Raw genomic sequence first — 256391 nt, forward strand, 5'->3', positions numbered from 1 at the left:
TTACCAGACTCCATTTCAAAACACCTCTTCGAAAGACTGCATGAAATTTAAATCAGCAGAACTTGATTTAATACGAATTAAAAAGACAAACAGAGCAGCACATTAGAAATATCAATATTTTCTGTGCTCGGATTACCTTTAACACACTTTTTTGTCATTCTCTGAGGGTTAGTTTGGAAGAGTGCAAGACCTTAATTAGGCCTCATCTGGAATATGCTGTCCAGTTCTGGTTGCCTCACCTACTGGGAAATGGATGCCCTAGGTAAAAAGGTCCAGGAGTATGATTAATATCAATTTTTAAAAGTCTTTGGCTATCGTGATAGCCTCAGGAAAACTCAAGAAAAACTGGGAGACCTATTTGAAGTACTTTAAATGATGATGGGACGAGACTGTATAGATGTGGATATATATTTTTGAATTGGAATTAACAGGAAGAAAGAGACAGGTTTATGCCAATGTTTATGCTACATGCAAGCCTCCTCCCAGCCTACTTCACCTCACCATAGCAACACATCCTTTTATTCCTTTCTCACTCATGTACTTAACCAGCTTCCATTAAAATGCAGCAATGCCAATCACCTTAACCACTCACTAGGTAGTGAGTTCCACATTTTCACCCTCTCCAAATTAAAAGAAAGTTGCTCCTGAGATCCTTATTGTATTTCTTAGTGACTCATATTTGTGGCCTGCAGATTTGGGACTCCCCCAAAAGTGCAAAGATCTCCTCTCTGTCTACCTTATTAAACCTTTTCATTAGATCACCGGAGGTCATTTCTCTAGAAAAAGGGAAGACAGAGCAGAGCCCGGCCTATTTAATAGTATTTTTTGATCGTTCTACCCACAGTTCTGGTATTATCACCCTGTAATTCCCACCCCCCTCTTTCTCCAATGTTTCTATATTCTTTCTGCAATGTGGAGATCAGATCTGTGCACAATACTAGTGAGATCTAATAAAGGTTAGCATATCTTTTTCTGCTTTTTAATTCTATCCCTCCAGTAAATGAACCCCATTTCTGCTGGCACTTGTTCTGGCTTTGTTGGCGTCTCATTTCAGAGTCCAAATCATTTATGTAAATGGTGAACAGTGGCCTCAATACCATTTCCCACTTTGCGCCAGTCTGAGATACTTCCTTTAACCCTAGCATTTGCTAACCATTCTGCTACTTGTCCCGACTCCACATGCTCTGGCCTCAGTCATACTAATATGCGGTACCTTTATCAAAGGCCTTTTGAAAGCCCATGTATATTACATCCACTGCATTACTCTGGTCTCCTTTTCCTGTTACTACTTCAAAAAAAAATTCAATAAGACTGGTCAAGAGTGAAATCCATGCTGTCTATTCTTCATTACATTTTTGTTTTCTAATTGATTTTTTATTACATCTTTGAATTAGGATTCCAATATCTTGCCTTGCACCAACATTAAGCTGTAGTTCCCAGGATTTGTTCCATCTCACTTTTTGAACATAGGAACAACATTAGCCATCCAGCAACAAATTCCTGAAGCCAGCCCTGCCAGTAGGATGCGATTTCAGTTGTTGTGTTTGTTGGATTTCCCAGTTTCATTGCCATTCTGAAGTCCTATAACCATTGACTGAGGGATAGCCTGATCCTGGGATCTGGTACATTGACAGCCTGCACAGGGCAAGGTGGCTGCCGTAGGGCCCGAGTGCCTGGAAATCCCAGCCAAATTGGGGAGCATGAACATCCCGCAGACCTCTCTCTGGGACCCTCTCCCTCCACATGCTGCAGCTGCAAATGTTTGAAAAACTGCAGGGTGGGTAGGGGGCTGTTAGTTTCAGTACTTTAACTGATGGAGTGAGACATGATCCTAAAAGAAAATTGCAGCTTTACATTTTTCCCCACTCTCTCCAGCTGCTCACACATTTTTGGTTGAGCTCAGTGCTCGATTCACATGCTGCATCTAGTCCTGCAACCCTCCAAGAGGTCTGTGCTCTTCTAATTCCGTCCTTCTGAGCGTCTGATTTTAAATCGCTCCACCAATGGTGGTTGTGCCTCCAGTTGCATAGCCCCTAAGCTCTCAAATTCCTTCCCTAAACCTCTCCTCCTCTCTACCTCGCTTTCCTCCTTTAAGACAGTTCTTAAAACCTACCTCTGATCAAGCTTTTGGTCATCTGACCTACTATCTCAAGTGGCTTGGTGTCGTTTTATTTTATAATGCCTCTGTGAAGCACCTTGGGATGTTTTATTACATTAAAAGGTGCTGTATAAATACAAGTTATTAATGCATATTTGCAGGCACTGACCAGATCTTTCCTCCTGTGCAGCTGCTTCACTCTCTAACTGTGCTCCTCTGCTCTACACAAATACCATTTTAAATACCTGACTTTTGACAGGAATAGAAAAAAAAAATGAATTCCACCACCTGAAGTTGGATGGCATCTGCTTGACAGACTGAAGATTGAAGGACTGCATGGTAAAGATTGCCAACTTTGGTTGGAGGCATTCCTGGAGGTTTCATCACATGACATTCTGACCATGCAATGTATGATCATGTGACATCAGATCACATGACCATTACAAACATTATTGTGTTTACTTTAAAGGTGGGTCCCTGCATTTGAATATTTTTGCCTGTGAATTCAGGCCAGCAGCTGTTCTGCAAATGTCCCAAGGCCAGCTGCAGCATGCAGAGGGGAAAACTGAGAAATGAGAGCACATGAGGAGGCCTTATGCACTTACAGCTGGCACCCTCCAGTTGGTAACCCTCAGATCCTTTTGTATTACTCCTTTTCAGATATTTAATATGTAAGGGAAGGGGATGAAAGTTTCTATATCAATAGCCACATGTGGTGGAAAACTCCATACTAAATAGCTCTTCCTCCTCCTTCCCCCTTCATTCTTCCACTTTACTGGCTATTTCCACTCCATGTTGTTGCTGCCCCTCCCATGTCTGTAAAGAATGATGGTGCCACTGCCACCCCTACACATGCCCCAATCTCCCAGCCCCTATTCTCTGCCACTGCCACCCCTGCACATGCCCCAATCTCCCAGCCCCTATTCTTTATCCCCCTCTCCCACCAGCCATTTCAGGAGCACCTCCTCCTATTTCAGACCCATGGCAAAATGTTGACAGCTGTGACTCCAGACTCTCCAACTCCCTCCCAACTATGCTCCACATGGTCGCGGCTGTCTGCGAAGGGGTGCACTGCTGCAGAGTTTTATTGCCACTTGAGTATCTCCATTAAAAAGTTCAATTAACTCACAGGCTGCTCAGGGCATTGCCCTGGAGACCCACGCCCTATTTTGCGAATGTACTCATCATTCCAGGAGGATTGGAACCCTATGCTCAGTGCAGTTCAGAGCTTTTGGTGGATGGGCATTCTTTACCCAGCATCCATAAGAGAGAAATCTCCCTATCCCAGGGATAGGGCTGTATAAGCATCAACTGCAGAGGTGGAGCTTTTCTCTGTTGCTGTGGATACTGGGTAGAGAACCCTATTCCACAAAAGCTGTTTTTTCACCTGTTGCCACTTCACACTTACCTGCGTTGCCACATTTGAAGTTACAAACTGACGTGGTACATTGACTGCTTGTCTGTTGTATGTAATTTGCGAGCGTCTGATTTCAAGGTGCAGCTTGTATCAATTACAATGCTAGTTATTTGCTTTGGTAACTAAGTATCCTTTTTCTGCAGGTGTTCAACTGTAAAGGTTTCACTGCATGTACTGGTAACCACCTTAGTTTCATAACCCTCGATACCCCTTGCCTCAAAAAAAAAGTATCAAATCTCAGCTTCAAAAAATTTTCATTTTAACTCTCCATAGGTGGCTTTATCTGTCGGGCACAAAGTCAGCTTTAACTCCCATCCCATTGCATGTCTCATTTTCATGTCAAAGGGGCAGGGGTTAAATCAATCCTTTAGATGGAGTTTAGAATCGGATTTGATTTTTTTTTTTAAAAATAGGCAAGTTCATAAGCTATTAAATAGTAGAAAAATGTGCACAATTAGTGCTGCACCTCCACACTACAAGATCATAAATTTCCAAATTTAAGACCATGTAGGTGCTTGGCAATTCCCTGCCCTGCCCATGTTTAATTACCAGTTTCACCACAAAAGGTGCACTGTATGCACTTTATAGATGAATAATAAATGTTGTATTGCCTCAATGATATTCCTTAAATGATGCGGCAAACGACTTTCAACCAATCAGCTGCCAATTGTAGAAAAAGCAGGTGATTGCAAGGTATTATATCCAACTGGTATTCTGAGAGAGATAACTTACAGGAGATCCATTTAATCATTGCATGCACTTTTAGACACAAGTTGCACTGATGGAGAAGAGTGCTATCTTCACAATAGGATTTTTAAAATACTGCACACAAGTTGTTTTCATTTATCAATTCTATTTACGAGTATCCTCTATAGTGAAGAACGATGCAAAATACCGGTTAATTTATCTGCCAACTCCTTATTTTATTTAGAGATACAGCACTGAAACAGGCCCTTCGGCCCACCGAGTCTGTGCCGACCAACAACCACCCATTTATACTAATCCTACATTAATCCCATATTCTCTACCACATCCCCACCATTCTCCTACCACCTACCTACATTAGGGGCAATTTACAACGGCCAATTTACCAATCAACCTGCAAGTCTTTGGAGGTGGGAGGACCCGGCGAAACCCCACGCAGACACAGGGAGAACTTGCAAACTCCGCACAGGCAGTACCCAGAACTGAACCCGGGTCGCTGGAGCGGTGAGGCTGCGGTGCTAACCACTGCGCCGCCCACATTACTTTCCATTATTAATTTCCCAGACTCACTTTCTGTAGGCCCAATGCTCAGTTAAATTTTTTTTTAAATATCTATAGAAACCTTTTTATATTTCTAGCTAACTTTCTCTCATACTCTAAATTTTTCCCTCATTGTCATTCTTTGCTGTTTTTTTTTATATGCTGTCCAATCTTCCAACCTGCCACCCATCTTTGCACAATTATATGCTTTTTCTTTAAGATTGATACCATCTAACTTTTTTTTTAAAAAGTTAACCACAGATGACAGATCCTCCCCTTGGAATTTTTCTTCCTTGTTGGAATATATCTATTGTGTATTCTGAAATATCCCGTTAAATGTCTGCCACTGCATTTCTATTGACCTATCCCTTAATCTAATTTGCCAGTTCAAATTTAAATGGAAAAGCTTCCCTGATTGTCTGTTCTTCAACATGCCACACCTAAAATGCCTGAATGATAGTTCAATAGCTTGTAACTTCAGTTTTCCTACTTAAAAAAGGAATATCATAAGTGGTGAATTACCAGACTCGGTGGGCCAAAGGGCCTGTTTTAGTGCTGTATCTCTAAATAAATAAATAAACGAGCCCTTATAAATAGACAGATTAAAACTGGCTGTTGGATTAGGCGTATGCTAATAATGTGTAGCTCTATAAATAAATAAGTGTAAAGATTTTCTCCAGTTCTATCTTTCGCCAACTGTCCGTCAGACTGAAATAGTTCATAAGCTGCTTCTGCAACTCCGAGCTGTCAGCTCCTTTCTTCCCAATGTGCAAAACCCCCACAAATAACAGAAGCATAAACATCCAATGACAAACAGAATTTTTTCATTCGGATACTGTTTGGTGTTTCAGTACAACACCAAGATCATTAAAGATAGGAGAGAAAATGGTAAATCAAGAATCAAATGATTTGTTGATTTTGGGCTTGGTTTTTAAAAGTCAGAAGATTACAGGAAGGAAGGTAGGTAATGAGTTCCACAGTTTCTGGTAAAGGATTATTTGGAGGAAGAGTTGGTATGATGTGTCTTGATATACTGACATGGGTTAAGGATTGGTTAAGAGGCAGAAAATAGTAGGAATAAATGGGTCATTCTCACATTGGCAGGCTGTGACTAGTGGGGTACTGCAGGGATCAGTGCTTGGGCCCCAGCTGTTCATAATATATATCAATGATTTGGATGTGGGGACCAAATGTATTATATCCAAGTTCACGGATGACACAAAACTAGGTGGGAATGGGTGTTGGGAAGATGCAAAGCGGCTTCAAGAGGATTTGGACAGACTTAGTGAGTGTGCAAAAATGTGGCGATAGAATATAATGTGGAAAAATGTGAGGTTATTCACTTTGGTAGGAGGAATAGATATGCAGAGTATTTCTTAATTGGTAGATTAGAAAGTGTAGATGTACAAAAGGGACCTGGGTGTTCTTGTCAATAAGGTCACTGGAAGCTAACATGCAGGTGCAGAAAGCAATTATAAAAAGGCTAATGGTATGTTAGCCTTTATCGCAAGAGGATTTGAGTACAGGAGTAGTGAAGCCTTGCTTCAGTTGTATAGAACCTTGGTTAGACCACACCTGGAATACTGTGTGCCGTTTTGGTCCCCTTACCTTGGGAAGGATATTATTGCCATAGAGGGAGTGCAACAAAAGGTTCACTGGACTTGTTCCTGGGATGGTGGGACTATCCTATGAAAAGAGATTGGGGGAAACTGGGCCTGTATTCTCTAGAGTTTTGTAGAATGAGAGGTGATCTTTTTGAAACCTACAAAATACTTACAGGGATAGACAGGGTAGATGCAGCTAAGATGTTTCCCTTGGTTGGAGAGTCGAGAACCAGGGGACGCCACTTAGGACAGAGATAAAAGGAGAAATTTCTTTACTCAGAGGGTTGTGAATCTTTGGAATTCTCTACCCCAGAGGGTTGTGGAAGCTCAGTCATTGAGTATGTTTGAAACAGTGATGGACAGATTTCTAAATACAAATGATATAAGGGATGCGAGGATAGCGTGGGGAAAAAGGTCATTGAAGTGGATGATCTGTCATGATCGTATTGAATGGTGGAGCAGGCTCGATGGGCTGAATGGCCTACTCCTGCATTCCTATGTTCCTATGCCTTGATGATGTCGAGCTTCTTGAGTGTTGTTGGAGCTGCACCCATCCAGGCAAGTAGAGAGTATTCCATCACACTCCTAACTTGTGCCTTATAGATGGCGGACAGGCTTTGGGGAGTCAGGAGGTGAGTTACTCACTGCAAAATTCCTTGCCTCTGACCCGCTCTTGGAGCCATGGTATTTATATGGCTAGTCCAGTTTAGTTTTTGGTCAATGGTAACCCCCAGGATGTTAGTGGGGGATTCAGCAATAGTAAAGCCATTGACTGTCAAGGGGAGATGGTTAGATTCTCTCTTGTTAGAGACGGTCATTGCCTGGCACTTGTGTGGCACGAATGTTACTTACCACTTATCAGCCCAAGCCTGGATATCATCCAGGTCTTGCTGCATTTCTACACTGACTGCTTCAGTATCTGAGGAGTTGCAAATGGTGAACATTTTGCAATCATCAGGGAACATCCCCACTTCTGACTTTATGATTGAAGGAAGGTAATTGATGAAGCAGGTTGAGCAGTGATATCCTGGAGTTGAGATAATTGACCAACAACCACAACCATCTTCCTTTGTGAGGAAGTTAAAAATTAGAGGTAGAAAGTTAGAAATCAGGGTTATCAGGAAGCACTTATCCTTACAAAGGGAAGTGGAAATCTGAAACTCTAACCCCCAAAAAGCTGTTGAGGCTGCATTGATTGAAAATTTCACAACTGAGATTGCTAGATTTTTGTTTAGCAAGGGTATCTAGGGTTATGGAACCCAGGCGGCTAGAATGGAGTTAAAATAAAGATCAGCCACAATCTAATTGAATGACGAACAGGCTCAACTACTCCTACTACAGGCCTACTGTTGTTCTATGTTCCTGTAATGCATGAAGCTGCATTGTCTAAGCAACTGGGAAAGCTTCAACAGTCCCAATGATCTTTGCACATCTTTCACGTTCAGACAATGGTCAGGCGAGTGCGTTAGTGGCGTCTTCCACTTTGCGCTTTAAAACACCCTGCAAGTACTCTATCTTTGCTCACAAACATATCATGTGGTGCAGGGCAGAATCATACAGCTCAAAGATCCCAGCTACAGTCCCTGGTCTATATCAAATAAGTCAATGTCAGACAGGTGGGGACATGCAAACATGAGATGATGGCATTGAATTAGCCTGCCACAGTGAAATAGGTTTCAACAGGGCAACAGTTGGGTGAGGTACTGGAGAATAATTAGACCACTGCAGTGTTATCCTACAGCCACTCGCCAGCACACATCATTCAGATGCTGTGTATATTTCAGCATTTTTTAAAAAAAAAACATTTAGGACTTCCAGCAGTCTGGCTCGTTTCCAGCTTTTGAGTGAGGGTGGCTATACAAACAGCACTTGCCCTGCTCTGCAGTGAAGAGCAAGTGGTGTTTTTCTAACCCCTTGCCAGATTTTCAGGAGTCACTGGATCCACTGATACAGGAGGATCTGGTACCAAACAGGATGTACCTGTGCACTATGAATAACAGGAAAATTTAACCAAGGAACCAGGCACACCTTGGGGTCAACTAGAGGCTAATTGCTGTAGATTGGCAGCAGGAAACAAGAATTTACAAGCTGCAGTTACGAAGGGCTCATGTTCATAAGGTTTAAAAAAAAAACACACAATGACTGATGTTCTGTTTCATACTTTTTGGTATAAGGCGAAGCACCTGAAGCTATGAGCTCACACTATGCACAGGGTGGGTAAAATAAAGTTGGCCACAGAAATTGCCTAAGCTTAAAATGTGATTCATTCCATTAACAAAGAAAAAGTGATTCACATTTTAAGCTATCTCCATTTCATCTACGTGTTCAAGCAAGTTTACTGTAGTTTGTCACTGGATGCCAGTCTATGTGGAATTTAACATTATGGGATTAATAAACTAAAAGATTACAAGCTCATCAGCCCCCCACCCGAATGGCATGCAGCATATACAGACAGATGCCACAAAAGCAAATTGGATGAGTGTTTATTTTAAGAAAAAAATCTGGCTGGAAATAGGGTAGAAGTTGCAGGGGCAAGTACTGAGGGAGTGCTGCACCATTGGAGGTGCTGACTTTTAAGAGAGACATGAAACTGAGGCCTCATCTAGCCCCTCAGGTGGTCATAAAAACACCATGGCACTATTTCGAAGAGAACCAGGGGAATTCTCCATGGTATCCTGCGCATTAATTTGTCCCTCAACCAACATCACTAAAATAGATTAACTGGTTGCTATCTCTTTTTTTGTGGAACCTTGCTGAGCACAAAACTGGCTCACATTTCCTACAACAGCGACTGCGCTTTCAAATTACTTAATTAGCTGCAAAGCAGATTGGGACATCCGGAGGTCAAGGGAGGCAATATATAAATGCAATTTTAAAAAAAATATATATAAACCAGAGTGATGCGATCATGTACTCTACCAGACATCATGATCTACGCGCTGTTGGGCCAGAGAAGGAAGTGGGGCTAATATTGTAATTATCAGTAAATCGATTATGCCCAATAGAAAATTTAATGCATTTCTGAAAGAGTCAATCATCAGGAGAAAGTACGCAAGAGGCCTAGTCACAAGTGCAGTCCCACAGGGCTCCTTGTGGGCCTGATGCTGTTCACTATCTCCATTAATCTTTTGGACGAGAGCATTTAAATAAAAGTAATTGAACTGTTCACAGGTTACACAAATGTGCTGAGGAATTAGGAAACCAGATCATATTCCAATCACAAAGAATCTTCAACTTAAAGCCAATTAGGTAGGTATGAGGGGAGAGCCGACTAAGGTTGGTTGAGTAAATAGACTAAGAGGTATGGCAGTAAATCAACACTGGGAAACATTTAAAGAAACAATTCAAAATGTTTAACAAATACATTCCATTAACAAAAGAAATCTGTGGCTTACTAAAGGAGGTTAAAAGGATAGTTTTAGATTAAAAGAGACTTAAAATGTTGCAAAGAATAGCAGTAAGTCTGATTGCTGGGTTTTTTTTTTATATGATCCCAAAGGGTGACCAAAAGTGGATTCAAAAAAAGGGAAAAAACAGAATGAGAGTAAACTAGCCAAGAATATAAAAGGTAGATTTGTAAGATCTTTCACAAGTATATAAAAACAAAAAGGAGGAAAGCAGCTCAAGTAAATGTTGGTCCCTTCGAGTTAGACAGGAGAAATTATGGGGAAGTGGCAGAGATTTTAAACAAATGTTTTATGTGCGTCTTCACAGTAGAAGGCACAAGTTACATACCAGAAACTGAAGGTAACCTAGGGGATAAGAAGTGAGGAAATTAAGGTAATTAATTATCAGCAGAGAAAAAGTACTGTAGAAACTCAAGGGACTAAAATCAGACAAATCCCCAGGACCTGATGGTCTACATCCTAGGATTCTAAAAGATAGCTGCAGAGATGGTGGATGCGCTGGCTATGATTTTCCAAAATTCCCTGGATTCTCGAACAGTCCCAGCAGATTGGAAGTTTGCAAATGTAACACTGCTATTCAAGAAGGCTGCGTTTGCTGACAACGCAATCCACTAGGTGGCGCGGTACTGACGTGCAAACGCAGCCTCCGACTGAAACATCACTGTCTGCAACATCTCAGGCAGCTGCCAGTAATAAAAATGGCGCTGCTCAATTTGACGAAAAGAATTGAACCCAAACCTCCTCGCCCCTCAATGGCCACAATCGCTGCCTCCCCACTTCTCTTCCCCACTCCCTCCCGCGATCTGCGCCTCAATTTCCTGCTCCCTCCCACGATCAGAGTTCATCTTCCCCTCTCCCTCCCATGCCTACCTTCTTGTTGCTCCATCCTGCCACTTCAGACTACTAGTCATCCATCCTGCCATTCTCTACTGCACTAGTCTGCTTGCTGTTCCTTCTCATCGCTTGCTCCCCGCCTGGAGAAGTGTTGGGCTGCAGGGAGCAAGTGGCGAGGTGAGAGGCAAGCAGGCGGGTGTGGGTGAGGATGGCAGGAGAGAGTGGCGAGCATTCTGAAGTGGCATTTGAGGCAGTGTTTGCAGGAGGGAGCGGTGAAAAGAAGTGGAAATTGAGGCATGGGGGAGAGCAGGGTACTGTTGGAGGGGGATAGAGGCGGCTATCGAGGGGTGAGGCAACACTGACACGTCATTACGTAATGACGTTGATGTATGCATGTGCGGACCCATACTGGCAAGCTGTTGGACACACTGATGACATTGGCTATTACGCTGTACATGCTCAGCCTTGTCAGGAGATACTACAATTCAGGAAAGCAGGGGACTACAGGCCAGATAGCCTGACATCAGTCATTGGGGAAGTACTAGAATCTATTAAAGGAGATCTTAACAATGCATTTAGAAAATCATAGTATGATGAACTAGTCAACATGGGTTTTACAAAAGGGAAATCCTGTTTGACAACTTTACTGAGTTTTTTGACTATGTAATTATTTGGATAGATAAAAGAACTAGTAGGTGTAGCATACTTGGATTTCCAAAAGGAATTTGATAAGGTGCCACAAAAGGCTAATACACAAGATAAGGGCTCATGGAGTTGGGGGTGATATATTAGCATGGATAGAGGACTGGTTATCAGACAGGAAGCAGAGTGTAAGGATAAATGGGGCATTTTCAAGTTTGCAGATTCAAACTAGTGGAGTGCTGCAAGGATCAGTGCTGGAGCCTCAGCTATTTGCAATCTATATTAATGACTTGGACAAAGAGAGCGTAATGCATCTAAGTTTGCTGATGATGTAAGCTAGTTGGAAATGCAAGCTGTGAGGAGGACACAGAGGCTGCAAAGAGATATATACAAGTTAAGTGTGTGGGCAACAAGGTGGCAGATGGGGGAAGTGTGGTTATTCACTTTGGTCATAAGACTAGAAAAGCAGAATTTTTTTTTTTTAAGAAGGCATGAAACTTTTTAACGATTAGAGAAATGTGGGTGTGCTCATACAAAGGAACACAAAGTTAGCATGCAAGTACAGCAAGCAATTAGGAAAGCAAATGGCATATTGGCCTTTATTGCAAGTGGATTGCAGTACAAAAATAAAAAAAAAGTCTTTCCACAATTGTATAGGGCTTTGGTGAGACCACACTTGAAATACTGTGCACAATTTTGGTCTCTATATTCAAGGTAGGATAGACCTACATTGGAGGCAGTACAGTGAAGTTTCACTAGATTGGTCCTTGGGATGAGGGGATTGGCCTATGATAGACCAGGTTTACTCAGCCTATATTCTCTGGAGTTTAGAAGAATGAGAGTTGATCTCATTGAAATATTCAATATTATGAAGGAGTTTAACAGGGTAGATACTGAGACATTGTTTCTCTTGGTCAGGAATCTAGAAAAAAGGTGGCACAGTTTCAGGATAAGGGGCTAATCATTTAGGACGGAGAAATTTCTTCACTGAAAAGGTAGTGAATCTTTGGAATCTCTAGCCCAGAGGGTTGTGGATGCGCCATCGTTGAATATATTTAGGACTGATAGACAGATTTTTGGTCTCAGGGAATCAAATAAAAAGGGGAGTTGGCAGGAAAGTGGATTTGAAGCCCAAGATCAGCCATGATCATGTTGAATGACGGAGCAGGCTCAACAGGCCTTACTTGTGTTCGGTTTCTTATGTTATGTTCCTATTGAGTCAAGTTTTGGCTCCCAAACAGGTTGGGGGATAGATGTCCTGGAGCAGATAGAGGTGAGTCAAAAGAAAGAAAGAATGGAATCTAAGTTCAGTTTTCAGAATAGGCCTCAGGAATTGGGGACCTTTTCATTAGAGAACAGCAGGCTTTAGAGGTCATTGAGATTTTAAACCAACAAAGGAACTAAATTATTTGAGACAGAAAGCAATGGAAGAACTGAGGTGAGGAGAACAGTATGCATACTGTCAGGCAAGCCCACCACCTGCCAAACCTGAGGCACACATTATTTCACCACATGAACATTAAAACTTAAAATTGCAAGCCCCTGACTGGAAAGACATTTGCATAGTAACAGTATTGGAACAAGGGACCCAGTCTTTGCTTCCCCAATACACAGGTGGTTAGACAGTTTGTCACATGACTAGCTGGCTATAGTTTTTTTTTTGAACTTGGCACAGATTTGAACGATGGGCTGTTTTCTCCTGGACTGAACATCTCTCCTGTCTGCTCTCAGCTCAATCTCACCAGCTTCGGAAACCATTGAGGACACAAGAACCCCAAGAGAGAAAAGTCTCCTACAGTGAACAAGGTTTAAGAATAATACTGGGCCCCAACGAAAAGCAAGACTACTTACAAAAAGGATTACAGTGAGCTCGAAGCCCAGTAAACAAGAAACTCTTCTGATATTGCTTCAAACCTCTCCATTTTATTTTTCTTCTGCTCTTTTCTGTCCCTATTTGCATGTATCGCGTGCGCATGCTAGCATGGGCGCGTCGTATATCCGTAGGCGTTAACTGTATTAGAGTTTAAATTTATTAAACCATAAATTTCACTTTTCTCCTTTAAACCTAAAAGCCAGTTTATGCTCATTTCTTTGCCTTATAATTGGAAAGTAGGGAACAAGGATTCACCAAAGGGGGAGCTCAAAACACTGTTTAAAATAATACCCTGTTACAAGTAGGAAAGCCGCAGTGGCCAGGTCTCTGGCACTGAGCCTGGCTCTGTGGCTCACAAGGGAAGGGGGGAGAATAGGAGATTCAATGGTTAGGGGAACAGACAGGAGATTCTGTGGTCGCAAACGAGACTACCGGATGGTATGTTGCCTCCCAGGTGCCAGGGATAGGGATGTCTCGGATCGAGTCTACGGGATTCTTAAGGGGAAGGGGGAGCAGCCAGAAGTCATGGTACACATCGGTACCAATGTCATAGCTAGGAAAAGGGATGAGGACCTGAAAAGCGAATATAGGGAGTTAGGTTGGAAGCTAAAAAGGCAGGACGAGCAGAGTAGTAATCTCAGGATTGATACCAGTGCCACGTGCTAGTGAAGCTAGAAACAGAGAGCGAGTGCAGCTGAACACGTGGCTACAGAGCTGGTGCAGGAGGGAGGGCTTCAGATATGTGGATCATTGGGATACCTTCTGGGGAAAGTGGGACCTGTACAAGGAGGACGGGTTGCATCTGAACTGGAGGGGCACCAATATCCTGGGCGGGAGGTTTGCTAGAGCTCTTCGGGAGGGTTTAAACTAGTTTGGCAGGGGGATGGGAACTGGAGCTACGGATCAGTGGATGGGGTAGCTGTTGAACAGGCAGATACAGAATGCAGAGAGTCTGCGAGGAAGGTTAGACAGTTGACAGGGCAAATTTGCAGCCAGTATGATGGGTTGAAGTGTGTCTATTTTAACGCAAGAAGTGTCAGGAATAAGGGTGATGAACTTAGAACATGGATCAGTACTTGGAGCTACGACGTTGTGGCCATTACGGAGACTTGGATATCACCAGGGCAGGAATGGATGTTGGATGTTCCGGGATTTAGAGGTTTCAAAAGGAATAGGGAGGGAGGTAAAAAGAGGTGGGGGAGTGGCATAGCTAATCAGGGATAGTATCACAGCTGCAGAAAGGGAGGTCGTCGAGGAGGGTTTGTCTACTAAGTCAGTATGGGTGGAAGTCGGAAACAGGAAAGGAGCAGTCACTTTATTGGGAGTTTTCTATAGACCCCCCAATAGCAACAGAGACGGAGGAACAGATTGGGAGGCAGATTTTGGAAAGGTGCAGAAGTAACAGGGTTGTTGTCATGGGTGACTTCAACTTCCCTAATATTGATTGGAACCTCCTTAGTGCAAATAGTTTGGATGGAGCAGATTTTGTCAGGTGTATCCAGGAAGGTTTCCTGACTCAATATGTAGATAGGCCGACTAGAGGGGAGGCTATATTGGATTTGATGCTTGGCAACGAACCAGGCCAGGTGGCAGATCTCTCGGTGGGAGAGTAATTCGGTGATAGTGATCACAACTCCCTGACCGTTACTATAGTCATGGAGAGGGATAGGAGCAGACGGGATGGGAAAATATTTAATTGGGGGAGGGGGAATTACAATGCTATTAGGCAGGAACTGGGGAGCATAAATTGGGAACAGATGTTCTCAGGGAAATGCACGACAGAAATGTGGAGGTTGTTTAGGGAGCACTTGCTGCGACTGCTGGATAGGTTTGTCCCGCTGAGGCAAGGAAGGGATGGTAGGGTGAAGGAACCTTGGATGACAAGAGATGTCAAGAGGAAGAAGGAAGCTTACTTAAGCTTGAGGAAGCAAGGATCAGACAGGGCTCTAGTGGGTTACAAGGTAGCCAGGAACTGAAGAATGGACTTAGGAGAGCTAGAAGGGGACATGAAAAAGTCTTGGCAGGTAGGATTAAGGAAAATCCCAAGGCGTTCTACACTTATGTGAGGAACAAGAGGATGGCCAGAGTGAGGGTAGGACCGATCAGGGATAATGGAGGGAACTTGTGCCTGGAGTCAGAGGAGGTAGGGGAGGTCCTTAACGAATACTTTGCTTCAGTATTCACTAGTGAGAGGGACCTGGACGTTTCTGAGGACAGCATGAAACAGGCTGATATGCTCGAACAGGTTGATGTTAAGAAGGAGGATGTGCTGGAAATTTTGAAAGACATGAGGATAGATAAGTCCCCGGGGCCAGACGGGATATACCCAAGGTTATTACGGGAAGCGAGGGAAGAGATTGCCGCGCCTTTGGCGATGATCTTTGCGTCCTCACTGTCCACTGGAGTAGTACCAGATGATTGGAGGGTGGCAAATGTTATTCCCTTGTTCAAGAAAGGGAATAGGGATAACCCTGGGAATTACAGACCAGTCAGTCTTACGTCGGTGGTGGGCAAATTATTGGAGAGGATTCTGAGAGACAGGATTTATGATTATTTGGAAAAGCATAGTTCGATTAGAGATAGTCAGCATAGCTTTGTGAGGGGCAGGTCATGCCTCACAAGCCTTATTGAATTCTTTGAGGATGTGACAAAACACATTGATGAAGGAAGAGCAGTGGATGTGGTGTATATGGATTTTAGCAAGGCGTTTGATAAGGTTCCCCATGGTAGGCTCATTCAGAAAGTAAGGAGGCATGGGATACAGGGAGAGTTGGCTGTCTGGATACAGAATTGGCTGGCCCATAGAAGACAGAGGGTGGTAGTAGACGGAAAGTATTCAGCCTGGAGCTCGGTGACCAGTGGTGTTCCGCAGGGATCTGTTCTGGGACCTCTGCTTTTTGTGATTTTTATAAATGACTTGGATGAGGAAGTGGAAGGCTGGGTTAGTAAGTTTGCCGATGACACGAAGGTTGCTGGAGTTGTGGATAGTGTGGAGGGCTGTTGTAGGTTGCAACAGGACATTGACAGGATGCAGAGCTGGGCTGAGAAGTGGCAGATGGAGTTCAACCTGGAAAAGTGTGAAGTGATTCATTTTGGAAGGTCGAATTTGAATGCAGAATACAGGCTTAAAGACAGGATTCTTGGCAGTGTGGAGGAACAGAGGGATCTTGGGGTCCACATCCATAGATCCCTCAAAGTTGCCACCCAAGTTGAGAGGGTTGTTAAGAAGGCATACGGTGTGTTGGCTTTCATTAACAGGGGGATTGAGTTTAAGAGCCGCGAGGTTATGCTGCAGCTCTATAAAGCCCTGGTTAGACCATACTTGGAATATCGTGTTCAGTTCTGGTCACCTCATTATAGGAAGGATGTGGAAGCTTTAGAGAGGGTGCAGAGGAGATTTACCAGAATGCTGCCTGGACTGGAGGGCATGTCCTACGAAGAAAGATTGAGGGAGCTAGGGCTTTTCTCATTGGAGCGAAGAAGGATGAGAGGTGACTTGATAGAGGTGTACAAGACGATGAGGCATAGATAGAGCGGATAGCTAGAGACTTTTTCTCAGGGCGGAAAGGGCTATCACCAGGGGGCAGAATTTTAAGGTGATTGGAGGAAGGTTTCGGGGAGATGTCAGAGGTAGGTTCTTTACACAGAGTGGTGGGTGCATGGAATGCACTGCCAGCGGTGGTAGTAGAAGCAGATACATTAGGGACATTTAAGCGACTCTTGGATAGGTACATGGATGATAGTAGAATGAAGGGTATGTAGGTCGTTTGATCTTAGAGTAGGTTAAAGGTTCGGCACAACATCGTGGGCCGAAGGGCCTGTACTGTGCTGTACTGTTCTATGTTCTAAGCCCAGGTGGTGAAGACAGTAACAGACCCCTAAACATCTTTCTCACCTGGTCGTAACAATACAAAAATGCAGATAAAAGAGAGCCAGGTTAGATGCCAGGAAGTATACTTTTCAGTCATCATCCTTTGCAACATCACTGGGTGTAGTGAGTACAAATTTCCTACAATCCTTCAAAAGAGCTCAAGGAGTTCCCTTGCAAAATCCTATAAAGCCACTTTAAAACAATTCACTGTATAAGATATTTTCATACATTTTTAAATGTGATCAGGTGGTACAGATTAATGAAAATTTGCTGTTTCCTTTGCCAAGACTGCAGGCAGCAAAATGCTCCCAATTGCCAACTCTTAGCAAGCACCAGTTATGACCCAAGTTTGACTAACTCTAATATTGACTCCTTTGGCTCAGGGTCCATTTTTCCTCCAATTGCACCTCTGAAGCATGTGGGTACAATTTTCCAACTTAAGTGCTACATAAATTCAAGCTGCTGTTACCCCCATCCAATTTTTCTTATGCCCATCTAGAACAGTCATGTGCCATATTGTCCCCCAGTTTGGAACTAATGAAATGCCCTGGTTTTAATGAACAGGATGTGACTCCAAGACTTGAGCACAAAAATCAAGGCCAACACAAGTGCAGTGCCATCTTTCAGATGAGATGTTAGACAGAGCCCCCGCCTGCACTCTCAAGTAGACGTAAAAGATTCCATGACACTATTTCATGGAAAATATTGTCTTAGCCAATATTTATCCCTCAATCAACATCACAAAAAAAAAAATCAGATTGTCAATCATTCACATTGCTGTTTGAGAGCTTGCTGTGTGCAAATTGGCTGCCTCGTTTCCTACAGGTGACTGCAATTCCAAAGTACTTCATTGGCTGTAAAGTGTTTTGGCATGTCTGGTGATCATGAAGGGCACTATGTAGATGCAGTCTTTTGTTCTTTTTAACATTGTAGCACATGGAGTCTTTCTATATCTGCAGGCTGCCAAGGTGAGCCAGGAAAATCTGTGCCTATTGGCAAATTTAACATGTGCATTTCCAGGTTCTGTTTATGCTCGATAAACTAATGTTCACTTGTTTCTCATGAGTTAATGCATAGGCAGATTAGTAATGTGTAATTAAGCATGTACAACAGTGCTCCAGGTTTCATGGAAGCCCAAATTGCTAATTGTTTCCAGCCATATAACCTGGGTATCATTATAAATCACTTGCACCGATAAACAAATAAAAGCACCAGTTCAATTATTTCACAAATCATCCTCCTAAGCAAGTACACTCAAGTTGCCAACAGAAGTTATTTAAGCTATTTTGAATCAACCAGAAAAAACAATTGAAAAAGGACAACATAGGACGTTGACATTAAAATTTTTTGAAACAAAATCTTTGAAAGAACACGGACAGGGACACTGGGAGAATGTGGAAAGTTCTTTGTTCCAGTCCAACTCAGGTCCCCTCCTATATTGATAGTTCTCCACTTGCCTCGAACTGGAAAATTTCATCAACTTTGCTTCCAATTTCCACCTTTCTCACCTTCACATGGTTCTTCTGCAACTCTCGTCTTCCCTTCCTTTGACTTCTGTCTATATTTCTGTGGATAGGCTAATAAACCAATATTCACCATAAGCCCACTGACTCCTATAGTTACTTTGATTGCACTTCATGCCCTGCTTACTGTTGACTTGACCATACTTCATCACTTAATCATTGGGACACAAATAACTATATTCCTTGTGTTTAAATGAATATCTTCATGGGAAAATATCTATTAGCATTTTAAATTATAGAATTGGCGTCAAATTAAATGAACCTCAAAAACTAAAATTGATCTATACCACAATTTGTTCTGTTATATAAGCTTTTACTTAAATGTAAATGTAACATGTGCTGTCATATTACACATTTTATGCAAAAGTCAGGTGTTGGTAAATTTATAAACTACACAAATTATACTGCTGCAGTTGTTCATATATGATTGCATGCTGTGCCTTTGACAATAGCAGGATACTACCCCTTTCAAAAGGTGATGTGTTGTTTTGTACGATGTGTTTGGGGGCTGAGTGCACTATATAAAAAAGCCAGCAGCAGCTTCAGGGCCTTGCAGACTTGTTCTCTATGACCAAGTCCTCAAAACACCTGAGCAAATATCAGCAACAGAAAAATTCCGAGATTTCAGAGCAATTGTCTTGTGACAATTTTGCAAGAGTTGGCACATTTGCTCACCTTTTGAGTCAGAAGGTCATGGTTAAAATTTCATTATGGTTTGAGCACAAGCCAGGTTGACACCACAGAACATTGGTGGAAATCACAGAACGAAGCCTTCCCCACCCTCTTGGCAGCAGATTGAACTTGCGTTTTACACAGCACTTTATTGCATCTCAAACATGTATGGCACTGTGAAACATGCAATGAATTGCTTAATGGAGCACTGAATTGTCAGTGGTACCATTGTAGATCCAGTAAAAACCACATATAGCAAAAACACATAAGAACTTCATTAAAACAAAAAGGGGCTAGTAACACAACAATGAATAGCGTGTTGAAGCATGGGTAGAAAGGGGCCACAGCACACAGATGGCCGAGGAATTGTAGATAGTATAGAAAAAGGTATTGAGGAGGATCCCAGAAAGTGTCCTTGCACATAGCAGATATAGGGAGTCATTATGGACATCAAATATGATTAAACTCATAATAGACAATGGGAAACTGTGAAGTTTTGAACAGGTTCTCAATGATAATTCCGTATTTGGTTCAGTATGTCATTATACCAGACTCCTATGAGTAAGAAAGAGGGGTGGTTCTTAGAAACAAGATTTAACCCCTGACTGAAACTGAGGAAGGTACGAGAACCCCGGGGAAGAACACTCAAGAAGATATCCTGAGCCAGGGGCTCAGAGAACAGAAGAGCAGCTGCAAGTCTGAGACTGATCACCTCGTGTCTTGACAGGTAATTTACTGTGCAAGTAGTGAGAGCTTGTACTTGGTGATTTAGTGTGTGAAGAAAATATTGAGATACCTTTCACCTATCGGATTCCGCGGATTCTTTAAGAGTAAGTGCATGTTAGGCACAACACCATCATTGAATAAAATGTTAGCCTGGATTTTACAGTCAGCGGCAAAGGACTGATGCTCACCGTTCATTGCACTTAAAACTGCCAACAAACTTCTTGAGTGGCAACTTACGTGATTTAGAAATCCTTACCAGTGCAGCAGCATCTGCATGGGATCTGTGGCATGTGTGAACAGGTCAAGTAACTGCATGGCTCTTCAAAAATCAGATTGAAGAATTGTCACTGAGACACGCAAAATCTAAAATATTCTAATTTACACTTCCTGTTGAATTTAACATAAAATCATGTACAGAAAGCAAAATAAAAGGGAAAGATGGGGATGGAATTGAGATAAAAGAAAAGTTTAAAAGCTTGCTTCTTTTTAAATCCCCAATAATGAACTTCTGAAGGAATAAGGCTTATAAAATTAAACTTTGAGTCAGAGGATGTTTGGCTTTAATTACGACTTACCACACTCCTAACTTTTTCTAGTGTGGCGAAGGACAGCAACTTCCACAGATGTCAAGGCTGAGTCGAAGGGCCTGTTTCTGTGCTGTATGACTATGACTATTGCAGCTTGTGAAGGCGGAAAAATAAAAGACAGCAACTTCAGGATTTTGTTTAACTGCGCATATGTGGACTCCAGAAATTGCTATCCAATTTACTCCATAATAACGAGTGCCGATACCCTCACTGTTATTCGTGGTGCAAAATCCAGGCCATTGAATCAAGGCCCTATCTGCCTGTTCAAGATCCCAGGGCAAGTTGAAGAGCAGAGATCTCAATGTTCTTGTCAATATTTTTCCAAAACCACAAGCGACTAGTTCCTGTAGTTGGTTAAGATTATAAGACTAGATCAGCTACCTGCTTATCTAGACAAAAGTTAATTATAAAATTGCAGTTTAGCATAGAGTTGCAGGGAGCTCCGACTCACCGATACAATTTAAAAAATTCAGAAGATGAAACATTTTAAGCAGAAACAGAGCAAAATACAGAGCCACACTGGTAAGTGTCAGCAGAACCCCCATATCACAGAATAAGGAAGGGAAGCTGAATATCAGCAATCTGACTGGCTATCATGTTACTTCAGCCACTGCTACCTTTGGTTTTGTTCTTAGTGCTTTTCAGTAGTGAAAAAAAAGTCAAGGAAGGGATTCGTGTTTGTGCCTCTGACCTCTGGAATCTCACTACCCAGAGGTGTTTCCAATGATTTAGTGAGAACAAAAACTGGCACAATTATAGTGGCAAAGGGCAACTGGATTAATGGCATAATTCAGCTTATTTCTACTATGACAAAAAGCAGGTATTAGAGAATGCCAGAAGTGATCCCAGGTTAAGAACACTTCAAATAGTACATTAATTAAATTTCCACAAGGCTTGCAGACAATAAATTGCTTCACGTTCTTTAGCTTTTGGCTACAGAGCTTTAATAAAAAAATGTTTCTGAAATTACCTAATTTGAGGAAAAACAGGTTCTTTCCTCAACTCTGGCCAAATATGTACCTTTCACACATGAGCAACATTCAAAAAAAAACATATTCCTGATAATGTTTGACAAATTTTCAGTGACATTGCTCACTAAGTCAAAAGATATGCAAATTCATAAAATAGGCAAAGTAGGGATACTTTTTTAGTGTCAGAGTTCAGTGGGAGCTATCTTGCCTCCAAGTCTGAAGGTTTTGAGTTTAAGTCCCACCCCAGATCAAAAATTCTATGCTGATACCAGTGCAATGCTGAGGGAATGCTGCATATCAGAGGTGCATTCTTTCAGATGACATGTTAAAACGAGCCCGTCTGCCCCCAGGTGGACATAAAAGATCCCATGGCGCTATTTTGAAGGAGGAGCAGGGGAGTTGTGTGTCCTGGCCAATATTTATCCCTCGAACATAATTAAAATGGCTTATCTAATCTTTGTCTCATTGCTCTGTGGACCTGTGTGCAAACTGACAGCCACATTTCCATACATTAAGGCACTGACTACATTTCAAAAAGGCTATTGGCTTTAAAGCAATTTGTGATGTCAAGGTCATGAAAGGTGTTAGTAGAAAGGAAAGATCCTCATCATCTTACTAATACAAGCATTGAATGGAGCAATGATGCCCCAGATTATAAAAGGCGCAAGTTGGGTACATTTGGAACAATACATTGAAGTATGCTCCTGTGACTCAAACATTGTGACATTTGGTGTACACTTTCAATAAATTCCTTTTAAATGTGCCCAAAAAGTCAATTGCTAGTAAAAGTTTGTTCCTTCTAGAATTTATTCGCAGGCTTTTTTTCCGCCAATAAGTGTGTTTCCTACACAAACAAAAGGGGACTTGGAGAATCAGGAAGAGCTGGGGACTGAAGGGAACAGCCACATTCGCAATAAGATTCTGCTTACCATGACAAGCAAAGCGGATTATTATGCCAGGTTTGCATCCATTTGCTAGTACTCCGGGATTGGCAAGTGTCCAGTTCTATTTAGAATCTGAATCATATTTCATAGGAGCAACAAAACCAAATGGAACCATAGCATCTGCATTATTCCACATTTGCCAAATGTTGGGACCAGGTTGCAGGATATAGAGTGGGATTGTAATTCCTGAAATCATTCACTGATTGTGGGAGGTTTCAAGGTCCAGCTAAATGAATATAGCAGAAGGCAGACAGAGGAGAGGCCTATGCAGGGGGGAAAAAAAATCATTTCAGCTATTGACAAACAGGCAAGCTTGATAATTTACCACCCTTCAATTTTCTTAAATGTATTTATTAATTTTTTTTGCTTTTCTTAAAGTTCAGAAATTCAACCATTTGATTAGTTGACCACTTTTTTCCCCGATTTCTTTTGATTGGATGGTTTTTAGCCAATGAGACTAACATTTGGAACTTCGGTCTGTAATTTATCTAATATACGTGTAAAGTTAGAAACAGTGTACCAGGGATTCCATTACCACTTCTGGCCAGCCTCCTTTCTTTCACTCTCCGTAAACTTCAGCCCAACCAAAACTCAGCTGCCCTATTGCAATTCGCACCAAGTCCTGTTCACTCAATGACCTACAGTGGCTCCTGGTCAAGCAACACCGATTTTAGAATAAAAGCAATATACTGCGGATGCTGGAAATCGGAAATAAAAACAGCGCTGGAAATACTCAGCAGGCATCTGTGGAGAGAGAAGCAGCGTTAACATTGCAGGTCTGTGATCTTTCATCAGAAGTGGCAAAGGTTAGAAATGCAATTGGTATTACATTACCTATTACATTTCTAACCTTTGCCAGTTCTGAAGGTCATAGACCTGAAACATTAATGAGATAAGAATTCCAAAAATCTGTGTTATCAAATCCCTCTACAGCCTTGCCCCTCCCCCAGCCCTACAACCCTCAGATATTTACACTGCTACAATTCTGGCTGCTTGGACATCCCTGATTTTAATTGCTCCACCATTGTCAGATCTGCTTATAGCTTTCCAAGTCCTAAGCTCTGGAAGTCCCTCTCTAAACCTCTCTGCTCTCTTTCTTTCCTCTAAGACACTCTTCAAAATTTACTACTTTGGCCAAGCTTTTGATCATTTGCTGCAACATGGCTTGATGTCAAATTTTGTTAACTCTCTTGTGGAACACCTTGGGACATGAGAACGCAAGAAATTGGAGCAGATGTAGACCATTCAGACCCTCAATCCTGTTCTGCCATTCACCAAGATCATGGCTGATCGGATTGTAGCCTTAATTCCACTTTCCTGCCTGACCCCCATAACCCTTGACTCACTGTCAATCAAAAATCTGTGACTCAGCCTTCACTGCTTGCTGGGGAAGAGAATTCCAAACGCTAATGACACTCAGAAGAAATGCCTCCTCATCGCCATCTTAAATGGGAGACTCCTTATTTTGAAATTGTGACCCCTAGTCCTAGATTTCCCAGTGAAGGGAAACATCCTTTCAGCATCTACCCTGTCAAGCTTCCTCAGAATCTTATATGTTTCAATAAGATTACCTCTCAACATTCTAAATGCCAATGAGTATAGGCCCAACCTTTCCTCATAAGGCTAACCCTTCATCCTAGGAATCAGCCTAATGAACCTTCTCTGAACTGCTTCCAATGCATGCATGTCCTGTTGTATGTTTGGTTGGTATGCTGCCCACTTAAATATGCTTAGTTAGTCTAGCTTAGAGAGATTCCCTAGTCTTGGGTGCTTAGAACATTAACCTTAATTACATTGCAACTATATACAGCTCACATTAATCTGTGTGACTCCTCTGAAGCCACGCTGCATCTCTCTTCAAGTCTGTCTCACATGTAGTCTATTACATCACCCCAACACCATAAGCTCTTATCTTGTGTAGTAACCTTTTATGTGGCAACTTAGCAAATGCCTTTTGGAAATCCAGATACATGACATCCACTGGTTCCCCTTTATCCACCCTGCTCATTATATCCTCAAAGAACTCTGATAAATTTGTCAAACACTATTTCCCTTCCACAAAACCATGTTGACTCTGCTTGATCATATTATGATCTTCTAGATGTTCTGCAATAATGGATTCTAGCATTTTCTCATTGACAGACATTAACTAACTGGCCTATAGTTTCCTGTCTCCCTCCTTTCTTGAACAAAAGTGTTACATTTGTGGTTTTCCAGTCCGCTGGGACCTTTCCCGAATCTAGGAAATTTTAGAAGATTACAACCAATGCATCCATTATCTCATTTCATACATTAAAAGGCACTATTATAAATGCAAATAGTTTTTGTTGATTAACTCCCAGGAACAGGCAAGACTTGATTTTAAATTAAAGCTAGGTGATTTGGGGTGTTTGTTTGATAACTTTGGCACTTTAGTTTTTAAAACAATAGATTAACCCAGGGATTATTTAACTATGATGGTTATCTTGCCTTAACAACTTTGGCCATCAACACAAATGCCTCCTTCCGTAAAATCACATGCAGGAAAGTCACAGGTCCTTTTTAACGTTTACTTATTAAAACAGATAATCCAGTCCTTATCACATTGTTGTTTGTGGGAGTTTGCCATATGCAATTTGGCTGCCTTGTTTCCTATACTATAACCATGATGATACTTCAAAATCTACTTCATTGGCTGCATCATGCTTTCGAACATCCAGAGGTTGTGAAAGGCACACATGCATATTCTTTCATTCCCTTTATTAATAACCACTATTCTACTGTAGCTGTGAAGTGGGTATGTTACCAGGCAGGTAATTCAGAGGCCTAGACTAATGAGTTCAAATCCCACCACAGCAGCTGGGGAACTTAAATTCAGTTAACTAAATAAGAGTCTGGAATAAGAGGTTAATATCAGTAATGGTAACCACAAAAGCAGTGGATTGTCGTCAAAACCCATCTCGGTCATGAATGTCCTTTCGGGAAGGAAAAATCGGCTATTCTTACCCAGACTGGCCTATATTTAACTTCAGATGCATAGCAATGTGGTTGACATAACCGCTGTCTGAAATGGCCTAGCAAAACACTCCGTGCATCAAACACTACAAAAAAAAACAAATAGACCATCGGGCCTCAACCTAGGTGCTGGACGACAAAGGTCAGTCAACACTGCAAAGTCCTCCTCATTACATCTGGGGACTTTCCTAAAAATTGGGAGTGCTGTCCCACAGACCCGTCAAGCAACAGCCCAACATGGTCATACACACAGAATCATATCTTCCAACTAATGTCCAAGACACATTCATACCCATCCCTGGGTATGTTCCATCCCATTAGCAGGACAGACCCACTAGAGGTGACATCACAGTGGTATACAGTCAGCAGGGAGTGGCCCTGTGAATCCTCGACATTGCCTCTGGACCCCATGAAGTCTCATGGTGTCAGATCAGCATGGTCAAGGAAACTTCCTGCTGATTTCCATCTACCATCCTCCCTGAACTGATGTATCAGTACTCCATGTTCAATGTCATTTGGAAGAAGCACTGAGTGTAGCAAGGGCACAGAAATGTATTCTGGGTGGGGGACTTCAATATCCATCACCAAGAGTGGTTCTGAGCAGCACTACTGACCAAGATGGTCATGTCCTGAAGGATACAGTTGCTAGGCTAAGCTTGTGTTGGGTAGCGAGAGAAAACCAAAAGGAAAAAGCTCAAATAAAAACAGCAAATGCTGGAAATACTCAGCTGTTCAGGCAGCATTTGTGGAGAGAAAAAGTTAACATTTCAGGTTGATGACCTTTCATCAGAGGGAAAAACCTACTTGACCTCTTCCCCACCAATCTACATCTGCAACTGTCCACGACAGTACTGGTGGCAGTGACCCCGCATCTTCCATCTTCGCATGGAGGACACTCTCCATCGCGTCGTGTGGAATGACCACCTTGATAAATGAAATCGATTCAGAACAGATTTAACTGTTCAAAAATGGACATCCATATGTGGGACATCAGCAGCAGCAGAACTGTATTGCACCACAATTTGTAACCTCATGGCCTAGCACATCCCTCACCCTTCCCATCAAGCCAAGAGACCAAACCTGATTCAATGAAGAGTGTAGAAGAGCATGTCAGGAGCTACACCAAGTGTACTTGAAAATGAGTTGCCAACCTGGTGAAGTTACAACACAGGACGACATGCATGCTAAACAGAAGCAGCATCCTACAGACAGGCAATCTCACAACTAACAGATGAGATCAAAGCTCTTCAGCACTGCCACATTCAGTGGTGAAAGGTGACAGGCAATTAAACTAATGGGATGTGAAGACTTCATGAATAGCCCCATCATTGATGGCAGAGCCCAGCACACTGGTACAAAAAACAAGGCTGACATGCACCACCTTAAACAAAACATTCATTCCCACCATCAACACTGTGACTGCAGGTGTGTACCATTTACAAGATGCAATGCAGCACCTCCTGAACCTGCAGCCCCTACCTCCTAGGGCAATGGAAGCACATACATGGGAACACCATCCCGACTTGGAAACGCTTAATCGTCACTGGGTCAAAACCCTGAAATTCCCTACCGAACAGCACTGTGGGAGTATCTTCACCACATGGACTGTAGCACTTCAAGGTTGCAGCTCATCACCTTCTCAAGAGGAATTAAGGATGGGCAATAAATGCTGACCTTGCCAACAATACCCAATTCATGAATTTAAAAAAAATTTAGAACGTGAGGCAGCTCTGCAACAAGCTGCGGCTCCCGCGCTCCCCGTCCCCACATGAAATTCTCCCACCCCACTTCACTTGCAGGTTCAACAGCAACAATTAAAAAAGCAGTGCATGCAGATTTTACAAATGCAGTTGTTTTGAACTTCAGTTTTCTGCTGCAGATTATTCCTGATGTGGGTACCTAGTGCTTATGGCAATGAATGACTAGCAAACTAGAGGTCAAATCATACCACAACAAATTGTGAAATTTTATTATTTTCTAGTAATTTGCCAACAGGTACTAGAAAGCTGACCCATGGAAATCGGAGCACCACCACCCCCCCACCACGCCTTAAGGGTTGCTAGGGATGAGCAATATATGTGGCCAGCCATTTAAAACTTCTGCAGTAGTTCCTTCCTCTCATGGTGACAGTAGTTATGGTTATGATAATCACAAACCAGAGGTGTCACTAATAGCACTACAGTAGTACAAAAAGGGTCATAAACCTGCACCAAGTTGTTATTTGCTTCTGTGGCAAAGTTCCAAGTACAGTTCTAGAAATGCTAACGATCAAAGCAATCCATCCCTTAAGGGGACTTGCTTAAAAGAGGTCTGATTTTAAAATTGCATTGATTTATTTTTCATTTAAATCTTCTTATAAAAATGTTGCAAGATAAGCCTTTCATTTATACAAAATGCTTTAAGATGCATTTTTAAAAATGAATGTAGTATTAGGATTCCAAATTCAATAAATAAAATAATCCAAAGTTCTACTGCCCATATTGCACCAAGTACAGTTTAGCCATCACCCGTCTGCTCACTGACCTGCATTGGCTCAAATTTAAAATTCTCATCCTGGTGTTCAAATCCCTTCTTCATCACACCCCTCTTAACTCTAATCGCCTCCAGCCCCACAACTTCCACTTGCACACCCCCAATAATGTATGCAAAGCAGGGTCTCACTAATAGCAATGTGATAATGACCAGATAATTTGTTTCAGTGATGTTAGTTAAGGAACAAATATTGGCCAGGACACAAGAAGAACTACCTTGCTCTTCCACAAACTAGTGGATTGGATCTTTTCACTCCAGCCAAGAGGGCAGATGGGGCCTCTGTTTAATGGTGTGTCCAAAGGAGGCTAGACCAGGAACAGTGGAGTCAGGGGGTGGGGAAACTGGCCTTAGGTAGTCATGCAAAATGGATGATAGCTGATCAGGACCCCTTTTACACCCTATCCAATTCTTTCACCCCCAATAGAAAATGGGAGAATTACCAATGAGTTATTGCCGTTTTGTGCTATCTGCTCAAGAACAATTTAACCCCTCTAATTCCAAAATTAGAAATGTCCTTAAAGAGCAACAATATACCTCTAAAATCAAATAGTTACAATTACTTTGGTAATACAAAGTGTGTAATAGCAGCAACAAAAAGTTGCATTTATATAAGCGCTATTAGCATAGTAAAACATCACTGTTCACAGGAGCGTTTACAAAAAAATTGACACTGAACCACATAAGATATTAGAGCAGGTGACCAAACATTTGGTCAAAGAGGTAGGGCTTGAAAAAAGGAGTGCGTCTTAAAAAGGAGAAAAAAAAAAGAGGGGCGAAGAGGTTTAGGACCTATGCAACTGAAGGCATAGCCACCAATGAAAATCGTGGATACACAAGATGCCAGAATTGGAGGAGCACATAAATATCAGGAGGATCATTGGGCTGGAGAAGGTTCCAGAGATAGGAAGGGAGAGGCCATGGAGTGATTTGTAAACAAGGATGAGAATTTTAAAAAAAAAAAATGTTGCTGGACTGAGACCCAAACGTAGGTCAGCAAGTAGCGGGGTGATGGGTGAACAGCGCTTAAGAGTTTTGGGTGAACTCAAGCTTATGGAGCAGTGTACAGACAACATCCCACTAGATTGTCTGTAATTGAAACTCAGCATCCCAGAAAGAGATAAGACAGAGCAGTACAGCAATGAACTCATCCGACCATGTTTTCTCCAAATATCCTCTCCACATGTAGAAAATTCCAAAAGTTGTTGGTATCAACACGTGGAAACGTGGAATGTGGTAACATTAGTCTTTCCAGGCCTCAAAAAGCAAAAATTATCTAAACCCATTTCAGGGGTAATAAAAGCAGGGATGAAAAGGATCAAGATATACACAGCAAAAAACAGAAGGCAGAGAGAATAGGAAAAGAAGTGGAAAGAGCAGCAGTAAAAAAGTTAACTTTTGGATTACTGAAATAATTCTAGCAAAATTTAACTTCAATGCAATGGTAATAGCTACGCAGGTAATTAACTAGATTAAAAAGGGACTTCAGCATAGTGTGCCCAAGCTGAAATCTTAAACTAGACAAACAAGGAAGAACAGGATCCCTTGGGATTGCTGACTGTCTAGAGGTTCAAAATGTCATACTGATCTAGGAATAGAGAAGTACAACCTGTTTTTGATCAGCATACCTGTTCCACCCATTAATTAGCTGTGGATTACAACAGAAAATGAAGTGTCACAGTTTTGGATTTTTAAAGAACGACTTTCTCCGTTCACCAGTTCCAGTAGGATTCTTGCTCTTTACAATCTGAAGCTTACTCTGTGCTTTCTCTCATCCTGCAGAAGAATCTCACCAAGAAAATAAAGGATTATCCCACCTAAAGTAATCCTTTTATGGGACTTAATGTGGCCTCAGTTACCAATTCAGCCCTGCCATATATATGTTCTGGAGTGCAGTGACACCAGTTTCAACAAACAGTCTGAGTGTATTACATTTTGCAGGAGTTGATTGATGCTGCCTCAAGCCTGCTTACACCATGGCTTGACCCGAGGTTGTAGCAGTTTCACCACCCTTGCAACCTGACCCAAATATTGGCAGTATTGCCAACTCACTTGAATTTATCGCCAGACTCAATTTTTAAGGAAAGTTTAGCCCTTTTTCATGATCTCCATAAAACCCTCCAAACAAGTTTCTCTCCTAAATTGACAGACGTTTCAGTGGCCCAATCCACGTCATGCTTTCTGTGGTTGGCTGCTGCTGGGGCAGCTGGATTGTGGTGGGAAAGCAGATGGTTGTGCAGCAACATGTGGAAAATAACCGAAGTGGAAGCCAAGGGCGTGCCAAAACTCGATGGTGCCTTTAAGGGTTTAAAATGGATACAGCCAAACCGCACGTTAAATTTTTTGGAATCACCACTTCAGTTAGGTTTTTTTTTTAATATACATTAAAAAATGCGATCGTTTGCAGCTGGCTTGAAAATGATTTTAAATTTCATTTTGAATCAGAGAGAGAGAGGTAGACCCAGACTCAACATCCCGGTTGCTCTGGAAAGTGTCCCGGACACTGGCTCGGTCTTGGCTGTCTCTTTGACCCTCAGGACGGATGCAATGTGGCGGCAAACAAAAAAGCGCCAGCTCAAGCGCAAATGCATCGCTGCCTCTTGACACGGCAGGATTTGCTGTGGCGATGGTCGCTGCAGTTGGATGCTGCCTGCTCCTGGCGGGGAGTAGGTGGTGCTGCTGGCGGTTGTTGATGGCACCTGCCCCGTGTTTGACCGTTAGTCGGCCGCACGCGGTGGGGTTTTGAAAGCTGCCCAGTTTGGAGCGTGGATTTCCACCCGCCCGGCACCCGAGAGGCAGTGCCTGCGATGATTTAAAAACAAGAAATGCTGGAACCACTCAGCAGGTCTGGCAGCATCTGTGGAAAGAGAAGCAGAGTTAACGTTTCGGGTTAGTGACCCTTCTTCGGGACCAGCAAATATTAGAAATGTCAAAGGTTATAAGCAAGTGAGGTGGGGCTGGGGCAAGAGATAACAAAAGGAGGTGGTGGTGTAGATTGGACCAGGCCACATAGCTGACCAAAAGGTCATGGAGCAAAGGCAAACAATATGTTAATGGTGTGTTCAAAGACAAAGCATTAGTACAGATAGGGTGTTAACGAACTGAAGATGGAACAGCAGCAAGTACAAACATGGGGAAAAAAAAAAGTGGGTAAGCAAACTAAACAAACTAAAATGAAATGAAACAAACAAAAGAAAAAAATATTGTAAAAAAAATAAAAAAGGGGGCTGTCATGCTCTGAAATTATTGAACTCAATGTTCAGTCCGGCAGGCTGTAGTGTGCCTAAATCGGGAGAGGAGATGCTGTTCCTCAAGCTTGCGTTGATGTTCACTGGAACACTGCAGCAAGCCCAGGATAGAGATGTGAGCAGGGGGGAGTGTTGAAAAAGGCAAGCAACCGGAAGCTCAGGGTCCTGCTTGCGGACTGAGTGGAGTTCCGCACTGCGGTCACCCAGTCTGCGTTTGGTCTCCCCAATGTAGAGGAGACCACATTGTGAGCAGCAAATACAGTATACTACATTGAAAGAAGTACAAGTAAATCGCTGCTTCACCTGAAAGGAGTGTTTGGGGCCTGGGATATAGTGAGGAGAGAGGAGGTAAATGGGCAGGTATTACACCTCCTGCGATTGCAGGGGAAGGGGTCAAGGGACCGGGACGAGGTGGTGGGGGTAATGGAGGAGTGGACCAGGGTGTCGCGGAGGGAACGATCCCTTTGGAATGCTGACAGGGGAAGATGCGTTTGGTAGTGGCATCATGCTGGTGGTGGCGGAAAATGATCCTTTGGATATGGAGGCTGATGGGGTGGAAAGTGAGGACAAGGGGAACCCTGTCACGGTTCTGGGAGGGAGGGGAAGGGGTGAGGGTAGAGGTGTGGGAAATGGGCCGGACACGGTTGAGGGCCCTGTGAACAACAGTGGGGGGGAGGAGTCCTTGGTTGAGGAAAAAGGAGGTCATATCAGAAGCACCGTCATGGAAGGTGGCATCATCAGAGCAGATGCGTTGGAGACGGAGAAACTGGGAGAATGGATTGGAGTCCTTACAGGAGGTAGGGTGTTAAGAAGTGTAGTCCAGGTAGCTGTGGGCTTATAATGGATATTAGTAGACAACCTATCCCCAGAGATGGAGACAGAGAAGGCGAGGAAGGGAAGTGTCAGAGATGGACCATGTAAAAGGTGAGAGAAGGGTGCAAATTGGAAGCAAAGTTGATAAAGTTTTCCAGTTCAGGGCGGGAGCAGGAAACGGCACCGATACAGTCATCAACGTAGCGGAGAAAAAGAGTTGGGGGAGGGGGCCTGAGTAGGACTGGAACAAAGAATGCTCGACATATCCCACAAAAAGACAGCATAACTCGGATCCATGCGGGTACCCATAGCAACACCTTTCATTTTATTTATTTAGAGATACAGCACTGAAACAGGCCCTTCGGCCCACCGAGTCTGTGCCGACCATCAACCACCCATTTATACTAATCCTACACTAATCTCATATTCCTACCACATCCCCACCTGTCCCTATATTTCCCTACCACCTACCTATACTAGGGGCAATTTATAATGGCCAATTTACCTACCAACCTGCTGTGGGAGGAAACCGGAGCACCCGGAGAAAAGCCATGCAAACACGGAGAACTTGCAAACTCCACACAGGCAGTACCCAGAATTGAACCTGGGTCGCTGGAGCTGTGAGGCCGCGGTGCTAACCACTGCGCCACTCTTTACTTGAAGGAAGTGAGCGGAGTTGAAGGAGAAGTTGTTCAATGTGAGAACAAGTTCAGCCAAGCAGAGGAGGGTGGTGGTGGATGGGGACTGGTTGAGCCTCTGTTCAAGGAAGAAGTGGAGAGCCCTTAAACCATCCTGGTGGGGGATGGAGGTGTAGAGCGATTGGACGTCCATAGTGAAGAGGCGGCGGTTGGGACCAGGAAACTGGAAATTGTCAAAATGACGTAGGATGTTAGAAGAGTCACGGATGTAGGTGGGAAGAGACTGGACCAGCGGAGAAAAAGATAGAGTCAAGATAGATGCTTTGTCTTTCAACACACCATTAACATATTGTTTGCCTTTGCTCCATGACCTTTTGGTCAGCTATGTGGCCTTGTCCAATCTACACCTTCTCCTTAGGTTATCTCTTGCCCCACCCCCGGCTCACTTGCTTACAACCTTTGACATTTCTAATATTTGCTCGTTCCGAAGAAGGGTCACTGACCCGAAACATTAACTCTGCTTCTCTTTCCACAGATGCTGCCAGACCTGCTGAGTGGTTCCAGCATTTCTGGTTTTTATTTCAGATTTCCAGCATCCGCAATATTTTGCTTTTATCCCTCGATGATTTCTTACTCGTGTGCAAAATTTCCAACTGTGAATAATAACGTGCATTTTTCAACTGTATCTACCTCATTGGATATTACAAAAAAGGTCCATCACACAACCAAATATTCGGACTAGCGAACATTTCGCAAGATAACAGCAGCCTGCCTGTCAATGGGTGGTTTCAAAGCAAGGCTCTTTCTTTCGTATTTTAAATTAATTTAGTTTATAGAATTTGCTAATTACAGTAGCCAGTTTCAGCACGATAATTGGCTAAGTCGGCCCCAAAACGCACAGCACTTTTTAAACTTTGATTTTTTTTTTAAAAAAGTACATAAGTACACAGTAAGATTACACATTTACACAGATACAAAACAGCACATGATTATTTTCCTTACAGTGGAGATATGGGATTCTGATCATCTTCTCCCCCAAATCTGTTGTCAACAAATTGTCAATAAAATCCAAAAGCTCACAACATGCTCCCAAGTTCTCTTCAAAATGTTAGTATGCTACGTAGAACTGGCTCACGGACATATTAGTTTACAAACGAATTATTTAAACATCTTTTAAAAACCTGCCAAGTATTGTACAACACTGCAGACAATGTAATGTAGATGGTTATTTAAAAGGATTCTAAGCAGCAATTTAATTTTTTCACTCTCCTTGAATCCTACACATCTTCAGGCAGAGCTGATTTCTCTGAAAACTTGATCAGTATCAACAGCTTTCAAAAGTCATATTCTGTTTTAAACACCTACTTTTATCTTGGCTGTCATCTGTTCTGTTCAGTTCATCCAAAGAGGTTCCAGATGGTGGTGGTGGTGCGTAAATTGTTAGAATCTATCGAGGTATGGGATAAACCGTCACTTAGAAAGGCATGGATTAATCAGGGATAGTCAGCATAGATTTGTTAGGGGGTCATATCTTACTAACTTGATTGAGTTTTTTGAGTAATTGACAAGGAGCATTGATGAGGGTAGTGCAGTGGATGGGGTTTACGTGGATTTTGGTAAGGCATACGACAAAGTCCTGCATGGCAGACAGGTCAGTTAAATGAAAGCCCATGGGATACAGGGGAAGGTGGCAGGTTGGATCCGTGACAGGAAACAAAGGGTAGTACTTGACGGATGTTATTGTGAATGGAAAGCAGTTTCCAATGGTGTTCCACAGGGCTCAGTGTTGGGTCACTTGCTGTTTGTGGTAAGTAATAATGATTTGGACTTAAATGCGGGAGGCATGATTGGAAAATTTGCTGAAGACACAAAAATTGGCCATGTAGTTAATAGTGAGGAGGAAAGCTGTGGACTCCAGAATGATATCAATGTTTTGGTTGAATGGGCAGGAAAGTGGCAAATGGAATTCAATCCAGAGAAGTGTGAGGTATTGCATTTGGGGAGGGAAAATAAAAAGTGAGGGAACATACAACAAAAGGAAGGATATTGAGAGGGGTAGAAGTGAGACACCTTGGGAGTGCATGTCCACAGGTCCCTGTAGGTGGCAGGACAGGTGGATAGAGTGCAAAAGGCATATGGATTGCTTTCCTTTATTGGCTGAGGTATAGAGTGATAAAGCAGGGATGTGATGCTGGAACTGTATAGAGCATTGGTTAGGCCACAGCTGGAGCATTGCGTGCAGTTCCGGTCATCACATTACAGAAAGGACATAATTGCTCTGGAGAGAGTACAGAGGAGTATTTTGCTTTTATTTACAAGAATGTTGCCATGGCTTGAAGGTTGCAGCTATGAGGAAAGATTGGATAGGCTAGGGTTGTTTTCCCTGGAACTGAGGAGGCTGAAGGGTGACTTGAATGAGGTATACAAAATTGAGGGGCCCTGATAGAGTGGACAGGAAGGACCGGTTTCCCCTATCGGGGAGGTCAGTTACCAAGGGACACCAATTTGTGATTGGTAGAAGGATTAGAGGGGACATGAGGGGAAACCTTTTCACCCAGGAGGGTGGTGGGTGTCTAGAATTAGCTACCAGGAATGGTGGTGGAGGCAAAGATCCTCAATTCTTTTAAAAGATATCTGGACATGTACCAAAGGTGCTGTAATCTGCAGGGCTATGGACCAGGGGCTGGAAGGTGGGATTAATTTGGGCGGTGCAAACATGGGCTGAATGGCCTCCTTCTTGTGCTGTACTTTTTCTATGGTTCTATAAACTCAGCAACACTTTATACATACAGCCAGCTAACAATATGAAAGTTATCACAAATATAAAAGGCAAATCCTCAGCTTATCGGGAGAGAAACTATTTGGACATCCTAGTTAGATCTTCAAAGTAGAACAGAAGTTCTTTCTGCTCAAAAAAGAAATAATGGTGTCAACTCAAATCATTACAAGAAAGTTATGCTTAACTTTTAGGCTGCAACAGGAGCATCGTGTCGAATCCTGGTCATTGCACTTTAGGAAGGATGTTTAGGCCCTGGATATGGGATTACAGTTATATGGAAATAAAGGCCTACTTGGGTATAAAATTGAAACACAACCTGGGCCCCAAGTCCTTTAATTTTTTTCACGTCCGACCTGAATAGCGTTCATCCATTCAGGCGGCATGCTTTTCCTGCAGATGGCATTGTGGGAAATCATGGGTGAGCTTGATCCCATGAGTTCCTGGAGGCAACAATGTCCAGTCCAGCCCAACCCAACCCGAGCTCGAATGTTAGACTCGGAATATAGACCTGACCCAAACCCAACACATGTAGTCGGGTTTGGGTCAGGTAGCCAGGCTTTATATGGAAAGACTAGATGAGCTAGGATTGTTCTCCTTAGAGCAGAGGAATTTAAGGTGCGATTTAATTTTTTTTTCAAAATTATGACAGGTTTTGATTGTGAAAACAGAATAAATAAGGAGAAACTGACAGGAGGGTCAGTAGCCAGAGAGACAGATTTAAAGTAATTGTTAAAAGAACCAGAGGGGCAATGAGAAGACAAATTTTTGCAGCGTGAGTGTGTGATCTGGAATGTACTGACTGAAAGGGTGGTAAAAGCAAATTTATTAACTTTCAAAAAGGGAATTAGATGTATACTTGAAAAGGAAACATCTGCATGGCTACAGGGAAAGAGCCAGGGAGGGGGACTAATTGGAGAGCTCTTTCAAAAGAGCCAGCTCAGGCACAATGGGCTGAATAGCCTCCTATGATAGATGATTGGTCTTTAAACAAAGCTATTCTGGTCTTCATACAAAATGAAAACAAGCAACTCATGACTCTGCTACATAAAAGAAAAAACAGATTGAGGGAGGGATTTGTGAACAAGTTTTTAAAAACACATCAGCTAGAACTTACAAGGATTCTATAGATTGCTTGCAATTTCAGTCCTCCATGCACGTATCCCAGTAACAATCTTATCAGAAATACTGTCGTCCATCACGATAGTGATTACTGACAGTCAAACCAATCTGAGCTCAAAATGTTTCGCTTATTTTAGCTGCAGATCAAATCTTTGCCAAGACTTTGTGGACTGCTGTGCAGCTTTGAAGTGGTCCTAAAAATATAAAGGTTGGTCATTGTGTAATAAGAGTTGTTGACATGCATCTGAAAGCTAAATTATACATGCCAAAATTCCTCTTCACAATTACACACTGGAAACAAAATGTGGTGACGACGTTGGTGCAGTATTTGGAACAGGCAGGGCATACTGACCAGTTAACAGTTGATACATTGGCATGGAGTGAATTACTCATGAATCATTCCTTCCTTGAGATAAAAGTAGCGATTATCTTCACCCGCCTCTTGTCTTGTATGGTTCAATGCTGGACAGAGCAATGGATTTAAATCAACAAGGTAGATGAAACAGTTTTTTTTTTTAAAAAACACAAAATAATTAGCACAAGTATTATTTAAGTAGGATGATTTGTTGGGGAACAGCTGTACAAGAAAAACTATTGAAACATTAGTCAAGCAAACTGCAGCTGGATTGGTTGGTACAGTAAGGTCCAATGCCATTCTTCAACTTGATTTCTAGTCCAGTTTGGTAATGCAAGTTTTTTTTTTTTGCATGGATATGAAGTACGTTATTACAAAAGCAATTCCCATTGTACATCAGAACAGCTTTATTGTTTGACTAACATGCCATCTAGCATTCTCACTCAGGAGGAAGCTATGAACACACTGTACAGGTGGGAGTTGGAAGTGTCCTATCTCTATGTTACTATGAGTACAGGCTTACTACCAACTGTTCATTGCTGAAATCTGGCCAATGCTCTACCATACCTATCCCACATGTGCTTTAATGCTATCCTGATATGAAGTCCAAAAGTATCAAGTTCAGCTCCACTCATCAATTTTCTTCCACCTCTGCTGAAGGTCCCAACTCCTCCTAACTATGATTCTATTGGCTTCAGCAGCTCTGTTAATATGCCAAAGTGATTATCTAGGCTCCTGTGTGAAGAGCAGTGAATTATTATTTAATGGTGGAGATTATTCTAGTTAAGCATGACTTTGTCCTCAACTGACATCCAAACAAAGGCATCCTTTCCAGCAGGGCACACCAGTAGTAATCAGCTGCAAGGAACCCTGGATAATTTTCATCTCAGAGGAACCAAGAACGATCATAACAGCAATAGTACCCACATGGGCAAGATCAGCTAAACCAAAAGAGAATTGAACATAACAGCCAAAGAAATAGGAGTACACCATTCAGCCCCTTAAGCCTGCTTCACCATTCAATACGATCATGGCTGATCTTCTACCCGATCTCCACTTTCTTCCCACTCCCCATATCCCTCAATACCATGAGATATCAAAAATCTTTTGATCTCAATCTTGGAAATACTCAACATTGGAGCATCCAAAACCCTGTGGGGTAAACAATTCCAAAAGATTCACTATCCTGAGTGAAGACATTTCTCCTCATCACAGTCCTAAATGATCAACCCCTTATCCTGAGGCAGTGCCCCCATGCTCTAGATTCCCCAGCAGGGGAAACAGCCTCTCAGTATCTACCCTGTCAACTCCTTTAGAATCAATGATATCACCTCTCATTCTTCTAAACTCCAGAGAATATAGGCCCAATTTACTCAGCCTCTCATCACAGGAACTAATCTAGTGCACCTTCACTGTATCACCTCCAACGCAAGTGTATCCTTCCTTAAATATGGAGACCAAAACTGCAAACTGTACTCCAGGTGTGGTCTCACCAAAGCCCTATACAATTGTAGCAAGACTTCCTTATTCTTGTACTCCAATCCCCCTGCAATAAAAGGCCAACATGCCATTTGCCTTCCTAAATTGTTTGCTGCACCTGCATGCTAACTGTGTTCCTTATACGAGTATACCCAAGTCCCTCTGAGCATCAACATTTAAAGTTTCACACCTTTTTAAAAAGAAAAAAATTCTGCTTTTCTATTTTTACTACCAAAGTGAAGAACCTCACACTTCCCCACAATATACTCCATTTTAAAAAATTCATTCATGGGATGTGGGCATCACTGGCTATGCCAGCATTTATTGCCCATCCCCAACTGCCCTGGAGAAGGTGATGGTGAGCTGCCTTCTTGAACCGCTGCAGTCCATGTGAGGTAGGTACACCCACAGTGCTCTTAAGAAGGGAGTTCCAGGATTTTGAACCAGCGACAGTGAAGGAGCGGCGATATAGTTCCAAGTCAGGATGGTGCGTGACTTGGATGGGAACTTGCAGGTGGTGGTGTTCCCAAGCATCCGCTGCTCTTGTCCTTAGAGGTGGTAGAGGTCGTGGGTTTGGAAGGTGCTGTCTAAAAGGAGCCTTGGTGAGTTTCTGCAGTGCATCTTGTAGATGGTATACACTGCTGCCACTATGCGTCGGTGGTGGAGGGATTGAATGTTTGTGGATAGGATGCCAATCAAGCAGGCTGCTTTGTCCTGGATGGTGTCGAGCTGCTCGAGTGTTGTTGGAGCTGCTCCCATCCAGGCAAGTGGAGAGTATTCCATCACACTCCTGACTTGTGCCTTGTAGATGGTGGACAGGCTTTGGGGAGTCAGGAGGTGAGTTACTTGCCGCAGGATTCCTAGCCTCTGACCTGCTCTTGTAGCCACAGTATCTGCCACCTTGTTGTCCACTCACTCAAATGTGTTGTTAAACCAAGACGGGAGGACTGCACTGTTTATCTAGTCCCACTTCTTCACAGGCTAGAACATATTTTAAATTTTCCCACTTATGGGGAAATAATCTATTTTCCCCCAGAATAGAACACATATCCAGGTTACTTTAAATGAACAAAATTATATTATAAGACAAGTCTTAACCAGTCATGAAGTAACAAACACACAGATTAAAACTTTTAAAGTTCCCTTTTTACCTTAACGCATGCACAAACCATGTATAAAATTATTGCCATTTTGAATGGTGAAAAAAAAAACAGTAAATTCAAATCAAAATCAATGTGACATGGTTTATTGAATAAAGTAATTCTACAAATCCACCTTTAACCACAATAGAAGGCATTTTAAAACTTGTTAAATTCATTGTCTTTGGCATCCGACGCAAAGATGTCATCGAATTCATTGGGTCACTTTGGCTATGGCATCATCATAAGGATTCCACTCTGGATCAGATCTGGTGCTTTCAATTTCACAATCATCCCTCCACAACAAATCATCTTCCTCTCCATCTATTGAATTGGATATTGTGCATTTTTTGAATGATCGGATGACAGGTTGTGTTCTAATAGCATCCCACGATTTAATGACAAACCACACAAAACATCAAACAGGGCAGCATGCATATTTCCACTCTGTGAAAGTTTTTTTCTCAGTCAACCATCCACCTATTCCATTCGGCACAGACGTGATCATTGAAAAGGCTTGTCGAGGCTGTCATGGTAACGAAGGGAAGTGAGGAAATATGAAATTAACTGGAGGAATTATGCAATAAAAGTCAACTGTTGAATTGAACCACAAGAAAATGGATGCATTTGTGCCACAGACAAACTGGAGTAGAGGTCAGGTGACCTCTCCTGTACTAAACAGGTCTGTCTGTTGAAGATGAAACCCATTATCCACGTCTGAATTAGCTTTGGGGAAAGCACATTGAAATGTTAAACATTCCATTCCATGCAAACAACTCCTATCTTCAGGAATGGAGCTAACAGGCTGTTGTGGACAGACTGACTGCAGCCAAGACTAAAATAACAGGTGTGAAGTACAATGTTCCATGATGGCTTCTGAATATGGTTCAATGGTTCCCATATCCTGGAACATTGCATAAATCACCCTGGGGAGGGAGCCCTTAGTCATCTGACAAGTTTCCATCTTAAAAAATGTATCTCAGGAGAGAGACACAGACACACAGAGACACAGAGAGAGAGAGAGAGACACAGAGAGAGAGAGAGAGACACAGAGACAGAGAGACAGAGAGACAGAGAGACAGAGAGACAGAGAGACAGAGAGACAGAGAGACAGAGAGACAGAGAGACAGAGAGACAGAGAGACAGAGAGACAGAGAGACAGAGAGACAGAGAGACAGAGAGACAGAGAGACAGAGAGACAGAGAGACAGAGAGACAGAGAGAGACAGAACAGCTAGAGATAAAGGTCTTTTCAGCCAGAAGAGCGGAGATAGTTTTAGCTAAACAGGAGCCCTGTTGACATTGCAATTTCTCTACTGCAGTAGTAAAAAAGGCAAGATGACTTTGGAACTCGCCATCTGCAAAACTGAACCAGGATTTCCACCATCGACTTCAGATTAAGGCTCAACCACAAGGAGCCTGCAACACTTCATTTCAAGACCAAGAACTTCCAGGCCTGCACCAATGAAAGATTTCTTCCCGAAAAGTTTCTAAAGGTTTTCTTAGAAAAATGAACTCATCACAATTGGACTCTAACTGCATGCTACCACGTGTGCGCGAGTGGGTGAAGTCGTGAACATTTTTTGGTTATTGTGTAAAATAAAAAATATTCTTTTTTAACCTACGAGAAAACAATGTTTGTCTATTTATTTGACTCTTAAAACACTCAGGGACTAAAACACTTGTTAAAAACACTATCTGCAGTCAGTTGAGGTGAAAAATGGAGGTTTCCCACACCACCTCCCACCAGTCCACAAGGCACACATCCAAAAAGGTTGCAATGTAGGTGTTATTTTTCCACAGGCACCACTTGATCTCATCAGTTATAGAGGATCTGAACATGTCCCACACTAATAAGCTGCTTTCTTCATATAGACCACCGGGATGCCTATTTCACACATTTTTAATCCATAATTTCACTCCATCCTAATGGACTTCTACAAACACATCTGCAGAGAACATGTTCAGCATGGTTTTACATTTGAAAATGAACATAGGCTTTAAATTTTGTTCTGTTGGCCATCAGGCTATTACCACTGTGAATGTTGTCTTCACGTGTTCTGTAGTTTTCACTAGAACTCTTTTTGAACATTTCCACTCTATAGTTCAGTTGCTGGGCATATCGAAATGCTTGGGCGTTTCATCTATATTGCCAATGTGGCATAATGGGTACTCATGTTTTTGCCATGGTTGATGAAGCTGTAAACTAGTAATTTTGGCATTGAGGTCTTTTGGTAGTCTTTGAGCAATCTTGGTCTTCTGCCACAACACCAGACATTTTCATTCCATAAAGCAGCTACACCAACTAGCTGTTGCTCTGAAATCTTTGTTGGATTCAGGGTTCACTTGGTCCACTTAAATGTGCTGTTACAACTGACTGCTCCAGTCCAAGCCCCCAAACAAGATATACAATTCTAATTGTGGTGGGAGAAACACACTGTTAATTCAATCCTGTCCCTCCACAGATCTCCTAACATATCATTCTAAACTTTCCAAATTAAAGAAAGACCTAGACAAATTGTACCACCCATTAACCCTCAAATGAAGTTAACCAAACCAGGTTTCTTTAGATCAACAAATTAACTGTTTAATTAGAAAAACAAAATTCTTAAACACTCAGATATAAACATTTAAAATAGCCGGATGTGGAACAGTCCCAGGTTGCTTGAAGTCCTCACAGCCATCCAATGGGGGAGGAAAAAAAAAAAAGGTTCTTGGACTGTAAAACAGTCCGTAGTCTAATTCAGAAGTTGAAATAGTTGCTCCGTCTCCAGCGATGAATTTCAACAATTAACAACTTGCAAAGAATTTTTAATGAATCAATTTGGCTTTAGAATTGCTTGAGGGATAAAAGATGGTCACAGTCTAACTTTCCTTCCTTCAGTTTAAATTATCAGAGATCTCTGTTTTGGCTTTACTTAGAAAGTTGAGTGAGAATAATAAAAGAATCAGACTAAATTCTGTTCCTTCAGTTTAAATGGTCTGAGAGCACTCCTTTCATGTGCCAACACACAGCTGTCTGTCTGTTTTTCTGAGTTAGAACAGTTTGTTTCCACTATAAGCCTGTTCAAAATTAAATTGCAACTCTCTCGAGTGCTGGTCCAGAATGGCTGTATCCTAGGGCAACGAGAATGCACGCTTTGACTCAGTCTTTAGACTTTGCTTCCTTAAAAGTAGTATGGCTCCTTTTCCAGCCTTAAAAGCACACCGCATTCTTCCCGGGAAAAAAAAAATGACAGGATCATAACAGTGTATATACGCATTGTATTTCTGGTGGCCATGTAACCATTCTGATGATTTGGGTTCTACAATTTCTTGCCATTTAAATAATATGCTGCTTTACTATTCTTCCTGCCAAAGTGGAGAAGTTCACATTTTCCCACATTATTCTCCATTGGCCAGATTTTTGCCCACTCACTTAACCTATCTATATCCCTTTGCAGACTCATGTCCCCTTCACAACTTACTTTCCTACCTAACTTTGTGACATCAGCAAATTTAGCAACTCTACATTCGGTCCCTTCACTCAAGTCATTGATATAAATTGTAAATCGTTGAGGCCCCAGCACGGATCTCTGTAGCATTCCACTAGTTACAGCTTGTCAAACCGAAAAGACCCATTTATCCCTACTCTCTGCTTCCTGTTAGCCAACCAGTCCTTTATCCATGCCAATATGTCACCCCCTACACCATGAGCTCTTATTTTGCTTAGTAACGTTTGATGTGGCACCTTGTCAGATGCCTTCTGGAAATCCAAGTACACCACATCCACAGCTTCCCTTTCATCCATGTTGTTTGTTACTTTGTCAAAGAACTCCAATAAATTAGTCAAGCATGATTTCCCTTTCATAAAACCATATTGGCTCTGCCTAATTACATTGGAGATTTAAATGGTCCCGCTATAACCTCCTTAATAGATTTCAGCATTTTTCTTATATCAGATGTTAAGAAAACTTACCTATAGTTTCCTACTTTCTGTCTCCCTTCTTTCTTGAATAGAGTCACATTCACTATTGTCCAATCTGATGGGACCTTTCCAGAATCTAGTGAATCTTGGAAAAATAAAACCAATGCATCTAGTATCTCAGCAGTCACTTCTTTTAAGACCCTAGGATGAAGTCCATCAGGACCTGGGGACTTCTCAGATTTTAGTTCTAATAATTTTCTCAGTACCCTTTGCCTGGTGATGTTAATGGTTTTAAGTTCCTCCCTCCCCTTCATCTTCTGATTCACAATTATTTCTGGAATGTTATTTGTATCCTCCACAGTGAAGACAGATGCAAAATATCTGTTCAGTTCAGCCATCTCCTTATTTTCCATTATTATTTCCCCAGACTCTCTCTCTGGAGGACCAATGCTCACTTTACTTACACTTTTCCTTGTTAAATACCTGCAGAAACTCTTACTATCTGTTTTTATATTTGTAGCTAGCTTTCTCTTGTATTCTAATTTCTCCCTCCATATTAACCTTTTAGTCATTCTTTGCTGTTCTTTATATTCTGCCCAATCTTCTGACCTACCACTCATCTTTGTGGAATTATATGCTTTTTCTTTCATTTTGATACTATCTTTAACTTCCTTAGTCCTTCCCTGAGAGTCTCTCACTGGAATGTATTTTTTCTGAGTATTCTGAAATATCTCCTTAAAATGTTTGCCACTGCATTTCTATTGACCTATCCTTTAACCTAATTTGCCAGTTTACTTTAGCCAGCTCTGCCTTCAAAATTGCCCTTTTATAAATTAAACACATTAGTCTTAAACTTGCCCTTCTCTCCCTCAAACTGAATGTGAAATTCCATCATATTATGATCACTGCTACCTAGGGGCAACTTCACAACCCTGTCTCATTACACAGTACCACATCTAGCATTGTCTGCTCTCTGGTTGGCTCCAGAACTTGAACTAGAACTCCAAGAAACTGTCCCGAAAACACTTTGAACTCATGCATCATCCAGGCTACCTTTGCCAATCTGATTTGTCCAATCTACATCTAGATTAAAATCACCCATGATTATTGTCATACTTTTCTCACAAGCCCCCATTATTTCATCCTGTGTACTCCATGCAACAGCATGGTCACTGTTAGGGGGCCCATAAATCAAATATAAACAAAATGCCATTTTACACCTATTTCTCAGTTTCCTTGCATTACAAACCATATAGCATTTAAATAGAGCCCTTTACATGAAAAATGCAATAGAGTTCCACAGGGGAAAGACATGCACAGTTCTGACCTCCATATTATAAAAACGAATAGAGGCTTTGGAGTAGATGTAAAAAGTATTTACAAGAATGATACCAGAACTGAGAGGTTATACTCATCAGGAAAGATTGAACAGGCTGAGCCTCTACCCTCTAGAGAAAAAAGGGTGACCTGTTGGAAGTCTAAGATTATGAAAAGGTTAATATAGTGAAGATATTTCCACTTAAATGGGAGATGATCAAAACTAGGAAGCATAAAAATAAGAGAAAGCCACTCACAAATCCAATAGGGAATTCAGGAGAATCTTCTTTACCCAGTGAGTCATTAGAATGCAGAACTCACTACCACATGGGGTGTAATTGAGGCAATTAGCAGAGGTGCACTTAATGGAAAGTTAGGTAAACATGAGGGAGAAAGGAATATAGAGGGTTATGTTGATAAAGCAATATGAAGAGGGGAGAGAAGTTACTGAATTGCTTCCTACCCACAGCAAGAGTGACACCCAAAACACAAGCTGAACCAAAGCTCACAAACATGATCAGCTTGGACCAAATGGTGCTTTTCTGTGCTGTACACTATGTAATTAAGCAGCAAAGGCAGGCAGGCTTCAGGTGGGGAAGGACAGAGACAGACACACACACAGACACACAATTCAAAGCAGTTTTTGTAAGTGCGTTGTGGAAGGTAGGTGCATAGTAGCTGAAGGATTGACTTCGAGTGAATGGAAGGGAAGGGGGCAGATAACAGGTGTGTAGAGTGTGACATACTGCTGCAACAGATTTCCCAAACAGGGTCCAGTATAACCATGCAGTGAGAGAAGGAGGAGTCTAACATATTTGCCAAGGCAGAAGGAGCAAGTGGATCTTGGCCAGAACAAAAATGACAATAGCAACATATGAATCACAACATATGCATCACAATAAGAGTTGTTCACGAATCATAACAATTAATTAGCCTGAAACAGACCCAGACAAGAGGTGAGGAAAATCCCCACTGATGGAAAGTTTTGCAAACCATAGATCCAAAGTCACCTGTTCCTTCTAAACATGCTACACTTAAACACATAGCTCAAAGTTTGCATTGTACAAATTTATCAATATTCCAGAGATGTACCACTGAAATCCACAGATTAGTTTTGACTTGTGCGAACTTTGAAGATAAGACTACAGAGCTCAGGTTAGCTGAAGTTTGTGAAAAATCAGGACGGGGATTCTTAAAAGAGCATTAGAGAAACCAATTTGTTGACAAAGGCATGGATAAGCAGCAGAACAGAGGAGATAACACCAATTAGTAGATGTTCCTAGGTATAGGAATGCATCTTGGAGATTACCCAGATGTGGAGTTGAAAGCTCAGCTCCAGATCAGGAGAATGCAGAGGAGCCCATCTCTGGACTCAGTCCGAGCAATCAACCAGGGAACTTGATGGCATTGTTGCCAGACTCCTGTAGGTTCCAGCAAGGGTCACTTATTGACCACTGGGGTTTAGAAAGTTTTGAGTGATTCAGGATTTGATGTCAGAGAAGATACCCAGTAATAACCTTGTAACCAACAGTGTTGGCAAAGAACATGGAGTTGCGTGTCATCAGCATGGAAACTGCCTACATGTTTGTGGATAATTCTGCCAAGGGCTACATATAGAGAATCAATGCAGGACAGCCAAACTGCTTCCAGGCATTTCCCAATACTGCTCTATCAAGTGTTGTTTAGAACATTGTGAGGAAACTCATCCTTAGGCTCATTTTAGGTAATTTTCAAATTCACCATTTAGATGGTAAACAGTCAAGATGGATTGCCCACCCATTAGAGAACCCATCCAACTTTCACTTATACTGATTTCAACAAGAATGAAAACAAAAAAAATTCTCCAATGGGCAGGCACTCTGCTCATTAACGGCCCACCCATGTGGTGAAGACAAAATTTACTTCCATTCTGTGTCCATGAGGAAAAACTTTACATTTGCTCATCTCCTCCTCTTGACCAGAGGTCAGGCACGACCTGCTATTCTGTGGGATCAATACATCTCTCCACTTTGCAATTATCAGTATAATTAGATCTGGTTTTGAAAATGGTTATTTATTTTCAGAGGGTGACAATATGTTGTTGGGCACATAGTCTTGAGTTGGATTGTACCCGCTTCCCAATCTTAGTCATTGAGTGGTGAGGGACAGAGTGGAGACCGTGGTATCTCAGCATGGGAGTGGCACTCCTGGGAAATCACTAGCACCATCAGCTGGTGGCAGGTGTATCAGCTGGGACTGGGAGCAGATTGCATTCCTGCAGAGACAATGGAACTAAGTGGATAAACAGGTAGAAAAATTACAGAAGATAGGTTAATTTAATATAAACAAGACTACAACATAGAACATATTTGGCTGTAGATTTAAGTGACATAAAATAAGTCAGTCCGTCCAACTTTATTTTTTTGTGAAGCAACTGTAGAGTAGAAAACCTCACTCAATATCCATCCCCTCCCCGCCTGGTGCATCATGGCTGTGGTATGTACAACTGGCAAGGTGCCTGCAGTAACCCAATAAGCTGACTTTGACAGCACTGCCCCAGCCAGTGAGCTATTCTTCCAAGGATCAGAATAGCAACATCATGGGAACTCATCACTGTCAAGTTCTCCGCCACGTCACACAATTTTAAACATGGAAACATTGTCCATCACTAGGTCAAAATCCTGGAATTAATCAGCAGCCCAACTACCACCTGAAACATCCACACCCTCCACCAACTTTTCACCTTGGTTGCAGATGTGCCAACAGGATGCACTCAGCAACTTGCCAAAGCTTCGCCAACAGCACCTACCGAACCCATGACCCCCACAACCTAGAAGGACAAGGGCAGGTACATTACCTCCAAATTCCCCTCCAAGACACACACGTCAGTCTCTACTTAGGCATGTAATCGCCATTCCTTCGTCAAGCTGGGTCAAAATCCTGGAACTCTACCCAACTGCACTGTGGAAGCACCATCGCCACACAGACTGTAGCCCTATAGAATTCACCATAATAATGTCACAAGAACTGCAGCATTTCATGGGGAAAGCCCACCACACGCTTCTTTGGAAAACAAATGAAGATTTGCCAGCACTACCCATATCCCCATGAGCTAATAAAAGTCACACACAGCCTTCATTTATATGATACAGTTGGCGCAGCAAACACAACATCTCACCTGTTACACAATAGTGCTCAATTATCTGATACATGAGCATTCAACAGATGAAAAACGAAAAGCAAAACAATTAGTATTTGCCCAGAGGTCAATGAATCCAAAAAAATATATATAACCGGAACAGAATGAAAACTGAAAAATCTGCATCGTCTCCTATTTACTACATTCTAAAATAAAAGTTAGACTGCTGGCAAAGGTGTTTTTAACTTGAGTACCAATGGCATCACACTTCTCCTACCACACTAATATAAACAAAGTTCTTCCATAGAATCAGAGTGGTTACAGCACAGAAGGCCATTCGGCCCATTGAGTTCACACAGGCTCTCTACAAGAGCAACTCGGCCAGTCCAGCTCCCCGGCCCTTCTCCGTAACCCTGCAAAATTCCTTTCTTTGGGAGCTTATCCAATTCGCTTTTAAAAGCCACAACTGAATCTGCCTCCACTACCCACTCAAGCAATACCTTCCAGATCCTAACCATCCTGCGTAAAATATTTTTTCATGTCGGCTTTGGTTCTTTCGCCAATCACCTCAAATCTACTCTGTCTAGTGTCCTCATGAACAACTTTTTCTTCCAAGGAGAACAGCCCTCTCTTCTTTAATCTATCCTCCTAACTCAAGTGCCTCATCCCTGGATCCATTCTCAAACCTTTTCTGCACCCTCTCCAATGCCTACCCATTCTTCCAAATGTACAGTGCCCAGAATTGGACAATACTTCAGCTAAGGCTGCACCAGGATTTTACAAAGGTTCATTATTACTTTCTTGCTTTTGTACTCGATGCCCCTATTTTATAAAGCCCAGGACCCCATATACTTTTTTAAAGAAAAAAAACCTCTCAACTGGTCCTGCCACGTTCCACAAGGTCTCTTTGTTCCTGCATCCTCTTTAGAAATGTACTTTATTTTGCCTCTCCTTGTTCTTCTCACCAAAAATGTATCACTTAACATTTCTCCATTAAATTTCATCTGCACTTGTCTGCCCATTCCACCAGCCAGTCTATGTCCTCTTGAAGTCTCTGTCCTCCTCACAGTTCACAATACTTCCAAGTTTTGTGTCCTCTGCAAATTTTGAAATTGTGCCCTCCACACCCAAGTTTAGGTCAATAAAGCAGTGACCCTAGTACCAATCCCTGGGGAACCCCACTATATACTTTTGAAAAACAGACCATTTACCACTATTCTCTGCTTCCTGTCACTCAGCCACCACTGCCCCTTTTATTCCATGGGCTTCCAATTTTCTGACAAGACTATTGTGTGGCACTTTATCAACACCTTTTGGAAGCCCATACACAGATCAACAACACTACTGTCATCAACCCTCTCTGTTACCTCATCAAAAAACCCAAATCAAGTTATTAAATATATGTATTTAACGAATCTGTACTGCCTTTCCTTAATTAATCCACCCTTGTCCAAGTGACTTAATTTTGTCCTGGATTATCGTTTCTAAAAGCTTTCCCACCACCCAGGTTAAACTGACTGGCCTGTAGTTGCTGCGTTTATCCATCCACCTTTTTTGAACAAGGGTGGTTATCACCTAAGTATAGCTAGCCTTTCTAATACCTCCTCTATCAATTTTTAGCCCATTCACTATTTCAATTACCTCCTCCTTCACTACAACTTGGGCAGCATCATCTTCTTTGGTAAAGAGACATGCAAAGAACTTAGTATCTCAGCCATGCCCCGTGTCTCCATGCAGAGATTGCTTTTTTTGTCCCTAATCGACCCCACCCCTCTTACCTTTTTATTATTCATATTCCTATAGAAGACTTAGATTCATCTTTTATGTTAGCTGACAGTCTCTTCCCATACTCTCTCACTTTGCCTCTTATTTCCTTTCTCCTCCAACGTCCTATATTCAGTCCGATTCTCCCTTGTATTATCAACCTGACATCAGTCATATGCCCCCTTTTTCCGCTTCATCTTGCTTTCTATTTCTTCTGTCATCCAGGCAGCTCTGGCTTTTGTTACCCTTCCTTTCCCCCTCAGATGAGTGTGCCTTGACTGTACCCAAACCATCTTCTCTTGAAAGGCAGCCTATGCTCCATTACAGTTTTGCCTGCCAATTTTTAATTCCAATTTACCCTGGACAGGTCTTTTCTGAGCCCACTGTAATTGGTCCACCTTCAATCTAGTATTTTTACTCTAGATTGCTCCTTGTTCTTTTCCATAGCTAATCTAAATTTTATTATATGATCACGCTTCCCCAAATGTGCCCCTACTGACACTTGATCCACCTCATTCCCCAGAACCAGATCCAGCAATACCTCCTTCCTTGTTGGGCCAGAAACATAGAGAATTTTCTTGATCCTCAACGCACTTCAGAAACTCTTCCCTTTACACTATTACACTCTCAATCAATATTAGGATAATTAAAGTCCCCCATTATCACTACTCAGTTTTTGCACTTCTCTCTAATTTCATTGCAAATTTGCTCCTCTACATCATTCCCACTAGTTGGTAGCCTATAGAATACACCCAGTAGTGTAATGGCATCTCTATTGTTTCTTAAATAAAAAAAAGTGATGGAAATACTCAGCAGCATCTGTGTTGAGAAGCAGAGTAAATGTTTCAGGTCTGTGACCTTTCATCAGAACTAGCTGTTACCAAATAGATTCTGTCCTTGCCTGCTCCAGGACAGCTTCTCTGTCCAGCTCTGTAACATTCTCCTTAAATCAATACTACCATCCCTTCTCAGTTCTCTCCTTGCCTATCTTGCCTGAACACCTTGCATCCAGGAATATTTAGTAGCCAATCCTGCCCTTTTTTGAGCCAGGTCTCCGTTATCACAACATCATATTCCCAAATGGCTCCTGCAGCTCACAAACCTTATTTACCACATTTCTGGTGAGTTTCAAACAGGCACTGTAAACCTGAATTTGATATTGCTTTATGTCCTCTTAGTCTGACCCTACCTAATACTTCACTATTCCTTAGTCTAGTGCTATTTGTCTTTCCCAATCCTTTGTGCATCTTTCCATTGCTACATCCTAGTTCCCATCTCCCTTTTGTATTTTTAAAAATTTGTTCTTGGGATGTGAGCATCACTGGCAAGGCCAGCTTTTATTGCCCATCCCCAATTGCCTCGAGGTGGTGGTGGTGGTGGTGAGCCACCTTTTTGAACCGCTGCAGTCTATGTGATGTAGGTACACTCACAGTGCTATCCTGTAACAATGGGGCGGCACAGTGGCGCAGTGGTTAGCACCACAGCCTCACAGCTCCAGTGACCTGGGTTCAATTCTGGGTACTGCCTGTGTGGAGTTTGCAAGTTCTCCCTGTGTCTGCGTGGGTTTCCTCCGGGTGTTCCAGTTTCCTCCCACAAGCCAAAAGACTTGCAGGTTTGGTAGGTAAATTGGCCATTACAAATTGTCCCTAGTATAGGTAGGTGGTAGAGAAATATAGGGACACGTGGGGATGTGGTAGGAATATGGGATTAGTGTAGGATTAGTATAATGGGTGGTTGATGGTCGGCACAGACTCGGTGGGCCGAAGGGCCTGTTTCAGTGCTGTATCTCTAAACTAAACTAAGTGGCCTGCTACACCATTTCAGAGAGCAGTTAAGAGTCGACCACATTGCTGTGGATCTGGAGTCACATGTAGGCCAGACCAGGTAAAGATGATAGATTTCCTCCCCTGAATGTCATTAGTGAACCAGATGGGATTTTACGACAGTCCAGTAGTTTCAAAATTGAGACTAGCAGTTTATTCCAGATTAGTTAATGGATTAAAATTCCCACAACTGCTTGAACTCATGCCTCTGGAGATTAGTCCAGACTTCTGGAATACTAGTCCAGTAACATTACCACAATGCTACCATCCCCCGTCACATTAGACTTTTTTTTTATTTTAAAAGGGATCAGTACCATCAACTACTACAATTGAGCTTGGCTTCCCCTACAAACTAATGTATGCCTTTATCAGGCCAATATCTTGGTAAACATAGTTGGACCCAGAGCTCTTGTGGCATTATTACTGCAGCAAACTGGGATGTAGCACATACCACCACCTGATCCCTGAATCTTAGTAGGTGGCTATGGCTCAGACTATAAGCCAACAGGTAAAAGAAGAGTATTTGGAACAAACAGCACATTTACAGTAATTAAAACCTTGACTATTGTTCAATTTTTTTCCCCATTCTCAGGATGTGGATGCCACTCATCATATTTCTGCTCATTTTTCAAAATTATTTGTAGAGAACTATTCATTGGTACAGCTGATGCAATGGTACTGATGCATCTTGGGAAATTAGGTTCACTCTTGCTCACACTGCACAAATCTAAATTCAGCTCACAGCTCTGGGTAAAAATATGAACTTCAAGTCCAGGCTTTTGCGATGTTCTAAGGCTGTCAAAAGCATGTAATATAATTCAGTGTACAAATGTAAAGCCTGTTCAATTTTTAAAAATTATTTGTTTGGTTTAAACTCTTACTTTGCACTTGAGGAATTTAAGTTACTGAGAAAGAATAGCAATGAAAATAATTTTCCAAAAGCATTTTAGCACTTTCTGAAAATGCAGTGCCAGCTAGTGGCCAGTGCCTGCAACTACAGTTGTCAATGAGCACCTCATTCATTGAAACATTCTTAGCAAGTATGACAGCCAAAGGATTAGGCAATTTAAAGCATCAGACATACAAATTTTTTTAAATATATCTGTTGATTCCCTGTGACATTGCTGATAGGGAGTGTAGACGTTCAGGTGAAGCACATCAGTGGACTTGAAACCCAGTCATTCAGTTCCCAATTTGAAGTCATAAAATTACATTTACAGTTTATAATGTAGATTTCTAAGGAAACTATCCAGGGAAGTTTCTGGACAGAAATTATACCTTCCCACGAGTGGTGGCTCTACAGGAAGGTCCCACAGCCTATGCATCATGTCGGTATACAGTAAATTAAAGATCAGGCTTCCAAAGAAAATGAGAATTTATTTCACTCTTACTGCTGCACACTTTCCTCAGTTGAAAAGAGGAGATAAAGTTATAATTTAAAACTTTTCTAACATTCACTTGACAGCAAACACAGCAGATGATATGGCTTGACTACCATGATTGCCAAGCATAGCATCTCTTACCCCCGATAAAAAGCACCCTTCAGTCTGCAACAACTGGATTGCATGGAGTCTATTAATTGCCAATAATGAGGGTGTTGTAGAAACATGCTGTTCTATCTTGAAACAGCAGCAGGATCTGCTTCAGCCTGCAATGAGCTCCCACTGATTCACATTCAAGAAGTAGGTTTCATTACTTCAATGAAAGTGCTATTCAGTACAAAAACTTCACTTTTCTTGACCCCAGCGAAGGCACAAGAGATTACAAAAAGAGGCCATGCTTTTACATTCAGTCAATGCACTTCTGCTGTGGGGCTCAGTTTTCAGCAGACAACCAGGTTTTGATATTCACATCCAGTGTGGCGTATTCTAAAATCAATTGTCATGGGAAAGCCACCTGTATAAAGAAACTAACCTAGGGAGTTTGGATACAAAAATCTGATAGTTTTATTCCTCTGCTCTTTTAAAAAGGTGTCACGTGATTTTTAATTTAGCATCTCATCTAAAAGACTGCACTGGCGGGGTCAACTGAGATTTTGAGTTCAAGTCACTGAAGTGGGACTTGAACTTATGTCCTGTTGACTCCAAAACTACATTGAAACAACAGAGCAGAACAAAGCAATTATTACTGGGCTAGTCATAGTCAAGAGCAGCAACCTCAGAATTGTACAGCAGTGTGCATTACTTTAGGAGGAACATTAACTATTCAAACTGAGAAAGAGTTCAAAGATTAGTGGAAATATCTTCAGATAAATGGTGTAAATAGGGAATTCAGCTGGAACTATTTCACACAGGAAGATGGAATGAAAAAATACATTTATATAGCAATTTTAACATAGTAAAATATCCCAAGGCGCATCACAGGAGTGTTGCCAAACAAAATTTGACACCAAGCCATATAAGATAATAGGGCAGCTGACTGAAGCTTGATCAAAGATAGAAGCATTAAAAAGGAAAAAAGAATAGAGATGCAAAGAGCTCTAGAGAGGGAATTCCAGAATGTTAGGGTCTTGGCAATTAGTTTAGACATAGGTAGGAAGAGAGATGGGGATTTAAGGCAGAAATTCAGGGAGCTAGGGTGGAAGCTTAGAGCGAGAACAAACAGAGTTGTTACCTCTGGGTTGTTGCCCGTGCCACGTGATAGCGAAGCGATGAATAGGGAGAGAGAGGAGTTGAACACGTGGCTGCAGGGATGGTGTAGAAGGGAGGGTTTTGGTTTCCTGGATAATTGGGGCTCTTTCTGGGGTAGGTGGGACCTCTACAAACAGGATGGTCTTCACCTGAACCAGAGGGGTACCAATATCCTGGGGGGGGGGGGGGGGGGGGAAGATTTTCTAGTGCTCTTCGGGGGGGTTTAAACTAATTCAGCAGGGGACTGGGAACCTAAATTGTAGTGCCAGAGTACAGGATGTTGAGAGTAGTGAGGTCAGGGATAAGGTTACAAGGATGCAAGAGGGCACTGGCAAGCAAGAACTTGGTTTAAAGTGTGTCTACTTCAATGCCAGGAGCATCCGGAATAAGGTGGGTGAGCTTGCAGCCTGGGTTGGTACCTGGGATCTCGATGTAGTGGCCATTTCGGAGACATGGGTAGAGCAGGGGCAGAAATGGATGTTGCAGGTTCCGGGATTTAGATGTTTCAGTAAGAACAGAGAAGATGGTAAAAGAGGGTGAGGTGTGGCATTGTTAATCAAGGAGAGTATTACAGCGGCAGAAAGGATGTTTGAGGACTCGTCTACTGAGGTAGTATGGGCCGAGGTTAGAAACAGGAGAGGAGAGGTCACCCTGTTGGGAGTCTTCTATAGACCTCCGAATAGTTCCAGAGATGTAGAGGAAAGGAGAGCGAAGATGATTCTCGACAGGGGCGAGAGTAACAGGGTAGTTGTTATGGGGGACTTTAACTTTCCAAATATTGACTGGAAATACTATAGTTCGAGTACTTTAGATGGGTCAGTTTTTGTCCAGTGTGTGCAGGAGGGTTTTCTGACACAGTATGTAGACAGGCCAACCAGGGGCGATGCCACATTGGATTTGGTACTGGGTAATGAACCCGGCCAGGTGTTAGATTTAGATGTAGGTGAGCACTTTGGTGATAGTGATCACAATTTGGTTAGGTTTACCTTAGCGATGGGCAGGGACAGGTATATACCGCAGGGCAAGAATTATAGCTGGGGGAAAGGAAATTATGATGCGATTAGGCAAGATTTAGGATGCATAGGATGGGGAAGGAAACTGCAGGGGATGGGAACAATCGAAATGTGGAGCTTATTCAAGGAGCAGCTACTGCGTGTCCTTTATAAGCATGTACCTGTCAGGCAGGGAGGAAGTGGTTTACTAAAGAAGTTGAAGCGCTTGTCAAGAGGAAGAAGGCTTATGTTAGGATGAGACGTGAAGGCTCAGTTAGGGCGCTTGAGAGTTACAAGCTAGCCAGGAAGGATCTAAAGGGAGAGCCAGGAAGAGCAAGGAGAGGACACGAGAAGTCATTGGCGGATAGGATCAAGGAAAACCCTAAGGCTTTCTATAGGTATATCAGGAATAAAAGAATGACTAGAGTTAGATTAGGGCCAATCAAGGATAGTAGTGGGAAGTTGTGTGTGGAATCAGAGGAGAGAGGGGAAGCGTTAAATGAATATTTTTCGTCAGTATTTACAGTAGAGAAAGAAAATGTTGTCGAGGAGAATACTGAGATTCAGGCTACTAGGCTAGATGGGATTGAGGTTCACAAGGAGGAGGTGTTAGCAATTTTGGAAAGTGTGAAAATAGATAAGTCCCCTGGGCCAGATGGGATTTATCCTAGGATTCTCTGGGAAGCCAGGGAGGAGATTGCAGAGCCTCTGTCCTTGATCTTTATGTCGTCATTGTCGACAGGAATAGTGCCGGAAGACTGGAGGATAGCAAATGTTGTCCCCTTGTTCAAAAAGGGGAGTAGAGACAGCCCTGGTAATTATAGACCTGTGAGCCTTACTTCGGTTGTGGGTAAAATGTTGGAAAAGGTTATAAGAGACAGGATTTATAATCATCTTGAAAAGAATAAGTTCATTAGCAATAGTCAGCACGTTTTTGTGAAGGGTAGGTCGTGCCTCACAAACCTTATTGAGTTTTTCGAGAAGGTGACCAAACAGGTGGATGAGGGTAAAGCAGTGGATGTGGTGTATATGGATTTCAGTAAGGCGTTTGATAAGGTTCCCCAAAGTAGGCTATTGCAGAAAATACGGAAGTATGGGGTTGAAGGTGATTTAGAGCTTTGGATTAGAAATTGGCTAGCTGAAAGAAGACAGAGGGTGGTGGTTGATGGCAAATGTTCATCCTGGAGTTTAGTTACTAGTGGTGTACCGCAAGGATCTGTTTTGGGGCCACTGCTGTTTGTCATTTTTATAAATGACCTGGAAGAGGGTGTAGAAGGGTGGGTTAGTAAATTTGCGGATGACACTAAGGTCGGTGGAGTTGTGGATAGTGCCGAAGGATGTTGTAGGGTACAGAGAGACATAGATAGGCTGCAGAGCTGGGCTGAGAGATGGCAAATGGAGTTTAATGCGGAAAAGTGTGAGGTGATTCACTTTGGAAGGAGTAACAGGAATGCAGAGTACTGGGCTAATGGGAAGATTTTTGGTAGTGTAGATGAACAGAGAGATCTTGGTGTCCAGGTACATAAATCCCTGAAAGTTGCTACCCAGGTTAATAGGGCTGTTAAGGAGGTATATGGTGTGTTAGCTTTTATTAGTAGGGGGATCGAGTTTCGGAGCCACGAGGTCATGCTGCAGCTGTACAAAACTCTGGTGAGACCGCACCTGGAGTATTGCGTGCAGTTCTGGTCACCGCATTATAGGAAGGATGTGGAAGCTTTGGAAAGGGTGCAGAGGAGATTTACTAGGATGTTGCCTGGTATAGAGGGAAGGTCTTACAAGGAAAGGCTGAGGGGCTTGAGGTTGTTTTCGTTAGAGAAGGAGGAGGAGAGGTGACTTAATAGAGACATATAAGATAATCAGAGGGTTAGATAGGGTGGATAGTGAGAGTCTTTTTCCTCGGATGGTGATGGCAAACACGAGGGGACATAGCTTTAAGTTGAGCGGTGATAGATATAGGACAGATGTCAGAGGTAGTTTCTTTACTCAGAGTAGTAGGGGCGTGGAACGCCCTGCCTGCAACAGCAGTAGACTTGCCAACTTTAAGGGCATTTAAGTGGTCATTGGATAGACATATGGATGAAAATGGAATAGTGTAGGTCAGATGGTTTCACAGGTCGGCGCAACATCGAGGGCTGAAGGGCCTGTACTGCGCTGTAATGTTCTTATTCTAATAAAGGCACAATCACCAACTGTGGAGCGATTAAAATTGGGGATGCTCAAGAGGCCAGAACTGGAGAAGTGCAGATATTTCAGAGGATAGTGGCAAGTTACAGAGATAGGGAGGGGCAAGGCTATACATTTATTTGAAAATAAGCATGAGAATTTTTATTTCAAAAAAAGCACTGCTCAACCAGGAGCCAATGTAGATCAGCAAGCATAGAGGTGATGGGTGAATGGAACTTGATTTGAGTTAGGACACAGGCAGCACAGTGTTAGATGAGCTGAAGTTTAAGATGAGAGTCCAGCCAGGGGTGCATTGGAATAGAAGTCGAGAGATAATAAAGGCACGCACGAGGGTTTCCACAGATGAGCTGAGGCAGTGTCAGCATCAGATGATGTTACAGAGATGGAAGTAGGGAATCTTAGTGATGGCAAGGATACTTGGTTAGAAGCTCATGAGTCAAATGCGACACCAAGGTTGCAGAGAGTCTGGTTCAGCCCCAGACAGTTGCCAGGGAGAAAGAAAGATGGAGTCTGTAGTTATGGAACAAAGTGGCAAAGACCCAAGGTAATAGCTGCAGTCTTCCCAATTTCTGCTCATTTAGTACTGGATGTTGGACAACCAGTCTGACAACTAAGACAATGGAGGAGTTGACAGAGGTGATGGTGAGGTACAGCTGGGTGTCATCAGCATGCATGTGGAACCAGATGTTGAATTTTCAGATGATGTCACCAAAGGGCAGCATGCAGATAAGAAATAGAAGGGGGCCAAAGATAGATCCTTGGGAAGGTGGGGGGAGGAAATTTGCAGTCGCAGTGCAGGAGCAGGAAGAGAAGCCACTGCATGTGGCTCTCTGGCTATGGTTGGATAGACAAGATATGGAACCAGGCGAGTGCAGTCCCACCCAGCTGGATGTCAGAGAAGTACTGGAAGTGTTGGTGGAGGATGGTGTGGTCAACGGTGTCAAGGGCTGAAGGCAGGTCAGAAGGATGAGGAAGGACAGTTTACCATCATCATAGTCTCATAGGATGTCATGCGACTGAGAAGAGTCATTTCAGTACTGTGGCCAGGGCAGAAACTTGATTAGAGGGATTCAAACATGGAGTTCCAGGAAAAATGGGCACCAATTTTGGAGGGGACAGGACATTCAAGCACTGAAAGGAAAGGGACATCCAAGATGGCATGATAGTTCGCAAGGACAAAGGGATCAAGGCTTGTTTTTTTTCCCCCTCAGGAGTGGGGTGGTGACAGCAGATTTGAAGGCTGTGGGGGCAGTACCAGGAGGAGAACCGTAACAATATCAGCTAACATGGGGGCAAGCAAGGGAAGTTGGATCCCCCGATAGCTTAATCGTTAGCAGCTAAACCACACTGAGCTTCAAAGATTCCAGGTTTGACACTTGGCTGAAACCAGCTAACAGCACAGAAGTAGTCGAAGTGTTACAATTTGCCTCTGTGCTTTCTGGAAGGGGGAAAAAAAAAATCATTGCCCATGATTGCTATTCAGTGAGTTTTACTGAAAATGCATGTGTAGGATTGAGTCCACGATTGAAATTGGCCAATTGAATCTGCAAGTATCAGCAGAATGCCCAAGGCTCACATGAACAACCACCACTTGGGCAATACACCAGAGTTTGACTGGCCTCATCCAAAGTATGGTAATGTACTGATTATATTATTGGAGCAGTAATTTAGAGGCCTGGACTAATAATAAAAACAAAGTGCTGGAAATACTCAGGTCAGGCAGCATCTTGGAGAGAAAAGCAGAGATAATATTTCAGGTCTGTGACCCTTCATCAGAACTGGCAACGGTTGAAGAATTATGTTTTAAGCAAGTGCAGTGGTGTTGGTGGGGAAGAGAACAAAGGGAAAGGTATTTGATAAGGCAGAAGACAGGAGAGATTAAATAACAAAGCTGTCCTGGGACAAAGGCAAAGAATGTGTTAATGCTTGTGATGAAAGACAAAGCATTAGACCAGAGAGAGTGTTAATAGCAGAATAATGAGCAGCTTCGTCTACATGAAAAACAGGCACATGGTTTAAAAAAGTAAAAATAAAATCTAAAGGCCAGCCAAGCTCTGAAATTATTGAACTCAACCTTCAGTCCACAAGGCTGTAGAGTGCCTAATCTAAATCAGGTGCTGCTACTCGAGCTTGCATTGATGTTGACTGGAACACTGGAGCAGGCCAAGGACAGATATGTGGGCATGAGTGAGTTGGAAGGGGAGTGGGCAGGGTGTTGAAATGGCAAGCGACTGGAAGGTTGGGGTCATGACTGGCTTTTTTAATTATAAAAGAGCACCAGTAAATGGTGCCAATGAAGCCAACCTTCGTCAATGTTCTTCAGGAAAGGAAATTTGTCGTCCTCAACTGATCTGGCCTATACGTGTCTCGAGACCCACAGAAATGTGATTACATTCTGAAATGACCTAACTAAGTTGCATCAAACTGCTACAAATAAAAAAAAAAAGACAACCCACTCAGCTTCAATCTAAGAATCAGATTTGGATATGATAAAGGTCTGCCCAGCCAAGATGGCCCTGCAAGGTCCTCCTCATTAACATCTGGGGACTTGTACGAAAATTGGGAGAGCTGCCCCACAGACTAGTCAAGCAACAGCCTGACAGTCATACAGAATCGTTGCCATCGACCAACATCCCAGATACCAGAAACTTAACTGGATCAGCCATTTAAATACTGTGGCATTAAGAGCAGGTTAGGGGCTGGGTATTCCATAGTCAGTCAGTGACTCACCTCCCGACTGCCCAAAAGAGGTACTCTCCATTTGCCTGGACGGTCCAGCTCCAAAGATACATTCAAGAAGCTTAACACCATTAAGTGGACTGCCTTATGCTGGATCAGCACCCCATCCACTCTCTCCATCACTGGCACACCATGGGTGCAGTCTGTATCATCTATAAGATGAACATCTCCCAAACCTCTGACTTATTGAAGGCCAAGGGCAGCAGGCACATGGGAACACCATTATCTCCACATCACACACACCATCCTAACTTGGACATATAATCGCTCTTCCTTCATGATCATTGGAAACACTCGACTTAATAGCATTGTGAAAGTACCCGCACCGCACGGACTGCAGTGGTTCAAGGCAGCGGCTCACCACCACCTTCTCAAGGGCAATTACGGATGAATAAAATGTTGGCCTTGCCATGACATACACATCCTGTCAATGAATTTAAAAAAATTTCTTTTTACATCCCACGTAAGATCACATCCCTGGGGAGAATCTCATTCAGCTGTGGGTGTGGCTTTTTTTTCAAAAAAGGAATCTAGGAAACAAATTCGGAAAGTCCGAAGAAAATTGCATCAAAAGGAGGCAGAGACATGCACAGAGGAGTTAAGAGTAACCAGAGGGGCCTGTTGCAACTTGTCATATTAAGTTTGAAAATAAAAGACGCTTATGTCAAAAAAGCAAAGGATGCACCATAGAATAACCCAGCAGTGCAAAAGGTCAACAGTATAATAACATTTCCCATACAATAATCATCCAGGGCACATCACAAAGGGCACAAAGTAGCACTGGCAGAAGCCCATTCATGCTTCTAGACCAGGGCTGGTGCAGATAGACAGAAGGAAAGGGAGGGAAGAGAAAAAAAATTGTTTCTAAGAAAAGGAACTTCACCCTCTATTAAATTGTGTACTTTATGAATGGTCACAGCGAACGAGCATGCAGATTATATGCTGTAAGCAACTTTCATTTATACATCTGTAACATAGAAAAATATGACTCAATGTGCTTAAAACAAAGGCAACAATACATTAATTATCTCTGACACATTTCAATACAGAATGTGGATTGTAAACTGCAGCATGCTTCATCTTCCGGAGCTTTTTTTTTTGGAGGTTTATAAAAAGTAAAGAGCAACATAGAGTGCCTGATCTTCAATTTTGGTTTCTGCAATACCAAAAGGATGATTACAGTTAGAGAAAGTCCAGACTGACTGCTGAATTTAAGAGGTTTGGCTTATGGGGAATAGTTATCTACGCTGAGACCTCTCTCTCTCTCGAGAAGAGATTTTCAGAGTCAGGTCTCTTTAAGTTAAATGTTTCATTCATAAGCAACAATGAGAAGAGTGAAATAATTCAATTTTTTTTTCTGTCTTCCACTTAAATGACTTCTTCTAGTCTTCCCACACATCAGTCTTCTGACTGCCCTTTCAGGGACAGTCAGCAGCACTAATTTGCTGAGCAGATAGGTGTGTGGATGCAGCCCAGGGTGGAATTGAACAATCCTTTTCTCTCTCTCCCAGAGCAATGCACCCAGACTGGTGAACTGACCATTGCAAAGCACAGGTTTCAGACAAGACAAATATTTTAATTGTCGTTGAGTTTTAAACAATTCTAGGTTTAGCAACAAAATGTGTGGCAAAAAGATTTCAATATGGGCAAATGTGAGGTTATCCACTTTCAGACCCGATAAGGATAGAACAGGGTACTTTCTAAATGGTACAGTTAAGAACACTGGAGGTCCAAAGAGACTGGGGGAGGGGGAGGGGGGCCCATGTACACAGATTAGTAAGTCATGAACAGGTACAGTAAATAATCAAAAAGGCTAATGGAATGCTGGCCTTTATACCTAGAGGAACAGAATACAAGGGGGTAGAAGTTAAGCTTCAGCTATACAAAGACGTGGTGACACCACACCTGGAGTACTGTGAGCAGTTCTGGGCACCAAACCTTAGGAAGGATATTTTGGCCTTGGACAAAGTACAGCATAGGTTTACCAGAATATACCTGAACTCCAAGGGTTAAAATAAGCGGGGAGATTACACAAACTAAAAAGTTGTATTCCTTGGAATTTAGAAGGTTAAGGAGTGATTTGATCAAAGAAGTTGAAGATATTAAGGGGAACAGAAAATGGTCCGTAGAGAGGAACTATTTCCACTGTTTGGTGAATCTAGGACAAGGGGACATAATCTAAAAGATTTAGAACCAGGCCTTTCAGGAGTGAAATTAGGAAACACTTCTACACACAAATGGGTGGTAGAAGTTTGGAACTGTCTTTCACAAATGGGAATTGTTGCTAGATCAATGGTTAATTTTAAATCCAAGATTAGTACACTTTTGTTAACAAAAATCTGTCAAGGGTTAGGAGGCAAAGGCAGGTATATGGAGTTAAGTTGCAGATCAACCATGATCTCATTAAATGGCAGAACAGGCTCAAGGGGCTAAATGGACTCCTCCTGTTCTTATGTTCTAAACAGTAAATTTTATCTACTTTGATCAGAATCCATCTGTGTGGGGATGAAATCAAATTCTTCAGCATCCAGATTTCACTAACAATTAACGAGACAAAGTTCTCATTTTAAAATGGTCCTTACATAAAATTATTCAACTCAGTAAATACATTTCAAATGATTTTGACTTGAACTGTTAGATTGTATGTTTATGCAGTTCCAGAAGCAGCTAGATTTGTCTTAGCCCACTTTAGCCTACTTGGGTGCTCTCCTCTTCAAGTTTTCTTGCTCCACGAGGATTGTTCACTTTTTAACAAAATAAAGTTTAGAAAATACATTAGGACAGTATTTCATTTGAACAAGATATTTCCCTTTTCAATATTATGTATAATTTTTCATAAGATACAATAAGCACTACCTAGTGGCAGCAAACAATACCAAGTTTTGTACTGGCATGGTTTATAAATATATATCCCACTACTAACAGCAATATCTATTCTGTAGTTAGTAATAGAATGGTGAATAATTATTTTGAATGCATAAAGTGAAGCTCCATATAGCATATTCTACCATAGCCAGGAAGGATTTTTCTTCTGCATCAACATTAGGTAGTCAGGGTGAATTTAACATTAATATACATCTCCTTTAACTTATTTTAAATAGTATTAGATGGCTGTTAATGGACCACAGCTAATAGCCTCTGTATAGTGGTATATCAGCCTACCACCATCCAGCGAGGACCAGGATTATATGCCTCTAAATTCGAATGGGGGAATACCTACAATTGGCAGTCACAAAATAAAGACTTGCATTTATATAGCGCCTTTCACAGCCTCAGATGTACCAAAGTACTTTACAACCAAAAGTACCTTTTAAACGTAGTCACTGTTGTAATGTTGGAAATACAGCAGCCAATTTGCATGCAGAAAGCAATAAATAAATGACCAGGCCATTCTTTTTTTTTTTAAAAGTATTATTTTCGGGATAAATGTTAGCCAGGAGAGACTCCCCATCCCTTCCAATAGTGCTGTTGGATCTTTTACATCGACCTTGGAGAGTAGATGGGGCCTCTATTTAATGTCTCATCTGAAAGACAGCACTTCTAAGTGTCAGCCTAGATTACGTGCTGAAGTCTCTCAAGTGGGACCTGAACCCATGACTTTCTGACTCAGGCTAGAGAGCTACAGCTGACAGTCAGGGACAATGTTTTCAGTTCTTCACTATGTTTTGGCTTCATTCACTTTTTGTACCTGATGTGCCTGTGTATCAGTGAAGCAACGGATGAAATGGAGGGAGAGAACATCTGCAATGTAGGAGACAAGACAACCTATAATACATATTACTAGACAATGGCTGGAATTTTTCCCTAGGCGGACGGGAGCTGTCCACCGTCTGAAAAGTCGATGGCGAACCTGCCTCCACTTGGCCTGGGGATCCGGAATGCATTTTGCAGTCCACGTGCCTTTAATTGGTCTGAGGCGGGACTTCCACCTCATTAAAACAGGAAGCCCCGCCTAATGGAGCTGCTGGCCAATCAGGCAGCTCTTAATCCCAGCAGCACCACCGGGAGCGGTGGTCATTGCTGGGACTGCAACCTAGCCATCGGGGAGCCCCGGAATGAAGATAGGTTTTTAGTGCCTCGCTGGCGGTCATTGGACGGAACTTAGCGAGGCAAGGGTGATTGACAGGGTGCCTGATCATGAGGCGTTCTCCCCCCGCCCACCCCCACCCCAAGGACATCAGGAAGCTGCCAGCTTTTGTCAGGCGGCTTCTCTCGGGCCTAGGCCACCCAACCAGCCACAGATAAAATCCCTGTGGCGGCAGGCTGAAGCTCTTAAGTGGCCACTTAAGGGCTTTGATTGGCCTGGGGCGACGGCTGTTTTTCGCCACCGCCACCCTACATAAAGCGGCGGCGGAAGCAGGTTGGGAAGCACCCCCTCAAGCCTCCCACTCCATTTTACACCCCCAGCCACCTTCCCGTTCTTTGGTTGGGGGGGGGGGGGGGGGGGGCGGGCGTGTAAAATTTCGGCAAATGTTTACATTAACCAATTATGAAAATTTCATTTTTGTTATTCATGTTAGAGAGTGCAAGATAAGAGGGCAAAAAGCACACAAGAGCAAAAAGAAAAAAAAAAAAAATCACCCAGAAGAGCTACACATCATTTGCACCATATTATGCATCACTGAACTTGAACAGCAAAGTAGAGATTAATAAGTGGGGTAGGATGGCTGATTTTAACATTAAGTGGGAAAACGTAAATAAAGTGAAGGAGCAAAGTTTCCAAGCTATATAAATTTTATCAGCAGATTTTAAAATTCCATTGGCTCATTTTATCATGTGGACCAAGTACAGCAGCAACCTAGAAATCACTACACTAGCAAAATCTACATAGCTTTTCCTACAGATAAAAGGGCAGTCCATTAGATAGCAGCATTAATATGCCCTCTGGATAATGCAATCTCTTTTTATGGATCATGTATCCATCAGGGTCATACTTAATCAGCCCTCAGATTGTGGATTGCCACATGCAACAAATTAGTTCACTTTTTGTAGCTGATTACCACAGCAAATTCGTGGTATATACAATCTTGTATATGTATCTAGTACTTAACTAAAAAGTGATCTTAAATCTAGCCAAATCCTCCTTAAAACAAACACGAGGAGAGCGATTTCAAGCACACCTATACTATAGACAATTACACGCAGTCTCACGCATGCGTTAATCACAGACGACTCAATATCAGCAATACAGGAGAAGGCCATTCAGTCCGTCGAGCCTAGTCATCTATCTCACGCCACTTTCCCGCACTATCTCCATATTCCTTGATGTCACTAGTATCCAGAAATCTATCAATTTGTCTTGAACACGCTCAACAAATCGAGCTTCCATTGACCTCTGGGATAGTGAAATCTGAAGATTCACCACCTTGAGTGAAGCAATTCCTCCTCATCTCAATCTTAAATGGCTTATTTGGAGAATGTCGCCTGGTTCTGGACTCAAGGCAGGGAAAACATCCCATCTACATCCACCCTATCATGCCCTATAAGAATTTTGCAAGTTTCAATGGGATCACCTCTCTCCTTTGAAACTCTAGAGAATACAGGCCCAGTTTCTTCAATCTCTCCTCATAAGACAATCCTGCCATCTGGTGAACCTCTGTCGCACTCCCTTTATGGCAAGTATATCCTTCCTTAGATGAGGAGACGAAAACTGTACACAATACTCCAGGTGCAGTTTCACCAGGCTCTATACAATTGCAGCAAGACTTCTTTACTCCTGTACTCAGAATTTCTTGTGATGAAGCCAACATACCATTTGCCTTCCTAATTGCTTGCTGCACCTGCATGCTAGCTTTTAGTGACTCGAACACCCAAGTCCCTTAGGATATCAACACTTTCCAACCTTTCACCATTTAAGAAATACTTTGCATTTCTGTTTTTTCTACCAAAGTGGATCACTTCATGCTTATTCACATTATATTTCATCTGCCATGTTCTTGCCCATTCACTTAGCCTGGCCAAGTTCCCTTGAAGTCACCTTGCATCCACCTCACAACTTACATTCCCCCCTAGTTTTGGGTCATCAGCAAATTTAGAATTATGACATTTGGTTCCCACATCCAAATCACATAGATTTGGAACAGCTGTGGCCCCAGCACTGATCCTTGCTGTTCCCAACTAATAACAGCCTGCCATCCTGAGAATGGCCCATTTATTACTACTTTCTGTTTTTGTCTGTTAACCAATTCTCAATCCATACCAGCATATTACCCCCAATCTAATGTGCTGAGTTTGTTTACTAACTTGTGTGGGATGTTATAAAAGCCTTCTGAATATCTAAATACGCCACATCCACTGGTTCTCCTTTATCTACACTAAACGCAACATCCTCAAAACTCCAAAAGGTTTGTCAAACATGATTTCCCTTTCATAAATCCATGTTGACTCTGCCTAATCATATTTTTTTTTTATTAAAGTGTCTAGTTATCTCATCCTTCATAATAGATTCCAACATTTTCCCTACGATCGACATCAAACGAACAGGTTTGTAGTTCCCTCCCTCCTTTCTTAAATAGGAGAGGGACATTTGCTACTTTCCAGTCTGCAGGAACCTTTACAGAATCCATAGAATTTTGAAGGATAACTACAATACATCCACCATCTCTATAGCCATCTCCTTCACCACTCTGGGATGTAGCTGCTCTGGTCCAGGGGATTTATCAACCTCCAATCCATTTCATTTTGAGTACTCTCTCTATTAAAAACTAATTTCTTTCATTCCTCATTTTCACAAGTCCCTTGGTTCCCTACTATTTTTGAGAGATTTTCTACATCTTCCTCTGTGAAGACAGACTCAAAAGGAACTGTTTGGTTTCTCTGCCATTTCCCTATTCTCCATTATAAATTACATATGAATTAGGAGAAGTAGGCCATTCTCTTGTAAATTCTCTTCTCTCTGCCTGTAAATGGACCCACATTTGTCCTTGGTAATCTTTTCCTTTTCACATACCTAAAGAAGCTTTTACAGGCTGCCTTTATGTTTGTCAGTAGCTTGCATTCATATTCTCTTTTCCTTTTCTTTATCATCCTTTGCTGGATTCTAAATTGCTCCCCATCCTCAGGCTGACCACTTTTTCTGGCAACCTTATAAGCCACTTCCTTTGATCTAATGTGAACTTTAACTTTTGCTAGCCACGGTTGATTCATCTTTCCTGTTGGGTTTGTGTCTTGGAGGAATGTATATTGTTGCAGACCATGTAATACTTCTATAAATACTAGCCTTTGCCTGTCTGTCAAATCTTTTAGTGTATTTTCCCAATCGACCATAGCCAACTTGCCCCCATACCTTAAAATAAAAGCAAAATACTGCGGATGCTGGAAATCTGAAACAAAAACAAGAAATGCTGGATTCACTCAGCAGGTCTGGCAGCATCTGTGGAAAGAGAAGCAGAGTTAACGTTTCGGGTCAGTGACCCTTCTTCGGAACTGACAAATATTAGAAAAGTCACAGATTATAAAAATCTTTATAATCTGTGACTTTTCTAATATTTGTCAGTTCCGAAGAAGGGTCACTGACCCGAAACGTTAACTCTGCTTCTCTTTCCACAGATGCTGCCAGACCTGCTGAGTGAATCCAGCATTTCTTGTTTTTGTTGCCCCCATACCTTCATAGTTTCCTTTGTTCAGATTTAAGACCCTTGTTTCAGAATGAACTATATCTCTTTCAAAATTAAATCATATTGTGGTCACTATTTCCCAAAGGCTCCTTTACAGCAAAGTTATTAATTAGCACTTTCTCATTACATAATACAACATCTAAAATAGCCCAATCTCTAGTTGGTTCTTCAACATACTGCTTCAGAAACCCATCTTGTACACACTCCAAAATTCATCCTCCACAGCATTAGTGCTGATTAGGTTTATCCAGTCTATATGTAAATTGAAGTTGCCCATTATCACTGTATTACCCATGTTACATGCACCTCTCATGTCCCGATTTATACTGTGCCCAACTTTACCACTACTGTTTGGTGGCCTATAAACAACTCCCAATGTTTGCTGCCCCTTCCCTCCACCTAAACTGATTCTACACCTTGATCCTCAATCTAAGATCCTCTTACTATTGCACTGATCTCATCCCCTATTAAGAACGCTACCCCACCTCCTTTTCCTCTATCCTTCCAAAATGACGAATATCCTGAATATTCAGTTCCCAGTCTTGGTCACCCCAATAACCATGTCTCTGTAATGGGAATTAAATCATACCCATTTACCTCTTTTTGTGCCTTCAAATCATCTACCTTGTTGTGAATGCTGCATGCATTCAAATAGAGTGCCCTTAATTTTGTCTTTTTTAAAAAACATTATTCCGCATTCTGATCCTATTTGATGTTTGCCTTAGCTTCGTCGGTCTTCTAGTTTTGCTTACTACTTTTCCACTTCCTGTTACCAGTTTTGCTTCCCTCCAATCCAAGCTCCCTCTCAGACTTTCATCTCCCTGTCCCCCTTCTAATCTAGATTAAACCCTCCCCAACACCAGCAAATCTCCCTGCAAGGATATCTGTCCCAGTCCTGCCAAGGTGCAACTCGTCCATCTTGTACAGGTCCCAATGCCTCAAATCTGATGCCCTCCCTCCTGTACCAATTCTCCAGCCACATGCTCAATCCTCCTATTCCCATGCTCACTAGCACATGGGACTAAGAGTAATCCAGAGATTACTGCCTTTGAGGTCCTGCTTTTTAAACTTCTTTCCTAGCACCCTACAATCTGCTTTCAAGACCTCATCCTTACCTATGTCTTTGGTACCAACGAGACCATAACTTCTGGCTGTTCATCCTCCCCCAGAGGAATATCCTGCAGCTGCTCTGACATCCTTGACCCTGGCACCAGGGAGACAAATACCATGACTCCAAGATGTCTACGGCTGCAGAAACACCTGTCTGATCCCCTAACTAATGAATTCCCTATCACAATTGTTGTTCCACTCTTCTTCCTCCCCTCTTGTCGAGCAGAGCCACCTGTGGTGCCATGGACCTGGCGCTGACTGCACTCCTCTGAGGAACCATTGCCCTCACCAGTATCCAAAATGGAAAACCGGTTAGCATGAGAGATCATCTCAGGGGACTCCTGCACTACCTGCCTGGTTCTCAGACTGCCTGGTGGTCACCCATTCCCTCTCTGTCTGCATGCTCCTAACCTGCAGTGTGACCATCTCCCTAAATGTGCTATCCACGTAGTTCTCTGCCTCGCGGATGCACCACTGTGACTCCAGCCACTGCTCAAGTTCCAAAACCCAGAGCTCAAGCTTCTGCAGCTAGTAACATTTCCTGCAGATGTGTCCATCCAGGACACATGGCACGTCCATGATTTCCCACATGCCACAGGGTGCACATTCCACCCAGCCAAGCTGTCCTGCCATACCTTAACTTTATAAACTATTTATTATAAGTAGAATACTCAATCAGCTTCTTCCCCGTACCTGCAGCTACAGAAATCAGATTAAACTAGCTACCTAATTAATTACAGCTGCCTGCAGGTTACCTGAATTACGATTCATGGTATTATTCAAAATTTTGCAAAACTAAGAACAAGCGTTTTTCCCACTATAAGAAAAGGTAGCATTCCTTTCCATCACAAAACGATTCACAGAACATATGCAAATGACAAAGTTGAATGCTTTCCTTATTTAGGATTTACCAAAAGGAAAAAAATTAAATCAGTTTTTCTTCCCCAAGAAGGGGCAAAGGGCCAGTTACTGCTGAGCTTGATTAACCAGATGAGTTAATGTCCAGAAACTGTACAAAACACCTTTTCTTCCCCTTTTCTATTTCACTCACCAGCTGTAGCTGAGAAGGTACACAATTATCTACCAGGAAAGAGATGACAAGGGGCAAATTCAGAGATTCCACCATAACATACTAAAATTCTGGGTAGAATATTCCAAACATTTATTACTCTATGCAAAGATGCTTTTCATTGAAAGGAAAACTCAAATTCAAAATCAATCTTAGTCACCTGCCATATTTTGATGATAATCTGGGCTTCTTATTGACTGTAGAGAATAAGCTTCTCTAATCTTTTTCCCCCATTTACATTTCAGTGCATAGGGATTTTTTTTGTGGAGTCACAACCAAAGCAGGCAGATATTTCAGAGAAACTGTCCTGTTTTAAATTTCCATTGGACAGTTTCTATAACAAGTGCTCAATCTGCAATGCCAATTTAATGCCTGGGCAACATGTTCGAAAACCTACCTGACGGGAACATTAAGGTCAAAGGTGACTTATTTCCAGACCTCCTTACTTTCTCAGCCAGGGAGGTGGAAAACAAGAGACTGAACAGATATAATCATTAAAGTATTATCCAAGTCTATGAGTGGATAAAGGAAGATTGTTTAAAGTGCCATTTGTACACCATTGGCATGGGCATAGACAAGGTAAATCTATTAGCAAAAATGGCCTTTTGGATCAATCAAGCTCACAAAGCCAACAAACCATGTGTGACTTTCCCAGTCAAGAACTCTACCCTATCTGTCTAATCTCCTTAGGAAAAGTTCAGGAAAAATATTCAAGTAAAATTCCACAATTTTTATCCACTCCAAATTTCCATTTTAGCCTTCCACAAATGTTTCCTGCTCTACCCATTACCAAGACTGGAACTACTATATCTCAGTGCACATTGATCAAGTATGGACATTTTATTGGTAATTTTTCAAATTTTTGTTAATAGGCCATGCACATTTCATATACTGTAGGTCCAAGAGCAAAACTTGGTCTGATTTTTTGCAAAGTGGATTAATGGACATATTTAAAGACAAAGAACTGGACAGCCAAAGTGTCAATAACTCTTTTCACTAATTCATTGATTTATATGCAATTCATAAACAACCTTGGCCTACTAGCAATATACAGGGAGGTTGATCTCTATGGATCCCAATGACTCTCACTCTGACAAAGTAAGCAATCTGCATTGTTCACTTCATTAATTTCAATATCTCAAATTTCTCCTGCTCATGTGCCTTTCATTCTTATTTTTCCCATCTCTACGTCTGCAATTTTGTGGCTTGGTCTTCCACATCAAAGATCTGTACTTTCAAAAACAGCGCAGAACCAGACTGCCTGCATTGCTCAAATATCACAGAGTATCCATCAGAGGCTTTCCCAGAGCAACTCAGGCAGACGAAAAACAAAACTCATCATCCAGTTGTCTCAGCACTGCATTTCCTATGGCAGGTTCCAACTTTTGGATCTTGCCCATCTACTGTTCATTTTAGAGTTGGGAAAAAAACGACTTTTATATAGCACCTTTCATGATCGCATGACTACTGAAATAGCTTTACAGCCAATGAAGTACTTTAGAAGTCTGTTGTCATGTAGGAAATGCATAGCCAATTTGCACATGGCAAGGTCCTACAAACAGCAGTGCAGTAAATGGCCAGATAATCTGTTTTGAGGTGGTTGAGTGATATGTATTGGCCAGGGCATCAGGGAGAACTCTCCTGCTATCCTGTAACAATGGGGCGGCACAGTGGCGCAGTGGTTAGCACTGCAGCCTCACAGCTCCAGCGACCCGGGTTCAAATCTGGGTACTGCCTGTGTGGAGTTTGCAAGTTCTCCCTGTGTCTGCGTGGGTTTCCTCCGGGTGCTCCGGTTTCCTCTCACATGCCAAAGACTTACAGGTTGATAGGTAAATTGGCCATTAGCAATTGCCCCTAGTATAGGTAGGTGGTAGGGAAATATAGGGACAGGTGGGGATGTGGTAGGAATATGGAATTAGTGTAGGATTAGTATAAATGGGTGGTTGATGGTCGGTACAGACTCGGTGGGCCGAAGGGCCTGTTACAGTGCTGTATCTCAAACTAAAAAAAAAAACAACTACTTTAAAGCCAACAAAGTAACTTTTTGATGTGTAGTCACTACTGGAAGCGCAGCAGCCAGTGTGCACACAACAGAATACCAAGGTCATAAAGGCTGCTATATAAATTCAAGTCTTTTTTTCCTATTTTCTTCAGGGCATACATGTGATGAGAGCACAATTGGGTTTAGCAGTGATGCTCTCTACAGTTGGATAGCCTGCTAGCATTCACCAAGGAAGACAGGATGGTAGAAAAGACTAATCACCATCGAACTGTAATTCAGTCAGGAGGTTAACGTTTTCAGGAGGTTTCAACTAGAAAAAAAAAACTTTTAAATATGGAATTACTAACAAATGCTCTGCCCTGAAACTAATTTCGACCATTAATCACATCATAGAATGGTTATAGCACAGAAGGTGGCCATTCATCCGGTTGTGTCCATGCCGGCTCTCTGCCAGAGCAACTCAGCTAGTACCACACCCTGCCCTTTCCCCATAGCCCTGAAAATTTTCTTTTCAGGTTCTTATCGAATTCCTTTTTGAAAGCCACAATTGAATCTGCCTCCACCACATTCTCAGGCAGTGCATGCCAGATCCTAACCACTCGCTGCATAAAATATTTTCCTCATGTTGTCATTGGTTCTTTTGCCATTCATCTTATATCAGTATCCTCTGGTTCTTGGCCCTTCTGCCAATGGGAACAGTTTCTCTCGACTCTGTCTAGACTCATGATTCTCAACAACTCCATCAAAATCTCCTCTCAGCCTTCTCTTCTCCAAGGAGAACAGCCCCAGCTTCTCCAATCTATCCACATAACTGAAGTCCCTCATACCTGGAACTATTCTTGTAAATCTTTTCTACACCCTCTCTAAAGCCTACACATCCTTCCTAAGGTGCATTACCCAGAATTGCACAAAACTCCAATCAAGGCCAAACCAGAGTTTTATGAAAGGTTCATCATAACTTCCTTGCTTTTGTACTCTGTAGCTCTATTTACAAACCCAAGGATCCCACATGCCCTTTTAACCACTTTCTCAACCTGCCCTGCCACTGTCAACGATTTGTGCACATATACCCACAGGTGTCTGTTCCTGCATCTGCCATGTGTCTGCCCATTCCATCAGCCTACCTAACTCCTGTCAAAGTCAATCACTATCCTCCTCACAACTCACAACACTTGCAAGTGTTGTGTCAGCTACAAATTTTGAAATTGTGCCCTGTACACCTAAGTCTAGATCAATATATATCAAGAAAAAGCAATGGGCCTGGGGAACCCCACTGTATACCTTCCTCCAACCCAAAAAACTGTTCACCACTACTCTGTTTCCTGTCATGTAGCCATTTTGCATTAATACAAACAGTTCTGTGCCATCAAAAGATCCCAAGTAAATTTTCCATGAGTGAGTCAACAATCTGGGCGTTTCCTATACTTTTCATAAATCTGTTATGTCAGCAAATTATTACCTTACTTAAATATTCACAACATCCTAAAGCATGGCAGCATTGCTGATCTGATACTTGCTGTTCCAACCCCTCCCTAAATATTTGTGGTGTTTTCCCTTTAAGGCGAGGCACTCATCTACTGTCTCAGTGGGGTTGGCATTGATTTGTTTAAAAATGTGTACGAGTCGAGTCATAACCCCATGATGTGGCAGGGATCGGTTTCTATATTTCCTTCTAGTTAATCAAGGAGCAGCACTGGCAGTATCAAGAGATCACTGGATGCTAGATTTCTTTGGAATAGTGGGAGACAGAGAGGGGCAAAAGGACAGGAGACAAAAAAAACACTTTTTTAAATGCTCACCTGTGCAGGGAAAATTTTAAGTACGCTTTTATTTTCATTGCTGTTGAGTATTATGATCCCCTTGTGCCTAAACAAAAAAGGAAACTCTGCAACATGGGTACGATGTTTCCTTAAAATTAAGCCATCACTTGCAATTACACAGTTCTAAAGATCCAGAACTCCTAGTTGCACGAAATGTTTGAGAGTTACAATTTTTCTAATTATAAAGAACCAAAGCCTTCTGAAAAGGTACAATGTAGAACATATCGTTGACAGTTAAAAGAGGCACTCTTTAGATATGCTTAGAAAACACAAAATGACTGTGTACCTTGTATTCAGTTCTAAAAAGACTTACATACAAAAGAATCCACAATAGAGTTCATCTCAAAGCATCAAGTAACTACTCGTGCAAAGCACCCGGTATGCAAATATTCCTAACCAGAGAGCAAGTGTCAACATTGTCACAGTGAGTGACCTGAAAATGACAACAGCAAATAACAAAATGACAAGCACCAACCAAAACAGCTTTCAGACTGATAAATCAATAGAAGCGTGAAACCTGTCAAAGTAATATTCTTACCCTGAATGCTTGCACTATTAATAAAAACTTTCTATTTGACTTTATGTTGCCAGAAGCTGTGCTGACAAATTTGGAACAGAAAAATCAGTGCTTGATCGACGCATATGCAAATAGCAGTGTACCTTGGCATGGAAACCTACATGTTTCATGGTCATTTACTGTATTGATTGGAATGCAACCTCAGGTCTTTCTCCTTTGTCATGTTACAAAATTCTCCTGATGACAGCTGCATTTTCTATTTTTATTATGTACAGTCTAAATAAGTTTAATAGCATTTAATATCAAGAAATACCATAGTGTTAGATGTCTGGTTTCATTTAAATTATAGATAAAAACAGCAGGGGAGATGGGCACAGCAACGATAAGTCACTTTAAATAAGCCAAGCTCAGACTGGAATTTTACCCATAATTAAAGATTTCTGTTGTGTAACCATTCACAATTACATAAACCCACACTGCACACCCAGTAAATTTGCACAGGCTGCTCATATAGTAAAAAGCCAGGGTTGGGGTAGAATGCAACTTTATAAACAGATTTGGCTACTTCCACTCTTTGCCCCCACTTTTAAATCAGTTATATCTAATGAATGATATCTAAAGAATACTTTGAGACACAGCTCATGAGATCACCATCAGAAGTTTAAAAAAACTTACATTATAACCTAATGTGGGTGTGACTATTACAAAATAATTTCACAATATTGGTACAGATTACTGCAGAAATTGGCTGAACTTTAACAGAACCACTAACTTAAAAAGTAGCAAAAATTAATAGGAAAATATTTTTCCTCATTAATAAAAGTACACAGTTTACACAAATTCTAATAATATAGCACCTTTAATACAGGAAAACATCCCAAGGCACTTCATAGGAGCAATTCAAAAATTTTATCCAGAGATTAAGTCATTAAACCTAATGCAACGGAGCAAAGTGGTGGTCAAGTGTTGAGGACAATTCCTAAATTGTTGCAGAAAGTGCAGTTTAATGAGATGCCACGTGCTATAAAATCCAGAATATATTACCAGCGTTAATGCAGGTTTTTAAACAAACTGCAAAAGGTATTGCTGCAACTTAATGAAATGTAACTATAGCCAATGCAGAACTCTCATACCAATTTATGTCCGCGCGTTTGTACGGAGTTTTACAGTGTAATTAACAAACACCTATAAAATAAAGTCACAGCAATTCGAAATGATGTCCTTTCCTTCATCCCCATATCACATCAAAGCCATGTTAAAAAATTAAACCAAAGGCAAAATAACTAGTAATGTAAGGTGACTCATAAACAGAGCAGTAAGCTAAGAGATTGAGGTTTGAGAGAAAATATAGAATTGCTATTTATTCTTTGTGGTCAAATATACATGACAATGAGCTGAACAACCCAGGAGAGAAGAAAAGGAATAGATTGCAGGCAAAAATGTTAAAAACAGGGGGAAAGAAAGTGCCAAATATCAGCAAACCAGAGGAAGGGGGAAAAAACCACAGGTTTACCACCCAAACTAGAGGGGAAAAAAGGGTGGGAAGAACCTATTCCTAGCATTACAACATTAAATCAGGGCTCTATTTTGTGTATTGATATCCCGTCATTCACATAGCTCCAGTACTCGTTTTAAGCGGAACACACACAGACGAAAGCTCCAAACCAAAACTGCTGCATTACACAAGTCTAATGCAACTTCAATTAAATTGCTATCAGAGATTTAGCCACCTAAACACACTGCCTATAAAGGAAGCTCTTAGAAAAAAAAATACCCTGGCTTACTCCTACCGCAAAGGAAAAGTGAAGCAAGTTTTCCGTTCTATTGAGTTTTATTTATTGCCTTACCGTATCTGTTAGGCTCCCTGAGATACTCCAGTATGGGCACGGTGCTCTCTCCATTTGCGGCACTGCTATCGTTACTATCCACATTCTGCATCCCATCGCTTTCAAGCCCATCTCTCCGGCTCTGGACAGCGGTGACCAAAAACCTCTGCGACTGGGACATGCCGGAGACAGGAGAGTTATTCTTCCTTGTCGGCGGCTGTCTGGAAGCGCGAAGTGCAGGGAGGAGGAGCTCCTGATCGTACCCGCTTTCCCTTTAATCAGTGGAGTCTGAAACGCTCCAAGTCTGAGTAGGAGGAGAACAGAACTCCCCTCTGACTGTTGATATACCAAAGACAGCTCCAGTCTCCACCTCTCCACGGCCACGAACTTTAAACCTGGGCTATTCAATAAAAAACACACCTAACCACGTGCACCTCGTCTCATTGTGTCACCAGCCTGAAACAGATGCACGTTTATATGTGTATATTTAAATACATGAGGCTTTTTTATTTATGACATGGATCAAGAAGCCTTTCGAAGTGAGCGACTGTCACTCCTAGTGACTGACACTTGGCGAATCTGTTAACTTCATGCAGAAGTTAAAGCTGTAGCCTCCGAGTACGATGTACGGCTCGCAGACCGGAGTCATAAGACCAATTCCACTCATTGCTAAAGTTGCCAACCTTCCAGGTTGTCCTGGCATCTCCAGCAATTAAAGATTAATTTCCTGCTCACTCCTGCGAGCAATAACCAGGAGAAAAATCATATTTAAAAATGCTGTTGTTTCATTTTCTTCGAACTTTTCTGTTGATTAGCCATAAAAATATTGGAGATGGAGAAAAAAGCAGTTTGACCGACAATCAAGAATCATCCAATTGGTATTGAATGAAGAATCTTTTCACTTTCCAATTAGCTTGAGGAAACTGGTTCATTGTGAGGATAAACATGTTGGACAATCAAGGATGGGAGGACCGGGGGCGGGGAGGTAGACGGTGATGTGGTAAAACCTTTCGGAATACTTTCAACCAGCGTTGGCAACTCGAGGTATTCTTGGTGGTAACGAGGTTGACAACAACGACATTATGGGCGTCCATGCATGGACATGGATTCCCATTGTCCCTTTTCTAATGTTAGGTTATGGTGGATGAAGATACTCACTTGCTACAAACCTCTTTGGTTACCCCTCTCTTATTCACCTTTGGTTTGATCAGAAAGATCATGGGTCCAGACAGGATGATGGAGCAGGACACATGGCCACAAAAGTGGAGACCCCGAACAGCAGAGAAGACCATAGACATATCAGAATACACGGCTTCAGGTTAATTCCAGATATCTCTTATAAAGATGAGATTACAGGAGTTGTAACTGGTTCCTTTTGAAGTTGTTCTATTTGAAATATTTGTAACTAGCATCTATGTGCACTTCCTGACAACTTATTCCATTATAAGTCATTATACCCACAACTATGTAAACTCGTTCAGCTGTAATCACATGAAGGGTCACTGACCTGAAACGTTAACTCTGCTTCTCTCTCCCCAGATGCTGCCAGACCTGCTGAGTTTTTCCAGCACTTCCTGTTTTTATTTCAGCTGTAATTGCAGCCTCCCCCAATTGAGATGCTGCAGTGCCACCACTGTCAAGAAGGTGTAACTACAGTGTGACATATTTACATAGGCAGTTCCCATTATAAATGTCGACTCAGAAACTTGTAACAGAAATACAACAATAAGGGTAGAATATATGACTTAAAATTGGGGCTGTATTAGGCTGCATGCTCTAATCCAATTATCTCTTGCCTCCTAACCTGCTTCAACAGAAGACAGAAATCTAGGAACAGGAGTAGGCCATTCAGTCCCTCGAGTCTGGACTCCCCATATACATATAGCAAGCTGTTAACTTATTGGGCACATAAATGCAAAAGGCATTTGCCTTTGGCAAATTGATCTTTGGTGGAACAGAGTGCATATGCCAATTATTCACAGTGCAAAAAAAAAGCAGCAATCCACCTGGAGATTGAATGGATAGGGCCAGGATGACCTATCATTTTGTGATTCATTGCAGAAGCAGACCTTTTGTAACAGCCAATGTTGTGCAATGATATTCCTGCTTTGGTTGAGATATTTTTGAAACCTTTACAGTTTGTTGACTTTCTGGTGAAAGCAATTACTGCAACACCAGAATGATTTTTGCAGTCATATTCTTTCAATTTGATGTAGTCGTCAGACATAATATGGCTAACACAACAATTGAAAGGTCAAGGCTACATCATACAGACAACAGGTTTCCAAATAATATATAAGAATTTAAGATTTCTAGCTGATTGCAATATGAAAGTAGAAAATCAAAATAAAACTCATGTATAACAAAATATTGCTTGTAAAAAATTTATTCTATTATACAAGGATTTTCTTTGTTGGTTTGCATAATGTCAAAACCCATAAAATAAGATCAGTTAAGCCAAATTATTGGTTATCAAAGTCAAATCTTCATTACCCAAGATGTTCACTACACACAGGTTTTACCCAAGTATTCCTGGTGCTGTACATATATGGTCTTCTGATCAGTGTCCATAGATTATATATGATGAAAAGCGAGACAGTGGATAAGACTTTTTAATGTGAAGGTGGGGATTAATAGAGTGAGATTGACAAACAATTTAGTATCAACATTTCCTCTCAATGCTGCTGAAGAATGATGAGCACAAGCACCTAGCTAGCAATCAAAAGCACAGATGATGGCTCGCATTGGCAGCCATGCCTTAGCCACCTAGGCCCCAGGCTTTGCTGAATTAATTTCCTGCATAAACTTCTTCACCTTTCCAACTCCCTGTCCTTCTTCAAGCGCTACTTAAAGCTCACCTCTTTGACTGAGCTTTTGGTCACCTCTCCCAATGTTTCCTTCTTTAGCTCATCACACGAGAGAACCAGGCTTCATGATCATCTGCCACTTAATATTATAGTTGATATGCCGATGTAAAAAAATCTGAAAGCAACAAATAATAATAGAATTGAGGATTGTGCTTCAAATCTACTTGGCCTATTTCATGACGGAAGCATGTGGGAGTTTCTTTTGGTTTACATCCAGTAAAATATTTCTCGCATTTGGTAGACACTGCATATTACACACTCAAGCTGACAATGTATCCTGAATTCAAAATGCCCCCAAAATTCAATATCCATTGATTAACTGAAACAGAAATTTGTGGATCTATATGAAGTTCATGACATAAATATGTTGTTTTGCTAACTCACTGAAGGGTGTTCAATTTATTTCAGTATTGTGTAAAGCCCAAAGCAACATTAAAGTAACAAGGCTAATTGCATATGCTAAGAGTAAATGAATTAATAAAAAAACATCAAATGCAAACAGAATCTATTTGATTGGAGCACAGAAACAATAAAGGAGCAATTCCATTGTTTGTTGTATTTTATAGGCCACCAAATACTGTGAAGGAGATAGAGGAGTAGATTTGTAGAGAAATTACTGAGAGGTGCAAAAACTAAAGACTAGTAATAATGGGAGACTTTAACTACCTCAATATTGAATGGGGCAGTGATTGTGTTAAGAGCAGAGAACAGGAAGATTTTTTGAAGTGTGTTCAGGAGAATTTTCTTGATCAGTATGTTGCCTGCCAACAAGGAAGGAGGCATTGCTGGATCTAGTCTGGGGAATGAAATTATAGAATCATAGAATGGTTATAGCACAGGACGCCATTCAGGCCATCGTGTCGGTGCCAACTCTCTGCTAGAGCAACTCACCTAGTCCCACTCCCTCACCTTTTCCCTGTAGCCCTGCAAACTTTCTCTCTTCAGATAATTATCCAGTTCTCTTTTGAAAGCCTTGATTGAATCTGCCTCCACCACACTCTAAGGCAGTGCATGCCAGATCCTAATCACTCGCTATGTAAAAAAGCTTTTCCTCATGTCGCCATTGCTTCTTTTGCCAATCACTTTAAATCGGTATCCTCTGGTTCTGGATCCTTCCACGAATAGGGTCAGTTTCTCATGATCTACTATGTCCAGACCCCTCATGATTTTGAACACCTCTGTCAAATCTCCCCTTAATCTTCTCCTCCAAGAACTGCTCCAGCTTCTCCAACCTATCCACGTAACTGAAGTTCCTCATCCCTGGAACCATTCTCATGAATCTTTTCTGCACCCTCTCTGATGCCTTAACATCTTTCCTAAAGTGTGATGCCCAGAACTGGACACAATACTCCAGCTGAGGCCGAATCAGTGTTTCATACAGGTTTATCATAATTTCCTTGTTCCTGTACTCTATGCCGCTACTTATAAAACCCAGAATCCCATATGCTTAATGAACCGCTTTCTCATCCTGCTCTGCAACCTTCAATGGTTTATGCACGTATGCCTCCAGATCTCTCTGCTCCTGCATCCACTTTAGAATTGTAATAATAATAATAATAATAATTGTAATAAGGAGAAACTTGGAATCAAAATACTTAACTGGAGGAGGGCTAATTTCAGTGAATTGAGAATGGTTCTGGCCTGGGTGACTTGCAATCAAAGATTGGCAGACTGAAATGTAATGGAGAAATGAGTGGCCTTTAAAGTAGAGATGGTTGAGGTATAGTCTATGTACATTCCTACAAAGGGTAAATGAAGGGCAACCAAAGCCAGAGTTTCTTGGATGATGAAGGAATTAGAGAGTAGGATGAAGCAGAAAAAGGGGTTGTATTACAGATATCAGCTTGATAATACAAAGAAGAATCAGGCTGAGTATAAAAAGTACAGCAGAGAAGTTAAAAAGGAAATAAGAGGGTACAAGAACATTTTGGCGGATCACATAAAAGGGAATCCAAGGTCTTTTACAGGCATATGAACAGTAAAAGGTTGTCAGAGGGCGGTGGGGCCAATTAGGGACCAAGATGGAGAACTATTGGTGGAGGCAGAAGGCATGACTGAGGAAATAAATGAGTAATTTGCACTGGTGTTTACCAAAGAAAAGGACTGTGCCAAAGCGTTTGGTAAATAAGGAGGTTGCTGGGATACTAGATGAGATAAAAGTAGATAAAGAGGAGATACTGGAACGGCTGGCAGTTGTTACAATCATCTAATTCATGGTCTGTATTAATATTTTAGAGATCACTTTTAGTTCTGGGGAAATTAAATATGTAGCTGTAAGAATTTCAAAAGGTTGCAGACCACCCAAGATATAAAATTCAAAGATCTCTCCATGTGTGCTTACAGAGACAGAGTTAGAGAGGTGAGAGCCATAAAGCAGCAGGTGGACTTGTTTAGTTGGAAGTTGAAGCCAAAAAGTCTGGAAGGAATTGCTCTGCCATTGTTAGCAATATCAATTATTCATGTGGGTATCAAAATTCAAAGAGATGTTTTGGGAGTTGGCGGTAATTAGTTTAAACTGCTATCTGGGACATCCTGCATTGCTATGGAGATAGATTTTGCAGAGAGTACCTATTGGTCATGTGTTTTTGTTTTAATCACTGTGCTTGCTTGACACTGACAGTCAGTTGGTTTTTGGAAAGCTTTTGGACTCAGGAGCTAAGTGGCCATCAGCAACCAGGGGTGTTTCTGTTTTGAGTATAGTCCATGCTCAAGCTGGAAATCCAGATTTGTGAGGTTTTGAAAGAGAATTTGAGGATTGCCTAGCAGGTTGCTGGGGAGAATACCAGGAGATCTCATACCTCAGAAGACAACTAAGAAATTAAGGAAAATCGAAGTGAATTCCTAAGAGCTGTGATACTTTTTGGATTGTTCCTGGAGAAGTGAACAAACTGCCAAGATCCTGTAAAGTACAGGGGAACACTTGGGTTGGAAGTAAAAGTCAAATGGGATTGTCTGTTAAGAGTTAGAGTTTAAAGAATATGTCTTCATGTTTTGTTAAGTTTTTAAGTTTAATGTATAAGTGATTTCAAATTGTGATGTTGTTAGTAGTGTTTTGCTTTGTTTAACTCTTGTACAGTAAAGTTTTTTGTTTAAACGTGAAATCTTGTGGCATAATTCTTTCAATAATAACTGGGAACTTGACTTACTCTTTTTAAAAGTTAATGGTCCCTAACAGGTTCGTAACACAGTACGTCAAGTGGATAAATCACTCGGTCCAGATGGGATGCATCCTAGTTTGCAGATAGAAATTGAGATTAACATGGCTATCTATACTTCCTATTTTATTTTCCTTTGTTGAGCATTACATGCAATGGCTTCTCTTCCCACTCCTGCACCATCATCTCTGCTGTCCCCCAAGGATCGACCCTTAGCCCACTCCTATTCCTCATCTACATTCTGCTCCTCAGTGACATCATCTGACAACCCAGTGTTGGTTTTCACATATATGCTGATGACACCCAGTTGTACCTCACCGTTGCTAAATTATCAGACTGCTTGTCCAACATCCAGTAATCCATGAGCAGAAAATTCCTCCAATTAAATATTGGGAAGACCGAAGCCATTATCTTTGTTTCCTGCTACAAACTTAATTCCCTAGGCTACCAACTCCATCCCTCTCCCTGGCAACTGCTTGAGGTTGAACCAAACAGTTCCTAACCTTGCTGTCATATTTGACCACAAGGTGAGCTTCTGACCACATACCTCCGCCATCACTAAAACTGCCCATTTCCACCTCTATATCAGCCTACTCTACCCCAGCCTCAGGTCATCTGCTGCTGAAACGCTCATCTATGCCTTTGCTACCTCTAGACTTGACTATTCCAATGCACTCCTACATTAAAACAGTGATTACACTTCAAAAGTACCTCATTGACTGTAAAGTTCTTTGAGATATCCGATGGCCATGATTGTTGATCTGTTAATTGTCTATCAATTGTTTGATTATATGCAGGTGGAGGGTGTTAATTCAGGTCTTACTTGAACACCTGTAAGCAGACACTTACTGAGTCTGGTGGAGGGTTCGAGTTAGGAACTATATGTTTGTAATCCTTTTACTCTGTACAATAAATGTGAACTGAGTAAAGATAGGCTCCAGCATTATCCTTCCATAACAAGATGTCTGGATTTTAACATGGTAGCAGAAGACGGTTGCCTAAAGCTGAAGATTGGAAACTAGGACCTTTTTACATAGAAAACTAAAATCTCACTGGCTATTGAGGAAAATATGACAGAAAGCAAATGTAAATTGTCAGGGTATGATTACCCTCCGATGTTCTCTGAGTCTGAACTATGTGACCAGTGGAGCAATGAAGTGGATATGTGGAACACAGGTTACATCTCTACCAAACCGGAAAAATGGTATGGCCTTGGTGTTGTCACTTACTACCAAAAGTAAAATCAGAAGTCAAGTGTTTTCTGAACTGGATGCTCATCACAGAATCGTTAGAATTACAGTGCAGAAGATGATCATTCGGTCCATCGTGTCTGCACTGGCTCTCCGAAAGAACAATTCCCTCAGTTCCATTCCCCTGCCTTCTCCCCATAACCCTGCACATTTTTTTTTATTCATTCATGGGATGTGGGCGTCGCAGGCTAGGCCAGCATTTATTGCCCATCCCTAATTGCCCTTGAACTGAGTGGCTTCCTAGGCCATTTCGAGGGCATTTAAGAGTCAACCACATTGCTGTGGATCTGGAGTCACCTGTAGGCCAGACCAGGTATGGACAGCAGATTTCCTTCCCTAAAGGACATTAGGGAATGTCCTTCCCCAAAGGACATTCATCCTTTTCATATAACTGTCTAATTCCCTTTTGAATGCTTCAATTGAACCTGCCTCCACCACACTTACAGGCAGCACATTCCAGACCTTAACCACTTGCTGCATGAAAAAGTTTTTCCTCATGTCACTTTTGCTTCTGTTACCAAATACTTTAAATCTGTGCCCTCTTGTTCTCGATCCTTTCACGAGTGGGAACAGTTTCTCTCTATCTACTCTGTCCAGACCCCTCATGATATTGAATACTTCTATCAAATCACCTCTCAGCCTTCTCTTCTCCAAAGAAAACAATCCTAACTTCTCCAAACTATCTTCATAACTGAAATTCCTCATCCCTGGAACCATTCTCGTAAATCTTTTCTGTACTCACTCAAATGCCCTTGCATCTTTCCTCAAGTGTGGCGCTCAGAACTGGATGCAATACTCCAGCTGAGGCCAAACTAGTGTCTTATACAAGTTCAATATAACTTCATTAAAAGCAAAATACTGCAGATGCTGGAAATTTGAAATAAAAACAAAAAGTGCTGGAAATGCTCAGCGGATCTGGCAGCATCTGTGGACAGAGCAGCAGAGTTAATATTTCAGGTCAGTGACTTTTCATCAGAACTGGCAAAGGTTAGAAATGTAATAGGTTTTAATCAAATAAAGCTGGGTGTGGGTCAAAAGAGAACAAAAGGGGTGGTGTCGATTGGACACAAGAACATACGAATTAGGAGCAGGAGATTCAGCCCTTTGAGCCTGCTATGCCATTAAATAAGTTCATGGCTGAACTGATTTCTCCACATTTCCACCTACCTGCGATAATCTTTCACCCCCTTGCTTATCAAGAATCTATCTACCACTGCCTTAAAAATATTCAAAGACTCTGCTTCCACCACCTATTGAGGAAGAGAATTCCAAAGACTCATGACCCTCTGAGTGAAGAAATTTCTTCTCATCTCTGTCTTAAATGGGCGATCCCTTATTTTTAAACAGTGACCCCTAGTTCTTGATTCTCGCACAAGAGGAAACATCCTTTCCACATCCACCCTGTCAAGACCCCGCAGAATCTTATATGTTTCAATCAAGCCACCTCTTACTCTTCTCCTGGTCTCCTGGTCAAAGAAATGAGCCTGGAGGCAAAGGCGATGGATGAAGAGCTCAACGTCACGTCGAGCGTGAAATTCATTCAGGTGGGGCATAAGGGGATAAAACTTACTCCTTTGCCAAGTACAGATCGTTCAGCATCAGAGAAGGAAAGGTCAGAGGGTGTCGTGAATACACCTGAATGACCAGGAGTCCTCCCCCCGACCAGCAGACCCATTCATCTGCTTCCAGCATTCTCCCTTCCCCTGGATCCCTCCCTCTGGCCTCTTACCCACTCTTGATCTTTTCATTGAGAACTATCGGCAAGACATCGGCCGTCTCAATTTCTCTGCTCCCCTCACTCACTCTAACCTGTCTCCCTCTGAACTTGCTGCACTCCATTCTCTCAGGTCTAACCTTGACATTGTGATCAAACTTGCTGACAAGGGTGGTGCTGTTGTTGTCTGGAGCACCAACCTCTACCTTGCAGCGGCTGTGTGCCAACTTTCAGTCACTTCTTCCTACCTCCCCCTGGACCATGACCCCACCACCGAACATCAAGCTACTGTCCACAGGACTATCACGGACCTCATCTCCTCCAGAGATCTTTCCTCGACAGCTTCCAACCTTATAGTCCCGCAACCACAGATAGCCCACTTCTACCTCCTTCCTAAAATCCACAAACAGGACTGTCCTGGCAGACCCATTGTTTCAGCCTGTTCCTGCCCCACTGAACTTATTTCTTCCTATCTTGACTCTGTCTTTTCTCCCCTGGTCCAGTCTCTTCCCACCTACATCCGTGACTCTTCTGACGCCCTACATCATTTTGACAATTTCCAGTTTCCTGGCCCCAATTGCCTCCTCTTCACTATGGATGTCCAATCTCTTTACACCTCCATCCCCCACCAGGACTGTTTGAGGGATCTCCACTTCTTCCTTGAACAGAGGCCCAACCAGTCCCAATCCAGCACCACCCTCCTCCACCTGTCTTAACTTGTTCTCACATTGAATAACTTATCCTTCAACTCCACTCACTTCTTCAAGTAAAAGGTGTTGCTATGGGTACCCGCATGGGCCCTAGTTATGCCTGTCTTTTTGTGGGATATGTCAAACATTCCTTGATCCAGTCCGACTCAGGCCCCCTCCCTCACCTCTTTTTCCGGTACATTGATGACTGTAATGATGCCGTTTCCTGCTCTCACCCCGACTGGAAAACTTTATCAACTTTGCTTCCAAGTTCCATCCTTCTCTCATCTTTACATGGTCCATCTCAGACACTTCCCCTCCTCGACTTCTCTGTCGTCATCTCTGGAGACAGGCTGTCTACTAATATTCGTTATAAGTCCACCAACTCCCACAGCTACCTCGACTACACTTTTTCATACCCTGCCTCCTGTAAAGACTCCATTCCATTCTCACAGTTTCTCAGTCTCCGATGCATCTGCTCTGATGATGCAACCTTCCACAACAGTCTGATATGTCTTCCTTTATCCTCAACCGAAGATTCCCCCCCCACCACCCACACTGTGGTTGACAGGGCCCTCAACCGTGTCCGGCCCTTTTCCTGCACCTGTGCCCTCACTCTTTCCCCTCCCTCCCAGAACCGTGACAGGGTTCCTCTTGTCCTCATTTTCCACTCCACCAGCCTCCACATCCAAAGGATCATCCTCTGCCATTTCTGCCATGTCCAGTGTGATGCCATTACCAAACGCATCTTCCCCTCCCTTCCAGTCAGCATTCTGAAGGGATCATTCCCTCTGCAACACCCTGGTCTACTCCTCCATTACCCCCAACACCTCGTCCCCTTCCTATGCAATCGGAGGAGTTGTAATACCTGCCCATTTACCTCCTCTCTCCTCGCTATCCAAGGCCGCAAAACTCCTTTCAGGTGAAGCAGTGATTAATTGTACTTTTTTCAATTTAGCATACCGTATTCGCTGCTCGCAATGCGGTCTCCTCTACATTGGGGAGACCAAACGCAGATTGGGTGACTGCTTTATGGAACACCTCTGCTCAGTTCAAAAACATGACCCCAAGCTTCCGGTCACTTGCCATTTCAACACACCCCGCTGCTCTCATGCCCACATCTCTGTCCTGGGATTGCCGCAGTGTTCCAGTGAACATCAACGCAAGCTCGAGGAACAGCACCTCATTTACCGATTCGGCATGCTACATCCTACCGGACTGAACATTGAGTTCAATAATTTCATAGCATGACTGGCCCCCCCTTTTTTATTTTTATTTTATTTCATTTAGGTTTGTTCCATCATTTAGGTTTGTACTTCCAGTTGTCAGTCTTCTTCGCAGCATTCGAACAGTTTATGCAGTTCCATCTTTGACCTTTGATGAGGAGCAAAAGGAGTAGCAGTAGCAACACTGACAGCAGCAACACCAGCAACCTTTTCCTCAACCACCTGCTGCTCCATAGGACCGAGGGGATGAGCATAGAGCTCCAGCTTGCTGGAGTGATACCTCCAAGACAGGTATACAGGAAGAGGATCAGCTTTCTGCACATGTCTGAGCAACAGCGCCTCATCAGGTGGTTGCTGACATTCGTACTTTCTGCAAGAAGACCTTCCTCCTAGTGGACAGCTCTGAATTTCTTCACCTCAGCTTACTTCGGGGATCTGCTGGTGGCATTTGTCAAAATTCATAATCTGTTGCCCACAAGTGCATCCCCCCAGGTTACAGATCCCATGTTTGCCGGGCTGGTACTTACCAGCACTTTGCTACTGCTGAGGCCAGCCAGAATTAGAGGACCTTTGGATTTGTTGCTCTGGCTGGATTCCCACAGGCTCAAGGAGTCATAGGTTGCATATATGTGGCAATCGAGATGCCCACAGATCATTCGCATATTCATCAACCAAAAGGAACTTCACTCCATCTATGTCTAGCTGGTGTGCAACCATCGAAAGATCATCATGCATGTCTGTGCAAGTTTCCTTGGGAATTGCCGTGATGTGTTCATCCTGTGCCAGTCAAGTCTCCCACGATATTTGCACCTCCAAGCACAATCAACAAATGGCTCCTCAGAGACAAGGACTACCCTCTAAGGACCTGTGAGGAGCCCTACCATCGATGCCCAGGAAAGAGGCAACAGAGCTCACATAAACACAAAAGGTTGTCATTGAGCAAATAATTGGGATGGTAAAGATGCAATTCAGATGCCTGGCCAGATCTGGGGATGCCCTTAGGTATGCACATGCAAGGGTTTCCAGAATGTTAGTGGTCTGCTGCACCTTGCAGAACATAGCACAGCAGAGAGGACTGGAGCTGCTGGAGGAGGAAGTTTATGAGCACTCTGCATCATCAGAGGAAGAAGATAATCAAAAGGAGGAGGAGGAACCTGATGTGACGAGGGCACCTGTACCCGCTCACCTAGCTGCCAGCGATGACCGGATTGATTGAGGTATGCTTCAACATAATCTGAGGTAGTGCAGCCAATTCACATGCTGTTTCTGAACCAACTGAGCCTCCCCTCCACCCCCACCTGCTGAGTCCCTAGCACAAAGCAGTCACACAAACAACATTTCATCCCTTTCACAGGTACTCAGTGCTTGGCTTTATCTCTTGCCATACCATTCTACACATAGTCATTTGGTAGGCAACAGGGAAAAATAGGCAGATAGGACAATAGAGCTATGAACTAAAGTTTAAGGCTCAAAAACGTTAAACAGAAATAAGACAATTTAACTGACTCATGCTCACAAGAAGTGTAGCAATGAAAATACAAAAGCAAACTGAAAAGTTATAAAAATTAGAACAATTTTAAAAGATTGGTACATTGACTGGCAACAAAATGGAGGATAAATCACATGGCTCATACCACATCCATTGTCTCCTAACACTGAAAGCCAATCAACTCCGTCTGCATGGAAATAAGACAGATAATCATACATGGATCTGAGCTATACTCAAACAAACTAAGGCAAAGGCCTTCCCCAGATTTTTCATCTCCTTCATTACAATGGGGTGTGAACAGCCCTCATATCCTCAAAATGGGGCCATTGTGCAGCCCAGCAATAAAGGAAACCTAAAGTCATATGGGCCAAACTAACACTTGGAAGTTCACCTTAAAAGGTAACTGTTTAGAGGAACCGGGAGGGGGGGCGGGGCAGGGAATGGGTTCTGGCCAGTACAGAACTTCAGACATCAAGGTCAGGCTGGTCTCTCCTCAGCTACACAGAGAAACATCTAAAGCCATCTTAAATTCCAGCAAGGCTGAGAGAGAGCTAGAGAGACATCAGTTACAGCCAACAAAGTTGAACCCTGCTGAGACAAGTTGGAAGCTGGCTACGGCAAAGACAAGAGAGTGCCTTTGTAAAAACTACTCTTCTACCTGTGAGAATTGAACTAAGCCATCAGCACCGTCTTTAACCCAAAGAGGACTGCGAGAAGGCTGCAACAGCCCAGCAATTAACAGACAACCAGCAACCAGGCCTACAAATGTAAAATTCACCTTCCAAGAGGATCCCATAGGTTTTCCCTGAAATGAGAGATTTTTACACCTTGAAGTCTTATCCTTTACCTTTTATCTATCTTCTCTTGAGAGTGTATGTGAGAGTGAAAGCATGCGTGAGTGGTTTGCAAACATCTTGGGGAATGAATATTGTTTAATAAATAGTTAATCTTCTGTTTTAAACCTACAAGAAAACCTTCCACGGGGTCTGTTTATTTTGGAAGTAAAACACAGGGGTTGAAACACTAATTACACAAAAACAGTCTGTGGTCAGTTGGGAGGTGAACAGTGGAAACCAGCCACCCCATTACCCACCTAACCACAATAGTGTTAAACACTCAAGTGAATACCATTGTACAACTACAAATCTTTTATCTCCCTTTTTCTGGCCCTCCTACAGGGTGAAACACCTGTGGCTTCAGCAGATCTAGCAGCAGACTGTTCATATCCTACTTCTGACTACTCAGATGCTGTTCGCCAATGTCTTTTGGGTTTTGGAGTCTGTGAGGGCTAGCTTTGCAAAAGACTACCCTGTGCAGGGGCAGACCCAGCCATCAGAACAGCAGGCAGCATACAGGGCTCTGACTGAAGTGGAAGTGAGGGCTGAGGAGCGGAAGTACTTTGAGCAGAGTCCTCATTTCCTTGTGTCCTTTCTCTATCTTTCCTCTCATGGCCACCTGTGCTTCCGTGCTAGCCAAGAGTTGAAGAGCACTTTGCTGCACTTCAGTGAGGTGCTGAATGGCCAAGGTGAGATTTTCCTCAATCCTGCTTAAAGTGGCAGTCCGAGTGTGCCATTGGTGAGAGCCAGCATGCACTTGGTTGCCTGCTGCATCTAATGCTTCATGCAGGTGACCATTTTTTCCATCAGCCTGAAGGCCTGAAACATCATGGCACTTATGCTAGAGACTGACTCCGCCAATCTCTCTCCAATGGTGCACAATGCCTCTAGAAAAGCTGACAGAGCCTCAGACATCTTTTGCTGCAGCTCCAGAATTTTCCTCTTTGTCTATTGCCTCAGAGGCTCAGCAGCATCCAGCTGAGCAGAGCTTAGAGTGTCCTGTGCCTTTCGACAGGGACTCTCTACTGCTGACCCTGTGTCCAACACATGCTCCTGCTCACTTGTGATGTGTACTTCACCGTTTGCCAACTCAACTACTTTTCTTGTTGGCCCACCAAGGTGTATGTATCTGAGATGCTGGAGGGTGCGCATGAGTTGTGTGACAGTGCATCCTCAGTGTCAATAACCTCCTCTGAGGAGTCTTGTCCACCTCGAGCACTACCTCGTGAGGGACACTTGTGGGTCCTGCGGGAGATGAAAGACATGAATCAGAACCGATAAGCTGGCCGACAGCGGAACCGGAATTTGGCAGAACTTCCGCTTCCACCCTTTTTCTTGTTTCACACGCAATTTTATATGCAGATTAACAGCACAGAGACAGGTGTGATCATGCAGCAGGGACGGACCCAACCCTAGTCTCCTGATTATCTTTCTTACTACTCTGAGGATATCCTGTATCCTCTCCTTTACCCTTCTCTCACTAAATCCAGAGGTCTTTTCAGTATCAACCTTCCTATCTCTCCAACTTCTCTGAAAGTTTCCAAATTGGGGCCTGTAACTACTGCTTTTGCACGTCAATTCTTTATCACCTGCCATTACTGCAGCATCCCTTATTTTACCAACTTTATGTTCTTTCAGGTGGGAACTTATTCCTGAAGGAACACGGTTTTAAAATTCTTCCATTAGGACTACTTCCCTAAGGCTCTCAAAATCTTGCTCAATCTTCATTGACTTATGCCACCTATCAAACACCATTTCCTTCTCTCTAGCAAATTACATATATGTCTGGCCCTGTTTTTTTTAATTCCTGAAATTCTGTCTGTAAGCCTCTGGTACCAATTCATAAACATTGAGAAAAGCAGTTTTCATCATTTCATAGCCACTTGACTGTCCCTCTGAGAGCGTTAAATATACCTCTAATGCTTTTCCCACAAACACATTTTACAGTAAATTTGTCCAATTTTCTTTCGGCCACTGCAGCTTCGTAGCAATTTTTTCAAAGGACACATTTCAACTCTTTCCTCACTGAATTTAGGTACCAAGTGAATATTCCTTGCCAAATCAAAACCATGAGTTAAATCTGATTCATTCTCAAGACTTCCTGCCACCCCACATCCTGTTTGCGTAATTTAAGCTTTTCCTTGTCTAGTACAAATTTCCTGGCACCTCTTTCTCTTTGTCTCTTTCTTTTTCCTCCCTTTCTCTTTGATATTCAAATTCAAATTTTCTCATTTCAAATTGTAATTGTCTTTTTCTTTCTTTTCCTTTTCTCTTTCTTCTTCTGCGCTTTTTCTTTTTCCAGTTCCGGTTGCTTCATTTGTAACTGAATTCTAACTAATTCAATCTGAGTGCTACCAAAATTTCTCTTTTCCTCCTCAAGGTTAAAATGCTGAGCCAATACTTCAACAATTTCTGCCTTTTTAACTTTTGATTTGAAACCAACCCCCACGCACTCAGCTACTGCCTTTACCGCATCCACTGTTAACTGTGCTAAGTCTTTGACAGTCAAATCTTCTCTCTTCACAAAATCTTGAGCATTAAAAGTAAACACGCTGACTTTTCTTTGAGTACAGCAAAAGTAATTGTGAAATCTTATTGGTTTAATTCTAGCAAATTCCAGTGTACTTGTTTTACAGCCTAATCGCGAATGATTTGAATCCTGCACAAGCCCTCAATTTGTTATGACCTGTGTAGACTGTTAACTTTAAAACAGGAGATACGAACTCCCCAGACTGATTAAAGAATTACACAAGATTTCACATTTTAAGACATTTACTATGACAACTAAACTAAAACTCAATATTAAATAAATAGTACTTAATGGGTAGCTTATACACTAAATTACAGAGAAAGGTATTTCCCATTAACTTAGTAACACAGTCAAAAACCCCAAACCACATTTATATGTTCCAGTGTTCTCATCAAAAAGATATCCTTGCAGTTAAAAATTCCAACTCCTCCCAGTTGCAATCGGTTGGATCTCCTAGTGTCCTTCTCAAAGCCAATGTCCTCTTCACTCACTAGACTGCAGTTAAAAGGCAATCTCTGGTAACCCCATTGCTTTTCTCCTCTGCAAACCTCAACTTTCGAACCGGGTTCAAATCTTAGCAGCCTTTTGCTGTATCAATGATCGGAGAGAGCTGTTTCTCTCTCTCTCTTTAGGTTGCAGACCTCTGCTGGCCTTTGTTTCTTCCTTTCAGCCTCCAGACCTTGGAAAGCCTTTCAAATTTATCTAGATCAGGGTTTTCGCATGGGTGGGGGGGGGGGGCACATTCCAATTTTTGTCTTACATGGGGAGACAATTTCAGAAAGATAAAGGCATTAAAAAGTTTTTTTTACTATTAATCAAAGCAACAACAAATATGCATCTTGTGAAGAAGCTTTAAATGAGAAGATTAATTTATTGACTTACTTTCTCATCACTATGTTGGAAACTGATTTAGTACGATACCTGGCATTTTTTTGCTTGCACAAGTAGTCAATGTCTGCCTGCGCACTTGTAGCGATGCGGAGTATTTGGATAGATATCCCTCTGTCGGAAGTGATCTTGATCTCTCTCTCCGTGTTCCCCTCTCTGCGTTGTTCCCCCTTCTCTGTGTTGTTCCCCCTTGCTCTGTGTCCCCCTGTCCCTGCCCCCCTTTCTCTCTCATGTTCCCCTCTATCTCTCTCTGTCCGCCCTCTCTCTCTGTTCCCCCCCTCCCTCTCTTTATTCTTCCCTCTCTGTTCCACCCCCCCCCCCCCCCCCACCCTCTTCTCTGACAGTTGCAGGGAGCGGGAGCACTCAGGACAGCAGCTTTGTGGTTGGTCAGTTTCACACTTCCCAACTTTGGACAGATTTGGGATTTTCCAACTTTTATAAAAAGCCCGCCAGAAAGTCCCAAATCTGTCCGATGTTGTGAAGAGCATTCCTGCTTCAGCAGCCGTCAGCTGTGAAACTGACAGTGCAATGTTTTTAAAAAGGCCGGTCTGCAAGAAGACGACAAAAGGAAATTTCCCATCTCCAGTCACAGACCCCGAGTGAGGATGAGCAATGGCCCCAGATACAGTTTACACTGGCAGGCCAGATAGAAACCGTTGGCGTGCCAGATCCTGATGTTGGACAACCCTGATCTAGATCAAGTCAATAGTCATTTGCCTTTTACATTTGTCAGAGTCCATAAGTCTTCTTTTTTATTCATTCATGGGATGTGGGCGATGCTGGCCAGGCCAGCATTTATTGCCCTTCCCTAATTGCCCTTGAGAAGGTGGTGGTGAGCTGCCTTCTTGAACCGCTGCAGTCCATTTGGGGTAGGTATACCCAAAGTGCTGTTAGGAAGGGAGTTCCAGGATTTTGACCCAGCGACAGTGAAGGAACGGCGATATAGTTCCAAGTCAGGATGGTGTGTGACTTGGAGGGGAACTTGCAAGTGGTGGTGTTCCCATGTGTTTGCTGCCCTTGTCCTTCTAGTTGGTAGAGGTCACGGGTGTGGAAGGTGCTGTCTAAGGAGCCTTGGTGCATTGCATCTTGTAGATGGTACACACTGCTGCCACTGTGCGTCGGTGGTGGAGGGAGTGAATGTTTGTAGATGGGGTGCCAATCAAGCGGGCTGCTTTGTCCTGGATGGTGTCAAGCTTCTTGAGTGTTGTTGGAGATGCACCCATCCAGGCAAGTGGAGAATATTCCATTACACTCCTGACTTGTACCTTGTAGATGGTGGACAGGCTTTGGGGAGTCAGGAGGTGAGTTACTCGCCTCAGGATTCCTAGCCTCTGACCTGCTCTTGTAGCCACATATTTATATGGCTACTCCAGTTCAGTTTCTGGTCAATGTTAACCCCTAGGATGTTGATAGTGGGGGATTCAGCGATGGTAAAGCTCTTGAATGTCAAGGGGAGATGGTTAGATTCTCTCTTGTTGGAGATGGTCATTGCCTGGCACGTGTGTGGCGTGAATGTTACTTGCCACTTATCAGCCCATGCCTGGATATTGTCCAGCTCTTACTGCATTCCTACACGGAGTGCTTCAGTATCTGAGGAGTCAAAAATGGTGCTGAACATTGTGCAATCATCCGCGAACATCCCCACTTCTGACCTTATGATTGAAGGAAGGTGATTTATGAAGCAGCTGAAGATGGTTGGGCCTAGGACACTACCCTGAGGAACTCCTGCAGTGATGTCCTGGAGCTCAGATGATTGACCTCCAACAACCACAACCATCTTCCTTTGCGCTAGGTATGACTCCAGCCAGTGGAGGGTTTCCCCCTGATTCCCATTGACCTCAGTTTTGCTAGGGCTCCTTGATGCCATACTTGGTCAAATGCTGTCTTGATGTCAAGGGTAGTCACTCTCACTTCACCTCTTGAGTTCAGGTCTTTTGTCCATGTTTGAACCAAGGCTGTAATGAGGTCAGGATCTGAGTGGCCCTGGTGGAACCCAAAACTGAGCGTCACTGAGCAGGTTATTGCTAAGCAAGTGCTGCTTGATGGCACTGTTAATGACACCTTCCATCACTTTACTGATGATAGAGAGTAGGCTGATGGGGCGGTAATTGGCCGGGTTGGATTTGTCCTGCTTTTTGTGTACAGGTCTAACCACAGCAAAACCACCTGCGCCTTCCTTTGTTTCAAGGTGTTAAAAATTGCAAATCAAATTTGCATTTTAGAGCCTTTGGCTCTGTTTGCAACCTGTGAGACTTGGCGAGTGAAACCCAATTTCCTTTAGGTGTTACAACCTTGCATCCTGCTTTCAAGAGGGTCTTTGATCTGGGTTCCTTGTTCTCATGGTAACCAAGACGCCTGGCCTGTCTCTGGGCAGATTTTACAATGCATTAAAGATCGCAGCTTTTAAAACATAACCATATGACAAAGTTCAGCTTTCAAAACACTGTTCTTTTCATGTGCTTAGAGAATCCTTTTCTTGTTACCTGCCAATCTTCCTTCATACATTCTCTTTTCCTTTTCCCCCTCTATGTTTGACTTGATTTTCCTTTTTGTTATGAGCCCTACTTTAAATGAAGTACACGTAAAGTTGTTTATAAGTAATAGTGTCTCGGTTGAACTCAGTCAGCGATAGTGTTCTTGCCTCTGAAACCAGAAGGTTATGAGTTCAAGTCCCACTCCAGGTCTTCAGCACTTTAATCAAAGCTGAGATTTGTTGGATCAGGTATTAAACTGATGCCCAGTCTGCTAGTTCCTGTGGACATATAAATCCCAAGGTACTATTCAAAGAAGAGCTGGGGAATTCTTCTCGTGTCCTGGCCAATATTTATCAACCAACATCACAATACACTAGCTGGTTATTTTCCTCATTACTGCTTGTAGGACCTTGTTGAGAGCCAATTAACTGCTGTATTTGCCTACAAAACAACAGTGATTACACTTCAAAAGTAAATCATTAGCTGTAAAACATTTTGGGATATCACGAGCATGTGAAAAATGCTTTATAAATAAAAGATTTTTATTTTCCTTTACATTGTTCCTTTCATGAAAGTTGTCAAAGGGTGTGCTGTATATCTACATACTGAAAGTTTCCAGTTTTATGCTTTAGAAAATAATTGATACCAAGATAAGGCAACAAACAAACCACTGCTGCATAGTCTACAAATCCATAAGCTATTAGCCTGCAGCGTTGGAAACTGAATGGGAACATTAAATGCACTGAAATTGACAAATAGTAAAAAAAAAAGAAAAATCAATATAGGCTCACAGTTGTGGATTAAATGAGGCTACTTTCATTGATATGTGTAACGCGGAGCATATATCATCCCTTCAAATTGTTTACAAAGGCACTCTGGGACAATTTTCAGGTTGTGCCCAAAATAGATGGGGTATCTCTGGCACAATTCTGATGACATTGAGGAGAAACACAAGGGCAAGCTGTCAGCAATCTTGCACCATTTATTGGCAGCTCGCCTCGAGGGACTAGGAAATCCGGCGAGAGTTCCGATATTTAAATACTCCCTGTACCTCTTAAAGGGAAAGTACACTTTGTCTATACCGTCCAAGACAAGTGCTACTCCCAGATTATGCTGCAGAGCTCTGTGGAATAAATAGGTGACCATGAGGAATGGGGTCCTCTTGCCAGCCAATGGGAAAAAAGGCTGAAGCTGTTTTCTTAAGAAAAGAGAAGGCTGAGGGGTGCCCTAAAAGACGTCTTTAAAATTATGTGGGAGTTTGATAGGGTAGAGAAAGAGAAAATGTTTCTGCTAGAAAGGGAATCCTAAACTAGGATCATAAATATAAGATAGTCACTCATAACTCCAATATGGAATTCAGGAGAAACTTCTTTACCAAGACAGTGGTTCAAATGTGAAAATTGCTAGATCAAGGAGTAGCTGATGCAAATAGCATAGTTGTATTCAAGAAGAAGCTAGATAAATACAACTAACTTAGACAAGGGACCAAACCTGGTTATGCACCTCAGTCACCAATGTATGTACTCACTAATCATTTTAGGGAACATCTACAGCAGTTGCTTTAACACAGAAATTTTGTTCACATGACAGCCAGACCTACCATTTTGGAATCAGGATCCCAAACAGGTTATCCTATTCGCAATCCTTTGGTGTAATACTGTTGCAATTTGTACTTTTATTTATGATTGTATATAAGATTGCAAAAATGTATTCTGTTGGAAAATGCTATGGCTAAACATTCCAATGAAACATGTAGTTTACAAAAAATAAATAAGACTCTAATTAAAGCCTCTTAACAGCGCCTTTAAAGAAATAGCGCATGCTAGTGCAGTCTCTTGCAAACATTTCCCATGACATCGATTCTCTCCTGCTTGGACTGCAGCCTTAGTATTTACTCTGCATATTCCTCAAACAGGTTCTCCCATCAGGAACGCATATATCCAGCATATGCTTCCACCTTAACCAATTATTTTTTTCACCCTCCAATCTGAAAAATTGGGCAACATTTGCGGTTGAAAATAAACTAAAAAGATAGCAACGCTCTCAGACCCCAGATTTAATGTGCTAAACTATCATGATGGTTGCATTTGACAGAATATTTTTTATATAGGAAATGCAGCAAATATCTTTGGTCTTATGGCAGTTGCCATGACAATAATTCTCTTAGAAACCCAATTAAACAAGCATTCTAAACTTCTCTGTGTTCATCTTGTCAGTAGCTGATCCATATAGATTCATTTTCAATCCCCGTTCTGTGCGAAGACAACAGATCGCAGCAGGGGCCGCAGCTGGTCTCCATCTACCTGAGGAGGCAAGGAGAAGTTGGTCAGCATTCCTGCTCCTGGTCATGTTCCAATAGATCCTACTGGAAAGTGTGTGTGCATATAAATCTTGGGTGAAGCAAAACTGATGACCCCCATCTCCTGCAGTCAAACTGTTTGCTGACAATCACTGTGAAGGTCCACATATAAAATCATGCCAAGAGGAAGTGTACAACAGCAAATAGTCAACTCCTTAAGAGGAGGCAAGAAAATAGAGACAAAGTAAACTGAAGTTCTTTTCCTTATAGATTTGCTCCATTCCAATTACTGCAACACCCAAATACACAACAGACATCAGGTAAATATGCTATATGTATAACCTTACCCAGGCTTTTTTATGCCAATATTCAAATTTTGTCCAACAAGAAAAAAAAACAGGTCTGTCAACGACACCACATAGCCACAATAATTACCAAAAATGTCACCAAACATGAAAAGAAGTCTGTTCTGATGAACGGTCACTGACCTGAAATGTTAACTCTGCTTCTCTCTCCACAGATGCTGCCAGACCTGCTGAGTATTTCCAGCATTTCTTGTCTTTATTTCAGATTTCCAGCATCTTGCTTTTATATTATATATTAAAAGCCTTCTTGTGTTTTTAAAATTTATGTAAGTTGCTGTTCAGCTCATTTGCTCCATTTGCCTCTCTACTGCATAAAGTGCCCATTCTTGGTGGGATATAGCTCCACAAGTACCAGCAATCACATTATACCTTATCGAGTAGCCATTTTCTCTTTGTGAGCAGACACACTGACTAAATTAAGAGTGGTACCAAATTCGAACGTTGACTTATTTTTTCACTTTCATTGCTCAGGAACACTGAATCTACTTACAGCATATTAATCACCCCCAGGGTCACCTCTTGGAGTTTTGCAATACTTAAATTATACTATAAAAATTCTGAATATTCTAAAACCACAGTTTTGCTGTTACATTGAAGTAAAAAGTAAACTAAGTATACAATGCTAAACTCCACAATGCTTTGCCCATTTTTATTTGAATCAAAGCAGTCTGGTGCCTTATAATTTAAAATGTAGGAAATAAAAAGCACATTATTGCACTTATTTATTTTGCATTCACACTAAAATTAGAAATATTAGATTGGTCAATTGTGAACTGACTATCTACACCACCACCTTCTTGGCTGAAGGACTTGACATGTACTTACATGATCAGCGAGGTAATGCAGATGCAGAAGATACTATAATATGAACATTTTTGGGACCAAATCTCTGCAGCTTATATTGGGAGTGCATCAGGAAGACCACAAACTAGACCTGGACTTAGTCCAAGTTCCTGCTTTACGTTGGAGTTTCCCAGCCATTGTTTGGGTGGAGCTAATCTGCACACTAAGGTCTGAGCTTAATCTTTCAGATCTGCTCACAGAGGGGAAAGGCCAGCAACATGTGAGGAACCCAGCTGGGAGGTGTGAATGCCATTAGAGGGAAGATGGAGAAATGGGACTTGGAAGTGGACACTCTGCTCAAAGTGTTTCAACTCTTCAGTCCTTGGCCCCACCTCAGTCAGAGCCCCGCATACTGCATCCTAACCCTATGGCCAAGTCAGCCCCTGCACAGGTGTAGGTGGGGCAGTCTTTGGAGGGGCTCTCATGGGCTCCAGAACCCACAAGATGTCAGCCAACAGCATCTAAGTACGAAAATGAGCAGCCTGCCCCTAAAACAAAAAGACTCAATTTATGTAACACCTTTGCATGACTATCAGACGTCTCAATAAAGTATTTTTTGAAGTGTAGTCACTGTTGTAATGCAGGAAACATGGCAGCCAGTATGTGCACAGCAAATTCCCACAAACAGAATGTGATAATCTGTTTTTTGTGATGTTACTTGAGAGATAAATATTGGCCAAGACATGAAAGATAATTCCCCTACTCTTCGAAATAGTGCCATGAGATCTTTTACATCCACCCAAGTAAGCAGATGGGGCCTCGGTTTAACATTTCATTCGAAAGACTGCACCTCCAACAGTGCAGCGCTCTCTTAGTACTGCACTGGAGTGTCAGCCTTGATTTTTGTGCTCAAGCTCTGGAGTGGGACTTGAACCTATTACCTTGTGAATCAGGCAAGAGTGCTACCAACTGAGCCACAGATGACACTCTAGCTGAAGCCACAGGGATTGCACTCAGCAGGAGTCCAGAAAAAGGACAGTAAGATTTTATAGTTGCACAAGGATATTCACTTGGGTGTTTAACACTGTGTTGCATTGGCACATTTCTGTTTCATGTTTATGAACCATAAACTTTATTTCAAAGCTCCATTGTCCTGCCTTCTCCATTTTGCCTGCCAACTGGCCTTCTGCCTTGTGAAGGATGGTAGGACTAGAGTAAAAGATGAGCAATCGGTGTCTGTGAGAAGGATGAATTGTTGCTTTGTGCTGGGGGACAGCAGCTGGAATTTGGGGAGGCACACAGGGTTTGGGATTGGTGTGCCAATTGGCTACACTATCTCAGATTAACTGAAGCATGCCTGAATCAGTTCCTCCCAGGTATCCCTGGCAGCTAAGTGTGCGGCGACAGGTGCCCTTGCCTCATCAGGCTCATCCTGCTCCTCCCAAGATGCAGAGTGCTCATCATTTTCTTTCTCCTGGAGCTCAGCAGGTCATTATCATTCTGTAAACACTGGCTGGTGTGTACTGAATCTATCAAGGCATCTGAGACACATCATTAGCATCCCACTTGGGTGCTCAATTACAACTCTGGTGCTCATGTGGCTTCTATTGTATCTTTCATGGGCATCAGTGGTAAGGCTCCTTACAGACATCTTCAGCCACGTCCTTAGAGGTTAGCTCTCGTCTCCACGGAACAATCTGCTGATTTTGCTTGGAGGTGTGAATATCTGTGGAGGACTTGACTGGCGCAGGATGAACACATCATGGCAGCTCCCTGGGTTTCTTGCACAGATATGCATGATGATCTTTTGGTGGTTGCAGATGAGTTGAACATTGATGGAGTAGAATCCCTTTTGGTTGATGAATACTTCTGGGTGACCTGGGGCACCTTTGATTGCAACATCTCTGCAATCTATAACTCCCTGAACCTGTGGGAACCCAGGCACAGCAGCAAATCTGAGAGCCTGCTCATTTTGACTGGCCTCATCAGTAGTGATGTGCACATAATGTACTGGCACACATAGCACCAGTCACCTGTGAGTTGCACTTAAGGGCAGTAGATTGTGAGATTCAACAAATATCACCAGCAGATCCACTGAAATAGCCAAAGGCGAAGAAACTAAGGGCTGTGGTGAACTTGACTGCCACTGGTAATGTGCATCCATGTGGTCCACTTGGCAGGAGGTCTTTTCCAGGAAACTGCAAATGTCAGCAACCACCTGATGGGGAAAGTCTGATCCTCCTGAGGCACTGCTGCTCAGTCACGTCCAGGAACCTTATCCTCTTCCTGTACACCCTGTGTTGAGGGTATCGCCTCCTGCAAGCTGGAGCTCTGTGCTTATCCCCTCGGACCTCCTCAGATAATGAAGCAACCTGCAGAAAACCATGGACAACATTCAGGATTGGGCTGATAAGTGGCAAGTGTCAGGCAATGACCATCTCCAACAAAAGAGGATCTAACAACTTCCCCTCGACATTCTACGGCAATGCCAACTTGAGTCCTCCATCATCAATATCCCGGAGGGATCATGATTGACCAAAAACTTAACGGGAGCAGTCACGTAAATACTGTGGCTACAAGAGCAGGTCAGAGACTGGGAATTCTGTGGCGAGTAACTCACCTCCTGACTCCCCAAAGCCTTTCCACCATCTATAAAGGTACAAGTCAGAAGTGTAATGGAATACTCCTCACTTGCATGAACGAGTGCAGCTCCAAAACCACTCAAGAAGATTTACACCATCCAGGACAAAGCAGCCTGCTTGAATGGCACCCCAGCTACAATTTTAAACATTCAATCCCTCCATGACCAGTGCACCATGGCTGCAGTGTGTACCATCTACGAGATGTGCTGCAGCAATTTGCCAGGTCTCCTTCAACTGCACCTTCCAAGCCTGCGACCCCCACAATCTAGACGAATAACGGCAGCAGCTGCATGCGAACACCATCGTCTGACACACACCATCCTGACTTGGAACTATATCGCCGTTCCTTCACTCTTGTTAGATCAAAATCCTGAAACTCCCTCCCTAACAGCACGGTGGGTGTACCTACACCACATGGACTGCAGCAGTTCAAGAAGGCAGCTTACCACCACCTTCTCAAGGGCAATTAGGGATGGGCAATAAATGCAGCCTTGCCAGTGATGCCCACATCCTATGAACAAATTTTTTAAAAATGGGAGCTGGTTGAGGAGAAGGTTGCTGCTTCTGAAGGTGTAGCTGCTACTTCTCTTGCTCCTCATCTGAGATCCAAGATAGATCTGCATAGATCACACTAACCCACCACCCCCGGCAACCCCAGTATGAAGGTGCACAGCTGTGAAGTGCAGATCAAAAGCAAAAAACTCCAAGGGAGTAGAAATCACCTCCAAAGCAGTGAAAGCATATTCTCAGAACAAGTCCTGTGAGCAAAGCCTTTCACTTAGGCAAGGAGGCAGCTGTCACATCTCAGTATTTAAACCCTTTCTTGCTTGTAAAGTGCTCAGTCCCATCTATTTCTCCTGTCCCCTTGCCTTGTTTTACCTGGCAAGTTCCAGGAAACTTATGCATGCAGAGTTAAAAATCTGAATCCTGCGTTTAAAAAAGAAGCTAATGAGCATCGAACATCCCCATAAATCTCCTCTGTAACCTCTTCTGCAATCACATACTTCGTGTGACCAGAACAGCAGTACTCTCGCTGTGATCTAACTAGTGTTTTATACAGTTCCAGCATAACTTCCCCGCTCTTTATTCTTTTGACAATTAATGTATGTCCATGATCTTTGGTTACCAACCCACTTGCCACAGGGAACAGTTTCTCCCTCCTTGTCCATCAAAACCCTTCATAATTTTGAATACCTCTATTATGTCTCACCTTAACCTTCTCTGGTATAAGGAGAACAATCACAGCTTCTCCAATCTCCCCACATAATTGAACTCCCTCATACTTGATACCAGCTTGGTAAACCTCTTCTGTACCCTTTCCAGAGTCTTGACACAGGATGCCCAGAATTGTATATAATACTCCACTCGAGGCCTCACCAGACATTTGTAAACATTTAACATGACTTCCTTGTTTTTTATTCAATGCCCCTATTCACAAAGCCAAGTATCCCATACGCTTTTTTAACTGCCTTCTCAACCTGCCCTGCACCTTCAAAGATTTGTGAATATGCACTCCACTAAATAGTAGCATTTAGATTATGCTGCCTCTTCATGTTGTTTCTCCTAAAATGCATCACTTCACACTTATCTGTATTAAATTGTACCTACCATGTGTCTGCCCATTTCACCAGTCTGTGGCCTCCAGAAGTCTGCTGCTGCCCTGTTCACTATTTACTATTTTGCCAAGTTCTGTATTATCTGCAAACTTTGAAATTGTACTCACTATACCCAAATCCATTTATGGAAAACAGAAAAGTAATGGTCCTAATATCCAACCCGGGGGACCCTACTGCCTACTTCTCTCTGTTTAGCAAAACATCAATTCATCGCTACTTTCTGCCTGCTAACCCTTAGCCAATTTTGTACCCAAGTCATACTGTCCCTTCAATACCGTGTCTTTTTATTTTCTGAATAAGTCGGTTATGAGGTACTTTATCAAATGCTTTTTGAAAGTCCATATGCACAACTACCACGATACCTTCACAAACCTGTTACTTTATCAAAGAACTCAATTAGGTTAGTCAGACATGATTTGCCTTTATCAAATCCATATTGGCTGTCCCTTATTAACCCAAGCTTCTCTAAGTGAGAATTAATTTTGTCCTTGACAATAGTCTCTCGTAGTTTTCCCACCACTGATGTTAGACCGATTGGCATGTAGTTACCAGGTTTATCCCTCACCCCTTTTATGCACAGGGGTGTAAAATTTGCAATTCTCCAGTGCTCTGGCATTACTTCAATATCCTGGGATGATTGAAAAATTGCATTCAGAGCTTCTGCTATCTCCAACCCTGCTTCCCTCAACAACTGAGGATACATCCTATTTGGATCAGTTGACTTTGATGCCAACATATTTAGCATTTCCTTTCTATTTTTATCCTCTCCACAATATCACTACTCCTCCCCCAATTCTGACTTGAACTTCATCCTCTTCTATTGTGAAAACAGACTCAAAGTACTCATTCAGTACCTCTGTCATGCCCTTTGCCTCCACAGGTTTCCTTTTCTGTCCCTAATTGGTCTTTAACTTTTTAAAGGCTCAAAAATAATGTTTTTCCTTTTTTACTTGCTAATCTTTTCCCATACTCTCTCTTGCCCTTCTTACATTTTTCCAATTTTCTCCTGCACTCTCTGTATGCTGCCTGATTTTTGATGGTATTCTGTACCTAACATTTATCATAACTTTTTTTATTTTACCCTCAATTCCCTTTGTCATCACATAAGTTTTGAAAACCCCATCTTTCCTCCTAATAGGAATATGCTTGGTTTGCACCTGCATTCTCTCCGCCCTGAATAACTGCCTTTGCACATTTATTTAAAGACAATGCTTTATGTAAAAACAAAGAATTTCAATGTTATATGCGGCAATTAGCTTCTTCATAGGCTTTTGACATGTTGTTTCTCTCTCCACCGATACTGCCTGACCTATTGAGTATTTTCGGCATTTCTGGTTTCTTTATTTCAGATTTCCAGCATCCGAAGTATTTTGCTTGTAAATTGGCATCGTGATCGGCTTGCAAATTTTCTGAATTAGCTATGATGCGCGTGCGCTCTCGGCTCTCACTGATATTGTCTCAGCAGTCTTATTATGATGCGAATCCAACATCAAGAAACACAACTGCTGCTCTGATGAATGAACGCTTGGCATAAGCCCACCTCCTCATCGCGCCCATTGGGTTGACACCCCGACTCAGAATGGACACGGTTGCTTGACACCAAAGCTCCGCCCCCTTTCAGCGCCAGTCACATTGCACTGAGGCTTAAAATGAATTCACACGACGGAGGCGGGGACAGGAGGCAGCCAAGGACCTTGATTGGCCGCGTGTCGTGCCAATCAGAAGAGCTCGACGCCTTACTTTTTTGCTCATCAATCAAACTAACCTCATGTTGTTGTCATTCGTTGACTGGAGCGGAGGAAAAACGGTTTGAATGTGCGTGTAGGATCCCTCAAAACCCTTCCCCCACCCAAAAAACCCCATCAACGAAGCGATGTCGTTGCTTCCTGGCTTGGCGCTGATGGACGGCCGAGCTGCGGCTGTGAGGAGGAGCTCACTCCTCCCGTTGCCCCCTCGGCGTTAGGAATGGAGTGCGGGATCCCCCCGATCTACCAGCTGCTGTTCCGCGCTTGCGAGGAAGGAAACTTCGAGAACGTCAGGCGGTTGTTGGAGCCGGGGGCGCGGGACGGCAGCCGCGAGCCATCGGAGGAGGAGGGCGGGCAGGAGGCGGGCGAGTCGCCAGATTTAAGGGCGACGCAGGTGCCCGTCGACTGCACGGATGACGACGGTAACTCGGCGCTACAGTTCGCGGCCGGCAACGGCCACGAGCAGCTGGTACGATTCCTACTGATGAAGGGAGCCTCGGTGGACAGCCGCAACCGCTACGGCTGGACGCCGCTGATGCAGGCGGCCCGCTTCGGCCACCCGAGCGTGGCTCACGTGCTGCTGGAGAACGGCGGGGACGCGAATGCGGTCAACAAGCTGGGAGCCAGCGTGCTGGCGGCCGCGGCGCGCGGCGGCCACGTGGGCCTAGTGCGCGCCCTACTGGAGGGCGGTGCCCGCGTGGACGTGGGCGCGCGCGAGCCTGGCCGCCAGGAGGAGGGGCCGGCGGGTGCGCGCGCCGAGCTGACGGCGCTCATGGTGGCGGCGCAACAAGGCCGCGAGGAGGTGGTTCGGGTGTTGCTCGAGTGGGGGGCCGACCCTGGAGTCGCGCCGGCCGATCGCCCCGGCGGCTGGAGCGCTCTGATGCTGGCGGCGCTCAACGGAGAGTTGACCGTGGCCCAGCAGCTGATCGAGAGAGGGGCGGACCCCAATCAGGCCAACGTGGGAGGGATGACCGCTTTCGAGATCGCCTGCGCCTGCAAGCAGAAGGAGATAAGAGACTACCTGGATTCAAAGACCAGCAACAGGCCGAAATCAGGTAGGGATGAGAGAATGGTGCACACTCTGGGCAATGTCGTCTTCTTGGGACATGTTCCTCCTGTCCGGTGTTATCTGTAGCTGAAGTCTCCCTTTTCAGCCAGAAGGTCGTGCGTTCAAATCCCAGAGACCTAAACACAAAATCCTGTACTGACAGTGCTGCACTGTTTGAGGTGCTTTCCGGATAAGTTGTTAAACTGAGGTCATGTCTACTCTCTCAGTCGAACGTTATGGTGCCATGACACTGTTTTGAAGAAGAGCAAGTTCTACCTAGTGTCCCTTATCCAGCAGTACTTAAATCATCTGGTCATTATTGCTGTTTGTGGAACCTTGCTGTGTGCAAATTGGCTGCCTCATTTCCTAAATTCCAATAGTAACTACACTTTAATAATTAAGTGCCTGTGAAATGCATTGGGACATCTTGATGTCATGAAAGACACTCTTTTGCAACATTCTTTTGCTGTGGTTAGTGGGTTGGGATTAGGGTTTTGGATATGTGGAGGTTGTTAGCACTATACATTGAGTTAACAACTACAGTTAGCTCTGCGTTACCTGTAGACACTGCTGTTGGCCACGCATTCTTCCAGGCTATTGATATAGCAACGATACAGGAGTAAAATATGACTGGGGGAGGGGGGGTGCGATGATGTTGCTGTTTTAGTTTTTCTCAGTTATAAATGCCAAAGTTCTTTTGGGCCTCCTTATCTCGAGAGACAATGGATATGCGCCTGGAGGTGGTCAGTGGTTTGTGAAGCAGTGCCTGGAGTGGCTATAAAGGCCAATTCTGGAGTGACAGGCTCTTCCACAGGTGCTGCAGAGAAATTTGTTTGTCGGGGCTGTTGCACAGTTGGCTCTCCCCTTGCGCCTCTGTCTTTTTTCCTGCCAACTACTAAGTCTCTTCGACTCGCCACAATTTAGCCCTGTCTTTATGGCTGCCCGCCAGCTCTGGCGAATGCTGGCAACTGACTCCCACGACTTGTGATCAATGTCACACGATTTCATGTCGCGTTTGCAGACGTCTTTATAGCGGAGACATGGACGGCCGGTGGGTCTGATACCAGTGGCGAGCTCACTGTACGATGTGTCTTTGGGGATCCTGCCATCTTCCATGTGGCTCACACGGCCAAGCCATCTCAAGCGCCGCTGACTCAGTAGTGTGTATAAGCTGGGGGTGTTGGCCGCTTCAAGGACTTCTGTGTTGGAGATATAGTCCTGCCACCTGATGCCAAGTATTCTCCGAAGGCAGCGAAGATGGAATGAATTGAGACGTCGCTCTTGGCTGGCATACGTTGTCCAGGTCTCGCTGCCGTAGAGCAAGGTACTGAGGACACAGGTTTGATATACTCGGACTTTTGTGTTCCGTGTCAGTGCGCCATTTTCCCACACTCTCTTGGCCAGTCTGGACATAGCAGTGGAAGCCTTACCCATGCGCTTGTTGATTTCTGCATCTAGAGACAGGTTACTGGTGATAGTTAAGCCTAGGTAGGTGAACTCTTGAACCACTTCCAGAGCGTGGTCGCCAATATTGATGGATGGAGCATTTCTGACGTCCTGCCTCATGATGTTCGTTTTCTTGAGGCTGATGGTTAGGCCAAATTCATTGCAGGCAGACGCAAACCGGTCAATGAGACTCTGCAGGCACTCTTCAGTGTGAGATGTTAAAGCAGCATAGTCAGCAAAGAGGAGTTCTCTGATGAGGACTTTCCGTACTTTGGACTTCGCTCTTAGACGGGCAAGGTTGAACAACCTGCCCCCTGATCTTGTGTGGAGGAAAATTCCTTCTTCAGAGGATTTGAACGCATGTGAAAGCAGCAGGGAGAAGAAAATCCCAAAAAGTGTGGGTGCGAGAACACAGCCCTGTTTCACACCACTCAGGATAGGAAAGGGCTCTGATGAGGAGCCACCATGTTGAATTGTGCCTTTCATATTGTCATGGAATGAGGTGATGATACTTAGTAGCTTTGATGGACATCCGATCTTTTCGAGTAGTCTGAAGAGACCACGTCTGCTGACGAGGTCAAAGGCTTTGGTGAGATCAATGAAAGCAATGTAGAGGGGCATCTGTTGTTCACGGCATTTCTCCTGTATCTGACGAAGGGAGAACAGCATGTCAATGGTCGATCTCTCTCTGCACGAAAGCCACACTGTGCCTCAGGGTAGACGCGCTCGGCCAGCTTCTGGAGCCTGTTCAGAGTGACTCGAGCAAAGACTTTCCCCACTATGCTGAGCAGGGAGATTCCACGGTAGTTGTTGCAGTCACCGTGGTCACCTTTGTTTTTATAGAGGGTGATGATGTTGGCATCGCGCATGTCCTAGGGCACTGCTCCCTCGTCCCAGCACAGGCATAGCAGTTCATGTAGTGCTGAGAGTATAGCAGGCTTGGCACTCTTGATTATTTCAGGGGTAATGCTGTCCTTCCCAGGGGCTTTTCCGCTGGCTAGAGAATCAATGGCATCACTGAGTTCCGATTTGGTTGGCTGTATGTCCAGCTCATCCATGACTGGTAGAGGCTGGGCTGCATTGAGGGCAGTCTCAGTGACAGCATTCTCCCTGGAGTACAGTTCTAGGTAGTGCTCAACCCAGCGGTCCATCTGTTTGCGTTGGTCAGTGATTATGTCCCCCGATTTAGATTTGAGGGGGGCGATCTTCTTGATGGTTGGCCCAAGAGCTCTCTTCATGCCATCATACATTCCTCTGATGTTTCCGGTGTCTGAGGCCAGCTGAATATGACTGCATAGGTGTTGCCAGTAGTCGTTTGCGCAACGCCTAGCTGTTCTTTGTGCAGTACTTCTGGCTGCTTTAAGTGCTGTGGATGTTAAATCGCTGGGGGCTTTCTTGTAGTTCAACAGTGCAATGCGCTTAGCGGCTATGATAGGTTCCAGCTCTTCATTATGAGATTGAAACCAGTCTGCATTTCTCTTCGCACTTTTGCTGTAGGTGGTCAAAGCTGACTCATAGATGGCGTCTCTGATGTGGGCCCACTTGGTCTCAGCATCCCCTGTGGGAGTGTTTTGAAGGGCTGTTACAAGTGAATTTAGAAATTTTTGTAACAGCTGTGGGTGAGAAATTCTGCTCGTGTTGATGCGCGGGTGGCCCTTCTGCTTGGAATGATGCAACTTCTTTGGTCTGAGTCTAACCTTGCTGCACACCAGGGAGTGGTCGGTGTCGCAGTCCGCACTGTGGAAGCTGCGTGTGATTTGAACACTGTTTAAAGAGGCTCGCCTTGTGACAATGAGGTCTAGCTGGTGCCAACGACGTGATCTTGGGTGCCTCCATGAAACCTGGTGACAGGGTTTAGTGTGAAAGAACGAGTTGGTGATGCAGAGGTTATGATAGGTACACAACTCAAGCAGTCTCTGCCCGTTCTCATTCATCCTTCCAACGCCATAGCGCCCAAGGCAGGAGGGCCATGAGTCATGGTCGGCCCCAACCCTGGCATTAAAGTCCCCCAGCAGGAATAGGTGTTCGATGTTGGGGATGCTGCTAATGATATGGAGCTGTTCATAGAACTGGTCTTTATCTTCATGTGGGGAGCAGAGTGTTGGAGCATAGATGCTGAGTAGGTGTACTGGACCAGAGGTGGTGAGCAGTCGGATGGACAGTATGCGTTCCGAGCCATTTGAGGGAGGCTCTATCATGCTGAGCAAGGAGTTTCTGATGGCGAAGCCCACTCCATGCTGTCTTGGTTCTTCAGGATCCCTGCCCTGCCAGAAGGTGGTGTAGTCTTGCTCTGCTAGAGAGCCACTCGCGGGGAGGCGAGTCTCCTGAAGTGCTGCAATGTCCACATTGAATCTACTGAGCTCGTTTTTAATGATGGCGGTCTTCCGAGAATTGTTGATTTGTGTAAGGTCTTCCGACAGGCCAGGACACATAGTTCTGACGTTCCAGCTTGCAAAGCGAAGGGCTGGTACCTTCTTTCCTTTTTTCATGTTGTTTGGTGCGGTGTATCAGTCCACCTTTCGGGCAATGACCCTGAGCTCGAAGCACCCATTGAAGCAGGCAGACTGTGGCGGGACAGAACCTTATTGACCGGGGGCTGCCCGGTTTGAGGTGGGCGGTAGCTGTCCAGTGAGGTGCAATGACCTCTCCCACCGACAAAGGCAACCCGTAGCGCCCAGTTTCTACGCCAATTTATCTGGACTTATAACCCGTAATTGCTGCCTTCCGTGTTGTTTTAGTCGCTGTGAAGCAACTATGGAGTGACCTCTCCATGGCGCATGCCTGGGCAAATTTATGGAGGTTGAGAGTTGCCCAGTCGTCAAACCCCCCTCTCGGCCTTTCTGGTGGGGTCCAAAGGAGTGCAGGACACGACGTTTGGCACCAGTATGGCTGCAGGAACTGCCGGAAACATGCCAAAGGTGACACATGACCGCCTACGGGGTTCCGCTCCGGATTTTCTGTTAGGGTTTACTCCCTTAGCCTTGGTCTCTCCCGAGACGCCCACAAGGCAGTGGGGTTGTTGGGGCCCCTACACAGGTGTAGGATGGTGCCGGTGGGAGGAGGGGATGCAAGGGGGAGGGGTAGAGGGAGGGGGTGGGGAAGGGGGTGCGGGGTGAAGATGGTGCGGGCTGGGACGGGGTTGTGAGGGGGTGAGCTGAGAGGGTGGAGCAGGGAAGGGGACGGGGGTGAAGGGGGGGGGGGGAGGGGGAAGCTGGTGCAGGTAATAAGCCATTTCCTCAGTGCCCACCATCGACGTCCGGAAAGCTCATCCACGTCCTTCGGGAGGTGAAGCATCATTTGGCAGACTTAGAGGTGATTACATTTGCTAAGGGTTTTTTTTTTTGCAGTGGTTTAAATAAAGGCATGCAGCATTGCCGACAGTGCGCTGCAGATGCTCTCCGAGCCATCACCCGCAGGCGCTTGGAAGTTGCGGCCGGGGGGGCCGTTCGTTCATTTTTTGGGTGTTCGGGGCACCTTTTCTCAGGACTTCTCTCGGGTCCCGCTGCTCCTTCTTCACCTCAATGGACTTGCCGTGGCTGCAGACACTCTGGACTGTGAAGACAGCAGGATCGGAGATTGAAGTATCGGCAGCTGTGCTCGTCAGTTTCATCCGGATCAGTTTCATTGAGAAAACAAAGAGCAGGTGTGGCTGGGGGAGGGCAGTGGGCCCAGGTAACATACACTAAACTAACTGTTAGCCTTTAGATAGGGCTAAAATGAACTGATTTAAAGAGCCAGGGGAATTTAAACAGTTTAAGAGGGCAGATTGGGGGAGAAAACGTTAGGGATGGGAGCAGATGGCCATGGATAGAGTTGAACAGCAAGGGAGCTTCCAGCCCAGGAGCCATCTTGAACCAAAGTAACCACAGTGAATCCTGTCAATCGTGCATGTTTAAGCCACAGGGTTCCAGTAGTGGAGGAGGTGGATAGTGAATTTATTGGCTTGGGCACCGATCAAGCAAATTGCTGTCTGCTGCAATACACACAAGCTTTCTGGTCACAATACTGAAAATGTTTTTAAAGAGTGTCTGTTATTTTCTGGAGACATCTGCAGTCTGAGTTTACTGTGATATTCTTCAATATTCTATTTCTAATATTATCGAACTTACTATTTACTGAACACTGAAAATGCTATTAAACCTTTATAATATGAAGTAATGCACATTACTAAATGTGTAAATAGGAGTATAAATCTTTTTATGCACTCTTGATTTTTATACTCAATTTTTTGTGTTTCTTGATGTATACAGTCCGCTACAGGGCAAAGCTGGAACAACTTTGCAGAAGATTTGCACGTGCACAATTTCTCAGAAGTCATACACTTTAAAGTCACATTTATGTGGTTACTGTCTTGTATCGGTGTCCGAAAAGTGCAGACTGTTGATATCTGGCTGTGCTGTATTAATTGCAGCTGGTGGTGCATGCCTACAGAGAATAGAATTTAGGAACAAGGGTAGGATATTCAACCCCTCGGCCTGTTCTGCCATTCATTTTGATCAAGGCTGATCTGTACCTTAACTTCATCCACTCACCTTGGCTCTGTAACCCTCAATATCCTTGCCTGATAATCTGTATCTCCTGTTTTTAAATTTTCAATTGACTTAGTAGCTTTTCTGGGGGGCAGGGGAGAAGAAAGAGTTCCAGCTGTCTATTACCCTTTGTGTGAGGAAGTGTTTACTTTCTTAAATTTATAGGATGTGAGCATCGTTGGCAAGGCCAGCATTTATTCATATTTGCCCTTGAGATGGTGGTGATGAGCTGCCTTGAACTGCTGCACTCCATGTGATGTAGATACACTCGGTGCTTTTAGGGATCTAGGATTTTGACTCCGTGACAGTGAAGGAACAGCGATTATTGTTCCAAGTCAGGATGGTGTGTGACTTGGAGGGGAACTTGCGGGTTGTGGTGTTTCTGACACCACCCCTGAATGGCTTAGTTCTAATTTTAAGGTTATGAAATAAAACAGGGATATTCTTTGCCTGGAGAAATATGTACACCATCTCATTTATATAACTGCTTCCAGATGTAGTATTGTAATGCAAATTTAGTATGAAAAGGAACATTGGAGAGAATTGGATGTTAATTGATCAAATTTCTCATATCCTTATGCTTGACCATTGTGCTCACTAATGTCTATAGATTTCACCTTTGTACTTGCGGTAGCTTTGTCAGTTAATTAATTTGGTTATTAGTGTTTTGTGCACTAAAGATTGAAAGTTGATATCTGGAGAAGATTGAAGAGAGGAAAATAGATGGTACAGCATTATTGATATAAATGTGCATTTATAAACTAATTTTGTTTCTGCTTTGATTTTCAGATGAAGAGAAAAGGAGACCAGACATATTTCATGCACTAAAACTGGGTGAGCACTATACGATATTTCATTTTGTCTTTATTAGGGAGGAACAGAATACATTGAATTGAATAATGTCAAATGATGGTTACAAATCCATTGTTTAAAACCATTAAATCTCCTGATATAAAGCATTTGTTTATCGATAGTATATCCTTTCCAATCAGACAGCAGTTCTGAAGGACTGCCTTCAAAAGTGTAGTAAACAGGGAATAGCTAGTTAGTAGTACTGCTGTTCTGTACCTATCCTGTTAATGTAACAACTTAAATTTGTGCTTGTCCTTGTGCACAAAGAAGTCCCTCATTGTGCTTTATAGGCTGGTAGACACAGCAGGAGGAATGAAAGGCCAGAGGGTTTAGGAGGAAGCAAAAACAGTCTGAGAGGAGGTTCTAAAAGGCAGGGATGGAGGTGCCAAGGCAGAGATGCTGAAGGAGGATGTTCTTGGGTGGGGACATAGTGGCTGAAAAGGGCTAACTTGGAGTAGAGGGAGTGGAATGAGAAATATTCTGGTGTTAGAATGGAGGGTGTATACGGGGATATGTAGCTGGAGGAGAACATTAAGGTGGAACAGAGAAGCCAAAGAAGTGATTTGATGGTGGGTTGAGAATCTCTGACAGTTATCTTGGGCACAGGGCATCGTTGGAACTTTTTGAGGTGTGGTTATGGAGGTGCAAGTGAGAATATGGATTGCAGTGTTCTGGATGATTTAGTTTATGGATGGTGGAAGCTGGCAATGAAAGGGTTAGAGAATTAGGTGACTTTTTAAAATATGGTTTAAGGGAGAGACATGAGGTAGAAGTTGATATTATAGATGTGGAAGTACGTAGCTTTGGCAATGGGGGAGAGAGAGAATGTATTTACATAGCTCCTTTCCCATCTGTGGGATGTCCCAAAGCACTTACAGCCAGTTAAGAATTTTTGAAGTGTAATCATTATTGTAATACAGGCAAGTGTGGTAGCCAGTTTGCAAAGAGCAAGGCCCCACAAACAGCAATAAGATGATTTTATTGATTGAGGGATAAATGTTGATCAGGTCATTGAATAGTCCTGTAGGAAGTTTTGCATTTACCTAAAATGGACATAGTATTGGTTTAAAATCTCATTCAATGGACTGCACCTTCCACTGTGCAGCAATCGCTCAGTTTGTATGAAATGTCAGCCTAGATTATGTGCTCAAGTTTCTGGTGTCGGACTTGAATCCTTGACCAGCTGACAATAGTGCTGCCACTGAGCCAAGGCCCGTAGGATGTGGGGGGAGGAGGTTGACTAGGACATTGGTTCCACATCTCTGTCTTGGCCTGAGATAGCAGATGATGAGGTTTATTCATAGTTGAGACCAAATACATAAGTCTACTTGTTTCCCATTTTCGCTGGTTGCTGTGCACTTCTTTTTTCCCAATCACTTCCAAGTTGCCCATCCTCTGCTGCTTCGATCCTTAGTACTCTGCTGCTCATGATTCTCATTTTTGCCAACATTGTTAATGGCTATCTTAGCTTTAGCACTGTCCCTGTCTTTCAGAGCCTTTATTGGTCTTTTCCTCAAAAGTATGCCCTTGCAGCGCCTTTATCATCAACAACCTCCCCTACAGTAGCCTCCATTTCCATTCTAAGGCTCTCCAGTGTAAATCTACCTCCCACCTTGCTGAAACGTGGTGTTCCTGCTGTCCTTCCTAAACTTCTGCACCTTGTCCTCTGTTCTGCTCTCTTAATCTCCCTCCAGATAAATGCTTTTACCTATACTCATGACCACCCTTCAACCATCTCATGTGGCCTCTCTATTCTGATTGATTCCATCACTGTCAAGGCCCTACGGGCTCCACTTCCTTCTGCATCTGCCTCGGGGCGGTGGGGGGAGGCGGGGCTGGTGTAGGGTGTGGAGACTCCACTAAGTCACTTGGAACAGCACTTTCTAACTTTCTACCTTTTGGTCCTCCATTCATCACGCTGCTGTGGCTATTCGTCTGCTCAGTCACACCCCCACCTCCACCTTTTATGCTCATGTCCCAGTAAGACTCTTACTCTTTCACACCCTGATTGTTTTGGTTTGTTTGTTTTTTTCTGGGTATACTCAAGTCCAAAGGATGTAAAGTTGAAAGAATATGGCGCACAATTGTTTTAGCCATTTATTGTTCGATCTAGCTGGACCATATCAAGCATTGTCATGCCCTGCTCTTCACTACCAAAATGGCTCACTACTCCAGAAATGCAAAGGTAACCCCTCTCTTTGCCCCCTCCATGCTTGACTCCAACAGTAAGTGTAAGGAGATCATGAAAGAAAAACTTGATTTATATTGTGCTTTTCACAACCTCAGGATATCTCAAAGTGCTTTACAGCCAATGAAGTATAGTCACTGTTGAATTGTAGGAAACCATGTACTACTCCTCACTAAGATTGAGGCCGTCTGTTCTGCTCCCTTTCCCTAGCCCTTGAAGCTAAAGTGACCTCCCCTCCCTGCCAGCTCTTGCTCTGAACTCCCATCTCTATCTAGTTTCTGTCCTATTTCCCCACATTTCCTCTGAGCTTGTTTTGTCCATCGGACCCCCCTCACCTGCACTTGGCCCTATTCCCACTAAACTGTTGACTAACCAACTTTTCCTTCCTGCGCTCCCATGCTAACTGATGTGTTATAAATGGTTCCCTCTCCTCCAGTCACAGAACCCTCACTTTCCAATCTGGTGTCATCTCATCTGTCGTCAAAAAAAAAAATCTGTTATTTACTCCTCTGTTCCTCCAAACAACTGCCCAATCTTCAACTTCCCATATCTCTCCAAAGTCTTTCAATCTAGTGGTGTGCCTCAAATACATGTCCAACTTTCCTGTCATTCCATATTTAAACCTCTCCAATCCGGTTTCCATCCTGCCACAGCACTGAAAGAGGCTCTAAACAAAGTCACAAATGACATCATCTATAACTGACCATGATGCACTATCCCTCCTCATCCATTTCGGCCACTCTGCAGCCATTAACATGGTTGACCACACTGTCTACCTCCAGTGCCTTTCCTTTGTTGTGAGGCTGGGTGGAACTGCTCTTGTCTAGCAATTTTAACCAGAGAATCTCTTGCAGTGGCTTCTCTTCTTGCCCCCACAGTTTTACCTCTGGAGTCCTCCAAGGCCCCTTCGTATTCCTCATATACATCATAAATAATGTTCCTAGCACTCAGCAACATTATCTGAAGGCACAATCCCAGATGTCACATGTACACTAATGAAACCCAGCTGTACCTCACCACCACACCTCTTGGCCCATTTGTTATCTGTTTGTTGTTCCGACTGCTTGTCTAACCTTCAGTCCTGGAGAGACTGTCGTTTCATCCAGTTAAACAGTGGGAAGACCAAAGCCGTTGTCTTCAGTCCCTGCCATAAACTTTGCTGCCTCGTCACTGATTTCCAAACCCCTTTCTTGGACAGTGTCTCGGACTGAATAAGAATGTTGCCAACCTATTGGACCCGAGTTGACCTTTGAACCCCATATCTGCTCCATCCCAATGACTGGCTGAGTGTCACTGAGGAAGGAGATGTGGCTGTGATCACAATGACTGTTTATTTTCACACTGCATAACATTGCCCAACTCTGCCCCTGCCTCAGCCCCTCTGCTGCTGAAACCCTCATGCTTATGTTAACTTCAGGCTTGACTATTCCAGTGTTCTCCTGGCCAGCCAATCATCTTCCGCCTTCTATAAACTTGAGTGCGTTCAAAACTGCTGACCGTCTCATTTGCCCATTGGCCCCCTGCTCGCAGGCATACGCTGGCCCCTGGTTCACTGATGGCTCGTTATTAAAATTCTCATAGTGTTCAAATCCCTCCATGGTCTTGTCTCTCCTATCTTTAACCTCCTGCAGTTCTCAAAACTCTGTCCCTCCAACTCTAGCTTCTTGTGCAACCTGTGCCCCTTTTGTCCTATCATTGGTGGCCGTGCCTTCAAACATCTTGGCTTGAAACTTGGCAAAAGAAGCAGAGGGGAGGGAAACAGTTATAATCTTTCATCAGAGCTGGCAAAAGTTAGAGATATAACTAGTTTAAAGCCAGTGCTAAGGCTGGGGGAGGGGAGCCAGAACACACCCCCACCCCCACTTTCCTTTCGTTTCCCTGTCTCCGTACTTTAATTCTGTTACATCTAATATTTTCCAGTTCTGATGAAAGGTCACAAACCTGAAATGTTAACTCTGTTTCTCTCTCCACAGATGCTGCCTGATCTGAGTATTTCTAACATTTTTTTTGTTTTCCAGTATTTTGCTTTTGCATCAGAGGAACATGAGGGAAAAAATTGCTAATTGAATAACTTGAAATGGCAGAGTGAGGGATATGCTGGCCATGCAGATTGGGGTGAAATACAATTCTGCTAATGGGTATGGTAGCATAGTGGTAATGTTACTGGACTAATACTCCAGAGGTCTGAAATATGAATTCAGACCACACCTTGGCAGATGGGGAATTTAACTTCAGTTAGTTAAATCTAGAATTAAAGTTTGTCTGTAGCGGTGACCATCAAGCTAGTAGATTGTCGTAAAAACCCATCTGGTTCACTGATATCATTCAGGAAAGAAAATCTGCCATCCTTGCCTGGTCTGGCCTAATTTGTGACTCCAGATCGACAGCAATGGGGTTGACTCTTAACTGCCCTCAAATGATCTGTCAAGCAACTGTTTTAGTAAACAGCTACGACAAACTAGTGAAAATTAAATGGGATGGAACGCCCAACATTGACCTAGACTTGGGCATGACAAAGGTATACACACCCCAGTCAAACCTGTAAAGTCCTCCTCCGGAGCATCTGGGCATTTGTGCCAAAATTGGGAAAGCTGTCCCACGGATTAGTCAAACAAACTGACATAGTTACGCACACAGAAACATACCTTTCGGCCAGTGTCCCAGAATCCTTCATCACCATCCCTGGGTATGTCCTGTCTCACTAACATGACAGACCCACTAGAGGTGGTGCACAGTTATATTGTGGAGGAAGTGGCCCTGGGAGTCCTCAGTATTGACTTCGGACTGGATGACGTCTCATGGCACAGTTCAAACATGGGCAAAGAAATCTACAGCCCTCCCTTAGCTAATGAATTGGTACTCCTCTATGTTGAACGCCAGTTGGAGGAATCACTTGGGGGACCAAGGGCACAGAATTTATTCTGGCTGAGGAACTTCAATGTCTATAGCCAAGATTCAGTGATTCAGTAGCACCACTACTGACCAAGCATGCTGAATCCTGAAGGATATATCTGCCAGCCTGCAGTAGGTGGTGGGAGAACCAACACAAGGGAAGTGCTTACTTCTCCTTGTCCTCACCAGTCTACCTGCAGCAGATGTATCTGTCCATGACAGTATTGGTATAAGTGATCACCGCGCAATCCTTGTGGAGACAAAGGCCTGTCTTCACACTGAGGACACCGCCTTCATGTGTGGCACTGTCACCATACTAAATGGGACAGATTCAGAACAGATCTAGCACTCAACTGGACATCCAAGAGGTGCTATGGACTATCAGCAGCAACAGAATTGTATTCCGCCATAATCTATAATCCCACAGCCTGGCATATCCTTCACTCTACCATCAAGCCGGGGGATAACCCTAGTTCCATGAGGAGTGTAGAAGAGCATTCCAGGAGTAGCACCCAATGTACCTAAAAATGAGGTGCCAACCTGGTGAAGCTGGAACACAGGATTGCATGCATGCCAAACAATGACGACTGCCTGCAGTCGGCAGCGCAAAGCGATTCCACAACCAATGGATCAGATCAAAACTTTGCAGTCCTGCCACATCCAGTTGTGAATAGTGGTGGACAACTAACCAACAGGAGGAGGCTCCATGAACATCTCCATCCTCCGTTATGGTGGAACCCAGCATTGAGTGCAAAAGACAAGGCTGAAGTATTTGCAACTTTCTTCAGTCAGAAATGCCGAGTGGATGATCCATCTTGGCCTCATCCTCAGGCCCTACCATAACAGAAGCCAGTTTTCAGCCAATTCGATTCACTCCACATGATATCAAGAGTCAGCTGAGCACACAGGTTGTGCCCCGGCTGCAGTGCTGATGACTCGTGCTCTAGAACTAGCTGCGTCTCTAGCCAGGCTGATCAAGTACAGCTACAACACTGGCATTTACCTGACAAAATGGAAAATTTGCTGTCCACAAAAAGCAGGACAAATCCAATCTGGCAGATTAATGCCCCATCTATCTACTCTGAATCAGCAGCGAAGTGATGGAAGAGATTGTCAATCGTGCTATTAAGCAGCACTTACTCACCAATAACCTGCTTATCAGTGTTCAGTTTGGGTTCTGTCAGGATCACTTGGCTGCAGATCTGATTATAGTCTTGATGCAAACATGGTCAAGAGAGCTGAGTTCCAGAGATGAGTTGAGTGACCGCCCTTCACATTAAGGTAGCGTTTGAGTGTGTCATCAAGGAGCTGTAGTAAATTTGAAATCTATGGGAATCAGAGAAAAGTCTTTGCTAGCTGGTATCTAGCACATTGGAAGATGTTGGTTGTTGTTGCAGGGCAATCATCTCAGCTCCAGGATTTCGCTGCAGGAGTTCCTCAGGGTAGTGCCCTGGGCCTGACCATCTTCAACTGCTTGATTAATGACCTTTCCTCCATCATAAAGAGCAGAAGTGGGGATGTTCACTGATGATTGCATAGTGTTTAGTTCTAATCGCAACTCCAGGTACTGAAGCAGTTGTGCTTGCATGCAACAAGATCTGGACAGCATTCAGGATTAGGTTGATAAAATGGCAAACAACATACCTGCTACACAATTGCTAGGCAATGACCATCTCCAACAAGAGTCTAACCACCTCCCCTTGAATTCAATGGTATTACGATTGTTAATTCCACCACTGTCCTGTCGGTCACAATTGACAGAACCTAACTGGACCAGCCACAAGTACGGTGACTACAAAAGCAGGTCAGAAGCTGGGAATCCTTCAGTAAATGACTCTCCTCTTCACTCCCCAAAGCCTTGCCACCATCTATAAGGCACAAGTCAGGAGTGTAATGGAATACTTTCCATTTGCCTGGATGTCTGCAGCTCTAACAACATTCAAGCTCACCACCATCCAGGACAAAACAGCCTTGCTTGGCACCCTATCCACCACCTTAAACGTTCAGTCCCTCTGTCGCTGCACAGCGTGGTTGCAGTGTGTACTATCTACAAGATGCACAGCAACATCTCTAGAAGGCTTCTTTCAATTGCACCTCCCAAACCCATGATTTCTACCGCCCAGAAGGACGAGGGCAGCAAATGCATAGGAACGTCATCACCCACAAGTTCCCTTCCAATTCAGACACCATCCTCACTTAGAAATATATTACAGTTCCTTCATCGTCACTGGATCAAAATCCTGGAACTCATTATTGTGAGTGCCATCACCACATGGATTGTAGCCATTTGAGAAGGTGGTTCACCACCACCTTCTGGAGGGCAATAAATGCTGGTCTTGCAAGCAATGCCCATCCTGTGAATGAATGAGAAAAGTTATGATCTGGAATACACTGCTTGAAAGAGTGGTGGAAGCAGATTCAATAGTAACTTCCAAAAGGAATTGTATATGTACTTAGAGAAATTCCCATTTTTATGGGACCAAGAATGGGGAAATGTCAGCATACGCATGGAAACTGATGCTGTGTTTTTGTCCCTGTAACTCTAGTCTTTTTGCATCCCATCCTTCCTTTTGCCCTGTTATTGGTAACCGATCTTTGAGCTGCCTTGGCCTTACTCTGAAATGCCTTCCTTTGTGTCTACTCAACTTCTTTATCTCTTTTCCCCCCCCCCCCCCCCCCACCTTGCTGTGCAACCTTAAAACCGTTCTCCTTTTGGTCATCTCTCCTATCCTGCATTGGGCTGTATTTCTTTACCCCTTTAACTTATCCCTCAAACTGTTCAAATGTGGTGACTTGGGATAGATTTTTTTTTTCTTAAAGGTGCTATATAAATGCAAGATATAGTACTGTGTCTACGGTAAAGTTCCTCTTTAATAAAAGTTTTCACAAATTGTTTTCTGAATTTGCTATATTTCTGTAATCTGTTTCTTCTGCATTTGCTTTATTTTGTTTGTAAATAGGAAGCTATCAATTGGTGAAGGAGATTCTTGATGATGATGCAATTCAGGCCAATGTCATTAATGCAGATGGTGCCTCTCCATTAATGATTGCCGCCATGACAGGTCAGCTGGACCTTGTACAGCTCCTTAGTGAGAGGAACTCTGATCTTGACAAGCAAGATGGTGTACATGGGTGGACAGCCTTAATGCAAGCTACTTACCATGGGTATATGAAAAACCTTACTCATTTTAATGTCTATTAATTTTATATTTGTGATATTTTGCCAGCTGGGGGAATTTGTAGGGAACCCTAATTAAATTTTGCATTAATTGAGCTTGTAGGCATGTGGAAGATTGCTCTTTGGTTTGAGTACAGGGAGCAAGTTTATGCTTTTGGTTCAGCATTAATTTGTTTAGTTTGCTTTTGCTAGCTGAAAAGATTTGACTTTTTGAATCACTAAATCCGAAGTATTGATAGTACTATTGTAGCTCTACATCTTTTTGTCTTATTCAGTGCTACATTACTTCAGTGCTTGGTTTGTGCAAGAGTTTCTCATGTAGAGTTTGAGATCATGACACTATGAAAGATATACCTTCTTGAGCTTTTCCATTGTAAAGTCATAAGTTGGTCCATTTTAATACTGAGAAGAAAAGACCATTATTTTGATGTAGTTTAGGATATTTACAGTGACTTTATAATGCAGTGTAATCTTTACATTTGTGTTTCAGGAGTAAAGATGTTGTGAAGTACTTGTTGAAACAAGGGGCAGATGTCAATCTCCATGCCAAAAATGGAGTAACTGCATTTGATCTTGTAATGCTGCTAAATGATCCAGGTAAAGACCTAAATAATCACTGTTAATTGTGCAACATAACTTTTAAATCTAGGAAAACAATGAGCAATGTGTGACTAACATGGAATCACCTCCACATTTTCAGTTTGCAATGCACTTTTTACAATTATCCACAACAACCATTATGTGATTAATAGAACCTATATTCAAAACCAAGAACCTAGGGAAGTCAATCAGTAGTATCCATTTCTCATGCATTTTGTTATAAGCAGCTTACAATTAGGAATGTAACTTCTGATGGACACCGAGTGGGAGAGAAAAAGGAGGGTGACGCAGTAAGGGAGGTGATGCTAAAGCATGTATTTTTAAAAATCTTTTAATAAAGTCTTTGAACAGATGTGGCAAAGCAGACCACCATTGTTTTGGGATCCCCAGTTATTTACAGGGTTACTATTAATGTTTAATTGAGTGAAACCAGACCTCTTACCAGTGCATTAAGCCACCCTATCGGAGCATTGGTTTACAGATTATCCAGAGCTGAATGGAAAGAATCCTGAGCACTGGTTTACTCCTCTAGGTTCTATTAGCGATCTAGGCTGGCAGGTCAATTGTCACTGTCCTGGAGTATTGCGGAACTTTCTGGGTCAAGTATTAAATCAAGCCAACCAGACAAAATTGGCTTGAACCTGACCCTCCATTGCCAAATTTGCCATATTAACCTCAAAGAAAGCCTACTATCATGTCTTCTCCCTACATTTTCAACCCCACCCCACTCCCAGGTAGTCCAAGGAGGATAATTCCATCCACTTTGAAAGCTATTGCATGAAACAGCTGTTTTGTTTTAAAATATCTTGGCATCAGTTAGTACATAAGGTGAAAAAAATATTCAGACATTGTAGGTAAAAGCTTAAAATGCACAGCAAGTTGATTAGCATCTAATAGAGAAAGACCGGTTAATGTTTTAGCTGTAAACTTTCATCAGAACCAGTGCAGTCAGTTCAGAAAAGTCCTTTTATAGCACTGGCAAGGATAAGCCAGGACATATCCAAGAAAACGCAGAGGAGGAGAGATTAGTTAATATTCACGTCAATCCTCCACTTTTTATAAAAGAACATATAATTGAATAATCTATCAACAAAGTGCTGTAAGGAAGTGTAAACCATCATACTCTACAAAGTTTCTGAAGTGAGGCATAGCCCTTTTGTTAAGCAAGGGTGTTAAATGTTGTGGAATCAAGGCAGGTAGATGGAGTTAAGATACATATCAGCCATGATCTGTTTGGTGGAACAGGCTCAAAGGAGTGAGTGGTCTACTCCTGTTCCTAATATTCCTATGTTACTTCCTGAGTAATCATTAGTTGGCTGTTTAAAGCATAACTGTATCTCGGCTGAAGCTATTATTCATCAGGACCCCCAGGTATCTGGGTGTAGCAAAATGAATAAAAAATTAGAGCACATGTATCTTTATATCCTCCTATTTATGTTTAGATCTCGTCTTCACCTCTCAGCACCCTCGCTATCATATCTCACTAGCTCATTGTTCAAAATGGTAGGTGAAGTGCAATAGATTTACATGCAAGTCTTCAAACAATACAGAACCACCTGTAAAAAGGAATGCTGCAAGGCTTTCAAACATGGCTGAAACAGGCACTCCCCATCTTTGCCTTATGATTTTGTTCAACACATCATTGGATATTGTAAATGGGCGATCACAGTTGACAAGATTGCCTCACTGCCGTTTGAAGAGCGATTATGTTCAGTAAGTGTCTGGTCTACCTGTACACTTGGAAGTGGTATATGATTCCCAGATAAAATCCAGGATTTGGATGTGCATTCACATAGCGTGAGAGCTATATGAGGCACTGGATCAAGAGTCTTGAAAATTCTTGGAAGCAATGTAAGTGTAGTGCAGAAGTCCAGTATAGCTTGATGAGGTGATGGGAGTGTTGAAGAGGATGTGATATCATTTATGTTGTAATTTTTGATGGTGTGGAGGTTAAATAAGGAAAGCCTTCAAAATGTTAGGTGTTGATGTGACCAGCTTTAATGCACTGCTTGACTTCCATGTAGCCTTCCTTTCCCACATCTAATTAGTCACAAGACTTTTTCCTTTGGATGTGGGCATTTCTGGCAAGGCCACCATTTGTTGCCCAAACCTAATTGTCCTTGATAACTGAGTGACTTGCTAGGCCATTTCAGAGGGCAACAGTTGAGAGTCAACCACATTGCTGTGGGTCTGGCATCAAATGTAGGCCAGACCAGGTAAGGACGGCAGATTTCCTTCCCTAAAGGACAATAGGGAACCAGATGGGTTTTTGTGACCGTTGATAGCTTCATTGCACCATTACTGAGACTAGCTCTCAATTCCAGATTTTTATTAATGAATTGAATTTAATTCCACCAGCTGTTGTGGTGGGATTTGAACCTGTGACCCCTTTAAGCCTGGGCCTCCAGATTACTAAATTACTAAGTTCAGTTGGATGGTCACTTCAAGGAAATAGAGTTTGCAGGGCTACAGGGATCGAGTGGGGGAGTGGGACTGATTGAATAGCTCCGTGGAGAACTGGCATGGACTCGAGCCAAATGGTCTCCTGTGCCGTAAGTGACTGACTAGTTCAGTGACATTGCCACTACACCACTATCTCCCCTGTTTAATTCCATCTCCCCAATAATGCCTGTTGCTTGCCCTACTCTCCCTATTGATGCCAAAACACTAGGTCATATCTTCGGGCAGTTGGGTTTCAGGCAACCAACAAAAACTTGTATATAGTTGTGACTTTTTTTTTAAGAATAGTATCACTTCACCTGAAAATCCAAGTTCAGATCTAACTTAGACTAATTGCATTTTTTAAATATTCTTTCATGGGATGTGAATGTTGCTGGCAAGGCCAGCATTTGTTGCCCATTCTAATTGTCCTTGAGAAGGTGGTGGTGAGCTCCCTCCTTGAACCAATGCAGTCCATCTAATTCCCCTTAGTTTACAAACTCATCAAATTTGGTTCCAAGAAACTGGTCAAATATGCAAAGACAAACCATTTTCTGCTGTAGTGAAGAATATGTTTGTGTGATTGAGACCGTAAGAGCATTGGTGTTGAATATTGCTTAACATGGCTCCTTACCTTTTGCTTTTCGTAACTTGGGAGTATGTGGAGCTGGTCCTCCTGACCACACCCACACAGGAAAGGTTTTTTTTTTAGCAGTCTGTGTCCCTTTTTTGTTTTAGCAGTCTGTCTTTTACTGAGCATGATCATAAACTCTTGTAAAATTTCAACTTTTTTTATTGTCCATTAGATACAGAACTTGTGCGGCTTCTGGCATCTGTCTGCATGCAAGTAGATAAAGAGAAGAGCAAACCAAAATCCAAGACGATGCCTCGCTCAAAAAGTAAAATGTCTTTAAACATTCCTGTACCACCAGAAGACAAGGGGGGATTAAAGGTATAACTGTTTAATCCATGCAAGTTTTTTGTGGTGACTTTGTTTTGTCAGTTTTTTTTAAAAAGATACTCCTCGTTAACTTGCTCACCCTGGTTTCATTGACTAGCCAAAGAGGGTTATGGTCTTTTCTTGCTTAGTGGTACTAATGGTCCTCTGTGACATGGAATTGATTATGTATTGTTAATAGTTTTTATATAATCTTATATGGCGTTATTTGTTATATATTAAAAACACAAACTTCCTACAATTGCATTATACCACTGTTCTGCTAAAGTAGAATTTTGTTTACCTTGGCCTGATTCTTTAAGGTCACAGTCTAATTATGGTGAGCAGTCACTTCCGATGTTGGTGATTAATTGCCATTTCTAAGGGAGGTTTATAGATTGGCAGCTGCCTATAATTCACTGCTTCCTCCCCGTGGGGACAGTCAAGTTTATAAGCTCAGGCAACAGGAAATTAACAGCTCTATCGTTCTCTAATAATTTTCTTATTTTAAGATATTGAATGTTTATTGGTAATATCCTTATCTTTCCAGTTATGATTTAATCCATGTCCAACAAAAGCCAGGGAGCCCTTATTAAGGTAGCTAGATATTTTTTTACAAAAAAACTTGAACTTTTGAACAATTTCTGAAGTAGCTTTGGCAGGCAGTGATTGCAACTGTATACAAAAGGTTGTTTGTTTACAATATTTGTTAATACAACTGTTTATTTTTAGGATAGACTCCCCCCACTTTCATGGTAACTCTTGTCAATTTCCAGGAACATTAAAGAAAGACTCGAATATATATAGCACCTTTTATGAATGCAGGACATCCAAAAAGTGCTTTACAGCCAATGAAGTACTTTTAAAATGTAGTCACTGTTGTAAGATAGGAAATGTGGCAGACAATTTGTCCCCAGCAAGCTCCCACAAGCAGCAACATGATAATGACCAGATAATTGTTCTTTTTTACACTTAGTTTAGGTTTTACCCCCAAAGTGTACACCTTGCTTTAGGAGAGTGGGGCCCCTACCTTGCAGTTTTTCTTACACAATTAAACCACATTGCCACTTGTTCCCCATCCCCCTGAACTGCCATATTGGTTAAAAGAGTTATGTAGCAACATGGTTCCAGGCTGCCCATCCCCCTCATTCCATGCACAGATTATTTGTGTTACAGTATGTAAAGGGATCAACTTTTATCTGTCTGCAGTGGGTCAGCTTTGGTTCTTGGAAAATGATAAAACACATCTCCCTCAAACTTCTTTCCGCACCTTTCCACCAAATCAAAGGCATCACACCTTAGTGTGGATCTGAAAAATATTGCATGACTATTGGTGAAAAACTTACTACCTGAAGTAACTACTCTTCCAAACTAATCATTTACTAAATGGAAAGCAATGAAAAGCAGTTCCATTTAGTAGGCAGATTGAAAAGCTTCTAACTAGCAGCAACCAAGCATCATCAAATCACTGAAGTTACTTTTTTCCAACACAGTAATCTGGAACCAACAGCTACAACAAAATAAATCAGTCAAATTGCTCACAATTCTTAATTGTCAGCTGCTATTTTCCTCCTCAGAGCTGAGTATATACAGCAAGCAGTAACTTGCATAATATGATGAGCACATGAACACAATTTTGAATTTATCCTTTAAGCAAGAAGTTTGTCCAACATACGCCTGCTCTTCTCTCGAGACCTGGAGCTTGAGTTGAAAATTTAATTTGGTGCAGAAGATTTCTGTGATGTGGTAAGTTGTACTATTGTGTGTAGGCCCACTACATTACACAGCCCACATCACTTGAGAACCAAGTAACAAAGGGCTAGGGAGTTTTAGTCCATTAACAAGTCCTGTTTTTGTGTGTTTGTAGCATGAGAACGTGGGGGCAGTATACATTTGTGATTGTTTCCCACCCCCACGCCTCCACAAAAATTGGTTTAAATTGTTGACTGATGGAAATTCTAAACTAAATGTGTGTGGGGTGATGTTTTTGTGTGTATTTCTGAGGGAACCTGTGTTTTGCTTAAGCGAAAGGAACATTTGAGGCATTTTGCTTTCAAACTCCAAATCTATTGAGAACTAAAAGGGGGAAAATAACTTTTTTTTAAATAAATACTGACAGGCTTTATGGAGGTAGAGGTAAAGAGTAACCAAACACAGGCTTTCACCGTAAGAATTTGGCATCGTAAGTGGATGCAGCTTGTTTTCTATTTGAATGTCAGTGGTTCCTATGAAGCACATCCCAGGACTGAAAGATTAAAGATGACTAACTGTTAGATGTAATCGCCCATTATATACATAGTTCTAACAAAAATACCTAAAACTATTGGCATGGAGTCCCTTCTAGGGACACTAAGCAAAATGCACCCAAAATGTGCAGACGTTGCACTACTTTTGCCAAGTTGAAGTTCCCACATAAACTCATTAGCATAAAGCCAAATGCACAATTTCCTACAAATTTCCTACAAATTGGTGCTAACAAGCATCGTTATTGATTTGTGACTGGAATGTAATGTGTGCCAGCATCACAAAGAAGAATGGAATTCCTTGGAAATGAACCATTCTTCAACTTTTTAAACTAATTGATCTGCAGCAACACAGATTTAATGCTCTTGGTCTTGCCTTTTAATTGACTTCAATTGACTGCTGGTTGCTTGAAATAATTGTTTCCTCTTTTGTATAGTCTTGGTGGAACAGAATGTCCAACAGATTCCGTAAACTGAAACTGACTAGGACACTCAGACATGGCTTTTCCACAAACCGGCTTGCCCCTTTTCTAGATGGACCTGAAATGGGACTGGATTCAACAATGAAAGCTGACCAGAAGGATGACCTCAATCATTCAGCAGTGATCATGTCTACAGTCAATACTGATTCATCTTTGGCTTGGGCATCAAAAAGAAATGACAGTGGTGAGAAATCCATTTTTGAAAAACATTATTGTGTCAGAAAAATAAATGACAAAGCTGCAAATTGTAGAATTAAAGAAGAATTTAATTACATGTTTCCAATCCCCTCTGCATTGTGCTCTTGAACAGCTGTTCCCCGTGGTATTGGTAGATAATGGCATATATTGTCAGCACTTAACAAAGTGCTGTTGTGTTCATTTTGTACCATGTGACTTGGCGCACTGTACAGTTGAAATAATGAAATTCATGAGAGAAATGTTTGATTTCTTATTAATATTTCTAATAATTATACCTTAATTTGTCTGTTTTGATTTGTACGAGATAACAAGTTACAGAATAAACTAAGTATCAGAGAAATCAGTATAAGACTTAACATAATTCAACATTTTTTTTTTGTTTTAAATCTGCTTTATAGGACTTGACCATACTAGTGCAGAAAAAGATGACTTTCTTCTCGCAACTATGGTAGGTTATTAATTGTATATGGGGTAATGGTTCTTTCCAGTAGTCTTGTATTAGTGAAATCAAAGTTGAATTTCAGGGTTGATATAGTTGCTTATCGTACTGCTTATGTGTACATTATAAAAATTAATATACTGATTTTTACAAAAAAATCACTGACAACTTTGGATGATGCCATATTGTGACTAGCAAGTAAATTAGTGTTTTTTCACATTTTATAGTTGAATCTCTTTACTTTTCGAGGTGAAGGACAAATAGAATAATTTCATAGGTTTTTATTTCCTCTCCAGTTAGCAGAGCTTGATGCTGGCACTGGATACCAAAACTCTTAATACTGTTGCCCAAGATGCTGCTTTGTCTCAACTTCAGAAGATTTCCCACATTGCATTGTTGTAACAGTGTCCATTTCCCATATTAATCGTCCTTGTGGGTTTCCTGAATGAGATTGTTAATTTTGTGTAATATGTCTAAGGTGCTGGAACCTAGGTTGAGATTATCCACAATCAGAGAAGGTCTTCAGTCTGTTTTACTGAATTGAATATATGTCCTGGTCTTTGATTTCTCAATTCAAAAAAAAGTGAAGGACCAAGATAATTTGTCGTCTAGGTAGAAGAAACTTGGTGATTCAGGAACTGGTGATTGACACCAAGTTGTGTTTAAAAGCCTGAATGTTTTAGGAAGAGGGAAAACTGAGAGGAAGTAAGGAATTTCACTGTTTTGAGCTGCTGGGAAAAAATGAAATGGAGTATGAAACTTTGTCATGAGTTTTGATTTTATCATGGTGAGATTGCACTGAAGTGGAAGAACGTGCAATAGAGGAATTGAGAAAGAACCAGAGAGGAAAATGGAACAAGTGAAAGGACTGTCTGCTAAATCACTATTGCACCAAGTCCTTCAATTGAGATTATGTTGCAATCTCCTACTATCTATTCTCCATATAACTTGTTTTTAGTAAAGAATAAATTGATTTGATCAAAATTACCATGACTTGATTTTCATGATTGTTACTCAGTAAAGGCACTATTTAAATGGGGATGCAAGGAATTGTAGACCAGTATTACTAAGTGTGTGTTTAGCTCTTTAATCAGCATTTGGAACTAAAGTAAAAATGCATTCAATCCATTTCAGAAGGAGATTTAAAGCTATAAAACCAGTTGTGCTTTTGTTTAAGACATCCCTCTATTACAGTTGAGAAATGGTGCACCCTTCACTCGTCTTCCCAGTGACAAGTTGAAAGCAGTTATTCCTCCATTTTTACCTCCATCAAACTTTGAACTGTGGAGCTCTGACAGGACACGAATGAACAAAGAGGGAAAATTGGAGCCTAGTGGGCTAGCTATGCCTCACAGGCTTGCAAAGCCCAACTTCAACAGCAGTGGAAATTCTGATGTAAGTTTTTTTTTAAAAATTAAGCTGTAACACATTTGCCTGTGGGGATAAGCTTTTTTAGTAGGTAGTAATGAATGTTGCTGCAAGCTTGTGTAGATAGGGACTTCAGCATATATAATACAAGTGCATGGTCTAATGGAGGTTTACAGCATCGAAAGAGGCCAATCGGCCCCTCGAGTCCTAACTTGGGACAAATGACACTTGAGAGCTGGGAACTGACTTCACAGGAACCATCAGTCTCTGCATTAAAAGTTGCACTTAAAATATTTATATGTAAATTACTGAATCCAGCATGAGAGAAACTATATTTGGGTTAGGATTGTGCAAAATGACTTGTATCCAATTAGTGGGTTACTTTAAAACCTGAAGTGACTAAGCTGGGAGTGATTTCGAGCTACTAACTCCAGTCCTCTAGATCATATTGAACTTTTGTTCTGTGGGCAACTGTGTAAATATTTCCAAATTACTATATATTGGTTAATTGAGGTCCACTCAAGTTTCACAGTAAATTTCTTCTCTTAGTTTTTTTTAAAAATTAAAAACCGAACATATTTAGGTTTGAAACCCAAACATCAGATGTAGTAAACCGAATGTTCTGTCTGTCCAAAGTGGTGGTATTTTCTTTTAGATTAAGTTTGCAAGTTCTCCCTGTGACCGCGTGGGTTTTCGCCGGGTGCTCCGGTTTCCTCCCATAGCCAAAGACTTGCAGGTTGATGGGTAAATTGGCCATTATAAATTGCCCCTAGTGTAGGTAGGTGGTAGGGGAATTGAGGTAAGGTGGGGATGTGGTAGGAATATGGGATTAATGTGGGATTAGTATAAATGGGTGGGTGGTCGGCATAGACTCGGTAGGCCGAAGGGCCTGTTTCAGTGCTGTATCTCTAAATAAATAAATATATTTCACCTTTGTAAGTTAGCTGCTCTCAAATAATTTGGTGAGAAATGAGTATCTCTCACAAGGGGAGCTTTTTTTCTGGTGTAGCCAAAGTGCTAATATGGTTCAAGCAAAAGACAGTTATAGGTGCATTTTTAAAAAATTAAACTTCAGAACTAGATATCCTCAATAGACTTTGTGCACAGTTCAGAGCTGCCTCAAGTATTTTAGGACAGTCAAAAGGTGAGATCTTGGTCAGTATAATTCAGCTGTGAGCTAGAAATTATGGTTGTGCGCTTTAAGATAAGTATTTGTCAGTTGCTTGTATTTTAACAGAAGTTTTAACCTTTATAAAATGCAAAGTGAATCCTGACAACACAGAGCACGCGCAGACCGATCGCGGACGTCATCAGTGCCTGCGAGCATTTGCCAGTATGAGTGCGTGTGCGCATGATGTCACCAAGCAATGACGTCTTCACCCCTCAATAGCTGACTCCATTCACCCGAACAGTACCCCACTCACTCCCATCATCCCTGCTTCAGTTGTCGCTTCCCCCCACGCGGCTGCTTGCTCCCTGCCACGGCCTTCCCTCGGCCACTTGCTCCTGCCCTCGTCGCTTCCCGGCTCTCCTCCCCTCATCTTTTCACTCCACGCCTCCCTGCTTCTTCTCTTTTCCCCCCCCCCACCCCACCCCCCCGCCAACTCTCAGCTACTTACTCCTGCCCTTGCCACTTCCCCTTCGCCTGCTGCCCGTCCCCCACACCCCCCAGCCACTCACTGCAGGACTTGCCGCTGCCAATTGTTCCGTCACGCTGCCCAGAGAAGCAAGGCGGGCTACGAGGGGTGGCAGTGCGACGTGGAAGCAAGTAGTCGAGAGGAGGGAAGTGTCACTGTCGGTGACCGTGACATTTTGGTGGATGAGGCTGCATTTGCGCATGTGCTAGTACTGTGCCACTTTGCGTTTGCTGACAATGCAACCACTGCCTTTAAACTGAATGGGTTAATGCCCCATAAGAGCAGGCAGACAAACATCGTTCAAACAGGTTAAGCATTTGTCTACCAATAGCATTGACAGTAATTTCTAGCCTTGTTGAAATCTGAAAGTAGTTATCTGCAGCATACTGTCTTTTTATTCCACTTAAGATACTTCGGCATCTTTATTCATAAACATTTTGGGGAAGTTTTTGTTTTCTAAAGTCCATTAGATAACTTTTTCCAAAAACGTTTTTTATTCTAATGGGATTAAATTTTAGAATAAGTAAAAGTGTATACAGTGAATGTTAAAACAGTTAGGCTAACATCATTTTCTTATTTATTTCAGACCTCTGTCAGCAGGTTGGGGAGATCTATTAAACTTCCTTCTATTACAAATCTTACCAGGAGCTCAGCCTCCCCCCCAAACTCAGGACATTTCAATTATTCTCCACATTCCTCTGGTGGATCTAATGGAGCGGTTGTCATCAGTAGACATTGCATCAGTGAACCACATAACCGCTCAGGTCTGAGGGATATCTTGTCTGCTTCTTTTAAAAGCAGTTTTTTTTTGTCTTCATTGAGAGTCTTCTAGTGGTCAGAGTGGATTGCCAGTCTGAGATTAAATTGGCTGTAGCAGTTCAAGTTCTGTACTCAATCTTGTTTTTAAGAGAAGCAGGTCATTTCAGGTCAGTTCTTGTACTTGTTGGGAATGACAATATTTCAAGCCTCTAGTGTTAACTTCTATATCAAGAAAAATCATGGAATCTTGGCGCATAGAAAGAGGCTATTAGACCCATTGTGCCTATGCTGATTTTCTTTTTCGAAAGAACTATCCAATTAGTCTCACTCCCCTGACCTTTACCCATAGCCCTGCTATATTATATATCTCACCTCTGGTTCTTTTGCCAACTGTCTTGAATCTCTTTCTGCTGGTACTGAGCCTCCTCCCAATGGACAGTTTTTCCTTATTTACTCTTACAAAATCATCATCATTTTGAACATCTGTGAAATCTCTCCTAACCTTCTCTGCTCTAAGAACTCCCAGCTTCTCTCGTCTCCACACATAACTGAAGTAAATTATTTTCTAATTTTTGCCCAATGGATGGAGTTTCTACAATGTGCTAATTTTTACTATATAAAATATTCAGTGTTCAGGTAATGAGGTATACCTTGAAGTTCCACAATTATATGCATTTATCTAGAATATACTTTGAACAGTAGGCATCACATATGGAACATTGACATTTTAAAAACAATTTAGTTAGAAAAATGTTGTAAATACAGTAGTGTAGCAGTTTAGGATTGTGTTTAAATGTACACTGACTGATTAGTGGTTAATGAATGAAGCATTCCACCATTAACTTCAACCAAGCAACTAATTGCAACAATTTGTAAATTAAGTTTGAACCATTAAGCCATCACTTAGTTTACTTTTGATTGAAAGTTGCTTAATTCAAATAATCTGATTCAGTTATTTTAACACTAAATTACTATTGTTTTTGCAACCTAATTTAAATGATTGAATCATTGTTTTAGCGTAAATAATTATCAGTAGTAGACTGAAGTTTAAAGATCACGTATAATGCATACTTGAAAGAGTTACGGAGCCACAATTCACTTTTTTTGAGTTTTTAAAGTGCATTCATAAGTACTTTTATGGTTGCATGAAACATTTTGTAATTATTTATTAACATTTGCCACGTTTTGCAGAATTGGGGTTGGCCATCAACAATATTAATAAGCAAGATTGCAAGTCAGATGCCTCCATGTTGAGATTTGTTTTTTTGGTCATATGACTCATCATCTGTCCTTCTGCTTTCTGCATTTGACAGTTTTTGTGAATTTTTTTGAAGGTATCTAGCCAACTCTGGGTTCAGTGCATTAATACAAATACAAAGGAAGATTTGATAAATTGTGACTTCCTTGTTAGAACAATGCAGTTTACAGGAAACGGTGTTTAAAGTTCTGAAAAGATGGTGCAGGGTAGATTATAAGTAGACTGTTTCCAGTGGTTGAGTGGCCATAAATGTAAAATTATAAAAGATTTAGCAGAGAGAGCAACAGAAACTTCTTTACACTACTTGTTGGCCAGAGCATGATGATCCAAGTACAGCTGCTTTTCTATTTTCGATTTCTTCCAAGATCTGCAGGCTAAATGTCCTCTAATGAAAAGCTGCCTTAAATGAGTTAGAAGTGGAACTAATTGAAGATTTTGAGCACCATCGACTGTTCGAAGCATAGATCCTAGGAATGGAACCAGTTCCTATGGGACTTGGGTGCCCATTGATTAGTCAAGACAGGTTAACACCTTTTGTGTCTCTGCACCAGGGCCCAAGTATCCAGACCAGCACTCAAGTCAGGTGGCAGGGTGAGGAAGAATTTTTAAGATTGCATTAAGAATAGGCCAATGGCTGCTCACCGTTCAGTTTTTCCTCTTATGCTCAATGGCTTTTTGCACAGCATGGCTGAGATTTGGATTTAGTTAAGTAAACAACATTGCTGTAACCTTCTACTCAGTGACTCCCTTCGTACCAGCAATTTAGGAATTTAACTGTAAAAATATGTAAATTTTGTTTATAAATTTGCAGGAGGGAGTTCAGATAGTGTCTTGTCACAAATCGCAGCCCAACGGCGGAAAGCAGCAGGTTTACCTGAATTAAAAACAAACAGGGAGATTCTGCCTCAACCAACTTCTGTCGAAACTAGCCTTCCTAAACTGCCAGCCATGCCAAGTGTGGACAATTGCATTGTACAGGTAACTTTTTCTAGTCTTGGGTTAAAATCAGTTAGGTATCCATCACAGTTCAGACGAGACTGATCGTCACAGCTGCAATTGAGTCTTGGGGAATTGTGAAGATGACCATTTCAATGTTGCAACATTTGATCTCTGTAAAAGCAATAAAGGCCATACTCTTTTAAAATGATTGTCAGAGCTTTGTTTTTCCTCAGCATCCAGATGCTTAAAGAATCAGCAATTTGGTCAACTGTTTCTACATTGGTAACTATTAAACAGTGAATAACCATGGAGTTGCAATAATAAATATTATCTTTTTTGGAGAATGTAAGTTGAAAGGTCACAATCTCATTAAAAAGGATTATGCTACTATTTTTATGTCAAAAAGCAAAAGGTTAAATATAGAAATTCACAAGTGCTTCTTTCCCTCCAGCTTTACAGATCAGTTTTTTAAATGCATTGAGCTGTGAATTATGTACTGAATTTTGTTGTAAGTCATTGTGAAGCCCTGGACTGCTTTTGATTGAGGGGATCAGAGGAATTTTCTAGAGGTGTTTTTTTTTCTCCTCTCTTATTGGCTTTTTGCCTCTCTCCGAAGATTAGAAGGCTTGGAAGATGGGGAAGGAATTGTCTAGTCATGATGCTCCAGGCATCAGGAATATGAGGCAGGCTTGATGGAACAGCTGGTCTTTTCCTACCTGTCATTTTCTTGCGTTCATATTGTATTGCAATGACGAGAAGAAATGCAGTCTGCTTGACGCTGAGCAGAACACTAGAATATTTGTGCGCTTGCAAACCTATTAAACTATTGTCACACCAGAATTACGCAATGTTCAATCATATCAATAATTTCTTTTGCTAAAACAGAAATGTGAGAAACAGCGACCATCGTCTAGTACGTCATCAAATTCGAAAAGCACCTCTCCTACTCTGACTCCATCACCGTCCCCCACCCCTAAAAGTTCCCAAGGAGAATCATCGGTGTCCTCATCATCTCATCAGCGGTCTAAGAGCAGTGGTGGGTCTAGTAGTGGAACCCTCACAGATGAAGGTAATGCATAGGTGCAAGGAGGGGACTCCGTCCCCTCGCCCCCCCCTACAGTGGGATTTGGCAGAGAGCACAAATTTCTTGGCTAAAACTTTATTGCAATAAGTGTGGTATAAAGTGCCTGTAAACTCTAATTGCTACAATTACAACCAATAAATCAGCCGATGACAGTTTTGAAAATACAGTACTTTCAAAGAACTAGTTTAATACACATGACCGACTTCTAATTTAAATTTGATGTACTGTAACAGCATTTCTGCAGCTACCGATCTGCTCAATCATGCCCTCACCTCCACCTTTTGATGTCCTTATCCCCACTAAAACCATTACTCTCTTGGTCTCGGTCTCTCTCATGCCCCAGTTATTGCTCCTGGTACAGACCCCATCCCTGACTTTAGTCCAAGGAAACAGACTTGAACAGTTATGGTGGACAACCGGTTTAACCATTCATTGCTAGATCTAGCTGGACCACATAAAGCACTATCTGATGTTGCCCTCCTCCGCCAAAGCTGATCACTATTTTAGGATCATCCTGGAATACAAAGATAACCCCCAGCTTCTTTTCTGTACTGAAAATCATTATCTTAAACCACCCTCCCCTCCAGCAAGTGCAAGTAGCTCATTAACCTTTTCGTCACTAAGATTGAGATCCTTTGTTGAGCTAAATTCCCCCAACCTAGCCCTGAACTTGCATCTTCGTCTGGTTTCTCGCCTATCCTATCTCATGCTTCCTCAAAGATCATCTTATTCATGAGAGCCACCTCTAGCTCCCTTGCTCCTATTCCCAACAAAATGCCGAGTACCCAGTTTCTCTTCCTGGCCCCCATGATAGCTGAGAATATTAATGGTGTTCTCTTCGCTTTAAGTTAGCTGTTATCATGCCCTCTTAAAACAAAACTTTAATGCTTCTGTCCTTGCATACTACTGCCCTATCTCCAGCCTCCCTTTTCCCCAAGTTTTTGAACATGTTAGTGCCTCCCAAACTCTCACACCGACAACTCACCTCCAATCAGTATTGCGTCCCTGCTGCAGCATCGAAATGGCCCTTATCCAAGTCACAAATGACATCCTATGGGACTGACGATGGTAAACTATCCCACCTCTTCCTTGACCTGTCTGTAGCCCTTGACTCACACCATTCTCCACCAACACCTTGTCTCAATTGTTTACCTGGGTGCTCTCACCTAGTTCCATTCCTATCTAGTCATAGCCAGAGAATCAGCTACAATGGCTTCTCTTCCCACTCCATTACTTCTGGAGTCCCCTAATGGTCTATCCTTATCCCCTCTCCTATTTCTCATTATCTAGCTTCCCCTTGGTAATGACATCCAAAACATGACATCAGATACGCTGATAACACCCAGCTCTGCGTCACCACTATCTCTCTTAAACCCTTCCATGCCTGTGATGTGTCAAGCCGCTCTTCTGAACTGAAAGTTCCTCCAATTAAATATTGGGAAGACTGAAGCTGTTGCCTCTGGTCCTTGTTGCAAACTCCATTCCCTAGTCATCGACTCTATCCCTCTCCTTAACCACTGTCTCAAGCTGAACCAGGCTGTGCACAGTCTTGGTATCCTATTTGACCCTGAGCTTCTGACCCATATCCTCTGTCACCATCTACTTCCAGCTCCATAACATAGACTATTTCTGCCGCTGCCTCAGTTAATCTGCTGCTGACACTCTCATCATGCTTTTGCTACCTCTAGACTTGACTATTGCAGTGCTGTCTTGGCTGACTTCCCATTTTGCACTCTTAGTAAACTTAAGGTCATCCAAAACTTTTCCCATATTCTTTAACTTGCACGAAGACACATTCACCCTGCATGCTCATTGAACTATAGCAGTTCCCTGAACAGCAACACTTCAATTTTTAAAATTCTAACCCTTGTTTTCAAATCCCTCCATGACCTCTTCCCTCCCTATCTCTTAAACCCCCTCCCTCCAAGGTCTCTGCTCTCGTCGAATTCTGGCTGCTCACACGTCCATGATTTTCTTTCCTCCATCACTGATGGCTGTGCCTTCGGTTGACTATGGACCTAAGCTCTGGAATTTCCTCCCTAAATTTTGCCCTCTTTTGTGAAGATGCTGCTTAAAACTTACCTCTGACCAAGCTTTGAGTCACATGGCCTGATATCTCCTTGAGTGGCTCAGTGTCACATTTTATTTGATGATGCTCCTGTGAAACACCTTGGAACATTTTTCTACATTAAAGACATTGTATAAATGCAAGTTATTGTATATACTTGTATATAACTCTAGAAATTTGGTGACAGTTTAGGGGTTAAAAGTAGTTGAGTTGGCTTGAATATGAACCATTGTGACAGATGATAGCTTGCTCTTGTATGTGCTTTTACCTGCTCCTTGCAGATCTCATGTCTATTTTGGATTCTGCTGCTGCCTGTCTGTAGTGGTGGCAGCATGTCAAACAACAAGAGTGTATTAAAATCACATTTCCCACATCCTTGGAAGCCATAGTGTCAAGGGCTGGCCGTCAAATATAATTTGTGTTTTCCTTACTGAGGGCTGGAAGCTGTGGTGTGAGGGACGTTATTATCCTATTTAGCACTTATCCTTTAAGAGTCCATCCAGCATTTCTGGCACATAGCCTCCTTCTCAGGCTTTACTGCATCATGACTGAATCTCAACATAATCTAAGTAAGAAAGATTTAAAGTAATATCAGCTGATACCACATGCATGCTTTTTTTTTTCTCCAGATGAATTATCCAGTATCTTAAAAAAGCTGTCACTGGAAAAATATCAACCTATATTTGAGGAACAAGAGGTAATGCCAGTGTTTAATTTTCTTAAATAATATTTTGAATATCTTTCAAAATCATGTAGAATTTTAACTCGTGAAACTTTTTCATTATATTTTAACCTTCCATTCAGCAAGAATGAAATAAAAGATGGAATGTATACATCTCCATAAGCATACAGCATTTTATTTTGTAAGAGCAATTTGACATTGTCTGTATTCCTTTCAAAAGTGCACAAAGTCGGAGCTTTCCCTTCTATCTTTAGATGCATCCTGTCCATAATTCCAGCTTCTGTTGAAACATTTTTCCTTATCAAACTTGGTAAATAATTTTTTTAAAGAGTGGGTCTCAACTTTTCTTTACATGAATATACTGGAATCAATGCTGGAAAGATTGAAGACTCAAGGCCATCATTTTGGTCATGGTTACAATTTATCATTTTTCTTATTACCAGTGTGGTTGGTTATTTTTAATTGTATTCAACACTTTTTTTTTTAACCTCAACCTTTCCTCAACTTTTATCTTCATCAGAAATTCTTGGCATTTTTTTCTTTCATAAATCTCCTTGGGTCACACACCACTCCCTAGTTCAGATGCAGTAGGAATGCAACCAGCTGTCAAACATCTGGTCTTGAGCTTGTCACCCAAGATGGTCTACTTGCTCTTTCACAATTTTTTCCTCAAAGTATTTCAAAAACCTCTTTTCTTTCCTTTAACTTTTCATAGATTTTTTTGTGGGTGGAAAAGCAGACCCTTTAAATGTTGGTCCTGGTTCTGCTTTTGGTTTAATAGCATTTTGCTTTCTCAATTTTTTTTGTACTCCTTTTTTTAATTTCATCCTCTGGAGGGAGTCTTTTGAAAACTATTCTGATTATTGTGATTCTGATTCTTGCAGCAGTGTTTTTGCTCATTTCTGTGCATCGTCCAATGGAGTATAATAGCCCATTTCTATATTTTCTCTCTTGTCTTTCTGCAGTCTTCCACTTTAATTCTCTCTCTAGCTGTGAAAGTAACCAGGTGGTAAGTATTCATCCTTGTACAGAATGTCTGTCTGATTTTGAGATTTTTCTGCTAGTAAGTATTTACAGAAATGGTTATTATAAAACATTTTTTTTCTCAAGTAGTCTAACATTAACAGCAGCATTGTGGCTATTATGTTTAAATGAGGACTAGACATGAAGTATAACTGCCCCTAATTTAATAGTATTAAATATTGAAGCCACAAGGTTGACTGATTGCAGTAAATGAAAATGTCTCACTGGTGCAATAGCGCTGCTATTCTGTTGTTGGGACAGAGTAAAGGGAGCTTTATTCTTCATCTAATGCAAGCATTGAGAACTTTGGAAGGGTTAATTATTCCATTTTTTCAGTGCTAACATCTTTCACCCTGTTGAGTAAACAATGTGGTAACATCTACACTGCGTTTGAAACCAGTAGCATAACCGGTTTCTCTCTGAAACCAGATCTGTTCACTACACTCTGCAATATCCCTGGTTGTTGTTTCAATGCACATGAAGAAAATTTGGGCCGAAGGGCTGTATCCCTAAATAAATAAAATTCAACAAAAACATGTAATTTTAACAGTCCATTTATAAGGTCAGCTGTTCCTGTGATTATATTAAAACGTGTTTTTTTTTAATATGCTGTTAAATAATTTTCACAGTGATCTGTGTTCTTTTTATGGTGTTTATCTTGCAGTGCCATTACTGCGGAATTTTTTTTTTATTATTTAGAGATACAGCACTGAAACAGGCCCTTCGGCCCACCGAGTCTGTGCCGACCAACAACCACCCATTTATACTAATCCTACATTAATCCCATATTCCCTACCACCATTCTCCTACCATCTACCTACACTAGGGGCAATTTACAATGGCCAATTTACCTATCAACCTGCAAGTCTTTGGCTGTGGGAGGAAACCAGAGCACCTGGCGGAAACCCACGCAGTCACAGGCAGAACTTGCAAACTCCGCACAGGCAGTACCCAGAACTGAACCTGGGTTGCTGGAGCTGTGAGGCTGCGGTGCTAACCTATTATCTTCTATTTTACAATATGTAAAACCTATTTGAAAACAGTTTATTCTGTGTACTGCATCCATCACGCACACCTGAAGTGAATTAGCAAGGGAAACATCACCTAAGGGTGAATTCTCTTTTTATAACAGTTCTGTGACTACTTTGTTCTCGTGTGACTATTTCAATTATACACCACCTAAGAGGACCTTTTCCCACCTGGGCCACCAGTTAATTGTTCCAGAGTGGATAAATATTTGATGTTTGTGCCCAAGTTGCACCTTCAAAAGAAAAGCCTTGCTGTACCTGCTGTGACTTTTTTTTTCCCAAACCTTTTTTTTTCAGTAGTTTACTGCATTTCCATAAGATGTTCAGATTGTTTTTTGAATCCTTGATTCTTTAATACCACCATCTGCATCAATTTTAGCAGTGTGGAATTTGCAGGCATTTACTGTAGTAAGTACCCATGGCCAGTACCATGGCTGCTAAAGCATGGCCCTGGCTTCTGCAAAATTGGTCTGTAAAGTTCTTTGGGCTTTTTGGCAGGCATACTGGAATGTTGTCACTCTACCTTGGTTAAGTACAACCTACATTAACACAACACTGGCTCATTATTGGATCAATACCTACCACCATCTGTAGTGTGCACATTAGCTTTACCAAAGTCAACAAGAATTATAGAAAATTTACATTAGATTAGGAGGCTTTTTGGCCCATTGTGTCTGCTGTCTGATAAAGAGCTATCTAGCCTAATCCCACTTTCCAGCCCTTAATTTGTAGCCCTGTGGATTTTTGGCACTTCAAGTGCATATGGAATTATTTTTAAAAATGCGATGAGGGTTTCTGCCTCTACTACCTTTTTTTTCAGGCAATGAGTTCTAGACCCCCCCACCACCCTCAGTGAAAGAATATCTCCAACTCCTCCCTAATCCTTCTGCTAATTACTTTAAATCTATGTCCCTTGGTTATAAACCTCCCTCCTAAGGAAAATAAGTCCTTTTTAACCACTCTATCTAGGGCCCTCATAATTTTATGAAATCTCCCTTCAGCCACCTTTTGCTTTAAAGAAACAACCCCAGCCTATCCTTTCTTTCCTCATAGCTAAAATTCTCCATTCCTGGTAACTCTACTCTGTAGCCTGTCAAATGCAGTCACATCCTTCCTATTATGTTCAACCTAATATGGAAGAAGTTTGTGCAATAGTACTCATCTTCTTGAATATATCTCCCATTTTATTGACCTATGATTAAAACCCAGCTCTGTTCACGCATGTTCATGTGACTCCCATCTCAGTTTTTTATACTCCTCTTTATTTGGGGTTTGTTATGAGAACATAGTCTGGGTTCCATGTTTGAGAGCACTCTATCTCTAGTACCAAACTGGGTCCTAAGTTTGGTCTTTCAGAAATAGACTTGTCCTCTTTTTGAATACTATATGCAATCTAAAATGCTGGTCACGGAAATACTGCACTGTTGGTAGCTGTAATTTAGTGAGCTACAGCCATGAGTTGTCAGTCTGCCTGGTATACTGATCATGTAGTACTTAGAACATATTGGTATTTTCTGCTAAAGATTGTAACCCATTTTGAGCCAAGGAGTTTTGATTATTTCCTTTTCATCCTTCTTTCTCTTCCCCACCACCTCTGAGATCTGAGCTAAAATGAGGTTTCATTGTATGGATGTCTGTAGGGCTCTGACATATTATGTGGATGGTATAAAATCCTTCGATTTAATCTAACTGTTTTTTGTGGTTGAGATTTTTTTAAGCAAATCTGTCCATGTAGCTTCATGTATCCATTGTTGCTGCTATCTCTGATAGGAAACTGAAAGGAAGCCACCATGGTATGGCCTGTATATCACTAAAAGAGCTGTTATATTGACGACATCCTCACTCAATAGTTCAGCATCTAACCTAGGCTGACATGTCAGCGCAATACTGAGGGACTGTTGCACTGTAAACTCTCTCGTTTTGGAAGATGTGTTAAATTGAGGCCCCATCTTTCTGCTCAGGTGGCTGTAAATAATCCTATTGCTCTTCTCAAAGAAGAGCATGGGTGTTCCTTTGGTGTCCTGGTCAACCTTTTATCCCTCAACTTTACTGAAACAGATTATCTGGCCACTTACCTCCTTTACTGTTTATGGGACTTTACTGTGTTCAAATTGCCTGCTGCGTTTGCCTACATAACCAGTGACTGCACTTCAAAAGTAATTATTTTGCTGTAAGGTGCTTTGGCATGTTCTAAGGTTAGATGCAAATAAATAAAAACTACAAGAAATGGGAGTTCTTTTGGAACCAGTTACCTAAAATGATCCACATATTTTTGCCAAACGTAACTGTTTTGGATCTGCAGCTGGTAGGTCTGCCCCTGCAGTTAGTTTTTATTTCCCTGCCAGGACTCCCACACCTCCCTGCCCTGCCTTTCCCTGAAACCTTGTGAAATGTAAATGGGTATACTTTTGATGGATTCTTTGTTCAAAAATGAACTGGCTTTACAGGGCTTAACATGTCTTTTTAATGTTGCTTAATATCAGCGCTCATTAAATGGGGATCTTTTTTTTTTATATTCCTTTATAAGATGTGGGCATCATTGACGAGGGCAAATTTGTTGCCCTTGAGAAGGTGGCAGTGAGATGTGAGATGCCTTCTTGAAGCGCTGCAGTCCATGTGGTGTAGGTACATCCGCAGTGCTATTAGAAAGGAATTTCCAGGTTTTTGACTCCGTGGCATTGAAGGAATGGTGATATATTTCCAAGTCAGGACAGTGGTGTGGCTTGGAGGGGAACTTGCATGGCGGTGGTCCCATGCGCCTGCTGCTCTTGTCCTTCTCAGTGGTAGAGATCATTGGTTTGGAAGATGCTATCGAAGGAGGCTTGACAAGCTGCTGCAGTGAGTCTTGTAAATGATGCACACTGTTGCCACTGTGCACCAGCAGTGGATGAGGTGCTGATCAAGCAGGCTGCTTTGTCCTGGATGGTTTCGAGCTTCTTGAGTGGGGCTGCACTCGTCTAGGCAAGAGGAGAATATTCCATCACACTCCTGACTTGTGTTCTGTAGATGGTGGGCAGCCTTTGGGGAGTCAGGAGGTGAATTACTTGCTGCAGAATTCCAAGCTTCTGACCTCTTATAGCCACAGTATCAATATGGTCGGTCTTGTTAAGTTTCTGGTTAATGCAAACCACCCCCCCCCCCCCCCCCCCCCCACAACCCCAGATGTTGATGGGGATTCAGCGATGATATTGCCATTGAACATCAAGGGGAGATGGTTAAATTCTCTCTTGGAAATGGTCATTGCCTGGCACGTGTGATGTGAATGTTAAGCCACTTATCAGCCTGAATCTTGTCCAGGTCTTGCTGCATGTGGGCTGCTTCAGTAACTGAGGAGTTGCGAATGGTACTGAACACTGCAATAATCAGTGAACATTCCCACTTCTGACCTTACGAAGGACATTAAGGAAGCAGCTGAAGATGGTTGGGTCTCGGACGCTATCCTGAGGAACTCCTTCAGCGATATCTTGGAGCTGAGCTGATTGATCTTCATTAACCACAGTCATCCTTTTTGCTCGGTATGATTTCAAACCAGTGGAGAGCTTTCCCCGATTCCCATTGACTTCAATTTTGCTAGTGTTCCTTGATGTCAAGGGCAGTTGCTTTCTCCTCACCTCTTGCGTTCAGCTCTTTTGTGCATGTTTGGACCAAGGCTTTAATGAGGTCTGGAGCCAAGTGACCCTGGCGGAACCCAAACTGAGTATTAGTGAGCAGGTAATTACTGAGTAAGTGCTGCTTGATAGCACTGTCGCGACACCTTCCATCACTTTACTGCTGATCAAAAGTCGACTGATGGGGCGGTAATTACCTGGATTGGATTTGTCCTGCTTTTTGTGGACAGGACATATGCGGGCACTTTTCCACATTGTCAAGTAGATGCCAGTGTTGGAGCTGTACTGGAACAGCTCGGCTAGGAACACGGATAGTTCTGGAACACGCATTTTCAATACGACAGCTGGGATGTTGTCAGAGCCCATAATCTTTGCTGTGTTCAGTGCCTTCAGCTGTTTCTTGAAATCGCGTAGAGGGGGATGATTGTGGAGCCGCCTCCCCCAGTTAGTTGTTTAATTGTCCATTACCATTCACGAATTGGAGTGGCAGTATTGCACAGCTTTGATCTGTTGATTATGGGATCGCTTAGCTCTGTATATTGCATGCTGCTTTCATTTTTGCATTCATGTCAATCCTGTGTTGTAGCTTCTCCAGCTGGCGCCTCATTTTTAGGTATGCCAGATGCTGGTCCTGGCATGCTCTCCTGCAGTCCTCATGGAACCAGGGTTGATCCCCTGGCTTGATGGTAATGGTACAGGTGAGGGATATGCTGGGACATGAGATTACAGTCCTGCTGCTGATGGCCCATAGCACTTCATGGATGCCCAGTTTTGAGTTGCTAGATCTGTTCTGATTCTATCCCATTTAGCACCATGGTGGTGCCAGATAACACAATGGAGGGTGTTCTTAGTGTGAAGACAGAACTACATCTCCAAAAGGACTGTATGATGACTGCTCCTTACCAGTACTGTCATGGATAGGTGCATCTATTAGCTAGGTTGGTGAGGAAGAGGTCAGGTAGGTTTTTCCACTTCTGGTTCTCACCACCTGCCACAATCCCAGTCTGGCAGATATGTCCTTCAGGACTTGGGTCAGTAGTGGTGTTGTCGAGCCACACTTGGTGAAAAGTCCCACCCAGAGTACATTCTGTACACTTGCTACCCTTAGTACTTCTTCCAAGTGGCGTTCAACACAGATGTACTGATTCTTCAGCTGAGGGAAGCCAGTCGATGGTAATCAGCAGGAGGCCTCCTTGCTGACGTTTGACCTGATGCCTTGAAACTTCATGGGGCGCTGAGTAAATGTTGATGACTTCCGGAGTGCCACACTCCTGACTTGTATACCAGATCTACCTCTGGTGGGTCTGTTTTCCTGGTGGGAAGTGATCACCCAAGAATGGTGATGGGAGAGTGTATGACATTGGCTGTATGATTCAGTGAGTATGACTGTCAAGCTATTGCTTTAGCAGGCTGTGACACTACTCTCCCAATTTTACCAAAACATCTTAAAGAAAGATTCTGTCCATTTCCCATCAGAACTGGTGTGTGGAGGATGCTCATTAGAAGAATGAAGATGATCTTGAAATATGTCTTTTGCTGAAGTGTCCAAAGATATGAAATTTCTTGTCCTTGCAGGTGGATATGGAAGCATTCCTTACACTCTCTGATGGTGATTTGAAGGAGTTGGGTGTAAAGACAGATGGTTCAAGGCAGCAGATCTTGGCTGCAATCTCAGAATTAAATGCTGGAAAGGTATGGATTGGATTAACTTCGGTGAAAAAATTTCTGGTCGCTAAAATTCTGTTCGTTTTAATTTGTTGCTTGGATATTTACCCAAAGGCATAAAGATGTTTGAGCACAGTGCAAGGATATTTCTTTTCAAATCACTTAAATGATTCCTTGTCATTAGGCTCCAGTGTATTGTCCAAATGCAAGTTTATTATTAGACCCGAATAAAATAATAACCATTACGGTTATAGATTCATACGCCTAAGTTTCCTGTAGACACAAGGTGATCAAGCATGGCTTCTATAAGTGGTGCATTTCTGACTATCCCATAAGCTCTAATTACAAGATGGCTACTACCTGTTTTTGTATATCGCTCTTTACCCATGTCACATGTCTCAAGACGTTCCATGCATCCTTTTAAAGAACCCTCCACTTTAATGTGTCATATCACATGATGTCCAGAATGTATGTTGAAGTGAGGTTCCTTCTCTCAAGAGCTTGAAATAATGGTCATCTTGATGGTTAACTGCTAATCAATTTAAACTGATTTTCCTGCCTGGCATTCCAAAGGAACTGGCGATGCCCTGGACCATCCCAGACAGTTAATATTATTGGCTGGTCTATTAAGTTTTCTGCTCCTCCATAACCTTTGGTATTAACAATATGTATTTATGTTTAGTTTAGTTTAGTTTAGAGATACAGCACTGAAACAGGCCCTTCGGCCCACCAAGTCTGTGCCGACCATCAACCACCCATTTATACTAATCCTACACTAATCCCATATTCATACCACATCCCCACCTGTCCCTATATTTCCCTATCACCTACCTATACTAGTGGCAATTTATAATGGCCAATTAACCTATCAACCTGCAAGTCTTTGGCATGTGGGAGGAAACCGGAGCACCCGGAGGAAACCCACGCAGACACAGGGAGAACTTGCAAACTCCACACAGGCAGTACCCAGTATTGAACCCGGGTCGCTGGAGCTGTGAGGCTGCGGTGCTAACCACTGCGCCACTGTGCCTTTAATATAATAAAACATCCCAAGAGGATTCACAGAAGCATTATAAAGCAAACTTGACAGAGCCACATATTTGGGCAGATGGCCAAAAGCTTGGTCAGAGGTGAGTTTTAAAGAGCATCTTAAAGGAAAGAGAGCTTTAGGCAGGAATTCCAGAGCTTGGGTCCTAGGCAGCCGAAGGCATGACCATCAGTGGTGAAACGATTAAAATCAGGGATGTTCAAGAAGCCAGAGTTAGAGCAGTGCTGATATCTTGGTGGATTATGGGGCTGTAGGAGAGTACAGGGATGGGGAGGGCTGAGGCCATGGAGGAATTTGAAAATGAGGATGAGAAATTTAAAATCCAGCGGTTGCCTAACCAGGAGCCAGTGTGTTTGTGGGCTCATTGTTCGTGTTTGTACTGTGAAAACTAATCAGATAGTAGAGAGGGAAAAAGTTAACTTTTTTTTTCATGCCATGGAATTTCCACTCTTGACCTACTCCAAGCAGCTCACTGAGGATACAAAGAGACAAATAGTAACTTGCGTCTATTATATCTACAGCAGTGGTCTTCTGACAGCATTGCCAGCCACACCACTTGCCCAGTTGGTTACCTGAGTCTCCTACTCATGCAGGCCTTTGTTCTTTGACCTGTGAACAGTGCTGTAAGGGATGTACTAATATACTGCTAATATAAATATCAAGTTTTCTTTTAATTACAGGGACGTGAGAGGCAGATTCTACAGGAAACGATTCACAATTTTCATTCATCTTTTGGAAGCAGTGCAAGCAATTCTCGTCATCAGAATTTTCTGCAATGTAAGTTTTTTTTCGGAATGGAGAGCAGTTGATGAATAAAGTACATGTGACACCCTTAATCCATAGGAGTTCACATCCTTATGGGAAAAGCATGCATGCAAATGGAGTAACTATGGAAATTTAAGGATGCTGAGGCCCAGCATGCCAATGCATGCTGTTCAGTCTTGCTGAAAAAATACTGCCTAAGGTCCTGATAACTGCCTTATTCCCATTAACCTGAAAGTCTGCAGCCTTTCCAGTTGGATATGGTTAGATTTGTAGACGAGGGTCAGCACATGCACACGCCTAACTCCTGCTTTAATTGGACTTTTACTTATCTAGGAAGAAACACTGATGTAGATTATGTTTAAGTGGTGGAAGTTTTATATAGCATTACTTCTATGGCTTCCACAAACTTGAATGGATATGGTGGACAACTAGTTTAGCCATTCACTGCCAGGTGCAGCTGGGCCACATCAAGCATTATCTGGTCCTGCACTTGTCTGCCAAAACCACATACTATTTCAGGATCATCCTGGAGTGCAAAAGTAACACCAGCTGATTTTCTCTATTGCCAACTGTCTTCTGAAACCCATCAGCCCTCACCTCCAGCAAGTACAAAAGCTCATGGACTTTTTCACTAAGATTGACACCATCCAATCCGTTCCTTCTGCCACTTCCCTCCTTTCCCCTAGCCCAATGGATCAAACTTTCTCCTGAGGTTTCCCCCCTGCCCTAGCCCTGAACTTGCATCTTTCTCTAGTTTCTCTCCTATCTTCCCTCATGCCCTCTGAGCTCACCTTGTCCATGAGACCCACCACCTGCTCCCTTGATCTTATTCCCACTAAACTGCTGACCATGCAGGTTCCTGTGTTAGCTGAAACAATTAACAGTTCAGTCTCCTCAGGTATTGTCCCCCTCTCCTGCACATCTGCCATCACCCCTCATCTCATCAAAAAAACAATCCTTGACCCATATGTCCTTGCAAATTACCACCCCATCTCCAACCTCCCTTTCCTCTCCAAATTCCATGAACATATTTTCATCTGCTAAATTCATGCCCATCTTTCTAGAACGCCTGTGTTTGAATCCCTGCAATCAGGTTTGTGCTCCTGCCACTGTACTGAAATAGCTTTTAACATTACAAATAACATCCTGTGTGACTGTGACAAAGGTAAACTATTCTTCCTTGTTGTTAGTGTCCTGTCTGTGGCCTTTGACGTAGTTGACCACACCACCCTCTTCCAGAGCTGCTTCATCGTTGTCCAGCTGGGTAGTTTTACATTCGCCTGGTTCCATTCTTACCTATTTAATCATAGCCAGAGAATCACATGGCTTCTCTTCTCGTTCCTGCACCATTACCTTTGGTGCCTCCCCAAGGTTCTATCCTTGGCCTCTTCCTATTTCTCATCTACATGCAGCCCCTCAGCAACATTGTCTATAATTTTTTTTATTATTATTCATTCATGGGATGTGGACGTCGCTGGCCAGGCCAGCATTTATTACCCATCCCTAATTGTCCTTGAGAGGGTGGTGGTGAGCTGCCGCCTTGAACCGCTGCAGTCCATTTCGGGTAGGTACACCTACAGTGCTGTTCGGAAGGGAGTTCCAGGATTTTGACCCAGCGACAGTGAAGGAATGGCAATATAGTTCCAAGTCAGGATGGTGTGTGACTTGGATGGGAACTTGCAGGTGCTGGTGTTCCCATGCATTTGCTGCCCTTGTCCTGCTAGTTGGTAGAGGTTGCAGGTTTGTCTAAGGAGTCTTGGTGCATTGCTGCGGTGCATCTTGTAGATGGTACACACTGCTGCCACTGTGCGTTGGTGGTGGAGGGAGTGAATGGCACCCCATCTACAAACAGTCAAGCGGGCTGCTTTATCCTGGATTGTGTCGAGCTTTTTGAGTGTTGTTGGAGCTGCACCCATCCAGGCAAGTATTCCATCACACTCCTGACTTGTGCCTTGTAGATGGTGGACAGGCTTTGGGGAGTCAGGAGGTGAGTTACTCACCTCAGGATTCCTAGCCTCTGACCTGCTGTTGTAGCCACGGTATTTATATGGCTACTCCAGTTCAGTTTCTGGTCAGTGGTAGCCCCTAGGATGTTGATAGTGGGGGATTCAGCAATGATAATGCCATTGAATGTCATGGGGAGATGGTTAAATTCGCTCTTGTTGGAGATGGTCATTGCCTGGCACTTAAGTGGCAAGTAACATTCATGCCACACATCAGCCCAAGCCTGCATATTGTCCAGGTCTTGCTGCATTCCTACACGGACTGCTTCAGTATCTGAGGAGTCACGAATGGTGCTGAACATTGTGCAATCATCAGCAAACATTCCCACTTCTGACCTTTATGATTGAAGGAAGGTCATTGATGAAGCAGTTGAAGATGGTTGGGCCTAGGACACTACCCTGAGGAATTACAGCGACAGTTTCCACATGCATGTTAACCCTTCTACTGTCTCTAAATTAAGACTGCTTGACTGATGTCCAGTTCCAGATGAGCAGAAATTTCATCCAACTAAATATTGGGAAGGTTGAAGCCATTGTTTTCAGTCCATAGCTACCTCTCCATCCCTCTCCCTGACAACTGGTTGAGGCTGAACTAAGGGCCTGCTACCCGACCTGAACCTGACGGGACCCAACAACATGTGTCCGGTTTGGGTTGGGCCGCTATTCTGGAAAATCTAGGACTGGACCTTTGTCCAGTCCAAAAAAAATCTCTTCACAACTACTCGTTCCTGTCACCTCGGCCAATTTCGTATCAAAGCTGCTACTGTCCCCTTTTTATTCCATGGGCTCTAATTTGCTGATAAGTCTGTTTGGCAATTTATCAAATGCCTTTTGGAAGTCCATCTTCGCCATATCAACTGCATTACCTTCATCAGCCATCTCTGTTTATCTCATCAAAAAACACAAGCAAGTTAGTTAAACACGATTTACCATAAATCTGTGCTAGCTTTCCTTAACTAATCCACATCATCAACCACATTACCTTTATCTACCCTTTCTGTTACCAAATCAAAAAATTAAATCAAGTTAGTTAAATACAATTTTACTTTTAACAAACTGTGCTGGCTTTCCTCAATTAACTTCCATTTGTCCAAGTGATAATTTTGTCCTGCATTATTGTTTCTAAAAGCTTTCCCACCACCAAGGTTAACCTGACTGGCCTATAGTTTCTGGGTTTGTCCTTGCATCCTTTTTTGAATAAGGGTGAAATGTTTGCAATCTCCAGTCATCTGGCACCACACCTGTATCTAAGGAAGATCATGGTCAGTGCCTGTGCAATTTCCACCCTTACTTCCCCAAGTATCCTTGGATGTATCTCATCCAGTCCTGGTGACTTATCAACTCTGCCTGGAGGACCTGTTCCCTCTTTCTACCTATGTCATTGGTACCAATATGGACCACAACTGCTGGCTGCTCACCCTCCTCCCTCAGGATGCTCTGCAGCCATTCTGTGACATACATGTCCCTGGCAGCAGGAAGGCAATATACCATCGTGGATTCATGTCTGTGGTCGCGGAAACACCTGTCTGTTCCCCTAACTATAGAATCCCCTGTCACTATTGCTTTTGCAATCTTCCTCCTGTTCCATTGTATCTGTGCCAACTCTTTGAAAGAACTATTCAGTTCTTCTACTCCACTGCTCTTTCCCCAGAGGACTGTAAATTTTTCCTTTTTTTATTTAAAGTTTTTGCCAAATTTCCTTTTTTCAAAGTTACTATTAAATCTGCTTTCACCACCCTTTTCAATCCCACTTGCATGCTCCACCTCACGAATGCTCACTGTGCACACTTCTTCCTGGAACAGCTTTTTTTCTGTCCCTGCACCACCCCCCCAAAAATGAAACCTGAACTTGACATGTTACTATTGATGCTATGGCAGCAATTCACAACACACACATCCTACTCGTGCTGCATCATTCACTTCCATGCCTTTTCCCCAGTGTTAAATGAACATGACCAATACTACCTCAGTGTCTGCTTGTAGGGACATTACTTTTCAATAGTCTAGTCTAAAACTAGTTTGTTTTCCCATATCTATTGTGTATATTGTCTCATTTTGAAATGTCTTATTACTGGTAAATTTAATATACTTATTTCATTCCCACAGCTCCGACTGCCTGGGTTAGTAGACCAGTTGTAACATCCGACAAGAGATAACCATCCAATTCAAAGAGGATGATTTTTAATATAAGCATGCATAAGTTGACAAAGCCCAGTGTTTTGGTGCAAATTCACTCGTGGTGACTAAGGCTGCAGATGGTCTGTCAACCTTAAATGACCACTTGCTCACCTAAAGAAAGGACTAGTGAAAATATAACCCTGAAGATGATCCATCTGACAAAAGCTGCTGTATCATACCAAACAGTGAGAGGATGGATATCAAATTTATCACCAAGGGCACAATTAATGAAGTTTTACCTTATTTGGATGTTTTAGGTTTAATATGTAAAACAATATTTTGCTGACTCTTAAATTAAACAAGTATATAAGACACCTTTCAAATCTGCATCCAATAATTTACTATGAAGTGTATTATGTATGATTACCATATTGCTACAACCATATGACACAGGTGTCTATGGGTCCCTCTCAGCCTTCACCTGGTCTTACTGTAATGGGGTTTAATTTTAAACAGTTTTTAGCTCCTCGTTGAATCCTTGTTCACTGCTTTCCAATTATAAGGCAAAGAAACCAGCACAAACAGGCTTTTAGGTTTAAAGAGAAGTTGAAATTTATTAAACTTAAAACACTAATTCAGTTGACGCATACATGTGCAATAGACAGAAAAAAGAAAAAGTGCAAAAGTTTGAGGCAATACCTGAAGAGTTTTTGTTACGGTTCTGGGCTCACTGTAGAGTCCTTGATTGTAGGTTGATCTTGTTTTTCGTTGGAGCCCAGTATTCTTAAACCTTCGGCAGGTCTGGCAGCATCTGTGGAGAGAAGCAGAGTTAACGTTTCAGGTCAGTGACCCTTCAGTTCTGAAGGGTCACTGACCTGAAACGTTAACTCTGCTTCTCTCTTCACAGATGCTGCCAGACCTGCTCTTTCCAGCATTTCGTGTTTTTATTTCAGACTTCCAGCATCTGCAGTATTTTGCTTTTATTCTTAAACCTTGCTTGCTGTAGGATACTTTTCTCTCTTGGGGTTTGTGTCTTCAGTGGATTCAGAGGCTTGTAAGAAAGAGATGGGAGCAGACAGGAGAGAGATCTTCAATTCAGAAGCAGACAGAGTTCAAACTCTGCAACAGCCAGGTAGTCATGTGACCAGCTGATCTAACCAATCCTGGCCTTGTGGACTGTATCCTCAGCAGGCCCTGGAATGAACTTCCCCCCCCCCCTCGCCTTCGATGTCTAATCTAACAAGTCCTTTCTTCACTCCTGTAAGTTTAAAATCAATGTGCCTCTTTCTTGGCAGGTAGGGACCTAGCATGACACTAAGTAAATGCAGTATATCAAAGCCATGTTTAACTTAGTTGCTGAGTTGAGTACTAAAGGAAATAAGTCCCAAATTTATTTAACTGATTGAGTAGCAGGGGAAACACAGCCAGTATTCTAGAACTGATGGCTATCTATTTTGATTCATGCTAACAAATGCGCATCTGTGGATATCATTAACTTATTGTTTAGGCTCCAGAAGAAAACTAGCTCTTTGCAGCTGTCAAAAAGGGACTCAGAAGTAACCTAGCTGGTTTGTACAACCCCATCCTAACAAACGAGAATTTTATTAGCATTTGATTACATGAACTCATCTATGAACTATACAGCAGCTAGCTGTATAAATGAAGCTCAATGAAAGTAACAGCATGTATAAAGTGTCACTATTGTAATTTTTGCTTTGTGTAAAAAAAAAAATTCATCTAAAAATAAATATTCTATTTAATGGCCTGAATTTTGTGCTTTTGAAAATTGCAGATTCATTTTATTATAGACTAGTGAAAATACTAGGCAGTTGCTATGTCCTGACAAACTATAACTGAGGTTTCAGTGTGAATGGTGGCAGAGTAGATGGAATAGAGAAACTGAAAAGGGAAGGATCCTTAAAGGAAGTGGAGTACATTGTAGGTTATCGGTGTTTGTAGAAAGCCCATCCCCAAAGACAGAATAATTCAAGGAGCAAGAGAGAGATCAACCAATTAAATTGTCTATTGGGGGTGACAGCAGGAAGCAGCACAATCAGAATTGGAACAAAGTTTTCAACATATTGTGGAGACAATCTCCATATCTGCTTTAAGTAGGAAGCAGTAACTTTGACTGATACCACAGCTAAATAACCAGATATACCTCCAGAGCAAGATTCCTGGGTGAATGATCTATTTCTGGCTGAAGAGGATTAATGGTTTATAGTGGAAGTATTTTAGCCATTTAAATGGCATTCTCCAGGAAGCTTATCCTTCATACCAACAAGTTGTATTCATCTTCTGGTGTATAGGGGCACCATTTACAGGTTGCTCAAAGTACAACTTTCATCCCAACCTTGGACTTTACATACTTAAATCAGGAAAAATTGGATCACAGCAACAGGGTGAAAAGTGCTTGTTCAGAGGACTTTAGTGGCCCCAAGATGTGACCTGCCAACAAAAAGGTGGGAGAATGTCAAAAAATGAATGGAGTCAGAACTATGTTGACTGACTTTGAAGCTTGGGAATTTAAAAGTTTCAAAAATGAAGTCAGGCAATCTCAACCTGTTACAAGTGGATGCAAATTCATCTTACTGTAATAGCCTGGAGTTTTGTTCTTTCCAAAGGAAGGACATAATTGCCCTAGAGGGAGTGCAATGATAGTTCACTAAACTAGTTGCTGGGATGAGGGAATTATCCTATGAGGAAAGATGGGGTAGACAGGACCTATATTCCCTGGAGTTATGAGTGGTGATCTAATTGAAACAAAATTCTTAAAGGGTGGAGGCTAAGAAAATGTTTCCCCTGGCTGGGAAACCTAGAACACAGGGTCACAATCTTTGGAATTCTCTAACCTAGAGCACTGTGGATGCTCAGTATATGCAAGAATGAATTAAGGAATACAGGGATAGTTTGGGAAGGTGTTGAGGTAGATCAGGTTCAAAGGGCTATTTCTTATATTCATAATTTAATTAAGCAATTCTCCCATGGGAGAACACAAAGGAGGCGGACGTTAAATTTATCCTTTATGTGCCTTACAGCATAGCCATCCATGTCAGCCAACACTCAGTTGGTAATATACTCAGTAGGTTGTGGGCTCAAGTCCCACTCGAGACTTGAGCACAATAATCTAGACTGAAATGAGTGCAGACTGAGGGAGTGCTGTAGCACCAGAAATGCTGTGAGATGTAAAATCGAGATCCCGTCTGTGCGCTCAACTGGATGCAAGAGATCTCATGGCACTATGTCAAAGATCCCAGTGTCCTGATTAATATTTATCCCTCATACATCATTAAAACTGATTATCTGGTTATCATCACACTGCTGCTTGTTGTTGACAAATTGGTTACATTTCCTACAACAATGACTACACTTCAGAAGTACTTCATTGGCTGTGAAAGGCACGATACAAATGCAAAATTTACTTTCTTTCCTTAGTTAAAAAGTTAGACATAACTGAAAAATGCCTTTAAGATACAACATATTGAAAAGTAAGATTTATTTCATAGTTTGTGAATTACAATAGGTTTACATTATAAATGTTACAGTAAATAAACATTTGGCACTGCTTCTACTTGCTTATACAGAGCATTTAGCATATACAAGACTATCAAATGGCATTCTGCTAAGTAAAGTACAGCTCAAGGTTATGGGCTTAGGTCTCTTCACATTACATGATGTTTTTAATTACAGATTCCTGTTTCTCAAACCATATAACAATTTCCACTATAGAGCTATTAACATACTTGTTTAATATAAATTACAAAAAATGTGTTAGGCATTTAAAATGAAATACAACTAAATTTACCAAGGCACAAGCTTGCCTAGATTAGTTTGCATTACAAATTTACTCGGTTCAGACTGAATATTTGGCAGAGAAAACTTTTGTATTAAAATGATGTATCATTTTGCTTAAGAAAATTTCATAAGGCACCATGCATAACATTTTAAAAAAAAGCTTTTCATTGCTATAGGTAGCCTTGACTGATGTACACCTAAACTAGTTATCAAAACTCAGATTTGCTACATATGCAATAGGATATAGTATGGCAGACCTGCATGCAATAAACCAATTACTATTAAAAGTAGTCAAATGTGTTTGTCTCAGTTTTAAAAAGTAAAATGTGGAATTTGTCAATATTTACTTGCAGATTATGCTTTTGCTTTAAGACTTACACCAGTGTTCTGAATTAGGTTTAAATTGCCACATGATAATCAGGTCAAATCAACTGACAAAATTGGCTATAGTCATAATCAATCAAAGGGTTATAGAGTAGCAAACATTTATAGTACAGCGAAGACCATGTTGAGGTACTGCTCATATGAAACTTGAATCCAGCCATCGTGGTCAGTATCATATCGCCTGAAAACATCAGTCAGCCTCTGCACAATAGAAGAATAAATCCACTTTATATGTGAAAGTCCAACAGTCAAACAACTCTTCCTCTTTACCCTCGTACCCAGGGGCAGAAGCAAGGATGTTTTTTGTTGCATCTACTATTTCTGACCTCCCAAAAATAAGTCAATCATAATGCTCAGTTTACGCTGAGCAAACTGGTTTAATTTGTTAAAATATTCAGTCATAATTATGAACAAACAAAATCCCATTATCAAATTTAAATCAACTATATCAAGAACTCGCAAAACTTTCCCCTCCTCTTAAAGGTGCTGATTCTTCATTGGTATTAGTTGCTCTGATACTTTACCTCAAATGACCAAATGGCAGTCTAGACAGTGTCAGCAGGCTATTGTGGATCGCCAATAGCTCAGTCAAGGCTCATCGTGCCGTCAACTGATGAACAGGAGGGTCACTTGATAGCTGTTAGGGACAGTCTCTGACTGACCCTTCTCAATCTCCCAGGAGTGCAGTGGCCTTCTACTTCTATCTGATGCTAATTCAGTGCACACTTGGGATGCTGCCTTCCTGGTCTGTATGGTATAGTGCCACATGGGGCATTGAATTTACCCATCTCCTATGGAAAGTGTTTATGACCATGTTTTATTCATTCCACAACAATGTAGTACACAAGCTACTACGCTATAGTGTGTTAGAAAGATGCAGCATATCAGGATTGAGAGGACGATGGTGAAGTAGTGTTCAATTAATTTATCAGTATCTCTGTGCTGAGATATATTAGCATCACTGAACAGATTCTAGTGAGTAAACTTATCATTGCTTACAGTCTTCTGTTTTTTTTATTTCTTTTTACAAGCAAGAGTACTTTGGCAAACCGAAGTAGTTGAGGCAAATAGCATAAATGCATTTAAGGGGAAACTAGATAAGCACATGAAGGAGAAAGGATAGAAGGATATGCTGGCAGGATTAGATGAAGTAGGGTATGTGAAACATAAATGCCAGTTTAGACCTATTGGGCCAAATGGCCTGTTTCTGTGCAGTACACTAGATGCAACATGATTTAGTAAGATAAAGTTTTACTACAATGAGAAGAGTGACGTCAGGAATGATTTCCTTGTAATTTACACAATTGGTGTCCAAGTGAGTGGCATCTCAGGGTTGAAAAAAATCAAAACAGAGTGTGAAACTGCCTCGTAATCCACTCCAGATCACTACTGTCCAGACAAATCTAGTATCCGTGATGACCTCTTTCATGTTTGCTAGTGGAGATATCACAGCAACCAAAGGACAGTTAGTTCCTGTGTATCATATATTTAGCCCATAAGTGGCACCTAGAAACCAAGAGTTCCCATCTTATTAACTGTTACATTCTCCAAACTTGCTGCTAGCTTTGCTATATTCAATTTCCTTTTCCATTTAATTACATGCCTAACTACTGAATGATCTGGAGAAAACTGTTAAATGATCGAGCTTACCTGCAAGACAATGCAGCACTGAATAAAATCATCAAAGGCGACCTGCCCTCTTCCTTGTCGGTCAAATTTACTTAGAAGAACATTGTAGAATTGGTCTGACAGACGGTACCCTTTAAAAAAGGAAAATTAGTGGCAAAAGAAATACCTCAAAGTCCGAAGCGCTAAACTTCAATTTTCCTATCTAACCACGCACACACACCAGCAGTAATACCAATATGGATCAATGTCTGAATTGATACAAACCAAGTTATTTGATTTTCACAGGATTCTCCTTTAAGTAATTAAAAAAACACGTCATTGGCATAGATACTGTGGAGTGATTGGATTTATATCCACAAAGGTACATGGTGAGGGGCATCTAAAACATTCCCATGCAGCCCACATTCCATTCCATAGCAGTACCAGCAAGAATCAGGGACTGTGACGCCTGCTCTCCGATAAGGGTTTGCAAAAGGAATGGGGCAGAAATAATGTCTTTTAAACAAAATAAAACTGACTTGCAAATGTTATCCAAACCATTTTACTTATCTGACAGCAAGCACAGAAGTCAACAGCTTAGCCAACTACAGGCAAACTACTGTACATTACCTTAGCCACAAGGAATGAGATTTTACAGCATTTATCAACATTATTCCTTCACTTTTGCAACCACAGTTATATATTACATTACATTGTATTACATTATGAAGACAAGATAAATAATCACCGATTTTTAAATTGCAGGTGAGGAAAGAGAACAGACAGCTTTAATGAGTAGCTCCAACTACAGATCAGTACTGAGTGCCTAATTCACCACTAAGCTCGCTGAGTATTCGAAATTGGAAAACCAACAAAATTGAAAGTCAGCAACGGCGAGATTGGTGTATCAGATGGCAAGATTGCCAGTACGTGTTGTCAATCTCGCAACTGCAGGAAAACCTGGGTCAATGATTTCTGATCATTGTTACTGTTTAGGCTCTCAAATTATTATTTCTCAAATTTAGAAAGGAACAGCCAGTCAAAAACAAAATAATCTAATCACACAGCGTTGTTTCAGTTTGAATTCTCTCGAGCCTATAACCAACATAACTGGCAAAATTGTATTGGGATAAGCTTAGGACAACAATTCTGGCTCTAGTTGGCTGTTTAAACTCAATTAATACTAAGGTTGATGAGGCAACTAGCACAGCAACACTACACTAGAAAACAATTACTGTCAATTACAAAAAGCCCAAAAATGTGAACTGGACATCCTGGCTAGAGTGGATAAAGGGGCTTCTATTGTGTTCCAACTGTACTCTCAAACCACTATTGCTACAATTATATGATACAGCATACCTTAAGAACTTTTGCCAAAGTTACACTGCAGAAAACATCCTCAGATGAAAAGAGGAATTTTTTTTTAATGCATGGGGATTTAAAGTGCTGCATTTCAATCTCTCAGTTCTGGCCAATGTAAAATTCCATCATCTCCCCCTTATAAACAGACCAACTTTTAACTCCTTTTGAGGTCACTACTCGAGCTTACCCAAAACTCCATTCTGAAACAAAGTTCTGATTAACTCCTACTTGCTATTTTTCTCCACTTCCCAACTAATCAACTGCTGGCACTCAAATTCTTATATTTAAGCAGCTTACTTACCAAAACCCGTTAATGCCTGCTTTAGTTCATTTTTGTCAATGAAACTAGAGTTGTCTCGGTCATAAGTTCGAAAGATGTTCTGCCAGTCATTTATGTACTTCCAAAGACCCATGAATTCATTGAAATCCACTCCTCCTCTATTATTCCGGTCAAACATTCCTGTGTTTGCAATAAAACTAAAATGTGCCATTGTGTAATGACATGTAATGTGGCGCCATGTTAATTAACACGTCTTTCAGATATTCAACATTATCAATCCAAAGGATTTCAAATCAAATCGAAACACGAGAGATTTAAATTAGCTTTTATTCACATCAAGGATATAAACGACTGCCAAGAACTAATCTGCCAAGAAGCACTACACAGTGTGCATTTTACCCAGTAGGAACTTAGTTCAGATCATCCAACCACTTTTCAATTCGGGTCTACAACTAGTGGAGAAGAAATGTTCCTGTTGGTGTTGGTTTTGAACGCAGGTAAAAGGACAATGCTAATTCATTAATACCCAGCTCTTAGTGGACAAAGAAAAGTAGATTGGGAACTTCAAAGAATATAAATGCTGTTACGTAATTATGATTGGAAGGCCAAGTTTCAACCCTACTGCCAAATCATACCCTCACCTAAATCTTCCGGTTCTCCACAGCACTGTCCTTTCTGTACAATGCTATCCTTTTAGTTTCTTTAAATGATGAGAAGCGGAGAACAGGCCATGGATTTATACTGGAAACAATCTCAAAATAGCTTCAACAGTTGCACACATAGACATCTCCTGGGAAATGCTTTAAGGGACTCGCTTTAATTTGGTCCATTGGTTGGCTGGCTTAATATTGTTATATGCATCATCATTGCTGAGCTGACAGTCAGGAATATAGTCGCAGTATTCAAATAATGAAGAAAATCCTACCAAAGCTAAGTAATCTTTAGTCCCAATTTCCAATCCACATGGTTAGTAGTACAGAGAGAACTTTCACATTATTGTTCTAATCCCTTGTAAACTGTCAGTCTTCATAGCCATTGTCCATCATGGTTCATGGATATGACAATGCCCCACACTCCCCAACCTTTTCTGTAAACTTCCACATTTTCTTTCCTGCATTTAATGCAATACTTTTCCTGGCAGTTTTAGGAACAAGCTTAACGCACCTTTAATACTTTTGTTTAAAAATGACAACTCACTGAATTAACACTAAATGAAATGGAATGTCCAGACACTTACCTATGAGGGACCTGACCGTCTTTGGATTGAAGGGTGTCCATGTTCCTGACAAAGAAAAAGAGAAATACTGATTTATTTTTGGACAGTGTAATCTCCTGTTGTTCTTCCTTGCATACCAACTGCAACTGAGAAAGCAAGTAGGCAACTATAATGATGCTGGACCTTGTAACATGATTATGTTTTAAAAATTGAGATTTTTAAAAGTTCAAGTTGAAGTCTGGAAGGTCAGGTGACCTCACATCCACTCTGCAAAAGGACAAGACAGAAGTGTTGGTTACCAGGACAACAGATAACACAGATCAAAGACTTTCTTTTGAAAAACAGAGGCTGCAGGACTAACAACTGAATAACAATGGGTTTCACCCTCCCAGACTTTCGGGTCATAAAAAAAAAAGGAGTCAGTAATTCAGAAGATGTAAATGTACCAGGCAGCTGTTAACACCTGGGAACAATGGAAGGCCCCAGTGGCTCTGTGAAAACAGACTTCTGGACTCTGCATATTTGAGCAGTACAATAAGCTATTGACTTTTGAATCCTGATAAATTTTACAGACTTTCTGAAGGCAGACAGACTGTAAGAAGGGAACTCAGCAGCTGCAGCCTCACAGCAGACTATAAGAAAGGAAGACAACCAGCAATGGCAGCTTGAAAGAGAGGAAGCTGGATACAGCAAAAGGCTGTGATGACAAACCTGTTTTGAAACTTGCAGAGACCAGCAGCAGGATCACCAGGAAACATCTTATGCACAGACATCCAGGTCAGAAGCGCTCAGAGAAGTGAGCGAAAAGGATTGATTTTTGAAGAGGTCTGGGAGAACCAACCCATTGCTACGAGGAGGAGTTAGGAACTTTTAACCACAAAGGATTTCACCATCAAAAAGGACTGTGTAACATGTAAGTGTGGTGTGAGGTTTTCAAATATTTTAGTATGTAAAGAAAATACCTTTCTTTGTAATTTAGGTATCAGCTACTCACAAAACATGGGGATTTCTTTTAGTTTGGCTGTCATAACAAGTCTTAAAACATAAAATCTTGTGTAATTCCTGAAATTAGTCTGGGGGTTCATATCTCATATTTTTCATGTTAACAATCTCACTGAGGTCATAACAGCAACTCACTCCCAGGGAAGGTCGTGAAGATGCCCAGGGAATTATACGTTTGCCTTTGCACCACTTTACGTATGTGCATTTCCCCCATCCCTCCTATAAATGCAACATCAAACATACACATGCTGCTGTGTTCTGTATTGTTTTGCCTCATCACAAAGTAAAAGTCACAAGTTATTTTTATTTATACCTCTCTCCTTTATGAGGTTGAACCACTTAGTTCTTCATTCCCTCGAGCTGGCATTGAGCTTTACTACAGCATTGTAGAAGGCCAAAGACTGAGGGGTTGGAGCAACAATGAGACAGCAAATTGAAGTGCCAGACAACAGGAATTCCTAATCTACTTAACAACTCTCCTTAGACACTGGCTTTCTGACCTCTTTAAATCTCAGCTCAATTCACCTCTGCATTTGTCTAGCAAGCCTCCAGCACTAGTTCATTCAAATTAAAATGCAGTGCTGCTAAGATATTTGGGTTAGAATCCCACAATTCTATTAGGGTAAGATTTATTTGTGTTTGTGTGTGAAACAAAGTAATTGTACACCAGTAAGAACTTATTTTATGTTTTAGGTTAACAGAGCAAAGTGTGAATATGTTGATGTGGCATTTATCCAACATAACTCCCAACCCAGTTTTCAACAGAACAGTACGACCTCCATCTTGCAAGTGTGATAGTTAACCAAAGCCATATCTATCAGTTCAATTAGATGCTTTTGATATCTTGCCATGCCAAATTGGTTGCCATGATTGCCCAAGTATTAATGATTTCACTTCAAACGTAATTCATTGGCTGTGAAGCACTTTGGAAATTCTTGAAAATGTGGAACAGTTTATAAATGCAAGTTCTTCCTTGCATTTTTCTCCCCTCCCAAATTTAAACTTCAATTTTGTTTTCACTGGAACGACGGAGGTGGAGGGGCAACATGATAGAAGTTTACAAAGTTCTGAGTGGCATGGACAGAGTGGATAGTCAGAAGCTTTTACCCAGGGTGGAAGTCAGTTACTAGGGCATATAGGTTTAAGGTGCGAGGGGCAAAGTTTAGAGGGGATGTGCAAGGCAAGTTCTTTACACAGAGGGTGGAGAGTGCCTGGAACTTGCTGCCGGGGGAGGTGGTGGAAGCAGGTACAATAGCAACGTTTAAGAGGCATCTTGACAAATACATGAATAGGATGGAAATAGAGGGATACGGTCCCCGGAAGTACAGAAGGTTTTAGTTTAGACAGACATCAAGATCAGCGCAGGCTTGGAGGGCCGAATGGCCTGTTCCTGTGCTGTACTGTTCTTCGTTCTTTATATATTGAATAACTATTTTAAAAATTCTGGATAATTAATACAGAACAAAAAATCCAAGTGAAAACTGAATGATGTTATAAATATTCACGTTCCACAGGGTTTACACACCGAAAACAAAACAGTAACTTTTTCCGTAAAGATGGACAAAGTGATCAGTTTTACTTTGCATTGTCTTTTTTTTTTAAACTTTCAAATCCAGTACTTAATCTTTTGCATGTGCCAGCATTACTACATCAGGGTTAATGTGCATATGTGTGAATGCACGGAGTGTTAAGATTGGTGAATTACAGGCACAGACTGACATGTGGAAAAATAAGAAGGGCAAGACCGGGTATTAAAAATTCCTGGATTCAAGGTATTCAGGAAAGATAGGAAAGGGAAAAAAGGGGGAGGGATGGCAGTTTTGATTGAGAGCATTACAGTGCTGGAGAAAAAGGAAGTCCCAGAGGGGTTGAGGACAGAATAAATCTGGCTAGAGCTAATGAACAAAAAAGGTGCAGTTACATTGCTCAGTGTTGTCAAAGGACCACCAACTAGCAGGAAGGACATGGAGGAACAAATTTGCAAGGAAATGACAGAAGTGCAAAAATTATAAGGCAGTTATAATGGGGGACTTTTAATTATCCAAACAGACTGTAAAAGTCAGTGAGAGGAAAGAGTGCTAGCATGTGTTCAGGAACATTTTCTACAGCAGTATGTTTCTAGTCCAACAAGGAAGGCGGCAATGCTAGACTTGGTTCTTGGGCATAAGGTGGGCCAAGTGGATCAAGCATCAGTAGGAGATCATTTAGGGGACAGTGATCATTGCATAAGGTTTAGGCTGACAATGGAAAAGGTCAATCCAGAGTAAGAATAATTAACTGGGGGAAAGCCAACTTCAATGGGTTAAGAACAGAGCTGAGGAAAATGAATTGGAGTCAAAGATTGGCAGAAAAAAAAAGGTAGCTGAGCAATGGGCTACCTTCAAAGAGGAGATAGTTAGGGCACAGTCGCAGTTTGTGCCCGCAAAGGGGAGAGGTAGGATAAACAAATCCAGAGCTCCCTGGATGACAAAAGAGGTAAAGGTTAAGATAAAGAAAGAGTGTGCTTATGATAGACGCCAGGTAGAAATTGAGAACCAGGCTGAATATAGAAGGCCCAGAGGGGAAGTGAAAAAGCAAAGAGAGAACATGAAAAGACACTGGCAGCTAACATTAAAGGGAACACAAAGTTTTTTTTTAAAGAGACATATAAATAGTAAAAAGGTGGTAAAAGCAGTTGGGCCAATTAAGGACTGGAAAGGGGATTTACGCATGAAGGCAGAGGGCATAGCTGAGGTATTAAATGAATACTTTGCATCTGTCTTTACCAAGTAAGATGCAGCAATCCAGGCAATGGTGAAAGAAAAGGTAATTCAGACATTAGAAAGGTTTAAAATTGATAAGGGAGGATGTATTAGATAGGCTGTCGATACTTAAAATGGATAAAGCACTAGGATCGGATGAGATGCATCCAAGGTACTGAGGGTGGAAATCATGGAGGCACTGGCCATAATTTTTCAGTCTTCCTTAGCTTCGGGGGTGGTGCCAGAGGACCGGAGAATTGCAAACATTACACCCTTGTTCAAAAAAAGTGTAAAGATAAGCCCAGCAACTACAGGCCGCTCAGTTTAACTTTGGTGGTGGGGAAACATCTAGAAAAAATAATTTGGGACAAAATTAATAGTCACATGGACAAATGTGGGTTAATTAAAGAAAGCCAGCATGGATTCCTTTAGGGAAAATCATGTTTGACTAACTTGGAGTTTTTCCTGAGGTGGTAACAGAGAGGGTTGATGGGGCAATGCAGTTGATGTGGTATACATGGACTTTCAAAAGGCATTTGATACAGTGCCACGCAACAGATGTGCGAGCAAAGTTATAGCTCATGGAATAAAAGGGACGGTAGCAACAGGGATACGGAATTGGCTGAGGGACAGGAAACATAGTAGTGGTTAATGGATGTTTTTCGGGCTGGAGGAAAGTTTGTAGTGGAGTTTCCTAGGGATCAGTGTTGGGACCTTGTTTTTCCTGATATATATTAATGACCTAGACCTTGGTGTACAGGGCACAATTTCAAAGTTTGCAGATGATACAAAACTTGGAAGCATTGTGAACTGTGAGGAGGATAGTGTAGAACTTCAAAAAGACTTAGACAAGTTGCTGGAATAGGCAGCTAGCTGGCAGATGAAGTTCAATGCAAAGAAATATGAAATGGTTCATTTTGGTAGGAAGAACAAGAGGAGACAAAAAAATAAAGGGTACAATTCTAAAGGAGGTGCAGGAGCAGAGGGACTTGGGTGCATATGTGCATAAGTCATTGAAGGTGGCAGGACAGGTTGAGAGAGTGGCTCATAAAGCCTACAGTATCTTGGGCTTTATTAATAGAGGCAGAGAGTACAACAGCAGTTAAGTTATGTTGAACTTATACAAGACACTAGTTCAGCCTCAGCTGAGGCATTGCGTCCTGTTCTGGGCACTGCACTTTAAGATATGAGGGCATTGGAGACAGTGCAGAAAAGATTCACAAGAATGATTCCAGGGATAAGGAACTTCAGTTATGAAGATAGATTAGAGAAGTTAGGACTGTTTCCCTTGGAGAAGAGAAGGCCGAAGGGTGATTTGATAGAGGTATTCAAAATCATGAAGGGTCTAGTCACAGTAGATACAGAGAAACTGTCCCCACTTGTGAAAGGATCAAGAATGAGGGGGCACAGATTTAAAGTAATGGGTAAGAGAAGCAAAAGAGACATAAGGAAAAACCTTTTCACGCAGCAAGTGGTTAAGGTCTGGATTGCGCTGCCTGAGTGTGTGGTGGAGGCAGGTTCAATTGAAGCATTCAAAAGGGGATTAGACTGTTACATGAAAAGGAAAAACGTGCAGGGTTACAGGGAGAAGACGGGCAAATGGCATTAAATGAATTGCTCTTTCGGAGAGCTGGTGCAGACACGATGGGCCGAATGGCCTCCTTCTGCGCTGTATAAATTCAGCAATTCTGTGATTCTCCATTTATCTGTCATGAAATACAAAAACTGACATTGCTTCAATGCCATGATACTCACTCAACAGCACAAGCGTAGTTTTCAGGAAGGGCACTACAAAATTAAATAGTTTGCACGTGCTGACTTACCATTGGATAAAGCCTGCTGAAGCTCACTTTCAGATATAACCCCACTTCGGTCTCTATCAACTCTAAAAGAAGCACAATGAAAGCATGAATAATCTCGAATGATTTTAAATGAGAAAAGATGTAGCATCCTTATAGAGTACCATTCGTATTTCTGTGGAACACACACACACCCACCTCACGCTTCTACAGATCAAGACACCACTGTGTGGTGTGGGTAGCCTGTAGGTTTGGGGAGCATGCAGCAGCACTGTCTTTATTCATGAAATATTCGGTGGAAATGGGTGATTTAAAAAACTGTAGAGAAGTTGGAATGTGCTATAAGAAGTGGGTTTGGGATTTCTCTCAATAGTTTTTCAAAAGTACAATTTAATTGAAAGAAAAGTTAAGGGTTTCAGGTTAACTTTTAAAATTATTTTTGTGCCAGTTTTAAATCCCAGTCCTCTGTTTAAAAGCAGATTAAAGTTGGGTACTGATGACATCCTATGTGACTGTGACAAAGGTAAACTTTCCTTCCTCGTCCTTTGACCTGTCTGCAGCCTTTGACACGGTTGACCACAATGCCTCTCCACGGTCGACCAGCTGGGTGGGATGGCTCTCACCTGGTTCCATTTTTATTTATCTAATCGTAGCCATAGAATCACTTGCAATGGCTTCTCTTCCTACCCCAGCACTGTTATCCGTGGTGCCTTCCCAAGGGTCTATCCTTGGCTCCCTCCTATTGCTTGTCTACATGCTGCCACTCAGCAACATTATCAGAAAGAATGCCGTTAGTTTTCACATGTATGCTGACGACACTCAGCTCTCCCACTGTTGCTAAGTTACCAGACTGCTTATCTGACATTCAGTACTGGACGAGCAGAAATTTCCTCCAATTAAAAATTGGGCAGACTGAAGCTGCTGCTTTTGGTCACCACTCAAAATTCAGTTCCCTAGCTACCGACTCCATTCCTCTCCCTGGCAACAGTCTGAGATTAAGCCCGAGATGAGCTTTCGACCTCATATTTGTGCCATCACCAAGACCACCTATTTCCACCTCCGTAACATAGCCCGACTTCGCCAGTCTCAGCTCATCTTCTTCTGAAAGCCTCATTCACGCCTTCTTTATCTCTAGACTTGACTATTCCAATGCATTCCTGACTGGTCTCCCACATTCTACTCTCCGTAAACTCGAGGCTTTTCAAAACTCTGTTGCCTCTGTTTTAACGCACTAAATTCCATTTCCCCATCACCCCTGTGCTTGCTGGCCTATACTGGCTCCTGGTGAAGCAACGTCTTGTTTTAAAAATTTTCATCCTTGTTTTCAAATTCCTCCATGGCCTCACTCCTCCCCATCTCTGTAATCGCCTCTAGCCCCACAACCCTCCAAGATATCTGCGTTCCTCTAATTTTGGCCTCTTGTGCATTCCTGATTTTAATCATTCCACCATTGGTGGCTGCGCCTTCAGTTGCTTCAGCCCCAAGCTCTGGAATACCCACCCTACACCTTTGCACCTCGCTTTCCCCCTTTAAGACACTCCTTAAAACCTACCTCTTTGACCAAGCTTTTGGTCATTTGACCAAATATCTCCTTTTGTGGTTTGGTAGCATATTTTGTTTTATAATGATCCTCTAAAGTGCCATGGGATTTTTATTATGTTAAAGGCACTCAATAAATACAAGTTGTTGATTAAGCAGATTGAATGTTACTTGACTGCTGGAATGATTTCTTTCTTCAATGCTGTTGATGTGAAATATTTTAACATGGCTACAGTTTCTGTTTCGTAAGTTTCACTTTAAATCTGTTACCCCCTATTCTGGTGACCTATCTTTTTTTGTTTGGGGAGCTGAGTAGGAGAAGTGAAAACCCTAATAGATGAATCAGGGACAAATATGCAAAAAATTCAGTTCACTGCAAAATATTTTCTTTCAACCGCAACTGCAAACCTTCAAATTCCATTAGCGTTTAACTGCAGCAAGCCAATAGCTGCAAAAGGAGTGGAAAAGCTGAGATTACCCAGAATGAGCAATATTATGAGAATGCTACCAAAGTTTCCCAAGGTGAGGAAATCCACAAATGCCATGAGCAATAAAGCCAAACAGATAAAAGATATTAATTTCCAAAAAAAATAAGAAAATTGATGAAAACTTTGGCTTTTCATCCTTGAACGAAGACATCTTAGAGGTGATTTTATAGAAGCAATAATGTGAAAGTGTCTCAAGTCTAAGGAATCTACAGTTGCCTGGATGAATAGTTTTAGAAATTGATACATTAGCTTGTGTCCAATTTAACATGACTTCCTCACATCCAACAGTTATGAAGGCCACCAGTAACCTTACCCTGTGCCTCTTAGTACCTTGGAATACCATCCACTCCTAGGTTCTTGCTTTGAACCCTCATAACCTGGATACAGCCCCTGCTTCATTGGTGTTGAAATCATTTAACTCATTTGGATTTGCTAGTGCTGTTGGGGATGGTTTAAACTAGATTGGCAGGGGGATGAGAACCTGAGCGCAGTCCCAGATAGGACAATTTCAGGACAGGGAACCGGACGCAGAAAATTAGCGAGTGGCTCTGAAAGGCAGAAGAAGCAAAGGTTAAAAAGTGTGCAACACAGAAATTTGGCAGTGTTTAAAGGGTATTTATTTAACTGCAAGGAGCATGATAAATAAAGCCGATGAGTTGAGGGCACTGATCGACATGACAACACGATATCATTGCTATAACGGAAGCTTGGCTTAAAGAGGGGCAAGAATGGCAACTCAACATCCCTGGATATAGAGTTTTCAGGCGTGATAGAGGGGGAGATTAAAAAAAGGAGGAATCAATAACAGCTTTGAGGAGGGATGATATGCTAAACGAAATCAAACAAGGCCATATGGGTGGAGCTCAGAAATAAAAAGGGGGCAGCTACATTACTGGGAGTGTACTATACACACCCCCCTCCCCACCCCCCCAAATAGTGAGAGGGAGATTGAAGAACAAATATGTAGGCAGATTTCTGAGTGCAAAAACTTTAGGGCAATAATAGTTGGGGATTTCAACTACCCCAAGAACAACTGGGATACAAACAGTGTGAAAGGCACAGAGGGGACAAAAGAGAACTTTTTAGCCAGCACGTAACAAGCCCAACGAAAAGAGCACATTTCTCGATTTAGTCTTCGGGAATGAAGCTGGGCAAGTGGATGAAGTAACAGTGGGTGACCATTTTGTAGATAATGACCATAATACAGTAAGTTTTAGCACAATCATGGAAAAGGACAAAGATAAAACAGAAGTAAAGGTTCTAAATTGGGGGGGAAGGCAAATTTAATGAAACTGAGAGGTTACCTGGCAAAAGCGGACTGGATACAGTTACTTGAAGAAAAATCAGTGGCAAACCAGTGGGAGGCATTCAAGAGTGAGATACTACGGGCACAGTGTAGGCATGTCTGCACTAAGATTAAGAGTGGTACTGCCAAATCTAGAGTCCCCTGGTTATCTAAAAGCTTATAGGGTAAGTTAAAGCAAGAATAAAAGCTTACGACTATGACAAACATCTTAATATTTTAGAAAGCCCAGAGGAGTATAGAAAGAGCAGGGGTGAAGTAAAAAAGGAAATTAGAAAAGCAAAGAGAGGACATGAAAAATTATTGGCAGGTAAAAATAAGGAAAACTTGAAGATGTTTTATCAGTACATTAAGAGCAAGAGGATAACTAAGGAAAGGATAGGGCCTATCAGAGATGTACAGGGGAACTTACACGTGGATCAGAAGATGTGGGCAGGGTTCTTAATGAGTTTTTTGTCTCTGTCTTCACAAAGGAAGGGGTTGATGCAGACATTATAGTTAAAGAGGAATGTGAAATATTAGATATGATAAGCATAATGAGAGAGAAAGTGCTTGAGGGTCTGACATCCCTGAAAATGGATAAATCGGCAGGATCCGATGGATTGCATCCCAACTTGTTAAGGGATGTCAGGGAGGAAATAGCGGATGCGCTGAGGATCATCTTCAAATTCTCACTAGATACAGGCAAGCACCAGATGAATGGAGGTCTGCAAACGTTGTACCATTGTTTAAAAAGGGTGCAAGGGATAAGCCAGGTAATTATAGGCCAGTCAGTCTGACCTCAGTGGTGGGTAAATTGTTAGTTTATCCTGTCCCTCAGAAAGGCATGGATTAATCAGGGATAGTCAGCATACATTTGTTAGGGGAAGGTCATGTCTGACTAACTTGATTGAGTTTTTTGAGGAAGTGACAAGGATAGACGAGGGTAGTGCAGTGGATGTAGTTTACATGGGTTTTAATAAGGCATTTGACAAGGTCCCGCATGGCAGACTGGTCAGTAAAATGAAAGCCCATGGGATACAGGGGAAGGTGGCAGGTTGGATCCAGAATTGGCCCAGTGACAGGAAACAAAGGATAGTAGTCGACAGATGTTTTTGCGAATGGAATGCAATTTCCAGTGGTGCTCCACAGGGCTCAGTTTTGGGTCCCTTGCTGTTTGTGGTATATATTAATGAATTGGACTTAAATGTGTGTGGCATGATTGGAAAATTTGCTGATGACACAAAAATTAGCTGTATAGTTAATAGAGAGGAGGAAAGCCATGGACTCCAAAATGATATCAATGTTTTGGTTGAGTGGGCAGAAAAGTGGCAAATGGAATTCAATCCAGAGAAGTGTGAGGTATTGCATTTGGGGAGGGCAAATATAGCAAGGGAATATACAATAAACAGAAGATATTGAGAGGGGTAGAAGAAGTAAGAGACCTTGGAGTGCATGTCCACAGGTCGCTAAAGGTGGCAGGACAGGTGGATAGAGTGATGATATATGGATTGCTTTCCTTTATTGGCCGAAGTACAGAGTTCAAAAGCAGGGATGTGATGCTGGAGCTATATAGACCGTTGGTTAGGCCACAGCTAGAGTATTGCATGCAGTTCTGGTCACCACATTACAGAAAGGACATAATTGCTCTGGAGAGAGTACAAAGGAGATTTACAAGAATGTTGCCAGGGCTTGAAGTTTGCAGCTATGAGGAAAGATTGGATAGGCTAGGGTTGTTTTCTCTGGAACTGAGGAGGCTGAGAGGTGACTTGATTGCAGTGTACAAAATTACGAGGGACCTAAACAGAGTTGATAGGAAGGACCTGTTTCCCCTGGTGGGGAGGTCAGTTACTAGGGGACACAGAATTAAGGTGATTGATAGAAAGATTAAAAGGGACATGAGGGGAAACCTGTTCACCCAGAGGGTGGTGGGTGTCTGGAATTCACTGCCAGGAACGGTGGTGGAGGCAGGCACCCTCAATTCTTTTAAAAGATACCTAGACATATACCCGAGATGCTGTAGCCTGCGGGGCTATGGACCAGGTACTGGACGGTGGGATTAGTTTGGGCGAATAGTTTATTCGGTGGCGCAGACACGATAGGCTGAATGGTTTCCTTCTGTGCTGCCCTTTTTCTATGGTTCTATGGGTTATTTGGTATTATTTAATGACACATAGCAACAGTACACAACTCAAAAAGCCAGTTTCTGTCATTAAAGTGGTAGATGCAATCTTAAAAGCACACAAAATGAAACTTAAATGCATCAGACCATGAAAAAGCCTGTTAATCAAGTGACTGAAAAATGAAAAGAAAGTGAATGTGCATCACTGCTGGTAACTGGAATTTAAAATTCCTCAAAACTTCAAAGCTCAACCTTGAGCAAGAACAATCACCCACCCACAGACAGATGCAAGTTGTCACAACGAACTATGCATTCCATCTGGTAATAAAGGCAACACAAAGTAGAGATTTTGAAATACAGGTTCTGTGCAGACTACCAAGGTTCAAAACAAATGCCCATGATGGATGTTTATTCCAGATTACTGAGAGGCACAGGTTGATATTTGAGGTGCTACGGTCTTCATAATTGTGCTGAAGGTTGGTAATGTCCCATTAGATTGTAAACAAACTAATGTGGTGCCATTTCTTTTATTAACCCGGCCCAAAATAGACCCAGGCAGCTACAAACTCATTTTCCTTAAGTTGCAGTTTAGCTTTGACTCTTCGCATTGTCAATGCCCATCTTACAGCATAGGTGTAAATCTAACTTATTAGACAACAAACACATTCTGGTGAACTCTCAGGCAACCAATAAAATGGAGGGTCTTGGGAGAAACTCATTTACGTCTGTTCTAATATAAGATAATCAGCATGCTCTTTAGAGAAGCTTGAGTGGGATGATTACAGCAAATTAATGTAATGCAGGACACATGCATCACTAGATAACCATAGCAAGGTTAATATATTGGGCCAGAAGTTGCAATATAACCTATTTCACTGCATGAAATTTTCACATTATTAGACCAAGTCGACAATATATTCCCATTTATCTGAAGTTATTTAACTTCAATTGCAGGACTAAATAATTTGAAATGCACTTAAAAGGACTATTTTAATGCAATTGCTTAATTTCAACTTTTTGGATTATTCAAGCTTATGGGGCAGGCAATACAACTGTATCAGGAATAGTTCTATACTAACTTATGTCAACCAATTATGAAATGCTTACACTTAAAATTATTTGCAAGCTGAGCTTAATGGAATTAGTTGTTTCACAAAACAAATCCAGTTTGTTTACTTTTGAGAAAAACAGAAAAATTATTGAAATACAAACTCCCCAAACCTCAAAGATGTAAGTAGTTAATGATTTGTTGCTGCAGCGAAACTGCTAAATTTGATTTGTTATAGACAGTCTTTTTAGACACATTAAATTACACTTCCAACATCGATTAGATTTTTAAAAATAGTTTTAACTTGAGGGACATTGGTGATCTCAAATGGAACATCTTTTTGGTGTTACAGCAGGATCTTCCTATTGGCTTTTCTGTGCCAGCTATTCTGGTGCCCCTCCCCACCCCACCAGAGAAAGTTAACATCCAAACCTAGAGTCCAGTCTGGATTCAAACTCAGGTTTCACAGTTAAATGAATAATGACACTCAGTCCTTACTTTGTATGCCAAGTGAAACGCTAATTTGTATTTTCACTAAGCATGTAACAATCCACATTATAGTATCAAATATAATTCATATTACAGAAGTCTCCATAGTGCCTCTTTTATCACTAGAGGTTAATCCTAACATAACAGTACTTAGCAACTGCAGAAAAACTACCTAGATATCAAAGAAAGATTTGGTTCAGAAATTGTGACTGACAGAGAATGCACTTCTCGAATCAATTTTTGCAACTCAGTCTCACATTCCAGAATAACACACAAACCAAAAAACAAAAATGTAAGATCTGCAAACAAGTCTTCTTCAAAGGCTGAAACACTCGAGGGTTTCTACAGTGTAAAAGTTAGAAGTATTTTTCCCAAGTAACCTTGCTAAATATCTTTTCGTCCAAGCTCATATTTTCCACCCCATGCGTCACTCTGCAAATGCATGCATATTACTTTAAAGTTTTTCAACCTCTCGTCCTCTCAACTGCTCAACCTCTTTACACTTTTGTAAAGTCTAAAACTACATACAATAGTATCATTGATGAAACTTTCCATTTCTACATGTGACCATTAACAGAGATTCTGAGAAGTTTTGGTCCAAAGGCTGGGGCTGTAGCCAGTAAACGTTTCTTGTATTATTTCAAAGTTACACCAATTCTTCCACCATCCACATGGGGAACCATACCACATCTTGGCAGCTACTCCCTATATCAGGTTGAATGCATCACTTCGATAGAGCAGGAAGGACAAAGACATGACCCATTACCCTAACCTGCCAGGGGACAATATAATGAAATCACCTCAAGTATCCCAATATTTTCCCTTTACAAGTTCTTCTGAAGACAAAACCTAATGTTGTAGTCCCACTGGTTGACTGCCCTCCAGTGCCTCAGCCAAAATACTCATTCTTTACTTGGGGACGAGAAAGTCAGTGTTGTGTAATTTTAATGAGATGCAAACCACAGGTTGTGATTATGTCCTCAGGTGCCCAATGCCAGCAGGCTGTTCAACATAGTGATCAAGCAAACAGAGAGGGAAAAACCATATTGATTCCCTTCTTTTCCAAGATCAGAGACAGATGCCATGTGTAGTACCCCCCACTGCCCTAACACAGCATAGATCAGGTTCAAATTGCAAATTCTTCTTATATGGCTTAGTACCAGATTACATTTATTTCTATACAGAGATCTGAATAACATTTCTCAACATGCAATTATACCTTATTGCTAACCACCTCCCTTTTCTTCAAAACTATTGATTCATATCATTGGTTTCCTATGCCTCATCTACTCAATACTTTTATTCTGGAAAATTTCAAATAGTGGACTGAGATTTTAAAAAGTACAAAGACATAGTATATCCCAGAATTTACATGTACTTAGCTTCTGGTATAAAGCATTGAAATGCTATCCTAGCTACCGAAAATTGTAAGCCTTCCAGCAATCTGCATTGCTACAATTTATAACTCCACCTGCTTTTACAAGAAGCAAAACCACCACTGTAACCAAAGTAGTGGGTTTTCCATAAAACTATGTTTTAAACTCAGCTTTTTACACTAACACAAACTTTAGCAATTTAGGCCAATATAGATCTGTTAGCATCCAAAGAGGCACTAGTGCCCTATAGTAATAAAAAAGAGAAACAGAATCTAGTGTAAAGAGAGATCATTTCCTATGACATTACAGCGAGTTGTAACCTTCAGTGGCTCCTCTAAGTTTCCTGAAACACCAGAGGTAACCAGGGAGCTGGCACAATGGCCTCCTCTAACCTCTACACTTTGCAGCAAGGGACCAGATTGATGTGCCACTATTTCACAGATGACAGCATATGATTACATCCCATTTGACTAAGTAGAATCCTGACTGGACATTACACCCAAAACTGTACACGCTTCTTGGCATTCTTCAACTGAGCCACTTCCTTTAATCCTGTCTTTCTCTTCCCCTATTTACTTTTGTGTGGTTCTCTTCTAGAAACTGGTGGGGTTGAGAGAAAAAAAAAACAACAGTGCTGCCAGTTGTCTCAGCATTACATCCAAGTCCTGTTCCCAGCTGGCTGTTCTCCTTTTCCAGTTTGGATACACATTAGAAACCTACAATATTGCATGACTGCAGCCAGCAATTAGAAATTTGTAAATAAACTAGTTGATCTGTTGCCCATTCACCACTGCTTCTGAATATGCCTATTAATCACTGCCTGGTTCTGGTGCTTATGGATCAAATAAAATTATGATGGTTAATGGCAAAGCCACTAACTCTTCTCTCCTGGCTCAGAAGATCGTGAAACCAAGTCAAGTTGAGTTCTAAGCGAATGCATTATCAGAAGTACAAATTTTTGGATCAGACTTTAAAACTGAGGCTTCATCTAACTGCTCAGGATCCCAAGGTACAATGAATAGGAGCAGGGCAATTCTAGATTAGATTAGAGATATACAGCACTGAAACAGGCCCTTCGGCCCACCGAGTCAGTGCCGACCATCAATCACCCATTTATACTAATCCTACACTAATCCCATATTCCTACCAAACATCCCCACCTGTCCCTATATTTCCCTACCACCTACCTATACTAGTGACAATTTATAATGGCCAATTTACCTACCAACCTGCAAGTCTTTTGGCTTGTGGAAGGAAACCGGAGCACCCGGAGAAAACCCACGCAGACACAGGGAGAACTTGCAAACCCCACACAGGCAGTACCCAGAATCGAACCCGGGTCCCTGGAGCTGTGAGGCTGCAGTGCTAACCACTGTGCCGCCCCTAATTCTAGTATGCTGACCAACTTTTAGCCCTCAAGACACATTAACTGGTCATTTAGCTTACTGCATTCTGAAAACTTGCTGCACACAAACTGGTGGATGTGCTTCCCTGCATAACAGTGACTGCACTTCAAAAGTAATTTGTTGCCTTCAAAGCAACTTGGGATGCCCAGAAAGACACAATATAAAAGCAAATTCTAAGAGTATGAAAGGCACTTTACAAACATCAATCCTGATGGTCTGAAAGATGCAGTGTAAATGCCCATCTCGAGGCTGAGAGGGACATGGTGCAAGTGCCAAGCCGGATGTACAGAAAGAGCTATGTAAGCAGCAGCCCGAACAGGAGGAGGGCCAAGCCGTGACCCCAAAAGAAAGAAAGACACATCAGGACAGCCCAGCCAGTGAAGCACCTTCACAATATAGTTATAGTTGTAACTTCAGAAAGGCAGCAGCCAATGTGCGCACAGCAAGCTCCTACAAACAGCAAAAATGATAAAGACTAATTCATTTTTCTTTTAGTAATGTTGGTTAAGCTAAGTAATGGCCAAGGCACCGAGGAAAACTCCCATGGTTCTTAAAATAGTGTAGCGAGTGAAAAACAGTCAGTTCCTGCAGCAGCCCGGTCCAGGGTCCCTTCCCGCAGTGCCAGCCCCAGGCCTCTTCCCCTAGTGCCCACTCCAAAAAGGGAGCCAGGGACCCTTCCCCCAGTGCCAACCCCCAGGGAACTGGGGCTCCTTCACCCAGTGCCCACCCCCAGGGAGCCGGGGCCCCTTCACCCAGTGCCCACCCCCAGGGAGCCGGGGCCCCTTCACCCAGTGCCCACCCCCAGGGAGCCAGGGCCCCTTCACCCAGTGCCCATCCCCAGGGAGCCAGGGCCCCTTCACCCAGTGCCCACCCCCAGGGAGCCGGGGCCCCTTCACCCAGTGCCCACCCCCAGGGAGCCGGGGCCCCTTCACCCAGTGCCCACCCCCAGGGAGCCGGGGCCCCTTCACCCAGTGCCCACCCCCAGGGAGCCGGGGCCCCTTCACCCAGTGCCTATCCCCATGGAGCCGGGGCCCCTTCACCCAGTGCCCATCCCCAGGGAGCCGGGGCCCCTTCACCCAGTGCCCACCCCCAGGGAGCCGGGGCTCCTTCATGCACTCTCTCTCTTATACATGCTCCACGCGGCCTAGGCTCCGTGTGTTGATGAACAGCGGGTTCGTACCTCTGGAAGACGGACCAGAGGAATCCCTGGTCAGGGAGGCCGTTGTTCTGTTGTTGTTGTTGTTGTTGCTGCTGCTGCTGCCGGTAATGATACGCCATCAGAAACGGTTCGTGCCACGAGCCCAATCCTAACCGATACCCTTGCTCGCGCTGCCTCAGCCCTGCCTAGCACTTCCGCCAGTGTCACCTGACACAGGCCCGCCCCCGCGTTCCATCACGTGGTAAGCGTACGTGCGGTGATTGGTCCATCGAAAGCGTCCCTTTGAATCGCACGGTGTGCTTCAATGGTGTTGAGGAAAATTCGAGGGAGGGTGCTAACTGCTCTGTTGGTTTTCTTAGGCCTGCCTGAATAACTGCCCAGAATAAGAAATGATGGGAAGTAAAAACCCTGGAAGATGAGGAACCGCCAGAACGGTCCGCTCAAATTAGGCCACTTCACTTTTAGATCCCACTATTGGTGACCTTCCCTTTAAATGAGCCGATATAAATTTCCACCTGTTAAAGGGGCGGTGGCGCCACTCTGCCTTTGAATGGGCCCGATTCCGAGCCGCGGGGTTGTTGCGCTGTTTGCAATCGCTCTCTGCATCCGCGTCGGCCTCGTCTTTTATGGGCTGCACCAGGACCGCTCCATGCTGGTTAAATACACGGATGTAGATTATCGCGTCTTCACGGACGCCGCCAGGTTTGTCACTCAGGTAACTCGACTGGGCACATAAAGTTCAAAAACTGCGGTGTTTTACGGAGTGTGAAATAAAATCAGAATGCTGGAAGGGTTCAGCAAGTCAGGCAGGCTCTGTGGAGAGGGGACGAGTTAATGTTTTAGCTCGATGAACTTTCGTCAGAACTGGAAGAAGGTTGTAAATGAGTATAGAGACAGGAAGAGGGGTGGGGGAGAACAGAAAGGAAGGTCTGTTATGGGGTAGAAGGCAGGAGAGATTAAATGACAAAAGGGATGACAAAAGACAAAATGACAGAAGGTGTAATGGAACAAGTCCCAAGAACAAAAGTTGAGTTCAGAGGATGTGCAAATGGGAATTGCAAAATCATCACCCTTCAAAACTTCAAACCACTTCAAAAAAAATCATGGTCTACACATAAGTTACTAACTCCAGTAGTCTATTCTTTGTTTCTCCTCTTCTTTGTCCCAAATTTCTTAACATTCAATCTTCATGTTCCTTTGTTCTACAACCCTCAATCACAGGAAACTCTACCACTGATGATCATAACTGAATGTCTTGCCAGGCCGCATCGGAGGGCACTTAAGAACCTCAGCTATTTACAGTTGATATCAATGACTTGGATGAGGGGACTGAGTGTAGCATATCAAAGTTTGCTGCCAATACAAAGCTAGATGGAAAGTAAGCTGCAAGGAGGAGGAAAAGAGGTTGCAAAGTGATATAGATAGGTTAAGTGATATAGACTGGTTCACTGGGTAAGCAGATGAAAGATAGAGTATGATGTAGGGAAGACTGAAAAAGCAGAATATTTTTCAAATGTGAAATGTTAGTGCTCAGAGGGATTTGGGGCCCTTGCACAAAAATCACAGCAAGTAACAATGGAGTTACATCAGCAATTAGGAAGGCAAATGGTATGTTAGCTTTATTGCAAGGGGTTTGTAGTATAAGAGTAAAAGTCTTGCTGCAGTTATATAGAATTTTAGTGAGATCACACCTGGAGTACTGTGTACAGTTTTGGACTCTTTACCTAAGGAAGGATATACTTGTCTTGGGAGTGGTGCAACAAAGGTTCACTAGATTCATTCCTGGGATGTGAGGACTTTCCTATGAGGAGAGATTAGGTAGAATGGGCCTTTATTCTCTGTCGTTTAGAGGAAAGAGAGGTGACCTTTTTCAAATGTACAAAATTCTTAGGCTTGACAGGGTAGATGCTGAGAGAAATAAAAACAAAAAGTGCTGGAAATACTCAGCTGGTCTGGCAGCATCTGTGGAGAGAGAAACATGGTTAACGTTTCATCAGAGCTGGGAAAATTTAGAAATGTAATGGGTTTTGAGCAAGTGAAAGGGGGGATGGTTGAAAGAAGAACAAAAGGGAAGGTCTGTGACAGGGAGGACGACAGGAAAATTAAATGGCCAAAGGGAGTGGTAATGGGAGCAGTAAAGAAATAAAAGATGTGGTTCGAGAATGGCAGCATCCTGAATAGCTACCGCTTGAAAGCAAAATAAAGAAAATAGAGAAACAAGAGAACAAAACAAACCAGCAAAGAAAAACAAAACAAATTGGGGCAGTGGTTACAATCTAAAATTATTGAACTGCCTGAATCCAGAGTCTGGGCCCCGTCAGAAAATGAGGTCCTGCTCTCGAGCTTCATTGGAACACTGCAGCAGGCCAAGGACAGAAAGGTCAAAGTGGGAGCAAGTGGAGAATTAAAATGACAGATGACTGGAAGTTCGGGGTCACACTTGCAGACTGAACGGAGGTGTTCCACAATGCAGTTAACCCAGTCTGCATTTGGTCTCCAATGTAGAGGAGACCTCTTCTTGAACAGTGAATACAGTATACTAAATTGAAAAATGCACAAGTAAATTTCTGTTTCACGTGATGCGAGTGTTTGGGGCCTTAGTGAGAAGGGATGAGGTAAAAGGGCAGGTGTTACATGGAAAAGTGGCATGGGAAAGAGAAGGGGTGTTGAGGTGACTGGACCAGGGTGTCACGGAGGGAACAGTTCCTTCGGAATGCTGAAAGGGGAGGGGAAGATGTGTTTGGTTGTGTCAATAGCAGAGGATGATCCATTGACTACGGAGGCTGGTGGGGTGAAAGTTTAGGACAAGGGGAGATAGTTCTGGGAGGTAGGGGAAGGGGTGAGAGAAGTACGTGAAATATAACAGACATGGTCAAGAGTCCTGTCAACTACCATGGGGGGAGTCCTGGTTGAGGAAAAAGGAAGACCTATCGGAAGTGCTAGTATGGAAGGTTTCATTGTCCGAACAGATGTGACGGAGAATCTGGGAGAATGGAATAGCATCCTTACAAGAAGTGGTGTGTGAGGAAGTGTCAAAGTAGCTGTGGGAGTCAGTAGGCTTATAGTGAATATTGGTTGATCACCTATCCCCAGAAATGGAGACAGAAAAGTCTAGGAAGGGACAAGCCAGATATAGACCATCTGAAGGCAAGAATAGGGTGGAAATTGGAAGCAAAGTCTATTTTCCAGTTAAGGGCGAGAGCTGGAAATGGCATCAATACAGTCATCAGTGTACTGGAAAAAGAGGTGTGAGAGGGGGCCTGAGTAGGACTGGAACAAAGAATGTTCCACAAAAAGGCAAGCATAGCTAGGACCTATGCTGGTACCCATAGCAACACCTTTTATTTGGAGAAGTTGCTCAATGTGAGAACAACTTCAGCCAGGTGGAAGAGGGTGATGGTGGATGGGAACTGGTTGGATCTCTGAAGGAAGAAGTGGAGAGCTCTCAGACTGTCCTGGTGGGGGTGGAGGTATTGGATGTTAGTGGTGAAAAGGAGACAGTTACAGCCTGGAAACTGAGTGATTCTGAGAAGCTGTTTCCCCTGGCTGGAGGGTCATGAACTGCGGGTTACAGTCTCAGGATAAGTGGTCAGCCATTTAGGACTGAGATTAGGAGAAATGTCTTCACTCATTTGTTTGTGAATTTTTGAAATTCTCTATCGCAGAGGGCTGTGGATGCTCATTGAGTGTGCTCGAGAACGTGATCGATAGATTTTTGGGCACTAGGATATGGGTATAGGGCAGGAAAGTGGAGTTGATGCAAAAGTTGAGCCATGATCTTATTGAATGGCAGATTAGGCTGAAGGGACCATATGGCCTGCACCGACTCCTAGTTCTTATGTTCCGATGAATCCCCTGATTTTGTTTTTACACTGAATTCAAAGTCTCTTAAGTTATCTGGATAATTAGTCTAGTAACTTCACCACAACACTACTGGACCCTAAGATCTTGTACAAATTGGCAAATAGATCTCAGTGGACCTTTAAGTATGTGTGGCAAATGAGAATCATGATTGCTTTATGCAGCCACACCATCTACTGACTATCTTCTGATTGGGTGTTTTTGTTTCAAAGGTTCTGGGAACAAAATGGTCTTTTGACAGCATGGCCGGGAGTAAACAGTTTAGGGTATTTTTCTGCTTGTGTTCCCAAGAATGTCAAAATTACAAATAGAGATCAAAGACTGTAAAATAGTACTGTGACGTCTGAAGGACCTTTGAGTTTCCACTTTGTAATTCTGGAATAGTTACCTCTGATGCCGGATGCTGTAGAGTTTCCATAGTTTACTATTGACATTGAATATATCAGAGCTGAGGTACAAAGTGACCTGTATAGTTTGGCTTAATCAGATTCTGGACTGGGATGCACTATTAATAAAGTATATCATTAATTGAGCTGCTACTGCACTTTGCATATTCAACTCTTACTGGTTGGGTTGTCCCATGTTTTCACCACAAATTTCCTACCTCTTAAGTTTAATTAGCTACTCGCATGTCTATAATCTTGTGCTGCTATGCTAAGTAAATTTGTGCTTGGCAGATTTTTGTTTTCCATCTCCTGGGAATCTAGAAGTCATCTTTTGTCTTCCCCTTTACAAATACACACAATATCTATTTACTGTTAATGCAAAAGAAATGACAATTAGAATGAGTTGGAGAAATTTTGTAAGAACAGTGTGTAAAGATGATTTAGAGAAGAGCCTGAATGCAGTAAACGGCAGTCATTCCCATACTGTTATGATGATCTAGTTAACTGTTACTCTCATGAGCTGTTCTTACTCACAAGAAGTAGAGATGTTTTTTGGATTTTGGTTATGTTTAAAAAGCTGGATGCAAGTTCCTTGCCCAGAAAAGCTTTTAACAAGCCCTGAGTTGTGACTGAAAGTACTTCATAGAAATTTGATTCTTGTGGCTGCATAAGTGTCATTAAAGCATATCAGCAAAGCTTGCTTTGGAGAAATAACTGTTTAATTATCGATTTTTCTCCTTCCAAACTTAGGATTTGGGAAAGCAATTTTATGTATATATAAAACGGGGTGAAGTACTGGTGGTTGTGAATCTGTCACTGGTTGTGGATGAGGTGGGAGCAAATTGAGATAAATTGAGTCTTATGCAAGAAAGATACTGCATTATGTTGAAGTGCATTTTCTAATAACTTATTTGTGCCAATATGCTAAATACACCATGTCAACACTGATCAATGAATTGGTTTTCCTATTTGCTTTCAGGGGGCTTCTCCATACAGAAGGGCAACCTATCGTTACACCCCATTGCTGGCATGGATGCTGACTCCCAACATCTATCTCACGGAACTGTATGGAAAATTCCTCTTTATTATATGTGATGTCCTTGCTGCTTATCTCATGCACGGGATCCTATGCCTTCGAGGACTGGACAGTCACAGAGCATGCTGGTACTGCAGCCTATGGCTTTTCAACCCTTTGCCAATGACTGTCTCGAGCAGAGGGAATGCAGAAGCCATTCTTGCGGTGTTGGTACTGGCTACTTTGCACTACCTGGAGAGCAGGCACATTGTGAAGGCTGCACTGTTTTATGGGCTTTCCGTACATATGAAAATTTACCCCGTGACCTATGCACTCCCCATAGTCCTATCACTTCAGACGGACCAGCAAGCAATGGAAAATGATACCCCTACTACAAAGAATAAAGGCTATCTTAAAGACGTGGGCCTTCGCAGTCATGTGAGGGCTTTCCTGAAGCTGGTTTCCAGACTGCTAAATCGGGAGGTACTGCTATTCGTTGGTGTTGCTGGACTGGTATTTCTTGCCCTGGGAGTACTCTTCTATTGCAGGTACAGTAATTGAAAGTACTTGTAGCCTAATGGTTCGATGAGTAAATGCCATATACTGATGAGGATGGAGGTCCCAGGTTTGACTGTGTGTCTGCTGAGTTGCTTAATCTCTGTTAAGGCGGCAGTAGGGGTCACTACAACTGGGGAAGAGAAAATCAGGTGGGTTTCCCATTCTTAATTATTCTCCAGTGACACCTGCAGGAACATTTTCATGGTGTGAGCATCACTGGTAAGGCCAGCATTTATTGCTCATCCTTAATTGTCCTTGAGAAGCTGGTTGAGCTGCCTTCTTGAACCGCTGCAGTCCATCTACTATAGGTGCATCCACAATGCTGTTGGGGAGGGAGTTCTAGGATTTTTGACCCAGCGACACTGAAGAAATGGTGATATAATTCCAACTCAGGATGGTGTGTGACTTGGAGGGGAACCTGCAGGTGGTGGTGTTCCCACACATCTGCCCTTGTTCTTCTAGGTGGTAGAGGTCTCTGGGTTGGAAGGTGCTGTCGAAGGAGCCTTGGCGAGTTGCTGCAATGCACCTTTCTGGCAGTGCACGCTGCTGCCACTGTGCTAGTGGTGGGGGATGGGGTGGCTATCAAACAGGCTGCTTTGTCCTGGATGTTGTTGAGCTTCTTGAGTGATGTTGGAGGTGCAGTCATCCGGGCAAGTGGAGAGCATTCAATTTCACTCCTGACTTGTGCCTGGCAGGTGGTGGACAGGCTTTAAGGAGTCAGGAGGTGAGTTACTCACCACAGAATACCAGCCTTTGACCTCTTGTAGCTACAGTATTTATATGGCTGGTCTTGTTAAGTCTCTGGTCAATGGTAACCCCCAGGATGTTGATGGTGGGGGATTCAGCGCTTATAATGCCGTTGAATGTCAAAGAGAGATGGTTAGATTCTCTCTTGTTGGAAATGGTCATTGCCTGGCACTTGTATGATGTGAATGTTACTTGCTACTTATCAGCCCAAGCCTGAATGTTGTCCAGATCTTGCTGCATGCGGATACAGACTGCTTCAGTACCCGAGGATTTGCGAATGGTATTAAACACTGTGTAATCAGTAAACATCCCCATTTCTGACCTTATGTTCAAAGGAAAGTCATTGATGAAGCAGCTGAAGATGATTGGCCCAAGGATACTACCCTGAGAAACCCCTGCAGAGATGGCTTGAGGCTGAGATGATTGTCAATCATAATAATCTACTTTTATGCTAGGTATAACTCCAACCAAAGAAGTGTTCCCCACCCACCCCGATTCCCATTGACTTCAATTTTGCCAGGGCTCCTTAATGCAACACTCAGTCAAAAGCTGCGTTGATATCAAGGGCAGTCACTTTCACCTCACCTCTGGAATTCAGCTTTTGTCCACGTTTGGACCAAGGCCGTGATGAGGTCTGGAGCCAGGTGACCCTGGCGGAACCCAAACTGAGCATCGATGAGCAGGTTATTACTTGATAGCACTGTTAGCGACACCTTTCATCATTTTGCTGATTGAGAGTAGATTGAAGAGATTTGTCCTGCTTTTTGTGGAGAGGACATACTTGGACGATTTTCCTCATTGTTGGGTAGATGCCAGTGTTGTAGTGGCATTGGAATAGTTTGGCTAGGAACATGGCTAGTTCTGGAGGACAAGTCTTCAGTATTACAGCTGGTAGGTTGTCAGGGTCTGTAGCCTTTGAATATCCACTGCCTTCTGCCTTCAGCCATTTCTTGATAACGCGTAGAATGAATCAAATTGGCTGAGAACTGGCATCTGTGATGCTCGGGACTTCAGAAGGAGGCCAAGAGGGATTATCCACTCAGCACGTCTGGATGAAGATGGTTGCCGATGCTTCAGCCTTTTCTTTTGTACTGTGGTAGACTCTGCTTTCATTAAGGATGAGAAGTTTGTGGAGACTCCTCTGGATAGATGTTTAATTGTCCTCCATCATTCACGACTGCATGTGGCAGGACTGCAGAGCTTTGATCTGATCCGTTGGTTGTGGGATCGCTTAGCTCTGTGTATAGCATGCTGTTTAGCATGTAAGTAGTCCTGTGGTGTAGCATCACCAGGTTGGGTTTTAGATATGTCTGGTGCTGCTCATGGCATGCACTTCTCAGTGAACCAGGGTTGGTCCCCTGGCTTGATGGTAATGATAGAGTGAGTGATTTGCTAGGCCATGAGGTTACAGATTGTAGTTGAATATAATTCTGCTGCTGCTGATGGCCCACAACACTTCATGGATGCATTAGTTTTAATTTTCCAAAATTTCCTAGATTGGGGGGGAAGGTTCCATTAGATTGGAAAATAGCGAATGTAACTCCTTTATTCAAAAAGGGAGGGAGACAGAAAGCAGGAAACTACAGGCCAGTTAGCTTAACATCTGTCTTAGGGAAAATGTTAGAAGCTATTATTAAAGACGTTATAGCAGGGCATTTAGAAAAAATTCAAGATAATCAGGTAGAGTCAACATGGTTTTGTGAAAGGGAAATCATGCTTAACCAATTTAATAGAGTTCTTTGAGGGAGTTACATGTGCTGTGGATAAAGGGGAACCAGTGAATGTATTGTACTTGAATTTCCAGAAGGCATTTGATAAGGTACCACATCAAAGGTTATTGCAGAAAATAAAAGCTCATGGTGTAGGGGGTAATATTGGCATGGATAGAAGATTGGCCAGCTAACAGGAAACGGAGAGTAGGCATAAATGAGTCATTTTCTGGTTGGCAAGATGTAATGAGTGGTGTGCCACAGGGATCTTTGCTGGGGCCTCAACTTTTTACAATTTCTATAAATGACTTAGATGAAGGGACCAAACGTATGATTGCTAAATTTGCTGATGACACAAAGATAGGTAGGAAAGTAACTTGTGAAGAGGACATAAGGGGGCTACAAAAGGATATAGATAGGTTAAGTGAGTGGGGAAAGACCTAGCAAATGGAGTATAATGTGGAAAGTGTGAAGTTGTCCATTTTGGCAGGAAGAATAAAAAAGAAGCATATTATCTAAATGGTGAGCGCTCTGAGATGCAGAGGGATCTGGGTGTCTTAGTGTAAGAATCGCAAAAGGTTATTATGTAGGTACAGCATGTAATTAGGAAAGCTAATAGAATGTTATCATGGATCGCAAGGGGAATTGAGTACAAAAGTAGGGAGGTTATGCTTTAACTATATACGGCATTGGTGAGACCACATCTGGAGTACTGTGTACAGTACTGGCCTCCCTATTTAAGGAAGGATGTAAATGTGTTGGAGACAGTACAGAGAAGGTTTACTAGACTAATACCTGGAATGGGCAAGCTGTCTTAGGAGGAAAAATTGGACAGGCTAGGTTTGTATCCGCTGGAATTTAGAAGAGTAAGATACAACTTGATTGAAACATATAAATTCCTGAGGGGTTTTGGCAGGGTGGATGTGGAAAGGATGTTTTCCCTTGTGGGAGATTCTAGAACCAGGGGTCACTGTTTAAAAATAAGGGGTCGCCCATTTACGCCAGAGATGAGAGATGTTTTGTCTGAGAGTCGTGAGTCTTTGGAATTCATTTCCTCAAAAGTTGGAGGAAGCAGAGCCTTTGAATATTTTTAAGGCAGAGGTAGATATATTCTTGATAAGCAAGGGCGTGGAAGGTTATCAGGGGTAAGTGGAAATGTGGAGTGATCAGTTCAGCCATGAACTTATTGAATGGCGGAGCAGTCTTGAGGGGCCGAGTGGCCTACTCCTGCTCCTAATTCGTATGTTTGTATGGATGCCCATTTTTGACCTGTTCGATCTGCTGTGATCTATATGTAGTGCCGTCTCACATGGTATGTGTTCTAAGTATGAAGACAGGACTTTGCCTCCACAAGGACTTGTGAGGTGGTCACTCCTACCAATACTGTCATGGACAGATGCATCTGTGACAGGTAGATTGGTGATGGTGAGGTCAAGTAGATTTTTCCCTCCTGGTTCTCTCGCCACCTGTTGCAGACCCAGGCTGGCAGCTATGACCTTAAGGCCTAGGTCAGTAGTGGTGCTACCGAGCCACTCTTGGTGATGGACATTGAAGTCCTCCACCCAGAGTACATTCTGTGCCCTTGCTACCCTCAGTGCTTCTTCCATGTAGTGTTCAACATGGAGGAGTACTAATTCATCAGCTGAGAGGGCAATAGGGCAGGAGGTTTCCTTGTCCAAATGTACACATCTGTGATTGGGTGGGGGCAGGATTGGGCTGGACTGTATTGCCATGCACAAAGAGTCTGCCAAAGCTCACTGAATATATGCATGAAAATCTGCCATTTGAGCAATCTTACTTGTGTTAATCACAGCACCAGTGCCATTATCCTTGGATTACAGCAAAGCTAGATGGAGAGCTGACTAAGTTAGTATTGTTGATTTTGTGTATATGGACTTTCAAAAGGCATTGTCATGAAATGCCACTTAATGGACGTGTTGGCAAATTTGACAACCATAGATGGAATTAAGTGGCAGCATAGATACAAAATTGGTTAAGAGACAGGCAGCATTGTTTCTTGGTGAGTGATTTGTTTTTCAGATTGGAGGCCAGTGTCTTGCAGGGCCAGAATTAGGACCACTGCTGCTGCTGTTATGTATATAAACTAACCTGGCATTGGATATACAGAGTACAAGTTCAAAGTTTGCAAATGACACCACACTCAGAAATGTAGCAAACAATCAAAAGGATAGGAGCAGACTTCAGGAGAACATAGACTGGTGAAATGGCAGATGAAATTTAACACAGAAGTGATGTATTTTTAAAGGAAAAATGAGGACAGACAATTTAAACAATATGTTAAAATTTTAAAGGGGTACATGAACAGGGAGATCTGGGGGTTCACATCCACAAATCTTTGAAGGTGGCAGGACAAGTTGATAAGGCTGTTAAAGCATATAGGATCCTTGGCTTTCTAAATAGAGGCATAGAGTATAAAAGCAAGGAAGTTTTTCTCAACTTTTATAAATCACTGGTTCGATCTCAGCTAGAGTATTGTGGCCAATTCTCGGGACCAAACTTTGGGAAGGATTTCAAGGTCTTCGAGAGGGTGTAGAAGAGATTCACGAGAGTGGTACCAGGGATGCGGGACTTCAGTTATGTGGAGAGATGGGAGAATCTGGGATTGTTCTTAGAGCAGAGAAGGTTAAGGAGAGATTTAATAGAGGTTTTCAAAATCATGAGGGGTTATGATAGGAGAAACTGTTTCCACTGGCAGGAGGGCCAGAAACCAAAGGACACAGAATTAAGATAATTGGCAAAAGAACCAGAGAGGAGATGAGGACAATTATTTTTGTGCAGTAATCTCATAGGATCGTAGGAAATAGGAGCAGAAGGCCATTCAGCCCATCAAGCCTGCTTTACCATTCAAACAGATCGTGGCTGATCATCTACCTCTACGCCATTTTTCCCCATATCCCTTGATGTCGTTAGTATTCAGAAATCTAGCGATTTTTGTTTTGAACAACCTCAACGATCGCGCTTCCACAGCCCTATGGGGTAGAGAATTCCACAGATTCACCTCCCTCTGAGTAAAGAAATTCTTCCTCATCTCAGTCTTAAATGGCCTGCCCTTTATTCTGAGACTGTGTCCCCTTGTTCTAGACTCGCCAGCCAGAGGAAATATCCTATCCATATCTACCCTGTCATGCCCTGTAAGAATTTTGTGAGTTTCAATGAGATCACCTCTCATTTCTTCAAAACTCCAGGGAATACAGGCCCGGTTTCTGTAATCTCTCCTCATAAGACATTCCCACCATCTCCGGGATTAGTCTCTTGAACCTCCGTTGCACTTCCTCTATGGCAAATATATCCTTCCGTAGAAAAGAAGACCAAAACTGTACATAATACTCCAGTTGCAGTCTCACCAAGGCTTTATACAATTAAAGCAATACATCTTTACTCATGTACTCAAATCCCTTTGCAATGAAGGCCAACATGCCATTTGGCTTCTTAATTGTTTGCTGCACCTGCATACTAGCTTTTAGTGACTAATAAACAAGGACACTGTTACGACCAGGTGAGAAAGGGGTCTAAGGTTCCCTTTCACCCTTCACCTTGTCTTACCGTAACAGAGTTTAATTTTAAACACACCGTGTTTTTAGCTCCCCCTTGGTGAATCCTTGTTCACCACTTCCAATTATAACGCAAAGAAACCAGCACAAATAGGCTTTCTTAGGTTTAAAGAAGAAAAGTTGAAATTTATTAAACTTAAACTCTAATTCGGTTAATGCCTACGGATGCATGACATGCTCACGTTGTATATGCGGTACACGCATGCAAATAGAGACAGAAAAGAGCAGAAGAAAAGTAAAGTGGAAAAGTTTGAAGCAATATCTGAAGAGTTTTTATTACGGTTCTTCGAGCTCACTGTAGAGTCCTTTGAATTGTAGGTAGATCTTGCTTTTCACTGGGGTCCAGTATTATTCTTAAACCTTGTTTGCTGTAGGAGACTTTTCTCTCTTGGGGTTCATGTGTCTTCAGTGGATTCAGAGGCTTGTGAGAAAGAGATGGGAGCAGACAGGAGAGAGATCTTCTCAAATCTAGGAGCAAATAGTCTTTCTCAGTTCAAACTGTTTGTACAATTCAGAAAACCCCAGGTTGCCAAGCAGGTTAGTCATGTGACTAACTAGTCTGACCACGTCTTTGATTGTATCACCTTAGCAGTATCTGGAATGCTCCTCTTACACACAACACCTGGTGATCACAGTCCATTGTGGGTTGAATGTTTCAGGGAATGGTCCTTTGTCCTTCCAATCACTGTCTGTTAATATGCAAATATCTTTTCCAGCCAGTTTTAATAAGTCCTTTCTTCATTCCAGTAACAGTTTAAAATCAATGACAAAATTAATATGCCTCATTCTAGGCAGGTGGGGGCCTAGTATGACAACACCCAGGTCTCTTTGGACATCAACACTTACAAACCCCTCTCACCATTTAAGAAATACTCTGTCTTTTTTTTCTATCAAAATAGATAATTTCACACTTACTCACATTATATTCCATCTGCCATGTTCTTGCCCATTCACTTAGCCTGTTCAAATCCCCTTGAAGCCTCCTTGCATCCTCCTCACAACTTACATTCCCTCTTAGTTTTGTGTCATCCGCAAATTTGGAAATATTACAACTGGTCCCCATATCCAAGTCATTTATGTAGATTGTAAACAGCTGTGGCCCAAGTACTGATCCTTGTAGTACCCCACTCGTAACAGCCTGTCATCCTGAGAATGACCCGTTTATTCCTACTCTCTGCTTTCTGTCTGTTAACCAATTCTCAATCCATTGCAGTATATTACCCCCAATCCCATGTGCTCTGAATTTTGATGGCTAACCTCCTGTGTGGGACCTTATCAAAAGCCTTCTGAAAATCCAAATACACCACATCCACTGGTTCTCCTTTATCTATGCTACAAGTAACCTCCTCAAAAAAACTGCAACAGGTTTGTCAAACATGATTTCCCTTTCACAAATCCATGTTGACTATCCAATCATATCATTTTCCAAGTGTCCAGTTATCTCATCCTTTATTATATCTAACATTTCCCTACTACTGACGTCAAACTAACAGGTCTCTAGTTCTCTGTTTTCTCTCTCTCTCCTTTCTTAAATAATGGGGTTACATTTGCTACTTTCCAATCTGGAGGAAATCTTCCAGAATCTATAGAATTTTGAAAGATAACCACCAATGCATCCACTATCTCTACAGCCACCTCCTTCAATACTCTGCGATGTAGCTTATCTGTCCGGGGGATTTATCAACTTTCAATCCAATTAATTTTTCAAGTACTACCTCTTTATTGATACTAATTACTTTCAGTTCCTCATTTTTACAAGTCCCTTGGTTCCTTAATATTTCTGGGAGATTTCCTGTGCCTTCCTCCGTGAAGGGCGGCACAGTGGTGCAGTGGTTAGCATCGCAGCCTCAGCTCCAGGGACCCGGGTTCAATTCTGGGTACTGCCTGTGCGGAGTTTGCAAGTTCTCCCTATGACCGCGTGGATTTTCGCCGGGTGCTCCGGTTTCCTCCCGCAGCCAAAGACTTGCAGGTGATAGGTAAATTGGCTGTTGTAAATTGCCCCTAGTGTAGGTAGGTGGTAGGGAATATGGGATTACTGTAGGGTTAGTATAAATGGGTGGTTGTTGGTCGGCACAGACTCGGTGGGCCGAAAGGGCCTGTTTCAGTGCTGTATCAATAAATAAATAAAAATAAAAAAATAGAGTCAGACACAAAGTAATTTTTAGTCTCTTGACCATTTCCTCATTCTCCACCACAATCTCTCCTGTCTGCCTGCAATGGACCCACATTCGTTCTAGCTAATCGTTTCCTTTTCACATACCTAAAGAAGCTTTTACAGTCCGCCTTTATGTTTCGGGCTAGCTTACATTTATATTCCATCTTCCCTTTCTTTATCAATTTCTTGGCCCTCCTTTGTTGGACTTTGAATTGCTCCCAATCCTTGGGCTTACCACTTTTTCTGGCGACCTTATAAGCCATTTCCTTTGACCTAATGCAATTCTTATTTTCTTTTATAAAAGCAAAATACTGCGGATGCTGGAAATCTGAAATAAAAACAGAAAGTGCTTGAAAAACTCAGCAGGTCTGGCAGCATCTGTGGAGAGAGAAGCAGAGTTAACGTTTCAGATCAGTGACCCTTCTTCAGAACTGGCAGATATGAGAAATGTAAAAGATTTTAAGCAAATAAAGCAGGGGTGGGGCAAGAGATAACAAAGGAGAAGGTGTTGATAGGACAAGGTCACAGAATAGCTGACCAGAAGGTCATGGAGCAAAGGCAAACAATATGTTAATGGTGTGCTGAAAGACAAAGCATTAGACATTGGTCATCTCAATTTCTCTGCCCCCTTCACTCTAACATGTCCCCCTTTGAACTTGCCGCAATCTGTACTCTCAGGTCTAACCCCGACATTGTCATCAAACCTGCAGAAAAGGGTGGTGCTGTTGTTGTATGACATACTGACCTCTACCTTGTAGAGGCTCAGCGCCAACTCTCAGACACTTCTTCCTACTTTCCCCTGGACCATGACCCCACCACCGAACATCAAGCGACTGTTCACAGGACTATCACTGACCTCATCTCCTCTGGAAATCTTCCCTCTACAGCTTCCAACCTCATAGTCCCGCAACCCCAGACAGCCTGCTTCTACCTCCTTCCCAAAATCCACAAACAGGACTGTCCCAGCAGACCTATTGTTTCAGCCTGTTCCTGCCCCACTGAACTTATTTCTTCCTATCTTGACTTTATCTTTTCTCCCCGAGTCCAGACTCTTCCCACCTACATTCGTGACTCTTCTGACGCTCTACGTCATTTTGACAATTTCCAGTTTCTTGGCCCCAACCGCCTCCTCTTCACTATGGACATCCACTCTCTGTACACCTCCATCCCCCACCAGGACGGTTTGAGGGCTCTCCGCTTCTTCCTTGAGCAGAGGCCCAACCAGTCCCCATCCACCGCCACCCTCCTCTGCCTGGCTGAACTTGTTCTCACATTGAACAACTTCTCATTCAACTCCACTCACTTCCTTCACGTAAAAGGTGTCGCTATGGGTACCCACATGGGCCCTAGTTATGCCTGTCTTTTTGTGGGATATGTCGAACATTCCTTGTTCCAGTCCTACTCAGGCCCCCTCCCACAACTCTTTCCAGTACATTGAGGACTGTATCGGTGCCATTTCCTGCTCCCGCCCCGAAGTGGAAAACTTTATCAGCTTTGCTTCCAAGTTCCAGTCTTCTCTCACCTTTACTTGGTCCATCTCCGACACTTCCCTCCCCTTCCTCAACTTCTTTTTCTTCATGTCTGAGGATAGGCTGTCTACTAATATTCATTATAAGCCCACCGACTCCCATAGCTACCTCAACTACACTTCTTCACGCCCTGCCTCCTGGTAGGACTCCATTCCATTCTTCCAGTTTCTCCGCCTCCGATGCATCTGCTCTGATGATGCTACCTTCCATGACAGTGCTTCTGATATGTCTTCCTTGTTCCTCAACCGAGGATTCCCCCCCACTGTGGTTGACAGGGCCCTCAACCGTGTCCGGCCCATTTCCCGCACCTCTACCCTCACCCCTTCCCCGCCCTCCCAGAACCATGACAGGGTTCCCCTTGTCCTCACTTTCCACCCCATCAGCCTCCATATCCAAAGGATCATCATCCGCCATTTCCGCCACCTCCAGCGTGCTGCCGCTACCAAAGGCATCTTCCCCTCCCTTCCCGTCAGCATTCCGAAGGGATCATTCTCTCCGTGACACCCTGGTCCACTCCTCCATTACCCCCAATACCTGCCCATTTACCTCCTCTCTCCTCACTATCCAAGGCCCCAAACATTCCTTTCAGGTGAAGCAGCGATTTACTTGTACTTCTTTCAATGTGGTATACTGTATTTGCTGCTCACAATGTGGTCTCCTCTACATTGGGAGACCAAACGGAGACTAGGTGACCGCTTTGCGGAACACCTCCGCTCAGTCCGAAAGCATGACCCCGAGCTTCCGGTTGCTGGCCATTCCAACACACACCCCTGCTCTCGTGCTCACACCTCTGTCCTGGGATTGCTGCAGTGTTCTAGTGAACATCAACGCAAGCTCGAGGAACAGCATCTCATTTACCGATTAGGCAAGCTACAGCCTGCCGGACTGAACATTGAGTTCAATAATTTCAGAGCATGACGGGGCCCCCATTTTACCTTTATTTTTAGTTATTTTTTCTTTTTCTTTTTTGTTTATTTTATTTTAGTTTGTTTCTACTGTGCCTACCCACTGTTTTTTTTTAAAATTTTCATGTTTGTGCTTGTGCCTGTTCAGTTTTCAGGCCATTAATACCCTATCTGTACTACTGCTTTGTCTTTCAGCACACCATTAACATATTGTTTGCCTTTGCTCCATGACCTTCTGGTCAGCTATTCTGTGACCTTGTCCTATCAATATCTTCTCTTTTGTTATCTCTTGCCCTGCCCCCGCTTTACTTGCTTAGAATCTTTTCCATTTCTTATATCTACCAGTTCTGAAGAAGGGTCACTGACCTGAAACATTAACTCTGCTTCTCTCTCCACAGATGCTGCCAGACCTGCCGAGTTTTTCCAGCACTTTGTTATTTCTTAATTTCTTTTGTTAGCCACAGTTGATTCACCGTTCCTATTTGGTTTTTGTGTTTGTATATTTGTTGTAAACTATGAATACTTCTTTAAATACTAGTCATTGCCTGTCTACCATCAAATCTTTTCATGTATTTTCCCAATCCACCATAGCCAACATGCCCCTCATACCTTCATAGTTACCTTTGTTCAGACTTAAGACCCTAGTTTCAGAATGAACTGTATCTCTTTCAAACTTAATGTAGAATTCTATCATATTGTGGTCACTATTTCCTAATGGCTCCTTTCCAGCACTGCCAATAATTTGCCCTTTCTCATTAATAATACTAAATCTAAAATAGCTCGATCCCTCGTTGGTTCTTCAACATACTGCTCCTGAAACCCATCTCGTACACCCTCCAGGAATTCATCCTCCACAGCATTAGTGTTAATTAGGTTTACCCAATCTATATGTAAATTGAATTCACCCATTATTATTATATTGCCCATGCTACATGCAGCTCTAATTTCCTGATTTATACCATGTCCAATATTACCACTGCAGTTTGGTGGCCTATAAACAACTCCTGCCAATGTTTGCTGCCCCTTGCTGTTTTTTTAGCTCCCCCCAAACTGATTCTACATCTTGCTCCTTTGATCTAAGATCCTGTCTCTCTAATGTTCAGATCTCACCTTATTAACAGCGCTACCCCACCTCTGCCTATCCCTCCTAAATGACGAATATTTCTGAATATTCAGTTCCCAGTACTGGTCACCCTGTAACCACGTCTCCGTAATGGCAATTAAATCATACCCATTTACCTCTATTTGTGCCTTCAACATCTACCTTGTTGCGAATGCTGCATGCATTCAGATAGACTGCCCTTAACTTTGTCTTAACATTATTCCTCATTCTGATCCTATTTGATGTTTGCCTTTGTCTCGTCTGCCTTCCAGTTTCGCTTACTACTTCTCTACTTCCTGTTACCAGTTTTGCTTCCCTCCAATCTGAGCTCCTTCTTGGGTTCCCAACCCCCCCTGACAATTTAGTTTAACCCCTCCCAACAGCACTAGCAAATCTCACTGCGAGTTCTTTATGATCTGGAATGGTGGTGGAAGCAGAATCAGTAGTAACTTTCAAAAGGGAGTTGGATATATACTCAAAGGAAAAATTACAGGGTTGCAAGGGAAAAATGGCGAAGCGGAACTAATTGGGTAGCTCTTTCAAAGAGCTAGCACAGGCACGGTGGGCTGAATGGCCTGTATGATTCGATGAAACTGTTGCCTCCATGGCTCTTGCACAGAGTCAACCATCTTGGGTCTGGTAGCAAGCCTATCTGGGCCTTCCCTGCAAGGCATACTGTCTGTTCTGAATGAGCAATATGCTCATTGACAGTTATTCCATTGTTGTCAAACGTGCATCCGAGTGTAAATGGGGAGACTCGGGGCCAAAGGAATGCAGTTAAATGATGGAATGAAAATTGTTTTGGCGGTATAAATGAGGTATTAATGTCTGAAAGGTAGCAATGGAAGATCTAGGAATTGATTCTGGGGAGCATAATGTGTGGAGCAATAAACAAAGAATTATTACTACCAGTCAGGTGGACCACAGCTTATGCTGTATTAATGCACTTAAGAGCAGTGCCACTTTTTTCCCTACATGTTTTCTCTTTTTACATTTCAAAATACAACCTGAAAAACAGTTTTTAAATTTCTAATAAGAACTGATTTTAAATATCTTTCGACATTGTTTTGGCTGTGCCTATACAATATGTACTGTTCATACGCAAATTCCTTTGGTGGAAAAACGAGAGCCTTAATTTTGATTACATGTAGAGTTTTTTTCTCTCACTCTCACTGCACCACAAGCCTTCCTCAGTCAGGAGGGCGGGCTGGATATTAGTTTTTCAGCCTCTGTCAACACTGTGTCATCCAACAGGAGTGAAGAGTGACTGACTCTCCAACATTTTTACCTCCATTTAGATGTGTCTGGCCTTTACACCATGCCAGGGCTCAGAATAGAAAGCTTCACTGCGTGGAGAATCATGGGTATGAATGCAAACGTAGCAGAGAATGTCAGTCCTCAGCTTACTGCCCAATGTTCTGCATACTGGATCTGATTTTAAAATTTGCGATCGATATAATGTCGGCTTTTCTCATTAATCATGTAATGATTACAGCACAGAAGGAGGCCATTCAGCCTGTCATGTCCATGCTGGCTCTCTGCAAGAGCAACTCACCTAGTCCCACATCCCCGCCTTTTCCCCGTGGGACTGCAAATTTTTCTCTCCAGATAAATTCTCATTGCTACTTAATTTGCACATGCACAGTAAAAATATCATCCATGAAAAATAGCATTATGTTACAAACTCTGATTTGACAGAGTAAAATGACAGTTTCTGTTTACAGTTCATGCTTTTTTTAAAATCCAGGTATGGCTGGGAATTTCTGGAGCACACGTACCTTTACCACTTAACAAGAAGAGACATTCGCCACAATTTCTCCCCATATTTCTACATGTTGTACTTGACCGCAGAGAGCGAGTGGAGCTCTGCTCTCGGACTAGCTGCTTTCCTCCCACAGTTCCTGCTGCTCTTCTTCACGTCATTTATCTATTGCAAGGACCTGACCTTCTGCTGCTTCCTTCACACTGCTATTTTTGTCACTTTCAATAAAGTGTGCACTTCGCAGGTGAGTCTGAAGTAATTCTCCTTTTAGGCTTTCTGATGGACACATACAGCTCAGCTTTCCCCTGGAAAATGACCATTTTAGAATTTTGAATAAACCAAATTGTATAATTGAATTCTGTTTTTAGGATTCTAAAGGGACTACATGATATAGAAAACAATAAACTATTCCACCTTGTCCAGAATAGTGGCACCAGAGGACATGGCCTGTGCTTGTGGGGTAGAGGTGGAGGGTAAATTCAGAACTAATGTGTAGAAACATTGGCATGGATCTTGCTGACCCCTGGGTGGTGGGAATTGGGTGGGGGGGGGGGGGGTGGTGGGGGTGCAGGGAGTGGGTGCCAGTAAAATAGCTCCCTGACAGCCCCACTGCCAGGGAAGGTTCCCAGTGGCAGGCTGGACTACAGACTGGGCTGCCTGCTCCACAGAGGCAGGCAACTGATTTGCATGATTAAGCCCCCTATTAGGGGCCATTAGGCAGGGCAGCCCAGAGGGCCATTGGAGGTAGAGGCTCCTTGGCCCAAAGAGGGGGGTCATGGGGACGAAAGGCAGCCCCCGCCCCCCCGAGGGATTTCTCCTCCGATTGGTGGGCCTTCCGGCCTCGGCCATCCAGAATTTTAAATTACACTTATCTCTCCGGGGCACCATGATGGAGGCGACCCCAGAGTCTCCTAGCTGCTGGCCCTCTGATTTGGGCTAGGCCTGGAGGCAGCCGACAAGGAGGCCAGCTGCATTAAAATTGCCAGGCAGGTCCAGGTTCGGGACCCCCATTTGGCCCCTTCATTGGGGTCCTCAAGCCCGTGGTAAAATTCAGCCCATTATTTCAGTGAGCGTGTCATCAGTTGATGGAACAGACTCTCTAGGGAGATGGTGCAAACAGATGTTGATTCATGCAAATTAGATAGAATTTTTTCAGAAAATGATACTTGGGGATACAGTAAATCAGCAATTTGAGAAATATCATGTAAGTGTAGCATGCTTGGGAGAAACTGGTGACTTTGAACCTATGGTTCCCAAAACTGTCCACCACTGCTGATTTTGCTCACCTTGGTCTGTTGTAGACTAATTTGGAGAGATTGATTGCTCTCTCTCTCTTTCCAGCTCCTGCTCTCAGGCTGGAATTTTTCTGAGGTGGCAGAAATCCTGCTGCTGAGACCAAAAGTGGCCCCGCTGCGGCGGGACTGAGGGCTGCTTTTTGCCGGGTACAGCCAATTAAGTGGCTGCCGCCCTATTCAGGGCAGCAGACTGCTGACTAGGCCTGTTAGAGGCTTGGCAGCCTCATCAGCTTTTGCTGAGGTTGCAGCTGCAGACAGAGGGCACCTCAATGGCTGGGTGCCTTCAAAGAAGAGCAAGTACGGTTGGTGGTAGTTGGGGCCAGATAGACACCAGCGATCAGGGTGGGGCAGGGTTGCTATGAGCAGACGGCGCCATTGCCGCTGGGAGGCCATCGGGTTACACTGGGCAGTATAACCACATGGCAGTGCTTCCTGACATAGGTAGAATGCCCATGGAGGCAGGAAATGGCCCTTAATTGGCCACTTAAGAGGCTCAGTTGACCACCTGCAGCTGGGCAATCTGCCAGCTTTCTGTCCGCTGGCAAAATGACATGACTTCCTGCGCCATTTTGCCAGCCTTCCCACCTCTAAGCTGATTAAAATTCAGCCCTCCGCCTCTGCCTGATTTTCTGTGTCTCTTTCCCCCACCTTTTTCTCTCCATCTATCCTTCTCCCACTGTCACTCCCTCATCAACTGCTTCTCTCCCTTCTTGCCCTTTTTCTCTCCATCCCCTCCACTGCCCCAGATCTGCTGCCATCCCTTCTCTCCTTGACATCCCCACCCCCTAACCCCATCCTCTCGTCTCTCTTTCCCCACCCCATTCTCTTGTTTTAGTGAAACATACATTGAATGTGTTAAAATAACTTGCACATATATTTTCAATTTTAGTACTTCCTGTGGTACACTTGTCTGCTACCAGTGGTTCTTCCATATCTGACACTTACCTGGAGAAGAGGCGTGGTGCTGCTAGCTTTGTGGTTTACTGGTCAGGTTAGTACTTTTGCTGTACTGTAGCACTGTCTTAATGCTGCTGTCTCAATATCACAAATTTATCTGTAGCATCCTGTTTGGTAAGATATTGATGTGAATTTGCTGACAATTAAAACTCAGTGGTATTGGGGGTTCCATGTGTTAATCTGTTAATTGTGTATCAATTGTTTGATTATCTGCAGATAGAGAGTGTTAATTGGGGTCTTGAGCACTTTATAAGCAGACACTTATGGAGAGTGGTGGAGGGTTTGAGTGAGGAGCTACATGTTTGTAATTCTTTTACTCTGTACAATAAATGTGAAACTGAGTAAAGATAGGTTCCAGCATTATCCTTCCATAACAAGCTTTCTGGAATTTAACACCATGGAGTGGATGATTGTTGCTGGGCTGCTCTTGTGCAGCTCCTCCTGGTTGTCCAGTGTTGTGTTGGCAGACTTTGGGTGAGTGTCTGCTGGCTGTTGCATCACCATAGCATTGCTTACCTCCCCCTTCTACCACCAAAATCCTATTATATTAGCCTTGTCTTCTCCAATGCCCTTCTGGTCAGCCTTCCTCCACCAACCATCCATAAGCTTCAACCCATCCAAAACCGTGCTCTCTGCTTTCTCACTCGTGAAAAGCCCCACACTCCCATTACCCTGATCTCTCCCAAGTTCCATTGGCTTCCTATGCACCAGTGTGATGAGTTCAAAACGCTTCATCTTGCTTTCAAATCTCTCCAAGGCCTCATCCTGTACTCCAGCTTTACATTTAGTCCTCTCAATCCAGCATCGGCAGTCACCATGCTCCTACTCTCTAGAATTCTGTACTTAGTTTGCTGTTCCTTTCCTGCGTCCCTCCCTCCCTGCCATCATAACTTCTCCTTTTTGACTGTGCTTTTCAGTTTCCCACCCTCATGCTCAGGATCCATGGTATCTCTTTTCTCCTCAAAGCACTTTATAATGAGACAGTCTTCTGCATGAGGAGGTATATGAATGTAGGCCATAGTAACCGGGGAGATGTAAAAGTGAGTCAACTTTGTAGATTTTTGTGTGTTTTAACCATTGGCGAAACATGGTTATTCATCAAATGGTGGGTCTCAAAAGGCTGGCAAACGGTTCATGACTGTTAGCATAGAAATCGACAACGTCTTTGAAACTTGCTTTTGGCAATGTCCATAAAACACTGAATTAGGTGTGTTGGACCATCAGTGAGTAATGGCACATGACAATTCCCTTACATCCTGAGCTCCTGGACTGAAATATGGGGAAGGGCTGATCAAAGGCCAACTGTTTCCCACAGAATGAAATAGGAAGTTAGTGGGAGATTGTTAGGGCCACTAGTAACCAGTTTTGAGTCAGTTGCCTGCCTAATCTCTCCAATATCTGATGCATGTAGACACAATTTGGGGTGAGGGAAGGAGAAAGAAATAAGTTATAGAAAAGGGACTGTTAACTTTATCATATGCTAATAGCTTATCTGTATAAAATCACATTTCTTTGGACCTGGAACTGGTTTCTGATTTTTTTTTTTTTCTGTTTTGGTTTTGTCAATCTAGGGATTATGGCTCACCCCTGCATACTATCTAGAGTTTGAAGGACAGAACACATTTCTGCTCATCTGGGTGGCTGGGTTGGTATTTCTTTCCATCAACTGCTTCATTCTGTTGGCATTGATCTCAAACTACAAGAAAAGGGAATTGCAATCAAAAACCAAGACAGAATAACAGAAATGCTTATCGGCTCAGGATGTTGCATTTCACCATGCGAATTGTACATAAAATGGATTCTGACCCTAAACATGATGATTTTACCACTGTATTTGCTTTGACTGTGATTGTGTCTTCAGAAGAAGGTCATCTGTAACCTGCAAAGTGTTTCATGCTGCTATTTGACACCCACTGGGTAATAGCTTCATTGATTAAATGGGTTGTTTTGGTCAAGGAAAAGAATGGGACCCAAAATTCACAATTTTGCTTGCCTGCTCGGACTTTGGAGTGGGAATCACCATCTGCAATTTACATTGTATTAATGTGTGACTTAGAATTGGCGCCCGGAGAATGTAGCATTGGCTAACTATTTGCAGGAGAAGCCAGCACGTCCAGTAGCTGGAGTAAAAAGTTGAGGGCTGGTTACACCGGGGTTAAAATTCCTTTTTTGGAGCATTCGAGGCTACAATCTCAGCCCCGACACTCCCTTGGTCCCCACTTCCACGATTCTATGGAACTGAAATGTTGATATTCAGTGTGCTTGAGGTATGAGATGCAGAAGAAATTCAGGTGGATTACACCATCTTCCTTCTTTGATATGCCAGGCTGATCAGGAAAGGTAGATGCAACTATTCCCTGTCCCAGTGAAATCCATGCAGATCTATCTTGGGGCAGGATTGCCCATGCTTATTGTGTTTCAATTTCAGTTGAGAGTCCAAGGAAATTGGGAACAAATGATTTTATCTTTTCTATTATCATGTATCATCTGACATTTTTCATTTGGATCATGTTTAAGCAAATGAGATCAAGATAGTTAGACTGAAGCTTTTTCAGATGTTTTTTGTTGACCCTCATGTTAACATTTGATGATTCATTGACCTGAAAGGGTAACTGTCTCTCCCCACAGATGCTGCCCGACTTGCTGAGCATTTCCAACATTTTCTGTTTTTATTGATTTCCAGCATCTGCAGTATTTTATGGCAACGTGAGGGTGTTTATATGGTGATGGTAGTGAAGTAAGTATCCCACAGCTGTCCACTATCTTGTTAAATTTCCTTTGAAGGACATTTATTGAATGAATGAAAAAGTGAAAATCTAAATGTATTTTTGTTCAAACAAGGGTTTTTTCTGTGAAAGTCCTTCCTACAGGAAAATACATTACAATATTAATGTATTAAGATACATCCCAAAGTATAACTAAAAACTAGAAGATCTCAGTGTTGATGTTCAGTTGCAAGATATGATGTAAGGTGCACATTTTATAACTAGAAACAGAAAGATCGAAAGTAGGAAGCAGAGCTGAGAATTTTAAGATGGGTTGAAGCAGCGAAGCAAGTGTTGAATTTGAGCCATTAGTTTAGTTTAGAGATACAACACTGAAACAGGCCCTTCGGCCCACCGCGTCTGTGCCGACCATCAACCACCCATTTATACTAATCCTACACTAATCCCATATTCCTACCAAACATCCCCACCTGTCCCTATATTTCCCTACCACCTACCTATACTAGGGGCAATTTATAACAGCCAATTTAATTTACCTACCAACCTGCAAGTCTTTTGGCTTGTGGGAGGAAACCCACGCAGACACAGGCAGTACGCAGAATTGAACCCGGGTCGCTGGAGCTGTGAGGTTGCGGTTCTAACCACTGCGCCGCCCTGGAGCACAACAAAAGTGTGACATGCTAAATGCAAGACTATACAGATAATACTAAGGGAAAAGTAGCATAGTGGTTAACGGCGGCGCATTCTGGGTACTCCCTGTGTCTGCGTGGGTTTTCTCCGGGTGCTCCGGTTTCCTCCCACAAGCCAAAAGACTTGCAGGTTGGTAGGTAAATTGGCCATTATAAATTGCCCCTAGTATAGGTAGGTGGTAGGGAAATATAGGGACAGGTGGGGATGTGGTAGGAATATGGGATTAGTGTAGGATTAGTATAAATGGGTGGTTGATGGTCGGCACAGACTCGGTGGGCTGAAGGGCCTGTTTCAGTGCTGTATCTCTAAGCTATAATTTGTAGGCCTGGACTCACGATCTAGAGAGGTCAGAGGCTGGTAGTACTGCAGAGAGTAACTCACCTAACTTCCCAAAGCTTGTCCGCCAGCTAGCAGGCACAAGCCAGGAGTGGGATGGAATGCTCCCACTTGCCTGGATGAGTGCAGCTCCACCACCAGCACGCAGTGATGTATACGATCTACAAGATGCACTGCAGTACACACCAAGGTTCCTTCGATAGCACCTTTCCAAACCTGCAACCTCTACCACCTAGAACAGCAACCTGAATGACAAGAGCCATTTTAAAATCAAAAACACAATTATTTTAAGAGCCACAATGCTATTACTTAATTGCCAATAATGAAAAACAGGACTGACACATTTCAACAATGTTGTAAAGATTTTTACAAAAAAACCTTATTGTACATGAGAAAGTATTAAATTAATAAAAGTTTTTAATTACCATCAAAATGGGTTCAAATGATCAAGCTCAGGAGTCACACAAGTCCTTCTTAAGCCACATGCAGACCCCTGAGCAAGAAGAGTAAGGGTAACAGGCTCATGGGAACACCGCCATCTGCAAGTTCACCTCCATGTCACACATCATCTTGACTTGGAAGCATGTTGTCTTTTTTCCCCACTGTCATTGGGTCAAAATTCTGAAACACCCTCCCTCACAGCACTGTAAGTATACCTACACCACAAGATGCAGTGGCTCACCACCACCTTGTCACGACAATTAGGGATGAGCAATAAATGCTAGTCTTACCAGCAATGCTCTTATCCCATGAACAAATTTTAAAAAGCTGGTATCCATAATGGATAACTACCAGATTGTTGTAAAACCCACCTGGTTCACTAATGGCCTTTAGGGAAGGAAATTGCCATCCTCACCCAGTCTGGCATATAAGTAACTCCAGACCCCAGCAATATGGCTGACTCTTACCTGCCCTCTAAAATGGCATAGTAAGTCACTGAGCTGTATTCAGGAAGGCAGCTCACCACCACCTTCTCAAGGGAAATAAATATTTGCCGAGCCAATGACACCCCTATCCCTGTGAATGAATAAAAGAGTACAATTGCAGCTCAATATAAATATCTAATTATCTTCTTCACTCCATGCAAGATCTGTCACCATACTTTTTTTTTTAGTTGAAACTAGATTAGTTTATGGCTGAGGGAAGGCCATTCAGCCCCATTTAATTCTCTCCCCGACCCCAACCAAAGGGTCCACATTATAGCATTCCATTGTTTAACTGATTTCACGGTTTTAACCTCTACGATGCTATCTGAATTCACCGTCCCTGTGAAGTTTCAGCCGTCTTACTTTGGTATGTTCTTTTCACCATGCTTTGTGGAATTTGTTATATGCTCTTGGCCTAAAACAGGTCTGATAATTTTCCCCAGATGGGGCTACTCTTAGCAATGTATAGATAAACAAATTATGAAGGTTTAAAAAACAGGTTATATTTCTGCTGTGTATAGGGTTATAATCCCTATATAGTCAGCTCAAAGCACAAGATCATGCATTTTACTTCCTTAAAATTCTAGTGCAAGACAAAAACGGTACTGGTCCATTCTAGCATAAAGCCATTCTGTTCTGCCAAGTCCATAAACAGCCACAACAACTCCTAGGAAGGGTCCATTCTTCACTGAATACCTCTGGTCTGCCCAACACTTCTTCATACACATTTACTTCGGGCAGGAAAATAAAAGGACTTACCTGCTAAATGTACTGATCACCTGAAAATTAAAATAGAGGTACATAATAAAATGATAACATGCATGGCACTTCATAGTGGAGCCAACTACAGTTAGCCTTTACAACTATGCTTTATTGTGTTTTTGTACAGACAAACTTGTTTCAAAAGAGCAACCATTGCACAAAATCATTTCTTGAAATGTCCACATCATGTTAAATGTACATTTGAACTCTTATTTTACGGCAAACCATTTAAATCAGATTTAAAATCCCACAGCAAAACAGCCAATCCTGCTTCTTTTGCTTATGGATATACACCTTAAATTCTGTACAAGTATGCATACATAAAAATACATTCCTCATTCTATATGTCTTCCAAAATATGACATTAATTACTAATTGTTCTCAAAAACACAGAAGACAAAAGGCAAAAAATACATATAAAGTAGCCCCTCAAGTATAACAGCTGTATCTCACATTCCTTACTGCACCCTCTTTAATAAACTCATTAAAAGCAGCCTAGCCCTACTTATGGCACCTAAAACAGTCTCTAGATACTTTTAGTTACCAAAATAGTGAAGCCTGCAATCCAATATTTGAGGTCAGAAAGCTACCGCAGAACTGCTCAGATGACATGCCATGAGCTCAGTGAACCCACTGAATGACACTGGCATCTCTTTCCCTAATAGAAGTTGCTCAATGCACGGTTCAAGAATGTCTTTGGAAAGAGGAGAGACTTGCACTGATGATTTAAAATTACCCCAGGAAAAGTATAGTGGAACTTATAACAACTTTTGCTATAATACTTTCTATAAGCCTCCCAAATGCAGCTTTATTGAGTGAGGGTCTACTGTATATAACTTCCAAAATGCAAATTTTACTTGACTAATTTTGACAGTGTTAAATTTTGTACTGAAATATCTTTGAAGATTGGCCTAAAATTAGGACCAGGATGAGTTGGGTTTTGCCACAAAATTTCAATGACTGTCTGCTTCATTTCCCTGCTGGCATCTCCTCTCATTGCCATCAGTGCTGTAATATGTTCTTCCCTGTGGAGCAACATGAACAGTTAAGGGAACAACTAAATTATAAAAGGCTAGCTAGAAAATGAACTTCTTTTGTAATACATTATTAGGGATGAGCACACTGCTCAAAAATAGCAACAAAAAAACCCAGTAATGCAAGTTTATTTCAATAAAACAAAATATGCCATCTGTGGAGACAGAAGCAGAGTTAACATTTCAGGTCAGTGACTGGCAAATATTAGAAATGCTCAGGTTTTAAGCAAACAAAGCAGGAGTGGGGCAAGCGATAACAAGGTAAAAGAGACGAACGAAAATCCATTTGGAAAGAAGAGCAGAACTTCTTCAAGGTAACAAAAATATGCTGTTTGGTGTCTCGGAGTCAAGCACCGAATGGAAGCATGGTCCTCAGGTGAACTGGGGTGAGAGAGCAAGGGCCAACTATCCAAGAATGCACAGATGTAGCCTGCATTTTATACATTCTGTCCTTATTTCTAGATTCTCATCATAAATTCTTATGGCACATTTTAATAGAAACTGCCAGTGTAGATTTGTCATGCTGTAATTACAAAGTCTTGTCACTACAAAGCTTCCACTAGCTGGAGAGTGCAATTACAGCGTGAAAAGCTTACTTAGACATTTCCTACTAAAAATGTGGAGATAACCGTTTATATTAGAAAAAGTTGACAAGAAATGCATGCAGATGCATGATTTTTAATATAGATATGTAAATACATTATGAAAATACACAATTGTTAATGCAATTTAAAGAGAAAAAAAAATTGTTGTTTGCAGCTGCAATCATTACAGCAGGCTTGAATAGAACTTAGAGTCATAGAGAGATACAGCACTGAAACAGGCCCTTCGGCCCACCGAGTCTGTGCCGACCATCAACCACCCATTTATACTAATCCTACATTAATCCCATATTCCCTACCACATCCCCACCTTCCCTCAATTCTCCTACCACCTACCTACACTAGGGGCAATTTACAATGGCCAATTTACCTATCAACCTCCAAGTCTTTGACTATGGGAGGAAACCGGAGCACCCGGCAGAAACCCACGCGGTCACAGGGAGAACTTGCAAACTCCGCACAGGCAGTACCCAGAATCGAACCCAGGTCGCTGGAGCTGAGGCTGTGGTGCTAACTTCTACATCCTATTCTCCCAGACTTTGACATAAGTTTCAGCACTGGTTACACATTGTGCTGATGTGGCATTTACGCCGATACAGGAGTTTATTTGCACATACAAGCATGTGCACTGTTACATAAAAGTGTTATTTATTCATGTGCTTCCATGCCACTGATCATGGCCCAGATGAGGAGCAGCAGCTAATGAAACTCTCAACACCTGCGGGAATGATATGTTGATTGGCCCAGCCTGATTTTTCTGTCTTGTCACTGGGAAAGCACTTCACTGAAAGCTTGAATGAAATTGGAATTTGCTATTGGAGAACACAAATGCACCACATTGGTAGGGAGCCCATGAAGTCGATCTGTGGTCATACCTGACCTGCTTGACAGAGGAGGGTGCAACATTTAAATTGCCTAGAATTTATTTTCTTGGCTTAATAACCTGATCTTTACATCAAGTTGTGGGTTCAAGCCTGATTCCAGGGCTTGAGCGCATAATCTAGGCAGAGAATCTAGTGTGGTCCTGTGGGTGGTGGCACATTTCAGATGAGTTATTTGCCTGGTCCAGTAATTTAGGTAAACATTGAAGATCAGTTGTTCCTTTACTCTATTGACAGTGTTATATATAAATGGAAACTCCCTACTGACTACAGTATCGGAAATCTATCAAAATCATACGCTTGCTATAGAGGACAGTGAAAAATGAGGTTTGGGATAAAAAGTACATTTCATGAACAGCAGAATAGGTCTATTAGCATGCTACAATTCCCACTATCAATACCACTTTTCAAAATGTAATAGGGAGGGCAGGAAGTGGGATTTTATCTGCACAGCATTTTGTCAATGTATTTTTCTATTATGCTTCCTTCTTGGATCATGTCAAAACTTTCAAATCCCAACTTGTGATTGCAGAAGCATGCCAGAGAAGTAAATTTGTCACCTGTGAAGTGATTGAATTTTTAAAAAATCGATTTCCTTCCCGATACCAGAACGTCATGCATCAGCCTCCAGTTGGGAGGATTTGATGGCCCACACTCGTTTCTCATGACTGTTGCCAATGACACTCCATCAATGAACAGCAAAGGTGAAACCTAAAGCGTGTATTATTCGAAAAAGAAGATTTCTGCCTTCTACAAAATGAAAGCTGAGATTCCTTTCAAGATAATCTTACTGACCATTTCAGACAAGTCGGGATCTGAATATTGCGCAGTACTGGGACTTAAAACCTTGGTCTCAGCAGAAAGTTTATACCAAAGCAAAATACAAAAGCAAAATACTGTGGCTGCTGGAAATACTCATCAGGTCTGGCAGCGTCTATGGAGAGAAAAACAGAATAAACATTTCTGTTAACTCTTTCTCCCTCCACAGATGCTGCCAGACTTGCTGAGTATTTCGAGCATTTTCTGATTTTATTTTAGCAAGTTTTATCAGTTGTATTGACAGGCCAATTGTATAGTGAGCGATAGCCCTAAGCTGCTGATTCCTATAAAACTATATCATTTTCCATGGTCATGTCACGTTCAACAAGAAGAAAAATCTCACCTAAAGTCAGGAAATTTATTAACCAATGTAGAGACCTCAAGACATAATAACGATGGATCAGTGAGCTTCAAGACTTCAGCTAAAGCTGGAATAGCATCACACAGCAGATCAGTGTCCTCTCCAAAACCCTGAATGTAAAGATAAAGCAACTGGTGGATATAAGCACAACAGCATATTCTCTGCACAAATGTGGAATTCAGTTATGTAATCACATCTGTGTGGAAGATCCTGGTTCATGTTAGATTGGTCATCCATTCTTCGTACCAATTTTCCTTTTCTTTCTTGTCTCCATGGCAGACCATTCATCTCTTTGCTACCAGATATGAGTATGGCCTATTGATGGCATTCTTCCAACATGTGGACTGGTATATGGCATCTAGTTCCCATGCTGTCAAGAGTGGCAGCTCTCACCAGAGTGGGGCAATTGAACCTGCTTCACCCACTGTTGCGACACTGCAGTTGTAATGTGAACAAATTGCACTACTGTGCAGACAAAGAACAAATATTCTTATTTAAAATCTTTGTATAATCCATGCCTTCGTTATTCCTTCTTTAGACACCTAAGCATTATTGTGGGGAGCCCCGAACCAAACCTCTGATAAATGGTGCAACAGAGGAAGCATCATGGTGGCATTCTAAGACACTGTGCCTAAGACTGACATCTATAATTGCTGCATAGTAAGTTCACAATCTCTGCTGTTCTGTATCAATATAGAGAAGTGTGATGTGTTGCATTTTGGTAGGATCAATAGGAGAGCACATACAGCTTGGATAAGAAGTGTCTAAATGGGGTAAAGGAGCAAAGGGATCTCAGGTACAGATCCACAAATCAGTAAAAGTAAGGATGCAGTTTAATAAGGCCATAATAAAAACAAAGTAACGGTACTCATTTCTAGACAGATAGAATTGAAAAGCAGAGGTTACATTAAACTTGGTTAGTCTGCACTTGAATACTGTGCATAGCTTTTGTCTCCATACTATAAAAAAGGCATAAAAAGACACCAGAAAAGCACAAAAACATTCACATGGATGACACCAGAATTTAGAGGATATAATTATCAGGGAATTCAGGAAACACTTCTTTACCGATAGAGTGGTTAGAATATGGAACTGGCAACCACATGAAATACCTGAGCTGAACAGTATAGAATTCTTTCAAAGGGAAGCTTGATAAGTTGGGGAGGCGCTGGCGTAGTGGTAATGTCACTGCACTAGTAATCCAGAGCCCAGGCTAATGCTCTGGGGACATGAATTCAAATCCCACCACGGCAGCTGGTGAAATTTGAATTCAATTAATAAATGTGGAATTAAATCTAGTCTAATGGTGGCCATGAAATCATTGTCAATTTTTGTAAAAACCCATCTGGTTCACTAATGTCCTTTAGGGAAGGAAATTTGCTGTCCTTACCTGGTCTTGCCTACATGTGACTCCAGATCCGCAGCAATGTGGTTGACTCTTAAATGTCCTCTGAAATGGCCCAGCAAGTATTCAGTTCAAGGGTAATTAGGGATCGGCAATAAATGCTGGCCTAGCCAGCAATGCTCACATCCCACAAACGAATAAAAAAAAAGTACATGGGGGACAAAGGAATAGAAGGATATACTGATAGAGTTAGGTAGATGGGTGGGAGAAGGCTTGTGGGGAGCATAAATGCCAACTGGCCTGTATTTAAGTGCTGGAAATTCTATGCAATGCTATTGGGAAACCGCTGTGCTGAGACCAAGTATGCGTCTAATGAACCAAGTGGTTGGTATGCACCTTCGTGTGGCTAGTAACACAACAAACTATGAGGGCAATTCAACTAAATCACACTTGCATCGGGGAGCTATGCTTACCAGAAGCACATATCAGAAACTGGGGCTATGCACTCCCCACAATGTACTGCTCATAAAAATCAAGAGAAAGAAAATTGTGGGGGCACAACCTGAATTCTCAATATGCGCCCCCATCAGGTGTGCTCCCTGCTGCAGCACAGTTTCATAAATTTATCTCTCAATGGTCCGCCCTGGATAAGAGACCAGAAAAGGGTGTTGTTGGGGGGGTGGCGGGGTAACGGAAATTTAAAAACAAACAAACAAAAACTCAGGACCTCACTGTTCATATCCAGACTGATTATCTCATGGAGCTTACAATACACATTCCATCACTAGAAATATCACTGAAAACGCTAAGGTGGGATAAAAGCAGAATACTTACAGCCGAAAGTTTCTTAAACAAGAATCGAAATTGCTCTGCATCTTTGATCACTCTTTCAGCCCCCTCTCTGCGCTCATCCAAACCTCGAAAGGTGATCCTTCTTTGCATCATAGTTCTTATGTACTCCACCACTACCCTTCGATGAGCTTCTATTGTTATTTCCTGTACAAAGAACACAGGGTAGTTTTTGATGCTATGAAGATCTCAAAGGGGAATTGCTGTCAGAAATTCTCAAACCAGAATAATCCGATCAACAAACTTCATTAAATGAAAGATGAAAGAAAGCCACAGAAGACAACTGTAACTTTTCTGCATCTTCTATTTTGTAGCTTCAACTTACATCATAGTGATACATGATCTTTTGATATGTATGGAGTTGTTCTTTAAGACAGTTGAAAGTTAACAAATAATAGATAGACAGTAAGAACATCAGCTCTCTAGAATCAATGTCATTTTGAAAAGAAAGACTGTTCTAAATAAAGAACTAAATTTGTACCTTGCTGTATGGCTTTTTAATTTTAGAAAAGTCATTGAAATAATCCTCAATGGTAACACAAATGATATCCACAGCATTAGACCCAGCAAGCCATTTTCTGGTCATCAACTCCTGGAGATGGGACTGAAATAAGATGCATGAATTTTAGCAAGTGCATGACAACTGTAGATCCAAACAATCCCACTCTACATGGAGTTGCTGCCTGTACTCAAGAAAACAAACTGCACACTTTATCTTTGGTGCAACTGCTCAAAATACAACAGTTGTTCGTGCCATGCAGCATGTAGACTTTTATGATGAGCCTTGAATTGCTCATCTCGCTTGAAAGAAAAAATTGCTCATTCCTAAATTACAAAAAAAAAGCAATAACGAGCAAACTTGCATTAATATATAGTCCCTCTAACAATCTCAGGGCGTCCCAAAGTACTTCACAGTCAATAAATTACTTTTAAGGAGTAGTCACTGTTATTACGGAAGCAAAGATGAATGCTCATTTGCACAGCCCCTGTTTTTGTTGGCTGGTTGCAAGATGAATCTTGGCCAAGACATTAGGAAAACACCCACCCCATCTTTGAATGGTCCCCTGAGACCTTTTATGACCACATTAGCAAGCATATGGAACCTTGGCTTAGTGAATCATTCAAAAGACAACATCTCCAGTATTATAGCACTCCCTCAGTACATTTTTACTGTACACACTACCAGTGTTGCTATGAAACCAGTCACCAGGGGAAGTGCCAGCCTCCTGTGTTTTCTTCCCCACAATAGTATGGCTGACTTGGTAAATGCAGTAGTGCAGGGCATTGCAGGGATAAATATACAACTCACCTCTGTGTCAGAAAATAAGTTTAAAAAAACACACATCTCAATTGTAAATAGCTCCAAGATAAAAAATAACCATCAGTAAACAATGGACATTAATTAGTAATGTATTTTGGTAATAATAATCGCCTTGTCTTTAAACTCTACCAAAAACACTTTGTTTATAAGAGTCAACTTACTCTAGATTTTATTTCCAGTTGAAGGTATATTTAATGTACACTCACCTCCAAGTCAAGGAAGACTTCATCTAGCAGATAGGCACACCCATCCTTGGCAATAGTATCCAGAGTTACCTCTATTGTTGGCTGATTAGCATAATGTTCTTCTTCCATCACTAACTCATAGTTTGTATATTTCCTCTTCAAACTGTTGACAGAATCTCTGAAGTAAACAGAATGAATAACAACATTAATTACATCAACCAAAGCATATTTCAAGAATGTAACATAGACATGCTTCTAGACATCCTGATAAAGATTTGTTTTTATACTGCTGTACAAGCACAGAAAACTAGCATATAAACATGCACTTTTAATAGTTGGTATTGTTGTTTTCATTCCTATTCAGATCTGGTTAATTGTTAAAATTAAACTGTGAACTCAGCAAAGACTCCCAGAAGCACTCCTATATCAGTTTCATTGTACACAAAAGGCAGTGTTGTCAGTTAAGGATCTATGAATCTCTATAGTTCCAGAATAGCCTAGATGTGGTGTTACTTATTTACTAATACAGAGTAAATAAAGTATTGCCCAGGAGACCTGTAATCAAATGAAACTATTCACAGTGCAACAAAACAATGTACGTGATAAAGAAATAAAGCTGTACATTTACTTGAAAGTCTGGCAGTTGTTAACAACTGCAACCATGTACTGAATGTAGAACTGAGGATGCTGACGATCTTTCAGATGATCATCTTTATATAGTGTCACTTCCTCCTTGTATCTGGCAAGTACAGAAATCCCATTATTTCAGTATTCAAACAAATCTGCTTTTGTATAATTCAAATATATCCAAACTCTGTCTCCATGCAAGATTTAAAAATAAGTCCCCAGGCCCCTCCCTGCTTACTTCAATGACACTATATTAGACTTTAAAAGAAGTACATGCAATGTTTTTAAATTTAAGGTGATCATCTTAAAAAATTTAATGTTTAATTTTCTCCATCTCTATAAGCTCTCCTGAATGGTGTATGATTCTCCAGACTACAGGTAGACAACCTCCTCTCAGGCATCCTAAAATATCACCCACATCAACTACAATAGTAGTCACATCTTCAGTTATTTTACAGGACACAAAGCATTTTCCACATTACCCCTGTTCTCAACATACTTAGTGTACACTGTTTCCATTAGCCTTGACCGTAAATAAATTCATAACACAATTTTTAACATCTGAACCTTTCAAAAAGAACTTATATAGAGTTCATCAGATAAGTGAAAAGGTTTTTCAATTCATGATGCTGCTTTACTTTTCAGGAGGTGAAAAGTTTTGGTGCAGAGTATAGGAGTGCAAGAGAAAGGCTGTCCTCAGGCCTAACTCAGTGCTTCTTAAAACCTCTCTGTCAGTCCCTGCAACCGCAGCAATGTATGCATAAAGGACTGGACCTCCAGCTCTGCCCACTCACTTGACTGTGCAGGAAGTTACCAGTTGGTCTTCGTTGAGATGTGCCCACTCCATTTACCGACACTTTAATTCTGATCAGTTGTAAGCAGTGCCAGAATGGAGTGCAGTACCTTCCAGCTGAGACTAGTAAGTTACCCCACCACTTGATAACTTCCTCTACAGTGAGGCAAGCAGAGGGGTAAACAATTGCCAGTACACACACACGTACAACTCTTGATTAAAATTTAAGGTCCAGTATGTGGCAAAATGAATGGAAAAGTCTTTGGAGGCATCACGACTTGTGTGATCGAGCAACAGTTAGGGATATCCAAGGTCTTCGATAGATCTGGGATTTTGGTAAAGTTCAGTAGGTCAAGATCCTACTTCATTTTCTAAAAAGATCAGTGTAACCTAAATAGCTCCAGGAATTCAAGAACTTCGGGAGAATAGTTGAGATCAATCTAGTCTCCTGTAAAAAGCTGATAGGAACCCCCACAAAAAATTCCTCCGCTGTGAAGAGGATAAGTTTTTTTGAGAGGGAGCGTTCAGTGTTTTCAGTAGTATTCATGCCAATTTAATCAATAAATCTTGGCACAGACCACAAAGTGCATGAATTTTTGGGCTCACATTTGCAAGTGGCAACTGAATGCCAGTACCAAAACTTCACCCAGCTCAGTTGTTCTTACATGGTCTCTGGAATGTGAACAGCAAGAGTGCAAGAATGGTGGAGAAGTGTACTCGCCTGCTCAAGAAAGAGTTCATTTGCTGAAGGCACAATGTCAGCACCTTAAGTTTCAGATCGTCACTGATCTGAGCAGCCACCTGCAGATTCTGTTCAAACATCTGAAATAGCACATGTTAAACAAACTATATTGTTTAGTGTACATCAATCACACTTAGACACTCCAAGAACATGCACATGTGTCAAACCAACTGTTAATCTGTAGGAGGAAAGCACAGGCCAGTGCAAGAGGTCTGACCAGGAGGGCTGCATTTATCTATCCATATTTATATTGTCCTGTTCTCTGCTAAAGATTTTTTTTTTTTTAAAAGAGCACTCCTATAGCACAAGCATATCACACAATATCTCCTGCTGGTATGTATGTGTGTATATGAAATTCCATAAGGCTATCAATAAAAAACAATTGCTTATGCCTTTTTTCTAGGGATTTCGAAGTTACAGCAGGAGATCGGGAAGATCCACAGAAGAGCGGCACAGTGGCGCAGTGGTTAGCACCGCAGCCTCACAGCTCCAGCGACCCGGGTTCAGTTCTGGGTACTCCCTGTGTCTGCGTGGGTTTTCTACGGGTGCTCCGGTTTCCTCCCACAAGCCAAAAGACTTGCAGGTTGATAGGTAAATTGGCCATTATAAATTGCCCCCAGTATAGGTAGGGGAATTGAGGGAAGGTGGGGATGTGGTAGGAATATGGGATTAGTGTAGGATTAGTATAAATGGGTGGTTGATGGTCAGCACAGACTCGGTGGGCCGAAGGGCCTGTTTCAGTGCTGTATCTTTAAATAACTAAATAAATTCTAAGGCTATCGTCTAGGGCATTTGTGAACTGCACAACCAACAGCTAAACGATAACACCAACAAGAACAGCAGTGAACAGTGGCAACTGCCTCAAAGCTCTGTAAGAATACTATGATGTGGAGAGGAGCCACTCCGGTCGCTTTAATACGAGAGTGCAAGCTTTAGGGCAGCCTGGGAATCAAATGGGAACAACCTTACTCTAGGAAGAAATGCTAATAGCTAAGGAAGCACCATATTCTGACAGTAGTATGTTTCCTTGGGGTCAAACTCAAATCCTTTTAGAAGTCCCATTAAAATTGAACCCAAGGTACAGGCAATCTCTCCCAGTCAGTGATGAAATCAGACAAGCTCGCAGGGAGCCCTGGAGTAGCAGACCACAAGCAGGGCAGGAGATCTGTCTTCATTTTTATTAAAAATGGCCACATTTTTAGAACTACATTTCTACAAAGCTGCTGGATACTTTGAACAAAAAGTATCCCTCCAACTTTCCCTCCTCTTTAACTAAGATCAAACAGAGAAGTCATGCCAGGTTTGAATACTCTGGTAATACTGAGAAACGTTCACTTGATTAAAATTCCCAGTTGTATTGGAATTTTTGTTTATTGTAGTAAATGTGCCCATGCCCCAACATGTTACTTCTCTGCTTTAAAATGAGGCTTTTAACAGTGAAGAAATACTGGACCACCTAGAATTTTATTGCAAACTAAGACATAAATAAAGGTAGAATATATGTAATAAGCTACATTTTTCCATTATAAATTCCCATGCCTGGATGTATAATGGGTATTGCTACATAAACTTGTTACAGTGTAACAGGTGTAACAGCACCCTCCACCAGTATAGTGTTGCAGTGCCTCCACTGACTAGAGGGTATAATTACAGTACGGCAAGTTTACATGGGTAGTTTCCATTACAAATGTGGATAGGAATTTCAAGGGGAAAACCCAACAGGAAATGCATCCACGTGCAGGTTATTTAAATATAGATTACACCAGAGAAGAGTTCCTATGAGCACAACAATAATTCTACAACTCTGAGGACAACGGACTTGGTTCAGACCCCATGAGGGCTGAAGAGGCAAAAATCTACAAGAACAGTGTTGTTTTGGAAGCTAAAGCTCGTCTTGGTTAGCACTGGTAGCAGTTTAACCACATTTGTATGCATTTTAATATTTGAACATTCTAAGTGTTTGCAAGAGGTATAATTGAGGAGTTTAAGAATACCTGAAATACAATAGCTGGCAATGTGGTCTGATAGTATCCATCCTGATCTGCTTCTGGCTCTTGCTCTTTTTTCCAATCCTTCTTGTCAGTTTCAAGTGCTTTCCGTAGCCAGCCAATAATGTTGGACTGTAAAGATTAAAGTAGTCATCGTTCTATCTGAAAATTCTCATCATGTTTTCGTTTCCCTTAACAGCTGAAGCATCAATAATGGAACCTAAATGCAGAGGTAGCCTGAAGGGGAATTTATTATGGGGAACAAAGAAATGGCTGACCAACTAAATGCATACTTTGGTTCCGTCTTCACAAAGGAGGACACAAATATCATACCAGAAATGTTGGGGAACACAGGGCTTAGTGAGAGAGAGGAACTGAAGGAAATCAGTATTAGTAGAGAAATGGTGCTGGGGAAATTGATGGGATTGAAGGCCAATAAATCCCCAGGGTCTGATGGTATGCATCCCAGAGTACTTAAGGAAGGGACCCTAGAAATAGTGGATGCATTGGTCGTCATCTTCCAAGATTCTATAGACTCTGGAACAGTCCCTACAGATTGAAAGCTAGATAATGTAACCGCACTATTTAAAAAGGGAATTATAGACCAGTCAGCCTAACGTCAGTAGTGGGGAAAATTCCAGAGTCCATTATCAAAGATTTTATAGCACAGCACTTAGAGAACAGTAGTAGAATCGGGCAGAGTCGGCATGGATTTACGAAAGGGAAATCATGCTTGACAAATCTACCAGAATTCTTCGAGGATGTAACTAGTAGAGTTGATGAGGGGGAGCCAGTGGATGTGGTTTATTTGGACTTTCAGAAGGCTGTCAACAAAGTCCCACATAAGAGATTAGCATGTAAAATTAAAGCACAAGGAATTAGTGTATTGCGATGGATAGAAAATTGGTTGGCAGACAGGAAACAAAGAGTAGGGATAAATGGGTCTTTTTCCGAATGGCAGGCAGTGACTAGTGGGGTACTGCAGGAATTGGTGCTAGGATCCCAGCTATTCACAATATACATTAATGATTTAGATGAGGGAACTAAATGTAATATCTCCAAATTTGCAGATGACACAAAACTGGGTGGGAGGGTGAGTTGTGAGGAGGATGCAGAGAGGCTTCAGGGTGATTTGGACAAGTTGAGTGAGTGGGCTAATGGATGGCAGATGCAGTAATGTGGATAAATGTGAGGTTATCCACTTTGGTAGCAAAAACAGGAAGGCTGATTATTATCTGAACGGCTATAAATTGAGAAAGGGGAATATGCAGCGAGACCTGGGTGCTCTCGTACACCAGTCACTGAAGGTAAGCATGTAGGTCCAACAGGCGGTAAAAAAGGCAAATGGTATATTGGCCTTCATAGTGAAAGGATTTGAATACAGTAGCAGGGATGTCTTGCTGCAATTATACAGGGCCTTGGTGAGGCCACACCTGGAATATTGTGTGCAGTTTTGGTCTCCTTATCTGAGGAAGGATGTTCTTGCTATAGAAGGAGTGCAGCGAAGGTTTACCAGACTGATTCCTGGGATGGCGGGACTGACGTATGAGGAGAGATTGAGTCGGTTAGGATTATATTCGCTGGAGTTCAGAAGAGTGAGGGGGGATCTCAGAAACCTATAAAATACTAACAGGACTTGACAGGGTAGATGCAGGAAGGATGTTCCTGATGGTAGGGGAGTCCAGAACTAGGGGTCATAGTCTAAGGATACGGGGTAAACCTTTCAGGACTGAGATGAGGAGAAATTTCTTCACCCAGAGAGTGGTGAGCCTGTGGAATTTGCTACCACAGAAAGCAGTTGAGGCCAAAACATTGTATGTTTTCAAGGAGGAGTTAGATATAGCTTTTGGGTCTAAAGGGATCAAAGGGTATGAGGCGAAAGCGGGAACAGGTTACTGAGTTGGATGATCAGCCATGATCATAATGAATGGCGGAGCAGGCTCGAAGGGCCAAATGGCCTACTCCTGCTCCTATTTTCTATGTTTCTATGAAGGATAATCTATACAGCAAGACCTTTATAAGGACTGACCATCCCACAGGTTTAGAGCAGGATAAGATCCTACCTGGCATATCTTCTCAACTTTTTTCAAAGCTTTAAAAATAAAATAACAGCATTCTAAATTATGTTTATGTGGATTACAACAAGAGTCCAAACAAGTTACACATGAAATATTTTTAATTAAAATAAAAGCCATGGGAGTATAAGGAGGACATTACACAGGACAACAAAAAAACCTGGTTAAGAATAGGAAGCAGAAAGTACTCATGAGGGGCATGATGTCATATTTGGAGGAAGGTGCTGAATGGAGTCCCAAAAGTGTCAAATGTTTGATCCCCAACTCCTAACCTACATAAATGGCTGACACTGAAATTAAATCTCAGCTTCCTAAAATTGATGCCAGGAAAATAGGGACAGCCAACTCTCAAGCACCAGCAAAGTGATGAAAGGGGTCGTCAACAGTGCTATCAAGTAGCACGTACTCACCAATGCTCAGCTTGGGTTCTGCCAGACGTCATTGGAGCCTTGGCTCAAATATGGGCATAAATGCTGAATTCTAGGGGTGAGGTGCAAGTGACTGCTCTTGACATCAAGACAGCATTTGACATAGGCACCCGAGTAAAACTGAAGTCAATAATAATCAGGGGTAAACACTCCACTGGCTATAGTCATAACAAATACAAAGGAAGATGGTTGTGGTTGTTGGTGGCCAATCATCTCAGCCTCAGGACATCGCTGCAAGAGTTCATCAGGGTGATGTCCTTGGCCCAACCATTTTCAGCTGCTTCATCAATGACCTTCCCTCCATCACAAGGTCAGAGGTGGGGATGTTTGCTGATGACGGCACAGTGTTCAGTAACTTTTGCAACTTTTCAAATAATGAAGCAGTCCGTGCCCCTATGCAGCAAGACCCAGACAACACTGAAGCTTGTGTTGATAAGTGGCAAGTAATATTCATGCCACATAAGTACCAGGCAATGACCATCTCCAACATGAGAGAATCTAAGCACCCCCCCCCCCCACCCCATGACATTCAACTGAATGACCACCATTGAATCCTCCACCATCAACATACTGTGGTGAGTGGGAGGGCAGGGGGTCACCTTTGACCAGAAACTTAACTGGACCAGCCACATAAATACTGTGGCTACAAGAACAGGTCAGAGACTGGATATTCTGTAGCGAGTGACTCACCACCTAACTCCCCAAAGCCTTTCCACCATCTACAAGACACAAGTCAGGAGTGTGATAGAATACTCTCCACTTGCCTGGTGGGTGCACCTCCAATAGTACGCAAGTAGCTTGACACCATCCAGGACAAAGCAACCCACTTGATTAGCACTCCACGCACCACCTTAAACCTAACTCCTTCCACCACTGGTGCACCGAGGCTGCAATGCATTTTCTACCATCTACAAGATGCACTGCAACAAATCCCCACAGCTTCATTGACAGCATCTCCAAAATGTGACCTCTGCCACCTACAAAGGACAAGGTTAACAGGCAGGTGGGAACACTACCACCTCCAAGACCCCTCCAAGTTACACATCATCCTTACCTGAAAATATATTGCTGTTCCTTCATCATTGGGTCAAGATCCAGAACTCCCAACCTAATAGCACCATGGGAGTACCTTCACCTGAACGAATTGCTCCAGAAACAGATCCCAGTGACCCATCACCGCATACCTTATAGCTTTCCATAACTTCTCTTTTTTTTCTTCAAGAATTAGCAAGTATTTGAGCTCTAAAGAGAAAATCTCTATTTTTCAGTTAACCAGTGTACGCGTATGTGTGTGTGTGTGTGTGGAAGAGAGAGAGAGAGAGAAGCTAAGGTAAAAAGGGAGCTTTCATATTTCAATCTGTGTGTTAATGCTTTGCTTCATTACTGGTTAAGACTTGTTTTATAATAAACTGATAATTTTGTTGTTTATTAAAGAAACCTGGTTGATGTATTTTATTCTGGGATAAAGAGTAGAGTATATAATTGACCGCATCGGTATCTGGGTGAACATTTAAATATATGTTGTGACCTGTGGAGAAGTGGGACTAGAAACGATAGCGCACTCCTTCCACCTCGGTCGTAACAATAGCAAGGTTCTACCAAGACGGAAACAAAAAGTACTGCATTTAGTCTTGGTCACCATACCACAAAAATCTTGATGTGCTGAAAGGATGTAGAGAAAATGATGGGCTAAGAAAGGTGATGATGATTAAGGAAGACCTTGTTAAAGAGCATTATAGATATAGTAAATATAGATAACTACTGGAACAGTAAGGCAGGTGTCCTCACTAAAATTCATCCTGCAACCAAAACTACCAAAAACAGATTAACTGGTTAATCATTCCATTTGCAGTCTGTGGGAATTTACTGTGCACAATCAGCTGCTCTGTTTTCCTACATGACCATCACTATACTTCAAAAGTAATTCATTGGCTTTTAAGTACTTTCGGATGTCCTGGTGATGTAAAAGGTGCTTTAGAAATGCAAGTTCTTTCTGTTCACACTCAATCTCACACCTCACATAAGCTCTTCCAACCAGGTCTGCAGCCTCCTCCAACCTTCCAACTTTACCACCTCATGCAGTCTCTCTGCCAACTAAAACCACTCTTTACCCATCATTGGATTCACTTCTCTTAACCTTTTATCTGTTTATTCCTGTTAAGTGAATTATTTTATGATAGAATTATATCCACTATTTTCTGCATTTTATAATACCACATAGGTTGAAGTGGATATAAAACCCTTTGCATTTTGGAGTATCATTCACTACAATTTAAAGTACTAAAAAAATTGTGAAACAGAAGAACATAAGAACCAGGAGCAGGAGTAGGCCATGTGGCCTCTTGACAATGCTCTGCCATTCAATAAGATCACGGCTTAACTTCTACATCAACTTCACGTTTCCGCCCAATCCCCATATCCCTCAACTCCCTCAGCGCCCAAAAATCTATCAATCTCAATCTTGAATATACTCATTGACTGAGCATCCACAGCCCTCCAATGTGGAGAATTTCGAACATCACAGCCCTAAATGAAGAAATTTCTCAACTCAGTCGTAAATAGCCAACCCCTTATCCCGAGACTATGACCCCTAGTTCTAGGCTCGCCAGCCAGGGAAAATAGCCTCTCAGCATCTATCCTGTCAAGCCTTCTAAGAATTTTACGGTTTCAATGAGATCACCTTTCATTCCTCTAAACTCCAATGAATATAGGTCCAATTTACTTAATCTCTTCTCATTGGACAGTTCTCTCAGCCCAGGAATCAATCCAGTGAACCTTTGTTGCACCATTTCTAAGGCAAGTATATACTTGCTTAGGTAAGGAGGCCAAAAGTGCACACAGTCCTCCGCATGTGGGGCTGGATTTTAAGAGCAGCAAGCTCAAAAAATGTGGGCCGCAAGCCGAAAAGCCACCACTTTCTCCCACGCAGCAGTTCATTTAAATAACCGGGGCGGCCCACCCCCACCCCCCCAATCACGTGGAGAGGGCAGGCTGTCCGTCCCCGGCAATGGCGCCAGCTGCCCGTGTGTAGGCGCTAGAGCCATTTTTAAAAGGCAGCCAGCCCTCCCAGTCAATTTGATTTTTAAAGCAGTATCCCCAAAATTTCTATAATAAATTTCTAACGCCCCTTTCCCACCTTCCAATAACAATTACATTAACTATTTGCCCTTGCACCCCCAAATCACATACCATTTAAATTTGACCCTTCCCCCCACCCCCAACCAGACTGCACAAAGTTTAAAGTTAACCCCCTTCCACCATCCCCTACACCCATTACATTTATTTGACCCCGTTCCTGCCTCCCCCCACACTGAAAATCTTAACTCCTCCCCCCTCTCCATCAGTGTCACACCAGCTTTCCTCGGACGGGGAATTGAAAGCGTCGGAGTGTCGGCTGCCACGTAGATCACGGCGGGCCCGGAACATTTAGGTAAGTTAATTTAAATTTATGCATGTCAGCAATTTAAATATTTAAATCCAGGTCCCATCGGCCAGCAGCAGGGGGGCCACCCCAGAGCCTCGCCACCCCTGGGAGGATCAGGCTGGGCCCTCCCGGTGTCGGCCTCTGCCGGAACAATCTTCCGTGCCCCACCGCCATGGAGCTTGACTTCGCGGGCTTGGTAAAATCCAGCCCGTGGTCTCACCAAAGCACTTTTTAATTGCAGCAAGACTTACTTTCTCTTACATCTAACCCCCTTGTAATAAAGGTTAGCATACCACTTTGCCTTGCTATACCTGCATGTTAACTTTGTGATTTGTGTACAAGGACCTCCAAATCCCTCTGAATCCCAACATTTACTAGTTTTTCACCAATTAAAAAATACTCTGCTTTTCCAGTCATCCTACTAAAGTCTATAATTTCATTCCCCTCATTATATTCTTCCTTCCACCTTCTTTGTGGCCTTTATGTCCCCCTCACAGCTTAAGTTTCCCACCTAACTTTGTATTATCAGCAAACTTAGATATATTGAAGAAGGATCGACCTGAAATGTTAACTTTGTTCCTCTCTCCACAGATGCAGCAAGACCTGAGTATTTCCAGCATTTTCAGTTTTTATTTCAGATTTCCAGCATCTGCAGTATTTTGCTTTTGCATTTAATATATTACACTCAATCCCTTCATCTAAGATTGTAAATAGCTGAGGCCCAAGTACTGATCCTTGCAGCACTCCAACTCGAAAATGATCTGTTTACTCCTAATTCGTTTTCTGTCCGTTAACCTATCCTTAATCTATGCTAATATATCACACCAATTCCATAAGCCCTAATCTTTTCTAACAACCTCTTGTGTGGCACCTTATCGAATGCCTTCTGAAAATCCAAATATACTATATCCATCGGTTCCCCCCTTATCTACCCTACTAGTTAAACCCTCAAAAAACTCAGATTTGCCAAACATGATTTTCTTTTCATAAAACTGTGTTGCCTGTGTCTAAACAGTGATTTTCCAACTGCCCTGTACCACATCCTTAATAACAGATTCTAGCACAAACTAAATGGGCTGAATTTTATAGGCGCGCCGCACATCATGGTGGCGCGCTTTGAAGTTGGCGGACTTCTGGCGCGGATGCGCCATCACTCAGCCCCCACAATACTTCACGCGGGGGCTCATTTAAATGGAGAGGGCAGAGCAGCCGCCCTCAATGACATAGAGGGAGCGGCCATTCCGTCCCCGGCAATGGCATCTGGCGTGACCGCACAGGTAGTTGCGCCATTTCTAGGAGTATTTGCATTTTTAAAGTGATAGAAGGTTGAAGATTAAAGTAATACATGTAATAACATTTTCACTCCCCTCACCCACACCTGCAAGGAAGAATCGATTGATTAATTGGACAGTCCACACCCCCTCCAAAACTTTTGTGCAGATCCCGACTTTCCCCGACCTTTAACAACTTTGCCCCTTGACCCCTTCCCACCATCCCCTCCACCAATCAAAAGTGCTTTCCCTGCTTCCCCCCCCCCCCCCCCACCAACATGAAATTTTCACTACTCCCCCCTCCTCACCAGTGTCATACCACGGAACTCTGAACAGAGTTCCGAAGGCGCGTGAGTTGCGGCCGGCGGCCGTAATATCAGCATGGGAAGGCCGCCAGGTCAAGGTAAGTTGATTTGCACGTTTTTCATTGATTTTAATATTTAAATGAAGGCCCCACCTCTTGGGCCTCACTGAGGCCTTGCGGCCGCCAGTAAAATGCAGCGGGGCCTTCTTGCCATCGGTGTTCATGGCAGGCCACTCCTGCAAGTTTTTTTTATGGGCCCCCCCACCACGACCCCTGATGTCCAGGGGCTGGTAAAATTCCACCCAATATTTCACTGAACTCCCACTGACTCTCTTGCCACCAGTTTTTTACCCATTTAAAAGAAATATACCAAGGAGGCAGCCTGTTTTAAAAAAAACACAGAAACAGAAGACAAAGAAGTCAAATGTTGCAGATCACTATAACTGTAAGATCTAATCCACCCATTTTATACAAGCATCTTATTGTATACAGATATTTTCATCTGAGCCCACACCAAGAACAAGTCAACAATTACCTCCCGTCCCAGATATTCAATAAGCAGTAATAGCATGGTATTTTGATAAGGAGGAAGAGCTCTATTTTTAGTAAACATGTTCCATTGTGAGACTGACTGTCTGTTAAGATTCTGTGGCTAAGTGGTGCCCAGACGTTAAAAATCAGTTTTACAATTTCTGGTGTTTGTGCAAAAAAAGATCAGGGTGTATTTTTATTTCTTCACCCTGACTTTGACTATACAAGAACAACTTGTGAAAATGTGTCATAAATCTTTAGTTTTTCCAGAAAGGTTGTAAATGCTGATTTCATACCGCTGCGCTCCCTTATTTAGACTCACTGTGAGGGTCGTCATGTATTTGAGGAGGAGCATATTGGCCACATCATTCGACAGTAAGGGTTCCAGGGTCTTTACATCCACCTCTGGAGCTAGGTCTGGGTGTCCCATCATATCCCCACTATACAAAAACATTGGAATGTAACAGAATTCAATTAGAAGCAAAACTCAACAGCACAAACTTGGTAAAGTTTAAACTGAACAACCAGAGCAGAGCACCGAAAAGAAAACCTGGCAGCTTTATGGTACAATTGTATAAAGCTCTGGTTAGACCACATCTGGAATACTGCATTAAGTTCTGGACATCACACTTCAGGAAGGATATATTGACCTTGGAGAGGTACAGTGCAGATTCACCAGAATGATACTGAGGCTAATAGGGTTAAATTATGAGGCCAGGATGCATTGACGAGACTTGTATTCCCTCTATGGCGGAAGTAACTATGACTCTCTTAAGGCAACATATCGCGTCAGGTCGGGCTTCCTGAAGGCTGGTTTGGCGGTGGTCCCTAGTTGATTGGTGTTGACGAGAGCCAGTTCCACCTTTCGGAAGCAATACCATTCCCAAAGTCGACAGCTGTCTAATTACTGTAGCTGCGATGATCTTACCGGTTCTAAATCGTAGTGAGTTGCGCCTCCACTCGGTCCCACTGGGGCAACAACATTTTATGTTGGCTAAAGCGACTGGCCAGAGAGCAGAATGGCTTGGCAATAGCAATCTAACTGTTTCATTGACGCATATTCTTGCCTAGAATAGTGTACTCTAATTTACTAGAGTACGTTGGGGTCAATTTCACCTTCCAGTCCAATTGGTCTGGTGTTCATGGCTGATCGGTTCATAAAGCCCATATAGACTGTCTGGTGGGTCCGGGAATAACTGCCATAAGACCCCAGGAACTGGCACTGGGGTCTGGTTATTGTAACTGTGGCCAATTTGCATTTTCTATGTCACAGTGAGTCGCACCCCAGATGGTTTCTTCTACCGGATATATACATCTCCCATCACATTAAGATGCCGAAGAGTGACTGCGCAAAGAAGATGCAGACCAGTGATCTGCGGAGATCAACAAGCCCCGATGGCTCTTGTTAATGCAAAAAACGTTGAAGAGCGCACCAGGCTCATTTTGCCAGATGGGCCATGCGACCTTGGCCCACAACATTGGCTGCAGGGTGTTGACAAACTTACATCTATCAAGAGCCCAGCATTCAACTGAAGTGAGGAATCTGGGAATGGAAGACAGCATCGCAAAACCGGATCCTATGGACATTACAATAGTTGTTTGTTTGGTGGTGACTTATTGACTCGGAAGTAATCAGCACACAGTGCAGGACCATCTGGATTATACTTCCATTACTCAGAGCCCCAGTGGGTGGGTATAGACTAATTTGATAAACCAGAGACCCAGTTGCCAGTTCCAGGTGTTATTGTTGACAGTTCAATTGTCTGTTCGGTTGTTGTTCCTCTTTGTACTGTTGTTTGGTTTGTTAATCAAGCAATGAATCAGACCATCTATATAAGGGTAGGTCTCCGGACCACAAACCAATCTTGAACTCAGTTGCGTCTCTGTTGGTACAGTGTTCCATGCTTGGCAGACATTGAAGGCACGGTTGTACCATGAAATCAGATCACACTGGTCCTGGTCCTCCTCCGGTATAGAGTTGAGTTCCCTCAGTTGTGATCATTCCTGGATAGTACTTCGAACATGGACGAACTATGTGAAAATTCGGATTGGGCACTCCGGGCCATGTCAGTAAAATATAGATCATTATGCTTAATCTAATTGAGGTGTTTAAGATTATTAAAAGATTTGTTAGTTTATTTCTGTCTACCCTATTTCCTTTGATGGAAAAGTCCAGAACAGGGGGAGGGGTGGGGGGGGGGGGGGTGGGGTGCGGGTGGTGGAACAACCTGAAAATTCGACCTAGACTGATGTCAGGAAGTACTTCTTCACACAAAGGGTAGTGGGAATCTCTCCCCTAAAAGGTTGTTGAGACTAGGGTCAACTGAAAATATCAAGACTGAGATTAATAGATTGTTAGCCAAGGGTATTAAGAGATATAAAACCAAAGGTGGGTAAATGGAATTGTACAGATCATCCATCATCTAGCTGAAAATCAGTTCAAATTAACAGAAATTAATTATAATTTGGGAATCCTAGTAAATTACAGCTTTGGTACCTACCAGGAGTCAAAAATACGTCATATCAGTGTTGGTGGTGAGATCTGCACCCTTGATGTCAACTGGATTTCTTGTCTCCCAGAACCCTGGTCCGCTGAAGCCTTGCTAGTTTTTCATGTTTCCACTTCTACCTACCTTAAGCCCCACCTTTGCACCTATGAACATGTGTCTGTGTCTCATAAAAGTCTTTAGTGTCTTTGATTTCTCTCATTCTGGCTTCTATTGTCTCAGGCTAATATTGCTTCTCTATTTTGCCATCTTTCTCACTGAAGCATTTTAAAGCTCTCACATATATGTTTTTCCCTCCTCCCCTTTATTTTGTTCTTTTTTAAACGCTTGCAAGATCTTTCAGTTGACTCAAAATGTTAACTCATCTGTCCTCTCCACAAATGCTGTCTGAAAATGTTTCTAAAGTTTTCTGTTTTTGTGCCAAAAAAATCCTCAGCCAACAGCTCCAATCAACCTGTAACTGTAATGTTTTTTGAATACATTATGTATTTTTGGTCCCACAGGGACTCAGCTCTAATTTTTCCTCCCTTTTCCCACCAACCAGAAAATGGCTGCATTTCCCAACTCCCTGATGACTTGGGTCAGAATGGGAGAAATCAAAAACGAGAGAATATTAGATCCCAAATGATGTCCCGTACCATCAAATTAAACTCTTACCTGTGGTATGTATTTAGAACCCAGGTCAGAAGTGAAACAATTTCATTGGCCTCCAAATCCTCAGAGGCAAGTTCCTCTACGCGTGCTACTAGTCCCTGGTGATACAAATTCTGAAGTCTTTTGAAGATATCGTAATGAGGAGGAAAACACTGCACCATCAAGTTCTTCATGACCAGCAAGTCCTCAAGAACATACTTGCGCGTGAGCTCCAGGTGACGCACAAGCCACATTTTGTCTAGCTCCCGTGTATCAGACTGACTGGCCTCAATCCGATTGGCAACAGTCTGTTCGAGCACTGCAAACAATTTGGCTTTCCATCGTTTTGGTCTGCCAGGAGGAATGAACCCTGTCTGTTTCTGCCGGTCAAGCATCCGCTTATCAATTTTTTCTTCTCTTTCAATGATTCGAATCACTGAAACAAGGTGGGCTGGATCACTGCGGACTGTTACTGAAGACCTTTGCACCAGCATCCAGATCTGCTTGCCCATTTGCTCTGAGAGGTTCTGCACCTCAGTAAAGTATGCCTGGATGAGTTTCATATCATGCGTGTTCTTGCTATCCATACGATATTGCTCATACATAAGATCATCACGGGAACACTCCAGATCCATCAGCTTTCGATGGGCTAAAAGCAGCTCTCCTCGTTCAATCAGTTCACAGGCCTCTTCCACAATCTCTGGAACTGAAATCCAGACAATAAGGAATATTAGCTGATGCATGGTCATTGGGTTGACAATAATATTGCTAACATGATAATACAAATGTTGAAAAAAATCTTTTTACTGAGGATCATAATTTCAAACAATGTTTTACAAATCTTTTACTGAGACAGTGACAAGAGAGGTTAGGGTAAGTTTCTTTCCACAGAGGATTGAAGTAGAGACAATTGCATCTTTTAAGGAAAAATTAATTATTTTTTGAAGCCAGCAAAGACATAATGGTCAAAACAGCCTTCTTCTGCGCTATAGATTCATATGCTGCTAAATAAGAATAAGTTCAAACAATACAACCGAGACATCACATTATAGATCTACTCCCAATGGGAGTGTTTACAATCAACCCGTCCTTACTTCATAAGCCTGTTGTTTTTTGTCACCAAGGTTTCTGTCTCATTGTGACAGTATGGGATAGAAGGGGATGAAAGCAATCACTCTAGTATAGAGAAAATGCATTCACAACACTTTAAAAAAAAACAGTATTTCTTCTCCCACTGGGTTATATTTTTGGATGTGTTAAATGCGCAGGATTTAATTTTCATCCTCAACAGAGACTTGCCCAATTCCAAGCTTCGAATCGTCACTTCCTTGCGAGAGTGGCTGAATTTACAACCACAGGTATAAATAGGTTTCCAAAGATGAACAATGAACTCCATTTTTGAGCACATCTTGCTGCAATATCACAACATTTAAGCCTATCTACATCTAGCCGTAAGGAATGCTGGCTATGGACATGTGTCATGGAATGGGGAGATGAGTTTGTGCTCACAATTCCAATCTACTCAGTTGCTATACATATAACTGTGGTCAGATGCTCAGCAATAAGAAAGGCAGGCCTCACTGGGTTGCTCTTGCAATTCCCCTTTCTGCCAGTTCAACAGCAACATTTCAGAGGCTTGGGAGCAAGCGGCACATTTGCTGTCTCTTATACAGTTGGCAGACTGCCCGAGGAGAAAGTCACATGGGGAAAATAAACAGAGGGGGATCTCCTATCACTAACAACTAACTCCTGGCAGTGAACACAGCTTATTGATTTTTTTTGTCCTGGTAATCGGTGGTGCACTTATGATATGGACGGGATCTATGCACATAACAGAACAACAAAACTACACAGTTAGCACAGTCCCCGTGGAGACAAAGTCCAATCTTCACACTGAGGAAACCCTCCATCGTGTTATATGGCACTACCACTATGCTAAATGGGCTAGATTCAGAACAGATCCAGCAGCTCAAAATTAGGCATCCACAAGGCACTGTGAGCCATCAGCAGCAGCAGCAGAATTGTATTCAATAACAATTTGTAACCTCATGACCCAGCATATCTCTCACGTTACCAAGCCAAGGGACCAACTCTGGTTCAATAAATGATAGAACAGCATGCCAGAAGCAGCATGAGGCATATCTAAAAAAAAAACAGGTACCAACCTGAAGCTACGACAGTACTACAGGCATCGGGCATGCTAGAGCAAAAGCAGCATGCAATAGATAACTCAGCTCCAGATCTCATACAGATTTGGTCTAAACATGGACAAAAGAGCTGAATTCCAAAGGTGAGGTGATGGTGACTATCTTTGACATCAAGACAGTATTTGACTAAGTGTGGCATCAAGGAGCCCGAGCAAAATTGAAGTCTATGGGAATCAGGGGGAAGTCTCTGCTGGTTGGAGTCATACCTAGCACAAAAGAAGATAGTTATGGTGGTTGCAGACCAATCATCTCAGCCCCAGGACATCACTGCAGAGTTCCTCAGGGTAGTGTCCTAGGCCCAACCATCTTCAGCTGCTTCATCAATGACCATAAGGTCAGAAGTGGGGATGTTCGCTGATGACTGCACAGTGGTTAGTACCATTTGCAACTCCTCACATACTGAAGCAGTCTGTGCCCACATGCAGCAAGACCTGGACAACATTTAGGGTTGGGCTGATAAGTGGCAATTAACATTTGTGCCACACAAGTGCCAGGCAATGACCATCTCCAACAAGAGGAAATCTCCCCTTGACATTCAATGGCATTACCATTGCTGAATCCTCCATCAACAACATCCTGTGGGGTGGTCACCATTGAAAACTTAACTGGATCAGCCATATAAATACTGTAGCTACAAGAGCAGGTCAGAGTCTGAGAATTCTGCAGCAAGCATCTCGCCTCTTGACTGCTCAAAGCCTGTCAACCATCTACTAGGGACAAGTCAGGAGCGTGATGGAATACTGTCCACTTGCCTGGATGCGTGCGGTTCCAACAACACTCAAGAAGTTTGACACCATCCAGGAGAAATTAGCCTGCTTGATCAGCACCCCAGCTCCAACCTTAAACATTCACTCCCACCACCACTGACGCACAGTGGCAGCTGTGTGTACGGTCATGATAGTGTATTTGCCAATATGTTAAATATAATCATTTAAATATATGTTTATGCTAACATGTATGTCATCACAGTGATGCAAATCACGTGATTCAATTCTCTTGCACAGTTAGCACATCCAAGCTGAAGCAACAAGTCTCCATTAAGTCTGATGAAGGGTCACTGACCTGAAATGTTAACTCTGCTTCTCTCTCCACAGATGCTGCCAGACCTGCTGAGTATTTCCAGCATTTCTTGTTTTTATTTCAGATTTCCAGCATCTGCAATATTTTGCTTTTATTTTAGTGCTTAATTCACTGCCACTTCTCTTCCAGGAATGCCTACCGTGAAGAAGCTCTGCTCTTCTCTCTGACAGGATTTTCATTTGTCTCTTTCACCTTGTTTTGTTATCTCTTGCCCCACCCCCCGCTTTACTTGCTTTAAACCTTTTACATTTCTAATATCTGCCAGTTCTGATGAAGGGTCACTGACCTGAAATGTTAACTCTGCTTCTCTCTCCACAGATGCTGCCAGACCTGCTGAGTATTTCCAGCATTTCTTGTTTTTATTTAAGTCTCCATTAAAGCTCTGTTTAAACCTTTATGCCTGCCCTTCAGCTTTATTTGTATTCATTTAGAAAAAGATAATACATGTACAATTTACAAGATGCACTGCAGCAACTCACCAAAGCTCCTTCAACAACACTTTCCAAACCAGCAACCTCCACCACCTAGTAGGACAAAGGCAGCAGGCACATGGGGCCACCACCACCTGCAATTTTCCCTTCCACATCATTTCAACTTGGAAATATATCTCTGTCCCTTTACTGCCACTGGGTCAAAATCCTGGAACTCCCTCCCTAACAGCACTGTGGGTGTACCTACACTACATGGACTGCAGCAGTTCAAGAAAGTGGCTCACCACCACCTCCTCAAGGGCTATTATGGATGGGCAATAAATGCTAGCCTTGCCAGAAATGCTCACATCCCATGAACAATTATAAAAAGACACTGTGGCTAGAATGGCATGTTAACGGCAATTTCATAAATTGTGGAGACTTGAACAATATGACTACACTTTTTTTTTTAAAAACATCCCAAAAAAACTATGCAGATCATCAAAGTAATTAAAAAGTCAACTTTAATCATCCTATCCTAAATGAAAAAATAGCAAGTAAATTAATTGCACTGATAAATTACTGGTTTAGCTGGAGTTCTGTGTTCAATTCTGGGCACCACACTTCAAGACGTCAAGGCCTTGGAAAGGGTACAGGGATTTAACATTATAATACCAGGGATGAGGGACTAGTTATGTGGAGAGAGTAGAGAAGCTTGGCTTGTGCTCCCTAGAGGAGAGGAGGCTAATGGGATTTAATATACATGTTCAAAATTATGACAGATTTTGATAGTGTAAATAAGGAGAAACTGTTTCCACTGGCAGCAGGGTCAGTAAGCAGAGGACACAGATTTAAGGTAATTGGCAAACAACCAGAGGGGAAGTGAGGAAAACTATATTTTACATAGCAAATTATGATGATATGGAATTCACTGCCTGAAAGAGTGGGGGAAGCAGATTCAAAAGGGAATTGGATATACGCTTGAAAAGGAAATTTTTTCAAGGCCATAGTGGAGTGGAGCTTTCAAAGAGCTGGCACAGGTATGTTGAGTTGACTGGCCGCCTTCTGTGCTGTATGATTCTATGATGTATTGGCATGCAGAACAAGACCCAGAACTTGTGGGAATTTTTCTCCCTGGAACAAGATAGCACTTGGACTGGCAGTTTCCAAAAGTTCAAATACACCTCAAAGGCCTGATGGACTTCAGTATTTGTTACTATTTCAAGATCGATGCATATAATTTAAAAATATCCTTGAAATAACAGTGCAAGAAATTGTGAGGAAATAATTATTGCACCATTATTGCAACAATGCCAACTAAGTTCCTAAGAGCGATTCATTTTTTTTTCTCTCATTCAAGCTGTGTCATTGTGGAATTGTCTTCCTCAATTTAATGTGGGCACTGCATCTGATGATTCTTTGCATTATCTTGTAGGAAAAGTAGTTACTTATCAAAGAATGAACGACATTTGCACATTGGTGGCTATCACAACAATATTTTAACATTGTTTAGATTTTGTACTTTGCCATTACTAATCAATCTTCTTTGATGTTACACACAGGTATTCAAGACCAAATGTCGCCTTCAGGTGAACCGGGGTTAAGATTGAAGGGGATAATTGGGCCAGAATATGCAGACGTAATTCAGTTCCCGTTTTGAAGTCATATATACCGTTCTCAATTTTATATAATACTGTTCAAAATTCTTCTGTCTACATTTACAATGGAAACTGTCTATGTAAACTTGTTACAATGTAATTATATCTTTCACCAATGGTGTCACTGCAATGTTATTTCAAAGCATTATAACACATTTTACACACTGAAACAGCTCATATTCAATCACAAGCGTAGGTGCATTTTCTTTCCTACTTCAGCTTAAATTCTCATTTGAGGACCATCATTTAACAAAAATACAAAATCTGAAAATTACCTGAAAAAATATTTTTCAGGTTTTCTACAGCAGCTGCCAGCTGGCTATGCTGGACCACAGCATCTTTCACATCCTTCAAGTTTTCTATAGTATTAATGCTCTGTCTCCAGTCCTTACTGACATCTGCCAAGGAATGCTGGATGTCTTTAACATCATTCAAGGCATTGTGAAGCTGGCTGAGCCCCGTCCGCACTCCATCCAACTGGGACTGGATAGCTGCCTGAAAGACAGTTAAAAAAACAATCTTTGTAACAAAGCATCGGAGAAATGCACATCTAATCCCAGAAGCTCCTGGAAGAAATGTCAATAGCTTGAAAGTGCTGTGCATGCCATTATGCCAGTTGCTGACCAATGAGGTTTTATCACTACTGATATGGCCAGTAGATTCAAACCTTTTGAAAATTGTAGACAAACACACGCGATGTCTCTTGTCCAAACCTTGGACGTATCCAGTTTGAAGATTAAAAATGAGGACGATTCCCTTCTGTGGCGATTGGCCCTGTTGGTGTGCAGGGTAAATGTCAACACGGGCGGGTTTGGCCAAATGGCTTGTTTCCATGTTATAACTCCAATGTACTATTTCTAAGCATGCAGGTTCGGGCTCACAGGGATATTAAGTACCAAAGATCCAGCGGATGCAAAGATATAACAGACTCCTCAAAATGCAAATCAGCCTAGTGTACTTAAAATTGGTCTCATTGTGAATTAAACTGAAGATAATTAAAGCAGCTTGTGCTGGCAGCAGTTCGAAGTACCATCAAAAAATTATAATTTGCCAAACCAATTAATGCATGCAATGGTCAATGAATGGCTTCTGATGTAATTAGTAAAAGCAAGTATCTGAAAAATCAAATCCTTCAGTACAAGAAGTTAACTAAGTTGCTCTTAATCATAACTTTGAACATTATTTTTTCCATTTAAAATCCATTTCAAATGGAAAAGAAGTTTGGTGCCAGATAGAATTTAAGTTTTTAAGTTAGGAAATAGATTGTTTTAGTGATAGATGAAAAAACAAACTGAAGCCTAGCAAAGAAGAAAACCCAGCCTGTTATAATTACCATTTTACTTTCAATAGCTTTAAGAAATATTTATATTAAGAGTTTTAAACTTGTAGTTACTTTCATTAATAAAAATCATAGAAAGTCAGAATCTTTACGACACAGGAGGCCATTAAGCCCATGCCAGCACTCTGTAGAGCAATCCAGTACCCTTTCCCCTGTTCTATCCCCATAGCCCTGCACGTTTATTTCCCTCAAGTGCCCATCCAATTTTCTTTTGAAATCATTCATTGTCTCCATTTCCACCACCCTCTTAGGCAGCAAGCTCCAGGTCATTACGCGCTGCGTAAAAATGTTGTTCCTCACATCTCCCTGCATCTCTTGCCAAAAATCTTAAATCTGTGTCCCCTAGTCCTTATACTATCAGCTAACAGGAAATAAACTGAATTAAATTGATGGGAAGTTAATGTTATCCATTATAAATGAATTGGTCCACATATAAATTTGTCATAGTGCAATTATACCATCCCCACAGTGCAGCGTGCAGTGCTACCACTGGCAGGACAATGTACTTACAGTATGACAAGGTTGCACAGGCAGTTTCCAATATGGAAAGATAAAAGATTATGACAGAATGAATGACTTTAAAATGTGAGCTGTATTATTTCTGTGCACCCTGGTCCAACCATCACTCACCCTTCTCTTGAGGTCTTGTCTTCCAATTGACTAGTTAATTGTCATGTTATTGCTTATGTGGCATTGCAACAAAACTTGTCAGGGAGATACCTTCTTTGCAATGTGCAGATGCAAAACAAGAGTAGTTTCCTCCTCTTTTGGTGTACTGACCTTTAGCCTGGCTTCCACGGAGGCCTTCTTCCGAGCCTCCCGTCTGCGATACTGCTCCACTTTGTCCAGCTGATCAGGTCGCTGCAGCATCCCAGCCACTCGCTGTGCAGCTGTCCACACAGCTTCCCTGTCAGTTTCTTCCATGTTCACAATGTTTGCTACAAAAGTGTCGCGTCCTTTGGAATAACACGCAGATATTTGTCCAAGTTAACATTTAAATCCTCCCTCCCCTCCCAATTTAATAAAAAAATTAAATATCACACAAAGCCAGATTTAAAACCTCTGGCATTGTGACAGAATTTAAATATTTTGTTTTAATTTATATTTTTCCCGCCCCACAATTTTTAGTTATTTTATTCTGCTCCCTTTAATCTTTCAATTCTTGCATGTCACACACTCAAGGGCACTGTTGATAGTCGACCAGCCAACCAGGAAACTACAGGTTGGCCTGTCACTTGGATCCAGATACCCAACAAGCCATATCTGAATGGGGAGGGAAGTCCTAGCTGGAGAAGCAGTAAACTGATAAACTGTGCAGTTTTAGTTGGGTCCAGTAATAATCCTGCACATCTTAGGACTTGGTTATGCCAACCTACACCTAAGCTGTCTGGAGTAAGTGTGATTTGTCATTATGGGGAGGAGTGTGTGCCTTCCATATTGTAATCCTACAAAAGGTGGTTTCTTAATGCGAATTGGGAGACTCATGGTGATGGTTTCTACATGTACCAGACACTTGGCTGAGAAAATATACACACTGCTCACCAGTAAAAAGTGCAGGCAAGCAACCTGTTCCTACTCTATGTCAATGGCAGTTTGTAGCCAGAAACAACAGTGATTGCAGAAAACCCTCCAAATTTCTCATCCTCTCTAACCCCAGGAGTAGAATACAGGGTTCAAGACAACATTCGCCTACACAGCACGTGCGTGAGCAGAAGCTGTCTCCACAGAAAGCAAGGGATTTTTAAAAATATAAAATAGTTCCAAACACCCCACACCACCTTCATACAAGGCTAACTGTTATCTTGCCACCTTGATTCAAGGAAGGGCATTGGCTGGATAGAATAATAGACCAAGGAAAGAAAAAAAGGCTTGTTTACAATTTCAGGAGGAAGTTAGCATTATATAGTACAATAGTAATTAGGGACTGTTCTTACAGGGATCTGCACATACATAATTAGCTGTATCTACCAATGCCTTGCGGATGAAATATTTTTCTTCTTTGTCTTTGATGATCCAGCGTAACAAACAATATCTAATCCCATAAGATTATTTTGCATAATGGTACCAATAAGTGAAAATTCAATTAAACAAGTACTTTTAATCTACAATACGCTTCTCGTGATTATCTGCTCCAAACTTTAAATTGCTCACCCTACTACCACAATCAGTACATTACCCAAATATCATACAGTTCAAAATGCTCTCTCCAAACACAACTCAGGTTTGAAAGGTAACACAGCCGTTTGTGCTAATGAAGCATTTTCATGACTCAAGACAAAAATTTCACATCATGAGTCAATCTAGAAATCATTGTGGCAATAATCTTAAAAAGGTAACATTTTAAGATGCTGTTTCCTTTAGTAAATCTAAGTGACCCCTTGATACTAGTTCAAGGTAATCAACGTGATTTTGCTTTACAAAAAAGCCGGCGTTGGACTAGATCAGACAAGGTGAAAGATCGTTGATATGTCCTACTTACTTCACTTTTCTGTTAATGGAAGGGTGAATTCTGATGACAGAGATCCAACCTGCATTAGAAAAAACAGAAATTTAAAAGGTTTAATGCAGAATGCAGGTGAATCTATTATAGCTGTGGTTTGACGTTATGTGTCATTATTAAGTTCATTGCTCCTCTGAACTTTCTCTTCTTGCTCCCCCAAGCTTTGAATGTGCCATATTGCACTCTTCCTCCTCCCTGCACCTTCACTGTGTTTAAATTACGACACATCATACCATCTCCTCCTCCAATTAATTCTTTACCAGAACCTAAAAACTGTGGAATTCATTACCTTCCTTCACTCCTGCAATCTTCCGGCTTTTAAAAACCAAGCCTAAAATCAACAAATCACTGACTCTTGATTTACCATTTTTTCTCTTAACTTTTATAATCTTGGTATTGTACTGAAACACCTAACAGTATCTGAGTGAAAAAATTCTGTATGTCATTGAATGCTTATGTTTCTGTTATTTGTGGGAGTGTTGCACATTGGGAAGAAAGGAGCTGCCAGCTTGGAGTTGCAGAAGCAGCTTATGAACTACTTCAGTCTGACAGCTCTTCTATTCCAGATAGCCAGTTGGTGAAAGATAGATAAAATCTAAACACACTTTTATATTTATTTTACAGAGTCACACATTACAAGCATACACCTCCTAACCCAACAACCACAGTTTTAATCTGTATGTATTTATAGGGGCTCAAGTGAATGCCCACTACCTGCACACAATTAGAATCATAGAAAGTTGATGGCACAGAAAGAGGCCACTTGGCCCATTGTGTCTGTGACAGCTGAATAACTATCTACCCAATCTAATCCCACCTTCCAGCATTAGGTCCATAACCTGCAGATTACAGCGCTTGAGGTGCACATTCAGACTCCTTTTGAATGAGTCGAGGGTTTCTGCCTCAACTACCCTTTCAGGCAGTGAGTTCCAGACCATCACCACCCTCTGAGTGAAAAAACTTTCATTTCCCCTCTAATCTTTCTACCAATCACTTTAAATCTATGCCCTCTAGCCTCTGCTAAAGTAAATAGGCCCTTCACCTCCACTCTAGCCAGGCCCCTCAAAATTTTGTACATTTCAATCAGATCTCCTCTCAGCCTTCTCTGTTCCATGGAGAACAACCCCAGCCTATCCAATCTTTCCTCATAGCTGCATTTTTCCAGTCCCAGCAACATCCTCGTAAATCTCCTCTGTACCCTCTCTGGTGCAATTACATCCTTCTTGTAATGAGGTAACCAGAACTGCAGGCAGTACTCAAGTTGTGGCCTAACCAATGAGGTATACAGTTCCAGCAGAACCTCCCTGCTCTTATATTCTATACCTCGGCTAATAAAGGAAAGGATTTCATATGCCTTCTTAACCACCTTATCGACCTGTCCTGCTACCTTCAGGGATCTGTGGACATTTACTCCAAGGTCCTTCACTTCCTCTCAGTATTTTCCCATTAATCGTGTATTCCTTTGCCTTGTTTGACCTCCCCAAACGCATCACCTCACACTTCTCTGGGTTGAATTCCATTTGCCACTTTTTTGCCCATCTGACCAGACCATCAATATCTTCCTGCAGCCTACAGCTATCCTCCTCACTATCTACCACACAGCCAATCTTTGTGTCTTCTGCAAACTTCTTGATCATGCCTCCTACATTTACGTCCAAATCATTTATACCACAAAAAGCAGAGGACCCAGTACTGAGCCCCGCGGAATGCCACAAGAAACAGCCCTCCAGTCACAAAAACATCCGTCGACAATTACCCTTTGTTTCCTGCCACTGAGTCAAATTTGTATCACTTGCTGCATTTCCCTGGATCCCAAGGGATTTTTTTTTAACCAATCTTTGCCATGTGGGACCTTGTCAAAAGCCTTGCTAAAAATCCATGCAGACCACATCAACTGCACTACTCTCATCTATCTTCCTTGTTACTTCTTCAAAAAATTCGATCAAGTTGGTCAGACAAAATCTTCCCTTAAAAAATCAATTTCAATTAAACACAATAAATATACAATTAACTCACCACTTATAATATTCCTTTTATAAGAAGGAAAATTAATGTATCAAGCCATCGAATTATCTTTCATGCACATTAGGTACGGCATGTTTAAGAACATACAAAAGTCAGGGAAGCTTTTCAATTTTTAAGGTGACGTATATTTGATGCTATGAAAATACATTCAAAGAAACAGAAAATATGTAGTAGATCCAAGAATACATTTAATTGCAAATTTAAAAAGTCACAATCAAACACCTGAAAAAAATTACTGTCACCTAAAATTCTGATCTTAATTTTACATGTGCTGAACCAGCAGAACTGCAAGAAACCTACATGTTTTTAATCTGGGGTGGCAGGGAGCAGAGTAATTGTAATGAAGCAAAATGTATTTGATTACAAGGAGGGTTAACAGTCAGAAAAGGGCGAGGAACTTCTAACATGGCATGATCCGAGCTTCCTCCATCTTTTACACTGGGATTTGTTTAAGTCTAAAGTTGCAAAAAGAGGTGTACAGACTAGACAGTTGCAAACCTCAATCAGATCAACTCCCAGTGAAGTTTGTGTTGAATGTGGTTGGAACAGGAGAGGTAAAAGGCAGAAAAAAGTTGAAGTGCAGAGCCACAGGAGGTCAGGATCACATTTGGTGAGGGGAAAACAGTTGTGAGAATAAGTCTCGCTTTTTAAAGAAAAGTATTTCTGCCAAGCAAGCCAAAAATTTATCTGTAGCAGGAATCAACTTGGAACTGAGACATGAAATACTTCAGCTGCCTAGATCAAATACCATCATTACTGATTGAGAAAGCAGTTTTCGACTGCAAATATATTCCACAACAAAACTGCATTTACAATTTTGCTACATGGAAATAAATGGCATTTAAAGCTGGAAAATCCCTGGGAATTGGTCTAAATAAAGTAAGTTGATTTTCTAACGAGAAGAAATTTGAACTGAAGCTATAAAAACAGTTTTAAAAATTGAAATAATAATTAGCCATTTCTGTAACTAAAAGATGCAATAAATTAAAAGTGCAATTTGACATCTGTAACAGAATTACAAAATCATCCTACCAACCTGTCCAATAAAAATACATAAATTAAACAAAAAGTTATGTTTCATTTTGTTAGAAATGGTCATAAAACAGTGGTCATTCCCTACTAGTAATATAAATCATAGACATGCAAACAGACTGGGGGAATGGAGATGGAATTCTGCAGAAATATCATTATAAAGTGTTAGCATGACTCAGGATACTGTTACTAAGTGCCAGCTCGTCTCAGTGGTAGCATTCTCCCCTCTGGAGATCAGAAGGTTGTGCATTCAAACCCCAATGCAGGACCTGAGTGGACAGTAACAATTAACAACACACAGGTAACTAATAGTGAGACAGCAATGATAGAGTGCCAGGCACTGGAACTGCAATGGGGCCAGTGCTAAGTCTTGGAACTGTAATGATCTCCAGTGCCAGATCTTAGAATTGCATTGATCACCATTGACAGGCCCTGAGACTGCAATGACACACATTCCTAGATTTGAGGAATAGGAACATAGGAGCAGGAGTAGGCCATTCAATCCATCGAGCCTACTCCACCATTCAATACGATCGTGGCTGATCATCCACTTCAAAGCCTTTTTCCAACACTATCCCCATATCCCTTTATGTCATTGGTATTTAGAAATCTGTCAATCTCTGCTTTAAACATATTCAATAACTGAGCTTCCACAGCCTCTGGGTAGAGAATTCCAAAGATTCACAACCCTCGGAGTAAAGACATTTCTCCTCATCTCTGTCCTCTGTGGCTTCCCCCTTATTTTGAAATTGTGTCCCCTGGTTCTAGACTCCCCACCCTGGGGAAACATCTTAGCTGCATCTACCCTGTCTATCCCTTTAAGTATTTTGTAGGTTTCAATGAGATCACCTCTCGTTCTACAAAACTCTAGAGAATACAGGCCCTGTTTCACCAATCTCTTTTCATAGGACAGTCCCGCCATCCCAGGAACAAGTCTAGTTGCACTCCCTCTATGGCAATAATATCCTTCCTAAGGTAAGGGGACCAAAACTGCACACAGTACTCCAGGTGCAGTCTAACCAATACAATTGAAGCAAGACTTCACTACTCCTGTACTCAAATCCTCTTGCGATAAAAGCTAACATACCATTAGCCTTCCTAATTGCTTGCTGCACCTGCATGTTAGCTTTCAGTGATTTATTTACAAGGACACCCAAGTCTCTTTGTACAGCGACAATTTGTAGTCCCTTACCATTGAAGAAATGCTCTGCATATCAGTTCCTCCTACCAAAGTGGATAACCTCACATTTTTCCACATTACATTCCATCTTAGAGCATGACTACCCGACCCGAACCCGATGAGTTGGGTTGGGTTGGGTCGCACTTTCGGGTCCGGCAGCCAGGCTTGGGTCGGATGTCGTCGGGAACTGATGGTCGGATCGGGTCGGGCGCGGGAAAAAATGAAAGGACTCGGGCCTTTATTCCATCTGCCATGTTCTTGCCCACTCACTAAGTCTGTCCAAATCCCACTGAAACCGCTTTGCATCTTCCTCACAACACACATTCCCACCTAGTTTTGTGTCATCTGCGAACTTGGAAATACTACAATTGGTCTCCACATCCAAATCATTGACATATATTGTGAACAGCTGGGACCCAAGCACTGATCCCTGCGGTACCCCACTAGTCACAGCCTGCCGATGTGAGATTTAAAGGCTGGCTCAGGTCTGCAAATGAAACCCGATCCGAGCCCGACAGAACCACATCCGACCCGGCCAGAGACATTCATTTTTTCCTGCACCCGACCATCAGTTAACCTAGCGTCCGTTTTTCATTTTTGTTGCTTATCTGCACAAGCTTCAAAAAACTGTAACTAAACAAGCTTTCAAGTCCAAAAAGTACATTAACATTAGAACCACTTATCGGAGGTGATAATAGAGTGTGTCCTGACCCCGAATGCCAGACCCGGAAGAGCGACCCGACCCAAACCCGACACATGTCGTCGGGTCCCGTCGGGTTCGGGTAGCCGTGATCTACTGAGAATGACCTGTTTACTCCTACTCTCGGCCCGTTAACCAATCCTTAATCCATACCAGTATATTACCTCCTATCCCATGTGCTTTAATTTTGCTAACCAATGTAATCTACTAACAGATTGCCAGGCTGTGAGACTACAATGATAGCAGGTCCTGGAGGATGAAACTGTAACGACAGACTCACAGAAACTCAGACTACAGAACCACCAGTGACTTAAAAAAAAAATAGAAACATAGAAAATAGGAGCAGGAATAGGCCATTCCACCCTTCGAGCCTGCTCCGCCATTCATTTTGATCATGGTTGATCATCCAACTCAGTAACCTGTTCCCACTTTCGCCCCATACCCTTTGATCCCTTTAGAGCCAAGAGCAATATCTAACTCCTTCTTGAAAACATACAATGTTTTGGCCTCAACTGCTTTCTGTGGTAGCAAATTCCACAGGTTCACCACTCTCTGGGTGAAGAAATTTCTCCTCATCTCAGTCCTGAAAGGTTTACCCTGTATCCTTAGACTATGATCCCTGGTTCTGGACTCCCCCACCATCGGGAACATCCTTCCTGCATCTACCCTGTCAAGTCCTGTTAGAATTTTATAGGTTTCTATGAGACTCCCCCCTCACTCTTACGAACTCCAGTGAACATAATCCTAACCGACTCAATCTCTCCTCATACGTCAGTCCCGCCATACCAGGAATCAGTCTGGTAAACCTTCGTTGCACTCCCTCTATAGCAAGAACATCCTTCCTCAGATAAGGAGACCAAAACTGCACACAATATTCCAGGTGTGGCCTCAACAAGGCCCTGTATAATCGCAGCAAGACATCCCTGCTCCGGTACTCGAATCCTCTCGCTATGAAGGCCAACATACTATTCGCCTTTTTTACCGCCTGTTGGACCTGCATGCCTCATCTAAATCATTAATATATGTTGTGAATAGCTGGGGTCCTAGTGGTACCCCAGTAGTCACTGCCTGCCATTCAGAAAAAGACCCATTTATCCCTACTCTTTGTTTCCTGTCCGCCAACCAATTTTTTATCCATCGCAATACACTACCCCCAATCCCATGCGCTTTAATTTTACATGCTAATCTCTTATGTGGGAATTTGACGAAAGCCTTTGAAAGTCCAAATAAACCACATCCACTGGCTCCCCCCCCCCATCAACTCTACTAGTTACATCCTCGAAGAATTCTAGATTTGTCAAGCATGCTGATAAATCCATGCTGACTCGACCCAATTCTACCACTGTTCTCTAAATGCTCTGCTATAAAATCTTTGATAATGGACTCTAGAATTTTCCCCACTACTGACATCAGGTTAATGGTCTATAATTCCCTGCTTTCTCTCTACCTCCCTTTTTAAATAGTGGGGTTACATTAGCTACCCTCCAATCTGCAGGAAATGTTCCAAAGTCTATAGAATCTTGGAAGATGACCACCAATGCATCCACTATTTCTAGGACCACTTCCTTATGTACTCTGGGATGCATACCATCAGGCCCTGGGGATTGATCGGCCTTCAATCCCATCAATTTCCCCAACACTATTTCTCTACTAATACTGATTTCCTTCAGTTCCTCTTTCTCACTAAGCCCTGTGTTCCCCAATATTTCTGGTATGATATTTGTGTCCCCCTTTGTGAAGACAGAACCAAAGTATGCATTAAGTTGGTCAGCCATTTCTTTGTTCCCCATAATAAATTCCCCAGTTTCTGACTGTAAGGGACCTACATTTGTCTTCATATTTGGCTCTGAGGCCCAGGACCGACCAGCCCGGGGGCTCCTTGCCGATCAGTGCCCGACCTTAGGACTACAATCCCCAGCACTGCTCGACCCTGGGGCTCCAATGCCCAGGACCAACCAACCCTGGGGCTCCGTGCCAATTAGTGCCTGACCTTGGGGCTCTAATGCCAATCAGTGCCCAACCCTGGGGCTCCAATGCCACAGTGCTCGACCCTACGACTCTGATGCCAATCAGTGCCCGACCTTGGGACTACAATGCCCAGCACTGCCCAACCCTGGGGCTCCAATGCCAGTGCCCGACCCTGGGGCTCCAATGCCAATTAATGTCTGACCCTGGGGCTCCAATGCGACAGTGCCCGACCCTACGTCTTTGATGCCAATCAGTGCTTGAAGCTGGGGCTACGATGCCAATCAGTGCCTGACCCTGGGGCTCCAATACCAATCAGTGCCTGACCCTGGGGGCTACGATGCCCAGCACTGTCCGACCTGGGGCTCCGGTGCCCAGGACCGGCCAACCATGGGGCTCCGTGCCAATCAATGCCTGACCCTGGGGCCCTAATGCCAATCAGTGCCCAACCCTGGACCTCCAATGCCAATCAATGTTTGATCCTGGGGCTCCGATGTCAATCAGTGCCTAACCTTGGGGCAATGATGCCAATCAGTGCCTGACCCTGAGGCTCCAATGCCAATCAAATGTCTGACCCTGAGGCTCTAATGCCACAGTGCCCGACCCTGGGACTCCGATGCCAATCAGTCCCTGACTCCAGGGCTATGATGCCAATCAATGCCTGACCCTGGGACTCCGATGTCAATCAGTGCCTAACCTTGAGGCACCGATGCCAATCAATGCCTGACCCGGAGGCACCGATGCCAATCAATGCCTGACCCGGAGGCACCGATGCCAATCAATGCCTGACCCGGAGGCACCGATGCCAATCAATGCCTGATCCTGGGGCTCCGAAGCCCACGACCGACCCTATGGGTGGAATAACACAATCTTAGGATCCCTTTGACCGGCATTGCTTTGGATGCTTCTCGACGAGCCACAGGAGAGGCCTCGGGCTTCAAGTCCGACCCCACCCCACTACCGCAGCCGCTTACCTGCTGGAGCATCAGACTGTACAGCACCCGCCGGGGAGGGAAAGCAATAACAGAATAGAACGGAACGACTTTCAAACCGGGCCGGCGCGCCGCCCCCTCCTCAGCAGCCGCCAACCTGCCAGACCGGAAACAGCAGGGCCCGATGGGTAATGTAGAACTACATGTCCCTGCATGCAGGGCGGCACGGCTTTCAGCAACCCAGGCACTTCCGGTCTTGGAGGAGGTGGGGAGAGGTGGGGAGAGGTGGGGTGGGGTGGGGTGAGGAGTTGGATGGAGGGGGGGAGGAGTTGGATGGGGGAGTTGGGAGTTGGATGGAGGGGGAGGAGTTGGATGGAGGGGGGGGAGTTGGATGGGGGGGGAGGGGAGAGTTGGATGGAGGGGGAGGGGAGAGTTGGAGGGGGAGGGGAGAGTTGGATGGAGGGGGGAGAGTTGGATGGCGGGGGGGGGGGAGAGTTGGATGGCGGGGGGGGGGGAGAGTTGGATGGCGGGGGGGGGGAGAGTTGGATGGCGGGGGGGGGGGGGGAGAGTTGGATGGCGGGGGAGGGGTGAGTTGGATGGAGGGGGAGGGGAGAGTTGGATGGAGGGGAGAGTTGGATGGAGGGGGGGAGGGGAGAGTTGGATGGAGGGGGGAGGGGAGAGTTGGATGGAGGGGGGAGGGGAGAGTTGGATGGAGGGGGGGGAGGGGAGAGTTGGATGGAGGGGGGGGAGGGGAGAGTTGGATGGAGGGGGGGGAGGGGAGAGTTGGATGGAGGGGGGGAGGGGAGAGTTGGATGGAGGGGGGGAGGGGAGAGTTGGATGGAGGAGGGGGGGGGAGGGGAGAGTTGGATGGAGGGGGGGGAGGGGAGAGTTGGATGGAGGGGGGGGAGGGGAGAGTTGGATGGAGGGGGGGAGGGGAGAGTTGGATGGAGGGGGGGAGGGGAGAGTTGGATGGAGGGGAGGGGAGGGGAGAGCTGGATGGAGGGGGGGAGGGGAGAGTTGGATGGAGGGGGGGAGGGGAGAGTTGGATGGAGGGGAGGGGCGAGTTGGATGGAGGGGGAGGGGAGAGCTGGATGGAGGGGGAGGGGAGAGCTGGATGGAGGGGGAGGGGAGAGTTGGATGGAGGGGGAGGGGGGAGTTGGATGGAGGGGGAGGGGGCCAGGAGAGTTGGATGGATGGGTGTGGGTGGAGAGGAGGGTTGGATAGATGAATGGAGGGGGAGGAGAGTTGGATGGATGGGGGGGGAGGAGAGTTGGGTGGATGGGGGGGGAGGAGAGTTGGGTGGATGGGGGGGGCGGAGGAGAGTTGGGTGGATGGGGGGGGCGGAGGAGAGTTGGGTGGATGGTGGGGGAGGAGTTTTGTATGCAGGGGAGAGAGATGGGGGAGAGAGATGGATGGAGGGGGGAGAGATGGAGGGAGGGAGAACAGGGGAGGGGAGAGATGGAAGAGGGAGTGAGAGAGAGGGGAGGAGGGAGCGAGGGTGGGGAAAGGGACATGGGGTCTTGGTCTGGGAGTGACAGCAGTCAACATTCCTTTCTGTATTGGAGCAATAGAACACATCAATACATCCAAATGTCAAAGACAGAAAATTAATGGTATCTTTCTAGGGATGTCTGAAGCTTGCTGCCTCATGAAAAATACTTCAACAGTAAAAATCATGCATTCTGATTCATTTTAAGCACTGTTATGCCCACACTAAATTTACAGCTCAGAAAAGGTCATTTGGCCCATTTGGTCTACATGAGCATCCTCCCACCCAACTTCATCTGATCCTATAATCAAATCCTTCTATTCCTTTTTCCCATATATTTTGATCTCGCTTCCACTTCAAGACACCTTTGCTATTTGCCTCAACTGCTCCTTGTGGTAGTGAGTTACACATTCTAGCCACTCTGGATAAGGTAATTTCACAATGAATAGATTTTTAAGAGAGGAACCACAGTGACATTTGGATTTTTAAGACTATAATTTCCCCAAAAGTTATTTAAACCACCCAATGGTCTAGGAATTCAATCACACAGGGTCTGTTTTTCAGGCATTAATTGGCCTCCTACACCTCCAACAAGATGGAGAGGAAGAGTATGTTTATTATCAGCCTGAGATGCACTCTGCCATATTGGTACAGGTTAAAAAAAGCCACACCAAACTGATGTCCATAATGAGCGTTGAGAGATGGAGAGGGGAGGGGAGAGATTAGGGAGGAGGGAGAGAGGGTGGGGAAGCGGACATGGGGTCTTGGTCTGGGAGTGACCCCAGTCAACGTTCCTTTCTGTATTGGAGCAATCAAACACATCAATACATCCAAATGTCAAAGACAGAAAATTAATGGTATCTTTCTAGGGCAGTCTGAAGCTAGCTGCCTCATGTTATTTAAAAGTTATTTAAACCAAACTGATGTCCATAATGAGCGTTAGGCCCTTTTCCGAGGCAAATATGGGGCTTAACGCCTGCTTGAAGTACACTGTTTAATATTGAGTTTCCAGCATCAGCTGCATTCAGGAAAATGTTGCCTACATACGAGCTAACAAGCAGTCCTTAAAGCGACCAGTACAGACCAAAAGGTAGGATTTTTAAAAATACAGACGTTTATAGTAAGCAGGTAGTAAGAGGTGGAGTGGGGCCTATTCGGGACAAAGAGGGTAATGTATGCTTAGAGGCACAGCAAAGCTGGAATACTTAATTGAGTACTTTGTATCAGCATTTACTAAAAAAGAGGAATCTGACAAAATATCAATAAAAGTGGAGAGAGTAAAGGCAATGGACAGGGTAAAAATTGACAGTGAGGAGCTACTGGAAAACCTAAGTATGCTTAAGGTTGATATGTCACCTGGTCCGGATGGCTTGCTGCCCAGGTTGCTAAATGAAGTGGGAGTGGAGCTAGCGGAAGGGCTTGCCATAATCTTCCAATCTTCCCTAGATACAGGGGAAGTGCCAGAGGATTGGAGAGTGGTAAATGTGACACCTTTATTCAAGAAAGGGTGTAAGGTCATTCCTAGCAACTACAGGCCAGTCAGTTTAACATCAGTGGTGGGTACAGTTTTAGAAACAATAATCAGGGAAAACATCAACAGGCACTTGGACAGGTTTGTGTTAATTAAGGATAGTGAACATGAATTTGTAAAAGGCAGATCATGCCTGACTAATCTAATTGAATTTTTTGATGAGGTAACAGAGAAGGTTGATGAAGGGAATACGGTGGATGTTGTTCATATGGATTTTAAGAAAGTGTTTGATAAAGTACCACATAAAAGGCTGGTTAACAAAATTGGTGCTCATGGAATGGGACGGTCAGTGTCCAACTGGATAAAAAATTGGCTTATTAACAGGAAACAGCGAATCACAGTAAATGATTGTCTACCATCCTCCAGTCTGAAAAACAATGGTGTTCCCCAAAGGTTAGTACTAGGACCACTACTTTTTTAGCAATATATAAATGACTTAGATCTTGGAATACAGAGTAGAATTTCAAAATTTCCCATGATACCAAACTTGGAGGAGTGACAAACAGTGAGGATAATACGAACCAGCTGCAACAGGACATAGATAGGCTAGCAGAATGGGCAGACAAGTGGCAAATGGAATTTAATACAGACAAATATGAGGTGATGCATTTTGGCTGAAGGGATAAGAAGAGGCAATATAGACTTAATGGCACAGTTCTAAAGAGTGTGCAGAAACAGAGGGACCTGGGGGTGCATGTGCCTCGATCTTTGAAGGTGGCAGGACATATTGAGAGAGTGATTAGTAAAGCATATGGGATCTTGGACTTCATAAATTGGGCCATAGAATACAAAAACAGGGAAGTTATGCTGAACCTTTATAAAGCTCTGGTTAGGCCACAAGCACAGTACTGCATCTAATTTTGGTCATCACACTTTAGGAAAGATGTGAGGGTCCTTGAGAGGGTGCAGAGGAGATTTACCAGAAAGGTTCCAGGGATGGGGGATTTTAATTACCAGATTAAATTGGAAAAGCTGGGCTTATTCTGCCTGGAGCAAAGGAGATTGAGAGGAGATTTGATAGAGGTGCACAAGTTTATGACAGGCTTATATAAGTTAGACAAGGGAAAACTGTTCCCATTAACTGATGGTACAAGGACTAGGGAGCACAGATTGAAGGTTTTGGGCAAGAGATGCAGGGAAAATATGAGGTAGAACCTTTTTACTCAGCGAATGGTAACGACCTGGAACTCGCTGCCCACAAGGATGGTGGAAGAGGAGACAATCAATGATTTCAAAAGAAAATTGGATGGTCACTTGAAAGAAATAAACTTGCAGGGCTACGGGGATCGAGCTGGGCAGTGGGACTGACTGAATTGGAGAGCCAGCATGGACTCAATGGGCCGAATGGCCTCCTCCTATGGTGTAAATAACTGACATATATGAATGTGGAGCCTGAATGAGGAGTGTTCCTCCTTGTTCCACATTAACACCAAGTGGGCCACTACTTTCCACCATCATGACTTCAACGCTCCCCACTCCTCTCCTACCCCGATCCTTGCTTGATCCCAGCCACTGCTGTACTGTGGCTTCAATCTACAACCTTCTGACTCACCAATGAAAGCACAGCCGAACCCCTGTACCATGTGCGATATCTCATAACACCAAACAACCTCTTCCCGAGCTTCTGTCAATGCCAAACTATACCAGGTCACTGAGGAAGAGGAACAGGAGAAGCCTGGGATAACCTCTTCATCAATCCTTCTCTAATAGATTTTCCCCTCAGTGCCTCCAAGTTGGCAAAGGTACGATTGCGAACCCACCTCTTAACCCTCAGTGGGCATGGAACTCCTAATTGGTAATTATAACCTAACCCAGCCATTGGGCAACTAACGGAATCAGATCAGCTTTCCATTTTACAGCCATGTTCAATTTTAGTTTGCATTGAAGTCCATGGAAAGCAAAATGGACAGGGTTTAAAATGGAGAACTGACCAGATCCCCTTGGCTTCAGGCTGGACAGATTAGGTTAATAGTTCCCCCTCCCCACATCACCCCACTCCATTCCCCTTCCATTACACATGTTGTGCCACCATAGCTACTGGAGCCTTGAATTCTTTGTTCAATATTTATCCCTCAACCAACATCATTTAAAAAAAACACATTGCTGTTTCAGGGAGTTTGCTATAGATAAATTGGCTGCCACGTTTCCTAGATTACAATAGTGACTACACTTCAAAAGTACTACATTTGTTGCAAAGCGCTTTGGTCATATGAATCTAAAAATAAAATAGCTGGTATCAGTAAAAGTGACCATGAAACTGCCAGATTGTTGTAAAAGCCCAACTGATTCACTAATTATGAATGCTGGACTTTGTAACATGATTATGTTTTTTAAACTATAATTTTTAAAAGTTTAAGATGGAGTCAGAGAAGTCAGGTGACCTCACATCCATTCTGCTTAAAGACAAGTCAGAAATCTTGCCGACCAGGACAACAGAGAACACAGATCAACTATTTTTGTAAAACAGAGGCTGCAGGGATGTAACACCTGAAGAACAATGAGTTTCACCCTCCCAGACTTTCGGATCGTAAACAAGGAGTCAGTGATGCTGAGGATGCAAATGTGCATGGCAGCTGCTAACACCTGGAAAAAATGAAATGCCTGGGTGGCTCTGCTGAAACCAGACTTCTGGACTTTGCATATTGGAAAGGCTGCGTTTGCTGACAATGCGACCAGTAGGTGGCGCTGTACTAGCACATGCACAAATGCAGCCTGTTCCACTGAAATGTCTCTGTCTGTGATGTTCAGGCAGCTGCCAGGATTAAAGGTGGCACTGCTCAATTTATCACAGAAAAACAACTTCAACCCATGGCAGCACACAATGGGCATATTTGATACTCGGAGAACATTGTGCTGTTTAAAGTCTCATCAGAAGGATAGCACCTCTGACAGTGCTGCACACCCTCCGTAATTCTGTGAGGTTTCAGTGCCATCCCACTCTCCGGCTGCTTACTCCCCCCCCCCTCCATCCCTGCTCTCCGGCCGCTCCCCCACCCCACATCCCTCCAGATACTAGCTCTACGCTGCAGGCCGCTTCCCTCCTCTCGACCACTCACTCCGACGTCGTACTGTCACGCCTTGCGGCCTGCTTTGCTTCTTCAGACAGACTGAAAGGCCAAGAGGAAGGAAGTGGCCTGCAGCCTAGAGCTAGCATCTGGAAGCATGGGGGCACAATCAAGACAGAAAGAGAGTTATGATAGGGGTAGAGTGAGAGAAAGAAATCTGAAGTTGAACCAGAGGTTTAGGGTGAAGAATCATCATCACAAATGGTTGAAGTGGCTACCAGGAAAAGTCGCACATATTTAGTCAAGATGGTTTGATAGTGATCATATTTTATCTTCAGAGGTTTACAAAAAAGAAGCAAGTTGGAAATAATCAAATGAATCTGATAAATCAGATGGTTTGGAGAGGTGTCGAGCACCAATAGTTACTCCAACACAAGTCATGCCAGAAACTAGCGCAAGAAAAAGTCAGAGTTCAGATCCAAGTCAGAATCAGACAGACGTATCTGATGAAGTGAAAATTTCAATTGCAGGTCAAGGTCAAAATCAAAATCAACCTTTGCTGGAGAGAAGTTCTCCTTAGACTCAGTCCAAGATGGGTCAAGGCTTATCCACAAGTTTTAAAAGGTTGGGTCAGGATAGAAGGTATCCACTTAGGAATAGGAAACCGGTGGTTAAGTTTAATTTGTAAACAACGGGAAACAAAAAATGTGTTAAGATTGTGTGGAAATTGAACATATTGCTGATGTGGTATGTGTATTAAAAAGAGACAACTAAGTCATGCACTGAAATTATTGTCAAAGGACACAATTATTGTCATATTTCATACCTAAACCAGTTGTATTTTAACTTTTTCATTAAGGAGGGAAGAGTGTAATAGTGCCATCTGGTGACTATTCGTATGTATTCATGTGTGTAAAAGAAACCAGATTAAACCAGTCTCTTTAATCATCCTACATGTTATACACATGAGTAATGTTTGTCAAGAAAGATATGACAGGCACCTATCGCCCTCAGGTACCTTTGCACAAGTGATAATTATTCATGTGTGGGCCTTGACAAATGAACATCAGCAGCCTATTCGCACACATGTGACTTCACAGTATTTGAAGCTATTTATTTAAAGTATTTATGAATTTTTATGATTACCTCACTAAAATAACATTCAATCTGCCCACGCAGAGATCTTTTATTTTTCCACCCCGATGTTGTATCACTAAATATTTGATATGTTATAGTCAAAGATGCAAAGGGAACAAAATAATCCAGCTCCATCAACAGGAAGATAACAGAAATTAATTCAACATTATTTTGTAACATTGTTTTGAATATTGCACAAATTTCGTTAACCGTTTAATCAATTGCAAAGGTTAATCAAGGTTTAAAAGATAGATGTTTCTTGGACAATTAGATGTTACATTACAATTGGAACTCTAATAAAAGCAAAATACTGCAGCTGCTGGAAATCTGAAATAAAAACAGAATGTGCTGGAAATACTCAGCAGGTCTGGCAGCATCTGTGAAGAGAGAAGCAGAGTTAACATTTCAGGTCTGTGACCTTTCATCAGAACTGGCAAAGGTTAGAAATGTAATAGGTTTTAAGGAAGTGAAGGGTCGGGGGAGCGGGGGAAAGAGAACAAAAGGGAAGGTGTGTGATAGGGCAGAGGGTAGGAGAGATTATATAACAAACATGTCATGGGACAAAGGCAAAGGGAGTGCTAATGGTTGTGGTGAAAGATGAAGCGTTAGTCCAGAGAGGATATTAATGACAGAATAATGAACAACTCTGTCCAAAAGCACAATCATGAAAAAACAAGTTTAAGGAAGGCACATGGTAAAAAAATAAAATAATAAAAAATGGTCAGTTATGCTCTCAAATTGTTGAACTCAATGTTGAGTCCGGAAGGCTGTAGAGTGCCAAATCGGAAGATGAGGCGCTGTTCTTCGAACTTGCGTTGATGTTCACTGGAACACTGCAGCAGACCAAGGACAGAAATGTGGGCATGAGTGTAGGGTGGTGAATTGAAATGGCAAGAGATCGGAAGCTCGGGGTCATGCTTGCGGACTGAGCAGAGATGTTCCACAAAGCAGTCACCCAATCTGCGTTTGGTCTCCCCAATGTAGAGACCACTGCATTGTGAGCCGCAAATACAGTATACTAAATTGAAAGAAGTACAAATAAATCGCTGCTTCAGGAGTGTTTGGGGCCTTGCTTGGTGAGGAGAGAGGAGGTAGAAGGGCAGGTATTACACCTCTTGTGATTGCATGGGAAGGTGCCGTGGGAAGGGGATGAGTTGTCAGGGGTAATGGAGGAGTGGACCAGGGTGTCGCAGAGGGAACGATCTCTTTGGAAAGCTGACAGGGGAGGGGAAGATGTGTTTGGTGGTGGCTCACACTGGAGGTGGCGGAAATGGCAGAGGATGATCCTTTGGATGCGAAGGCTGGTGGGGTGGAAAGTGAGGACAAGGGGAACCCTGTCCTAGTTCTGGGAGGGAGGGGAAGAGGTGAGGGCAGATGTGCGGGAAATGGTCAGACACAGTTGAGGACCCTGGATTTTTCATTCAGCATACCAGCCCCCCACTGAGGCTGAAACACAACCCAGGGATGGAAGTGGCCTCCTGGCAGCAGACTGGGTGCCAGCGGTCCAGCAACCATTTTTTGACAACCCCCCCCCCCCCCCCCCCCTCCACCCTCCCACAATGGCCACAATCGGGAGATGGCCACAATTGCTGCCACAGGCCACCCACTGGCGAGGTTCTCCCTCCACAGTACCAGTGTGGCAGCTGTGGCCCGTTTTAATCGAACCTTTTCAAACTGTCTTCAGAGAGTGCCTTCATCTTGGGGCACCTACATACATCGGCAGCTCCCACCTCTGGCGGTGGGGCTGCCAATATGTGTCTGCTGGAGAGCTTTCTGTTGGGCCTTCAGCCTCAGGAGCCTGCCCTCTGTCCTTAATGTGACGTCAAGCACACTCCCTGGCCACTAATTGGTCAGCTTGTAAAAAAATCGAGTCAGGCATCAGGCGCTACACAATGTGGGATTGGGATCTGGAAATGTACCCGGTGTCAGGGTCCCTACCCCAGAACTAAAATTCAGCCCTATGTTACCCAATTGGATTAATGTGACATTGCCTTCTGTCCCACCATCTCCAATACTTTTACAATTAATAAATGAAAATGTTCAAAGAAAAAGGAAGTAACATAATTGTTTTTTTAATGTCCTAATGATTTATTTCCCCCCAGGTTACTTACAGCAGTGTTCTGGAGATTAATCTTCCATTTCTGGAGGCTTGAGAACAATTCTGGAGGGTTGGCAAACCCTAGATCAGCCCACTGACCATTTCACAGGGGCCTATGGTTTAGACTGAAGCTTCTGCCTGTTTCAGGTGGTCAGGCCCTTTTAATATACAAATCGGGGCCTTATTACTTACGTAGGACCCCAATTGCCATTTTCGGCATTGCAAACTGGAATCAAAGAAGCCCCGGAGAGCTAAGTTTTAAATGATCTTTATTCTTACTACTGCAGCACAAAAGTCATCCCATATTGCACAAAAATAATCATTCCCCGTGATCATTGCCACCTCCCTGGATTTACTCCACCATACCAGTATGATGGCATCCGTGGCATCAAATATTGGGCTACCTTGATTCCAGTGAGCTACAACCAGATGCCCGGTTTGGTGCAGTGCAATTCACTGATACCATTTAAAGTAGGGCAAGGCCTCAAAATGGTTCCAGTCCCCTCATCCCGTCCCCCAAACCCCCGGTAATGGGCAGAATACTGGCACATTCCACCAATCGAAAGTTAAAATTGACCAAAGGTATTCTAAGAGCAGTGTTATCGACTGCTTGAATACTGGAAGCACTGAGGTTTTTTGAGTATAATGTTTGAAACATCCCGTCCCACCCTGTCAGGTGATGATGCTGCAAGCTTCAATCAATACAATACAAAGACAAAACTCATACAAGTTACAGGGTAATTTTATGCTATCCAGGTCAGTGAAGCCCCACTAGATACTTGTCTGCCCCAATTATTTGAAGGCCAAAACAGTCAGCCCCCTCCCAGGCCTATGCCAGTAGGCTGAAGCTCACTTGATTCAATAAAGACTTGTATTTATATAGCGCCTTTCATGAACTCAGGGTGTCCCAAGGTGCTTTACAACCAATTAAGTATCTTTGAAGTGTCGCCCTTGTGACATAGGGAAATGCAGAAACCAATTGTACACAGTAAAATCCCACAAACAGATAATGTGATAATGATAAGATAATCTGTTTTTATATGTTGGTATCGGGATAACTATTGGCATTGGGGAGAACTCCCCTACCTTTTTTCGAATAGCGGTATGGGATTTTTCACATCCACCTGAGAGAACCGATGGGGCCTCGTTTTAACGTCTCATCCAAAAGATGGCACCTTCAACAGTGCAGCACTAACTGCACTTGGAACATCAGCCCAGATTTTATGCTAAACTCTCTGGAGAGGGACTTGAACTCAATGAGTGCAATGCACAATACGACAGCACTATTAAAGAAAGAGGCCCTAGAATTTACCCTCATTTTCAAGCCAATAACTGTATATCTCAAGTCTCTTATTGAGGTTTGTGGATGTGTGTTACTTGCATAGATATTCTTAGGAGCAATTACCAGAGGTTCTGATAAAATATGTACAAATATTTTATTGAAGATTTTTTTAAACTAGATTTTTCAATGTTTAGGAATTATAAAACAATAATTAGTGCACACTCCAAAATGGCAGAACATGAAGGACTCCTTCATTCTAGAACATTCTAAAACATATTCATTGATTGGAGAAACCAACTATTTGACATGTTTTCCTGACAGATCCACACTATCTGAAAGATAGTAAGGAAAATTTTCTTCCAGTAATTCTAAATAAGGGAATATTACAACCAATAATGTAAACAGCATTGCATTGAAGATGTTCCAAAATTTTGATTTTGAATAGAAATTGTCTTCTCAAGCTTCAGAAAAACAATTGTTGCATATATCTGTAAAAATCTATATTAAAAATCTTACATTTGCACCAACCTCCTGTCATCTTTTTTCCATTATAAGTTCCTTTGTCCACATTTATAATGGGAACTACAGCACCATCACAGCTGGTAGGGTAGACAACATGACAAGTTTACATAAGAAAAGCAAAGTAAGTGCTTACACCTTTCACAATCTCAGGACGTCCCAAAGTGCCTCACAGGCAATAAAATACTTTTGAAGTGTGGTCACTGTTGTAATGTAGGAAACACAGCAGCCAATTTGTGCACAGCAAGCTCCCATAAACAGCAATGCAATAATGACCAGATCATCTGTTTTAGTGATGTTGTTTGGGGGATAAATGTCGGCCCGGACACCAGGGGAGGCCCACCCTGCTCTTCTTTGAAATAGTGCCGTGGGATCATTTAAATCTACACGAGAGGGCAAATGGGGCCTTACTTTAATGTCTCAATGGTTGTTTCCATTTAAAGATGTAGACATAGGAACTTATCATCAAAATATAAAAATAAGGACAGAATGTATGACTTTACAACGTGGACTGAATTCCATTATTGTGCTTTCCTCACACCCTGTAACCTTGTGTCTCCTGAAAATGACACTAGGGCCAGAATTTTACACCGCCCCCCCACCAAACAACGGGATGGTGGCGCGGGAGCTGGAGGGGTAAAATGGAGCGGGAGGCTCAGGGGGCCCTTCCCAACCCACTCCTGCCTCCACAGCCACTTTACGCAGGGTGGCGGCAAAAAATGGCCCGCCCACCCCAGGCCAATCAAGGCCCTTAAGTGGCCAGTTAAAGACCACTGAAGAGCCTCCGCCCGCTTCCACGGGGATTTTACCCTTGGCTGGCAGGCGGCCCAGGCCTGGGAAAAGCCGCCTATTAAAAGTAGGTGGCTTTCTGATGGCCTGGGGGGGGGGGTGGCGGCAGTGGGGAACCCTCCAGATCAGGCACCCTGTGCCGGCAGAGGGCTGCCCCTGATGCCCCAAACACCCCCAACGCTGAAAACAACCCCCCCTTCCCCCCAATCGACCACCCTTGCCTCGCCGGACCCATCTGATTGCCACCGATGAGGTGCCAAAAACTTACCAGTTCTCTGGGGCTCCCCGATATCTTCCATCTTCAGATGGGTTGCAGTCCCAGCAGTGGCCACTGATCCCGGTGGCGCTGCTGGGACAGAGAGCTGCTGGCAGCTCCTTGAGGCGGAACTTCCTGCCTCAATGAGGTGCAACTCCCACCTCAGATCAATTAAAGGCCTGGGGACTGCAAAATGTGGTCCGGATCCCCAGGCCAGGCGGAGGCGGGTTCACCACCGACTTTTCAGTCAGTGGACGGCTCCCGTCCGCTGAAGGTAAAATTCCGGCCTAGGTCTTGACACTGTGCAACGACACATAATATTGACTTGTACTGAAGACAAAATATAGTTTAAAAACTTGCAAAGGGCCTCAGATACAATGGTTATTACAATAACCTCTAAATTGGAACAACAAGGTGCAAAAATCCTGTTGCTCTCCTAAAGGGAAGTGGGGAGCTGGCAGGGAACAGTGGTTCAACAGTCATAGATATGAGTTGCCAAAGATCTCTCTGTCAAAGCAGTGGATATTTTAATAAAGTTGGCTTTAAGGCAGATTGTTGGAGCAGAGTAACGGGTAGCTTCGGGTACGTATCAGCCTATACTTGACCTGCAAGTGCTTTTTTGCTAAAATCCACCCCCCCCCCCCCAAAAAAATGTTTAATAGTAAAAACAAAAGCAAAGTATTAAGGATATCACATATGTTGAAACTTAATAATGTCATTACATAAATAAATGTTGCTTTCTGTACATTATTGCTGTTTTTACATTTAGTTACAAAAAATGAGCAGCAACATTGACAACACACTTTAACAGTCAGTAAACAGCAATGGAGCAAAAGTTATCCTCAAAATTTGATCTCTAATACTTGATTTAATAGACTAGACATATTTGTTTTCCTTTCTTGTCATGTGATGAAAAATCAGTGAAAGAGGCAGCACACAAGAGGAAATAAGAGAATTGAGACAATAGATAAGAATTATATTTATCTTTACAGGAAAACTGAATGGATTAAAACACCAAGTAGGGATCATCACAATTAATGTGTGAGGTGCCAAGCACTGTTATATGTCTCCCAGTGATTTGCTGTAGGTGAAATCTCATTAATTCCCCATTAATTATTAAAACAATGGGGAAAAATCACATAAAAATTAGACCCTATCGACTCAATATCATTGTTAAAAGTAACACTGGCATTCTTACATATGTCCTATCAAAATTACGTATTGTGAGTATGACTATAAGGAAAATAATCTCATGTTAAAGTTAAGATACTTATAAACTAGTAGAGCATGGACCTCTTATTTTATAATGGCAACTGAACAACTTTATGTGATTGATTTCTTGTGATCAGTGCCTGCTCTTCTTGATACTTATGATTATGGCATTTAGAAAAAAAATTCTTACAACATCTTGACTTG

The 256391-nt window shown here is 42.6% G+C and overlaps 5 protein-coding genes and 1 long non-coding RNA gene across 9 annotated transcripts in view; 2 read left to right on the forward strand and 4 right to left on the reverse strand.

The window, feature by feature from the left end:
• Positions 1–76224, reverse strand: part of LOC137383106 (solute carrier family 12 member 7-like) — a 238156-nt gene extending 161932 nt beyond the window's left edge. For both annotated transcript variants that reach the window (XM_068055652.1, XM_068055650.1), the window contains exon 1: positions 75962–76224. In XM_068055652.1, the coding sequence (XP_067911753.1) occupies positions 75962–76121 (160 nt within the window). In that variant the 5' untranslated portion in view covers positions 76122–76224. The remainder of the gene's footprint in view (positions 1–75961) is intronic.
• Positions 76225–95582: 19358 nt separating this feature from the next.
• LOC137383223 (uncharacterized) lies at positions 95583–105267 on the reverse strand. Its single transcript, XR_010977358.1, has 2 exons — positions 104529–105267; positions 95583–97361 (listed from the first exon to the last, which is right to left on the reverse strand). It is a non-coding gene; the product is annotated as an uncharacterized lncRNA (long non-coding RNA).
• Positions 104455–151889, forward strand: LOC137383197 (ankyrin repeat and SAM domain-containing protein 6-like). Of its 2 annotated transcripts, none has more exons than XR_010977351.1 (15): positions 104455–105563; positions 112321–112365; positions 120424–120628; positions 121132–121238; positions 124487–124632; positions 127298–127526; positions 127939–127988; positions 129174–129374; positions 131571–131748; positions 133813–133979; positions 134826–135009; positions 137722–137789; positions 138740–138783; positions 145009–145125; positions 146827–146913. XR_010977351.1 is itself a non-coding variant. In XM_068055670.1 (15 exons), the coding sequence occupies exons 1-15, from the start codon at positions 104729–104731 to the stop codon at positions 151068–151070; spliced, it is 2679 nt and encodes an 892-aa protein (XP_067911771.1). In that variant the 5' UTR covers positions 104462–104728; the 3' UTR covers positions 151071–151889. The 2 variants fall into 2 exon arrangements, 1 of the variants encoding a protein (XP_067911771.1); XM_068055670.1 differs by lacking the exon at positions 138740–138783 and adding an exon at positions 151021–151889 and having other exon boundaries at positions 104462–105563; positions 146827–146923.
• A 2622-nt stretch (positions 151890–154511) lies between these two features.
• On the reverse strand, positions 154512–176343 carry pdcd6 (programmed cell death 6). Its single transcript, XM_068055715.1, has 6 exons — positions 176150–176343; positions 165244–165305; positions 159699–159743; positions 158483–158641; positions 156862–156971; positions 154512–155412 (listed from the first exon to the last, which is right to left on the reverse strand). Exons 1-6 carry the CDS (start codon positions 176245–176247, stop codon positions 155314–155316), a joined length of 573 nt encoding a protein of 190 aa, XP_067911816.1. The 5' UTR covers positions 176248–176343; the 3' UTR covers positions 154512–155313.
• Positions 176344–176379: 36 nt separating this feature from the next.
• pigm (phosphatidylinositol glycan anchor biosynthesis, class M) lies at positions 176380–200851 on the forward strand. The gene is made up of 5 exons (XM_068055704.1): positions 176380–176843; positions 181355–181938; positions 195415–195673; positions 197614–197715; positions 199253–200851. Exons 1-5 carry the CDS (start codon positions 176679–176681, stop codon positions 199418–199420), a joined length of 1278 nt encoding a protein of 425 aa, XP_067911805.1. The 5' UTR covers positions 176380–176678; the 3' UTR covers positions 199421–200851.
• Positions 200852–203209: 2358 nt separating this feature from the next.
• Positions 203210–243071, reverse strand: exoc3 (exocyst complex component 3). 2 transcript variants are annotated; one of them, XM_068055687.1, is made up of 14 exons: positions 242912–243070; positions 235015–235063; positions 233316–233491; positions 231472–231691; positions 225866–226547; positions 223024–223141; positions 214675–214800; positions 212660–212760; positions 211147–211257; positions 210540–210696; positions 209494–209616; positions 208998–209159; positions 206801–206928; positions 203210–204146 (listed from the first exon to the last, which is right to left on the reverse strand). In XM_068055687.1, exons 3-14 carry the CDS (start codon positions 233457–233459, stop codon positions 203975–203977), a joined length of 2244 nt encoding a protein of 747 aa, XP_067911788.1. In that variant the 5' UTR covers positions 233460–233491; positions 235015–235063; positions 242912–243070; the 3' UTR covers positions 203210–203974. The 2 variants fall into 2 exon arrangements, 1 of the variants encoding a protein (XP_067911788.1); XR_010977353.1 differs by lacking the exon at positions 203210–204146 and adding an exon at positions 207013–207283 and having other exon boundaries at positions 206840–206928; positions 242912–243071.
• Positions 243072–256391: the final 13320 nt, after the last annotated feature.

The sequence above is a fragment of the Heterodontus francisci genome, chromosome 2, assembly GCF_036365525.1.
Source record: "Heterodontus francisci isolate sHetFra1 chromosome 2, sHetFra1.hap1, whole genome shotgun sequence".
NCBI lineage: Eukaryota > Metazoa > Chordata > Chondrichthyes > Heterodontiformes > Heterodontidae > Heterodontus > Heterodontus francisci.

Bases quoted from the DNA above. Each gene is read 5' to 3' on its own strand.
- pigm (XM_068055704.1), top strand. From the start codon at position 176,679: ATGGGCCCGATTCCGAGCCGCGGGGTTGTTGCGCTGTTTGCAATCGCT. The intron at 195,674-197,613 runs GTGAGTCTGAAG...TTTCAATTTTAG, and splicing joins ATAAAGTGTGCACTTCGCAG to TACTTCCTGTGGTACACTTG. The intron at 197,716-199,252 runs GTTAGTACTTTT...TTGTCAATCTAG, and splicing joins CTTTGTGGTTTACTGGTCAG to GGATTATGGCTCACCCCTGC.
- LOC137383197 (XM_068055670.1), top strand. From the start codon at position 104,729: ATGGAGTGCGGGATCCCCCCGATCTACCAGCTGCTGTTCCGCGCTTGC. The intron at 120,629-121,131 runs GTATATGAAAAA...TTTGTGTTTCAG, and splicing joins ATGCAAGCTACTTACCATGG to GAGTAAAGATGTTGTGAAGT. The intron at 127,989-129,173 runs GTAGGTTATTAA...CCTCTATTACAG, and splicing joins ACTTTCTTCTCGCAACTATG to TTGAGAAATGGTGCACCCTT.
- exoc3 (XM_068055687.1), bottom strand. From the start codon at position 233,459: ATGGAAGAAACTGACAGGGAAGCTGTGTGGACAGCTGCACAGCGAGTG. The intron at 231,692-233,315 runs GTCAGTACACCA...ACTGTCTTTCAG, and splicing joins CCGTGGAAGCCAGGCTAAAG to GCAGCTATCCAGTCCCAGTT. The intron at 223,142-225,865 runs GTAAGAGTTTAA...GTTTTTGTATAG, and splicing joins GTTCTAAATACATACCACAG to TGGGGATATGATGGGACACC.
- pdcd6 (XM_068055715.1), bottom strand. From the start codon at position 176,247: ATGGCGTATCATTACCGGCAGCAGCAGCAGCAACAACAACAACAACAA. The intron at 165,306-176,149 runs GTACGAACCCGC...TGCTTCTTTTAG, and splicing joins CTCTGGTCCGTCTTCCAGAG to AGTTGATAGAGACCGAAGTG. The intron at 158,642-159,698 runs GTAAGTGTCTGG...TTGCAAACACAG, and splicing joins GACGGTCAGGTCCCTCATAG to GAATGTTTGACCGGAATAAT.